Source organism: Embiotoca jacksoni, unplaced genomic scaffold (genome assembly GCF_022577435.1).
Source record: "Embiotoca jacksoni isolate LCO1_2020_lvr unplaced genomic scaffold, fEmbJac1.0.p SCAF_18, whole genome shotgun sequence".
NCBI lineage: Eukaryota > Metazoa > Chordata > Actinopteri > Embiotocidae > Embiotoca > Embiotoca jacksoni.
In genome coordinates, this window is record NW_027185318.1 from 4,579,049 (window position 1) to 4,813,758 (window position 234,710).

General features: G+C 41.7%; 11 protein-coding genes across 19 annotated transcripts; 4 read left to right on the forward strand and 7 right to left on the reverse strand.

Moving 5' to 3' along the window:
- Positions 1–15,649: 15,649 nt before the first annotated feature.
- On the reverse strand, positions 15,650–53,387 carry eml1 (EMAP like 1). 5 transcript variants are annotated; one of them, XM_069152268.1, is made up of 25 exons: positions 52,712–53,387; positions 36,338–36,520; positions 36,014–36,067; positions 33,655–33,793; positions 32,154–32,174; positions 30,553–30,681; positions 30,302–30,330; positions 28,316–28,342; positions 25,314–25,443; positions 24,407–24,556; positions 23,653–23,722; positions 23,299–23,409; positions 23,078–23,173; positions 22,833–22,967; positions 22,530–22,629; positions 21,477–21,628; positions 20,889–21,014; positions 20,134–20,265; positions 19,554–19,621; positions 19,372–19,460; positions 19,043–19,140; positions 18,693–18,780; positions 17,947–18,042; positions 17,719–17,849; positions 15,650–17,592 (listed from the first exon to the last, which is right to left on the reverse strand). In XM_069152268.1, exons 1-25 carry the CDS (start codon positions 52,776–52,778, stop codon positions 17,467–17,469), a joined length of 2,547 nt encoding a protein of 848 aa, XP_069008369.1. In that variant the 5' UTR covers positions 52,779–53,387; the 3' UTR covers positions 15,650–17,466. The 5 variants fall into 5 exon arrangements, with proteins under 5 accessions (XP_069008369.1, XP_069008370.1, XP_069008371.1 ...); XM_069152269.1 differs by lacking the exons at positions 28,316–28,342; positions 52,712–53,387 and adding an exon at positions 38,695–38,778; XM_069152270.1 differs by lacking the exons at positions 36,014–36,067; positions 52,712–53,387 and adding an exon at positions 38,695–38,777.
- Positions 53,388–71,162: 17,775 nt separating this feature from the next.
- On the reverse strand, positions 71,163–80,652 carry pkdccb (protein kinase domain containing, cytoplasmic b). Its single transcript, XM_069152276.1, has 7 exons — positions 79,987–80,652; positions 79,095–79,208; positions 77,398–77,669; positions 76,989–77,068; positions 76,575–76,682; positions 72,528–72,704; positions 71,163–72,131 (listed from the first exon to the last, which is right to left on the reverse strand). Exons 1-7 carry the CDS (start codon positions 80,596–80,598, stop codon positions 72,025–72,027), a joined length of 1,470 nt encoding a protein of 489 aa, XP_069008377.1. The 5' UTR covers positions 80,599–80,652; the 3' UTR covers positions 71,163–72,024.
- A 2,938-nt stretch (positions 80,653–83,590) lies between these two features.
- On the forward strand, positions 83,591–96,795 carry disp2 (dispatched RND transporter family member 2). The gene is made up of 10 exons (XM_069152277.1): positions 83,591–83,864; positions 87,435–87,573; positions 87,789–88,063; positions 88,227–88,256; positions 88,363–88,486; positions 89,357–89,472; positions 90,233–90,348; positions 90,627–90,724; positions 90,945–91,103; positions 91,741–96,795. The coding sequence occupies exons 1-10, from the start codon at positions 83,770–83,772 to the stop codon at positions 95,071–95,073; spliced, it is 4,485 nt and encodes a 1,494-aa protein (XP_069008378.1). The 5' UTR covers positions 83,591–83,769; the 3' UTR covers positions 95,074–96,795.
- Positions 96,770–99,908, reverse strand: rpusd2 (RNA pseudouridine synthase domain containing 2). Of its 2 annotated transcripts, none has more exons than XM_069152279.1 (3): positions 99,000–99,908; positions 98,501–98,782; positions 96,770–97,891 (listed from the first exon to the last, which is right to left on the reverse strand). In XM_069152279.1, exons 1-3 carry the CDS (start codon positions 99,600–99,602, stop codon positions 97,088–97,090), a joined length of 1,689 nt encoding a protein of 562 aa, XP_069008380.1. In that variant the 5' UTR covers positions 99,603–99,908; the 3' UTR covers positions 96,770–97,087. The 2 variants fall into 2 exon arrangements, with proteins under 2 accessions (XP_069008380.1, XP_069008379.1); XM_069152278.1 differs by having other exon boundaries at positions 98,486–98,782.
- Positions 99,909–99,970: 62 nt separating this feature from the next.
- Positions 99,971–102,969, reverse strand: pcmtl (l-isoaspartyl protein carboxyl methyltransferase, like). 3 transcript variants are annotated; one of them, XM_069152280.1, is made up of 9 exons: positions 102,905–102,969; positions 102,460–102,636; positions 102,143–102,247; positions 101,842–101,873; positions 101,617–101,721; positions 101,377–101,497; positions 101,190–101,275; positions 100,761–100,930; positions 99,971–100,642 (listed from the first exon to the last, which is right to left on the reverse strand). In XM_069152280.1, exons 2-9 carry the CDS (start codon positions 102,575–102,577, stop codon positions 100,606–100,608), a joined length of 774 nt encoding a protein of 257 aa, XP_069008381.1. In that variant the 5' UTR covers positions 102,578–102,636; positions 102,905–102,969; the 3' UTR covers positions 99,971–100,605. The 3 variants fall into 3 exon arrangements, with proteins under 3 accessions (XP_069008381.1, XP_069008383.1, XP_069008382.1); XM_069152282.1 differs by having other exon boundaries at positions 99,971–100,678; positions 102,905–102,968; XM_069152281.1 differs by lacking the exon at positions 102,905–102,969 and having other exon boundaries at positions 102,460–102,881.
- Positions 102,970–103,130: 161 nt separating this feature from the next.
- Positions 103,131–105,817, forward strand: ccdc32 (coiled-coil domain containing 32). The gene is made up of 4 exons (XM_069152283.1): positions 103,131–103,257; positions 103,511–103,770; positions 104,650–104,803; positions 105,035–105,817. Exons 2-4 carry the CDS (start codon positions 103,524–103,526, stop codon positions 105,222–105,224), a joined length of 591 nt encoding a protein of 196 aa, XP_069008384.1. The 5' UTR covers positions 103,131–103,257; positions 103,511–103,523; the 3' UTR covers positions 105,225–105,817.
- Positions 105,818–110,333: 4,516 nt separating this feature from the next.
- prlh2r (prolactin releasing hormone 2 receptor) lies at positions 110,334–113,967 on the forward strand. Its single transcript, XM_069151804.1, has 3 exons — positions 110,334–110,425; positions 111,688–112,604; positions 113,107–113,967. Exons 1-3 carry the CDS (start codon positions 110,350–110,352, stop codon positions 113,431–113,433), a joined length of 1,320 nt encoding a protein of 439 aa, XP_069007905.1. The 5' UTR covers positions 110,334–110,349; the 3' UTR covers positions 113,434–113,967.
- A 5,337-nt stretch (positions 113,968–119,304) lies between these two features.
- bahd1 (bromo adjacent homology domain containing 1) lies at positions 119,305–146,449 on the reverse strand. 2 transcript variants are annotated; one of them, XM_069152284.1, is made up of 7 exons: positions 146,128–146,449; positions 129,930–131,702; positions 125,475–125,884; positions 125,033–125,192; positions 124,847–124,926; positions 123,632–123,723; positions 119,305–123,341 (listed from the first exon to the last, which is right to left on the reverse strand). In XM_069152284.1, the coding sequence occupies exons 2-7, from the start codon at positions 131,572–131,574 to the stop codon at positions 123,149–123,151; spliced, it is 2,580 nt and encodes an 859-aa protein (XP_069008385.1). In that variant the 5' UTR covers positions 131,575–131,702; positions 146,128–146,449; the 3' UTR covers positions 119,305–123,148. The 2 variants fall into 2 exon arrangements, with proteins under 2 accessions (XP_069008385.1, XP_069008386.1); XM_069152285.1 differs by lacking the exon at positions 146,128–146,449 and adding an exon at positions 136,332–136,542.
- A 3,957-nt stretch (positions 146,450–150,406) lies between these two features.
- ivd (isovaleryl-CoA dehydrogenase) lies at positions 150,407–158,774 on the reverse strand. The gene is made up of 12 exons (XM_069152286.1): positions 158,513–158,774; positions 157,699–157,788; positions 157,487–157,538; positions 157,155–157,324; positions 156,954–157,047; positions 153,794–153,924; positions 153,507–153,603; positions 153,325–153,418; positions 153,142–153,223; positions 152,942–153,046; positions 151,784–151,856; positions 150,407–151,590 (listed from the first exon to the last, which is right to left on the reverse strand). The coding sequence occupies exons 1-12, from the start codon at positions 158,642–158,644 to the stop codon at positions 151,457–151,459; spliced, it is 1,254 nt and encodes a 417-aa protein (XP_069008387.1). The 5' UTR covers positions 158,645–158,774; the 3' UTR covers positions 150,407–151,456.
- A 1,535-nt stretch (positions 158,775–160,309) lies between these two features.
- On the forward strand, positions 160,310–171,026 carry itpka (inositol-trisphosphate 3-kinase A). Its single transcript, XM_069152288.1, has 7 exons — positions 160,310–161,037; positions 165,401–165,497; positions 165,791–166,004; positions 167,184–167,388; positions 167,975–168,076; positions 168,405–168,476; positions 169,523–171,026. The coding sequence occupies exons 1-7, from the start codon at positions 160,627–160,629 to the stop codon at positions 169,793–169,795; spliced, it is 1,374 nt and encodes a 457-aa protein (XP_069008389.1). The 5' UTR covers positions 160,310–160,626; the 3' UTR covers positions 169,796–171,026.
- A 1,945-nt stretch (positions 171,027–172,971) lies between these two features.
- On the reverse strand, positions 172,972–223,483 carry ltk (leukocyte receptor tyrosine kinase). Its single transcript, XM_069152289.1, has 29 exons — positions 223,300–223,483; positions 205,112–205,204; positions 203,375–203,524; positions 202,865–203,093; positions 201,434–201,573; positions 199,880–200,005; positions 198,224–198,373; positions 197,642–197,742; positions 197,350–197,510; positions 196,596–196,690; positions 194,427–194,498; positions 193,809–193,983; positions 192,464–192,614; positions 192,116–192,244; positions 191,381–191,537; positions 188,680–188,865; positions 188,070–188,168; positions 185,236–185,397; positions 184,951–185,064; positions 180,881–181,067; positions 180,664–180,754; positions 179,612–179,676; positions 177,943–178,072; positions 177,703–177,800; positions 176,882–176,974; positions 176,557–176,658; positions 175,088–175,222; positions 174,161–174,251; positions 172,972–173,985 (listed from the first exon to the last, which is right to left on the reverse strand). The coding sequence occupies exons 1-29, from the start codon at positions 223,349–223,351 to the stop codon at positions 172,972–172,974; spliced, it is 4,548 nt and encodes a 1,515-aa protein (XP_069008390.1). The 5' UTR covers positions 223,352–223,483.
- Positions 223,484–234,710: the final 11,227 nt, after the last annotated feature.

The window sequence follows — 234,710 nt, forward strand, 5'->3', positions numbered from 1 at the left end:
GATGTGCAGAGCTGGAAAGAGCCGGATAAAGAATATTAAAAGGTCAAATTAAAGTTGAAATTATTTTAGAGTATATGTGAGGTTTAGGACGAGGAGATGTTGTGTTGCTTTTCACTGTCCATTGATATCCACCAAATCCAGATGTAAATAGTTGGCTCCCTTTTCACTAGCTAGCAATGACTAACAAAGTTGTGAGTTGAAAAACAAAAACAAAAATGTGGTGAAAGAATAATTTAATGTTACTAATAAAGTCTGAGGAGCAGAGTGAGGTCTGTCTTTGGGATAAAGAGGGGAGAGGATGAAGAAAACACACTGCTTAATTTCTCTTTACATTTTGAATCAGTGTTTTAGAAGTTTATCGATTACAAAGATTTATCTGTTTAAAATACAGAAAAGGACCTTCATTGCCATCTTAGCGTAGTTACTGTGCATGGATACGTTTCTGTACAGTGATGCATGATGATGCACCCAAGACATGATATGTTGGAAATGTAACACAAAAGTAGGAATATTTTTTACATGTTTTACAGGATTTTCCTTTAGTTTTGCTTTACTGGAAAAAGGTAAGAAAAAAAACTGAAGATAAATATTTATTTCTCTCAATCCGCCAGGGATTATTAAAGCAGAGTTTTGGCTGTCTTACTTTACATATCAAGTCCGTACAGAGTGCGTTGCTTTGTTTTGAAATATCGAGTGCCAGTAATAATGTCCAAAGTAAACCTGGTCAAATATGGCCTGATCTTCTGACAAGCATTGAGGGTGCAGTGGAAAGAAACAGTGCTACATGTACAAAATCAATCATATAAGAATAGTTGTGTCTTTTGTGTTTACATAGCTGTATTTTTTTCCAGTTATTTTACAATATCACATTTGCATTGTATTTCTGTAGATGATAAAAAAAAAAAAAAAAAAACGTGTTTGGGCTGAAGACTGCGGAGTCAGGAAATATTCCTCTGTTGGGTCATCATGTTAATACAGAAATATTGATTATATCTGTTCTAAGCAGTTTCACCAAAGGTGCAGAAAGCTTGCATGAACCACAGCTGATTGATCATCAGCTGATCCTCTGAATGTTTAAACCCGCTGATAATTTCCCTCTTGTGTATTCTTTAGACTACCTTTTGAAAAATGCATAAGCACTCTCCCACTGACAGCTCATGAATACAAATAAATAAAAAATACATGCTACATGTGTCCCACACCACACCGACAGGCTAATGAGACAAGCACAATTTTTTAAATGAATGCTGTTGTGAAGGTATCTGGCTCCTATCTTTTCGTGAACTGTCGACATATTTGACATATTTAAAGTACTCGTCCGGGATCAACTTGACTTGATTTGCCCGATACTGAAGATCCTGTCTGAGCATTTCTCCTTGTTTTTGCTGGAATAAGCAGATTTCTTAGAATAATATTCATCTGAAAAGGCAGCCTGAGAAGAGTGAGAAGAAGAAAAAAAAGAAAAAAAAGAAGACGAGGAGTACGGAGCAGGAGCGATGAAAAGGCGGTAGACAGAAAAACAAGAGCAGAGAGGATATGAAGCCACACTGAGCGCTTCCTCATGTCAAATAAGCCTCATAGACGAGTGGTGAAAAGGAGGCCACATTCCCAGGCTTTTGAATTAAGCAAAGCACTTCCCTGCACACACGGTTAGACATATGTGCAACCCCCCCCTCCCCCACCGCCCCCTTTCCTCCACACAAATCCTCCACATACATAAATTGAGTGTCGTGTATTCTCCCTCCCAGATCTGTCCATTAGCAGAAATGTCAGTGCTGGAAGAAATGATGCCTGAACCTGATCCAGCCCGGAAAATGCATGACGGGTTGAGGATGCATGTCAGGAACAGTAGCTGTGTGTTTCTGCGAGGTTCGGCAGCTCTGTGATTAGATCACTGGGAATGAGTTTTTGCCCTGCAAGGAAGGGATTGGGATGGAGTGGCGGGGATGCACGAGGCGTCCTCTCTGGGTAGCACCCGAGGGCAGGGCTTCTGCTATCGTGGCAACTAGCTTTTGTTGCTGGGGCAATTGTTTCATCCTGCTGGTTCACAGTGGAAGGCACCCGAACACACCCGAACAAATGATGAGTCATTGAGAGCAGCCCCCGCGCGGCCGGCTCACGACAGCGGTTCAGATTTGTTTGTCCTTTGTGACCGTGATGAAAACTAAATGTCAAAAACGCCACCAAAGGATACCAAAGCGCCACAGAAAAAACGGTCGTCAGCAAAGATCTATTCATGAGGAACCATGAATACAAAAACAGTGCAGTATTGGATTTCATGCATGACAAAGCTATGACAGGTCTGCGAGAGCTTGTTAGAAGTTCAGTTTTTGGGAAAACTTTGCACTTTTTCTTGAAATTTTCCTGCAATTGTGCAGCAAGCCTGTCAACCATAGGATATTTATGATGTCATAGAAACTCCACCTAAACATAATTAAATGCTTTTCTGGAGATTGATCAAATAAACTACATACGGCTGGTATGTTATGGCTTTATTTAAAGTAGAAACATGATGGTATGACGTGGGAGACAACAACAAACGTCTCAAACTGGGTTCATTCATGGTCTGCAACTTTAAACTAAAGAATGTTGTGCCTTTTTTGTATTTCCAATAAATAATTTTCTCAATTCTCTGAAGATATAAATAATCAAACATCCTAAGACTCAGCTAATCCATCAGTTTAATGTACAAAATGAATGGAAAAACAGTAAAAAAAAAAAGACACATTAGATTTAGCTCTGGTTTGGTTGAGCAAAAAATTCTCCCCAAAACAAAAGAGCCAAACCTTTTCATTTTAAAGAATAGGCGTTTAAAGGTAGCATCTGTATATAAACGTAGTTAAACATGAGGAGAATCAGGGAGGCCAGGTAGGTCACTGATCTGATGTCACATTAAATTATATCAGTGATCATTTGCTGCAACTTGGAGATGCAGCAGTTGCTCTGCACATTGACAACTATTTAAATTTAATTAATCAGTTTCAAGTCACGCTAATTAAGTAGCTTAAAAAAAACACGTAAACTCCTGCACAGCAAACTCCGGCTAAGAGAGACAGAAGCATCCAGAGAGGCTTCCTGTGCAGCAGGAGTGATAATTACACAGTTTTATGCATCCCTGGTTGGTGCTGGAGCTAATAGAGACATCAGTCAGTGTCAGGGAGGATTTAGACTTAAATACTGGAGACCTTTGGCAAATAAACAGCTGCATCCTCAGGTAGACAGCGGACTGCACCATATCTGAAATCTGCCTGCCTAGGTTGGTCAGAGACTCCAAACACAGACAGTAAAATAAATAAGCATGTTCTAATGTTTCCATCCAATCGGGGAGCCAGGCATTCAGACTACTGTGAGACAAAAATCACAAACAGATACTCAAAGTGCTGTTTCAGCTCTTAGTTTCTTTTTGTTGAGACTGAGGCCGCCCGCCCGCCCCATGTTGTGATGTGCTGCCACTCTTTTTCCCAAACAGGAACAGAAATCCATAATTATGCACCCACACACAGTATATCATGGTACCCGTACTGTACATCTGCCCAGAATAACACTCAGGGATATTTTTAGTGAAGGGCCAGAATAAGGCAACACAAACGGGCACACACATTCTCTCTCTCTCTCACACACACACACACACACACACACACACACACACACACACACACACACACACACACACACACACACACACACACACAGATCGACTGTAGCGTATGGATCCAGTTAGTTGTCTGTCATTATTATTTTCACCAAAAAGATTAAAGCCTCCAGGGTTCATTGGGCAAGCCACCGCCTTTGTATAGTATGGGTGGTGGTGTATACATTTACAGCGTGGGTGCCTGGGTGCCTGGGTGTATGTGTGTGTGTGTGTGTGTGTGTGTGTGTGTGTGTGTGTGTGTGTGTGTGTTTGGGTGGGTGCGGAGATCCAGCTGACAGAAGGAAGAGGTCTGTCTGACTGGCTGGATTAGAGACAGAGCCTAGCAGGCAGATCATTACCTCACTGCAGTCTTAAATCTAAATTAACCAGGACTTAACTCTCGTACAAGACCTCTAATCTGCTTCACGGGGGAAAGTACTGTTCACAGGCAGGGAAGGAGGCCCAGGGAACTAAAAACAGCACAGACCATCTCTATGGCTGAGAAACAGTGTGAAGCCTGGCCAGTTGTAAGTGAGCAAATGAAGCACAGTTGGATGGTTTAAAAGAAACAAGTGAGACAGGCGATAGATCCCAGAACAAAGGGGATGAAGTAGGATGCGTGAAATGTAACACTGCTACTAAACTACATGGAACACAGCCAGGAAAAATAAAGAAGAGTCATACAACCATAGAGTTATTATTACAGTCCATTTGCTATCTTTTACAATGCATGCCAGATCAACTCCTTAAAATGAACTCAGTCCTGTTGGACTTTTGCCCAAAACCGCACAGGTGGTGTCTGAGCAGGTAGGCAGCTATACTGTGGTTTCAACCTCGCATCCCAAAGGATGAGGCGCTGCCTTAAAGACTGAATTCAGAGAACAAAAGTCTCTGCGTGCAGTAAACGCCACAGATTACATGAATGACTGCAACTTTCCACCGAAAGAGGTGCACCGATACACATCTGTGGCTGTTTCCAGGCAAGTTTACAGTAAATAGACCCGTCCAGGGGTGAACATATGTCCTGCACACCTGCATATACGCACCGTTACACCTCTTATGCAGAGTCAAAAAGTGTGTGTATTTATACACACATGTATGCAACTTTCTATGAATGATATTATTACTAGTGACGGCAGAGTATGCCTTCATAATCACGATTACGACCAGAATAATGAGGATTTGAAGACTTTTTGAACTCTCTTCCACTAATGCATCACAACTAAGACAAGACTATCATAAATCACAGCAGTTCAGATTCACATAATCTATAAACTACAGTGTCACCAAAGCCTCAACATCTCTTGTCCACATGGTGCTATGGTGGCCACAGTGTGTATCTAACCATTGCCCCGCTGACATACGAGTAAAGTGCGATACTGCCGAATGGACCACAATTAAGCCCAGAATGAGAGAAAGAGCAGAGCAGAGCAGAGTACCGCGGTCTTAATGGCATTAATGCAAAACCGCATTAATGTGCTTATGTTCTTAGCTAAATGTCCCAGTTGTTGTTTCAAAAAGCTCTTCTCCTACCATGATGCAGCAGCTCGCAGTGCTGCGTTTAATTCACACTGTCCACTTTTTGTACATTTTCTGAAAAATCCACTGGGAGAAAAAACAAAACAAAAAGCATGTTTAAAATAACAGGACACTTGAGACTGAAATGTCTGAATTTGTGTAATCCAGCAGATTAAATACCGGACAAATGAAAAAAAACCCGTGATCACACGGATGCAAAAGTTACACGCAAATCCAAAATTTCTCAGTATAATATGTGTGTATGTTAAAAGGACAAGGGCAAAATAGACATGTCTAACATGATTCACTGTGCAAACGTCTAGTAAAGAAGACTAAAGTCATGATGCCGCTGTCGGTTTATATGGCCGGCAGATCCTTATATCCCGTATTATGTGTGGTCCAGGTCAGTTTTAAGCAGCAGCTGCACATATTGTCCACATAAAATCTCCTCGTCCTTTATTCCTAAATCAACCCCCCTCCCGTCACTTCTTCCTGTCCCTCATGAGTATGAGACGGCCAGCAAAGCTGTTTGATCCTACAGTTCTCATTTGGGACAGCAGCAGCGACCAAATGTGTCTCTCTCTTCCCTCTTCCCTCTATCTTCAATCCTCCCAGCAGAAAACAGAGGGAGAAAACGAGAAGGTCACTGGCCCGAAAGGCTGCCGGTATAGCCAGGAGCCATGCTGTCTTTAATGCATAGTGTGCATTAAACATGTATGGAGACCTTACAGAGCCCTGCTATTCAGAGATGTTCTATGTGAAGCCGCACAGTGTTTAGAATAAAGAAGATGCTCGGCACAGCGTCACACAGCGGGCTGCTTCTCTCTGGCAGCATCTCTGGCTCTGACTGAAAAGATGCATCCAGGCAAGAGGAAATTAAAAAAAAAATGAAGCATCGTTAAAAAAGATCAAAGTCAAAACCTCTGACTCTTCAGCTTTAGGTTACAAGAAAAATAACGAAGTGCTATTTCATTTGCAGTTTTGAGCCAAAAATCGAATTATCCACGCACACAATAACTAATCCCAAATAACCTCAATTCTTTTTCTAAATGACAGTTTGCTGAGGCCAGATTAACATTACAGCTTAGTATGTTAGCTCTGATTAAAATACAGCAGGGAAAGATGTGTCCGTCTGTGCTACACGAATATCACGACACTTTTTTTTTTGAATCACACAATAATTAAATAATGATTAGACAATAAAACGTCAAGTGTGCATACTTTAAATTCCCTTTTTCAAACATACAAGCGTGTTTTCTTTTTTAAATGTCTATTTTCTTTCAGTTTACTCGCTGCCTTTGAGATTTGACTTCACTCGGACACACAACACCCTGGAAGAAGACAGAATTAAACACACTGTCAAACAAAGTGTTAGCACAAACCTGGCAGCGATGTGGCTGTAAAACAACCCTGAGTCGCTGACACTCTGAGGGAGGCAGTAACGCAGCACTTGGAGCCGATGTATGTCCATTTTGGTCCACAGGAAAACAGCAACAACAACAACAGGGACAGCAGCAGTCTAGGACACAAATTCCCTCTTGTGCTCTTCCATTACCTTAAAACTAAAAGTCATTGAAAGCAGTTTAATCCTGCTGAAAGCCCGGCACATAAATTACAAAGACGAGCGACTTAAAACATCTGCTTAAAAACACGAAATGAGATTTTAAAAAAATAAAACGTCCCACAGTTATGCATTCTCGTACTGCTGCATCCACGATGAGAGCAATGATCTATCCATCCAGCAACAAAGAGATGACTGACAGAGATGAAGTCATTGACCAGCCAGTTGTCGGACCGTATAATAGATGAGCGTGCGTGTGTGTGTGTGTGTGTGTGTGTGTGTGTGTGCGTGTGTGTGTGTGTGTGTGTCACTGAACCTCCGCGCTATTGTCATACTGTTAACCCGAGGGAGATTACCTCATATCCGTCTCAGCCAGCCCCCCCTCCCCAATCTACACACACTACAGTTTAGTGAGTGTGTGCATGTTTGTGTCCCGGGGGGGAGAGGGAGGGGGAGGGGGGTTGTTGGGGTCCCTGCTGTTATCTCCCCCACCCCTCCTGTTGAGTCCCGGCTGCTGTTGCCATAGCCACCCAGCCTTAAGCAGACCCTGATTTAACAGCCAGCGGTCCATACTGTGGTCAACTACTATTGATTGGGATGCCCTCTACCTCAGAGGACACATGCAGCTGGTGAACGCACACCGACATGTACAACGCACGTTAGCTGGATGTCTATTAACATCCTCAGTGGATGTCAAATGTTTTTAGAATTCGTCAGCCACAATGAGTGGCTGACGAATTCTAAAAACATTTGACGCACTGGTAAGAGAGGAAGGGGATGTGCGGGCTTTTTGGAAGTCATCAGCTTCATCATTGACTGGAGGCACTTAGAGAGTGATCCCGATGTGATGAAACAACAGCTATATCAATAAAGCATTATGAATACATTGACAAACATTCATGTAGCCCTCTGGAACAATTGTAAGAAATGTGGTAAACCCCTGATGTTAATCCAGCACAAAATCTCAAAATGGACATAATCTCAGGGTCTGAGAAGTGCAATACCTCTGAGGGCCACTAGGGGCGGCCTCCAAAAACCTCTGGTTGCAATACACTCCCATTCAAACAGCATTTACTTCTCTCATGAAATACAAAGTGTTACAAGTTTTTTCACGAGACATTATGGCGTCATTCGCAAAATCCGCTCCTATTGATCAGTGTTCTGGTGGTCCTTCTAAAAAAAAATTCCAGAACTGTTTATATATCAGGCATCAAAGAGAAGTACGTGTGGGGTCCTGCCTGGTTTATTGACATGTCTGGGTTGCAGTAAGGTTGCCCTTAGAGGTGGATGTGCATTGGATCTTCAGGTATTCGGATTGACCCCTCGCTCCCCCTCAGCTCTTCCTAATATAGTCACTCCCGGCTCTAAAAAAAAAACCTAGAAGGTCAATGGTCAAAATGCCAGACTGAAGGCTTCAAACCTGCCATTCACAAACCAATGGCTGGGTTTGACATTATAACCTCGTGCTATAACGAATGGAAAAGTAAACACAACGGTGTCTGAGACTCCTGGAAAAATTGGAGCAAAATAAGGGTTAACATTGGCATTTTGTTCCACGGTCGGTGTGAAGATTAGTATTTGTATTACAGTACTGACCATCGGTCATATTGCGACAAATTCCAGTGGGCAAGCTGCATTGGACTTTAAAAAAAAAAAAAAAAGAAGTTTTTACCAACCTTCTTTTCACTGGTCCTCTCTGTGTGCCCGTCATTCAGGGTGCACATGAGAGCGTGGAGAGCTGCGCTGCGTGTCATGCCTGTCTGTCTGGACCTCCCCTACCAGCTGTCCCATAAAGGTGAAAATGTCAAGGAAAAAAAAAGTCAACCGCCAATTTAGAATCGTCAATCAGTGGTGTCCTGCAGGTTAAAATTAAACCACCTTTCCCATAGAGCACACGCACACAAACAACCACAGACTGACAGTAATCCAGTAGTTGGATGATAGTATATTAACCCTTTGAACTTTGAACTCTCTGGTTCACCGGCTTCCTCCCTGACGTCTGATCTCATGTGCCGCGCAGGCAGCAAACGACAGATTCACAGCGCCAAAGGGTGTGAGAGGACACTTTGGATCAGAAAATGCCACTCGTGATTGGTTAAATGAGGGTCACAGTCGACAGGGATTGGTCGAACAGGGACGCCAGTCAACAGAGATTTGTTTTTCGGGGCTCACAGTAACGCCCATGCCAAGCGGAATTACGGCTGGGTCGTCTGCGGCTCAGAGGGCCCAGCTGTACTGCGGGACATTTCTGTGACAGGCCGGGTAAATGTAAACAGGCTCGATCTGTGACAGACGAGGCTCTGTTGTGACCCGAGGAGGAGACCCCGCCTGCTCACTAACATTTATAAAATTATAACGGCTAAACTGCTCCAGGGCGAGTGACCCCATCGAGAATCAAACAGGATGGTAATATATGCGTGACCTCGTCGCTTTCTCCGTGTCACAATTGTTGCTTCGAGATAGGGTTAAGAGATTTATGAGCTTTACTGTTAGAAGTCATAAATAAAAATTCAAAAGATCTCAACTTTGTCCTGACAAGTCTGTAAAACATAACAGACTTTTAGATTTTCTCAGACAGTTCAAGAGAAATACACCCAAATCCTAACAAAAGAGGATCAAATGTTCTTTTTTCTTTTTTTTGCTGGTTCTGGTAGATTTTTTTGGTCAATACCCGTAACTTCCAAAGTCTTCAAGTCTTTCACACAGCCCAGATTTCCAAGAATGAGTGAGTCAGATCATAAACTGACTGGGAAAGAATAATAATAAAAAAAACAAAAAACGATGTGTGGGTTATGTTTTTTTTTCCACCATTACGGTCTGTCAGTATTTAATCTAAAAATAGATGGGTTGAAAAAAAAAATCATCATCTGTAATGTGAATATGATGGCTCAGCAAGTAGCTGCAGTGCAATATTACAAAACGGATAATATATTGACACAGAATCAATATGTCGAATGAGACTTAGATGAGATGTTGATCAGGAATCATTGTCTTAATATGAGGGGTAATTTGGTGCGTGTATCTATAACAAGCGACAGTAAACAGCACACTGAGCCCCATGATGACATCACTTATTCATCACAAAGCGCCTTGGATGCCAGTTTGGCTTCAGGCTGACTGTCATGGACACATACAGTACAATATGGATAGCAACCCCCCACTTCTCTGTCACCCTTCCCCCAGCCCTCCACTACCTCCTCTTTCCTCCTCTTCCTCCTCCTCCCCCTCCTCACTCCACCTTCTTCAGCACTACCCGGTCGTGTCACTAATCCTGATCCTTAAAGGGAAACGCCGCTTCCGTTTGGAGGAACATAATTCATACTGAACGCACAGACGAACACACAGCGGGTGCAGGACGAACATTATTCTGTCTACATTTGATGCACTTCTAAGATTTCCCAGTCAGAGATTAATATATAACCCCGCAGAGCTTCTTTTCTATCCTGTTATTAATGGGAACATGTATGGGTCTGTCAGCTGAAGTGTCGAGACAATGACAAGGTTGAGGCAGGAAAAGGAATAACTGGGTTCGATTTAATAAAACTGCTGTTGGTGGTTATGTTTTCTAAAAATGTTCAAATAAAAACAACACTATTATTGAGTGTTTCCTCTGTATTTATGTGGCAGTGGTGCACCACATGACCATAATCAAAATAAAGAAATATCAATTAATTTATAGGATCCACAACTAAAGTGCAGTTCAGATGCTTTTGAAGTAATTATGTAGTGATTAAAAACATTTTTAACACCCCACTGCCAACTTTCTAACATCACTGAGACCCAAACAACAACACATATGGGACAATTATTTGTCAAAGCACCACAGCTGTATTAAAAATTAAGGAGGGAACACTTTTTCTATTTATAATATTACAGTGTGAATGATTAAGCTAAATAATCCTGAACATGCTGTGAGAGATGCAGAGATGTTTTCCCTTCACTCTACTGTACTTTGTAGTAGATTACTAGATTGCATGTGGTCAAGTGTAAACCGCTGCGGTTATCTCTGCTGCACATCTGTATTTGAGCTTCAACAAATCACCATGACCCGCTGTAATCTGCCAGGGCCATGTTATTACAGAGACCCTTTCCATCGTCGTATCATCTGGTCTTTGATAGTCCCACTCATTCAGTCATTCAGAGATTAGCGCTCTGCAGCCCTGTCTTCCCGTCTTTTCTTCTCACACACACACACACACACACACACACACACACACACACACACACACACACACACACACACACACACACACACACGCAACGAGTCAGATGGGATCAGTCCTGTGAACGAGCTATGGCAGCTGAGAGGACGCACTGACAGGCGGCAAGAAACTCACTTCTTCTTTCTTCCCAGGAAAAGATTGAACCAATGAAATGATTGCTGAAGGGTAACCAATCAGACTTCTCTGCTAACAGCTGCCGTCTAAGAAAACACGGGCAGAGGGGTGGAAAGAAGGAAACAGACCAGAGAAAGTCAGCAACTCTTGGAGATTTTCCTCTCCCATTTTTCCACGCTTTCTCTCAAACTCAAGCTTGAGAAGCAGCGACATCGACACACAGAGAGGGAGGAAGACACGTTTTCTTGCAGACAAACAATCCTACAAATGTTATTCCAAGAACCAAACAGATCCTGCGGTCTGAAAGCCGAGCCAGGTTTTAAACAGAACCACGAGAGAGTGAAGAAGCAACGTTGTCACCACACACTCCAAGAGAAAGGAAAAGAGACCCAGACAGAGGTGATGATGAAGGAGTCATTGCGCCTTACCCAAAATCATCCAGGGAATACATGTCGCAGAAGGAGGCAGCTCAGTCCTCGAGCAATGGGATGAAAGGAGGTATAAAAGAGGGAGATTATGAAGGAGAGGGGGAAGTGTCATCAGCCTGAGAAGAGAGAGGAGTGTACATGCTGTCCAACGCTGCAGCAGTAAACTCAATCTTTCCCCTCTTCACATCCTCTACAAGTAAAAAATAAAAAAAAATCCACTACGCCAGCGAAGCAGACACACGCCTGAGAGAGTAGGCGGGTAGGAGTGAGCGAGGGAGATGAGGAGTGTTGCAACAGAGTAAGGGAATGCAAGCGAGAGAGATAGGGAGAGAGACGTAGAGAGAACATGTGACCAGTGCAGACCAGTCACCTCTCTCTGCTTCAACGATTGGACTGCCGTCTTTCAACCACCAAGGAATCATTTCCACTGGATGGAAATTACATGTTAGCCTACATACCATACAGGAGTGCTTTCACACTCTCCTTTCTATACCATGAGAACCTCTGAAAAAAAAAAAAAAAAAAAAAAAAAACTAGGGTGATGCTTTAAATAGTTAAAGAAAAATCAATAAAAAAAAAAAAATGCATGTCAGCCGTAACCCTTAATCACCAATTAGTTTTAGAGGAGGAAAAAACAGCAACACACCAGTTCATTCATTCAGCTGTGCTTTCATAGAGGACACAACATTCCAGTTCTCTGCAGGAACAGATGTAATGATTAGTTTTACATGTTCGCAACAAAGGTTTCATTGATCGAAAGCAATATTTGTGGTTTCCTTGTGGCTTTGTCAGAATTATGTCCTCAACCGGTGGTCCATCTGGCTGAAGCAAATTTAGACTATTAAGCTTCTTTGCGACGGTGAGCCGAGGTGTGGGAAACAAAGAGCCATGTAGTCCACTAAAAGATTAGAAAGCTGGGGTGGGGGGGTTAGAAAAAAGGAAGGGAACATGCATCGGATCTTGGATCTAAAAGAGTCAGAAAGGTCAGAGAAATGCAAGGTAATATTCTTTTCCAGAAACAGGGCTTGTATAAAATAACTGTTAGAGCTGCAGAAGCTAACGTGTGCGAGGGAAGTAAAGCTATTGAGCTGGCTGAGAACTACACAACATATGAAACAGGGTTAAACAGGGTTAAACTCTCGGAAGCTGCGTTCACAAAGCTGGGGCGTGAAAACTGAGAGAGAATATGGCTCGCTGAGCTGTAAATGCTGTTCACCGTATGTGTTGGGGTCATCTGAGACGGCCTGTTTGACCTTTGTTATAACGGACAAATGATGCAGATTCATCATGAAGCCTCGGGTATAATGTATGGGATCTGAGAGAGAATGACCAGATTAGAGTGCACATAAGAGGGTCTGTAGCTAAACCTGCTTATATATGTCATGTTGAAGTATTATCTTGGTACCAAAACTCAATATATTGTATTGTTAGTAGTTATATTTAAAAGTCTTTTTCCTCTCTCCTAACTTTAACTGTTCTCAGAGAAATGTTTTTTTTTTCTATATTTATAATATGATTCTTAGTTATTATATTATCTTGTCAAAGAAAAGCTGGAGGATTGAAGTGTTGAGGCTGCTGTTGTGCTGCCTCACGTGGAGCAGCTCTCTGATCAGCTCGGAGGGCGGCGGCAGCAGCAGCAGCAGCAGCCTGCAGTAAGAGGCATAACTCAGCATTTTACCTTCCAGTGGGTGCACTCGCTCATTCTACCTTTTCTACAATGAGTCACCACAACAGGCGCTTCTGCAATCATCCTGCATTATTAGTGCAGGACAGATGCCTCGCTTTGTGCCCTCTGACACTGTTGTCCTCCCGTGTACTCACGCATCCAAAAGCAACCAGGATAAAGCAACTCAGACAGCAGACTAGCCTGACAACAGAAGTGAAGCATCGCATAATGAAGCCCCTAACGCTACCAGACTAAAAATAACTCCACTCACTTGTGTGCATATGCATGGATATGGTCATGCACATACATAAATGCATGTGCACCCTTACATAAATGCTGCAATGGAGGCAGCGAGGCTGAACAAATGATCTCATTGAATTAAATTCTTCCTTCTTGACTCTGCAGAAGAGAAGCCAGGTCACCTTGTTGTTGCTTTGTGGAGATTTAAGACTTCCCTTTTGGGGTTGAGTCAAAGCTCAGATCTGCCTCTGGCGAAAAATAAACACACAGGATGGGATACAAGACGCACGGCTTTACAGAAGAAGAGGAAACGGCGCGTTCATCCAACTGGACTGGAAGATAGGAATCTTACATGTTTACTGTCTGAGAGCAAAACAATTTGACTCCTGGCTTTGAGTAAAGGGAGGTTACTGGAGAAGGGTGAAGTATTTGGATCAGGATATGTAAAGAAAATACAGTAGCAGAACCAATTCTGACTCATTGCCTCACTGTTTCTTTTTCCTTTAAAAAAAAGAAGAAAGAAATACCACAGCTACACACCCAGACAGTCTCACACACACACACACACACACACACACACACACACACACACACACACACACACATTTAGACAAACACCGGTAGCTACAGTGAAAGCAGAGTGAGAGAGTGCACTTTATCTCTGGGGAGCTGTCAGAGTAAATCTGAAGCCATAAAACAGAATGGTGCAGGCTGCAGCTACGGAGACATGGAGGAGTCAAACTACTGGCAGCAGGGAGAAATATAAAAGGACTGTTTCATAAATAGATCAGAATACAGAGGCTGCTGCTGGAGAATATTTGGGCCTCCTGCATGCAGCAGAAAAGAGCCTAAAATAGCCTCTATAAGCTCAGATACAGAGTGAGGATTTAAACATGAGACACATTTTCTGTGTGTGGATGTATGGATCCATCATGGAGTATGTAGGTGTGAGTGAGGAAGAGGGGGTGGGGGTCTCTTAACCTGCCTGGCAACCACCAGAATAAACACCCAGCTCCTCCTCCTGCGATGGTTACAAGCGCCCTCACTTCTCTTGTCCCCCCCTCCCCCCCATGCAGCCACTCACTTGTGCATCAATTTAGTGAATCCAGCATTTTTTTATTATTATTATTATTCCACCTGGCGCGCCATATTGCAAATGTGGAGAAATACATGATGCTGTCGTTACCATGGCAACATTAACCTGGCCTGAATCGTGCATTGAATACACTGGGCGGGTCCGGCGGTGACAATAGAGGAGAAAGGAGCAGAACTCATTGAAATGATTCGCCCTGGATGTAAGGATTAAGAAGAGAACAGTAAAGAACGCGTCTATGGAGCTGAGGCCGGGTGGGCCTCTGCCTGCACACAATGCTCATCCGACAAGGTGAAAATGAGCCACAGGATGTCAAAGATGTTGCACTCGGGCACTACACGAGCATGTTTATTCGTGTGAGGTAAATGCACACATGCAGATGGAGCCCGGAGGGCTGAGTGTCGGTGCGCATCTGTCATGACGCGTCAAACAGAGCGCATGGTGCTGGCCGCCGCTTACCTCATTTTCCTCCTTCTTTTATTCAACCGGAGACGATGGCACCGATGAGGCCGGTCAACGTGTCCCGCTCTTACTTCGGCTTATACCGTCTGTCTGGGAGGCTCGGATCAGCCCGCCAGCCTCCACCTTGTGTCCCCCCCTTGTGCGCGTCTGTGGCGATATTACGAGCTGATGAGTCGTGAGACGCTAAGCGACAACACGAGCGTTTTCCTCCATCCGCTTTGTGCTCCGTTGTCTCTGCTTTCCGCACGCGCTTCTGCTGCTGCTTAAATCCATGATCAGCCGGGGTTCGTGCTCGGTGCAAGACGGTGAACGGTGGTCGTCAGCGGCCGCCTCCTTCATGCCATATTCTCTTCCCATTCGGAGTGTTTTGGTGAGGTGGAGAGATTTGGGGGAAATGCTAATGCGGCGTGCGAAGGAAGAGGAGGAGGGGGAGCTGCTGACCGGCTCAATGCTGCCCACCTGCGGCCAAGACGCACCCATGCAGGCCACTGACGCCCCCAACCCCACCCGTCACATCACCATCACACTATATGGTGGTCTATAAACGCCGGAAGTGGAGAATTAAATGGTTTTTTTTTAACTACTAAATGCATTCTCTTTCCACACAACCTTCCCCATGGATTTGCATTATACTTTCCCGTAAAATACAGAGTTAAATAATAAAAAAAAATAACAAGGTGATAAAGTGAAAAATACAAGACACAGAATCGGAGCAATTTCATGTTTCTTTTACTTTCAGACAGATGTCAAATGTTCAGTGGTATTCTGTAGCCCCGAGTGTTAAGTGGTAAGACAGGTCATGTTACATTCACTCTGTAGAGTGGTGACTTCAAATCACTGCTGTTAGAAGATTTCTGGGGTTTTCCTGATACAACACCTCCAACAATCCTTAAAACAGCGGCAATGATGTCAAAACTGCACAACCCATCCCAATCAAATATCAATTGAAAGAAATCATAGTTATTCATGCATGTGTGTGTAAGCTCGGTTTTCGGTTCACCATAAGACGAGGAGTGAGACATGCTACGTACCATAGATCTGCACAGATGGTAAACAGCTCGAATTGTTGAGAGCAGACGGTTAATGAGAAGCTCAATTATACCTGATGTATGTTTATCAGGCAGAAGCAGTGCATTAAAGAGAAAGAAAACCACCTCAAGTTGGTCCAGGTCGGTTAAATATCTTCCTAGTGACTGATGGTGCTCAGCCGAGGGGCAACATCAGACAGTTACAGTGTAATGGTCTCATCCGTCCCGTTCATAAACTGAACTTGGTTCAGTAAAATGTAGAAAGAGATTTGAAAGGGCTTCACGTCATTGACCAACTGCTTGATTTTTTTGATTCTTCTTGCACTCAAGGCAAAAGCAAGAGAAATACGAGCACATGACATTGCATCTTAAAATCTGAAAGAGTTTCAAATGATGTATATTCACCCAAATTTTCCTCAGATCAGTTTCACGTCTGTCAGTACATTTACCAATCTAGGACTAAACGGGGATTTAATGCAAGAAAAAAAACTCAGGATATGCAAACTGGCAGTGAAGGATTTGACTTAGGATCAATAAATAATAGGAAAGGTGTCTTTTTTTAAGACCTGGAAGCACAAACACTTGGAATATGTTCTGATCATTTTGCTAGAAATCATGAATCCAGATAATGTATTCAAATAGTGGCTAGCACCCTGGAGGTGGACAGAATTCTTCTTGCTGTGTATTTCTTATGTCCACCACATTCAGCCTCTTCCTAGTCTGAATAGATAGATCCACACACAATAGCTAATGCTAACAGATCAATAATGGTTGAACAACAGTTGAATCTATTATTAACGGTGATTGATCCCTCTGAATATTTGAGTAAGATGTTTTCTGGGCTGCTCTCTGATATGTCAGCGTTAAGAACAGGGAAGAGTCTTGCTTCACTAGTGCTTTCCTGAGTTATTAAATACAAAATAAAAGAAAGTTTAACGATTAGAAAATCACCACGTACTCTCTTTCCGTACACAGTTTTTGTTGCAAAGCTCTTGGATCTCCAGCTCGATGATAATTCAGTCGGGAACGGCTCTGACAGGCGGCAAAGCAAACCTCTTCAGTCCATTATCTGTGGCAGGAGAGTGCACACTATACAAGAACGGTGAAAGCCAAACTGTACAAGTGCAGTCTTAAAGTCAGAGCCTTTGGTTCTGTTTTGTTTGATTAGTTTTGTCTTGTGTCATTGGTGACGAAGCTACAGTACGTGAGAGGGAGATTTGATTTTTTTTTTTTTTTTTTTTTTTTTTTTTTTTTACATGTGGTGTGGAGAATGAAAAAAGAAGAAGGGGGAGGATTTTTGTTTCAAGCAGCAGCATGTTACACCTCCAACAGTTCATCTCATTTGGGATCTGTGAGCAGATCAGGAAGGAAACCTCTCAGTTTCTCTTCTATCAAATCATTTCAGTTCATTCAGATCCACTTCTGTTTCAGAGTTCATTTAAGTTTGGTTCAGGCCCTCAGCACAGCTAAGAAGCTAACAGTGTCCGTTTCTGTCTGCTTGCTCAGACTATCCTCCACTGCATCACACTCATGTCCTTCCCACCAGTGGACACCAAGTAGTTGTCGTCGTGCAGGAAGGTTACATTGGTTACGTGACTGCTGTGGCCGCCGTAAACATGGCTGGGAGCCTGGACAGAAAAAACAAAACAAATCAGTAACTTTGCCATCATTTTGTCTATCAACAAACTGTGAATCCAAGTTTTGACAAAAGCTTTATCTTCTTAGCTTTATTGAGATCTATGCTTGCATCGTACCCTGAACTGTGAACAGGGGTATGCGAAGAGGTGGACCTTCCCGAAGTCGTCCCCGGTAACCAGGAGGCTCTTATCACAGGACCTGCACACGGCGTTGATGTCGGTGCCATCTGAGCCGTCGGGCCACAGGCCTGATCAGCAGAGGAAAAAAACTGTTGAATGGACATTAAGACGCCAACACACACACACACACACATAAGGAGGAAGAGTGAAGGAGCCATCACTTACCAAAGACCTGGAAGCCCAGAGGGCAGGTGCAGGTGGCCCACTCTATGTCTCTGGTGGTCTCCACGCTGACCACCTGTTTACACACTGATGGGATCCCTGAGAAAACAAAGCACAAACCAAATACATAAGAGCTTTTAGCAGAACTTAGTGTCACAAGTGTTGTAGCCTAGAGCCCCTGAAAACCTGTCTGCTGTGCACCAATCAGGATTTAGCAAATTCAAACATTGTTACATGAAGAGCACAGAAAGAAACAGCTCAAATACAGAAGTCTCTCATGTGACAACTGTCTCAAGTTTGAGCGAAAATGGTGTTTTATTGTTCATTAATCATTGTTAAAAACTGGCTGTCAACACCTGCTTCCAAGCCAATATCAGCTCCAGTCAACACATGTCCAAAATCTTCAAAGGAGATTTTTTTTTTTGCAGGGCAGAAAATTGAGTTCTTAAAAAAAAACCGTTCATTTACACGTGAAATATTTTACTGTACTACTACTTAGTTCTGATTTTGAACTCAAAAAGACAATCATACAGAGAGCACAGTATAGTGATCAAACAGTCGATGTCAAAGGAGGAGGAAAATAAAGGAATAAACCGATGCTATGCATAGTTCTTTTTCCATTTCTGTCCATCACTCTTGTACATGTTGCAGCATTGTCAGGCACTATGTCATCTTGTCATGTTCCACAGATTTAACCAATCAGCATAGCAAAGCAGTGAAAGGACAACGAGGACAGCGATTTTACTTACAGTAAAGGATCTCATAGTCGCCTGAATTTGATACCAGGTACTGGGAGTCCACTGACCAGTCCAGATGGGTAATGAAACTGGAGTGACCCTGAGGTAAGAAAAAAAGGAACAAAAGTATTTCCAGAGTGGTAGTGGTATGGTTGCTTAAGAAGCAGAAATAATCCGAGAAATGTTGAAGCAGACTCAGCTAGTTGTCATGTATCATTTTGCAGCTTCTCTATAAACACATAGTGAGACAGGAGAGACTGAAATATAAAGCTGCGGAGGGAACTAAATATCCAGTTGAAGCGGGTAGGAACTTAAAATAAAGAAGCCACGGATGAGGGGGGGTTCTAAATGCAGGTGCTCACCGAACACTTCCCCACTCGACTGTATTTCCTCCCATTTTCTGCCACAGCGTAAATATAGATGTAGTTGTCATGGGAACCGATGGCCAGGAAGTTACCGTCTTCATAGGAAAAAGGAAAACGGAGATTATTGGTGATAAAATAAAATGGCAATATTTGCAGCTGTTGAGATATTAAGTAGACGAAGTATGGTACGGCATGAAACCACAAAAATTACAAGTCCTTCTTTGTATAATTTCTTATTTTCCCCTAAACATCCAGACAGAGAAAGGAAAAACAGACTTTGAGACCAGCACTTAGGGGAAACACACTGTCAGCAGTTACCAACATACCTGGGCCATAGCGCATAACAGACAGCTGTTCATTCCCATCTGTGTGCACTGTGACTAAATCCTTAGAGTCCGTGTCCAGAACCAGCCACCTGCAGGATCGATGACAGACTGATCAACAATCTGCTATCGACATTTAACAAACTGAACAGCCACTAAATACATTTTGGTGATGGGATTTGTACCTGCCAGTCTGGGTTCCTATGGCAACCACAGCTCCAGAGGGGTGGAAACCTGCTGACTGGGCAGCATCCTGCAAGAACAAGAAAGAGGAGGAAATTGAACATCCCCCACCACTCGAACATGTTAAAAAGAGCAATGCAAAAACTTTTAGTCGACAGTGCATGTGTCAAGCACTTTAACATGCTGGAAAAATTATCATGGATTTTTCGGTGAGGGGGAAGAAATGGATGGAATTTTTTTTAAAGAATGTTTGACAATGAATTTGAATTGTCTTTGACAAAAACAAACATTTCCACAAATTACTATTCAAAGTGGAGTATATGTCAAAAAGCATGTCTTGGGGGATCCTTAATGTCAACAATGAAAAGAAAAAGTCTGACATTCACCAGATTCATGTCAATTTGAAATTTAGAATGAGGACGTGGTGATTGTTTACATTTACATATGAAAAATCGAAGTTATTAAAAGATGCTGTTGTTTCTCAAGGACATCAAAACTGATAATATAGTGGCCATCAATCATCTGTTGAGTGCTTTGTAACGTCCAGGACAGACCCCAGGGGGCAGTGTTGACTAAACTTACTTCCATGTTCTTGCTCCAGATGAGCTGATGGCAGCTGGAGTCCCACAGGCAGACCTGCCTGTCGTATCCGCAGGTCAGGAACTGAGGCTTCCAGGGATGAACAGCCAGACCCCACAACTCATCAATGTGACCCTGGAGAGGAAAGTTTGTCTTTCACCTTATTTTTACTGATTCTTCAGGCTATAATAACCACAGACTGTGTCCAATTCCATGAAAAGCTGTTACAATGAGTGGATTAATTGATGAATTAGCAAATGTTTCATGCAAAAATTTAAAATATTCTGTGGTTCCTCTGACAGATGATCTATTCAGACGATCTCTGGAGAAGCTTTTCTGTGTTATGTCTTTCTGAATGTGTTTGGATTGTGAACTATTGATCAGACAAAACATTTGAGGTTATCTCGTTTGACATTTTTTTACATAGATCAAATGAATTAAATGATTAATCATAAAACAATAAGTGGCAGATTAGTCAATAACAAAAACAGACATTACCTGCAGAAATTAGGATTTATTAAAACAAATTATTTTGGGCTTTAATTAGTATGTTAAAAGGTGACAATTTCTGTGTCTTTGTATGAACTTGATGGTTAATAATCCTGTGATGAGAGAGATTGTTGTTTCTGCTTACGTAGGTTATAGTGAGTCTCAAAGAAACAAAGGATGGAAGAAAGAAAGAAAGAAAGAAAGAAAGAAAGAAAGAAAGAAAGAAAGAAAGAAAGAAAGAAAGAAAGAAAGAAAGAACGTTATGCTACCTGTGTAATGGACATGAATTCTCCGTCCAGGCTTCCTTGTAGAACAAAGTTCTTGGTGGTCCCGATGAGCACAGTCTCCCCTCTGCCCTCTGCGATGGTCCTGATTGGACCAAACATCTCAGGCACCTGCAGAGAAAATGCAGTATTCATGTAAACAAGCTGTTCACCTGGAATCCAACATTCGCCACGATAAACATAAACTAATCTTTTACTGCATAATTTGGTCTCCAAAGAGCAAATAATTTTCATCGCTATAAATACCCATGAAACGCATTGAGAGCAGAAATCTATCTCATCCTCTGTAATATTTATGAAATGATGCAGTATTCAGAATGCAGTCGACCGCCTCGGGCAGCAGTGAAATTTTTGCCTAATGTAACAGACCTACTTTAAAAAGAAGGAGCTAGATATGCATCTTAAAATTCTATCACAACATATGAACAAGTTGTGATTCTAGCAGATCATTATGACACTTTAGAGTCAAAATATTTTAATCAGCATGACAAATGAATCTCAAATTATGTGTAAATCACACACTTCATTTGTGTTTTTCAGGGAAGTGTCCCTGGAGGGTTTTGGGTTTTTCACCTCCACTGTTTGTATCTGCTGGTAGCTGCCGTCCCAGGAAATGAGCCTGCGGTCCTTCCCTCCAGACACCAGCGTGCCGTTCCTCAGCATGCAAAGAGCGAAGATGCTGCCCTCGTGAGCTCCTTGGATGACGTGGCTGATGCGATTAGTACCTGCACGACATGGATGGGACGAGATGGACGAGAAGGTTCAGTCGCAGATAGGCGGACGTAAAGGTCGACTGCTTGAGGAGGGCGGATTAACTGACAGACAGGATGATCGATGGATAAAACGGACACAGACAGTGATGGTGATTCTGAAGATAGAAGACGAGCGGTGCACTTTTTCCATTTAACATGTGCTCACATGGTCTATCCTCAGTGTGACCCTGCTGAGACCCCTGATCTCCTGACTAGTCTGACACAATGAGACGTCTTTGAGCTTATGACCACAAAAGCATGAACACACAGAGAGTCACACTCCTGTTTCTCTGGTTTTTATTTGTGTTTTTTGTATCTCTGACTAACCCTTGTTCAATGAGTCAGGTGAAAACACACGGCTTTTTCTATTTTGGACCATACCATATTTTTGGCAACTGCATACTCTCTTTTTTTCCCCCTCTGCACTGCCAAAAAGCTTGGCTAAACTACAAGACAAAACAGATTTTTGAGGAGACAATAAGCTTATACCAGTGAAATTAGGTGTCCATGCAGCTAGATAATTTTACTTGACAAGAAAGCTTGAAATAAGATTGGAAGTGTTTATTTTTTTTAGTAGTTCTAGTGTCAAGAAGTGCAGCTTAAAATAAGACTTCCTTGAAGTGGATGTTTTGCAGACATGTCCCTTGTATCTAGTTAAAAGCAACTCAATTAAAGACAAAGATGCTAAGCAGGAAAAGGTAAGTGATATTTCCAAAGGATATGCCTGAGTTAGTACTAGATAATTAGATTGTAAATGTAAATAGAAGATTATTTTACTTGGTTAGAGCCACAGTTTTTGCAGTGTAAAACGTTCTACTTCCACCTTGCACAAAAAGTGTTCACATATGGCCAAAAACTGAGGAACAGTGTGCACCTTTTCCCCACACCAGGATGTTCCCACTCGAGTCTCCAGTGATAGTATTTCCATTTTCTGCAAAGGTCACGCACAACACAAACTTGGGTTTCTCTTGTTTCTGCAAAACAAACAAAAACAAGAACACACGTGTTGTTTAAATTTGTTTGACTGCCACAATTTCTTTTTTTTTTTTTTAAATATATACTCTACACAATAACTCAAATCACCTCAAAGTTGTCACGATCGAATTTCTGCCCCTATGTCAAACTGTACTGTTTCGTCGCGTGAATATAACGTGTGGGAAACAGTCTGGCGTCCTACCTCGAACAGTCCTTGCTTCTTGATCAGCATGCCTTTCTCCAGGTTCCAGAAATAGAGATGGGACTTGCCACAAGTCACGACGATGTGGCTGTCGGTCGGGTGGAAGTCTGCGGCAAACACCGACTCGTTGGAGCACTGAACCGAAACACATGAAACAAGTTCAGGTGATCGAGGGAAAGAAGTTGAAAAGACTCTGAGACACTAGAGCACACACAACACATTGAGTACGACCCATGTTAATATACCTTAACCTCAGCCAGCCTGTCCTCTCTCTGCCAGTCCCAGACAGAGAGGACGTGGTCGTTGGAGTCGTCTACGACACAAAGAGTGTTTCCTCCATTCTAACACACAAAAACAGACACAGAACTGCCATTGTTTTTCTGACATAAAGGTTAACATGACGTAAAGACCGACATTAGGTAGGAGCATATCAGAAATGTGAAGTGTGTCTGTGGTGTTTCCTCACCGACTTGGAGAAGGCCAGACAGACCAGCGCTCGGTCGAAGAAACCCGTGCCCAGAACATGGAGGGTGTTGAGGCTGACAGAGTCCCACACGCGAACGTGAGGAGCCAGCTGCTGCCACAAAACAATTACACACAAACATGGGCACAACACCAGGAGAAGCATATCATCAGTGTGATGCAACATAGGCCCACTGAAGTGGCTCAGGGAGCTCAGTGAACGATTCTGCTGATTAGGCAAAACTGTCTGGAGCAGATCAGTAAACATCATTTCTTAAAGGAAACAGCAACACCAGGACTCCTCGCTGCAATAATAAATCAGATGTTGAAAGGTAGTGCGATACAATATCTCACTTACTTTTCCATCTGAAGAAGTGCCCGCCACCTGCCCGGTTGCTATGGTGATTTTATCGGGGTGGACGGCCAGGCTGGTGAAGAGAAAGTCACGAGAAACAGACATGAAAACGGTTTAAAAAGCCTTTTTGACATCAAAAGGAACATTTGAATAAAGATGAGCAACACGCTCACAGAACATGAAAGGCTGCATTCGGTGAGTGAGCTTTTAAAAGCTGTGAATGCGATATCCACTGTAGCCACCACACGCTGTCTGGGCTAATGTGTGAGGGGGGAATGAAACATTAGGATAAATTCATCCCCTTTTTGCAGCTCGTTGTCTTCAAAGTAGCAAGAATCTGTCTGTGGTCCATCCTTTGATCTGTAATCCTAGCTGCTGATTAATAAATTTAACTTTTATTAACCTTGAGTGTAATACCATAATTATGGCAGTAACTACTCAAGGTTACTCTCACTGCACCAATGTCTGCATGTGCCAGTTTGGCAGTATGGTGCACCTGTTACTTCCTCTGGTATAATTATTCTACTGGAGTGACATGCTGTCCTGCTACCAGTGTGTGTGTGTGTGTGTGTGCGTGTGTGCGTGTGTGTGTGCGTGTGTGTGTGTGTGTGTGCGCGTGTGTGCGTGTGTGTGTGTGCGTGTGTGTGTGTGTTATTAGCAGTCAGGAATAGCAAACATGCTGTGACTAAAGGGGTGCTGAAAACCTGTAACTCCACCAGGGGAAAGAAATTAACTAGTAGCTACATGTGTCTCTCACCATTTGATGTCGTCTGTGTGTCCAGTGTAGTGTCTCTGCAGCTGCTCGTCCACATTGAACAGGACGACCACCGAGGCGATGAAATACACAGTTTCTCCGGTGGGGAGCAAGTAAAGGTTGGAGCGACAGTCTCGCCCGCGGTACCCGTAGCTGAAGGATAGAAGTCAAGGAATAAAACAACTGGATGTGTGAGAAGAAATCAAAGAATGACATTAAATACATGTTCAAACTATCACTAATTACATCTTCTGTACGCATGTGGATAGTTTATTCTAAAAATCCACCTTCAATATAGTTCGTAGTGGTTTGAGCATATACAGTGTAGGCTGCCCACAAATCTATTTCTGTAAGTGTGCTTGCTTTTGTGTGTGTGTGTGTGTGTGTGTGTGTGTGTGTGCGCTTTTCTCTGCAAATGAGATCTTTCCTTCTTTTCCCTACAGCCTTTTCCCCCTTTGGGATTCTGCTATACTGAACAACACTCTACATTCACTCCATCATCAACAAACAAACAAAATAAGAAACCCACTATGAAACAAAACAGAAATAAAAGAGCACACGAGGAGCTGCTGACTGGTCGCGCCTCAGCCTGCCAGCTGTGTGCAGGTTATTACTGACTCCGGGCTGCAGAGCGATGAGCCCGGCTCCGACAGCGGCGGCACAACACGGTGAAAATGAAAATCTGAGCAGATCTATTCTGACAAGCAGGGAGAGCAGAAGAAGACACATTTGTTGCTCCCTCTCTCGACTCTCACAGCCACATCACAATCTGGATTTATTTTCCTCGGACGATTACTTTTCAAGGCCTTTCAAAACGCAAGCAGGATTGTATCTGAAGTTTCTGCAGAAAAATTTAAGCTGCTACCAAATTCTGTCTCTCCTTTTTTAGCAAACTGCAGTAAAAGGATACACCCAGTCCAGTTTGAGTTTGTTGCAGGGCAGCTCAGCTCGAGCCTCCAGGCAGTAGCTGTCCACTTGGTCTTTGGGCATGTACATGGTGATGGGACGACCCTTCAAATACATTTTCACATAACCTTCCTCTAGAAAAGGCAACAGAAATAGTCCGTGAGATAATATACATACACACAAATACTGATATGAATTATGGTGTCACATCTTTTAATATATGACTCAATACAAGGAGCACACGCTAGAACACTAGACAATATGCAATTGTTATTATAATGTGAATGACAAGGGTGGTAATACTGAATGTATGACATGGTTAGAGTATAGATGAATGATGTGAGATGATATGATGAGTTGTCTTTTTAAACTGTGAAGAAAACTTTATTAAATACAAAAAAAACCAACACAGAACTTGCAAACACAAACACGGCTTTTTCACTGACTTTTATTAGTCATTTCAAACACATTTTTGTGACAACGAAGAGCGCAAAATATACTGCAAACACTCTGTTAAAAACTCCCACAACTCATAAATATTCAGCTCACAGCAGAGACTAACCAACATAAAATGCAGACACAAGCAGAGCAATGGAAATGTTATTGAAATAAAATAAAAAAAATCAGATTCAAGTTTAGAAAAGGGAATAATGAGAAATCCTCATGAATTTAAAACATGCTAATACTGAAAAAGGAATCATGCAGAAAACATTAAGGGAACCAAAAAAACAAAATGAAATATTAATGTCAACAAATGCTCATTAGAAGGGGAGACTATTACTTTGTATTAATGGATTTTTAGGTGAGGTTGGGAAATTATTTAGTTTTTACGTGATGCTGCTATTTCATCTTTGGTATAAGGGGATATTTGGAAAAAACAAAACAAAACCTTGTGCTGCTTTTAATGGTGAAAATCGGATATATGAAATAAAAATTTGGCTCAGTATTGACTGACTTGAGCATTATTACAGCATGATATCTGGAGAAAAGAATTATGTCCCGAGAAGTAAATGTGCTCTATGTGCTCTAATGCTTATTATTCATGAGCTAGTAACAAATCTGGAAGTACTGGCTGGGTGATTTGATGGGGCTGCGGTAGATGGGCGTATCAAGATGAGAGTACGAGGACCCTGACTTCCTCAACTGGAGGTTAAAAGTCGGGGTCTTTCTGACCGCTGACACCTTGGCAGCGCCGCCTTTTCTGGCCACGCTGGCCTTGCTGCTTTTTGAGGTTTGTTGGGGGTTGGTGGCTGAACGGGCCGTTACAGCTGTAGCTGCAGGGCTGCTGCTGCTGTTCCCCGTCCATTTGGGAGAGCGGCTGAGGTAAATCTGTACTGTGACTATAATGTAGATGGGAGGGGGGAGGAGGGGGGGAGGGGCAGAGCAGAGGAGCCGATGATGGAGCGGGGTAGTGGAGGGCCAGATGGATGCAGAGGGCGAAACGGGGACAAGCAGGATCAGGAAACGCAAAAAGGGTGGAGGAGGTTGGTAGAAGTTAGACACATTAAAAGCCTGCTTTTATGTCACATTTAGTAAAAGCAACATACATTCAATCAAAAGGAAATTCTGGAAGCTGATTCATAATATAAACCACCAGCTTTTCACTTCTTATCATTAAACACTGGCATAAATGTATCTGCTTATTATGATCATTATTAAAGTTTTTTTTTCCAAAATTATCCTCCTCTGTGGTTCCAAACCTGGGACTGGGACCCATATAATACACATAATACATAATATTGCAGGAGAAAATAATTATAATGTTCTGATGCTCAAACTTTTGTAGCTTCTTTGGTGGGAATGGTTTACTTTTTGGGTCCAATAATTTCATAAGGATATGGACATTTAGGGTGTTTTCTAGTGCTGGTTTCATGAATGAAATTGAAGCTAAGAGCAAGATTAACTTAATATTTTTTATAAGGCATATAGTAGTTATTCAGATGAAATAAAATGAAAGGTTTAGAGGAGAAAAGGTTTTTTTTTCTCGGTTCAACTGCTCACAACACACAAATGTATTCAGCCTATGACAAAGGCTACAGAAGCTGCTTCAAGTCACCAGTATAAATGTTGGGAACCACTAAAGGCTTTTCATGAGAAAACGCTCAGATTATCTTGGATGATTTTTTTGTTTACAAGATTAAACTCTCCTTTCACAATAATGAATAAACAGCAGTATATCTGTGAAGAAATGAGCCCGGCTTTGACCAGGCTTCTTTTTATTTACATTCTTGGCAGCTTGGTGAATACTTAGCTCAAGGGAACTACACACAAACCGGCGACACTTCAGGCCTTGAGAGAAAACTACATGCTGAAAAATCAAACAGGCTTCAATAGGAACTACCCAAAAAAGAAAAAAGAGACTGAATTTGTTTGTAATGCAAATATTCATTCTGAGGGCAGAGAGATAATAAGAGCAGAGGCACATCTACTTGCTCTGTACTGAAGCGAGGAATCTCAGAACAGAGGGTTTAAAGAGTTCGCACAAAAACTCAAAGCGACTGCGAGGCAGCAAGTGTCAGAAATCTTTGTGTCGTTACTATGGTGACAGAGACTAAATGCCTGTGAGCGATGGTGAGGCTGAGAGCAAACAGACACAAGTCTGGTGAAGCCAGTTCAGTGACTTGCCAACACTGCAAATCGCACTCTGGTGCAGCACTCAGTGGAGGTTAGGAAGGATGTATGCATGTCTGTGTTTAATTAAGTCTCAAAACAATTAAAAAGGAAGGCAACTTTCACACACACTTTGTCAACCCACTCCTGCCCCTGCCTGGACAGCTCTCTGCTCATTGCAAGGCAAAGTTTTAAAAGAATCACTAAAATCTTGATCTGGGATTGAAATTTCAAAAATAATGGTCCCACTTTTATCCTTTGTTTCTACACTACAGCCACAAGCAGAGGTGATCAGAGCATCTGCAGTGTCCAGAGAGCTGTGCAGGCCGGGGAGCATTAGGGAAAGACGGGACGGGAGAGGGCGGGGGGGGGGGGGGGGGGGGGGGGGTGGCCTACCTTTGCAGTGGGTCACACGTCGCATTCCTTGTAAAGGTCACAGAGAGACACACAGGTGAGGAGTGGAAGAGTTTCCTCACTTCCTGGTCTGCTCTAATATGAGCGCACTTCCTGTTTCCCGGTGTTAATGCGCAGCTTCTGTCCGTAATGCTCTCAATCAATCTGACTCCCTCCTTAACGGTTACGTCCTTTAATCGCCTCAAAGAATCAATGCTCATTTCCTGTGTGCCGGTATCCCGCCCTCGGCTCCTATGATGTGACCCTACTTCACTCTTTACCCCTTTGTTTACCCGAAAACAAAGAAAAATAATCTAATTTTAATTTGTAAATTAAATTAAACATAAAAGGTAAGTAGCATAAGATTTGTATTGGATAACTGTCTCCCAGTGGTAGTTTATGTCTGTGGCTCTGAGCTGATTCTGCTGCTGTGACAACATTATGGATTTGTAATTATCTCAGATCTCCAGTAATTGGTGTACAGTAGTAATAATAATCATCCCTGTGGCACACCTAATACAGGAACCTCAGAGGTATTTAAAGATCATTAACAGAAACAAGGTAATATGTGATTTACTGCCAGGAATTCTGTCTGTATTCACATTTGTACCATGTAAGTGGATGGTTACAGTAATTAAATACACAAACAGTGTATTAATCTTTATGTGGTTTATATTTGTAACCTCAAACTAAAAAAGAAATAATACTGAAGTTACTGTGTTTGCGGGAGTGGATCAGTTTAACTCTTTTCAAATGCAAAGAGAAGTCGAGTGTGTTTAAGCTTTGTCTCGTTCTGCAGTCTGAGTTGAAGAAATCTGGAGCCAGGTGTGTAAACCAAATGGAAAACAGCTTTTCAATTTACTCAAAAATCAATAGCATGCTGGAGATGGAAATTCTGATCAATACTCCTCTCATTTCATATTCAGTCTCATTGTTTTGTTACAATGCATTTCCTGCTTCTTCTTTGTTTTCAAAGAATGAATCATGGTTATAAACGATTCAATGGAAGACTTATCTGGTGGGTTTTTTTATTTTTATTTAGAGCTGACAAATACCACATAAAAAATGTAAACGATTTTTAGAATCTGCCTTTAACCCCGAAGAGTTCATGAGCTAATACTATCTGGACAAGGATGTTTGTTGATGTGTGCAGGTAATGACAGATACCTAAAGGGACATTTCAGTATTTTAACCTCTATTCTTGTTATTATAGTATAAAAGACAAATGTATGGCTCATGTTAACTTTGTACTTGCCAGATTTTCAAATGAATTTCCCTTTAATTTCATTACTTCATTTATTTTGGCCACTAATTTGGTTGGCTGGAAAATTGCCATAATAGATCCCTCTGCGATTAGCTAATATAAGAGTGGCCATCCTGTGTTTACTGACAGTAGGATTCAGAAACAAATGCTTGAAATAATTGATGTCAAAGTCTAATTTATTTTGGAAAGTCTTCAGCGGGTTTCTGCTGCTTCTCTTCAAATCTCTTCAACACAAGTGGTGTGGGCAATGTTTATCACCTCATCAAAAACGATTAGAATTGGCCTTTGACTGAATGTAAATTAAAAGAAAACCTTGAAATTGTGCAACAAAAAGTCAAATGTGAACCGTGAAGAAACAGCTGATTAAAAAGAAAACAGACAAATGGAATTTGAATGTGAGGATGTAGGAATGGATGAGGTGGACATGTGAGGGAATGGAGGATGGGAAGAATGAGTGTTTAACACTGATGTAGAGTAGCTCTCAGTGGTCCTCAGTGAGCAGGAAAACAGATCAAGGCACTGATTAAAATTATAGCTGACGTCTTCTTTTTGGAATAAATAGAAAACTAATAAATCATTTTTTACTTTGGCATGAATCCTAAAAATGCATTGACCTGAAAGTGACACAGAGGACCACGGAGCACCTGCTGTGTAATGGCTCTGGGTGGGTTGTGCCACAGCATGAGAACTCAAAGCCATCAGGCTGCAGAGCCATAAATTCTTACCTGCATTGAACACTGGATCCTTCTGTTTGCTGCAAAGTAAATGGGTAAACAGACAGCTGTCAATCAGCGTCCCAACTACAGATGAACCATCTCTACTGTAAGTCTTGAATCTGAAAGGGCCACATTTTGAAAGCCGTTTGTTTTCTGGTCTATCAGATGAGGAAAATCTAATTAAAATACAAACAGCCTCCTATCTTGTCTCAGTGTGGTGCTGAATGGGGAAAACTCATTCACCGTGAGGTCTGTGTTACCTGTCGCTTCTTTTGCCGCTGGAGTTGCTGCCGGTGGATCCAGCGCGAGTCCGGTTGCTCTTTGAGTCACCTGAATCTTTGCGAGTAAGAGTTCCCACATGTTCGTTTGAGTTGGCTCTCCTCACAGTGCTGTGATGAAAAGAAAAGTGGACAGAGGAGGAAAAAGAGAGAGAGAATCACAAGAAAGACGTCGTTAAATTACCCGACGCTGCTTTTCTGGAAAGATGTGTTTACTTCATGACTCAGCTCAGATGTGTCCCTACAGTATGCCTCTGGAGACAACGGGCCACTTGGCAGAAGAAAGTGTACATTTAGTTGTACTGAGTAACTTCAACAATAAAAAATCAGTTGCTGCTTTTGTTTGTTGTTATTCTACATCTGAAGTTGTCTAAAAATGTTAAAGAGAGGCTGCTATGTGAGGATAGCACCAAGCCTAGGTGCCCTGAGTCCAGAGTCTTCGGCAATGAAAGCAGATGGCACAAAGTTGTTGCCAGGTGGAGCTAATTTGGCTCTGAGCCTGCTGCAGTTTGATTGGCTACTTGCTAAGTACTGATTTGGTCATCTGCTGACAGAACAACAGTCTTCATTAACAAAGTGGATTATTGTCTACAGCACAAATCTTTTGAAGAAAAATATAGGAGGAAATGTCTTAAAGATTCCTTTAAAAGGGATATTGTTATAAACCAAACCCATAAAAAAAATATATTACAGATGAACTAATGTAGGATGGTACTCCAGGAAAGAGCAGATAGCTACTACCTTGTCAGAGAGAGCACTTTTTGCTTCCTGTGTTGGTTATTTAGAGGGGAAAGCACCTGGTCAAGTACTGCCTCTCAAGCATCAGTCTGAGAACTATTACACATGAAAACAGCGGCAGTCATCGAGACAGCACGATAAATTGTGCTGGCTCGGCAGAGCACACATACCCACACTGACAGAGCACAAAACAGCAAAGGAGAACAGGCATGTGCTTAATCACATTATAGCCTATATCACTAAACTGTGAGGAAAACGTAAAACAGCACAATGTGGCCAAAGCAGTAGCCAACCCATCATTTGTCCTCCTGAAACTACCTCTGTTTACCTCACATTTTGAAAATGTTTTTCTACAACCACAGCGTCAGTAAAGACCTGTGCAGATCTGCATATTGCTGGTGCAGACAGCCTGCCTATTCACAACAATGAAAGGGCTCCATCAGCAATCCAATGGCCAGTATGTCGAGTCACCTAATCCACCCTACGGGAGAAAAGTCTATTCAAATCCTAACACTGGCTGGTGGCTGTTATCCCTTCTGGAGAGCCTGCGTGTGTTTGTTCGGTGAAGAACAGAACAGTTTGCTGTGTTATCCCAGGAGGAATTATAGTAATTGGGCCACAGGGCTTTATAGGCTGTTGTGTGTGTGTGTGCCAGTACAAAGATTTAAACAGCATGTTACTTATGAAAGGTATGGTGAAAGAAAATAAAACAATATCCCAAGTCTCATATAATTTAGAAACTGATTTGATAACTGCGGATGAAGTTTAGCGTGTGTTAGATTAGTGATGCGGCGATGATGTAATTTTGTGACCAGTGACATCCTGTAACTCGGTGATAATCTCACCTGAAGGGCAGGTAGAGAATTCTGGTAGAACGAGACAGAGAGGACATCACATTGTGGGTGGACAAGACACAAACAGGATTCAACATCATCGTCGGAAAGGACACGTTATCAGAGAAGAGAGTGGACATGCAGGACAGGACGTGGTAAAAACACGGGACAACACATGAGGGTAAACAGAGGAGACAGCTGATGAGTAATGACTTGAAACTTTCAATGTCACTCATCTGACTTAAAACTTCCAAGGTTTAATCTAATTCTATTTTATTTGTATATACTGTGCATTTTTTTTTTTTAATTATATTTTATATTTTTACTATAATTAGGGCCCGAGCACCGATGGTGCGAAAGCCCTATTGTTATTCAAGGAGTTATTATTCCGCGTTATCATTATTCTCCGTAAACAACTGCGTTTTTGGAGGCTTTATCATATTCAAAAACTCATGAAAGTTGGTACACGCGTCCCTCCAAAAATGACTTTTGGGTCACTTTTTGCTATAGTATGACTGTTTTTTTTTTAAAAGTCATGAGAAAGGGGAGGCTCAAACCCAAACCATTATGACTGAAAGGCAACAGTGTTAAGCATTACACCACCAATCTTCCCAGGAGATGGTCTGCACTGTGACAAATCTTTGGCTCACTGCAACCTATAACTCCACTGTCCACAAATATTTATTCAAATGCGACCAAAATTGCCGCAGACATTCTTTGGATAGTAGATATATGTGTTTTCAAGGGGGTCTGCAGTGATATTAAATATTTTCCTGTAATGTGTAGTGGATGCAAAACTTTTTAAATTTTTCCAAACATTTCAACCACACGTGGAAAAATAAAGGAAAAAAACGCCACAGGGGAGTTAACATCTGTGCAGACTGGCGCAGGTTCCCGCTGTCTGCCGAGCTTCATCTGATTATGGTAATGTCATCCAGAGATCGGAAAAGGCAATTGTTCCTCTGGCAGGCAAGATTGATAACCTCTACATGCATGTATAAACGCACACACAGACCTATTCACACACACAACAGAGAATCCAAGACAGTGATGACGATGCTGCTTCTCTGCCACCCTGTTAAATGTCAACGGCTTCGGTTGATAAAATGCCAGAAATGTGACAATTTATGGCTGAATTGATCCGACGTGGCACAGACAGACAGGAGTAAAGAAAAGAAATGTCTAGACACAAATAAAATGTCTGGAGAGACAAAGATTAAATAAAAGGTTTCACAACCTGAATAAGTGGCCGACATGAAGCTATACCATTGGTATTAATAAGGCCTGATGGTGCAGTAAATCAACACCACAAAAATCTGCTGAATTTGGCAGTCCACCCCTTCAAGTCCATCTTCTCTGTAAAAAGTCAAATGTTCCCTGGACATATTAGAAACTTCCTTAAATTTAATATAATGCAGCACAAAAAAGACAATAGACAAGAAGACACCAGACCTGAGTAAACGCAGAATTTAACAGGAATTCAATTTGCAAAGGGTACGTTTAATTTCCTCACCTCTTGTTGGCTGGTGTGCTGGAGTCCTTCCTGGATCCAGATCCAGATGGGGAGGGCAGAGTGCCGCTGCCTTTCTTTGGTAGGATGGACCCGTTGTTTACTGTGGGCCGTAACGGCAGGGTGGCAATCATTGGCCTGGCTGGAAGAAAAAGGACAACAGCAAGACATGTTCAGAAAAAACTGCTTGATTCAGGACTTGTATCGTGGTCAACTGCTGTGGTGTCTTTGAAGTAATCAGACAGTGAGACAGACTGCATTACATATTGTAATCTTGATAATTGTGAAACGAGGACAGAGGGTATTGTGGACAGGAGTAGTGGAGAGGTTTATGGAAGGCAGTCCCTGTTTATGTCATTATTGTTATCCGTATTAGGAGCAAATATATTTCAACTGTCAGGTTTGTGATGTGCAGGTTTGGAAATGTTTACATTTTATTGATGTGAATTTGGACAAAGGCTGGACAGGTCGCCAGTCCATCACAGGGACAGTACAGAAACAGACATTCACATTCCTACGGGCAATTGTAAAATCACCAATTAACCGAACATGCATGACTTTGGACGGTGGGAAGAAGCTGGAGGACCCGGAGCAAACCCACGCAGGCACACGGAGAACATGCAAACACCACACAGGAGGCTCCGGCCGAGGATCCAACTTTTTTTTTTTTGCTGTGAGGCAACAGTGTGAACCACTGTGACACCATACTTTCATCTAATAACTGCAATTTATTTTAGACAAATGTCATCAAATCAAACAATCAACTTCAGTTATTCCTTCTAAAAAATTATTTTGTCTCCTTCCGCTGAGATAAATGTGCATTTCCGAACATATCGGTATGTTCAGTCCATGTTCAGATTATATTGATAAAAACAAATACAAAACTGAGCTATAAGTGTTCGTATTTCTGTGAGTTGCTGTACTTTGTACAGCTTCAAACGTTTCACCATGTTCACATGCTGTCATGCTCTTTTGTGAGGGTTTAAAGATGTGTAATAATTGCAGTTATATCATAAGGTATGATATCATATCATAAATCAGAGACAGCATATGACATCACAATAAACAAATTACAGTAACAATTCTTTTTTCTTACTTTGCCGATAGTTTTACGATTGTTCAGGGAGATGGACTGACGTCACAAAAAGTGCACACACACACACACACACACACACACACACACACACACACACACTCACACACACACACACACACACACACACACACACTGACTGGTATCTCACACACACACACACACACACACACATACCAGTCAGACAAGCACAGAATAACAAATCCAAGCTGCTGCTTTATCTGCAGTGATAAATATTTAATGGATGCTGTTTCATCCAGGAAAGACACACATTCACTCAGGCACACACACACAAACTCGCATGCATACTCAGGCCTATGCACACACGCCGTTATCTTTCATGTAGTAATTGAACAGCAGGGCCAAACAGAGGTTTGTAATTTTGTTAGCATGTTAAAGAAGATGAACGTGTGTTTCTGGGTGTGTGTCCATGACAGTTCATATGCATGTGTGTGTGGCTGTGTTGAGCTTTCTGAAGCAGATCATTGTGCTTCAGCAGAGGGACGCAAGCTGCCGTCTGCCTGCAGCTAAAAGTGGAAAACAATAAGACACAGCAGCTCTAGGCTTGAATCATCCTCCAGTTCCCAAATCAAACTGAAACTCCACCCGTCCATGGTCGCTCCTGAGACTCAAACCGGCTGCAGCTCAGAATCATAATCTCTTTCTACACTATCGCTCAAATGCACATCCAAGGACATAAAACATATGAAGTGCAGATGATTTCATTTGTTAACCTCTAGGGTGAATATACTATTTGAGAAACAGATTTGATCAAAACCATCTCAACATGCAGTACTGTAACAAAGTAAAAACTAAACAAAAATGGAAACCCCAATGATAATCCATCTCTAATCCTCTAATGCTTTCCTAGTGTGCTGTTTTGTTTTGTTTTTATTCAGGAGAAAATCCTGACAGTCTCACATTTGCTGGTTCAGAGTGAAGCTACCAGCTGCAGCTGGCTAGTTTAGCTTTGCACAAATACTGTAAACAGGCAGTAACAGGAAGCCAAGCACTAAACAAACACAACCCCCATAAAAACTGTGTTTGTGAAGACACAAATTCCCCCTGTTTAACATCAGATCTTTCTTTACACGTCTTCAAACTCAGATCACAGTGCGAGGTACAGTGTGCAGTACTAAAAGTAACTGTGCATTTCCTAGTGAAATACTATTCAGTACATGAAGATCGTAGCAGGGCAGGCAGTGACTGACATGTGCACATGTACACACCAGGCCTGGTTAGTGCAGACAGACTCCACAGTCAGCCTACCTGGCTTCCCAACATTGCTGTCTGCTGAGGGAGATTTTCTCATCAGAGCAGGTTCTGTGCACATTGAGGTACAAACACGTTTAACAGCACAACACAGTCCAAGAGAAGGGAGAACACGAGGGGGAAGAGGTCGACAAGCAGTCAGAGGAGGGAAACGAACGGGATTTGAAGAAGACATGACAAGCAAAGAGAAATCAGAAAGGACAAGGAGGGACAGGATTTCACCAAAAACGTGCGTAAGCCAGCGTGTGTTGCATTGTCGAAAGCAAAGAGCTGTTATACCAGAAGACCTTTTCACCCTGTTGCTTGATAACTGTGTGTTACCTTTGGTGGGTCCTCTGCGTGACCCCATGGCCTGCTGCTCCTCAGACAGGTTGAGTCGGCGCACCACGTCGGCTAAAGCGGACTTGAGCAGCTGAATCTCATCCTCCTGCATCTGGACCCTCTGCTCCAGGGAGGCGATGCGGTCGGTCACCTCCATACTGCTGGCGGCTGACGCGCTGTCATCTGAGGAAACAGGAGGGAGCTCAGGTCAGAAACATGGAAAATGTCAGCAAGCTAATGAGGTAGTTATAAAGTGGCTTTTCACATAACGTCAAATATGAGTCACTATGTGCTGCACACCACGGCACCATGGTAGATAATCATTTCCAAAAGAATGAGTCAACACTCAGTCACAGAGTGAGACGTTTTACGACATATAAAACCAGATGGTTAGATGATCAGATTGATACCAAGCTGCTCATTCAGGGTCCTAATATCATTGCCAAAAATTGGTACATGTGTAATATATAGCATTTCAAGTGTATTATTATTCCCCACAAAGACACGTGTCCAAGTTTGCAGTGTTCTGCTATCATCTGTATTTGTACCTTTACAATTTATGCAGTTGGAAACTAAATAATAAAAAAAAAATGGGATGGGATACAAGCAGTAAACTCCTTTCAGACTCCCTTTTCTCCTTTTCTACATTCAGACTCTTCGTCTGTGAAGCCTACGATTCAAAGAGCTGACTACTTTTCTGTAAAAAGCTTTATTCATGAGCCTGTTTTTAATGTCTGTCTGTTCTCTCATCTTAAACTAACTTAACACATTATTATCACCAATCCACCTGACACCCTTGCACCGGCCATCGGGGTCCACTTCATTAATGTTAACACACGTGTGCAGGGTCTCCTCCATTAAGACTTTGATGTCACAGCGGTTTGATGAAATATTAATGGGAATCACTGCTGTGTTTTCCCAGCAGACTTGTAATAACAGTCTGATGCATTATGCATTAGAGAGCAAGCGTCTGGTGATTAGGGAGACCGTGTTTCTGCTGAGAATCTGCGTTAGACCCCGACTGCATTGCAACGTTATGGAAATCTGAAAAAGCTCTTGACCTCTGTAAATAACGTTCTCAAACAATCAAGTACAACAATGTCTCAAACGTGCTGATGTGTGTTTGATTTCAGACACAAAGTGGTGTGAGGAGCCCCAGAGGATTCATGACCGGAGCCACTCCGAAAAAAATTGCTTGCAGATGAATAGATTCTGTCGGATTAAGAAAAAAATAAATCATTCAGTACGTTTAATAACTGCTGTCCTGACACACAGCAGGAGACCCGATGTTATTAATAAAATGCTATAGATGCAATTGCCTCGCAAATATGGTTATCAAAACAGACAGAAAATGCATTTTTCAATTGCTAGTCATGTATAATTAATAATCAACATACAGTAAAGGACTGAGTAAAACACACTTTTAACTGTTAAACAAACAATCAACTAATTGTTTCAACTACTTCTTGAGTCAAACTCATTTGCTGTAAAAATGTAACACTGGCATTTATCCCTTGACGTGTAATAAATTAGCTTATTGACATAATGCCATACTTCAGCATGTGTGATTGTAAGACTGCCACATGCGCTTTGTTATATTCTTTATACATCACAAGTATCCATAAGAACTATAATCTTATAAGGTCCAGTGAAGCCATTGTAATTTAATTGGCAAAACATGCCGGAAAAGCAATTTCACAGATTTGTTTTCGAGTGGGAAAATTACATTAGTGAGCAAAATCCACTGCCTGTTAGCTCCTTATGAATTGTTTCAGTCCCAGAGAGCCTGGATCAGACAGGATGGTAAACTGGTGCATTAATCAGACGGGACACATGACGCTTGTAGCAAAAAAAAAATTGAAATTTGAATACATACAGAGTGGCTGAATCAACCAATTACAGTTCACTCACACACACACACACACACACACACACACACACACACACACACACACACACACACACACACACTTCAAGGTTCAGCATGTGTGACAGACTTTTTATAATACCAAACCTCTAACACACTCTGTAATATTTGTATGCGCTGTCTAATATTCTCACCTCCTCACCAAGTGAGAATCCCATCATGAGACCCCTAATCTAGAGTAATGGTGTCAGATGAAAACTGCAGACGCACATTATTACATTGCACCTACAGTTGCAACTTTACAAACACAATCAGAAATACGTCTGCCTCACTTTATACACTCATACGTTCACTTACTGAAAGATTTCAGTTCAAAGGAAATGCTTTCTTGTTTCATTGAACACAAAGTCAATCTCACTTCGCCATCTCAAAACACACTGACGAAGTCGTTTGCACTGATAAAATTGGATCTCAATAACTTTCTGCTCACCTGAGATGCCTTTCAAGCAGTCTTTGTACATATTCACATGCGACTGTGTGACACAGAGTGAATATCCAGACATAAAGCTTCTATTATCTGTTGAGCGTCTGTTGTGGGTCTGCTCCTAACACTGACACAATGACAGGGTGATACCATCAGTCGTCGGAGTACAATGACTGGCTGTCGCGGCCGTGATTCCCCGGCTGTGCGCTAACAACCTCCATCTGTCACCCGGGTCCCTGCTCAAAACATCTCAGGCCAGTTAACGCCCGATAATTTCTTTGCAGCCATATTCAGAATCGGAAAAGGTCAGTGAAGTTTTGTGTTTTCGCACGAGCGAACGTGTGCGTTGATAGCGTGACACTGATGAGACCACAGCACGGCTACATCTGCTCTTGATGTGGCAGCCCTCTCTGGGGTGCAGGTCTCATGCTTCCTTGCCCAGAGAGTCAGTGTCAGTAAGATGTCAGTCTTCATTTGACAACAAATCCATCACCACATGGAGCCGTGGACACCAGTGTCCCTCCTTCATCCCCACAAATCTGATCATTGCACCCCACCGATCTCCTGTGTGGTATTCACAACTGTCAGCCGACAGCTTAAATTACTTCATTTGTGTCAGTCTTCCTCAGCTTCTCTCTTGTCTTTTTTCTTCTGCCCCTGTTTCATTATGTGGTCAATATGTAGCCGGGTCACAAATCTGAGACGGATCTCTGAGGCTCTCTACCTGCTCAGCCTAATGCGTCTGGACATGCTGCTCCCTATTTCGTTACTCTGCAAGGCGATGTCATTCTGGCCGGACCACCTGCCTGCCTAAGTGCTTGTCTATCACTTCAGCCACAGAGACACAATGAAGGGCAAATAGAAAACAGACACTCCCTTCAGTTCATTTTTCCTGCTCTGAAATAACCAAACCTGCCTCTGCTTACATCTCCACCTCATTTCTGAGTCATTTACTGACCTCACCGCCAGCAGTAATGAACACCGGAGCGTGCACTCTCATCAGCTACAAGGATCAATATGCCAAAGGAGCACAAAGGCTAAAATAGTCCTGGGAAAATACATCTGATCAACATGGAGGGAGCAGTCTCACACTCTGAGCAATGCACAGGGACTTCATGTATAAAATATATTCTGCGGCATCTCCCTGTGCAGATCTGAGCTGTCTGTCCTTTTCAGCTGACTCACTCCTCAAAGTGTAAAATATGAGAATATGAATATACACACATGTAGACACACACTAAAAAAAAACCAATGGCTTTTAAGGTTATTCTCTTTGCGGAAATGTCATGATATCAGCTGTCTCACCATGTGCTGCAGTGCACACTTCAGCAATAACCCACAGACAAAAAGGGTGATTGATGTCTGTTTTATTTTCACTCAGCGGTGCAGAGAATCCAAACAACACACTTACACTGACTTGATGGAAAGTTCAGCTGCCAGGTTAAGCGGCGCCACAATGGGAGGTTTTGAAAAGCCACAACGAGTGTTTGCAGAAATATAGCAGACCAAAGAACCAAAAGGCTGCAGGAAACTGGCTGTCACAACATTTTGACAACTTTTCCTGTTTTTTAGACAGAAAGGCAGCGCTGGTATCCACCCAGTCGGCTACACCTACTGTATATACTTGCCGCAGCAACTTGCCATTTAGTTTTAATTTCCTAACCTGAATGCACACAGCCAGGTGGTGCGCTGCCATAGTGCCGGTTCAGCCGCTGAAGATTGCGGCTTCAGAAAAGCCATTTTCTCTAAAGACCGAGTCACACTTATTAAATAACCCGACTTCAGTCTGCAGCTGGCCTCACTAATGGAAGTCTGAACCTAATCATAATCAAGTGGAGGAATTATGGGAGGCCGTGATTTAACAGAGACAATACAGAGGGAAAAGATGCAGACTGAGTTGAATTAGAGTAAATGAAGGTCTCTAGCCGTGCTAGCAGCTCTGTGAGGTTACACTTAATCACAGTGATCTAAATTCCAATGTCAGCATGTTAATATTCTGGTGTTAAGCAGGTGCAATCTTAGCATGACTTCCATATTATTGCAGCAAATTAACTTGCTAGCATTTGCGTAATTTTCTAAATAGGCAGTACAGCTGAAGATAATGGGAATGTTTTCGGTTTTGGGGTATTCGGCCAAATTAGAATACTGGGCAAATTCAATTTTGACCTCATGATGACACAAGAGGAAAATTGAAAGGGCTACCGAATGTCTGCAGAACATTTTCTGGCAATCTGTCCAATAGTTGTAAACATAGTTCAGTTTGGTCCCAAGAGGAAAAGACTGGAACCGAGTGGCTGAGTGACAGACTAACAATACCATCCATAAAGCAATGTTTTTTAGCAAGGCTAAAAATGGAAAAAAAAAATAGCAATATGAATGTGTTTTTGGTTTGTGTGTTATGAAGACATGACAAGAAAAATGTGAAGCTTGAAATTGCAGCATTAAAAAATGTGTCTGCTTGGGTATGACTGAAATCATCCACCAGGTGCATGTCAGCAAATTGTAAAATCAATTGAATTACAGATTGGAGAGGAAAAAAAGACAAAAGAGACAATTGGAGTAGGAAAAAAAAAGAGTTACTTAAAGTGTCATCATCCCTGACAGGGGTGGTTTAGTTAATCAACTGGTCAGATTAGGGAGACACACGTTTGGGTTTACAAGCTGCCTGTGGTTGTTCCTGCTTGACTGAGGCTTAGGAGATATAAATAGCTAGAGGTGGATCAGAGAAAGGGAAGCCCTCAAACACCACCTGAGGGGGAATTAAAGAGGAGAAAACAGAGAAAGTAAGAGGAAGAGAAACAAGGCATCTTTTCAAGTCATAAGAGCAGGACTGAAAAAAAACACAAAAAGCCTGACAGAGCCTGAAAAGAGAGAAAGGTGGAGCTGTGTGAGTGTGGAGGTGTCACAAAGAGTGTATCTGGGTCAAAGAGTCAGATAAAGAGAGGCCAAACGACCCCCAAGAGAGATCCTACTCTCCTTGTATGGACATGTTAAACCTTTCCGTCCTCCCATCAGCTAAATCCTTCCTGGGGTCAAAAACTCAGGTCAAATGGGATAAATTTGAAAGCGAAAACGGAGAAAAAAATTATGACGTTGACTTCCTGATTGGGTTTTACGGTATCAGTCACTCCCTTATCTTGTGACCTTATCGCGTCAACAAACAACATCAGCCTTTACTACCAGTGGTTAATTTAACATGGACTACAGACCCTGTTGTCAATGCTAGCAGCTGTAATGCAGTTAAATGTCATTATTTGAGTGATTTACAGCAATTCCTGTATCCAGCAGCATCATCAGCCCTGTATGCAGCGCTGATGCTATTAGTTGAGATTAATTCTGAAATAGTGGTCAAATGCTCGCCTGGATAAAGATTGTTTTTGTTTAGAACGCTGTTTTAATATTAAAACTTTCAGCCTGAAATTTAAGATTGCCCGCTAGTATGGTCCCAAAGGCCTTTCGGACACAAATAGAAATGAAGAGCGAAGTAAAAACACGGGATAGGAAAATCAAAAAGACAAAAGATAATGGTTAAAAAAAAAAAGAAAAAAAGAAAGTACATAGACACGGCTCATTGAGTCAGAATAATTCCTTCTTAACTGTAACACATACTGTGTATCCACCAACACCATGCTTTACAAAACACACACACACACACACACACACACACACACACACACACACACACACACACACACACACACACTCCTCTGTCAGAGAGGAAGTGTTTATGGTGTGGCAGAGGGATTATGGTGGATATGTGGAGCAGATCTTGCTCAATAGTGATCCTTAAACTCAGGGGGGTTGAGCTTAGCAGCAGGCTGGATTTGTATTCTCTCTTTTTTTCTGTCTCTAACCTCTTTCACTTCCCTCTCCCCATTTGTCTGCCCTCCTCTCTCGTAAAACTGTTGTAGGATGGATTCTTAAAACAAGACTGGAAATAAATAGACGTAGGAAGGAAAAAGTGAGACTGAAGGATTATACTTAAAGAGGGGATGGCAGTTAAATGTTTTTATTATCTTTCTACGATGTTTTTTCCCTGTTTCTCTTGCTCTCGTCTATGTTGTTCACCCATTTAGAGATTAACTCTTCGTGGTGGGCTGTTTGGAAGGATATGGAGCTTGCAGAGTGTGGGATATTTGGGGCATCAATATGCAAAGACGCAGCGGCAGCCTGAACGCCTCATTGTAGTGATCTGCATCGTGCAGACGTTACATTTATATGGACTTTTTACACAACTGCAAGAGCAAGATAATTACAGCACATGTTAGGCGGTCTTTGAAGCTCTATGAGGAAAACGCTAAAACCAGCTTACTGTTGCATGTTGGCCTGCTAACATTTGCTGCACGCTGAAAATGGCTCGTTTTGACGAAGATTTGTAACATGGAGTGAGGCAGGTCTACTGGATTCTTTTCAGTCTTTTGCAGGGATTTAGACATTTCGATGCCAGGGCTCGGCCCCCTCGTGTACATGTGCTGTGTCCCCCCCCCTATTTTGCAAGAATATCATCGCTGCACCCTGAGCTTAGCGCCCTCTAAGATGATTGCGATTGGTTTAAAGAAATACAAACAAGCCAGACAGTTTTTACCAAATAACAAAATGGTATATGTATGCAGCCAGACCACCTCCAGAGATGGTACAGCATGGTGCTGATAGGTCTGACTATGCGAGACTATCTTATGAACAATATGAACAGCTGGATATTACGGCAAAGCACAATTTAAGGACAACGACATACTAAACTTTATATAACACCGCTGCCTCAATTTGAATCAGCAGAAAAGTGATAAACAGCTAAAGAAAGATCCTTTTATTGCTGTGACTTTAGGGGACGAAACAGGCCACAGAAGCACTAAGTCATGCTTGGCTGCAGCTCCAGGCTCAGACACACAAGCCTCTTTCTCAGTCTCAACCTTTCCCCACATAAAACAGGGCTTTGTCCCCCAGCAACAAACAACCAGGAAGGAACAGGAGGCGGGATACTTGTTCCATCCAGTGTGTGTGTGTGTGTGTGTGTGTGTGTGTGTGTGTGTGTGTGTGTGTGTGTGTTTATGTGTGCACTGGTTTTGCTCCCTCCAGTAACAGTGTTGTTATGGGAAACCAGATTTCCATGGTGTGAAAACGATCTCAACCACATACAGAGACACTGCGACAATGTGTGTGTGTGTGTGTGTGTGTGTGTGTGTGTGTGTGTGTGTGTGTGTGTGTGTGTGTGTGTGTGTGTGTGTGTGTGTGTGTGTGTCAGAGACTATCACCAAACTGAACATCAGCCAATCATATATCTGCCATCTGGAGCGGACAGAACATACAGCGGCACTGTTGGCAGCACAAGTAGATGATTACACAACAAAATGGAAGAGAAATATTACAAATGGATATTAGTATGTGATGAGACTTTCTATAATTGATTACCCTCCAACACACACTGCTGTATGTCTGCATGTGCAATTCATTCAACTTTATAATGACTCACTATTCTGAGTTCTCTCTTTCTGGCTGCTGCTTCATGTGTCCTTTTTCATAAACACATTTTTGACATCAACCTGAGCCTGTCACATCAAGCTATGTTTAGCTTGAGTGAGCAATGAGCCTGACAAAGCCACATTATTACATTTTCTTTTCTTGCTGGGGTCATTGAGGACAATTGCTTTGGACAGGTGTCAATTCAAGCCAACATGAGCACGATGTATTCTTGTATAATATTCTGCTGTAATCTGTTAGCAAATTAAATGCTTCCCACATCTGATAAGACAAATGTGCAATTCAGTGGCTGTTAAAGGTTTTTGTAGAGGTTTGAGTAAAGTTTCTGAATAGATTAGAGAACAGGATAAGAAGTAGTCCTTGCAGCTTCTCTACTTTAACTGTGATAAGTTGAAATAGTTCTGGAAAGTTTGAGAGGTCCACAGTCCCAGCATCATTTAAATTCTTCTCATAGCTTACAGTTTGTCAATCTGTCAGTGGCGGATGTCCAGACTAAAATCAAAACATGTACTGAAGATGCCAGATTTAAGATTTATTCAATAGATATATTCTAACTATGTTCTCCTAACTTATAACGTAGCAGGTCTTACGTTGTGGTCTGCTGATGATCTTTACATCCAGTGCAGAGATGGGAAGCTTTGTTCTCTTCTGTCATGGATTTCTGCCTTTATCACTGATGAATTTTGTGTACAGTCGCTAACGTGAGTCTAAAAAAAAGTTTTATTAACTTCTTAGAGCAAAATGAGACATTCATCGTTGATGTTTATGATGAAACATCTCTGAAATCTAGCTGAATTGTAGCTGCAATAGAATTAAAACAAATTGCCATTTATCAGCAAAACTGGTTCGTCAATAGAAAGAAAAGCAAACAGAGTGACACTGTCCATCGTCTTTCCTCTCATCTCCGCACCTGTCTTCTTGAAGAATCTATTTTTAATGGAATTTCTAATGGGATTCTCTCTCTTCTCTTTTCCCGGCCCATCTGTTACAGACAGGCTGAATGCATGCAAAGGGGGGGAAACACACTCACAGGCAGAGCTGGGGCTTTCCCCTCGGTTCTCCCATTAACAGCAGATGCAAGAGACCAATTAGGGTGCTGCGAGGCCTCTGGGAGCTGCATCACGGGCACTGAGAGGTTAATTATATCTGTTCACATCACAACTGGCCAGGGTTTGCAAATGAAGAGCGGCCAAATCGATGGGCCGTGACTTCAGCCTCACTGGAAACAATATGCTGATAAAAGATAATTACCATAAATACAATCAAGCTACCGCTTATCTTGTCAGAGTTATTGAATGTATCTTTAATTCATCTTAAAAGGTTTGGTGGCGTGCTGCGGGGTTAATAGTGAGATTTATGCACAGACGTGCATGCATGTATGTAGATACACATACCAGTGCACACATCATCTGATCTGTGCCGGAAATCATTTGCATACAAATTCATATTTAAATACTTGTATGTCTCTGCTTCATATTCAAATTTAAGAATTCATAACTGAGTCCTACATTTCTCTCTGTTTGTTTCCGTCTCTCGGTTTTTGATTGGACGGAATAGCTTTGCAGACATTTTGAGCATCAAGCAGGAACTAAAAATAATGGCATCTCTTTGAGATTCTGCTGACCAGTGTGATTTATTACTGGTCGCCCTCCCCCGCAGGTAGAATTCAACTCTCGGATGAGCACATTTAGTTTTACAGTGCAGAGCGGAAGCATCCTACTTTCCGTCAGAGCACACCAGTCTGTTTCTGGCTCTTTTAGGGTATTTTTATGCATCCATGACATACTGTTCAAGGACTCATGCTGCCTCCTCTCCTGACCTTGTGATGGTACTGCGCACACACACGGTGAATATGAAGATGGACACAGTCATACGAATCCGAATGCACATACATGACCGGAGAGAGATACTCTCTTCCATGTTCGACCGCCAGGAGCATTAGTTACACACGCAGAGTCAGTGTGTATATTTAGCACAGGAAACCACACACTCCTGCTTTACATGCCTGATTGTTTTAGTAGGTCATGAGATGAGGCTGCCTGAATGTGTGTCAGTGGAGGAAAAGACAAGAGAGGAAGAGAGAGGAAGAAAGGAAATAGTTCAGTTCAACAAAAATGGCACAGCACACTGCCTGGTGGCTCAGCGAGAGGCTGTTTCCATTGTCTCCCCCATCTACCTCAAGATAACCATACAAAATGAGAGTTATAGAAGTGGGACAATACGGCTGAAAAAAAAGAAGCTGTTTTACAGGAAGAAAGGAAGGACTTCTGCCCAAATAAAGCAACAAAAAGTAGTGATACTGATAAAATAAAAAAAGACTGCTGATGTATCATGATTCAAATTTTTGCTCTACAAACATTTAACAATGGCTGAAGATAATTTCTTCTCTGTTAAGAGTAAATAGCAAAAGCAGTTTTGTCAGTTTTTGAACTCTAAATATCAGGACTCAAGCAAAAATGTCCCCAATAACTGCTAATAAACACTATAGATCATCTGAGACATTTTAAAGCCCAACTAGCAGATTATGAAGATGCACAGTACTAAAAGTCACTCATTTTCCTTCAGTCTTGGTTCTAATTCATTGCTGCCCTTTTGGTTTGTAAGGCAGAATTGGCCTGAGCGATGTCTGTTCACTGATCTCTGTATAACAGATGTCGGTAATACACTTTATCACTGGGGGTGGACACATTTCTGACAGAATAACTCAGTATAATTCCTGGCTTGTGTCCTAATCTTCCTCTTCTATGCAGATTTTAGATAACATGCTGTACAATGCAGATAAATTCTCCTCCATATACGCATTACATAGCTGCCGTACGGTACGGCCTACTTACAAGTATCGTGCCAAGGCTGCCATTACATAGACACTTGACCATTTTTATTACATAAGTGGGATCATTTCTCACAAGGAAACAAGGTCAGCCACAGACCTTAAAGGCAGCTCCTACAGACTGAATATAACTGTGACATGTACACGTTTAACGCGCACACATCGCCACCCTGTATCAGTTAGCGGTTAACGGCTCACTGTTCTGCAGCGTGAAAGCAAAAGTGGAGGGCGAACCTTATCAGGAGAAAAGTGAGAAAAAAGAGGGAGATAAGGAGTTGGTGGGGGGAGGGGGTGCAGCATGACTCGTGACTACAGAAACCCAAGTCGCTCGGCTTCGCATCTGTTAGGAGATAAAAAAAAAAAATTAAAAAAAATTCAAAAGAAAGAAAAGCACTCTGAGCTCCACTCGGGGCACTCGCACAAGATCAAACGAGGAGCATGAGGAAGTCTGACGCAGGGATGAGGGTGAGGGCGAAAGGGCTTGAGAAAGAGGGAAAGCAAAGCAAAGTGAAGGACAAAAGAGTCAAGAGTGTTAAAAAATAGAAAATATCCAGCTGCAACCAGTCAGAGACTGGGAGGGAGATCAAAAAGAAATGGAGAGTGCTGTGTGCTTTCACTGACACAGCTATAGGAAATCAATGTCAACCTTTAAATGAATCAGCAGTAGTGGATGAGTTATCCCATTCAGATCGATATTTATTAGACTGCTGGTCTGACACATGTACAGCTGTTAGAGATGACTGATGGCACAGACACTACCATCTCTCATTGTTTCTCCGTTGACATTTTTATGCAATTCTATCTGAGTGGAGGAACTTTCAGAGTGCAGGTCAGCTTGCTGGTGATTTTATAGGCTTTGATTGATAATGTGAAATAATCAGGAGGAAGAGAGGAATAAATAAAGTCAAAGAGAGGGGAATGGAGGAGAAATTGAAGCAGAAACAGCTATTTCTTCAAGTGACAGGTGCATAATTCATATTTCAGAGAGAAAATTTAAAAAAATCTATATAAGCTAGGGCTTTCAGAGAAGCTTCTGAATTGAGGAAAACACCAGTAAAAAGACTTACGATTCCAGCATAGCGCTATTCACCTCTGATTCATTGGACGTATCATGGTTAGGGTCAGTCGATATCGTCCGTTCTTCAGCTAGATGAGTGTTACCGTTTTCAAAATCCCAGTTGCAACAGGAAACAACAACCTCAAAAGGTGGCAACCTACATACTGAAGTTTGGATCATGCAATACAGCTTTACACATTTTAATGTCAGGGCTCAACTCCCCAAAGCAAGTTGCCCCCCCCCCCCCCCCGGCACATTGCTTCATCGAGAGCTTAGCACCGCCCAAGATGATTGTGATTGGTTTAAATTGGTATAAACAAGCCAGAGCCAGACGAAAATCACACCAACATAAACACATCCACCGCCTCCTCCTCCTCCTCTGTGAACCCTCCTTGGCTACTGTGGTTGGTAACGTGAGCGGGGCTTAAATCCTAATCCCTCTCCACGTGCCGCCAACGATCAGGGTTTGGATGGAGTTACCTATAGATGCAGAGCCAAGAAGAGGAGGAGACTGGATGAGGTCCTGTCACCTCTACTGTTTATCAAAACACTTCCAAGAAACATCAAAGCAGCTTGCGTCCTTATTAATTTCCCTCCTCACCCTCCTCGTCTGTTCCATCCATCTGCACTCTGACTAATTCAAACTTCCTTACTTTTTATCCGATGATCTCACTTTGCTGTTTTTCTTCCTCCTATATCTGCTTTACCCTCCGTCGCCCTTCCCCCCCGTCCTGCTGTCATGCTGGTATGCTGAGGTGCCATCTTGCTGTACTCTGCTGGTAAAGTGACGGCTGTGCCGGTGCGCCCTGCGGCCGTACGGCAGCGAGTGTGGAGCAAAGAGATGCAAAGATGTTGGATCTAAATGTGGGCAGACATCATTAGCTCAAAAGATAAATGAACATGCAGATCGATTTGTTAGGATGGAGCGCTGCGAGATGAACCTGAGCGCGAGATCATCTGTGTTATACTGTGGTAAGTGAGCCGGATTTACTTATCAACAGATTTACTTATTAACATACCGGCAGCTTTTGGTGCATCAGAAGCTAATGAACAAGGAATCAATCGGAAGGAATGAACTGATTATTTTTGCTCTGGTGGCTTTACATGTTTTAGCCCCTCAGCTACACAATGCACTTATCACCGTGGCAAAATATTGTCCAAAGCTTGGCCTTTCAAAAGTCGTGAGACTGGTGTGCAGCCACAGGTTTCTATTCTTTTCTGTCTGCTGTGAAAATCAACCTCAGATATTGTAGGAATTAGTAAATATTCCAAAATAGTGACGATCCACTCGTTCCACATGAAATTAAGGTCAAAGGTTGTGGATGACGGTTGATGGTACTTTCTAGGACGCCTAAACAGAAAACCAGTGGGATGGTACTTGAAACCGACAATAACACCAAACATTCGCTTTCTTTCCATGAAAACGGACAAGAATCCTGCCAAAGTGACATCAGGGCGTTTGGAAATGTAATAAAGACAACAGCAATCTCATTACCAGTTGCACAACATGGACTAATTCAATCCAAACTCTCCTCTCCTCCAGTACCATCATGTTCCAAATGTGATTTAAGGCAGAAAAAAGCCTCTCCAAAGGATTCACTTCCTTCATCAGCTGCAATCAGTGTGTGTGTGTGTGTGTGTGTGTGTGTGTGTGTGTGTGTGTGTGTGTGTGTGTGTGTGTGTGTGTGTGTGTGTGTGTGTGAGGGTGCAATCGGGCTAATTTTCATTTAGCCTCCACTGAGCTAGCCCTGACCTCCTGAGGACAAAGCATGCAGCCTGCACCCATTTCTGCAGTTTAGCTGACCTAGTCTCCAAACATTAGTCTGGTTGGATGCTCCACAACACATGGGCTAAGAGAGACAGAGAGAGAGAGAGAGAGAGAGAGAGAGAGAGAAAGAGGGGAATGAATGACATCATTGAGTTTTGAGTGGATGTCGGTTCACTTGGACGGTAGCAGCGCAGCAGTATGATGTCACTTTGGCCTGCAGGCCCGACACGCATACACTGGATGTGTGACTACACACACACACACACACACACACACACACACACACCGGCTCCAACTTGGCCACAAACACACACTTGTTTTAACTAAGGCTCACCCAATTAAGCAGTCTCTTGGAACAACGTGGAAGACGCTGCTGCCTCAGTGTGTGTGTGTGTGTGTGTGTGTGTGTGTGTGTGTGTGTGTGTGTGTGTGTGTGTGTGTGTGTGTGTGTGTGTGTGTGTAAAAGAAAGAGAGAGAGAGATAGAGCGAGAGAGAGAGAAAGCAGGAGAGTGGATGTTAGAAAATCCCTGGCAACAACCCCTGAGCAACATGTCTTCTTTCATCGACGTTCTCTCAGAGGGGAAACATGACATTGTGAGTGATTACAAACAAGCTTACAGTGTCAGACAACTCACAGTATCTCCCTCTCGACTATCACTCGTGACATGGTAAGAAGTACAAAGAGGAAATCTTTAAAAAAAAAAAAAAAAAAAAGAAAGAAAAAAAAAGAAGAGATTTAGCAACGTGTAAATATGATTTAAAAAAATAAAAAAAACACTTTTCAGACCTTAAAGTTTGACACCATGTTTCATCACCTGCCATCGAAGCCCTGAGCCTCAATGGCGACACTTACAGCAATACCTGTCCCTGCCCTCACACTGTAATTTTAGAGACTTAAAGGTCAGCCATCTCCTCGGAGGAAGTCGTAGAGATTCTGTTACTGTACACTCATTGCTACACCCGCTTTTCAAGTCCAACCGACCCGCCTCTCCATTGTTATTGTCAGCTCTATCAGCACTTTGCTCATCACACAGGAACACGTGACAACGAAGGTGCATCCACACTACTTTTCTTCCTCTGACACTTTGGTTTATCAGACGTCAGTGCTTCATTTTCTAGGACGGAAAATGGATTCAATCTGATGCCTTGAATTGACTACTCGTGACTTTATACGGCATGAAAAATGAAGATGATTTTCAAGGTCCTTTATGCTCCAAAGAAACCTGTTCAGGTGCAGGAAAATATTATGTCTCTCAGTTCCACTCTATATGAAGCACATATCATAGACAATCTTTCAATGGTGCATCATCTATACTCAAAGATAAGCTTCACTAACTCATCTGTTTCTCTTTGTCTGCCTCTCCATCACTGTGACTGCTATAAATCTAATGAAGGAACTCCATTGGGGCCAAACGTTTTTAACTAGTTTCACCTCATCACTTATGCATGAAAAGCCTAAAGTATGCGGCATGTCTGGGTGGCAGGAGACACCTTTCTGTAATTTCCCGTCTATGATTTGCTCTGTTCGGCAGTAGTCTTCCCCTCACTCCATCAACTGCCAGTGCTTACACAGCGCAGTAAAGATTATAGATTTTTTCATTATCCACGAACAGCAATTACGTTACTCTATGCCTCAACAATGATAGCTTACGCTGACTAACCACGACGGCTCAGTCACCGCGACTACACACTGAAACATGTTTGGTGTGCAGTGAAAACAAAGAGGAGGCCACTCTGAGGGATGAAAGGTGCATTTTTGGGGGCGAGTTCCACCATCCACATGATAAACATTTAATTGTATATTGAATTAACTGGTTAGGTGAAGCAGAAGTTGTCGTAGCAGCCTGGTTTTAAAGCGCCTCTGTTACATGAGTAGCTTCTCTCAGAGAAACAGGTTATTGTGTCGGGGATGATCCCCTTTGTGAGTGCCTGTTGTCGTTTGTAGGTATGCCAGCGGCGATAGCATCAAACTGTGCAATGCTGTAGAGCTTCATTCCAAAACAATACACCATTTGCAAGGACATGCTTTCAGTCAGGTTGCACTGGGATAAAAATCCCTTTGGAAAACATTGCCATTCTACTACGGGACTTTTTGAGCATAGTTTAGTAGTGTGTTTAAATATAGAGATAAATCTCACAAGTGGTCTTACTTTTTAAGAAGAACGAGAGCTTCGTGGAAATGAATCCTAAACTGATGTCATACTGATGTGTCATGGTGCCTTCCCTCTTCCCTGAGTCATCCTCTCCCACCCATAACATTAGCAGCCTGAAGTACGGTTTCTAGATCTGCCAGCCGATAAATCACATTCAGGCCAGCGTACAAAACATGAGCAATACTGTCCTGTTCTGTCACTCCTGTTTGGACTCATCCAGCAAACTGATTGCAATCAGCCAACAGGGGCGATGTATACAGCGTACCCTTCATCACATCAAACAGAACCAGGACAGCGCTGCGAGCACAGGACTGTTTCTCATCCTCCCTCTGTCTTTGTTTATTAGCTCTCCTGATGGCTCACACAGACTGTTGACATTATTCTGGCCTTGATTCCACAGACTTCCTGTCAAATCTGTGTTGGTTTTTTCTGTAAATGTCCAAATTGTAATTCAAATGCATTCCAGTTTTACTCTCTTCTCTAGCACATCCATTAATCTGCACTTCCAGAGCAACCGGGTTCAAGTCAGTGAGGGAAAATGTCACAAAGAGCAGCACAACGAACTGAACTCCTTTTTCACCAAAGCAGTGGGAGATGGAGCTAAAATAGCTCAGGTCTGCAACACAAACACCTCCGCTTGGTGTCAAGTTTTAGCCAGTCAGCTGGTGACATGCAAAGTCCACAGAAACAACATGCAGCAGAGGAAGAAGAGGGGAGAGGGGATTAGTTAGTTTTACCGTTGCAGAACTGCAGCAGGGATGATGTGTCATACAAGCTGCTGTAGCTGGAAAAGCCGTCCTCCATTCTCAACCTGTGCTGCGCTCCTGTGTGCTCCCTCTGTTATCCACCACTCCTTCTCTCTCCTCGGCTTCTCTCTCTCTCTCTCTGTGTGGTGACTCCCCTCCCGTTAGTTTATCGTTCACTTGGCGTCCAAGGCGCTCCCTCCATTCACTGTGCACGGGTCAGGCTCCCTGGGTGAGTTACCATGGCAACCCATTCATTCCGATTATGTCATGTGAACTCTAGCCCCTTCTTCTTTTTCTGCCCCCTCTCCCCAAAAAATAAATAAAATAAATAAAAAAAATTTAAAAAAAAAAAACGAAAAAAAAGTCTGAAATCTGAAGTACAGCAGAAAACACTCCCTGCTGAAGAATGACTGCACCGGACCGACAGAGACACACAGAAGTTGAGAGGCTGCCGGTGGTGGTGGTGGTGGTGTTGTTCTCCTCCCTGCTCCTCCTCTCCTCCTCCTCTTGTCCTTTTTCTGCGCTCAGCAGAGACAGCTGTGTGTCGTTAGCTCGCACTGATCTCCAGCCGAATAACAGCTTTAGGAGGGCTTGAGCTGACAGCGCAGGCGAGCTCTGGCACAGGCGGTCACCGTGTGCGCGCGTATGTGCGCATGTTTGTGTGTCAGAAGCTGTGCGAGTGTTTAGATAATGCTTGGGACAGCCCAGCCTTCCCCTGTCACACAGTGTGGACGAGTCAGAGCGCAGGGGGCTGGGCCTGTCAGATAGAGCCTCCTCCTCTGGCTTAGTGGAGGAGATGAGAGGAGAGGAGAGGAGAGGAGAGGAGAGGCGAGGAGAGGAGACAGGAAGTGAGTAGAGGACAAGGTAAGGCAGGAAAGGACAGGAAAGGAGTTGGGAGAGGAAAAGAGAGGAGAAAGAAGGAGAGGTCTAAGGAGGTGAGAGGACACAAAAAGAGGACAAGGTCAGGAAAGGAGATGAGGAGAGGATTCACCAAAATGTTATGACTAAAGGAAACCAATAATGACTTCGAAAGAGGACTAAGGCACCTTAGTCAATACAGAGCGATTGCTACAGTTCCTATGTTATTGTATATTATGAGTCACACATATGTCACAGTATGGAGTCATCTGGGGACACACCATAACAAACCAACGTCACATCTTTCCTGGAACCGCCGCCAAACATTTGAGCCGAACATTGCCAGGGGAACTCTGCCGCGGCTAAACATGATTATCATTCTGCCCTCCGTCGGTCTTATCTGCCCCGCTGCAGACTGCACAAGAGACCAAGGGATCCTTAAAACAAGGACAAGAGGGGGAGAGAATGAAAGGGAGACCAGGGGATTGAGGAAAGAGAGGAATAAATGGGATAGAAGAGGAGGGGGGGGCAGAGTAAAAAAAGAAAACGAGAGTGCTTGAGGAGGGTGCGGGGTAGAGAGGGAAGGAGCAAATTCAAAAGTGAGCAGGGTGGGAGTTTAATCAGGAAAAAAAGAGGGGGATACCCGCTAGAAAAAAAAAAGGGGGGAATGGAGTGCTTTTTAAATCTGAAGGGGGGTTTTGTATGTGCATGAGGGGGTGGGGAGGGTCGTTGCATTATTTATAATTCAAGCTTGCAGGGGAAAATAATAAGCCAAAAGAAGACAGAGTCGGTGGCCTATATTCATGTCGGAAACACTTCCCCCCTTTATCCCAAGATCACAAGACGGAGCCGACAAAGTCGTACAAAGGCAGGGGTGCTCTGAAGACAGCGGAGGGAGACCGTGGAAGAACACATTTGTTTCCCTCTGTGTTTTTATGGTAGCCCAGCAGATGTGATGTTATCTTTCAGCACTGGAGCGTCCCCTGCGCAGGTATCTGTTATAATATCTTGAGTCCTGTGTGGCTGAAAGGCGATCGGGCTGGATTTGACCTTTAATAAAAGGAGGAAAAGCGATGCAGTGCAGCACCTTTTAACGGTTGATTAGTTTCTGGTTCAAGGCCCTCCATATTGTTGACCTCAGCTCCCTCCTGTCCTTCAGGGACATACTACACTCTGCTTCACTTATTACACAACAACATCAATCTACCAACACAACAACTGAACTCATAGCGGCCAGGATTATGCAAGAAAACAAGGTGATCTTTGTAGACCTATGCTGCATTTGTACACTGCAATACTTGTTAAGTGTAATCGCTGGAAAATTTCAATTTCAAAACACTCGCAAAAGGAGGCTTGGGTGTTGACCATTACATGATTTTTACAATTAATGTTCTTATCCACAATTTAAAACATAGCAAGGTATTATTTATTTGTATTCAATCAGTGTTCAGATGTTTTTAACTGCCAAAAGGCCACAAGATTCAGTGTTTTGATTCAGATACAAAAAAGGAATTTCATACAGCGCTTTTCCCACACAATAAACATCCTTTGTGTTTTGTTCCTAAGATTGTGAGTCACGGTGGTGTTTTGTCAGACGGGGCTCAGATTATTGCAAATCTCATTGTGGGCCTGATTTGGGATCGAGATTAGGGACAGGTCTGGTGTTTGTGTGCGTCTGTCTCTCTGTGCATATGTTGACGTGAGAGCAGGCAGCCAAAACTAGGGTACATTCCCTCCAAAACAACAACTCCCCCACGGGGTGCTAAAACCCCACCTGCAGCCCAGCGGGTTGCTCCGTCCTGCCAAAGTCCACACCGTCCCATTGTTTCCATCTTCACCGCACATCAGTGAATCACTTATAAAATAAACATAATAGCGCTGCACAGGAGATCCCACTTCTTCTAAATAATGCTTCCAACACACAATCTGTGAGCCCAGTCAAAAGTGCGAACCAGGACATCCATGATAGGATGAGTGATTATTTGTTTTGTATTGCACATGAACATAAGCGGAGAGACTTTCACGTAATTGCTTGAAAGTGGCTATAAAAAAAAAATATATATATATTTTTTAAGTATGATAAAGTGTATTGTCAAAGGCTTTTATAGGTCGTTTTAGCAAATTGTTCTCATGGCATCAGTGAAAACAGCAGATAGCTCCATTTGGCTGCTCGCAGATGAAGCGCCAAACATTTATCTCACGAGTTGATCAAAAATCAGACCCAAAACAGCAAATATTAGACTTGCATTCATCACGTGGCCAGAAACACAACTCCAAAGGAAGGTCAGAAAGGTTGCTGCGTATCTGATGGATGTGAAAATAAGCAACTCTTCGATAAAATCTTCTGTCTAACGGCCAACAAGTCCGCCACAGCGTCTTACTAGGCAACGCTACGTCAATGCTGTCGCATGTTTCTGCTGCCCCCAAGTGGCCAGAAAATAAAAGCACTCATCACAGGTTTCACGTTCTTTAAAAACGGGCCGCACACACTTGGTCAGCCGAATACCACAACTTATCGCATCCAATTCCAAATAAAAGCCATCAATTCAAACAAAACGTCCTCGAGCGTTTCATTCAGAGTCCAACAAAGAAACTTTTGACGTAGTCTTCTTTAAGCAAATTTTTACAGTAAACCGTGATTCTTAACAATATCTCCTTTTGATGTCATGAGCCAGCCTTATCTGGGGTTTCACTATTTTACTCATGAAGCCTATAACTGTGAAAGAAGCTCTAGCACTATCACGCTGTTTTTAGATTCTAAGCAACCTAATAAGACGTTTAGGGGGATATCCAGAATCTATAGAGGTTGAGTGGAAATCTAAATAATGTTGAAGCAAAAATAGCCCTATAGTCACATGGTTTTGTACATGCTGCAAAAATGCATCTATCAGGGGTTGAGGGTCTTGCTGCTCAAAAGCACTTAAACATGGCTTGGCATCAGACCCTTAGCTCTGCACTGTTTTCTCACCTGCCCCGCTGACTCCGTTTTTACAGCTTTTTATTCTCAGGAGGCCCTTCAAGGTCATGTTCAACATAAGCGCGCTGTTTCTTTCTTTCTTTCTTTCTTTCTTTCTTTCTTTCTTTCTTTCTTTCTTTCTTTCTTTCTTTCTTTCTTTCTTTCTTTCTTTCTTTCTTTCTTTCTTTCTTTCTTTCTTTCTTTCTTTCTTTCTTTCTTTCTTTCTTTCTTTCTTTCCAGTCGGAGAAAAGAAACTGCTGACATTGGTTTCATCAGCAGATGATCAGTCAGTCTGTCAGTGGACCAGGATTATACACAATCAAATCCAGAGCTGAAGAGGAAACAAGGTCAATCCTCTGTATGATCTAGCCACCATCTGTGTGCCTGTCCTGGTTATTGGGCTGCTTTGTGCTTTACACCATGAATTAATCCAACCTGGTGCCTTAATGGTTCAAATAAACATCGGATTTAGACTAAGCCCGAGGACACATGTAGGTTTCCTAGATTTTTTTTTTTTTTTACAGGCAGTCAAGCTGGAGTGCTAAATACAGTGCACACACCTTAATGACTGCGGTTTTGAGCAGCAGCTTTGAAGTTTGTTTCATCTAGTTAAACATTACAGTGTGCTAATAACACCAGGCCAGTTGCCAGCTTTATCAAATAAGATTTACGAGGATTTGTAACTTGTATATATAAGGAAGAAGGATCACACAAAGAAGAAAAGATAAGACAGGTATTTTTTTTTACAACTTTGGGCACTATTAAGTTAAACATTAGATTAATATTATTTACTTTTTCACTGAAGTGACACAAAAAAAGCAGAGGTGAATGTGTTAAATCTAAAATGTCACTGTAGCAGCAGGTAGCAAAGGTCACCCAATATGAGCTCGTGCCAAAAGCCAAGATGAGTTGAGAGAGCATAAGAGCCTCACCATGAAACAGGGTGATTACATTTGCATGAGTTCAGCTGTCTGGTCATTGTGCCAACTCGTCGTCTTGCAGTGCCAGAGTAAAATACTCATATGCTGCAGTGCAGCTCTGAGATGACACACAGGGATTTTTTGTTTTTGTTCAGATTCATGGTCCCCCGGAGGGGGAGGCTTTTGTGATCTCTTCACTTTTCCTTTCTTGTGCATCCAGCAGGTTCACTTTGTGGCTTTGAGTCAAACAACTATTGAATGGATTGCCATCAAATCAGGACAGTAAATTGAATTTTTAAACACTTTCCAAACAAACAACTTTCACCGGTGTTGTGCTTTGTCTTCAGTGATAATTAGCACATTTCAGCATTGCAAACATTATACCTGCATGTTAGCATTGTAGTCCTAAGCTTATAGTATGCCGGTGTTAGCATTGAGCTCTGGCATGGTCTCACAGAGCCGCTCGCCTTTTGAAGACACAGAAACTGGACAAACATACTACATTTAAATGTGATGTCATCTGAAAACCTGCGCTGCCTCCTCTAGTTTTTCTTCTTTTAATCTATCTTCTAATATCTCAGATCCTCAAGGTGTGGTATCTCATAAAAAGTAGCTGTGTTATTGATGCACCTGGATGGTGAGCGACGGGCAGGTTCCCTCTTTTTAATAACTGTCTGGACAGGAGAGCAGAGGCAGAGGCAGTGAGAGAGAGATCGAACGTGAGAGTCGGCCGAGTGACTGATGGAAGCACATCTTTCCCACCTGCTGGGGAAAACAACCTGTCATTTCTAATACGTGTTTATCAGAACAGGCGTCGAGCCCAGATTAAAACACATGACACTAAATCATGAGCTCTGGTACACTTGTGTCCGATATTATTAGCTTCAGGAATTGACAACTTAGTACTACATACTGTATTTCCAATTCATCCATTATCTATACCTGCAGTCATGAAGGGGGGCCGGGAGTACATCCGCCTCTGCAACATTGCTGGTGCAGCTAAAAATGCAACTTCTTACAGCACGCAAACAGACATCCTACTTCTAAAATTGAGTGCCAAATGGAAAACATTCAAATAAAACATATTGCATGGCATATTTTTTGTGATATCAGTGGAGAGACACAAGGCTACAGGATAAAAGCAAATGGCAGCGCCGCACTCACTGCTGTGAGCCACACGAGCAGCAGCAATGCCAAATAATGATGTTACAATACAGGGAAACTGGGTCACCACTTGTGTTTTAATGCAGTCTTATGGTCATGGAATCTAACAGCATTACGACCGTTATATTTACAGAGACCCACATTTATTCATGCTGAAGAATTTAAGATAAAGAGGGAGTCGGTAATGTATTTTGCAAGTGTCACTGTGGTGCTTAGTCATGGATAATGCATTATAAAGATTAACTCAAATACTGATTCAAAGCCTGTGATTTCATTAATAATTTGTTTTGCACTTAGGCCCGGATGTGCTGCAACCACAGTCATTGCAAGATACACAATCGACTCAGGGTAAGTGAGAGAAGTGCAACTAATGGCACTCCCTGTTAACTCACTATGGCGTGCAAAAGACAGACTTGGAGGAAAGACAGAGAAGGCACGTGAGGGAAGAAGAGGAGAATCTGCGTTTGACCTGTTAATGGCTCCTAATCCTCAGGCTGCAGAGCAGTGTTACATGTCCTACTCCAGCTTCTCTTCCTCCTGTGGTGGTATATAAAACACGCTCAACTACAGCACTAATGAATTACAGCGAACTATGTGTATTATGTGTATTATGTGTATCGTATCTACAACTTGTATTCTGTCTTGTCTCTCCTGATGTCAATGTCGACCACGTTGAGCATTTTAGTTTCACATTCACGTCCTAGTGCTCAGTGTTTTCCAATATAACTGCTCAGAGTAGTATCATCTCACTTTCGGCTGAGTTTTACAACAATATTCATAGCTTGCAGCTGTAAAACCAGGAAGCGAGTCAGCGTTTTTCAAAGCCAAAGCTTAACCCACTAGATTTGCAGGGCTTTATTTTCCAGGGTTTTTCACCAAAAAATAATCTCAGTGGGAAACCGAACAGAGTTTCATATTTTGTTGTACAACATAAATAATTCCACCAAATATATTTACTGTGATTTTTAAGACTGGACTTTACAAACTGTCTGATGTTGATGGCCAAAATGAACTAACTGCCACTTGCCCTAATGGGCAGGTATGTTATAGCTACCGAGCAACAAGAGTATTTCTGTGCCCTTCATAGTGTCGTAAAGTGTACATTTAATTTGGGATTATCAGTACAGTAGTGGAAGATGTATTCAGATCCAGATTACTTAAGTAACTTTAGAAAGGGGTACATCTATTTCTGAGGGGTTCAGATTTGCAGTGTTACCCAAGCCTGCAGACCCCGACTGCAGAGTAAACTTACTTCGAGGGCTTTTAACACAGGCTTACATACAGCGTATGTGTAGTAAAAGATAGTCCAAAAAACTTGAGACAGGTTGGCAGTCAAAAGAGTAAATAATCATTTTGATATGTGTTTATCTTCCAAATGTAGATTTCCTCAATGGATGAATGAAAAACGTCCAAAAAAAACCCGTCCTCCTTCACGAGAAGGAAAAGGGATACACTCTGAGAAAGCCAAAGGAGGAGGGTTTCTTTGAAAAGAGAGTGGGCAGACATGCAATCACTACTTTAAATGTGCAGAGAACAGGATTGAATTTTCTGTGTGCACATAAGCAACCACTCTGAGGCGACTGATATAAACAGATAGGAAGGCAAGAGGGAAAAAAAATAAGTAGTGTTAGATAGAAAAATAGTGTGAGAAGTGGAGAATGTGACCATATAGGGGACCTGCTGCATTATTCGGCACCAAAGTATGACATTCATAACATTATGACACCATATCAAATCATATTGTGGGTATTACCTGAGCCTTCATTGCTTCTGTCAACCTTTGAAACCTCTTCCCGCCTCCTTCCTCCCTGCCTGACCCATCCGCCTTCACTCTAATGATGCCATAGAAGTGAGGAAGAAGGGTTTTAAACCACAGCGACTTCTCTAATCTATATGTTAATGAGGCATAATGTGGACACAGAAGTAGAACACGATTTAGTGTAACTCAGTGGACTGCAATCCACAGACATGTACACGAGCACTGCTGTGCAAGGCCATTAAAAATCAGAAATCAGCACGGTGCAGGTCAGGAGGAGGGATTGAAATTCATCTGCGTTCTACTACTGTGAAAATGATTCATTTATCTAGAGGACAGCAATCTGAATTCACCTCATCACCGGTACAAAAATCCAGCAGCGCTATGCTGTGTAATATGGACACACACCGTGTATCCCACAATGTGCGGGGCTGTGTTCTCTCAAGCAACGACAACATTAATCACATCTGACTTGGCCACTGAAACATCCATGTACACCCTTCCCCCATTTCCTGAACGACCAAGAACTCTGCTCTACTCTCTCCTCCGTACAAGCCTGCACACACATGTAGATAAATGTATATCAGTGTTATCTTCAATTCACCCTTCACATCATCTCCACAGCTTCATACTATAAAGTATTGCCTATTTTCGTATCTTCCGTGTTCATTTTTCGTGAGTTACATTATTTGTTTTCCTGCACTTGCCGGTTTCTCCTCTGCTGTTCCTTTTCAAAGTCAGGGCGTCTCAGTCCTTCAATCGATGCAGCCTTAAATAAACTCTGCTGGATAAAGCGCCTGCTGCTTCACACTTTAATGCAGGGACACTCTTGCATATACCATTACAGACACACACACTCACACAAAAAAACTGCAGGTGATCGCTCTCAAACCTGCATGACAAATGAACCATTTCCAGCTGGTTGACTGATATGGAGAATAGGTTTTACATCAGCGGAGCTACTTGTCCTCATATTCAGGACACAGATGGAGGGCTGACGTCAGCAGGCCATGACGCCATCATCATCTGTCATCTGCATTTCTGAACCCCTGGAGTCTAGCATGCCCCCCCCCCCCCCCCACACACACACACAGAGGTTTCCAGCATCTCTATTGCAGGCACCAACAGGATGGTGATCATTTTCTATCATATAAAGACTTGTCAGTTTTCACTGAATCCCACCATAAATCCGAGTTACATGACACACTACAACCAGAGATTCTTTTCATTTCTCACAAACTGATCTCCGGAGCTTACTTTCTTGCCTCCCTTTCATTCCCCCTCACTTCCCCTCTTTTGTCATGTCTCATTTTCTTCCACTTTTGTACTACATCTCCTTTTGTGTCCTAAACCATGGTTTCATCCTTTTTCCCCCACTGAACTTCCCATTATTTATGACCCTGTGCGTTTCTTTCACTCCATGAGCCAATACCGCCATCTGCAGGACAGCCACTGAACTACAGCGACTTTTTATCTTCCCGTGAAAGTTAACTTAATTAAAACCCATCCCGAGTTTTTCTTGCAATTTGAGTACAATTATTTTACTCCTTAGAAATGCATAACTCACGCACTTAGTGCCCATTTAAAGGGTATGTTGGTTAATTTACTGAAATATTAGATTTTTTTTTTTTTTACTTAATAGTGATTGAGAAAAACATATATAGCCTTCCATTGTATAATCCTTCAAATATATCAGCAGATCCTTTCTACTATTTTTAAAGGAAATATTTACAAAATGTGACACTTCTATCTGTTGATTAAGGTGTTTTACTTACTTCCTTTTGTGGAGGTCTGAGGAAAACATCCCTCCAGAGATGCAACTAGGAAGTAAAGGGATGTGGGAGTCTGACCAAAAAAAAAAATCTAAAAATAAAAATATCATTGTCGTGTGAAAACACTAGTCACATGACAATGATATTTTTATTCAAAACAAACTATTTTTGGACAGTAACAAAAGTTTATCGTGTATGCGAGCTCTTTGTTATCGTTCTAGTTGTTTTGGTCACAAGTCTGCTTTCACTGCAATGACACCAACAATAATAATAATAATAAAAAAAAGAAGATATTTCAGGGATCAATGCAGCCCATAGTTTAATTGCATGCACAGCTGGCAAAAGTTAGTTTTACTTCTGACAGAACTGGGGCATAAGTGCAGAGCCCCTGTTTACTGAAACTGAGACCTTCCACATATTTGACCCAGCCTAGCTACTCGTGGTGTAAACAGTTTATTTCTACAAGTGGTGTTTCCTTTAAACACTGTTTCCTACAGATAACAACTTCTTTCCCACATATCCCTGGTAGACGTTTCATCTTTGCACAAAAACATATTCAGCTGTACCTGCACAGCACTGTAAAAGTTGCAGTCATGTTGGATTTGTTATAAAGATTTGTTTGGTACAAAAAGCGTTAATAAAAATACACATATGCAAAAACATAAACATTTAAGTGTAAAACTGGAAACGTCAGGCTTAAGTCTTTAAAATGATGGTTACTATTATTTTATTTCATTAACTTGTGAGTTCAACAGGACAAGAGGACCCAAAAAAAAGGGAAGCGGCACTGAGTTTAAGAAGCTCCAGTGACAGAATTAAAAATGATTTCGCTTATCAGGTCTGATGTCATTTCCTAGAAACTGCATCAGGGAGAGATGTGATATGATAATGGAGGTGTGGTCAGAGGATAGTCAGTCGAGAATTACAAACAATCTTGGCTGTTCACATCAAAGATGCAGTTTATATAACCGACTCTCATACTGCTGAGTCATGTTTAATTATACCGAAGCAGGAATCCCAGCAGAGAGGGAAGGCAATGGGAAGATTAAAGGAAAAGGAGGGGGGGGGGGGATAGAGGTGAGATAAGGGGTGAGTGAGTGAGTGAGTGAGTGAGTGAGTGAGTGAGAGAGAGAGTGAGTGAATGAATGAGCCAGACAAAAGGACGGTTTCTATTTATAGCTGATTATTTCTGTTGGTCTGTTTGTAAGGCTTCATCACTTCTCTCAGCTTGGCTGCACTTACTAAAAATGACCCACACACACACTTATTAAGGCCCTCACATCTACACCAGCAGATACAGTACCTGCACATACACACAGCACATCTTTATGTAATTTGTCCCCACAAGCCCCAAAAACAGCCAGTTCACATGCAGCGCTGTCGTATCCAAACATCCGTTGCACCAGACCACTGTGAGAAACTGACAATGATGCACAACTTGCTACGATTGTTCAACCTTCTTCCTCTGCTCTTTCTTTCTCTCCCCTCCATTTTCTCCTCTACATACGTCGGGTTAAAAACGTTTGCAGTCATTATTTTGATGAAACCGGAGGGAATTCACTCCCAAGTTTTCCATATAAGGGCTCAAACTGAACCAACTCCTCACTGGAGCTGAATACTTGCTGGGTGAGCTGTCCTACTGGAGGGCTTAAGACTAAAACAGGATGGGCCAAGAAAGACCCCCACCCCACCCCCACCCGGCCTTCCCCTCCCACCCTCAAACATACACACACACACACACACACACACACACACACACACACACACACACAATCATAAGCACACAATGCAGATGCACAAATCCAAACCATTTACAGACACACACGCACCTCATATATCTCTCTTGAACTCAAACACAAACGTGGGTCATGCAGACTCTGTTTCCTCTTACCCACAGGTAGTTCCTCACGGTCAGACATGGCCAAGGACAGAGGAGAGGATCAGGACAGTGTCTTCTCCTGCCAGTGTCTGCAGCGGGCTGCTTCCTCTGAATCTGTGCCTCAGACTCAGTTTACACTTTGTCTAATCAAACTCTTTGGTTTTTACTCTCAGCTGTCACACTCTCTCTCTCTCTCTCTCTCTCTCTCTCTCTCTCTCTTGCTTACTTTATTTTCTATCTCTGTGTCCTCCTCCACTCTCTCCCTCTCCTAACAGTCTGACTAGTGGCCAGTAGATATGCCAGTCAAACATCACACACTGTGCTATTGGACACTAAATTTGTAACTAACAGCCCTCCCTTGGGATCCTGTTTCTCTTAGATATGGCAGGCCTGTTTGGAAATGATTTCATGGTCATATAGACACAGGTCTCACCATTCAAGTAAAAGAAAGACAACAGCTTTTTTTTTTTTCCAGCCTGCAACAAAACAAGAAGGCCAAGCTTTCTGCTTAACATTATCAGAACCACTGTTTTTCTAGTATACATTTTGAACCTTTTGCATTCAGTCTGTAACAGAAAACACACAAAATTCCTGTAAACTTTTCATCCCTTGAGAGGCAGGTTGGCCCCAACCTGGCATTGTTCTGGAGGGCTTCAGTATTTCTGGTAGTAGTAGCTTTTGTTTCCTGTGGGAGGCGGTAAAGTCTCATTGAGTAGCAGCTCCTTCAGATTAGCAGAAATCCTTTGTTGTTCCTAGTTCCTCAAGTGGCCTGGATATCCAGCAAATTCCAGGGTCAAGTAACTCTGTGCACAAGACACCAATTTCGACAGATAAACACAATCTTCATTGTATTTCCTACAAATAGCTCAGAGGCGATGCTTATGAGGAGTTGCATTTACTGCCATTTTTTTTTACTATACGCAGTCAAACAGACAGAAAGTAGAAAAAAAACATAAAGTTCTCTTTTTAGTGGAGAGACAAGAAGTTGGGAGACAACGACAAAGAATCCATCGAGGGTAAAAGCCGGGGAATCGAACATGACGGCCAGCTTCGCCTCTTGTTTTAAATTCTTTCCTAAAGGAGGAGACAAAGAAAAGGGCTTGCTAGGTCCTTCGTAATGCTGAACAGATTAGTGATCTACTTGAGTGCACAAAAGTTCCCCGGAACGTACTTAACGCCGCACAGCTCCACACACTCATTCCTGAATTACTTCTCGGCTTACTCAGCTGACCCTTTGTCAGTTGACTGGGAGGATTATCACGAGGGAAAAGGTTCGGCATGTGACTAAGTGGGGTCAGATGGTAGACGTGTCCAGCAATACCCGTGTCAGAGAGGTTAGGATTTAGTGTTCAGGGACCAGGTTAATACCGAGATCTTGATTTGAGAGAACACAAGAGATGAGATGTTTGCTGCTCTGTTATCGGTCCTGCAGACCTGTCAGTAACCCCTCCACCCGCCCAACCCCGCAGCCCCCCAGGCCCACAGCCCTCACACCAGGACCAGCTTTGATGTTTGATCTCCGACTCTTGTTTGCAGGAAAGCTTGAAGGCCCTTTTGCAAACACAACCGAAACCTTCACCCCATAAAGACCTCTTGACCCTGTGAGCTCTGGCAAACAGAAAGTGGACCAGTCACCACTGTGACTGTTTTTACACGCTATGCAATTACTCTGGATGAGGTAATGTCCTCCACATTGTTCAGAATGGTGCTTAGATTACGTTTAATTAGATTGTAAAGTGTTTATTTCAGGCTGTATTGTTTGGCTGTGTTCATGTAATTTGATGTTCCCATAAATGATTAAACATTTAATGCTATACATAATGGAAATGTTATTTATCCACTCTGTATGGTTTTGCTTGTCTTTTATCTGTTGATTATTTTTTGTGTTTCACACACACTGACACACAGCAGATGCTTTCATATTTATTGTGGATGCTGTCTTAAGTCTAATTTCCTTGTGCCTTCACATTTTGGACACAAATTGAGACCTGAGGGTAGCCTGTTGTTATTTGTGGGTTATACGTGTTAAAGTTGTAATATAAATGCATTTAAAACTTACTAATCAATAAATGATTGAAATACTAAATAACATGACTTTCCATTTCATTATTTTTTTTCTCTCTGGTGTGAATTTAAATCTAATAATCTCTTTTTGAAAATTGCCAATTTCTTTTACTTTTTAATTCATGATATTTAACCATTTTAAAAGGGGCGAACATTTTTTATCTTGATGCTTATTTCAAAATGTTAACAGCTGAGCTGTAGCTTAAAGTTTAACACCTGTAGTGAAAATCGTTTGAACAACCTCACTTCAAACAACAGTTATGTTGAGTTTACACCATACACAAGAGTATAAATATAAGAGAGTATAAAAATCTAAATAAAGCATATTTCGCAGTTTTTGGACTATTGCAAGTGACGGCCAAAAGGGTTTGATGAAAATGGGCAAAAAAAGAGCTCGAGCCTGCTTTAATGACTCTATCTTAATGATCCTCCAATTGCAAGAGCAGTTGTGTATGCAGGTACTAATGAACTCTTAATAGTGTTAAATCTAACAGCCTCCGAATGATTCCGCTAACTGTTTTATGGCTGTGTGGGCAGAACCCTAATTGGGGACTTGTGGCAAAGAGCTGCAGTTCACAGCTTTCCACAGGTTTAACAACCTGTACACGGAAACTAAAGCTGCACTTCACTGTGCCAGAGGGAGAGAACCCAGACATCTATTGTATTTACAGTCGGTTACTCTTACGTCCAACAATAACATACAAGTTCTTTAAATCACAACTGATGTATTTACACACATTTAAAGGATACATCTTTGTTTCCCTGTTATGTCAAACGTGCAACAATGGATTGCAAGACACTGCTGTACACTGTACCAAACACATAAAGATACAACAATGACAAACTAAAAGAAAGAGAAGATGGAAGGAAAGATATCAATAATATATTTCTTCGTCATTTTTGGGTAATTTATGTAATAAATACATAAATAAAGAACCGATTAGCAGATTAAAAGACACATGTTTATGAAAAGCCTTTTTCCTCACCACTCAATACTAAACATTTGTATTGCTGTCAGAAGGGCAAAAATATCAATAGTAAAGTTTATTGCCAGAATAAATGTAATTAATAGGTCAAATTGAAATAATTAATTTTAAAAAATCCTGAATGCAGCAATTTGAGTATAATTCTGTGACTCAGAGGGGGTCTATAGTGTATTTGTGGTAGAAGATTAACTGTAGAGAAGGAAATCATCCTCTGGCTGGGGGCAGTAGTCCCCCCCTGCTGAGAAACAGCCGAGGTGTGACGGAGGGGATTCCAGAGCACGCAACAAAAGGCAAACACTTTGATTTGAAGAGCAGTGGTAGTCAGAAAGAGGAAAAAAAAACACACACACACACACACACACACACACACACACACACACACACACACACACACACACACACACACACACACCACTACTACTCAGTTAACCACAGTTCCTGATCCTCAGCAGCCCTGCCCTGAGGTCTCAGCCAGTTGAAAGATGGGGGGAAACTCCAGATGCTTCGCAGCCGTCGTGGGCTTAGAAAAAAAAAAAAAAAAAGGGTGCCAAGGAAGACTGGCAGGAGGAGGACACTGATGGAGGGTTGGAGTCACGTATGAAGTGGAACAATGTACAAGCAGCAGCAGAGACCTAAATTAATAGTAAAGCTATGGAGGTTTTTGGCCTGAAGGAGCGTTTCAAACAGAGAGGGAGGGCAGCGGCAGCAAACGCAGGAGGACGGGCGGGGGGAAAGGAGGTTCCACAGACTCTGTATGATGGATGGACTGGTGAGGAAGAGAGAGGCGGGGGGAGGGGGGGGGGGGGCTTCAAAAGAAAAATGACCCAGACTGCTGCTGTGGTTGTAGAGGGAGAGAATGCAGGGCAGAGGAACATGTGGGGATCTCATAACTAAAAAGGGTTTTGCAATACCTCCACAGTTGTATATCAAACACATTCAGGAGAGACATTCATTCAATTATTTTCCGAGTTTTGTTTAAGAGCTGGCCCTGACTCTGCTTCTTTTTCTTTCTTTTTTTTCATTTCAATTTCCCCACAACTACTGTACAACTGAAACAACTGTACAGCACTGTAGTAATCCGTTTTGCTATTCACCTGAAAAGACTGTGCAGTGGGTCCATGGAGACGTCACTGGATACAACACTGAGCTATTACACCTTTCAAGATGCCTCTGTGGCTTTAGTGGTAGGCATAAACCTTTTGACTGGGGTTAACTTCAGGGCTTTTAAAACATGATCCAGCCACCCACCCCACCCCCAACCCACCCCAATGCAGACAGGCAGAAATGAAAACCTCTCCTCACACACCTACTTGCTCTCTCCTTCAGGGTCTGCTAAAGCCATTATGGCTCGAAAAGAGATTGTATCGGCTCCAGGCAGACAGGCAGACAGACAAATACTTAGTTGGACAGTTAGATATGCCTGCAAACTAAGACGCCTCTGTGCTCGGGACAGGCCGACTAAATGTCTGGCTACTCTTCAGAGGCTCTCAGGTGTGACCAGCCAGTCTCCTGTGTACCGCAGCCAAGACGGCAGACAGACACAGAGGTGTTTCTGTGAGCCTGGACCTGAGTGAATATCTGCTCTATCTCCCCCGTCACAGGCTGCATACGCTCCTGCGAGCAACTCAAACACAAGCCAGATCTTCTTTCCTGCAGAACTATGCAGGCTTTCACTGAGTTAATGCATATTTTTAGCCTGAGCCAAGGTCAAACATTTTGCCAAAGACCTGCCTGACACATAATTTCTCCCAGCAGCTGCGGTTTCTAACATCTGATGAGTAACTTTGCATTCGAATCAAAGACTTTATCCAGACCACAAATGCATTGCACCAGGATTTTAAGAGAGGATGATGGAGGCTTTTGGTTCTTAGCTTAGTCATACACGTCTTTCTCGCTGCACTAACACTCGTTACATCGGTGGAGCCTGAACCCCACAGAAGAAGCCTTCATGTTTCCCTCATATATACACACACACACACACACACACACAACTCTTCCTTAAAATTGCTGATGGCTTGTTTTCATGAACTTATATTATTTCCAGATGGAGGTCATGAATAAAACCTGACGGAAACAAGTCGGGTGAAACTGGAAACTTAAAAAAACAGAAACGCAGGGGCATGGAGCCGAGTAAAAAAAACAAAAAAAACAATCATTCTCCTCCCCCCGCTCATTCCCCGAGTCCTTCAAAAAGACCAACTTGTCAATTACACGGTCAAAAACCTGAGGAACAGTGCGCCACACATAAGGACGGCAATTCCATGTTTTAAATGTTTCACCACGGCGCAAATATGAAAACTTCCCTAAACAAGAAATGACTTTCATTAAAAAAAAAAAAAAAAAAGGAGCTTAGAGCAGCTTAACCTTTAAACCTCCACACATAGTTTCAGCTAAAAAAACAAAGTCAGGGGAAGAGAGAGAATACTTTCAGACTCAACTACACAAACCGAGCTGTCAGGAACTCCTCTGGAACAACCGCAGACGAACATGGTGGGATTCACCAACCCAAAGAGCACAACACATTGTCCTGCTGTGAATGAACACTGCCGCCACATGAATGGATCTATCAACTTTAGGCATTTTCGATGCATTTTAAAAAAACACTTTAGCAGAAGACAACATGTGCAGACTGCATACGATGCCAAAACATCCATTAGCTCTGTCAAAACTCTGTCAAGACAGATCAGTCAGACGCCACACATTTCCTTCTCCAAGCTGATGAGGAGGAGGAACTGCAGTTGTATGTGGCAATAAATTACAGCTCATCCCTTGAAGAAACTGAGTCAGCCATACGCTGTGTTGCATCTCCAAAGGCCTGAGATATGAATTGTGACAGCTTCCTCTTTACTGTACAGATGTGAATGTGGGATTTTTGTTCAGGCTTTTGTGGCCATTGCCAGTTTTTAGTCCAATTTTCAGTCTATTTAGCGAACGTAAAACACACTCTTGTGGGGGATGGTTTTTTTTTCTCTGCCATGCAAACAGTCATTCTCGTCAGTCCAGCTGTGTTGGTTCAGTGAGTTGGTCTGGTCTTATCCAAACTAAACTCAGACATCTTATCTGGATGATCAAGACTCTAATCATCCAACTTTGTCCAGACAACAAGGGGCCAACATAAGGCGACCCTGCAGGCCTCCCTGCTGTCTCTGCCATAAAAATGTAATTTGTAGACAGGGACGTGCCTTTTCAAGTCAGTGGTCATGCTATGGCTGAATAGTGAAGGCTCGGCACAAACATATCTGGAATTTGCCGTATTTTTGTTTTTTCTTTCTGCAGTAAAAATGAAAGCTGTGTGTAAAACTTCACCGATGAGATGCAGGATTGGATACTTGAGAATTTAAACAGATTTAAAAAAAAAAAAAAATTTAACCATGAGTTACAGTTTCCTCTCCAACGGCAACAGGAAATACACAAGAAGCTGTGGATGATATGTAGCAGAGATCTCTGGCTTGTATCACTGCATCACAGGTATTTGGCCTGCTTTTTGTTCCCCACCTCCCACCATGAACTCTGTGGCTGCTGAATCTGAATACTACAAGTCCTGACTTTCCAAATCCCTGCGCCTGCCATCCTGCAGACCTGCCCTTATCTCAACCTCACCAGGTTCCTCTTGGCAGGCACAGATGGAAGCCCATTCGTGTGTAAACCGCAGATTGCGCCGATTGTCCCGATGTCTGCCTTTGTCTTACTGTAATGCCCCCTCTCTCACCATGAGAAAAGGTTGGTGAGTAAGCTCATTTACATGTATTAATTAAGCCTCATAATGAGCTCAGCATGACAGGGCATTTGAATGCATTCCTCTGGTATTGTGCAAACTCTGCAGAGCTCCGTAGGTTTCCCAGCCATTCAGAAGGGCTGCAGATTGTAGATGTGGGGGCATGCGAGCAGATAAAGGACTTAAACACACACTGAAAACCAGGTCAGTGTACACATGCGGGTTTACCCTCCCCCACTGGAACCCACACAAAGGTGCTAATGAGAAATAAACAGGCTGTTAGTTGTAGTTACACTTAATACAATAAAAAATGCAAATGACCACAACTGCAAAAAGTAGAAAGAATACATTTATAGAAGTACAAATAGTCAAACTGTACAGTTACAATAAGTGAAGTATAAAAAAACACTGAAGTGAATAATTTTTCATTGAAAATAAAAGTTTCACCCACAAGGTGCACATAAGCCGTAATGCACAAACATGTAAGAGCAATTACATTTCATTTGATCATATAAATATTTATGGCCTAAACACTATAACTAAGTTTACAAAAGTATGTAAAAACAGGCTGCTCTGGAATGGTTTTCATCATCTTTGCTCATTGTTGATGTGTAAATGCTTACATGGTTGTTGCCATCTCATACCGCAGCGCAGCTAAGCCAAGGAACCATGAAAAAACAGCCGCAACCTCAGCGCATTAACATCAAAGTGTATTTGTATAAGAGCTTGTTTTCTTTTCTCGTCCTCAGGCTTCAAACGTTGAGCTGCGGCGGCTGTTCTTATTACCTCTTTGGTTTAAAAATCTGACTACGGGGACCCGGCCTCCCAACGAAAGCCAGCACACATGGCAAATAAAGGAAAGGTAGAAAAAAAAACAAAAAAAACCAACAAAAAACATGTTGAGGGCGCAAGGCTCTCCTTCCTTAATTGTACCTGAAGGGAAATCCCTTTAAATAGTAGCTGGCAGAGGCAGTGGGCTGGCAGGCAGATCAGTCACTGAGCAGAAGCCCTATAAATACATCACATTCACTTGCTCACTTCAAATGCCTTTCTCCTCCTCCTCGGCCCAGCCTCTCCGCTGCTCCTGGAAGTCCAGAGCCGAGCTGCGGTCCCGAGGAGGACGCCGTTCTCAAGCGCAACATTTTGCCGTACTTCCCACAGCCCGGGTGCGTGTTGCCTCTCACCTCACTCCTCAGCTTGACCGAAACGTCAATTGTTCTTTCCACTGTGTGCGTCATACTGCGGAAGTTTCAGGGACTTTGGTTTTCTTCACGTACACCTCTGACGTCCAGTCGGGCACCAGGTGACAGAAGCTGCTCCTGAAAGAGGCGAGGAGGCGGCCTGCGGGGCACAAAGAGAGAGGAGAAGGGAGCCATGTTAAACACGTCGGCAGCATCAATACATCAATACAGTAACATGTCCTGACTTGATATCCTTAACAATCGTGTATATTTCAAGCTTAAAAAGCATCATCAAAAGATGAAAGAGGATGTTTACTGAGCACGCATGTGGCAGGTGTGATTTTGTGAGGAATTGTGCGTGTTATTGTGCAGCACTCGTGCTTTTATAGTTCTTCTATAAAACCTTTCAAGGCTTCATGCACAAATACCTATAACGACTTTTGGCAACTCTATATACACACACACACACACACACACACACACAAGACTCGGCATCATGACAACAATAACACTTCAGATCAGACACCAGAAAAGAAAGGAGTGTTACTTTACTGACCCGTCCACGTCTTCTGCCCCGTTAGAGTGAAGCTGTTGCACTGAGAATGGGAGTTGCAGATGTACGCTGCCTCCCTGGCGCTGTGGACCGACAGCACGCAGCCCTGCTGGCTGTAGGACGGCCAGCAGCGGTACTCGGCGTTCCCAGAGGTCCCCATACCTCGCATCACAGTGTAATCTAACCACAGAAGAGGAGAAGCCACTTCAATACACGAGGCTACTGAAAGATTCTGAAGCGCTCTCAGAGGATAAGATGAAAGTTTAATGCTCCCTGCGGGGAAAACGAATACAGCGCAGCGCTGAAAGAAGAGAATACAGATAAGGACATGAAGACGAACTACAAAGAAAACAGGTTGAAGGTGGAGATACTGTATGCAGCTATAGAACTCCAACTGAATCAAAGGGATTCCTAATATGGCTATGATTGACAGATTTCAAGTTAAGAGATAAGAAAAAAAAAAGATTATATTCAGACATGTCACATTGATTAAAATGTGTGGTGGAAGCAGAAGGATCCAGTCTTGGTGTGAACATATTCAACAAAAACCTGCAGTTCTTGATTATGATTAAAAAAAAAAAAAAAAATAAAAAAAAAAATAAGAATATACGGACTAGTGACAACATGCTTCTATGCATGTATTTCATATTTAGTTTTAGCCCACTTTACAGGTCTGAAACTTCCCTAAACTATCTTAAAATATTTTCTGTATTTTTCGTCTGATGCATGAGCATATTCAGAACACATGTCGGATTAACATTTAAATCTTTCTCTCTTTGCTACGTTTTTTTTTTGGGAGGGGGGGGACAAATAAACAGGCAATTTATACTTGTTTCTGTTTATCAATTAATCGGTTATGGATTTTCTAAACTAATAGATTATTTGGTTACATTTTTTTTTTTTTACCAGATAATAGTTTAAAAATCCCAATTTTACAAAGGAATTTCTTGAAATAGCTTTTTAACGATCGGATCAATGGTGAAAAAAATCCCCAAAATACTAAACAGACTTTTACATGGGAAAAAGAACAAAAAGCAGCAATTGAAAATCTGGGATCATAAAACTTTTTTTTTTTCCCGTTTGAAAATGACCGCTGTTGTTCAACTAACTGATTCAGCAATGTTTCCATTTAAAATGTTGATGCCAAACCAGAACCTTCTGCATCTATTATAGTCTCTAATTGTGTCAAAAAATGCCATTTGACACCAGTTTTTCTCTGAGAAACTGTTGCTCCACACTAAATTTATATCTATATTAAAAAAAAAATAATAATAAAAAAAAAATCACTTCACCTTCCTCCTTCCAAACATTTGCATTACATTCATCATCATAATTCTTTCAGTCAGACGTCCTGAGGATCTGCACTTAAATCATCTGCTACACATTAGCAGCAGCCATGAGAGAAAAGCATGCGCACGTATGCCTGGACGAGCACTCACTCCAGAAACGGACAAAAGCCTCGTCTGTGAGCCCGTACGGAGGAGGCACACTGTTACAAACTGTTAACCTTCCTAAATGGCAGGAGGTGGTGTGTGTGTGTGTGGGGGAGTATTGTTAAGAGGAAAAAGACACGAGGATCTGCCTTTTGGGTCTGAGAAAAGGGAACAAGGAAAAGGAGTGTTTAGAGGATCCTTCTCGGGGGAGAAAAAAAAAAAAAAAAAAAGAGGCCTGCTGGGGAGTTAAAGGGTGGCAGACCTCAGCTGTAAGGAAGACAAAGACGTGAACATAACGTCTCTGTCTTCAAGATGAAGAACAGGCTTCCTTTTCATATTAACATACAGAATATCAAGTAGATTTTCATTCATGACAGTGGTCCTAAAGAAAGACTTTTCCTTTCTGTTCACAGCTAAATTTAAACTTGCAGTAGTTTTAAGAGACTACATCTTCACCACATTGTGGCCTCCTCCATCACAGCGACATCTCATCACATCAGCAGTGGAAAAGTTACATCCACATTACTGATGAATCTCCATCTGTCAGCAATTTCAAATTAAGGCTACACACACAAACACACACACACACACACACACACACACACACACACACACACACACACACACACACACACACACACACACACACACACACACACACACACACACACAGACTTTGAGCTGCTTTGCCGTTCGGCTTCTTTTCTTACGCTTTGTTGGGTGTTTGGCTGCAAATCCCTTTTTCTCTTTAGAGGGTTACAGATGTTAATGAGTCCATTCGGTTTTTAAAACTCAATCACACAATGATGAATTTTATGTTCTACATTCTATGTTTTGGAGAAGTACACTTATTTGGTAATTTGGTGAAAGTTAAATGTTAACATTTTTAAACATGAAGCAGCTGTTTAGTTTAGCTTGGTGACTAGAAACGGGGAAAAAAGCCTGACTATGTCTAACAGTGAACAATCTGCCTCCCAAAAAGGGATGTCAGAAAGTACCCATACACTTGAGTATCGCGATAATTTACTTTACAGTATCGATTCTCAAAAACAATGTATTGATTTTTAATGAATAGTTTACATGCAAAGATTTGCTGCCAAAGCTGATTAAATTTGTGTTTAAACTCCTGACTGCTATCCTGGTGTTGTAATCCATCTTCAGCCATTTGATTCTTCCACTCTAATGTAACAATGTAAACTGAGACAGGAAGTAGTGTAAGGGTGCACCGCTAACGTTTGTTAGTTTTCCTGAAATTCAATTAAAAAAATTTTTTTTTTTAAATTGCAATATATTGCCTTCCTTACAGTATCGCAAAACATCACAATACATTGAATCGTAACTCCTGCATCATGATACGTATTGTATTGCCACATTCTGGCCAAGACAAAGCCCTGCTACCAACACGGCTGAAGATCACTAGTTATCTCTCCTTTACTTAATCTGTATAAAAAAAAACAAAAGGCTAAACACAACCAGAAGAGACTTGAAACAAAATCTCTTCAACTAAAAAGAAAGTCTTTTAACCTTTGGACAGAGTCAGGCTGACTGTGTCCCCATTTATGTGATACATTACGCTAAGCAGCTGTTAGGTGTGTATTCACTGGACAGATACTTACTGTATAAGGTTGTTAATCTTCTCAACTCAGTGAGTGCATTATTAGTTTTATTATATGTGCAACTAGAAACTCAGCTAAACTGGACTTTACTAAACTAAAAACAAAAGCAGGCTTGTCCTCCCTCTAAAAAAACACCTCTGTTTCAGCTAAACCCACGACAGGGTAAAATAATATACACACACACTTTTTTTTTTAAAGTCTTATCACACACACTCAGCAGCAGCATTTGAGTCCTGGCACCTCCTTGTTAAGCTGAAACGTTCCCTCCCGGTGGCTGCCTCAGCACCCCGGCCTCTTTACCCTGAATCTGTGATTAAATTCACAAAGCACTGCTATATAAACAGTCCAGCATCTGGGGGGATGGAAAATCTCACCACAGGAACGCAGCCAGTCATTCTGTTATTAATATTTCATACGGCTGAGAGGAGCGGCGGGGGACGGGGGGAGGACGGGGGGCTGCAGTAGAGGCGAGTTGGGGAGAAGAAATGTGGAGGACTTTCAGCGCTTATACCCAGAAAACACAAGAGAGGGACAAATACGTTTGTAAAAGGTTTGTTAATACAACTGCTCTGAAATATGTAACTTTCTGAATATATAATCATTATTAAAATCTAGAAAATCCAAAAAGCTGAAGAATAACTTAACGTGTTCCAATCCTTGTGTGTTTTTTTTTTTTTTTTAAATGAACGCCGACTGCACTTCCTGAGCCAGAGACATGCAGATTTAATCCCACTTTGTCGGTCTTGTCCTCTCATTCCAGCTGCCTAATAAACCTGTCAAAACAGCCTGAGTGGGAGATACAACCCCCCTCCATTTTTTTTGCCAAGATAGAAAAATGAAAACAGAGGTATAGATTGTCTGCCTTTCTCAAAAATTGCATAAAAAAAAAAAAAAGCCAAGCATTCTCTCCATGGAAGAAGAAGAAGGAAAAAAAAAAGAGAGGTCGACAAGAGAGCTCACTGTGCTTTATAAAAAGCAGCTTTCATTCCAGCAGCTCTTACCTCTGATTATTGATGGAGGCAGGTTGTCCAGGTGTAGGCCAGACTTGTAGAGGAGGAGGATGTGTTCAAAGGCCTCCAGCGTCTGATTGATGTCAGCTTTCAGCTCTCCTGGACACACACACAAATCCGTCACCAGACCGAATGCATTAAGTAGTTACAGGCAGAAAGTCAATTTATACGTTTTATTTTTTAAATTTTGTTATTTCTTCCTGAACTACGATGTCTAATCCCAGTCGTGTGATCTCAACAGATAACAACTTGTATTCATTACATGTCATGAAGCATCTTGTCGAACTCATTAAATGAAGCACTTAGACGGAGGCATGTCATTACACGACCGTTGTAATGGAATGATTTGCTTTCTGATCTTCGATAGTTAACGTTCCGTCATGTCAAGACGACTCTCGTCCTCACCTGTGGCGTTCATGATGTGGTCTACCAGGTGTGTGAGGCCGGGCGGGGCCTGGTGAGGCAGCAGGTAGGTGAAAAAATACCTGGGGCAACCAGAGACAACTCATTCAGAGACAGAAAGACAGACAAGCCCCATCACATAGTTCCCACAGAACATGACTCGTCTCACGGTAGTGTTAAAACAAACACCGTCCATAAAGCTGTCAAAAATCTGGATCCTTTTTAAAAAGGGAAAATCCTCTGAAACTAACAATGCATTTCCCCATCCAACCGCTCATTTCCAGCTGTATGTCTCAACTATCAACATTTTAGGTGTCAGCTCGGCCTGTAGTTAAGCTCCCATCCGTGTAGCTGCTACTCCATCCATCCATCACACGTCTACCATGCAGTAAAACTGTCACTTTTTTTTCACCTGTAGGCGTTGTAAATGTTCCTCTTCTCGTTCAAACCCTCGCACACAGCCTGCGCCGAGCAGGGCAGAGTGAAGTTTCTGTGTGGAAACTGCAAAGTGCAGTCTGCAGCTGTCTGACAGGCGGTCTCGTCCGCGCTGGCATCATCCAGGTCTGTGAGCTTCAGCTCGCCGGACACGGTGACGAACTGGCGGGGTTGAAAGTCCAGCAGGGCCACGGAGCCCAGAGGAGACTGGGACAGGAAGTGGAGGAGCCTGACCAGGTCCAGACACACCTGGAGATCAGACATGGTTTGGTTTTTTTGGGTGTACATTACATTTCAAATTTATGTTCATCAAACAGCAATCAATGAATCATTTTAGGCCTAGAGGCTACTTTTTTTTTTTCCTCCATTTCCAGAAATTTTAGATTAAATTGGGCTGCAATGAACAAAAATAAATAATAATAAAAGATTAAATTTACTATCACAGAAGACAAAAACAAAACAGCAAAAATTCTGCTTTTTAATTAATAAAAACTTGTTTTTGTTTTTTTAGATTAATCAATAGTGGAAAAAAAGGATAAATAATTGCCCTGTTTGTAGCTGAAAAGTCGGGTTCTACTATTTACAGAAATAAGGCTAAGATACAGTTCTTTCAATTTCTTTTCCAATGAAAATCTTTAAAAAAAAAAGTTGTTCCACCCCAAGAAAAATAGTGTTAAAAACCGACTTGTCTTGACGACACATTGGATCAATGCAATTAAGTTTCATTGGCTAAAAACGGTTCAAAATAAAAACCCTCAGCCTTGCTAAAGCAAGGCGTTTCACCAACCACATTTGCAAGCCATTTCCTGAGAGCATTTTTATGGTGCTCTTTAAATCCTATAATAAAAACAGAAAGAGAAAATAAGTAGGCTACCAAAGGCAAAATAAAGGCATTAGCCACGCGCTGACAGAGCATGAAATGCTTCTGTCACACTACAAACATAGCTGCAGTGTTAGGTAATGCCCCGAGTCTCCTGGACGTCACTTGGTGGGATCGGAGCACAGTAAAAACAGGGCTGGGTGAAACCAAACACCCCCGGATTACTGTAGGCTGCGCAGATGCAACGTAGCTGAAAGGGGCCGAGCAGCACCGGGGGGGTATTATGAACGGCTATTTGGGTGATGCAGCAGAATGAGGCCCACAGTGGAGATGATACTTGCAGAATGTCAGGTTCCTTTTGTCAATCCAAAACAAAACATGCATGCTCAGACATTTTTCTTCCAACCCACCCATTCTCTCGGTCTCTTTCAAACACGTCCGTGCGCAGAGACGCACACAGATTTGGATCCCCGGAGTGTAGATTCACTGTGTTGACTCCCGTGAGCATACCTGTGATGGGGGTTGAGCGGAGTATGTGTGTGTTTGTGTGTGTATTAGGGATGAGATGACATCCCCAGCCAGCAGTGGATTAACTACAGGACCCATCTCCATTCCAACCACGGCGTGATCAAATACACTGAGGGACAGATGTCAGGCCTCCGGGAGTTTCAAATGTCCGCTTCCCTCATCTTTCAACCTTCATCTCTTCTGCCAACAAGAGCGATGACCTGCACATGCTTTTACGTACAATACGCGTGTGTGAGACGTCCAGCCTCTCTGTGTGGAGCAGTGTAGGAGCTAAATGACCGAGCATGCGTATCGACAGCTGAAGAGCAGGAGTTAATGTGCCTTACCCTGAATCTGTCCTCCCACGGGCTCTGGAGCAGCTGGATCATCTGGAGAGGATTCCCCTGCTCCAGAATGACTGTGACTCTTCCTCCCTGGCCTCCTGCACAGTGGCCCTTAAGCTGTAGTGTGGGAAAAAAAAAACTATGGTCAGTCACAGTAAAGTAGTCTTGGTTGTAAAAAAAAAAAATTTAAATAAAAAAAAAAAATCCCTTGCTACCGTTTAAAAACCAGAGAAAGGTGCAGCTTTAAGTGTCTCACAGCTCCGAGCTGAGGCACATTGAGAGGACACCATGTTCTGCCAACCTCGCTCTGTTGGGACTTGTGACAGTAAAATCAAATTATAGCCTACGGGAGAATTGTTCTTGGGGAAATGAATCGATTGAACTGTCCCACCACTACTGGATTTAAGCGCCGAACCAAACTGTTTAACTCAAATTAGTTCGAAAATGAGCTGTAATGGTTTGAGTGAATAAGCGCAGGGAGTTTCAGATGCAACCAGGGATAGTAGAGAGGACAGAGGCACATTGTCTGCTCTTGCCAAACTGGACCCAAAGGTCACAGGAGGGTGAGGGAATTTAATTTAATTACATGGGAAGGCCCTGCAGAGCAAATGAAACCTGTCATCCAGTCCACTGTGTGTGAGACAAAGGAACATGTGAGCAGGCGTACATGGATTATGGAAAATCTTAACAAAATCCAGGAGTTGTTTCAGAGCTGAGAAGTCAACAGTAGCTTCTAACGACCCATATATTCCTTAACTTAATTAGATGTACATTATTATATGATGCTTTACCTTTTGGGGTCTTACTTTAATTATTTACATTTAATTTCAATGGAAAACTTGTTTTCTTAAAAGGGCTTTAAATGTAGATACCCGAGAAAGAGAAGACACTTCACCTTTATGACGTTTGGATGCTGCAGCCTTTGCAACAGCACTATTTCTTTCTTTAACTTGTAAGAAACGAGCTCACGGCAGCCTTGAGGATCCTTAAAATCCTCCACACACTTGCCCATGTCTATGCCCAGCTCGTTGACGAGTTTTAAGGCCACCGGCTGACCTCCGGCTAGGTTCACTTTGACAACAAGTTTGGTGTATCCAGACCCGAGGATCTCCACAGCCTGCATGTCCACCAGAGAATCACAACCCATTTCATCCAGATGCGCTTTCCTGGAACCAAGTGTGATCTCATTCCACAGACTGTAATCCAAAATTGAGTCTAGTTCTTCATCTCGTTGGGGAGAAAGTCGACTTTCTTCTGGTAGTCCGTTTTCATCATCACCAGGTAAAAGCAGCGGAATTATTTCTCTTCGCCTCTCGCCGAGCTGGTAACTCAACGCCCCACGGAGCGACGCCAGCTCCTCTTCATCACCAAGAATAGTTACATTGGAAAAGTGCGATATTCTTGCTCCAAACTGTTGCACGCTGCTAACCAAAAGTGACACCAGGATAGAGAGAACCACGACAGCCAGAAGGGCAGCCGCTCGTAACGAGTTGCCCATTCCGGGCATTTTCCTCCCGTGGCGCGGCTACTGCTGCTGGAAACACGCACAGCCGCAGGCCGAGATGACCGCTCGCTCCAAGTGAAAGGGCTTCTGACTTTTCTGCAGGAGAAATGATCAGCTCCTTGTTTCCACCTCCCCGGGAACTCCCTCTAGAGGTGTGTCCTGTGCGCTCGTAACTTTACACCCACGCTGGACAACTTAGCAGGAGAGCCCGACCTCATGTTGCCACTCAGTGCTGCTTTCTGCAGCTGAATTTACAACAGCAGTCATGTATTCTATTTGAAGAAATACTTTGACCTGACGAAAGTATTTCTCACTCAAAACAGACACACAAAAGGGGGGAAAAAAAAAAATATCAAAATGCACTTAAATTAAGGCTGATATTTTCCGAAAGTGCTCTTGTTTTGCTGATTATGCAAAAGGTATTTAAAATATAACTTGTGATATTGCTATTACGTTCTTCATAACCTTCTTTTTGTGTTGTACTGTATAAGTTTTACTGTCTGGAGTTAGAGACGGGAGGCAAAGCACTGCTGTCACCTCCATAATCTGTCCAACAGGTGGCACCAAACCCTCTTTTTGTTTCTACTAACAAAACACAAAAAGGTGTTTCTAATCAACTCAATTAAATGACATATCGGATCAATTATAGTTCACAGAAACACATTCTCCCCTCTCTTTGTTTCCACACCGTATTATACTTCTTTTTGTTTCTCTGTTTATCCATCTGTGTTTGTTTCACAGAGCTTGAAGCTGCTCTGAAGCTTTAATGAAGCGTGTTCCTTCGCATCACCATTCATGGGCAGAAATCTGCCACAGGAAATTACCATGGCTGTCACCTCAGCACCAGCCACAAGCCAACCCCCTCTCCTCAGTTTCTCATTATATGTGTGTGTGTGTGTGTGTGTGTGTGTGTGTGTGTGTGTGTGTGTGTGTGCGGGCTGAGCAGCTAAACAGTGCAAGTTAATCAGTGTCTGAAGTCAACAAGGCTTTAGCTGTGTCAGCTGCCACACAGGCTGTTCAGAAAACTCCATGCCAACCACCAACACATCAGGCTTTTGTTCAATATCAAAGACAGTATTTCACAAAAAATACTCCAAACCTGAACATGGATTTTGTAAAGAAAGTTCTCTATAAATCCGAGCAGACTTAATCAGCTGAGTGATTCACTGTCTCATCTATTGTTTTGAATCAGTCGGCTCAGATGTTCACTCAGACTATTTTACTATGTATGAATCAGAGCTGAACATCATGAATCACTGATGCACTAACAGATAAAAAAAAATTGCCTACGGCATTGAGATAGAAATAAAGACACCATCTCCACCGTCTCTGCTTCTGTTTTAATGAAACCGAACTATGATATCTCCTTCAAAACTTTCTCACACTTCTTTTTTCCCAATCTTTGCCTTTCTTCCAATAAATCATTTGCTTTCTTCCCCCCCGATGGCCCCTCAGACACAGAGGCCCAGTGCCATGATTCATATTTATAACCAGAGCCAGGCCAGCGGCCGCCTCATTAGCAGAGAGTCACACAGGTCTGCTGTGTCACAGGTTTTTTTTTGGCTGGTTCTCACATCTTAATAAGTATCTCAAAATCTCCCCTCCCCTGTCTCCTCTCCACTCCTCTCCTCTCCTCTCCTCTCTTCTCCTCTCCTCTCCTCTCCTCTCCTCTCCTCTCCTCTCCTCTCTAGCCTCTTTACATTTGTTGTTACATTGCATTATGAGAAAGAAATATTTGAATGTTGTTGTTCAAGTGATCCTAATTCTGGATGTTAAGTTCCTAAAAGAAAACGTAACCCAGGTATAAATGATGCAATGTTTTCTGGGAAGGTTCTAAGCGGGAAGGTTTTGTTGTTCCCACAATGTTCTTCTCGTTATCCTCTAAAATAATAACATTCTGGGAGCATTAAAAGGATTTGCAACTGAAAACATGTCAGGAGTTAGGACATGATGTTCTGACACTGTTTTAAAAATATTTTAAGAATGTTTTCACAAATTTCTGTTTTAAAATGTTTTTATAGAACGATCTAGAGCGTTTTTAGGAAAACTAATTGTAGCTGAGAATACATTTTGAATGCCTTGAGGGAATTTCTTTAAACTTTAACACAAACGTCCCTCTCGTCCATCTGTTCCGTTCTCGTGAACGTGTTATCTCAGAGAACTTCTTCAAATTTGGCACAAACTTTCAATTGGACCAAGGATGTCGATTTTGGTGGTCAAAGGTGAGAGGTCAAAGGTCACTAACACCTTACATCCAAACCGTTTTGTGAATGCAATATCTGAGTAAACCTTGAAAGAACACATTTTGGGTTGCCAGTTTGTGAAAAATCCCTGAAAAGTTGATAGATGAAAGGTTAATTTCTGACTCAGCCTTAGTATTGATTTATTAAAAAAAACAAAAACAACAACACTAGTTACAACTTGTAAACTTTTTTTTAAATTTCATTATCTTAGCATAGCTTGGGTATAACGAAATTGTTTGTTATTTCACTATAATGAAACAAAAACATAAAGGAAGCAGGCCCGACTTTTTTTTTAAATTTTTTTTTTACACTAACTTTGATACTTGGATGCATTTGCCACGTATACTGACAATAAATATAAAGACATGTTTTTTTCATCGGAAGTGGAAGATTTGTCTGTCTTTTTTGTGCAATTAAATGTGGATTATTATAGGCTACTGACGTGGGACTACTTACATTCAGAGGGAATCGATTAGGAGCAGTGCATTTCACCAAATCAGTCTTGACGTGATCAATATGTAAAATTCAAGTCCCTGTGAAATGATTGTTTTAATTGAGCGCAGCATCGCTGTCCGTGCGCATTCGTAATACGTTAAACAGCAGCTGGAGCTCGTGTCCAAGCCAGTTAAGCAGATACCGATGCATTTCATCCGTCACTTGGGTTTCCAGCACCGTGGTCGGTTGGACAGCGACCGTGTAGCGTCCTCACCATCACCGCGGCTGCGCCAATCAGAGCGCTGCTCGGGGCAGATTAACCCACAGAGCCCCGGTGCTGCTCCGTAGTAGCAGCCCCAGAAACAAGCCCGTACATCCGATCCTCGTGGACTCAGTCCAGGCTGATGGTTCGATCAACGGTTTAGTTAACCCAATTCAAAATGACAGGAAATGATTGCCTTTGAGAATATTTAGATGTCAAAGGCGCACCAGGAGGATGGAGGCTTGTTCGACAATAGGAGAAAGCACCGATGCGATAGTGATGGATGATTCTCCAATAGATGAGAAGGACATTCAAGAGGCTTGCCGAAGGTGGGTTGTTTTCTCTTTGCTGTGGATTTCTTCTGAGGCTTACTGTGTAATTAGTGGAGAAAAATAAATGATATTCACAGTAGTAGACGTGAATGCGTTTTTTCCCCTCTTGGTCGCTCAGAGTATCGCTCAGCGCTACTCAATCCAGATGTTTATGCTGTGAACAATTGGATTACGTGCAGGATATGATTTCTCCTCATGTTATTTTTCCATTACACTATCATCATTGTTATTTCAACGTAATTGCAGCATTATTTCCTGATTATGTTGCACTGTTTGTTCTGCTGGTAAAAAAACACAAGATGCCCAGGTACCACTGTCAGTTTACTTTTGATCATTTCTGTTTAGTAATCACTATATTTTCACGTCAAATATACTTAGCTTACTTTATATCACACGATGATTCCATCATTTTGGAAGAAAATAGCTAGTGTTTTCAGTGTTTTCTAATTTACCATCAGAAACACTTTGTGCGGTTGTCCTTTCTGCGTTTGACAGATATACTGTATGGGCAGAAATCAGCACAGATCAGGGAATCACACACAAACTGCTGACTTGAGATCTGTTCAGTGTCATCGTCCTGCTTTGGAAAAGCCAGCTCTCTGGGTCACTGATGTCACCCGGTCACTCACTTTGTTCTCCAGACCAGCATATGAAAAAATAATAATAAAAATGGCAGGGAGGGTTCAAACATGAAAGCAGGGCTGCGTACAGCTGAGACCTGTCACCCTTTAGCTCGGCAGCAGGCCGCATTTTTGTCTCCAAGAAGAATCCTCGGTTGTTGTTTTTTTCTCATACCCTGAAGGCTCTTGTCTTTTCCTCCACACTCCCACAGCTCAGGCTTTTCAACAAGGTTAGTTGGCCTTCTGCATATAGAGTAAGTTTTGGCGCTGTTCTTCAGCGTGTATGCATATGATTGTCAGTCTGGGAAATATTTAAAGACATGACATTGACTGGCATCCGGAGAGAGCTGATGCAAGAGACGTGCTATCAAAAGGGAGCGAGACAGAGACCTGAAGGCAGAGAGAAGAAAGACTGCAGCTGATAGAGATGTTCTCCTCGCTGAGTCTTTTCAACCCTAAAGGTGACTTTACTCACTCAGTTTTGACTGCAGAAACATAGTCAGCAGTTTTAGGAAGTCCTGCGCTCAAGCACACATTCAAAATGACTTCAACAGTAATTGACTACAATTCAGAGAAAAGTATTTCTTACTGAACATCTTATTTCACAGCTCCTGTTATTTTACAAATTCAGCTTTTCATTCTAAATTAGAAACTTCTAAAACATGTTACACTTGTAATTTAGCATACCACTTGACAGTATGCAAATGTCAGTATAATACATTAAACGCCACCTTCAGAAAGGTCATAATCTTCAGTTTCTGCCGAGACTGTTGGCGCTGGCTGTAGTTTGTGGGGGACGTTGAATTGTAATAACGAGAAGTGTTTCTAATATTCTGTCTCCCCTCAGACATTTTCATGACTGTGTTCATTTAGAAAGTTTACCTACCTTTAGTGACACTGTTTTGATGTGAACTCAGATTTATGAGGTAATTCTGACATGTCCTTAATTCTATCCTGGGTGTCAAGGACCAGCTTGGTGACACCTTCCTGGATGTATTTTTTTTAATTTTTTTATTCATCCCCTGAAATATTGATGACTTTTACAAATTGCTCCCCGCCTGTGTTCACCGCTGTCAGACATCTCTGTGGAAACCAGCTGAAGAATTGTGCTGAAACATTAATATCCCGAGCCCTGTGCTGAGGAGGCTCCCGGGCCGAGAGGATCGGCACATATATAATTTGATTAATTTCACGCTGCTTGGAACACTGAATGATCGGAGTTTATTATGTTACAGCAATAGAGATGGTCTTAAATCAGATGGCAGTGTTTTGTGTGTTTCCTCACTCAGCTCAGCATCTAAATATGCTGAACCATCAAAGATATGCTTTGTGACTCAAAGCTGCTGAGCACATCTTGAGCTATTTATTATTTAGCTCATATTAGTTTTATTGTAACATGAAGACTAAACTCGGAGCTCAGTTCTTCACTGAGCTCCACAGTTCCTCAGCTAATATACACCACCAATTCAACAGACCAGTCATCATCTGTGCGCCTTATTATGGGATGCAAATAAAACTGTGTGAGGTCAGTTAGGCTGTGTTGACTTACTCCGTTGCCATGGTGACAAGACAGGAAGTGCGGTAGCATCCAGTCTACTGTGGAAAAACAAGCATGCGGTTGACTGCACAGACCTCATGGCCCCTTTACTGAGATACAAGCTGAACATTACACAGTTGTGCAGTTCGGTCTGTTTATTTGCCCTACTTTACACGGTGAGACAGGCAAAATAAAACTGCAATAAATTATTCCTTAGCTTATGTAGTGTTAGATAATTAAATACACAGTGACAGTGTCATTCGTTTATTAAGTCATAAACTGAAAGTATTAAAGTAAGTATTAAAATTCTAACCTGCTGATGTGGCTTTAAAAAAATTATAGCATTGCCAGTCATTACAGTTTATTCAGAGACAAGTGTCTTAACAATTTAAAAAAATATACCATGTCAGTGTAACGTTTATCGAAGCCGAGGCGTGAAAAGTAAGGTGCCTTAAGTTTACGCACCAAAAATCTCATTTTTAGGTGTTTAGGTTTAGGAAAAGATTAGAGTGTGGGTTAAATGTGACATGGTTGTAATTTGGTTAGAGATTGGCACCAGAGGAGGAATTTTACGTAAGTAACGTTTGTCACATAATGTACATCACGGAGGTTAAATCAATTATGCACTTAACTTATGCTACTCAAAAGAAATCCATGTTGACTTTAACTTTCCACGGACCTCCTCCCTTCTCGAACTTCAACATGTTTGGACTTTGTCACATGACCTCCGTCACATGATTTCCTTCTTCACAATGCTGTTATTACTCGCATTTACTTTTCAGGCCTATGTGAGGCAAACCACGACACCGGCACTCTACCCTCTAGTGGACGGTACCGTGTATTACAGGTGATGCCAGCCTAGATATCTATACTACAGTTCAGGTCAGTCTATACCGTTGTTGTTCAGGTATTTAAAATCTGGACAAGAGTGTTGGGCCAACACACTACACAACAAACACTGCTATCCACGGAGCCATACTGTTAACATGGCTAAAAATAGACATTTTTCTTTACCAAGTTTTCAAGGGAGCTTGAAACATCTGTTGTGAGGAAGAGGAGGGAATACATTACAAACTCAGAGGGGAGAGACGTATCATTACACCCCCCCCTCCCCGTTTTAATTGGCCTGCCTTACTTCCAGTAGCCACAGTGTGTTATCCAGAAAACCATTCCTTACCTCATTAGTTCTGCTGGACCGCTCAAGTCTCTACTGAACGTGAGATGAAGCCGAGCCAAGAAGCACAGCAGAGAAACCGAGATGTCAGTCACTGTTTACAGACTGAACTTTTGCACCTTCGTTCCAAAAGAACATTGTCGTTACTTTCACTGCTGCCTCTCTGTCAATCATTTCCTCTCTCCTGTAATTCATATTTTTACATTGGTCTCCTGTCCTCTCTCTCCTGTCCTCAGTGACATCCCAGCGGTTTCTCTGTGCCCTCCTGAAAGCTCTGCTGAGGACCAGTTGACAGTCATCCAGTCTGAAGGGGAGCTGTGTGACAGCTGCAGCAGCCTTGGCAGACCCTCTTCCTCCTTCCAGCTTTATCACCAAGTAAGCCTGAGGACTGACTCTGCTGTTTGGGATAGATATAACGGGATTCATTAAAATAGGTGCTGGATTTAGGAGGCAGTGGCAAGTATAGTCACCATGTCACTCAAAGAACTTGAATGAAACTAGAATCCTCTCTGAATAGAGGATAATAAACCCACGTTTGGTTTTGTATAATGTGTGTTATATAATAATTCCTATATTCCCTTTTCCTTAAGGTTCCCCAGAGTCCTCAAACTGCTTACGGTTCACCGCAGCCCCGAAAATGTCCCCACTGCAACCATCACGGGCCGGTCAAAACAAACGCCTGCCACAACTGCCATTCAAACACAGCTGGTCCTCATCCTGAAGGAGGTGTAGTTGTGAAAGTGGGAAACAGCTGTAGTTCTGCCCATCAGGCATCGCGTCACAGAGCGGTGAGATGTCACTGGCTACACGGGTCAAACGAGAGCGGGACACAGAAACCGATGCAGCGACATGTGGTGACAGTAAGGTGGGTTTCGCTTCCTTACTGGGAGTTAGATCAGATGAATACCACCATGTCGGTATGGTAAATATGGAGCCAGCTATGGAGCTACGAAGGGCAGAAAGATCAAAACTGAAATTTGTTTTGTCATTATATTGTGTAATAAATAATATCTTTCAACCATTAACAGGGATGGAGGGCTCTACTGCATCCTTAAAAAGTAAGTAGTAAAACCCATGTTCACTTTCGAAGCCTAAGCCTCTGCATGTCTTTTATTTTGATAATAACTTTCGATAATTAACTTTGAATAACTTTCTGTTTGGCAGTTATACGCATGTGATAGTGGACTATCCGTTGGCAGTGCTGCTGGGTTGTGCGCTGCTGCTGCTCGGATGCTCGCTGGCCGGATTGCTCATCGGTCCGCTGCCAGACTTCTCTGATCCGCTGCAAGTGAGTCTCAATCTCACACACACACACACACACACACACACACACACACACACACACACACACACACACACACACACACACGGTTGTGGTTCCAACTTCTATCACGTCACAGGAGTAACTTTGAGCCAAACCTGACCCCAGCTTAAACCTTTAACTAAGTCTGTCTGCCAAAATGTAATGATAAACACTGTTGGGAGTTGTTTTTTGTTCCTAAAATCGAGGCAGGTTCTAACAATGTGGCTGTTAAACAGGTTTCTATTTGCACATCATATAGTTTGGCTTTCTTTAGTACAGTATTGCTTCCGTCAACTTCCGTCGAACCCACAATACAGCCTTAGGATGAGTGATAATTATTGTTTCCCTAATGACTCATGATTTCAGCCATATCTATTTACTTCAGTCTCATCTCAGATTCAATGAGCCAGGCTGCATCAGACCTCTCTCTGTCATCTTAATTAAAAACACCTCCTTACCTTTCACATGCATGCTTCCAGGATAAACACTGATTAAGAAATGATTCACATGACCCGAACATGTGAACCACAACAATGCATCAATAATGACTAATCTAAAACGATTTACATAAGAATAGGGTATGATTATGCCAACACTTTGAGTTCTGCTTTTCCACAGCAGCTTAACATAAACACACAAACACTAATTAGCCAAACAAGCAAATCCAGGGTGTTTTTTGAAATGGTACCTCAGACAACATATGTTGCTTGTGATGCTGATTAATTCAGCAAACTGCTGCAGCGTGTTGATCGGTATCAGCGTCCCCACAGTGTCTTCAGCTTTGATATCTGTTTGTGTGTGACTGTGTGTGTGTGTGTGTGTGTGTGTGTGTGTGTGTGTGCTCTTGTTCTTCAGGGCTTTGAGCCGCGGGGAACATACATTGGAGTTCGCCAGTCCAGCTTGTCAAAGCTGCAGGAGAACACCGGTCCGGGGAAAACTCTGTCTCCTTTACCACAGCAGCTCAGTAGAAGGTCAGCAGAGTGTTTTGGTGGAATGTAGTGTTTCTAACACAGGGATGCTGCACCTTTGATCAATGCACACAAACGCTGTACAAATGGATATGAACTGGTGGTCATGTTCGCTGAGCGTGCTGCATCATGTTGTGTGTTTGAAAACTGATAAAACGGCGTTGCCAGCGCTAATACCTATGACTCCAATTATATAAGCAGTAGATACAAAATAAAAGTTGATTCAGTATAAGTTCACTGAAATAAGAGCATAGTGCTGTAAGAAGATAAGAGTCAATAAAGTTTTAATAAAAGAAGTTATAAATGATTAAAGTCATAATGACGAATCCGCTGACAAATATCTGCTCTGTTGAGTATTTTAGCATCATTCAGCTTATTGTTTTGGTTTGTGGTGCGAGGTTCACGCTCATCATTCCCATTGACCATTTTAAGTCTAAGCAGACATGTTTTTCAGAAGTGGATGAAAACGAATCTGAGACAGAAGGAGATCGAATCCAACTAAATGCTAATGTTGTGGTGTGTCTGCCAGATGTGTAAATGAGCAACCGTTTGCTAACACGTTTGCAATGTCAACTAAAAAAAAAGCTGTCTGTTTTTGTATTTACAATTTATTGTGCTGCCCGCAAGTGGCCAAATAACAATACATTTAAGTTGAAAAATGACTAAATAGTGGGACTTCTGCTCATTTGGACCAAAATGTATGTATTTAAAAAAGCTTTAACATTTGCATCTGTTTGTGTATGTGTGGTTCTTTCTGTGCCAGATACGGAGGTGTGGTGAACAGAGACCGTAGTGGCGACCAGGACGCCTCCAGAGTTCGCGTTAAGAGGATGCTGGCTAGAGACTCCTCTCCAGACACCTTCCTCTGTGACGCTCCAGGTGTGTCATTCATTTCAGTTTGAATCCTTCAAACTGAAATTTAAATTTAAACAAAAGATTGTGCCCATTTAGCAGTTGAGCAACTTTTATGACTATAAGCTATATGTTGAGACTGTAACATAATGGAAGGCAAACCCCTGCAGCCTGCTGAGGAGTAATCGGTGCTCCCTGCAAAACGTACGACAAGAGTACCGCTGAATAGTGGCAACTTATTCGTCAAATGATTGATTCACTGCTGCTTATCTTGTGTCTGAACGTTGAATCCATCTGTTTCACAGGCGAGCGTTTGGCCCAGCTGGTGTTTCGATCAGAAAACTCGGCCAGTCTCTGGAGCCTGAAGGCGATCCATGCCATGTGTGAGATGGAGCAGTCCAGGGTTCGCTCCGATCTTTTCAATCCCGCGTCTTGCCTTTTCTTTCCGCATTTAGCTCCTTTCCCTCGAGTCGATCTCACCCTCAGATTTCTGTTTAATAGTGATTATATTCAAAATTTTAACTATAAATTGTATCGAATGGAGAATGAAGGATTTTATTGTCAATTGCTTCATTTGCAATTGGGCATGCATTCAAAAAAACCCTTTCTCTTGTCTGACTCAGATTCGCTCCCAGCCCCAGTTCCAGGATCTGTGCCAGCAGAACGTGAGGGCTGAAGCCGAGGGGATGTCCAGAAGCGGCTGTTGTCCGAGCTGGTCTCTGGGGAATTACTTGGCGGTCCTCACTAATGCCTCCTGCTGCCTCAGCCTCACCTCACAACAAGTACTTTGGTTTCCTTCTCATTCTCAAAATTAACCCGAAAAACAAATGACTATATCAGTTGTAATAAAATGTTTATATTGATAGGTACATTTTGAGAAGCAAAATTCATTCTTTAACCTTGGAAATACAAATATATATATATTTTTTTTCACTATTTAAAGGAAAAGTACAGTGATTTGGGAAATAGTCTTCATCGCTCTGATTAGATGAGAAGACTGAAACTAGTGTCATGTGTGCCTGCTGAACATGAAGCTAACAGAAGACACATAGGCTTAATTTGGCATAAAGACTGAAAATTCAAAGTAATATCTCTGGTGACCCCGTCTAAAGGTAAAACAAAAAGAAAAAGAACTACCGACATCGACCTGTACAGCTCAATTATTGACACCTTATAAGCTGTACAAATATCAAAATATCAAAACAACAGGGTTTTATACGCCGGACTCGTTCGCTCTCGTAAAGTGACAAATGGTCTTGCAGATGTGAAAGTGCTACTAGCTCGTTTAACTTTTACAACATATTAAGAAGAAGCGAATACGAAAGAGCGTGAAGTAAAAATGAGTCAGCGTTTCACTGTAACTCAACTCTGTTGTAGCATCTGGAGGTTTATTTTCCAATTTTCCCTTCTTCTCGTCAGATTTCCGAGTCTCTGAATCTCCTCCGGAAATGTGCTCAGTACTATCATGAAGGACATCTAGTGGAAGCCTGTGTCGAGAGACCCAAACATGGCGGCTGTTCCTCTGTTCCCTCCCGCTGCAAACAATCCCATCTGGTGTTCCAAATCCTGCACTTCCTTGTTGACAAAGACTTCCTTGGCCCGCAGACTGTTGAATACCAAATCCCAACGCTGAAGTACAGCCTTCTTTTCCTACCCGTCGACAAAGGCCAGCACATGATGGAGATATACATGAACAGTCTGGAAGGCAGGGATCTGACCTACAGTAATACCACCATCACTGGCATCGACTTTGGCATCAAGCAGACTCTGTTCAAGTATTACCTGGCGAGAGATTCAGTGTATCCTGTCCTCGCTGTCGTATCTCTTCTTTTCACTATGGCTCTATATCTCCACTCTTTCTTTATAGTAGCATTATCTGTGGTAGCAATCACGGGCTCCCTCCTCACCTCCTATTTCTTCTACAAAGTAGCATTTCGTCTGACTTTCTTTCCCATGGTGAACCTTTCGGCAGCTCTTATTCTCTTGGGAAGTTGCGCCAATCACGTTTTCATCTTTGCCGACTTCTGGAATCAGCAGATATCCCAAAACCCCTCCGCCTCCCTGAAGAAGAGAGTAAACAGAGCTTTGCAGGAAGTTGGCTATTTGATTTTAGCGTCTGGGTTGACCTCCAGCGTGTCCTTTTTCTGCGGTTATCTCAGCAGCATCACAGCAATCAGATGTTTCTCTGTTTATCTCGGCACCGCCTCTTTCATCAGCTCCCTCTGTGCGTTGGTGTGGCTTCCGTGCTCCTTCATTCTGCGCGAGCGATACACAAAAACGTCCTCCGCGTCCGTTGCAGCGCAGGGATGGAAACCCTGCTGTTCCAAAAACCCCGGGGGCTTCTGGGACACCAGCTCACGCAAGAGGTGCCTCTTCAGCCTCGGGCAGAAGCTGAGGGAATTAAAACGGGGTCTCACCGACACGTCCAACTTATTATTTCTGAAAATCCTGCCTTGTGCTGTGGTAAAGTTTCGGTACATCTGGGTGTGCTTGTTTGTGGTGCTCGCTGCGGGGGGCATGTACATGTCGTGCATCGACCCGGGCATGAAGCTGCCCTCTCTTGATAGCAAGGTCGCCAAGCTTTTCCGCTCCAGTCACCCATTTGAGAGATATGACGCGGAGTACCGTCAAATGTTTATGTTTGAGAGACAGCGAAACGGAGAAGATAAATCTGTTACGCTGGTGCTTGTTTGGGGCGTCAAACCCACTGATAATGGGGATCACTCCGACCCAAGAAGCAATGGCTCTTTAGTTCTTGACCCGGACTTTAACATGAGCCGGCCTGATGCTCAGGTTTGGTTGAGGGATCTGTGTGGACGTGTGCAGAACCAGAGCTTTTATTCCCCTCCATCACCTGAGGATAAAGATGTGATGACAGACAACATCTGTCTTGTGGAGCAGCTAATACACTGGGTGTCTGTCAGAAGGTGCTCAGAGAGCGATGACGCCCTTCATTTCTGCTGTAACAACATCCCTTTCCCTTACCCTCCTAGTGTTTTTGAGAACTGCCTTAGCATGATGCTGGCGGAGAGGTATGCCGAGGGCCATCTGGCACACAGCGGAGGCCTGTACTTCCAGCCAGATGGCAGGGTCGCTGCCCTCGTGTTGGCGTTCAAAACCACATACCTCTACAGCTTCAACCACAGCAGAACTAGTGTTTTTTACAGTGAAATCCTGACATGGTTTAACAGAGAAATATCAGGGGCACCGCAAGGGCTGGAGAATGGCTGGTTCATCAGTCAGCTGTCTCTGTTTGATCTCCAACAGTCTTTAAGCTCTGAAACTCTGGTAGTAGCCGGTTTTTCAGTAGCTCTCACGTTTGTTTTGCTTCTTTTCACCACCTGGAATATTCCACTGAGCATATACGGGACTGTAGCTGTGGGAGGCAGCGTGTTCGTCACCATTGGCCTTCTTGTTCTTCTTGAATGGCAGCTGAGTGGCATCGAGGCTCTGTTCATATCATCGGCCGCAGGGTTGTCTGTTGACTTCATTGCTAACTACTGCATATCCTACAGCTTGGCGCCTCATTCGGACAAAATCGGCAAAGTAGCACACGCCACTAAAAGGATGGGATGCCCTGTAGCAATAGTCTCTGGTGCATTTTTTTCCATGGGAATCATCATGTTACCTGCTACGGCCTTGCTGTTCAGAAAGCTTGGGATTTTCCTCTTTCTGGTGAAATGTGTCGCGTGTGGATTTGCAACTTTCTTTTTCCAGTCCCTGTGCTGTTTTTTTGGACCCCAGAAGAACTGTGGGATGATCACGCTGCCGTGTTTCTCAGACCAGACAGACCTCGTGCTCTCCTCTTGTTCCGAGCCCGGCTCCTCGTCAGCCTCGGCTGCTAACGGGGCCTTTGGCAGATCGAGAGAGAGGAGGAGTTATGACAAAGAAGCAGGTGGCTATCTCTACCCCAACCACCAACGCCAGCACAGACAGAAACAGACAGGAGAGGGAGGCGGTGGCAAGCGAGGGCCTGAGCAGTACGAGCTGCAGCCATTGGCTTATCGCCTGAGTGACAGCTTTGACAACAGCACCTGCACCAGCAAACTGTCCAACCGGCCCTCTGTGCTCTCTGATGAGATCGAGTACTGTGGGAGAGATGTGGGCACGAACAGCATGGAGAGGGAGTCTGAGGAGATGTGCAGTCATCAACATAAGATCTGCCAGCCGCCTCCAGCCCTGCAGACCTCTTCTCCTTACAAAGAAAACACCTTACATCCAACAGCCCGAGCACAAGAGGATGTTGCCAAGGACAAGCTGCTGTGTCTAACTTGCAGGGGTCAGTCTGCGGGTGTCAAGCACTGGAGCAATACATCCTTCTCTTCAACTTCAAGCATAGAGGACACCATCATCAGTCACACACTGGAGACTATTGACCAGCCGTCTCTCTGCAAAGATGAAAATAGCGCAGAGGAAAGTCACCGTCACCGGTCCCGTAAAGGACACCTTTCCTCCCAGTCTCAAAGCTCCTGCGAAGGTCTGGAGCACTCCCGTGAAACATGCCTCAGTGACATCGAACCGGGACCGTCAAGCTCGCGGCAACACGACGGAGAGGCAGAGGTGCAGTTACAACCGGGACACCTCAACGGGAAGCGAGACACGCTCCGTCTCTCACTGAAAGAAACAGTTTATGAGACTTGCGGGAAGGGCCGCACCAACCAGAGTGAAGACGTGGTCATTTTACCCAACAGTAAGCCCGACTTACCAGACGTTTGGATAAAGAGAGATGGACAACGAGAGGATATGTGCTGAGCAAAGTAGGAGGATTGTTTTTTTTTTTTTTGCAAACACTGTGCATTCATTGCTCTTAATCTTTAAAAAAAAAAAAAAAAGAAAAGAAAAAAGGAATCACTATTGACAGAAGCATATTAAAGTTACAAAAGGAGAAAACACGGTTGCATTTGTATACTATGCTAAGGAAGTATAAGCCAACTGCAAATGTAACAGCATGTTTGTCTGATGTTGCTGTTGGGATTTTTTTCAGCGTCTGTAACAAATGAGGTCAGAGCATGAGTGTCTTCATCTAAAGGTCCAATCAAAGCATGACTAGGTCAGCCAAGCATTTTCAGACGGGGGGACATTGAAAGATGAAGCTTTCTGTATCACACTTGAAATCAAGGCTGCAGTATGTCATCGACACAAAGCCAAACAAGTACCGCGCCTGCTTGCCTGCAGAATTTACATGGTGCCTGGAACTTTTACACTTCTGAAACTGAACTCTGCACAGACTGGGTTTTAACAAGTACAATGTCAATTGTGTGCACCCGCTGGCCTTTCTCCATGCTGGAATTGACCCTAATGAGCCATATACATTCATGGACTTACTATCCGTATATAAAAACAGGAGATATACAAAGAAAGAGCTCCATTGCGTGTGCAGAGCCACGCCACATTGTTTTTCTTTTTTTCGCATGACTCAATCATTTTCGCTTCCGAGGAGCAAACAGCTGTCCCTGAGCAAGTCAGTTGACTTTTGCACTCTGCAGTGATAATATGTACAGTGTGTCCTTGACGTAGAAAATCAGAAAACCTAGCAGTGTGTCATTTGTGTTGTCCTGGCTTGCTTTGAGTGTTTCACGGTCAGAATTAAAGTCATGGCGTTTATTCTAGTGTCAGTGCCAAAAAAAAAAAAAAAAAAAAAAAAAGTTTACTTCTGTGCTGATTTTAAAAGGGCAAAAAAAGGGGTTTCTAATCATAATAATAATAATAATAATAATAATAATAGAACACTGTATGTGAGTTTGTACAGTTGGCAAACTAATGTGCATACTATTCCCGGATCCATGGATGTCAGCGTATGCCTTAGCATTTGTAAAGAAGCAGCTCTAATTTCCAAAAGCAGTAATTGTACCATCACACAAGCCACTCCATCAACAGACAATAATTTGCATACAGACATTGCTGCATTATTAAGAGAAACTCCAATGAAAAAGTAGCCTTTATTTACACCCCATCCAACAGCTGATCAGTCACGTCAGCTGCTTCTGTGTATCTCAATATCATTCCAGTTTTTACATGAACAGCATGTGACCAAATGTCTTCGGTTTGTTTCATAGGTTGAAACAGCTGAAGTTGTGTTTTGTGCAAAGGATGTGTTCTCCGAAAAAGTCCAATAAGATGTGTTTATGGTCCTTTATATGGTGTAACGTATAAAACAAAGAGGTATCAGAGGTGGTTCAGCACTACGACCTGCACAAGAAGAGATCTATATGAAATGTGCCTATGAGCAGGTTGGTTTTTTTTCCCAAGCTTTCTCTCTGTAAGAAGTGTTGGCTTTTGACATCATGACTGTATGATCACAACTCTTCAACGAGCCTTCACTTCAAATCACTCAGCAGAATAACCTGCCTTATAAACAACACAGGCTTTCTATGAACAAGAAAAACTAAAGGTCACCACCACTATTATTTACAGCTGTCAATGTTGTTCATTTTTCACAAAACTGAAATAAAAGAAAATATTTATTTTCCTGCAGACTGGCTTTTTGTTTATTTCAAATCTCAGTTGTTGTACCGGACAGATAACAGGTTTCAAGGATCACATTACAGTCAAAGAATATTGTTGACAGTAAAACAAGTCTTCAACATAAAATGATCTTCGATTGTTTAAAACCTGCAAAACAAATTTGTCGGCATTTTATACCACATTCCAAAAATCGTGACGGATATAAATCACAATGAAACCTTAAAACAAAATCTCTCAAAAGGATTTCTGGTCATACGCACATCAAAATCCAAATCCATCATCAGCGTTCACGGAGGCCGCTCTAGTCGACTGCGACCCAGTCCTCTTTGGCCCAGTCAGGTAAACATGTGGAATATTCAAAGTCAGGTCCTTTGTAGCGTAAAGCATGGAGGTACATGATGAGATCTTTGTCTGTGGGGTCCGGTCGCACCAGTTTACATTCACTACACAGGTGGTCTCGAGTCCCCGCAGGAGTTTGAGTGGCTTCAGCTGCTTCAGCCTGATTTCCATTTGACTTGGTTGGTGGAGGGTTCTGAGGTTGGTCGAGTGAGCTGTTGTTTGGTGTCTCTGCGCTTTCTAACTTGTTGTCTCTTGCATCTACTCGTGTCTGACAACTTCCTCCGTCTTTGTCAGATTCAGAGGTATCCTCTGACTTGTCCATTTTCTCAGATGTCTCCTTTTTCTCCGCCTCTTGTGTGACCCCAACGCAGTCGTCTGTCATATCCAGCAGGTGTAAATTTTCCTGTGAGCGATGATCCTCAACCAGACTCTGCAGCAGCTCCTCGTCCGTCTTCCCCACGAGCCCCCCTTTCCCCCTGTGAGGCCCCCAGGCTGAGGACCCGTAGATGGGATCGTTGAGGATGGGAAAGCCTAGGTACTGAAGGTGCACCCTGATCTGATGTGTGCGGCCAGTGAGGGGCAAACAGCGGACCACAGTAGTTTTCCCGTTAAAGCTGAGCCTCTGGAACACGGTTCGGCACTCTTTTCCCTTCGGGTCAACTCGGCAGAGGCCGATTTTAAAGGAAACTACGAGGATGGGCTCCTCGCATATCAGCTCACCCTCTGGAAACTCCCCCTCCACCCGACACACGTACTCCTTTTCTAGCTGGTAAAGAAAGCAAACGTGAAGAACTTTTTGAAAACCCACTGATTTCATTTTTAGCAGTTTTTTTTTCCCCACACCGGCTCACTATGCAGGAGTTTAATTGCCGTCCTGTATATTTTTACTGGCCGAAATGAGAATAACACTTATTTGGTCATTTGGGCAATTTATCATACACAACATGCACAACAGTGAAGTTCCCTTCGGATTTAGTTGTTTACGATATACCAACGAGTTGTGTCTCAGACAATGCTGAGAAAGAAGTGTTTAAACAGGTTGGGCGAGTTTACTTATGATGGTGGGTGGGGCGGCGTGTTATTGATGTTCTTGCAGAGACTCACGCAGTTAGTATAAGTAATATATTTATGCAGCTGTGTGTGTGTGTGTGTTCCTTTAGGGGACATTTTTAAGAGGCCACGGTGCATTTCGTTGATCACAAATCTTGAAGGCGATGACATTATATAAAATGCGTTTGTATCTGATTGGCCTTTACTGGCCCAAATGAGCCAGTCAATGCATAAACGTTTCCTGCCCCGGGCCACTAGACCAGCAGGTAGGTCAGACCCCGGAGTAAAGTACAAACCATCGTGAACATACCTGTCTGTCTCTCACCATCTGGTCCAGTTTCTTGGACGTCTCCAGCGTCCTGGCAAACAGCAGGACTCCCGAGGTGAGCCTGTCCAGCCGGTGGACCGTATGAAGCTCGGAGATGCCCCGCTCTTTTCCCAGGATGAAAATCACCGTGTTGTGGCGGAACCGGCCGCAGGGGTGGACCGGGATGGAGGCGGGCTTGTCGACCACGAGCACCTCGCCGTCGTCCACCAGAACCTCCAGGGGCCTGCCGACCACGGGCGGCTCGTGGCGGTGCATGGTGTTCCTCATGTGGTCGTTGTTCTGTGGATAGTGACGTAGAGATTAAAACTTTTTTTTTTTTTTGCCACAACCGGCACCACATAGAAGAACAGCCAGCCATCAGCTGATTAAAAAAAATAAAAAGTTTTTACTCTTCCAGATTACAGTAGTGGGATTTCGTTTGGTTGTCTGGCTCTACATCCACCACATGTTTTTTTTTATTTTGTTTTTTATTATAACATGAAGTGTGGAAACTGACCCTGAGCACCACGGATAGGTCCTCCACGGGGGTCTCGTTGAGCCGGATGCGACCCTCATTGGCCGCCCGCTGATAATACTCAATGGACTCGGCTCTGAACTCGCTCTTGAACACGTCCAGGAGGCTCTTCCCGATCCACCGACCTTTGCAGTACGTTTTGAAGTCAAAGTAATACGGGCACACTTTACGAAGCCCGCCCTCGAAGTAGTACGACGTCTCGTCAAAGTGCTCCCGGTTGAAGCTGACGCCGGGGTTGCGTTTCTGCGGCGGGGGGATGTATCTTTCGCCCGGACGGAGCTTCTTCCCTCCGGCGCCTCTTTTCCTCTTCCCGCGGCCTCCCGTCGCGGCTCCGTCCGGCTCGTCGTGTTTGCGTTTGCCGGTTTCCTTCGCGTCCGTCGCCGCGGTTTCCCCCGCCGACACCGGGGTGCTCGCGGCCGCCCGCTCCATCGTCGAGCCGCTCCGTCGGCGCAGCAGGGGGTCAAAAGGACGACCCAGAAACCGGTTAATGTGACAGGACGGAGACAGCCGAGCTACGCGTCTGTTCACTTCGGTTTGACCCGAGAGGAAAGACGCTAAACACCTGGCCGACACGCTCACGTGCATCGCTTTCCAAGTAGAGGTCCTTTTTCATCGTGGGCGCGTGGTGATGACGTAAAAATGTAGTCCGGTCAGTTTCTCATGTAGTTCAAACCCTACTTTTATTTTTATTTTTTATTTTAAACGGAAATCTACATCGGACATCGGTTGTTAAAAGTATCAGCACACCATTTATGTTATGCATTTATTCATTGAAAAATATTTTTTTTTTAAAAATGCCTTTTCTTCTAAATTTAGGGTAAATTATTATTTTTTTTTTAATGTGTTTGTCTTTGATTATTTCTAGTAATTTTCTCAATGTTTATCCCTGTCCATAGGCCTACTGTAGCTTCTCGTGACCCTAGTTCCCTTCATAATAAAAACAAAAAATTAGATAATGAAAGATCGGTATTTATTAATAAATCTGGTGGATACATATAATTACAATATTTGTACATACAATATTTTTTAAATGCCTCAATTTATCAGTTTTTGCCACAACTTCCCTTCCTGCTTTGTGGCGACAAAGTCAAACAACACATATTCTACAGGTACAGTATATGAAGCGAGTAAGAAGAAATCTTACCACAAAATATACAATACTTTGTTAATTAACATTTTGGGTTTGTCTTTATGTGTTACTGCATTCATAACCAAGGTATTCCCACACACACACATTTACCATTCACCTGTATCACCTTCCAGCATCCACAACAACACATACATGCTTTTCAAGATGTAATGGAAAATATTTCACTGCTAAATGTCACAAGCTTCCCCACAAATAATACAACTGGTTGTTTTTTTTGTCATCCACCATATTCACATCACTCTAACGGACTCCAAGGATTCTGGGAAGAGGGTAATCAGGAGACCGGTGGTCACTTGTTCAGTCACTCATTGTTTTAGCTCCCGAAGGAAGACAATCTGCCAGGCAAACGGAGCGAGATCCTCCTCGTACGTTGCTAGGTGACGACCCAGCGGAGCAGGAGGCCATTAAGACCTGAGCTCGGTGAAACCATCAGGAGTGCTACGGGGCCCCGGAGACGCAGCACCAACGCCACCTCCTGCAGGGGCAACCACACTGCAGTCAGAGCTCACCTCTGGGGAGAGAAGGAAGTACAGCAGGTGGAGGTGACTCACTAATTTTCGTGGAGAAACAAAAAGTTAAAAGTGCTTTCTTACTCGCGCCACTGGTGCCTTTTGTCAGTCAGGGGGACGTAAATCACTCCCATCAAAGTTTTCTTGAGGAAGATCCCGTCACTCTGCCGATCGTACTGTTCAAGCACCTGATTGCCACCGTCGGGGCCCACTGGGAGAACCAAGCGCCCGCCTGGCTTCAGCTGCTCCAAGAGCTTTTAATAAGAAGAGCAACGGGAAAAAAAACAGAGGTTCCACATATGGTTATTATCTCGTTCATGACACAAAGTCAACGCAGTCTGTATTCAGTCAGTATGTCTAAAGTTACTTTAAAACAAAGTATTTTAGAGACCTCTGATTGTATAAAATTCACTTTACAACTGTGCAAACTGCAGATATACTGCAGCTTGTTTTAACCATAACTTTCTGTGCTTTGCATGAAGCTGAATGAAGAAAAGCCAAACGTATCCTTACAGCCCTGGGAACAGTAGCTGCAGCTGCACCAACATGAATGGCATCGTACGGCGCTCCATCTGGATAACCAAGTCTTCCATCTCCCACTGTGGACAGATGCAGGTATGACCTTTATAGTCCTTTGTGGCCGAGCAGTTTAAACATCAATATTTTAATAGAAGCATGACTTTGACGTCTCTCGACTCACCAACAAGTCTGATGCGTCCGGAGGACAGCAGTTCCGGGTCGTCAGCTTGCACGTTTCTTTTCGACATCTGGACCAACTCGTCAATGTGTTCAATGCCAACCACTCTGCCATTCGGTCCCGTCTGCACGCAACAGCAAAATGCAGATGTCGTCACTTTAATGCGAACTTAAGGGGGAAAAAAAAATATCAAGGCGGCGTTAGGATTTTAAAAGCAAATTGCCGGGTTTATATAGAACTCACCATTCTTGCAAAGCAAGCGGTGAGATATGCACTTCCAGAACCTACATCCAGCACCGATGCCCCTTCAGCTAGTTTGTCACTTAACAGCTCCAGAGCGTGAGCGTGCTGTTAAGTGAGGCCGACAAGAAAACTCGAAGTTGAATTGTGTGCATGAATATATCGGAATCATTAGTCCTACCAACCGTATAACGCAGCTCATCATCAGCTCAGCGTTTTATCACTCACCATGTGTGGTGCACTGATGGTCGCCCTGTAGCCTGTGAAAAGAAATCATCACACGTCAGCGCTCATTAAACCGCGATTATTCTGTCAACAAATTGACCCGGACACCTGCTACCACATTGACACACGAATAGCTGGGTCTCCACCCGGACTACTTTTCCCCTCAGCCTATCGTTGTCCAAGTACCTTAGTACCAGCGGTGGAAATTCAGTTAGAGGAATGTAGATCCTCAAAATGTTCCCGAGTCCCTACGGGGAGTGGAAACACAGCCTGTGTGTTTATAAAGTGTGACTGGGCAGAGTACCTATGGACTGAGGAGAGTCTACATAAGGATAGACTGTAGAGTAAAGCCTTCTGTCGGTAGCCAGCATGGCATCAAACACTCTGTCGCTGCGGATTACTCCACGATCTGAAAGAGAAAAACAAACAACAAAAACAGGTAACGCAGCTGAACTGAATCAAATAGAAAAAAAAAAAAAGTGTGCAGGATGAACTCTGGTTTCAAAGTCTGTTTTTTTTTTTTGTTTTTTTTACACGTGCGTTTCTTTTATCCGACTTTAACCTCAACTCTAATCCAACTGGTCACGTCTACAATATTTAACCATAACCCGAGTCCATTACCCCGCAGCCTGCTGATGAGCTCTGGATGGGTTTTGTCACTGGACATCCACGCCATGGTCCGGGACAGCAGCACACCTATGGGGACTGCCACTACTACCAGGCGCAAGGCCGCTTGCATCTCCCCTGCAGAGACACGGTGATCAGGCTTGCATCCCTGAATACATGGCACAGAGACGCCTTCAAAAAAAACAAAACAACAAGTTGTCTGTATACTTCGTTGGGTGATGAGAAATGTCCCTTTCTTTTTTTTTTTTGGCACCTCTAGGTTATTCACCTTGAGACTGCCAACGGCTTTAAAACAAACTGCAGCTCGAAAAGCCAGCAAACGTTACATTTAACACGGTTACCATCATTAGACGGCAGCTAATGATGATTTCAGTTCTTAAAAAAAAACAGTCAATACACACAAATATAATAATTTAACAGGTGAGCGGTGCTTGTTTACCTCCGTCACTTCAAGCCGAGACTCACTTCCTGACAACCCCTCCCCCCTGCGACTCCGCAGCCATACAGACACCGAGGCACTGAGCGAGTCACACCGCCTGGCCAATCAGATGCCGACTTCCCCCTCCCCCTCCCCCCTCCTACGTAAGGCCGAAGATAACCAATCCCAGCTCAATTCGGTTTGAAGGGCGGGCGCGATGTCCAATCACGTGTGCCTCCCAGAAGGAAGTGTTGTAAAAAAAAAAAAATTGTGGATTATGGATACAGTTAGCTAGTAAGGTTGAAAACTTCAATCTTTAAACTTCGTATAAATCATCCGAAATAATAGTTAACCTGTCGAGATTTCCACAGGAGGTAAGACATCGTTTTGTAATTCATTTACGGTGACAGGAGGACATTTGAAACCCATAGCAGTCATCTATAAAAACAAAAACAAAAAAGTAGGTTAGACATCAGTTTAGCTGTTTAAGCCCAAACCGAGCTCACATAGATTTGTTTTGTTTACAAAAACAAAAACACAAATAAAAATAAAAGCCTGGTGTACAACGTAGCTGAGAGAGCAGGACCGCAGTCAGAAACCCTGATGTTGACATCTGTTTTAAACCAGTGGCTGCACCACAATGATCGACGACTTCGAGAGCCCGGAGGTCCGGTCCAGTGGGGAGCTGTGGTCGGCCATCTGCTCCGACCTGCCGGACGTGCACACGGAGACAACTCCCGAGGACAACACGGAGTTCACAGACTCGTTCCGTCCGTCGGCACCAGTCGCAGCGCAGGTCAACGGACAAGCCAACGGGACAGACGACGGCTCCTCCGGTGCCACATGGGAACCCATGGAGGACTCCGAGACTTACATAGCTAGTTTAGGTATTTCCCCGCTTTCATTTTTCTCCTCTTCAGGCCTTCATGTTCAATGTTTCTTCCAATAAACTGAATGGGAGATTATACAGCTGGTCAGTACTGGGCATATTTTAAACTATTGCACCTTCATCAGGGTTGTATGTTTGGGTTTCCCCTCAAACCTCTTCAATTCGGTGTCTATTACAAGTCCCCCTAAACACTTGCAAAATTACAATCATATTGCAGATATAGGGTTTTTGTGAGTTTGTTTTCTCCCTCTAAGTGTTTTTGTGCACACGTTTGTGGGGAATTTCACAGCCGAACACGACACTACACGGGGGTCAACACATTCTCCGGAGAAGCTAAACAAGTGGTCAGAAACAAAACATATTTTAGCCACAGAAAAAAATAAATCAATCTTTGGGTGTAAACTATATTTGGAATATTACAACACGTTATAATTGGGCGCTGAAGCTGCCATGTCCATCAACGCTCTCCTCAAAGCCACCAGACTCCATTGACATAAACAGTAATTTTACAGTGCAGAACACAAGAGTTGCTTTGAATCCCTCGTTACCTTATTTGTGGGACTTTGATGGTCTTTTTAATACGCGAGTTCAGACCCAATAATGCCAAAGTCTCACAATGACACAAACAAACTGATTGAGGGAGACAACATTTAAAAAAAATAAAAATAAAAAGATCCCAATAACCAATCCTTTTTTCTACACACCTAAAATCTCTGCTTACTTTAAAATTCACGTAACCCGATCCATATGCAGTTAATAGGAATCGGTTCAAATGCTTGAAGAATAAAAGGCACATTGAGAATCAATTTTGATGCACTTCAATCAAAACTTTGGTGCAAGTTGTGAGACACGAGTTTTTGTTTCCATTTTGCTGCAGAGAACCGCCTGAAGAAGCTAAAGGGTCAGTCGAGTGACGTGACGTCCAGGGACATGCTGCGCTCCTTGTCTCAAGCAAAGAAAGAATGCTGGGATAGGTTCCTGCATGACGCGCAGACCTCAGAGCTCTTCCAAGGCGGTGACATGGACGAGAGGTAGGACACGGACCTTATGTGAGCACATAAAGCACTGTTTGCACATATTATCGCTATTTTGATTAGATTTAGTCATTTGAGTTATTTCTAAAATAATTAACTAGTTTAGACAACAGAATTACTTTAAATGTTTTGGTGCAAGGACATTGCCAGCCAGCAGTTGGCTTCAGATAGACCTTTTTTTTTTTTTCCTCATTTTGACACTAACTGTTTGGGTACCTCCCTTCCCAGCGCACTCGAACACTTCAAGAGGTGGTTGATCCCTGAGAAGGTGGCTATCAGTGCAGAGGAGCTGGAATATCTCCTCAGGCCGTCTCTGAGTAAGGAACCTGCGGAACCAAACCAAACACAAAATGGAGAGGACACGGAGGGAGAGACTAACGACACAGAGGAAGATGCCAGTCATAACCCAGAAAAATGAGTGTGAAAATAGCAACGCCGAGGGAGGAACTAATTTGCTGTGTATTCAGTAAGGGTGAGTTATTACCTCCACGCTCATTTGGAAATGTGTTATGTCATAGCAGTGGTTTGGCCAAAGCTTTTGTGAGCATCGGTCAAAGAGAAGCAACTACCGTCTGTCATTATCCTCTGTATCCCCAGCAACTGAGTGTTGTGAAGTACTCATTTAGCCCCTTATGTTTTTTCTTTGCTATTCATCCCTTCGTCCACATCACACCTTGAAAATGTGTAATAAAGTGTTGAAAATGACTTGTTTGTTCTTTAGCAGCCGAATTGGCAGAGTGTCTGTGTCTCCTATCTACAACAATGGCCCTCTACTTTACATATGCAGATGTAAATGAAGGACCACATGCAGTGTCTTGTTGCAAATGAGACTGACAAAGACGTAAGCAATGCACTATATTTTCTGGTTTTTAACTGTGACGTCTAGTATTTGGAATGAATGAGGAAAATTCCAGAGACTATTTTAACATATTGTGTAACATTTTTATTTTTGCCATGTTAATTTTACATTTAAAGGTTTACCCATGTTTCAATAAAAACAAGTAGATTTGATCATGTTGCTTCTTCACTGGAACAAAGACACTCAAAGGGCTGTTTTAGAGTTAAGACCGTTGGGTTAGGGAGTTTTGCTTTAGGACAAGAGCAGCGCTGTGGTCTGTTGAATACATGAACGAAGATCTTTTACGAGTATAGAAGTACAAATGTGTGTGTGACGGCGAGGAAGAGGGAGCGAGGGTCAGTGTAGCGGTTTACTCCATTGTGCGCTGCCTTTTTCACTGCAGTCTCTTTAGATGGCAGCAAAGAACTAAATTTCCTCCACTGTTTTACAAGTTTAAAGTCTTTCGCAGCCACATTAAGTTCAACACAGACTGTCAAACAGTTTTATAACATCTCTTGTGGTTGTGAAGGACCTGTGTTGAAGAGCTCCAGACTCCAAATTCTGCTTGGATTAGAATGATAATTTGTGTGCGATATGGTTCATCCATGGTGAACATTTTCTTAAAACTACGTCTACTCATTCCACTCATTGAAAAAGAGTTGCCTTACGTCATTGAGAAGTCAAATCTGTGGTGTATGTATACCTCAGTGTCAAATATAAGGAGGTTTGAGCCCTTCAGCAAAATTAATGTGGAAACAGTCTTTAAAGAGTTCAATTCTGCACAAACATTATTTTGCACCTTGAAGGTCAAACATCAAGGTAAAGTAACATTGAGCAAAGTTGTAAACGGGGAGTGTGAAGTTTAAAAGATGTGGGTTTTTAATCAGGCAGGGATGATACTGATTATATGCACCTTTGACCATCCTCTGTCTTGAATGTGTCTCTTCCATGTGCCCAGTGATGGCTGCAGTAGCAGTTTCCAAATTGAAGCCTGGGAATCTTATAAGGGTTCTTAGTATCAATTCAGAAATTCGTAATTAATTTGATTCAGCTGGGAAAATCCTCTCAAACTGTTCATTTGAATAAACACCAGCCATGGCTTCATTCTCCAATGTTACCGAATTCAATTGAGGTCTCTGACAGGAAAAACCTTTGGGAACCACTTGATTGGCCGACTGTCTACCTTCGAAGACTCTGAGGACTCAAAGTGTGAAATGACCTGATTGCAGCACAACAAAACAATCTTTATCCTCATTTCTCTTTCAAGTGAATAGCACACTCTGCCACTTATCTTGATATAATAAAGTGGACTTAATCTGATTTATTCTGGAAAGTCTTTATTACAGCTATTTCAATAAGTGTAGTTAGTGACCAACGCTTCTCTTGCCTTGTGGTAATAGGTTGGATCAGGATTATAGTGTCACGCTCCAATAGACAGGAAATTAAAAGTTGACCAGCACCCATCCTTGATTAAAATGTCATTTTCATATCTGCAAAATGTTAAAGAAGTCTTCCTGTGATATCCCATGAGAAAAAAAAGCTTCTTCAGTCATTTAACCCTTGAATATCATTCCTTGAAAAAAACAGGAAACAATTTGAATCTAAATTATAAAAGAATATTGAAGCATACATTTATCAGAACTTTAAAAAAAAAAAAAAACCACTGCAAATGAGTGCAGGGACTGATTCCTTAGGCAGGAACTTACAATAATGTATGCTGGACAGATGCTGGATCTTTGAATGAGAGCAAAACCACTTCACCATCGAATATTGATGGTGTGAGATGCTGATAAATGTTGATATATTGCCATAATCCTTTCTTCTGCAGCTTCAAAAGAGGGCTGCGTCGCCCTCTACCCCTGCACAGCAGAAACCCTGGTGACTATAAACCTCTTCCAAGACAACAAAGGAAGTCACTAGACCTCCAACACAGTCTGTTTTACAGTTACAGTCAGCATTGAGAAAGCTCAAAGAAATCCCTCTCAGCGAGGTCCCGTTATTAATCTAAATCCCAGCGGCAGCTACAGCTCACTTGACCCGTTTCTGCCAAATGAAGGCATGGTAAACAGGAAATGGTGGAGGAAAAAACATCTCCAAAGGAACAGAAATATCTCAAAGCTGATCGCTCCGCCAGCGAGTTCTTCTCATCTTTGGCATTCATGAGCTTTGCAGATTATCGTGATGGAAGGCAGCAGCAGTGGTCACACAGTCGACTTCAGCGTACATGGGAAAGATGGCTTTTCCTTCAGGAGCTGGACTGACTTATGATCATTAATGTCTCTTGAAGCCTAAATATCTGGGGACTGGATGTCATAGATTTGTTGGCAACAGCTCAACATGTTTTTGAACTTGACTACTTGAAGAAAAATAAACAATGAGAACAGAAGAAAAAAACCAAAAAAAACCCTGAGGCTCCATCAGGGAGACATGCAATTTGCCACTTGTGTGTTTGTGGCGTGAATAGACACCCGGTAGGTTGCCGTCTGCTCTGCATGCATCACACTCTGGTGGCACAGAGAAAATGAAGGAACGCCCGCTGCAGCTGCCTCACGCACCACATTCATATCAAATACGTTGCGGGTATTGCAACAACAAATGGTTGCGTTCTCCACAAGGAACTCAGATAGACGGAGAAGCCCACGTGGCCTTCACGAGGTCAGCGGTCTGTCAGCGCCATCAACATGAGCTCCAAACGACCACAGTCCTGTCCCCATCAGTGGAAAAAGTAGCGCATGCATGATAAAAAAATGAGAAATAGTTTGTTTTTTCTGTGTCACAGACACTTTTAATTGTTTTGCCGTTTTCCTTGAGACCACGAGAGACAAAAAGTGAAGCTGGTGAACATTTGCGACACGATTCAAACCGTCATACGACATCACTTAAACATAAATTGTTTTGTGCTACACAACAACAAAAAGATATCCGTTATCCGCATAGCTCTAAATTTATTCAAATGGAAACGTAGCCAAGACCCCATGCGTTTAGCTGATGTAACGAAAAATGGGATTGCCATGTAAATAACATTAGTGATAAATAATATCCTTGTTTTAACAGGCAATACATTCATACCTTCAAGAACAATTCAACTTGATTAAAATTCAATTCAAATACTTATAATTATTACAGCTGTAAACCGTAAGCATTTTAAGCATCCTTCAAAATAGTGCTACAATTCATTGCTTTCACCTGAATTGAAATACTTGATATCCCAAATGTGTACAAAATCATGGAAAAAAAGTTACAACTAAATCTTTATGGACACCTTCATTATCTTCACAGTCAGCCCTCTGTTCCCTTCAAGTGGTCCTGCACTAATGAATTTCTGTCCTGGATTACCCTCTGCTGACACTCACTTGATGCATCATACAGTCACGCTGGCATTGTTTGGCACTAGCACAAAGACTCACAATTTGTAAATTAGTTTTAGTATTATGAATATTTAATACACATCATGCTGGAGGAAGATCATGATTTGTCTCTTAATGGCTCAATTTGTTTCCCTAATGATGGTTTCTGGGTATGTTTGTCCATCACGGTACAACAAGTGAAAGGAGGACTCAAATACACAGTACTGAGGTGCGGGGAACGAAAGAGAAATTTACTTACAAGGATATGAAAAAGGCCTGGCAGGTGAACACAGGGGAAAGAAGAGTCCCAAGTCCAGGGAGGGGACCAAATCCAAAAAGCTTGACCAAGGAAAAAAATAGCAGGAACATGAAGGTAGTAGATATACTGAGAGGGTTGATGGCAGAGTGGTTGCAGGTGGGGGAGATAGGAGACTGGAGAGAGAGACTGGGGCCCTCTGATAGGTGGAGGCAGTGATTCAGGGAAAAAGGTGACAGCAGCTGTGCCTTCAATGGCACTCGCATAGAGTACGCTTAAAGGTTAGTACAGTTTCTTGAATAGTACTTGGTGGCATTTGCATTGCATCAGAGGCTGTGGCTCAGATGGTAGAGTGTGTTGTGCACTAAACAGAAGGTTGGTGGTTCAATCCCCAGCTCCTCCCATCCACACGCCTAAGAGTCCTTGAGCAAGACACTGAACCCGAAGTTGCTCCTGATGGTGTACCATATGTGTGAATGTACTCCTGATGGCAGCACAAAAAAAACCACATTTAGCCATTTGGAACAAAGCAGATCTCTACAGAAAGTGATCACATTGAGAAGAACCTCACAGCTGTGAGGTTCTGATACCCTTCATTCAGAAGGACTCAAGGCAGTTGGGAGCACAGACTGTTCAAGATAATATATGTCTGTTTTCCCTTTCTCATACATTTTCATTGTCAAAGTCACCTTCTCTACTCAGTTATGTTGTCTTTTTCAGGATAAATCTGGGATAACATGACATATATCTGAGGAATAATATCATAAAATGTGTCAGGGACACTATAAATTGACCGTATAAATTCCCAGACATATTAAAAGTCCCAGTAGAAAAATTATGGCATTACCACGGGACATAATATACCATAAAAGACGTCTTTATAAATGTGTTATTGACAGTATCTGCAGAGATGCATACAGTTCCCAAGAGGAATATGATAGGAGATTATAATGACTTTAAGGGGCATCTTCTTTTTTTTTCTACCCTGCTACCGGTGGCTCATTCACAGTAAAATGTATTATCTGCTGTGTGTGAGAGAGACAGAAAGAGCACGCCTCGGTACTCTGTAGCAGAGACGGCTGCAGTGAAGAAGTAAGGCTGCATGACAGTTGGACTCCCTGCAGAAGGAGGACGCAAACAGGTGCTGGACTGTCTGTCTCATCATCTGTCTCTAAAAGGTATTTCTTCCTTTAATATTTACTTGTTCAAAATTCATACACCGACAATTGTAAATTTTGTATTCTATATTTTTTTTCCCTGTATAACACATTTTAAATCAGGTGATATATTGATATCATATCTCTATGTCTTATGGAGTAAAGTATAGTCGTGTGAATCATTTTATCAGGTCAGAGAAGAGTCCTTTTTTATTGATCATCTGTGTTGGACATAATTTAATCAGTCTACCTGGAGAAATTCAGATAGTTTAGTAGGAGAAATAGCATTGTGACAAATGCTGTGGTCAGAAGGTCTTGCTCAGCCTAAGAAAGTCATTATTAGCTCTTATTTATGCTCTACAATAAGATGAATGTGCAACGAGGCAGCTGCCCCATTTATTTGGGTGTACTTTATGGAATAAAACTAATCGGACAGGATTTGTCTGTTTGTTCTGTGTTTGATAGTTTTGTGGCAAAAGTGAGATCTGTTGCTATTTTGTGGAGGATTTTTTTTATTTTTTATTATTTATTTATTTTTTTAATGAAAGAAAGAGATTGCCAGTACTGATGCCAAAATGACACAATTCAGGCTAAACGTGAATATTATTATTGAAATGATTGATATGATTCTCTTCTAGTCTTGCTAACTTAAATATGAAAGTCATTAAAGTACTTCCTTTTTTTTAATGTGTTTGTTTTTTGTGGAAACCAAATCTCGTGTCATTGAGCAGTCACAGATGTGATTAATTTGACTGTTACTCATTTCTCAGCAATAACTGGATTATTGATGTCAGTGTGAGTTACATGTGCAGATGCTTTAGCAGATGTTCAGGATGACAAGCTTTGAGAGTCAGTTTGAGTTTAAGGATGATCAGCTATGATACAGAGAGAAGCCAGAAAGAAGCTTTTCGGGATTGGATGGATAATTTCTGGCTGGTTATGAAAATCAATGTAGGGGAGATAGAAAAGATTTGAAGTGACTGACTGAAATAAAAGAGAAGACGTAAGCAGATGTATTAGTGTTGCTGAGGGACACAAAGAAGCTGCTTCAGCTTTTAAATGAGACTGATTGACTGATAGTTTTGAAGATGGTCACTAATTAGTCTGTTTGAATGTGATTCATCTAGTCAGTCTTTGTATCGTAAAATGTCACTGGGTTAAATCATAATGTGTTTTAATAAATTATGCACATGTGTTAAATGAAGTGAATATCGTCCAAAATATGCCTGTTTGTTTCAATGACATCATAGTAAATAGCTTGTTATTCATTCTGGCTTTTGCAGCTATGGACTGGGAGAAATCTCTGAACCGATCGAGGGTGGACTCTTCTCCTCCTTCCTCTTCTTCATCTCTGTCCTTGTTGGACTCTCCGGCCTCCTTCTCCTCTCCCCGCCGCAACTCCTCTCAGCCCATCCTCTCCGCCTCCCCGTTCTCGGTCCCTTCCTTCTCCGGGCTCGACCTCCTGTTCAATCTGAAGCTCCTCTTCCTCCCTCTCTACTTCGCGGTGGTCCTGATCGCGTGCTCCGGCAACCTCCTTCTGCTCTTTCTCATATGGCACAACAAGAAAAGACACAACACTACAAATTTCCTCATCAGCAACCTGGCACTCGTCGACCTGGTAATGTGCATCTTCTGCGTCCCTCTGACAGCATCCTATGCTTTTGACAAGCGTGGATGGGTGTTCGGACACCACATGTGTCATTTTGTCACTGTCATGCAGTCTGCAGCCGTCTTCGCAGCCGTCTTATCTCTCATGGCCATTGCAGTGGATCGTTACGTAGTTGTGGCTTATCCCATTCGCAGAAGAGCAGGTTGCCAGTTCTGCGTGGGTCTGGTGGTCCTGATCTGGCTGTCGGCTCTGGCTTTATCCACGCCGACAGCACTGCACACCGTCTACCTGGACCTGCGGGCTACAGGTCTGCAGATGGCCGTGTGCGAGGAGTTCTGGGACGGCGAGGAGCGAGGACGCTTCATTTACTCCTGCTTCATCCTCTTCTTCTCCTACTTCGTCCCCCTGGCTGCTGTCTCCATCTCCTACTGTGCTATATCGTATAAACTGAAGCAGAGGACCATGTCAAGTTTGACAGCATGTCCGGAGCTGAGATCTGCACGGGCCACCTGGAGCAGACGGAGGAAGAAGACCTTCTGCCTTCTGCTGGTGTCTGTTCTCTGCTTTGCTTTCTCCTGGCTCCCTTTACAGGTGCATATAAATGACACAAGAGAGGTTTGATGAGGACACGAAGAAATCAATTCTTAACAGAGCAGCCGCATCACAGGAAAGGCCCCGTCTTTAATTAAACTAGAAGATTAAAGTCACTTTCATGAATGTGGGCAAATATGGAGCATTACTGACCCCTTAGCGTGTTAGCTTAGTTTAAAATAAGACCGGGAACAGGGGGAAACAGCAAGATAGGTCTTCACAAAGATACCCAAATCCACCGAGCAGTACTCGAAGCTGACAAATAACATTTCAAATCTCCTTTATTTTATATATATAAAAAAAGAGAAACTAGTTAGTCGTAAATCAACGTCACACAAACCCCTTGCAGACCCTCGACACGTTAAGAATAATACAGACTTAACTCACGGCAAGGAAACAAATAAGCATATTTTGAGTGTCAAAATTTTCCTTTACATGAACAAATTCCCAAAGGTAATAGTTGATGCCTGAATTAATGCTTTTAATAACATTTACTTTACAGGTGGTGAACCTGATTCATGACCTGGATACAGACTTCTCCATCTTGGGGAAGAATTACATAAACGTCATCCAGGTAACCAGTCACCTGTTCGCCATGAGCTCGGCCTGCTACAACCCCTTCATTTACGCCTCATTACACCACAAGTTCCTGTCCTGTTTGTGTGACCACTTCCTGTCCCGGAGGAGAGGAAAAGGAAAGGGCAGGGGTCAAGGGTCAAGCATCCTGACAATGTCTCACAGAATGCCACGGCTTGACACCTCCACCATGGGGGCAGATTTACCAGGTGCTGCTATTAGTAACATCGCTCCTCAGACTAACTATGCTTAAGGTTTTATCTCTGATGAATACGCACAAGAATTTTACCCTCCTGTGTTTTCTTTGGCTCAGTCGGATGAAAAAAAAAAATCACTCAATGAAATCTGATATGATTGACAATCTCATCTGGCTTCATCCTGAACAGAGATTTCACTTAAAGCACAGCACATTTACTCACACAAAGTGTCTGCAAAGCTCTCATACGACAGCCACACGGTGTACAGCTGGTCACAAGCAATCATCAGTCTGCTATTAAGAACAGAATTTATGTGAGTAACAATTTATATTTTTAACAAACGTGGATGTTTATTTACTGAAAGTCTATTTGGCACTGAAAAGGTAGAAATAGATTGTGACTTTTCACTTGTCTTTGCAAGTTTTTCGATCTAATTATTGTATATAATCATATTCTTGTGCATCAACATAAAGTTGATGTGCAAATTTATGCATGTTTGTGTAATGTAATTAATAATGTGTTGTCCTAAGTGTTTATTTGCCACATTTGTACACCTTAACAGTACGTTAGGTTCATTGTATGCATTTTACACGTGTAATACTGGCTCTGTTTTGTTGAATTTGACTCAATAAACAAGTTTATTTGAATCCTCGTTCCCTTTCCATTCATTTCATGTTCGTAAAGGGATAGGACAGGAACATGAGAAGCTTCTTTAATAATGAATGAATAATGTATTTTGGACATTCAATTTGGACTTGAATCACTTTTCACACTCTCAGCTGAAGCTGTGATATATGACGAACACTTGTGTACAAAATCTGAATCATGTTTAAATGTCAACTTTGAGATGGTAAGAGCAGATAGAAAAGTAAAGTCTGAGCGTTTACAAGCTGGACCTGTGCAAAGTAAATACAAATGACGACAGATAAGTTGGCTAAGTTTACCAGCTATATGCATATATTTTACAAATAGGAGGACACTTCTGTCTGTTTTTTCTGAAGCATTCACACTGTCATATCCATTCTGTATGCAGTATAATCTGGTTTAAATATCAACCAAACTGCACCACTGTGTCACAACTACCAACAACTCAGAGCAGTTTCTTCTAAAAGACAAGTTTCTTACACCTAAAAACAAGCAGCAAGACGAGCGGTCTGGTGAGTAAACACTACATTTCAGACTTTCTCAGCATTTTCTGACCTCATTTGTGAGTTGCGACCCCAACCAGAGCTGCCATGTGGTAACAAGCTGCAGTGTGAATGTTGGTATGATATTATTCTGCACATTACTCCTTCAAAAGTAAGTTTGACAAAACAGCCGTGCTACTTCTCACCAAAGTCAAGGTTATGAAGCAATTATCTCTAATACAAGATTACAGCCATGACAAATAAATCGTATTTTGAAAGGTGTATTGAGAATTTATTTAAACTCGGAGAGGAGATACTGGAACCCAGAAAAAACTAGAATTACCACCCTGTGGTTGTACGCCACACTCACGTGTCAGACAGCATGGTGGCATAGAGGGCACTCACGACAGTCACAAGAACTTTTTAAGATAAATTTCTAGAACATAAAGTACAATAGGAACTGATGAATGGGCATTAAGGACAGATTACAATCTGAATATATGTATATATGTGTATGAGTCTACAACAGAAGATTAAGGGAAAACTGCTTGCTGAATGTCATTTTATAGAAGTACAACTGTTGTCAATCTGCTAAGGGGAGCGTGAAATTAAAATTGTTCACATGCAATATGATGTGCACAAATCACACTCTTACTTAAGCATCCTTTTAGCCTTACATATGATTGCATCGTGAACATCCTTCATGAAAATACAAATTTGAGCAGGCTTGACAGAATCTTTTCACGCAAATGTCAGTGATCTTAATAGACTAAGTGCTGCTGTGCTTTGTGAATACATTCAGGCATAATGATGGTCCTCTTTACTGGATTTTACTTCATTCTGTATACAACTTTTATCTTCACAAGAACTACAAAGCTCTGAGAAAAAAAAAGACAAAACCAGCTTCTCCCATTGAGTCGCATCCTTGCATGGAAGGTGCAATGTCGGGAGAGGTTTATAAAAACAATTCAGAATAGTTACTGAGCATTTTGACAGAACGATGTACCCTGAAATCCAGACAAGTCACGGCTCGTTTGCTCTGCTTCAATGAGAAGAGGATTATGCACAAATTGTAAGTAAAATAATAAAAACATTATCACATTTATATTTCTAACGACATAACAAGCATAACGAGGAGAAACATTTTAGATTTTTCTTGACATTTTGCAGATCAAAAACTAGACCAATTGGTTACAATAACCTGAAACCTTTGAGAAGATAGCACCTCTAAATTTGTGATTCAGTACATCACTACAGTGTACAGCGAGAGACGGCAAGAAAGGTTCAGCGGACAGGAGAGCATTGCGAAATAGGAATGAGTCAGCCAGTGTAAGTTGTGTAATTTGAACACCGCAAGACCTCTACTGAAATACACTTGCTCTCACCACCATTTAAAACTGACATATAGTATAAAAATCCCACCTGAAGCTGTTTCTGCACCTCTCAGTTCTGACAAATGGAAGAATCTTCTGTTGGAAAGGCTTTGGGAAGAGAGGCAGTTTTGTAATTTGTAGTCTCTCTGTAATTTACTTTTGACTTAACTGACCACAGCTTTACCTGCCAGTTATCAGATATTATATAATTTAAATCTGTGGCTCCCACAGTTTTTAGCTTGACTTGACCCCATTAACTTAAGTATCCCTCTCCATCTACATATGTTCAGTTTATTTAGTTATTATTAGTTTGCATAATTAGTTAGGCTGTCAAGTTTGCATCGGAACTTCCACAGCTTTCAGTGGTAAAAGATGGACATTAAACCATTTGTCCATTATTGTGAGCTCAACTGTTAATCCATTTAGGAAACCTTGATGTTGAAGGTAACTGTAAGTAAAGCATTGCTATATGTTTACATTATACTTTAGCAAACAGCTCTTCACTTACTTACTTACAAATTACTTTTAGCAATATATATATCAGCCAAAAGACAAAATATATTTTGTTAAATAGATGTGGTGTGTAAAGATCTTTAATATGTTTATAGCAGGGGTCTCCAACACGTAGCTACTGGTTGAGTAGGTATGTGTTGAGTATCAATTTATCATTGTTTACTTTAATCAGCTGGTTTGGTTGAGATCAGCTATGTGAATAAATGTTAGTATCTGAGAGCTACATGAGTAGCACTTTCATTTTGTTAAAGTAACACTCAGAGGAAAAAAAGGTTGGAGACCCCTGGTTCACAGCCCCTAACTTGATCCTAGAACCCTGGGAATACAAGAATGACTCCCTGTAGGAGAACCATAGATCCTGGATTGGATGAAAGAAAACAGGACCAAGATATTAAGAAGAGTCAGTCGCAAAGTCATAAACCCACATTCACCGCACAATCATTGGGAATGCACACCACCGACTGTTAGACTGAAGCCTACTCGAAGGTGATGCACACAAACGCCATAAAGACATGAAATCATCCGTGAATAGAAGCAGCTGAACCCCCTGACTCTGATCCCACGCATACTTGCTGCAACAGATGCAAATGATTTGTGCGCCCGTGCAGTTTAAATTCTCAGAAGTTGATTGAGTAGTGGCAATGACCTCATAAATATTCATCAGAAGCCTGATTATTGAAGTTAGATGATTTCTATGTCCCAGTGTCGGCTTTCAAGATGCTCCCTCTTGTCTGTCCTATGATGATCTACGCCGTGCAGCAGATAAATGGGCTCATACCCATTTCAGCTGGAAAAGCATGAATGAATAAGTAGAAAAAAAATAGAAAAAAGGTTGAGGCAATGAAAGTAAAGCAGTGATTTTGATATATAAAAATATTCACTTACCAGGATATTTACTTTAAATGGAAAATTTGAAACTTTTTATGTGATGTCCAGTCAGTGATAATAATAAATGTAGTCAATTGAAGCAATAAATCCCTCAGTAAATTCTGGAAAGCAGCTGTCAAACTTGTTCCCACTGGCAGCAGCTCCTTCATATAGTATGTGTGAAGGAGTTGGTAGCCAGGAAGAACTTCAGACTGATGCTGGCCGCACACTGTCGAGGATAATTGGGAAGACAAACAAAACTTGTAACAGCTTGCATGTGTCCGTTTGAGACTAGCAAGAAAAGTTGATTTCCAACTCACCTCCAAAATGTACGAGCCAGGCTCTTTCCATCCTCTCAGTCATCCATAGTTTTCTTCTCAGTTTATTTTTATGTTCAAAATGTAGCACCAACACAAACATGAGACCAACCGCCTGATGACGACAGTTGGCCTCCGTGTTTGTTTCGCTCTGAAATCACGTTTGCTCACGCGAGTTCCCGTGAGACTTCAATTCCTTAAATTACCACCAACACATTTTTAGTGTAAATGTCAAGTGTGTGGTCCTGTCTCTGTAGGCTGAATCGTCTGGTGTTTGGGTTCTTGTGATTGAAATATTAAAATCTGGTTAAGTGTGTCGTTATGCCTGTGATCTTCAATGTCTTTAAAATAGATAAGGTTTGAAAATCTTGACATGTAACATGCCCCCAAATATACCACTTTTAGACACCAAAATAGACTTAATTATTGGGTTATTTTCAGAAGCAGTGCCAGAACAATTTTCAGAAGGAGTGAATTCAGCTAATTATACCATAATTACTTGTGGAAAAAATTGATTGACTTCGTATTTTGGGAGTGAGTTGTATGGGGGGTCTGCACAGCCAGATATATATATATAAAGTCACCTCCAAGCTGGTTTATTTTTTGGACATAGAAGCTATGCCCATTTTTATATACAAGTAAAGTCTATGTGTGTGCCAAAATTCAGCTGTCCAGGCAGCCGGGGACATGCTAGATGCCTCTACTGGTTGACTCAGAAATCTGTATTTATTTGAACCAGAGTATATGGTAAATAAATGCAGCAGAGAGAGGTGATGCTACGGCTAAATTCGTTGTGCAAAAGGATATGATTGGCGAGGACCAACAGAGCTGCCAAGAGCAAACAGTGACTGTGATGCATTTACTCCTTTTGCCCTTTGATGCCAACAGATTGAATATTGAATGTAAATGTTCCATTTGTCTTTTCAAAATTTAATAAAGAAATGCATTATTGAGGTTGGTTCAATATTATTAAGGCTTTAAGTATTCAACCTCACGAAAATATTGATTCTGATGGAATTTCACTTTGCTCTCTGGGTAAACTATATTTTCTGGCTTATCTTTCTTTGAACACGGAGAGAGACTTGGTAAAGGGAACTGCAGGATTTGAGCGGTTAGGCATCAGGCAATGCTTCCTGGTATGCAGGCACTGCTGGCATGAAAAAAACCCGCAGATTTCTTGGTCAATGTAGCATGCACTGAGAAATGTATCGCTTCAACTGACTACATTATCAACGCTGAATGGACATACACATAAAAAGTGGCACATTATCCCTTTAATATTCTGATTGTTTTCATGCAGCAGTTTCCTTTCACTGCTGATGGACAGGGAGAAACAGACAATAAATAATAATTATAAATTAAATAATGTCATCAACTGATCAGATAAGAGCTACATGTTAGAATAGATCAACTGAACTGATTCAATCCTGAATCCAGGAGTGTCTTCTCACGTCAACTGATCCCAAAAGTCTTTTTCCAGTTCTGCAAACTTTCTCCATATATCATTCTTGTTTTTTGACATTAATATTGAGATTAATCTTTGAAACCCTTTAAAAGCTCAGTGCTCTGATGATTGTGATGACTGTATTTGATAAAACCAGACATATAAATATTGGCTGAGTGAGCCACCATGTGGGCAACACCTATTACTGCAGCTATCAACATGTTAAGAGTTTTTAAAGAGTCAACTAGATGTAAGCTGTAAGAAAAAAAAATCTCCCAGAATCATGTTCAAACTCATATATTATTTATTACAATTAAATATTTTTCTTATATTACAGAGGTCCATTTGAAACCATACAAATAATCTGTGCTGTGATTAATATTTCCAAGATATTTCCAAAAAGCCATGCAAAGAATATAAACATAAATTCACATAAGAAGAACCAAAATTCAGGTTTTTGTACACCTGGGAATGAAATTAATGTTTTGATACCTCCCCTCTGTCTCACTTTTTGGTGCAAACTTTTCTTTGTGGTGATTCAAGATCAGTGTCATCTGACAAAAATGAAAGGCATTTGGAAGGTATGCAAAAACTACAGTAACTACTCATCCTACTCTTCAAGGAAAACTCTTGGAATATATATATATATGGGTTAATGGGAACAGGCACAGAGGACCAATTAAGACATAAGTATCACACATCTTGATTAAACATAATTAGATTGCTGAGTGATTCCTAAGGCCATAATATGTATGGTGTGTAGTTTTCTAACTCTGATCCAAGGTGAGGGTGTGGGAGTGTGTGTGTGTGTGTGTGGGGGGGGGGGGGGGGGGGGTAAATTGTAGAAGCAAATCTAACCAAATGTTATTCACCCAATTCTGCGTTGTATTGTGTTGCTGGGTTAGTGTGACATACATCAGAAAATACTTCAGTCAGCAGGGACATTTTGCTACCTCTGATATAGAGTGATAACCTTTGGTTTACAGAGGAAGGCAGATTGAAATGTCAGGGTTTACTCTTTCCATTTTAGTCTGATGAAGTGAATTAACCAACGTGAACATATATCTGAGGAGCCTTGTTTGAAAGTCCAATATGACACCATTATTCTCGTGAAACTATTTCCTGAAATAACATAAAAAAGTGAATCACCAGCCCGGGAGTGCAAGAAGTAAAGCAGAAGTAAGCTGGATGGGCATTTTAAAGAGATACCTCAAACAAAATCCATGTTTTGACTATCAAATACTCCCCTGTGCTTGTAGGGTGTGTGTAAATAGTTTCCTCCTTCATGTAGAACAGTGGTTGTGGTCAGCTCTTTATTTAAACGCCTACTTTGTATGTCCTTTAAGCATGCTCAATATACGTCATTATTTCTCCCCAAAATACCTGATTATATCCCATCATATTGTGCTATCAACCCCTTTGGAACATAATTATAAGCACAGTTGAGAGGTGGATGAGAAAGTGGTACAAAAGTTTCTGTGGACATTTTGTGGAATTTTTGTTGTTGCAAGTAGAATTCATAGCAACTGCTCAAGCTAACCACAACTTCTGTTATTCAAGAACTACAAACTTACAGGAAAAGACATTATGGCAATAAAGGTTTCTTGTGGAGAATTAGATGAGAGGTGACCTCTCTCACGCCTGTAATTTGAAGCTACAACCACCAGGTGGTTGGCTTAGCTTTGCATAAAGACTGGAATCAACCAGTTTATAGTTTTTACACCTTGATTTTTTTACAGATTAAACAAAGTATAATATGTGAATGTGAAAGATGCTTGTAGGTGGATCGTGTCCCCATTTCTTCCTGTTTCCAATCTTTATGCGAAGCTAGGTTAACTAGCTGCTGCCCACTGCTTTATATTTCGCATACTAATATAGGAGTGGTATCATTTCTCTCATATAATGCCCTGCAAAAATGAAATTTAAAAAAATGCATTTCTCAAAATGTTTAACTGCTTTATTAACAGTCATTTAGTCTTCACTTGTTGCGTGTTTTGATACTAAAAATTACTTTAAATTGAACTCAAACTTGTCAAAATAAAAGTGTTGATCAAGATTGAGTTTTGCCTAGAGGATCACACGAAACACCTAAATGCATCTCAAGCATCAAGGAATCAAGATCAGCACACTAACAAGCTTTATAAAACCCAGGCTGAGATCAGTACACATTTCTAAACAAAAGGCTGGGAATGTTCTACGAGGCAGCAAGATCAAGGGCACAGGCTAATGGTAAGGTAAGTTTAAATCATCGTAGCATTCGGCATTTAAAGGTGAAGAGGCAAAGTTTCATCATCTGAGGAGAAGTGAAAGGAGAATGACAGGAAGCGGGGAGAGGCCAAGGTACATTTTGGTCCTGCAGGTTAAGCATCTCTGATCACATCTTAACACGTCCTTCAAATTGTAACCGAGATCCTTCCAAATACTCCATATGTGTCCTCAAATCTGCTTACTTCAACATCTCAACACGACATTTAATAGGCTTGCATTGGGTAAGCAAACTCAAACACAGATATACTATTGCAAGTGACTCGCACACTTTTCATTGTAGACAGTGCAGCTAAGGAGAGACAAATTCAAGCTCCTTTTCTAATCAGGAATGAAAGCCACTAATCTAAAACTAGTCTTTAAAATTATCTTTTGAAAATAAATTATATTTTCTCAGTACAGAAATAAATACATATCTTTGCTCAGACATAGGAACGAAGCATCATCACAGATTTAAATGCTACACTGAATACATTACTCACCATCTCATCGGTGAAGAAACAAGAATATAGGTGACTAACTGACGCCATCTGCCATGAACAGACACTCATCCAGATATTTTTCTAAATGCAAGTATACAGTTAGCTGACCAGAGTCAAGACACAACTCTGGCAAACAGCTTTGAGTAAAGGAAAATATTCCTCAGCATTGGCAAAACAAAAATCCCCTCAATGCTTGGCTCATTGGACATCTTCACATCGCGAAACCTAAATGAACTAAACTGTGCTTTCTTTGTTGAGTGCAGGTCGGTCCTACAGTGTAGAAAACCACCACTCTGGTGAATTTCAGAGTTATAGATATGACATAAAACCTACATTTCTCTCAAACTCATTAGACACGCAGCCGAAAAACGTCCACATTTCATTGTAGGCTGTGATCAGTGGTAATAAAGTTGCAGTGGATTTAATCAAACCTTCTGATCAATACTTTTCCTCACGGCTGTGTTTAGGGTGAGACCTCCGGATCAATCACAATTACATGGAACTGTTAAATATTTGGGAGACATGCTAACCTGCTGGGATTTAGATGAGAACAGTGATACCACTCTCGTGTCTGTATACGGTAAGTATATAGCTGGAGCCTGCAGCCACTTAGCTTAGCATAGCACAAAGCCTGGAAATGGGCAGTTTTTGAGTCTTTATGCTAAGCTAAGCTAAGCAGCTGCTAGTGGTAGCCTGACATTAACCTTACAGACATGAGGATGGTTTCTATCTTATCATTCAGTTCTCTGGAAAAAAGCCCATTTCCCAAAATGTCTAACTATTCCTTCAGAATATTTTTGAATAGCCTACAGCTTTTCCTAAAACTTCTGTTTACAGTATCCTGTAAAGAACCCTATGTTTTTACTTTAAGATGGACACCAAGCAACTGCAAATTAAAGAGCAATCTATTGACAGAAAAAAAACCATCTATTGACATGATATACCTCAAAATTTCATGATCTATGGGAGTATCATAGATCCTTTGTGTATCTGATATCTGTCAGACAGATAGTGGCATTATTCACATGTAGCATCAACTTCTCTGCATATCTATCAAATGTCACATTTCTAAGAGCTACAGTAGCGTTTTCTACAGCAGGGTACGTTCCAGGTTCTTCACATAGCTGCTAACACCAGAGAGAGCCATGTATGATAAAGACACTACCATGTTAACTCTTATACAATAAGTCAGACCTTTAATTTTACTGAATAAATGTGTGGCATGTAAAATTATGAACAAGAGATTTCAAATTAAAATAAACTCCCCATCCTTCATCCTAAACTCCAGGTCCTCTCTCACAGAGGCAGCAGGTAGCTAATTAAAATATGTGGAGGAAACCAGGGTAACGTTATGTCACGTCCCGCAGCATAATGTCTCAGATGCTACTGCACGTTCTTGAGGAGGCGTCCGTAGCGGAAGTCGTAGACGTGTCGACAGAAAAACACCAGCTCCGGGTCAGCGTCATCGGGCACACAGTGGTGGGTGGGCATAGAGTTGCCAACAACGGGTGGCACCACGAGGGAGGCGGCACTGTCGTATATGCCCTCCCTACGGCGCTTTACCAAGGCACAAAATCTGGACACAGCACAAGAAACTCAATTAAAAAAACATTCAAAAAGAAGAAACTGCACACACGTTTCTTCGTGGCTTAAAACTGAGAACTGAGCAAACCTGCCTGCTGTTTATGTTAAACATGCATTATTCTTCTCAGTTAAACCAGTGGGGATTTGAAAGTTTAAAAAAAAACCATCAAAAACCTGCAATGTAGAATTTGCTCACTAGTAATCTTTCAAAAGCAGCAGGTTTAATACAAAAGAAATATACTTCAAAGAGAAATGCTGAAGCCAAAAGACTTTCTTTCTTACCGACAATACTGTGCCAATGTTAGGACATAGCATTTGTCTTCAATACAGGCCACACTGTTCACATCCTGGTGACGAGATGCAAAGATCTCATTCTGGGGAAAGACACTTGCGTTAAGTCAAATTAAAAATACGAAAACAAAATATTCCAATATCCCAGTGAAAACCTTCACATTATTCACATGTTGGAGGAGTAGTGGGTCCTCAAAACGTCTCTCTACCACATTGTAGAAAAACACTTCTGCCTTATCCTGAGTTCTACATATAAAAGACGTATTTGAAAGAAGAAGGTTTCCCCTCTTCATCCGAGCCAAAGCCCTGTTCCTGTTCTCACACTGCGACACTGATGTGTTTGTTAGTTCAGCCGTGAAATGACAGACTTTATGTGGTTTATTGTTTTTAGACATTGGATTGAAGTTGTTCCTCTGGGAGATAACTGACAACAGGAAGGAAGCACAACGGAAGCTGTTCCTCAACACGTGTATGCACTCTATATGTAAACCTACACGATCATCTGTGGGTATAAGTTCCTTAATACACTCCAAGTATAGGGTAAGGAAATAAGGCAAACTATGAGTGGTGCAAGAGTATGTCTTATCAAAAAGGTTTTGGACAGCAATGGAGCTCTGTGGCAGAGAGGAATAAAATCGATGAGGTTTTGGACGGATAGAGACCTTCTTGTTAGGATCACTTTATTGTTGTGGTCTTTATAGGTTCCCAACGTTTTGTGCATTTTCTGCAGGTATTTCTGGCTCTGAAGCTGTATCTTTCTCATCTGCAGTCACTCATGCTCATGTGGGAATCTGTATTTTGTTGAGTTTCTCTCTCTAAAGTTGTAAGAACTTCACTGTGTGAAGGGACCCGAGACGACTCGTTGTGAATTGCCGCTATATGATTAAAACTGAATTGAATTGAAAATGAGTTGACAATACAAAAATCTTCAATAATAAATCATTAAATGATACTGGTCTGATTTAAAACATCTGTCGTTAACAAGTTACAGTCAGTTTATGATTGTTTACAGATACATTAGTTAATGGCACAAAGCCTATATTAAAGCCCTAGTTACATGGAGTTGAATATACCTTGCAGAGTTGACCTGACTCCTGCTCTACAATTACACCTGACACTTATTAGAAAGTGGTACTGTGTCTGTGGCCGTGGTAAAAAAAAAGGATGGTTGAGATGATAAGATAAGTACACATGCCAGCTTCTTACCTCACAATGCATGCTGGGGTTGCGTCCCCCCTGTGTGTGTTCTGGACGGTAGTACCAAAACAAACTCATCATCAGCTCTCCTGAAGAAAAAAACCCCACCCCAGACAGTTCCCAAGTCAGTTATTACCACATCAATTCAGCTGCTCTTGTGATGCAAGTAAACATTGCGTACAACAAATGTCCTACCTGTCTCTGGCTCCTCCCACAATGCTGACACCTTGGCCACGTAAGGCAGAGACTTTTTTCTAGGTCCAGACTTCAGCAGAACAGTGTCTCTGACCCGAATCAGATCCCCGTCCCTGTGGACCCCCTCAAAACACTTCCTCAGCACCAGAGCTTCTTCTCCCTGGGAACACAAGCAGCAGGAAATAGTGACTCCTCTAGCAGTCCCAAACTGATAAGCTGTGAGAGGCTGTGGAGTAAAAAGCTGCAGCATGCAATTTCAATTGAATGACTTCTCCGCTTCAACAGTCAGGTGTCTGGATAACATTAATAAAACTGTGAATAAAGGTGTGATAAAGCATCCCAAACTCTCTCGGGACAGTCCCGTTAAATTACATCAGATTTAATTACAAGTGGCACCATCAAGGCTCTGTCAAAAAGAACCAGCGTGACTTTCCCTACGTACCACAGAGAAAACCTCCTTTTGAAAGGGCAGGCCAACTGGCCTCCAGCCATTGGTGGATTTTTGTCGGCCGTTCTTCGGCTGCTTGGCAACAGTTTGCCCTCCGACGCTGGCAGAGCTGAGCTTCTGTTTCTTGTCCCTGTTGAGAGGGCAGACAGCCGAGCTGATGCTGCCGGTGCCGCGTGCGCCAGACCTCGACCCGCTGGGCGGCTTGGCACTCTGTGGACACTCCCTCGCCACCTGCAGGGGAGGCTGGGGTTGGCTGGGGTCGGACAGCGGAGTCTGAACGTGGGGCACCGATTGGCCGGCCGGAGGCACGGTGGGAACGGGGCAGCCAGTGATGACTCTCGGGCTGGGGCAGACGGGGATAGAGGAGGGGCCGTGGTGGTCATTGAGGGTTGATGGGTAGTCATCTGAGGAGGGAACAGAAAAATGTAACATAATGAAGCAAAGTGACAAGAGTGAACTGCGCACACAGTCCTTTAAGGAGCAGCCACAGTGATCAACAACCTTTAACAAGGTTACATAATAGAGACATGACAACACACTCAGCTGTTATTAGTTCTGCTGATGCAGCAGAAAAAAAACAAACAGAGCCTCAATTAAGCTCAATTATAGCCTTTAACCGAGCGGCCACACACACGCGCACATCCCGCTGAAACTGACACTGAAAAGCACAGACACAAGCATTCTCTTGTGAGTCACATAACATGAACGGTTGTTCCCCTGACGCAGCTGCAGGTACGACATTACGGTATTGATCAATTTATTTCTCAGCTCTCTGGATCCAAACCTCATCAGCATTTGTATTTACTCCAAGGAGAATACATAAACATGAGGCTTTTTCAGTTATATTTATACTGCCATATTATGCTTCTCAAAACTTGCAAAAGAAATTGTACTTTTTTTTCCCACCGCAATTATTTGCCATCTTTGGAGAGTTCGATTTTAATTACAGAATATTCAATGAACTTTTAAAATCTCATATTCAACCAAACCGACAGTGTAAAGTGCCCCAAAAGAGCTACAGCATTTAAAAGCTTTAATAAAAAGTGAGCACTTTATTCTCAAGTATGTTTTGCTGCTAACGCCAGTTGTCGAATTTCCAATGCAGGACTTTTGCTTTGTGTTCAACTAGAAATACTACAGTTTGAAAACGCTCCATTACAAGTAGGACTTCAACAGACAGCTGCCACTGTGGCCACAAACTGCAAGTCATAAATGCCGAAATGTTGCACAACATTAGTGAAAGGGAAGGAGAACTGACTCAGTAATGTTACACAGCAATATTAACAGAGGGTTCACAAATATTAGCCACCATGGGCTGCTTGTTCATACCAGACCAGGTAAGAGACTGCCACACACCCTTCAGTGTATTGAGCACACAGTGTAGCTTCAAATAAAATATTTGAGTGCATAGAAGCTTAGAAGCTCTCCCCTTATTTAATTCATCTTAGCTCAAATTTAAAAGCTGCACATTCACAAAGGTGTTTTCACTTCTGCTGGCTTATCAGACCTCGGCACAGCTGGATGTTGGGTAGAACCTCGCTACGAATTACAGCAGCCTACCACAGTTCATTCACAGAGATGCGCGTGCTTTCCTCACAGCTAATTTATAGTTCATCCAGTCCTTGCTGCAAGATGTTTGTTTTTTTCCCAAGGATGACAAATGGGTATTTTGCCTTGACCATGCCTCAAACTAAATTAATTGTTGCCTAATCCTAATCCCTACCCTCCCACAAAGTAGCAACCAATCAGGGACGCAGCAAAGGCATTTGGTCGCCATGCCAGGACAAACATATCTACCATCCTCCCTCCTGCGTCCTCCATCCGTGACCTGAAATTGTCCTCCCTGTACCATCATCGAGGATGATCCAATCCCTCAAATGTGTTGCAGAGGAGACAAGGAGTGAGGAGTTAGGAGGCTCCAGATAGGAGTTTATAGTGAGGAGACACAGGTGCATCCTATGTGCATTAGTGATAAACAACATCCCTTTAATTGTAATGCCGTTATCGATCTAATGGAACAGGAAAAGGAGTGTTGGGCTTCTATATTGACTGCAATACCACTGCATGATTTGTAATATTGGAGGCAAACAGCAGCAGAAACAGGACTGGATGTACCACCAGACGCTTTCAACGTTACTCAGTTTTATTCATGAGATACAAAATATTACACGTGCAGAATCCAAATTTTGAAGCAGCTTTGTTTATTCTTATTTCCTTCATAAGTTTTTTCTTGTCATCATTTTCCTTTCCAATTGTATTTTTCAGAAAACGGTATATAGAGCTGTGGCCCAGTATAGCAACACAGTAATGGCTACCAATGTTGTTCAGTCTCAGGCTGAAAAGGACAGCAGACTGACTCTACCTGTGGTCTTTAGCAGAAAAATATTCAGGTTAGAAAAATTCAGAGTATTTATAGCACCCTCATGTCTATTATGTTCTTTAACCAAGAAATAAAATTGCTAATCTGTGTTATTTGTTATCACCACATCCTTGATTTTGCATATATCCATGTGCTGGAGCAGCAGGCGACAGGCGCAAGGTGTTTTCTGGAGGAACAAATGAGCTCTGAGAGCTGTGTGTCATGAGGGGTTGCCATATCTTCAACATGATGCTGTGGGGCAGCGAGCAGTTTGGTAAATACAATTCCTCCATCCTTGCGCTTTTTCCTTGATTCTCCCTCGCATCCCGCTGGGAGGAGCGAACATGCAAGCAAGGGACGCTCACCCGCGATCAAATGGGATTTTTTTTTGTTGCTTTCCTCACCCGGAAAGCAAAAAACCCCAAATTTATCCAAATGCAATGCATCCAAAGTTAGACACGCATACAGGGATGCCACAAATGAGCAGAAGAGCGAGGCGGATGTCAGTTTAACTGGATTGTGCGTTCCCGGGCAGTAATGAGACGAGGTCTATTCAGCCAGGAGAGCGGCAACACCTGTGTGGGTGGACCATGGGCCTTTTTCACAGCACACATGTCATAATAGGAGAAGCGCAGGTGCTACTAATAACATTAACAATGGCTCCGTTCTATTTAAGAGTCCTAGTAATCCATGACAGCGTGACAATAAGGCAACACACACAATACTAGGGCGAGCAGCAAATTAAATTCATCACAGACTTCATAAAGAGTTTTCCTGTTCTGGCTCACGTCTCCGACTTGAACACAGAAACTAACTGGTGACACTCGAGCTCACACAATCAGCTCATTAGGTTTCAGCTGCACAGGCCTCGTATTCACTGTCCAGCAGCTTGTATTCAAACTGAGACAAAAGAGGTCTTGCCCTTTATCTGACTTTTTTTTTTGTAACTTCCCACTCAAGTGACATTCCAAAATGGGACAATAAAAATGCCTGATATAAGAGCCTTTCTCAGCACATTGTAGTGCTTTGGCAGCTGGATTAGTGGTGGACTGCATACAAAATCATATCATAACTACACTGAGCTCACGAACATTTAACACTTACTAGAAAAGATTCACTTAAAGTGGCCACTGATTGTATACTGGAGGTTGCATTTACTGCTGCATTTGTGGAAATAGTTCTTTTAATGCCTTCTACGGGTCTTAAGGGAGCTTTCTGAAGTGGAAGAAATCAACCCAAACAATGTCAGTATTGTTATCTTAGCTTGGGTTTGGAAACTTAACATTTAAAATGGAAAGATGATGGAGAGTTTGATAGAAGTGGGCATTTGATTATAGGAAATTTTGGATCCTGTGGTTTTTTTATTTTTTTATTAACTTGACGTACACAAGAGACTTAAAGTAAGGATATCTTGGCCTCCACTTCATTGACCATTATTTTGTTCTCATCTGTTTGCAATAACAAAATTATTTCAAGAACTTTATGATTTACTGGAAGAATTTCTCTCTTTTTTTGAAGGATCATTTTGTCTTTGTGACAACTGGCAGAAATGGTACAGGCAACAAAAGTTAAACCACAGTCCGGAAGAAGCAAAACACAAATGTTCTGAATCTTGTAGTTGTTTTCCAGCACCCCAACTTACACTGACTTTGCATCATGACATTTTAAGTGTTTAGAAAGGGTTAGAGTTACCCTAAACATAAGTAATAAAGGTAATAAAGAAAGTCACTTGATTTAAGGATATTTAAAAAAACAAAAAAAACTCAAGTGCTCTAAGTGGAACATGAGGTAAGAATTTTTTTTTTGTCAAACTTATTCAAGTTTTTAAAAGATCCGAAATAAACCTTTGATAAAATTTGAGGTAAGTTTTTGCTACATCAGTGCTACACCTTATTCTTCGGAAGCGATAAATGTGAACAGCTTTCAACAATCATAGACGCAATAGACACTTTAACGAACTGTCCTTTTGCACTATGGAGTGTTTGAGGAAGTTCAAGACATCGAGACATCAAGACATACCTGTGCTTTAACTCAGGTTAATATGTTCTGCTGAAACAGAACAGATGAAGTAAACACTGACGTCAGCTTACCTCTTTTGACGCCGTGGTTACATTTGGTGCAGTCTGCAGGGCTGAAGGAACACCCTCCTCTGGCGACGGCTGGAATCACACTGGTATAAGCAGGGTAGCCGTTGGTCCTGCAGGGATCGCCGTAGCACGCCTCCACTGAGGTGCAGCAGTACACTGGATGGCTAATCCCTGAGGGTTGCGGACTTGCGCTGGGGAGCAGCTTCGGCCTCTTGCCGCTCCTTGGGCATAAAGCGAGGGGTGACATGGGAGAGGGGGAGTTGTCTGGGTGGCTGAAGTGGACGTAGTAGCCTGGGAAACAGGTGTACGTGTGCGGGCTGATGGTCATGGCTGCCGGGTGGCCTACAGAATGGGATGACTGCAGATGGTGGTGGTGATGGTGGTGATGGTGGTGGTGGTGGTGGTGGTGGAACACTTCGGACAGCGAGCCCTCCTCTGGTTCCTTGAAGGTCTTGTCCTTCAGGAAAAGGTTCAGTCTGTGGCAGTACTCGACGCATCTCTCCTGGGAGCAGCAGTAGCAGGAAGACACCTCCGTCTCCACCTGCTCCTCTTTGATTGTTTTTAAAGAGAATCCCAGAGAAGAGCCACAATGGAGGGCATGTTTGAGACACTCCTGCCCCCCCGCGGCACCCTTCCACCCCGGATCCAAGGCCTCCGTCTTACTCAAACTACAGCAGCCCTGAATGGTAGAGCTCAGCTGGGAACGAACCGGATCTTCTGTGCCCGGTTTTCTGTGCTTAAGTTGCTCCTCATGCTTTGGATGCGTTTTTCTTTTGGTCTGAGTTGATCCTCCACACACAGGCTTACCACTGTCACCATCCTGAGTCGTAGCTGCTGCTTCACTTCCACCCGCCGGCTTGGAGTCGGTCTTTTTTTGCCGTTTGGTTCCATATTGGGAACTGGTGAGTTTGAGCAGTGTTGCAGCGGTGAGGCCTGCCTGGCGCCGAGGTGTTGGTGCAAACAAACTCAACCAGTCGATGTTCTGAGTCGAAGCTTCCGACCGCTTTTGTTTTTTCGGCCCGTCTTTGAGGGCTGCTTTTCCTTCTGAGGAAACCGTTTTGGTTTTACGACCTCTGTGTTCAGGTTTAGCGAGATCTTTAGCTGGAGCCTCACTGGAAGGCTGCCATTTCTTGATGAGATTTGTCACGAGGGAATTGTCTCTGTAGAGCAGCAAGCTGTTGACGGCCTCAGCGTTAAGAGACGCCATCCTCCTCCTGCGGGGCTCGAGGACAGATGGGGACAACATGAGTAAGGCGTCAGATTGGTTGTTTTTTGGTTCCAGTGTTTGCAGATTTGCTGTGGATGTTTTCTTGAGTCCAGATTTGGTCCTTCTTTGAATGGCGCGCAGCTTCCTTTTGACTTTAACACTCTTTTGCTTCACAGCTTTGGACGCATCCTTTTCTTTACCCTCAACTCCTTTCTCCTCCAAACGGGTGAGCAGGACGCAGCAGTCCAGTGCATCTCCATCGCCCATCACCAGTGCCTTCTTTCGATGTCGATGGGGGACTTTCTTGTCCCTGTTCTTCTTTCCTCTCAGCTCATTCTTTCCTGCGTTCCCTTTTTTTGTGCCATCTCCCCTTTCCTCGCTTTTCTTCTCCTTTCGGGGCTTCCCACATTTCACTGTCTGGCTCCGCTGAGCTTTCACCATGGTCTCAGCGTCTGGGAGCAGATCCTCCAAAACCTCGTCATCCACAGGGTCGTATGCCGGTGGGTGTCTGCTCAGACAGGGCTTTTAGTCAGCGTCATCACGGAGCATCCCCTGGGTCCCAATACTCTCTGAGGAGACACAGATCAGACAAATGTAAGCCCCACAAAGACGTCACTCTTGTAGAATCTGAAAATGACTTCATGCAACAGACATGATCTTCTGATGCATAATTTAACAACCGGTTTTACTTAGTTTGCCGTCAATTTCCGGGTCCCCAATGAACACAATCACTTAAGACAACCCTTCTCCTTAACATGCAAATACACTTTGAGGAGACTAGGAGCATGTTAGGGTTGGGTATAGATTTACCCTTTCTCTTTTAGTTTACATTTTTTATAATTGTGCTGTAACTACTTTTTTTGTTTTGAATTCTGATCATTAAAAATTTAACTATTGCATGTTCATCCCTTGTGCCATTTTTCAGCTCCTTAAAGTCATGTTGAAGTAGATTAATGACTCAAACAATCCGCCAAGAGATCATCATTACAAGAATTCACCCACCGACTGCCACAACACGGGAGCAAGGAGCCGAAACAAGTGAGGCCTTTAACATTTGATTTGATGGATACTGTAGAAGTGATTTAGATCTTTAATTCGCAATGCCACAAATTAAGGCACAATTCTTCAATGTTTGGAGAACAATCAAATGACTCATGAATTGATCCTCATTTCACCAAAAGTGGTGGCAGAAACACTCGTCACACAGCAGCCGCTTCAGTTTCCATGTCAACAGGCTGGCACATCAAAGCATCTCCAGGAACTTTAGGGAGGAAGACGCAAAAGAAGCTTTACAATGCTCTGTAATTCACTTGTCTTCCTGCTCTCTCACCACACACACAAACACACACACACCACTTAGGGAAAGCCTTTAGAGTCCTGATGATTCAACTGCCAGTGACCTTTATGCAATGACACTCGTGTGTGCAGCAGAGAGAGATGGATCATCCTTCTTCCAGCAGCCCTGGAACACAATTATGCTGCTTGACCTCCAAGAACTAAGTCAACATGTGTCTTTTTTTTATATTAAGGGACTCTTCAGTCTGAAAACCACTGAGCTTTAACAATCGCACACTCTCTTCAGAAAAGATTAGGTCCTCGATTACATTAACACCAGACACATATAGTATACGATCAATTAGGAGACTCATCTTTTAACAAGTCACTCATTTGATGGTACATTTCTAGTTACTACTGACAGTAAAATTACATTTTGGGGAAGAAAAAAAAAAAAGCGTGTAATATGATTGCCATACAGTTAATATGCCATGTTTTTTGTCAAATCTTTCTACACCTGCAAAATTTGTTCTGTAAAGTCTATACAAAATAATCCATTTCATTTCATTGTATGACATCATGTGTACAGTGTACACACAAGTGTATTAGACAGAAGTAGGTGGTATTTGCTCTGGTCTTGTGCACAGATATATAACTTGTGCAGGCAGATAGCACACAAACCTCAGCAGCAGGTAACACAACAGTTATACCTTTTTTTTTATTTTATTTTGAAAGAAAATACATGCATACATACAATAAAACAGGCTCCACCTGCAATAATACATATACTGCCCAAAAGAATTCCCAATCAGGGCCAAAATGCAACATCTCTGTCGGCTGGTATTGACATTAATGGACTGAGAGCTGACGGTATTGTGAGAAGCCCACAGTAAACAATGTTTATTTCCATACTGATGTTTGTTTTCTACAAATCAAAGTGCATCGCATCATGCTCTATTTTTCTGTCCTGTTTTCAAATTCAGCCACATATAGTTGCAACCAGGCTTTAATGACTGTGGAGGGGCAGTCAAGGAGAGAATGCGTGTCTGTAACACAACAAGGATCTCATGTCCTGAATGCTATTAGTTTTCTTTTTTTAAGCTGGATGTAAACTGAATTTCTCCTCTTTAAAAAAACAAAACAAATTTTAAATCTTTTTGTCGGTATGATTTTTTTCCTGTGATACTCGAGTCTTTCACCATTTACAGCCAGGCACCATGTATCAAAAACAAACCGATGTTGGCTTGTGACTTAAAGGCTGTTTTTGCGCTGAATAATAAGAACTGGTTCAATTAACAGCTTACTTACCCACTCGATATTTACAAAACTTCATCTTCTCACCGAGTGTGCAACAAATTACATTTTTCTACTTGCTCTCATGTAACACCTAATGGCGGGTTAGACAACTAAAAGCGTACATGATCCTTAAATTAGTTCAAGTTAAAGTGCTTAAATCAAGGGGCATGCAGTGAGAGGAGTTTTTAATTTGCAAAATGTGTAAGAATTTCTGCACAAAAACCTGAACACACTTTGTGACTCCTGTAAGCTGCATATTTGTTAAAATAAATACAAATTCAGGACATACCCTGGGTTAAATTGCCAAACAATGCAAACCCACTTAGACTGAAGTGCACAAAAGTCTAGCTGGGCATTTTCAAAAAACATCTCATTGCTCGGTCTTATAGCCCTTGTTGCCGAATGAATCGGTGAACCGTGAAATGCAATCCATGAGGGAGAAATTTAATTTCCAGATAACAAGCGGACAGAAGGAGCCTCACATTGAGTTTCTGTCTGTGGATATCAAATCAACTTGCTCCATTTGAATAAGACAAGCGTGCACAGTGGAAAGGACAGGAGCTCATTGAGGAGCATTATCATTTCCTCTGGCTAGAGACCGTCACCACACTGACCGCAACAAATGACACGATAACTTTCAGGTAGGCGAGACTAAAACCAAGGTGGTCGTCTTTTTTCACGCAGTTATGAAAAGCAACTTAAAACAAGCCGCTTGTTTAAAAGTGCTTCTCACACTCTGCCTTATGCACAGCAATAAAACCAATAGCCCCACGCGCACACACAGTTTACTGAAAATATGAACAATTGTATTGGGACACTTTGAGGGAACATGAAACAAAAGATTTAAAATCCCAGTTGGCAACAGTCACTCCATTTTTACAACCATTTCTGGCATACCCAGGATCTATTCAACACATGTTGTTCTCCTCAGGAAGAACCTTGTGAATGTTTTTGTTCTATAAAGTTTAAAATGTAGATTTTGGTGAAATACATATTTCTTATTACTGGTTAACTCTCTTTCTTAACTAATCTTTAGTTTTTGTATTAATGTTTCCTACCAAAGCTCCCTTTTTTTCCCCCTGTGCAACACTACATTCACAAAACAAAAACTGCATCCTTAGACCTCTTAAAAGCATTCAAATAAAATCACTTTCCTTTTGCCGAGTTACCACCCACAGTCATATCAAACTTGTGATGAGGGGCCGCAAGCAGACTGCCCTTTGTTTTAAGGAGTCACAAGACAAAAACCTTGAAGACCAGTGATTTAAAATATTGGTTCCTGACCTTGTTTGGACACTGATCAGAGGTTACAGCCTCAGGGTGGACATGAAGACTGGGTCTACTGAGGGATTTTTAGGAGGACTGAGAAGCTGAACTTTGGTGATGGAAAACATCTTGGATACACTACAATCAAGCATCAGAAGTACACAGAACTGTCTCTACTGTTATAGCCTACTGATCCCAACGCATAAGCAGCATTTAATATGTTGCAATTTTAACAACATTATTTATTTTTGTGCAGTTTAATCAAGAACAACACATCGTATTTTAGAAGCTTAATTTGCACCGAGCAAAAGTACTTATTTCGATAAAGGAAGGGAACGGGAATAAGCCGTTTAACAGTATTTCAAGAAAAAGACAGCAGAACAGCAATGAGAAAATATATTTTCTGTTTCTTCTGCCTCTCTTAAATTATCCTGAGATTAATATCTTTTTTTTTTTTTTTTTGGAGATGATGGCCCTCCAACCAAAGCAGAAGATCAAATGGAAAAATATTTGTATACGTTACACATTTGAAAGTAAATGGAGCACAATTGGCACCTGAAACCTACTTGCTGGTAATTTTGTGCCAAAGATTTCACTCTCTCACTCCCGCTGATGGCGTATTGACTGACTGTATCTGTATCAGAAGTCAGATAGAAGAGGAGGAGGAGGAGGAGGAGGCGGCTGCGCTGCCTGGCTGTCACACAGACTCATTCAGAAGAAGGACACGGTGTAGAGCTGTCATCATGAGAGGAAAAACCCCGAGGCAGGAGCTCTCGGGAATCCAAGCTGGTGTGCTGCGTGTGCAGCTTCGCATTCAGCGCAGATCACCACTTTCCCGGAGCAAATCAGCAGTTCAACAGTCCGACACCACCAACACTAACCATCCTCCACCAACACCACCTCGCTTCTCCTACATGCAGGTTCAGGCACCAGCAGTTGCAAACACACCCACGGCCACTCATGGATCGGGATCACGTAAAGCAGAAAATGCAATTAAGGGCAGCAGCGTTAAGCCTGTATTGTAATCAGGCTGTGTAAAGAACAGACTCGCCTACTGGAGCTTGTAGTTGGCCGTGGTGGTGGTGGTGGTGGTGGTCAGTGGTAATCTGACAGCATGCCGAAGCAGGAGTGCGAGGATCAGAAGTAAAAAAAATATAAATAACAAAAAAAGGAAAAAGCTCCTCAGCGGGGAAACGAGTGGAAAAACATCCGAACATCCGCGATCAATCGGGCTTTTGGAGCTGCTAGTTAATATTAATATCATGAGGAGCTCGTATTACAGCCGAGTTGTTAGAAGCAGGCTACCCACCGACCCTTTCATCTCCAACTGTGACTGGATTACATCCGCGATTCAACATTACCTTGTGGGTCCCGTTGGAAATAAAAGATCACTCCCCCCACCACCAAAGGGGAAAAAAAAAAAAAAAAAAAAAAAATATCCCCGTCCGTCCTGTTTCTGCTGATCAGTTTCTACTCGGTGGGGCTGTGGACCTGGGGAGCGATCCGCGGACCAAAGAGCCCACAGTAGCTGGAGACATGGTGAACAAATCGGTGAGCGGTGACCTACTTCCGAAGTGGCATGCTGGAGATAATATTCATGCGCTGCCTGCATTCACATTCGCCGTTGCACCGGGACATCCCTGTGTAACGCGAAATCACGGTCATGTAACTGTAATATTCCTGCAGGGGCTGAACTGTCCTCACTACAGATCGTTTCACATGTCGCTGTATTGTTTGCTATTAATTCAGGCACTTATTATATTTTCTGCAATCCGTTTTATAACATAATGTTTATTGTGGCAAACTAGCTCAGTTTTAAATCCAGTGCTTTCCACAGCAAAAAAAACAACTGGAAATGGCCAAAACTTCACCCAGCCACTGATCATCTGAAAGATGTGAAGGAAGTTTATTTTATTGCTGATTGGCCCCCGTGTAAGAGTAAAACATGAGGAAATGAATGAAAAATAATCTGTAAACTTCAGAAAAAATAGGTCCTACAGAACTACCATCGTCTGTATAATGCCACGATCCACTGTGAACATACAACCGCAGGTTTAAAAGGTCAATATTGAAATATTATGGAAATAAAGACTATAAAACACAGGTATATGATCACAAAACATCACTATGAACTCACAATAAGTGCTAGTGTACGTAAAGATAAAGAGGTGACATAAAGATCAGGAGGTACAAGATCGATTCAGTTCATGGTTGTTTAAAAAAATAAATAAATAATAATGACAACAAACAATAGATGCATAAACTGAGATCAGATACCTCAATAACCAGTCAACCATGAACAATGCACAGATTGTTCACTATTATCATAAGTGTGAAAAATATAGGTCCTGCAGGAAATAAAAGTACAAGGCTGTTTTTAAAGCATATTGAATTTTTAATAAACCCATGACGCAATGTTAAAACACAAAAAGATTATTATAAACTCACCTTGTATAAAACCTGTAGCCTGTAGTAACAAAAACTCTCTAATGGGTGCGCCCATTAAATAAATCCCAAAATATGTAGTATTTTTGTTCAAATCAATGACAGCGGAAAAGAGAAGCATGCAGCCCTCTTAACAAAACTTGATGCATCTCTCCTCGAGTAAAATAAGGATATTTTAGGGAAAATAATAATTACATTCTGATTAACAATACACACAGCTGACTAAAAATGTCCCATGCAATAAAAACTATTAGTTTTCTACAGGACAGCTACAACAGGTTAAAACTATAAGATCACTATATCTAACTTTTTTAGATTAAAGGTTTAACATGTTAATGTTATTGACATTATAACATTAAAAAAAACTACAAGATCATAATAAGGTCCCACTAATGTATGTATGAAGTGTGCTTTGTGTTCCCCATATGTATACAGAATCATAAACATCAGTGAGTACAAAACTCAATTGATTCATGATTTAATCTATAAATCCACAGGAATTCAGAATCAGATCCCATCACAGATTGAAGCAATCATGGCTTCTCAAATATGCGTTTTCTGTTTTATAAGGTCACGTAAGGTCTTCCCTTAAAAACAAATCTGCAGTGAGTTTTGGTCGTTAATTTGACAGAACAGGACATTTGAAAACATCTCATCGTGTTCCTGTTTTACTACTTGACTACATTTTATAGATTAAACGCTTAAAAAAAAAAAAAAAAAAAAGATTTTAACCAATAATGAAAATACCCATGAGTTAAAGCGCCACACTAAAACAACACAAAATATGATGCAAACATTATTAACTGACAATAGCAAACCACAGTAAGTCTTTACAAACGCAACACAAATATTAAAGTACAGGGTCACAGTCAGCTCATTAAGGAATATTACATCCATATCATTAATCCCTAAAGGAGCATTCCAGTGATTATTTTCTCATATTAAATGACAGCCGAAAATAGAAACATGCATCCCTCTTAATTAGGCTCATCTACTGTATCCTCTGCTCTTAATGACACATTTGATCTAATTATGAGTGATCAGTCGCTGCCCGTCATTTATCACCTCTATTACTCCTCATGTGAAATACACTTCTCTGATGTTACACATAAAATCCACCCTGTCGATTATCAGCCGCTGGACTCATTCAATGGCGCGTTCACGTTACAGGAAACCTTCGATATCTGCATCGAACAGCAGGTTACATTTATTAATTTTTTTTTGGAAATAAACTGATGGGAAAGCCGCTATGTTATCAAGTAAGTGCGTCGTCAGAATCAAGCTTAATTGAGATAAATGCTGATTGTCCTCATCAATATCTGCTTTACAGTGTGTAATTAACAGCCATAAAGAGGCTGAGTGTGTTGAGTTAATGAGGCGTGAGCTCCGGTGGAAGCTGTGGGAGTATATACTGCTGAGGCCTGACCCGCACTGCAAAAACACACTGCGGAGAGGCGCACAACGCCAACCTGGAGGAATAAACGCTGCCTCCAAGCAGGATACACTCACTCAGTGCTGGTATTAATGCAGACATCCAAATCATTTCTTGAAAGCAAAGTTTACAAAAAGAGACCTGAATGAGATTCAATGCTTCTTTCCCCCGGTATCAAAACAGAATTTGTTTGGGACAGGAAACAGTTATTGAAGACCGTGAACACGGCACCAACATCCCCCTTTACAGTTGTCATAGCTAATTTGATAGCAAACTGCTTATTTACGCACACAGCAGGCACGAAGCAACCTCGTCATTTAGTTGGAGTTTAGTTCCAATTTATTAGATTATTGAAGATTGTCATCACAAATCTGACCAAAATATATTGGATTAGCCTCAAGGAGCAACCAAACATGACGTCACTCGCTGGTCGACGAACTGCTGTTGAAAAGCGGCAAGTTTCGCCGTCGCCATCTTGTTTTTTTTAGAGCCAGAAGTGACCATATAGAGCTGGAGAGGAGCGAGCGGTGGATCGAATTCGATCTGACTGGGAACCTGAGGACACCGACTGCACCTTAGACTTATTAATCAAACCAGACAAGCCCTACCTAAATATTTCGCTCTTTCTAATTACAGGATTATTTTGAGTCAGGAGTACATTTTATGAATGACACCATTATGACTTATCGGAGCCGGCTCGCAGCGGCCCTCGATGGTTTTGTAGTTTAAGCCACTTCTGCATTGACTTAACTTTTCAGACCCAAATAGTATGCACACTTTGATATACGGTCTATGGTTAGGCACCATTAATTTGAGCCTAAACATACATTTTGATGTCGTGTCTTTTGTCCACAATGAGGTCAAGTGACCCACAGAGGTAAGGAGTAATGACACGCACCAAACAAACATTATTTTAAACACAACAGAGTTCTTAAGAGTTGTTAATTAATTTCATGTTCCACACTGTTTTAATATTGGAAAACTCCCAACTCATCCACATCAGGTCTTGTACCCCTATTCGACAAGCTCTTACCCCACAAACTCTCATCTCGGGAGATATTCTCTGATGGTGAAGTTGTAACTCTGAGGGTAGAGCGATAGCGTCGAGGAGAGTGAAATAACACACCGATACTTTATTGATCTTTTTCTCCGCTTGCCCCTGCCTGAAAAGAAAGAGCTCAGATTCTGCTACAGAACAGCCGCCCTCGAACATTGGAAACAAAAACTTTACAAAAATATCTACAGTATGTTTGACATTTAATATATATATAAAAAAAGAAAAGAAAGAAAAACAGTTACCAGACTCTTCCTTTCACATCACTCGTGTGCTCTGTAATTTCAAAAGCTGAAGCATAAAATCTGTTCAGATTCGTTTTAGACTCCTCCAAAGCAACACTACAATATTTTAATTAAATTCTTCCTCTTTCCTACAATAAAAGTCCATTTAAGAGTGACTAGTGTGAGCTATCATTACCAAACCTAGGCTGGATGTAACTGACATTAATGAGTCTTTTATGTTTGTGCTACTGTTACTGTGTACAATACATTTTTGCATTTAGCTACCGAATACATAGTTTATTAAATTCAGTAAAAATTAACCATCTTTAACATACAGCTGCCTCCTTTTATTTACCCTTAAACTGGACATGTGACCTCAAAGACTCTCAAGCTGTCACCAACCCGACGAGGAGTTAAACTGAAGAATCCTTGCAGATGAAAAGTGAAATCTCTTAAAGAACCTCAATCAACTTCAGGTGCATTCAAATAACTCTCTGATCGAGTACACAATGACCTGGTGGCTGAGAATCTTTACAGACCCTTTAAACCAAAATGTAATCTTGTTGCCCACATTTTAAATGAAGCAATATTTTCACACTGACAATGTACCAAATGACAACGCGAAACGGATCTCTCCGAAAAATCACCTGAAATCTGAAGCTTCCTTTGACTTTATGAAACCTTACAGACGCTTTACAGCAGACAGACTCAATTTCAACTTAAAAAGGGATGCTACAAAACAAAACAAAAATCTGTAATCGCAAGTGGCGAAACAGCCGTTTTTGCTCACAATTAGGGTGCGATCTACTCAGGAGTTTATTCCCTCCACCTCATACACCCACTGGCCAGGGTGCCGTCGCTATCATGGGAGTTAAAAGCGGCTGATGCGAGAGTGATGGTCAATTTGGCAATCTGCCGACAATTTATGGCTGCACGGCAGCACCGAGCGGGTCAGCGGAGTTCAGGAGATGACACCCTACCAAGGTGATTGTGACCGTCATGGCAACAATGCGTTAATGCGACAAAAATGGAATTAAAATCCTGCAAGCCCTGCCGAATGTGGACAATTTAACCACACACAGAGAAGCAGAAAGTAGCTGGCTGGCATCACACCTGTTGAAACCAAGTCCATTTCATACTACAGCGGAAGAAGAAGGAGGGACGTGTTCAGAAATGTTCTGTCATGAAATTAAAATGTGTTTTCAGTGTGATGAATCACACAGTGGACCTGTAATCCAATGAAGTCATTCAGGAGGCCTTAATCCTGCTTCAGCAACCTGTCATTGTTTGGCTGAACAGTGTAGGGTTTTCTGAAGCACGTGTGTGTGTGCGTGTGTATGAGTGTGTGTATGAGTGTGTGTGTGTAACAGACAGAAGTATTTGTGTCATGCACGGCTGGTAGCAACAATGTGAAACATGGCTGGTATGTTTGTGTGATAACAACATCTTCATACAAGAAGCTGCTCGTGTGGGTTAACGACCGTCTGAAGGGGCGAACACTGAGAATTTAAGATGAAATCTGACCATTGCTGTTAGAAATGAGAAAATACAGGGAGGACTAAAACCGAGAATAAAAATGATTTTGAGATACAAAAAAAAAATTACATAAACTCATAAATCATAAACTACATGTGAAAAATTAATGAAGCCTTGAACCAGCTGAGACTGGGGTCAAAGTGGATATTCGAAACATGATCGGAGCTTTTTGTAGAATATGATGGCAGGAATACAACCTCAAAAGAGAATTTGTCACGAACACAAAAGCACAACACGCTTCAACTATATATTTTCTACACACCAGAACAGGTAGTGAGCTGTTTCTGAGTTTGGGCTGAGTGTAGCCTACACATGTAAAGATGACAGTTCAGCACTCCAGAGCAGATACAGGACAGGAAGTGTAATTATCTGCTTCTACTGTTCCTCTTCAAAGAGACGGGGCAAGATGCCAGACAGCCTGACTAGCAAAGAAGGAGAGGAGAGAGAAAAAAAAAAAGAAAAAAGGAGTAGAGAAGCAGATAGAGAGATAGTGATGAAGACTGAATTTAAACAGATCGAAGCGAAGCACCCAAGAGGAGTGTGGGGAAGTGGAGAGGGAGTCTCACACCTCACATCTCATTGAGCAGCAAAGTCAAACTCAGTAGAAATCAGAGGGGCAATTTTGTCACATTATGCCTCCTGCTTTTCTTTGCATGACAGCTTTTTGGAGATACAGACGTTCGACACAAGACTTTCTGAGGGAGCAGGCGAATACAAGGGTGGAGAAAAATTAAGGGAATATGTGAGAGACGGCGACGAAGGTGGGGGACGGGGGGACGGAGGGAAGGGACAAGAGAGTGATGGACTGATAGAGCATGGTGAATGGAGACAGGGAGAGATTGTCATCATCATCATCATCATCATCATGAACAATGACTCTCTGATAGAGGAGGCCTGCTGCTAGATTTCTAGCCCAGCTGAGGAAGGAGTGAGGAGGGGATGGGTGGGGTGGGGAGGACAGAGGGTGGGGTGGGGGGGGGGGTGCCCGCCCGCCTACCCACCTGCCGGGGCCTCGGTCATGCTTTTAGCATCTGCCAAAATGAAGGACGCTTGGTGCCATGTGCTTTTCACTGAACGAGCCTGACGTTTGTCAGTCACAGTGAGGGCTTCTGTTCTGTTTGGCCGGAGCCAAACAGGGTTTAACGTTCCCCCCCCCTCAAACACACACACACACACGCACGCACACACACACACACACACACGCACACACACCACCCCCCGCCATGTAAACAGTCCCAGTGTGTGTGAGAAGTGAGCGACACCCCGGCTCTAACGGCTCCACATCCACTGCAGCTGTGGACTGGTGGACAGCTGACGCCGCTGTGGGTCTCTGCTCTCCTGCTCCCTCCTTCCACACCAGCCCTGCCTCCTCTTCTTCTATGTTTCCATGAAACAGACCTGTAATTTTCACAGCTGTGTCTCGGCATTGTGCCAGGGTGAGTCAGGGAAAGAGGGAGAGAGGGAGAGGAAGAGAGGGAGCGAGAGGGGCTGGCTAATGGCTTTTAGAGGACTACAGACTGCAGCTCAGCTTTTCTAATCCTGGGACATAAGATTCACTGCTCATTCAGTCCAGATATATAATCACACAACTGAACAGGATTAGGGACGAGCAGAAACTCTTCAGCATTATAAAAACACAAAAGTGTAAAGTTCTATAAATTGCATGGCAGCCATTTAGGATAATTCTGGTTTTCATACAACCCGGGCCTTACCGTTATGATGAAACTGTACATAGCAAAGTAACGGCTAACATCTGGGAACACAGCAACAGTGTGACAACAGATAAAAAAATATAAATTAATCAATCATCAACCTGGCTAACGAACCACTTTACTTGGAGGTAAAACTGAAAATGAGCACACCTGAAATTAGAGTAAGAATTCACAACGTGACTTAACTGGTTTTCTCCTCCAGATAAAACGGACTTACTTGGGTGTTTGGATCATCTCTCTTTCCCTGTTGGACTTCTTTTTTTTTTTTGTGGTAATTTCAACATATTCCCAGAACTCATCTAAAGTTGGATTAACCTGAAAGGGCATCTTGGACATCTGTGCCCCCCCCCAGGCTCCACAACTCTTCCAGGTCACAGCTCGGGTTTTAAAGCTCTCTGGTGCCTGTGCGTCAACTGCTTGTGTTACTAAAGTACACATCTGATCTTGAAAGGCCCTCATTTGTGTCCATGTCTAGTTTTAATATCTGGATTTAAGAGAAGGGGTTTTGGTTTCCGAAGTGAGAGGAGCACAAGGAAGTCAAATAAAAAGCATACTGTCACGATAACTAAAAGGCAAGCAGGTGAATGATTTTTTTTTTTTAATTATTTTTATAAAGTCCTTTCTTCTCTCATTTGGATTGTGCAGCACTTTACTCACCAGCAAAGACCTTCAGGTGTCGGCTTTTATTCATGATAGAAAAGTCCCAGGTTGTGCTAACCCTGGATTCTTTCTTAAAAAATGTATTAGCAGGTGCAATTTTACATCACACTATTCTAGGAATGTGATAAAGTCAGCTTGCACTTCTGAGTCAAGAAGAACTCTCCACGTCTCCAAGAGGTTTAGCAGCCACACCGGCATACAAATCCAGGCCAAAGGAAGTGATTATTATTTCCTGACTTGCAACTGAAGCTACTGAAAAAGGAGGAAATAGTGTCTCAACAAATGATGATGGGTTCAAATGCTATTTGGATTAAAAGAAAATTAAAAAAATATCACATAAAAAATAAAAAATAAAATCAACCCAATGAGCTATGGGTTTCTGTTAGATGATATCTAACATCACTCTGTGGGAAACTACAGCGTGATGATGACTGTGTGATGTTTTGTGAAAAATGGGACGTATCTCAGCAGCTCAGTGTGACACGTTGTTTGACTTTTGGAAAATCTTTTCCCCCACTAATTTGATTGATTTAATAAGCAACATGTTAACAATACTAATCGGCCACTATGCTCTCTTTTGACACCTCTTCTTTAAATGTCATCCTGTTTCTGTGACCACATGTGCCAGCATCTGAGCTGGAAGTATTTGTCTGCTTTGGGACGGCCGGGAGGTCAGCGTGTTTGCCCTCCTCTCTGTATGGCCACAACAGGACAGTTCTTCAGAAATAATGGGATTATGTCCAGGATTGATATCCAGCTTTATAGCTCACGTGTGGCCAACGCACCACTATTCAGCATGCTGCTGTAACTGGCCCATCAAGGTACGCTGTGGAGAACTGACTGGACACAAATCTACCACAACCTACAAAAGTGGAGCCCTATTGTCAGGCTCGTCTGTTCACAAGAGGCTTTAGAAACACCATTATACCGAGGAACTCACCAGGCAACTTGTGTGTCATGCATTATAACCATGATGTCAAACCCTGCGCTGTCCAGTGGCCTTTTACACCAGGAGATGACCACTTTCCACAGATTATAGTCTTTAATTTCCTTCATTTATTGATTGTTTAGTGTGTGAAATGTCAGAAAAATTAAAAAAAAAAAAAAAAAAAAAGTTTAAGCATTCAATGCTTATTTTGTTCAACCAACGGGTCGAAAAGGTGTTCAGATCTGCAAGGAAAAGCAGAAATGCCACAATGTGGAAATACTCGATTCCAAGTTAAGGTACTACCTGCAAAAGGCATTGTAGGTATCAAGAGCACAGGCTGTGCATGCAGCACGGCCGATGCCTGTAAAATATCAACTGGAGCATTGGTAAGAAGCTTTTTAATAGAGTCCGTTTAAACTATTATATATGGCACCTGTCTAGGACATTAATAGCAAAGCAACCAGAGTTTTTTTTCTTCCAAAATATTGTTAAATTGTTAAAGGATTAAGTGACAAAAAAACAAAAATGGAAAAAGTACCTCATAACTTGACTTAATCGACTATCAAACTGTCCAAATCTGACAAAAACGATGTTTTCTGGCACCAAAAACCAGCAAACATCCAGTTTACGGAAGACATGTTCATAAAAAAAACCCAACAAATACATAAAGAATCAAAAGATTATCAGATTTGGTGAGCAACTAACTAATCAATTAAAATGACGAATTGCTTCAGCAACGCATCCACACAAAACCAACTAATCACTCTCCATTAAGGACCTCAATGCGCCTCAGAATTTGTTAACTTTTATTTGAACCTATATCGAGCATTAACGTAAAGAGTAACCATCCAAACACAAACTCCACGGCAGAGTCGAGCCTCAAACTCTAACAGAGGCTGCTTGTGTGACATTTCCTCCGATCACGAGCTGGCGTCTCGGCCGAGGCTCACCGTTTCGCCGACAAAAGACGACTTTGCCATCTGCACAAGTGAGAGCAGAGGCCTCCAAAAGTTGCCTTTGAGGTTTCTAGTTCACCAGCAAAAGGAAAATTCTGTTAATCTGTCTGTGGTTGACATTATTCCAACCCGCGCTGCCTCATCGCTCGATCCCGTCCTGCCTGACACTTTCAGTTTTGCCGAAGAAGCGATACGAGTTTTCAGTCTTACCGTTTTCTTGTAGACTGGAGAATAACCCAGCAGAGATGATATTTTAAAAAATGAAGATCAGTTCCACGGTGCGAGAGAGAGATGCGTCAGGTGTACGCTTCCCGCAAGTGAAGGAGGAAAACAGTGTGGAGGGCGACTCATGTTGAGTTGATCGGCTGAAGCCTTTTTTTTTTTTTTCTACTCCAAACTGCGCTGCTCCATGCGCTCCGCGTAAAAACCACCACGTTGTACACTTCAAACTACGGCAATGGTTTGTAGGATGAAGAGAGGCGCACTAAGCACTCCGCACAGCTCCTGCAAACTACGGCTCACTTCGGCATGTTTTTACATAACAGCATCATCCGCTTTTTATGTTGACGCATCATGTAGCGAAAACATGGAGTTCTTAAAGGGCCACGGACGCGCCGTCCACATGTCACCGTCCCCAGCAGCCCCGCTGTGGCTGACAGATGGCTTTCACCTCGTTAATGTCCTTAAGCCCTGTTCTTTTGACACTCGTATTAACCCTGGCAGCAGTGGCTTCCACTGCTGAGGGCTGAGGGAAGAAACTGGGGTTTGTCACCTCCGGCTCATGACAGGAACAGCTCCGACTACATAGTGCCTCCCAGAGTTCTCATGAAGAAGACTTTGGTGCCTCTTTCATGTGGCTTTGCGTTTTAATTTTCACTTGACGTAATGGAACCTGATTTTCCCAATTTTCCTGAAATGTAGTTCCATAAAAACTAAAACTGAATAAAACAAAATAAAAAAAAATACAAGCAAATAATTCATTACAAGCTTTTGTGTACCATGAAGGAAACAAACTCAAGAAAACATTCCAGGACACCGCTTGATTTATTTAACTATACCACTGCATTATAAATAGTCACCTGAGAGAGATTTTACATGACTGAAACCTACGCTTATCTCGAACAAGTGCTGGTGTAAAACACACATTAACATTGAACATGAGCACCCTTCTTCTGGTAACCTACAAAAGGATAATCACAATATCACATTCTGATAAGGCAGTCTTTCAAAAGAGCTTAAAGTGGAAAATAAATGTTTTATCAAAATAACTTTCTACAGCACTATGGATTAGTTTAGAAAAATGTCCAGTGATTATCTGTTTTTAATTGGCAATAATGCCGTGATAAACTAATAAATGCATGTGGGACTCTCACGGTGTCTGTATTTAGAAATGCTAATATGTCAATAATAAAAAAGTTGAATGCTTTGTTAAATGTCAGAGTGGTAAATGGTGTGGTAAATACAGCACTTTATCACCTTGGCAGCCTCGAAGCACTGTTTCCCATTCACACAAACCGTCATGCAAGATGCTCGCATGCCATCAGGAGCAACTCAGAGTTCAGTATCTTGCCTGAACAGGACAGGGCAGGAGGAACCTGGGATCGCACCACCACCCTTATAATTAATGGGCAACCCACTGTCTGAACCACTGCCGCCCAAAAAAGCCATTCAACCATGAAGCCATCAAGGCATTAGCTAACTTAAAAACCCATTACAGAAGATGACATATCAATGATGATATTTCCAACAATTCATACAATGCAGGAAAAAGAACCTCCGAGTTGTCCTACCTGCATCACAGGTATGCCTCTGTCAGAGTAGCCTGATTCAAATTGATTAATTTGCTATCGACCTACATTAACTTCAGACTTTTCTATTTCCAAATTGGAAAACCTTCACTTGACAATAAAGCATTCATTTTGCACTTTTCTGTTGAAGGGAGGAGTCCTTCCTGCTTTATAAAGAGCTCCGCAGCTGAGAAGACAAAGCCTGCAGTGCAGACAGAGGTTACGCAGCAGCTTCCTTTAGAAACATGTCGGCCCGCAACAGAAGCTGTATCAAGTTTACCGTTATCACTTATATACAAGGAATTAACTGATTGATTAACTATTTATAGAAATTAGTTGGTGACAACTTTAAAATTCTTTCTTCATCTGCTTTACTGTGTGTAATTTGATCACTTTTACAATTAACTGAAACATTTGACAAAGGTCCATAACTGTTCTGGAGATTTTGATCATATCATTTGATCTTCCTCACAACATAGACTTTTGCTCAAGCCTAATTATAGAAAATAAATGAGGACTTCAGTCTAAAAAAATAGATTAAGTGTTTGACTTGGGTTCAGTCTCCAATAAGAGACGATATTAATATTTAATCTGCTTAAAAGTGATGATCTTGTCCAGGTAACATTAAATGATCAGTTTCTAGCTTTATTTTTATTTTTTTTAGATCTTTGATCTTGTAGTCTCTAACATTAACTTCACACTTCCTGGTTCCTCACCTGCAAAACTATTAAACTAAATTTACAGGATTAAAACATTTTCTGATCTAAAACAAACAAATAAACAAACAAACCATACTTTAACATGCATTATATTTAAGATTAACGACACTTGCTTGCGTACCGGTCCAGCTGGAGGTTTCAACCACATGCCATGGTCTTCATCAGCAGAAGGAGTTTGCACACAGTTGGAGGTTAAAACCGGAGCGGTGTATGACTGGAATGGAGCCGCCTTCCTGACAGCTCAGCAAAACCTGTTGGCCGAAGAAGACCACGAGATGAAGTTGAAAGGCCCAGGAGAAAAAGACAGAAGCACGACAGTGTCACAAAGTGTGGCGTCGGAGGTCAGAGGTGATTAAATGATTGCTTGTTTCTTTCAGTGCTCATTTTTTGTTACCGTTTATAGTCAAGGATATTTAGTCTGACTTTGAACATCTACTCATTCAAGGATTTATCTGATATTGTCAACAGTATGTGAAACTGATTTCAAGGCAAACAGTGGTCACAAAACCCATTTCAGTTTGAGTAGCACTTTTTTTGTTTACTGCATAATTCCATGTTATTTCGTCGTTTTGTTGTCAGTATTGTTCTACAGCTGAAAAAATAAGAACGTTACAATGTGTTCAAACTGTACTGTAGGTGTATTTTATTATAAAAAAAAATAATGTGAAGCTTTTAGGTTGAATTTTTAAGGGGATGCACTCTCGTGGGATTTCTTGCTCATATGATCTCAGTCCAGTCCGGTAAGTGTCGGCAATAATGATGTTTGAACTCACTTATTTCCTGTACGGAGAAAATCCAACCGTGAAACACAACTCCCATCTATTATTCAAATGCACTGGGATCGTTTGAGCATCGTCTCCCCTCTGGCTTCACTGGAAACAAGGAGCTCGATGTTCACTGGAAACAGAGCGACTACAGAAACATGTATCTTTTGTTGACAAGCCTTTGCTGGCCGACAATCACAGGATATATCTGAAGCACAAAGGCTCCTGTATTTCAAGACAAACACAGACTCAGTCTTGCACATCGTCAGCTCTTTCATCGTCACTGGAGGGTTAAGAAACATATCAACAAATTGTGAACACGGTTAATCGATCAGCAGTGTTTTCATCACGGAGACGAGTGTGACACAGCGGAGCCACGCCGAGCTCTATCAAACAATCTGCTGCGCATCGATCAGCCGGCTGACGGAGATGAAACGACAGTAGATGGATCGGAGGCCGTAATGTGATGATGCATCATCATAACAGGTGACGGACAGAGAAGTTCCAGCAGCAGGTCACTCAGAGGGAGATGAAGAGTAAATAAATAAATCATTTGGAGGTGTTTACTTGATTACTGTATGCAACTTTACAGTCCACTAAATTTCAGAAGCAAACATTACTCATCTTACTCAACTACATTTATTTAACAGCAATAGTTAATCAGAAAACTATACTAATCCCTGGAATGAACTTTTTTTAAATTTATTTTTTTACAGTTGCTCAACACACAACAGGGTCAAAAATGACAACTACTACTAATGCTAATAAGGGTAAAATCATAAAGAGATTAGAAATTGTACAAAGTGCAACTTTCCAAAGTAATGTACAAAGTAGAATCACAGCACAAAGTGCAAAAATGGAAATTATTTTTTGTCTACTGCTGCACATGAAAACTTAACATACAAACTTGAGATCTGTTGATAAAATCTGACCATAAATATATTTGACACAAAGCTCGTCTTCTGGCGGAGCTCCGCCCATTAAAATACCGTTTAGGTAGCAAAAATAAAAATAACATACTGTTTGTATAATCTTAAATTGAACCATCGTCTTTGAGTTTTTCGTACAGTTCTTTCTTAACTAGAGAAAATAATCTGAACATTTCTTTAAGAACTTATTGTAAAGAAAAACCTCTTGAACTTGAAGTATTTATTATTTATATAAAACTCACAGAACCACTAAGAAGCATTACACACACAAAAAAGGACAGAAATAAAAATAATTATTTTGATTTTGATTTATTGCAAACAAAACTAACATATTTAATACATTTTCATACATACTGATGGTAAAGTCAAAGTCCTGTGCAGAGAAGACAAACAAATCTCAAAGGATTTCTCCGCTCAGATGGATCCTTACGGTTTAAAACGACGACTTTTGTTCCCAAAAAATAAACTAACACGGTATTTGTTGTAATTCTACCAACAGAAGACTCGCAGACGTCTGCTGTTTCTGCTTATGGATCATTTCAGTTTGCATTGTAATCATGAGAGGAGGTTCATGAAGATTTTAACTGCAGTTTCATGATATGTAAAAAGTCACACTTGGAGATGGTGATGAGAGTATCATGACTTTTCCCCATTAACTGTAGTGATAACGGCGGGAACAGCACTGATTAAGCTCAATCATCGACCTTAAACCCATTTATTTGCAGAAGAACTGGTTCTCAGCAGCAGCAGCTGTATAGGAGCTCTGGTAGGAGTGTTTAACACCCAACACGCTGCCCATTTAGAAGGTTATAATAAGAATTTATTGCATTGCAGCGGTTATGAAGTAACTGCGAGACTACAGCTAGCCTAATAAATTACATCAAGGTCACTTAACACAGGGTGTTTCTCAAATTCAAGGAAAGATCCTTGACGGCTACATTTCTAGGATGCTGCGTCATCAAAGCCCGCTGAAGGGCGATTCAGATGTCTGAGATCCTTCAAATTCTACCAACAACTGAGTTCTTTGTTCGGAGAATTTTCAAAAGATGCCAAAGTGTAACATCTGCGTTTCTTAAAGAAAAGTACCGAAAGTTTTTCTAACAGAAAAAGGAGTCCCTAACACAGCAGGAGAAGGAGGTACACGAGAACAGTTCTCAGAGGCTCTGAAGGACCCGTCGCGCCGAGGAAGGGAGCATCCTCCAACAGTCGATCAACGTTTCATTTGTTTTGCCTGTCGTCAGTCAGGTTGTCACGTCACTGATTTCATGTGTATAATACATGAATTAAAACACAGTAAGGCCTGGGGTGTGAGAAACCGGAACCACTTTCCTCAGCTCTCTCTATTTGAACATGGAGTTGAAGGCTCGGCCGATGATGAGGCGGCGAACTTCACTCGTTCCGGCGCCGATTTCGTACAGCTTCGAATCTCGCAGATATCGACCCATGGGGTAGTCGTTGATGTAGCCATTCCCACCTGTTGCCAAGCGACACAAACTTTATGAATGAACCCAATTTGTGACTCGATGTTTTGTTCCATTAACTAAACCTTTCTCACAGTCGTGAGTTCGTTAACACCCGGGGTACTACAAGCTTCCTTTACCGATTGAACCAGTTAAGTCCCTTCAGATTTAAGTCACATTTCAAACACTGAGATTCTTGGAACTTACCCAAACACTGAATGCCATCCAAAGCAACCTGAGTGGCATTCTCAGCACAGTACAGGATCACTCCGGCACAATCCTGCAACAGCAACACAAACCATCAGTCAACTGTTTGCAGGAGGTGGAAAAAAACATAACAAGCAAAAGAGAAACAGGATACTGACTTTGGGAGTTGTCTGTCTACAGGGCGCTACAATAAAAATAAATTAAAACATGGATACTAGTTTCATGAAGTAAAAATTGAAGGTACTTTCTATGCCTGATGGACTAAATTTAAAGAATGTTTTTGACAGAGTATGAAAAGTAAAACACATCAAACCAGAGTCACAGCTTTACAAAATCAAACATCCATCCGTTCTCTTCCGTTTATCCGGGATCGGGTCGCGGTGGCAGCAGGCCAAGCGAGTTGGCTCTGCAACATTTTCCAGCTCATCCTGGGGGATCCCGAGGCGCTCCACGGCCAGATGGGAGACATAATCCCTCCAGCGTGTTCTGGGTCTTCCCCGGGGTCTCCTGCCAGTTGGGCGTGCCCGGAAAACCTCCAGCGGGAGGCGCCCAGGAGGCATCCTGATCACATGCCCGAACCACCTCAGCTGATTTCTTTAGACGCGAAGGAACCATAACTGATTTAAAAATGAGCCATTCGCAGGTTCCCTGTACCGGCCGCGTGTACTCATGACTTGCATGGGCTTAATCTTTGAGACAAGCATGTGCTACTGGCAGGCTCAACCAGGTAGCTCCCTCCTGATGTCCGAGCTCCTTACCCGATCTCTCGGGCTGAGCCCGGCCGCCCTGCCGAGGAAACTACTTTCAGCGATCCGCAGCCGCGAGCTCGTTCTTTCGTTCTCGGCCGAGAGCTCGTGACGGTCGGGACGTAGATCGACCGGTAAACGGAGAGCTTCGTCTTCCGGCACAACTCCCCTTTTCACCAACACGGTCCGATGCGGCGCCTGTTTTACTGCTGCAGACCCCGAGATACTTAAACTCCTTCGCTGGTTGCAGGCGCTCCGTCCCCACCCGAGGGGAGCAATCCGCCGGCCTCAGATTTGGCGGCGCCAACTCTCATCCCCGATATACTGCTATATCAACTTCTAGCAATATGTAATTAATGTTTCAGAGCTACGCGCTGCTGCGGTAATGATGAAGAACTAGAAATCTTCTCACCATTGCACTGAAGTGTCCTCTGTCACACGCCCGGGCAACGTTGTACAAATACTGCCGACAGGCGCTCAGCCTGGTGTACATGTCGGCCATCTTGCCTTGCATCAGCTGCCAAGAAGATGAACACGAGATCAGTTTGAATTAAAGTAAGTTAAACTTTTACATTTTGAAACTGTAAGTAAAGAGATCACTGCAGGACAAACCTGAAAGTGTCCAATCTTCTCTCCGAAGGCTTCTCTGACGTGGAGGTAGGGAACAGCAGAGTCCAAAACTGCCTGCATAATGCTGAAAAGTAATATTTACAAACACGTACGCGAATGAAGAATATTTGGATTCTTTTTTTTTTTTTAATTGAACATCTCGTATTTCATTCTGGCGAAGCTTACCCAATGGGTCCGGATGCAAGCACCAGCCTCTCCAGATCCAAGCCGCTCATCATCACATACACGCCTTTGTTCAGCGGACCCAGAATGTTCTCATCTACGACAAACAGGACAGAATCAGGTTGCACAAAGATCAAATGACACGCGTGCAAGAAATGAGCCGAAGGTTGAACTTCAACACAAACCCGGGATTTTGCAGTCTTCAAAGACCAGCTCGCAGGTGTTGGAGCCTCTCATGCCCAGTTTGTCGAGCTTCTGCGCTGTCGAGAATCCCGGCATTCCCTGCAGGAAGCACAAGCAGCCACGGATTTGAACTGCTGTAAACCCTTTTTGCCTTTCTCGTAATGTTGTTCCAACTAAATGCAAGACTGATCCCCAGAACAGAGCTGAACATGAAGACCCATCGCATCCCGTGAGCCACAAGTGAGTCACGAGGTAGAGAAAGAGGACGCCTTCGCTTGACTGGATTTACCTTTTCAACAATGAAAGCCGTGATGCCCCTTTGATTTGCCTCAGGATCCGTCTTGGCATAGACAATAAGGACATCAGCATCTGGCCCATTGGTGATCCAGAACTTGTTGCCATTCAGAACATAGTAGTCGCCTGTAAAAAAAAAAAAAAAAAAAAAAAAAAAGGACATAAAGAGCAGAATTAACATTTTAAAAGTACGTGTCTGGATCCAGAGTAAGATCTCATTCACCATAATCTTGCATGAAAACATACTTTAAAATCTGACTCATAAATTGCGCGAGAGAGAGAGAGAGAGAGAGAGAGAGAGAGGCTATTTCAGTGGTTACAATAAAGTTTCTCATCCTGGAAACCCGTCAGTCTCTGGTTGAAGCAGCACAGATCAAAACAAACAGCACCGCTCCATGTTCCCCCTTACAATCAACAACAGCTTCAACATCAGTATTTACACAGCGTGAAATAAGAGGCAGGCGGGAAGCTGAAGGCAGCGAGATGTTTCACTCCCTCACCGAGTCGTCTGTCTGTGGCAGCAGCGTTTCTGTGAACACGTGACTTTAAAATGTTCAGCTTTGATACTGTCACTTATTTCAGAAGCATAAAAGGGCACTGACAAGAGCTTTGTGGCCTATTGTTAGATTTTGTGTGCCTTTTCGTCTTTAGGGGGTTCACCTTTTCCTCTCCGACATTCATGTTTGTATATATATGCATTCATTGGGTTGTCATTGTTATAACCGGCTGCGGTGAACCTGACAGGCAGGCCAGATTATTCTTTTTACACGAAACCATCTGACAAGTCGTACCTGGAATCTGTTTGGAAAAGGGCCAGCACTTAAAAAATTAAAAAAAAAAAAGACACCTGGCAGGTGATTGGATGAGCAATCTGTCTGTCACGGGCTAAATTCAATCAATCATATCATTGCTGTTAACAAACGTATCAGTCGCTTCTCGCTATCATCACAGCTAAACAAAGTCTACTACTCCCAGTAGATTCTGACCAGATGCTGACTGGTCCAAACACCGCTGGTTCTGCTCATAATTTGAAGCGGAAAACAAGATGGGATGTCGAGCCAGCTGCCTCGCAAGGTGATGGCTACAGGCCTCATGCCATTTTTTGGTACTTCGCCGTCTCTCTTGACTTCACACAGCAGTACGAGGGAATCGCACAACTGATGGACTCATCCGATTCAAATCAGCCACCTCGGGATGGCAAAGTTATCAAGATGTGAGACCTTAAGTGTCGTTGGAGAACCTCCCCTGGTGAGGCTCCAAACATAAAACCACATAAACCACCCCCTTTGTGAAAAAGTGTTACAGTACATGAGACGAGTATGTTCTCTGTTTCTGAAGCCTGCACCAGGCTGCTAAATGCCCGGCTTGCATACTTCCCTCATCAGGCCACATGGCTCCTCAGTGACATTACGCGACACAAGATGGTGATAACTCAGTACACTTAATATGCTCACAATACAATCTGTGGCCTCATATTAAACTCTAACTTTTGTCTTTGCTACAATGCATTATTTGAACTTTAGGCTTCACTACAGTGCTCATGCCACTTTGCTCAATCAGCTTCATCTGTATTCAGTGTGATAAATGCTGATAGTTAAACACTGAGTCAGTGCAGCCTGAAAGGATTGAAACATTTATTATTATTATTATTTAACAGCAACAGAGATTATCTATCAATATTTATTGGTGAGCTAATAGGTTTCAGATGTCATTCTCATGCAGCAAATGTTTGGTCACCTGTGAGTAATTTACACATTTTGTTGATTTCTGAAGTGACAGGAAGTAAAAACAACCCTTGTAGCAAAAAAGACAATAAAGTGCGACTGGATTCAAATGTTGTCTTTTATGCAAAGAACCTAAAAAAAAAAAACTCCTTTGGCCTTCCTCGACTTGCAAGGACTTAAAGTCGGTTTCACTCGTCAGCTGAAGATGATTTCACGGCCTGATCAACTTTCTGACTCTTTGTCGAAGCACTCAACGCCCATGGACCGAGGATGTGAAAATGAAGCCAAGTGTCACCTATAAACCAGGGGAAGGCTATAAAAAGATATCAAAGCTTGCAATTTCCTTTGTCTGGAATGTCGTGAAAAGATGGCAGTAAAGGGGAACTGTGGAAGAGATCTGGAAGACCAAAAAAAAACAAAAAAAAAACTTTGCTGCAGCGTCTGTCCTCGTCTGACCGCAGACAACAGAGAAGCCACAGTGGAGACAGAGAACCACTGGAGTCAAAAGTTCATGTTTTAATAGTCACTTGTGTATAAAATGTTGTATATTTCTAACCTCGTCCTGAATTAGGATTACTTCAGGGCACAGCGCACACTTCATCAGTGAGTGTAGTCGTTTCACTTTTCTGCTTGTCTGAGTGTGCTGCGAAAAACTACAATCCATGTTGTCTTTCACAATAATGGAACAATATTAGTCCAAAATTATGTAAAAATGCACAATTCTTGACAAATATCATTAAACAGGAAGAACCACATAACTCCCCCGACTGTGTTGAGGCCTTTGGGGTGTATGCAAAGTAGCTGTCAAGCACTTTTAAACAAGTCCACTGTCGGTGTGTGCAAATAAGAGATCCAGGCATCGTGTACTCTTCAGGCGCACAACAGCCCTGCTGCTGAAAGATTAAAAAAAAAAAAAATCATCTGAAAACACTCCACCGATCCAAAGCAAACCTCAAAATCCACCATGGACTACTTCAAAAAGCGCAGGCTGTTGAAGTGGACCTCACAGATTCCCCCCCCCCCCCCCCCCCCCCCCCGAATCACTGAAAAGCTGTGGGTACATCTAAAACATGCTGTGTGTGCAAGACGGCCTCAAAATATCTCCGAACTTGAATTGATCTCCAAGCACGGCTGAAAACTCCTAAATCTGAATCAGAAAGTCTGTAAAAAGTGTTTACAAGCTGTGATATCTGCCGAAGACTCGGTAGGGTGCTCAAACTTTTACATCTGCCACAATTACGGTTCATTTCTGTCATCAATTAAAAAGTTACGGCGCCTAATTTACTTTTTTTTCAATTCCCAAACAAATATACGTCACTTGCTGCCATACCTTTAGAAATATAGATGTGATCGTGAGCAGCACACGTGCTTCAAATCCAAAGCATGTGTCCCCGACGCAGAGGAGCGATTTAACCGTGTTGGTGTCCTTACCTTCCTTCTTGGCTTTGAGTTTCATGGACACGACATCAGAGCCGGCGTTGGCCTCGCTCATGGCCAGGGCTCCGACGTGCTCTCCAGTCATTAACTGGCGAGACGAGAGACCGATCAAACCGTCAAACAATCAAACCCGCGTTCCGTTTTGATTCAAGCATTTTCAAAAGGGGCGCGACAGAAGAAGAGTTCGGTCCTGACCTTCGGCATGTACTTCTCCTTCTGTTTCTCGTTGGCGTGGCGGACCATCTGGTTGACACAAAGGTTGGAGTGGGCGCCGTAACTGAGAGCGACGGCTGCCGACACTCGTGACATCTCCTCCATCACGATGACGTGATCGAGGTAGCCCAGTCCTGTGCCCCCCCATTCCACTGAAAGGAATAGACAGCGCCAGTTCAGTCTATATTCACTTTATAAAAAAACAAAAAAAACAAAAAAGAGAACAGGGCTCAGTTCCTGCCTCGGCACAAAGTTTTCGTTTGGCAAAGTGATCCGTTTCCAACACGAAACAACATTGATGTTTTTATTCCTACCTGGAGCGGTGATGCCAAGGAGTCCCATCTCCCCCATGTCGGTCCAAAAATTCTGTTTGAAGAGACAACGCATCAAAGACAGAAATCCCGATCCAACGTACTCGCATTAATAACAGATACAGCTTGGTCGGGGCGAGGAACGGGCGACGCTCGTCGCGTTGCTGAACCTTTCTGGTGTATCGTCACTCAAAATCAGCGTGCCTTCAACTCACCCGCATTCCTGGAAACTCATTGCTCTTGTCGATCTCGTCGGCGTGAGGCGCGAGCTTTTCTGACAGGAATTTACGAACGGTCTGTCTCAGCTGTGGAAAGGACAGAAAACAAGTCAGTGAGAGGCTGAAAAAAAAAAAATTAAAAAGCAACCGATTAGGATGCGTTCAAGTGTCTCCTTGACTTCGAGGTGCACCGATATCCTCAGCAGCTTTTTATTGTTTTTTTTAAACCAAAGTGCAAAGGAAGTGTTGTTTACATGATACAAATGGATGTGCTGATGTGTTGGTCATCCAGCACCTGTAGATGGAGCTTTTTTTTTTTTTTTTTTTTTTTTTTACACACAACCGCTTTCCAGCCAATCAAATCCTTCATATGCAGCCCACCCACTGCTCTCCGCTCAGCCCCGGGCCTCCTTCAACACTATCGACCCGCTGTCACCTTCAACTTCACCGATCTTGAATAGAAAACGTGAGTTTACGTCACGTTTCCATGACGATAAACTACCCAACGTCACACGCGTCAAGGGTGAATAAATAACGCTGGTTAACTCTGGTCGGGAGGGAATTGTTAGTCCCGTGGGATTTCGTAATTAGATACGTTTTTATTATTTTTTTTTTTATTGGGAATAACGTTATTTAAAAGCTCTTTATTGCGAATAAACTGCAAGCCAAGTGGCTGGATAGCTACATGTGCTAACATCAAGGTCTTCCTGTGTTGTTAGTTAATGTTACGTCATCGCAGATATGTTTCGACGTTACACTCGGGACTGTTTTCAGCTGCTTTTTATTTTATTTATATATATTTTTTTTTAACCTGTATCTGGTCGTCGGTGAGTCCGTTCACCGCGTCGTCCACCGGGATGGAGGCTCCGGCGCATCCTCTCTGCGCCACCGCGGGTTTGGACAACCTGAAGCCGAGGCGGAGAGCATTTCTGACGGCAAACATGGTGCTTGCTGGCGGGTACAAACCAGGAGCTGAGACGGCGTGTGACTGTCCGACTCCGGGCTGGTTGGTTGGCACAGAAAAAACAAGAGGTGTCACTCTAACACTATTCCCCAGTACTGTAAACCACTCGGCTGTACTTCGTTTGTTTTACTGGTGGGCTATAAATCAACGTATAAAGTGCATGGGCGCCACCTACTGTACCGGAGTGGTGTTTACAAGTTATATTCTTGCTGTTAAACTGGTTTAAATTATATATCTGAATGAAGCTCTTTCGATCTGTGGTTGTTTCTCGGGAACAATGCTGTCCTGTTTTGTCGAAAGCAGTGCAGTTACGCTGCAGATAAGTCAAAACCCTGGTTGCAAGCTGCCACGGCCGACACTTCGTCCTCTCTTTCCTTTTCAGTCATCATCGCTGTGTCCTGTAGCTCAGTTCAACTTCAGTATTCACACTTTATAAATCCTATAAACAATGAAATCTCACAGACTTTAAATGACACCACCTTCAGTCACACTGAATGATTGGCAGAAGGATTGCATACAGGATGCTGCGGTGAGTAAAACAACAAAATTGCCTTTTGTACTCGGGCGTATTCGTGAATTTAACTATGAGTGTAGTTTGGTCAAAAAGATAGAAATACATCCGCTTAGCCATTCCTCTGCAGAGAAACTACATACCTGTAAGCATAATGCTGATACTGCATTTAATTTGGCTGCTGGGTCATGAAAAGAACTTGAAAAGAAACATATTCCATTTTATTTGTAGTCATTCAAAATGTCTCTGTCCCCGTACAATAACTTTAACTGAGTATAACGGGTGATTTATAATGCTGCTCTTGGTGCTGTTTTATTGTCATAAAATCAAGCAGACAGAACTGCGTCTCAGTCAACCTCTCAGTCAGCAAAGCTCCTGACCTCCTGATGGTGGGGTCACTTTTGCTCTGCCTGATCCTACTTCGGATACAACTCATGCAGTTTCCACGAATCGTTTTAGATCCACTGCCCCCCCATTAGAAGCCTTCAGTCTGGTCATGATCAGATGCATCAGAAAAGCCCCGCTTTGTAAAATAACAATCTAACCTCAGACACTTCTTTCACTTATAGTTCTGCCATGTTTCCCTTCATCACGATGCCACTTGTTAAGCAATCCTGCTGGAAACTTGGGGGCACAGTTATGTTTATAACAGGCCAACAATGGCTGCCAGTAGATTTACTTAAACAAGCCACTGGGAAGTAAATTTCATCTGAACACAATAAAAGGATACAACTCAAAGAAACAAACGGACGTTTTGCACAATGGATTTAACATTAATGCTTGATTGATGACATGCAGGCTAAATAGAGCAGAGTCAAAAATCATGTTTTCATTTACGTTATGAGCGCTTATGTACTTAAATGTTTAAAATTCTCAAACTTTCTGAAAATGTTCAGGTTTATGTGAAAATATGATTCAACTGTGTGTGTGCTCGTGCATGTGTGTGTGTGTGTGTGCAGAAATATAGGACATTAACTCTTTCGGCATGTGTATGAAAGATTATCTTGAAGGTGCTCGCGTAGTTTAAGTTTGTGTGGAGAAATGATACAGAAGAAAGTCTGCAGCATTAAGAAACTTAACGCGTCAGCTCGTTTATCTTGTCAGTCAGGAAGCGAGAAAGACAATGCGGAAGATAATAGACCCAGTTGTTAGAGTGAGTGCGCCGGCGCGCGTGTAAACCGCGTATAGAGGCGCGAGCCACGCCACGACCAGAGAGGGGTTCCCCTTACCGACAGCACGCAAAGAGCACACAGACCAACGCAGGCTTTTTACGCGTTCAAAAGCACGGACAACAAACGACAAGGAGGAGCCGCACAGGATCGGCCGGATCCTTAAAGTCAAACCGGGCTGCGTTTGAACTCTCGGAAAGTGAAATGATCGGATTTGGAGGTTAAAGCGAAGCGGCTGCGCCTCTCGTCGTGCGCTCTCACGGCGGTGAAGCACATCCCCGATGCCCAAAGAGTGCAGGAGAAAGACCTCCAAGGACTGCGGTCTCCCTGGGACTGGACGTAACGAGGGATCTCGTTTAGAGCAAAGAGCAGGCGAGAAGTCATCCCAGATTTGCGATGAGCTCATTCAGAAAGCCTCTCAAATCGCCCCGTCGTCTGGTGCGCCAGCTGTGATGGATGCGCCCCGGGTACCACAGGTCACCATCACCCCGGAGGGCGGCGGCACCTCGCGGGAGATGCAGCAGGACGATTGGGATGATGTGGTGGACGGCACCCTGCGCAGGAAGCTGTCCAACTCCTCCATCTCCTCTACAGGGTCCTCTGCTGTGGATTCCGAGGATGACATACTCAGTGACAACGAGAGCAAAAGCAAAGGCATCATAACATTAGAGCATCTGGTGGACACTGGAGAAGTGAGTAAACTACAAAGAGACAATGACGTTTTAATGTTTAGTGGCAGGTTCTCTCTAGTTTAGTATTTTCCATTTACAGAATGTGAAAAAAAAAATATTCAAGAACACTCTCACACTTCCCTCACTGCATAAATGATCTATTATATCATGCACAACTAAATCAACAACACTGCAAACATGGGGTTTCAAATTCCAATCCTTGACCTCTGTCCTTGTAAACCTGCTGTACAGCTGCAGCGAAGAGCTGATATGTAGAAAAGAAGAAACAGTGAAGCACAGCAGCACATAAACAGTTGTTAGCAAACTACTTCTAATCAGAAGACAGTCTGTTCAATTTCAGAAATGATCATTGTATCTTTTCTGGAATTCCAGATGTGAGCTCTGGGAAATTTCAATTACGACATTTACCGATCAGTCAACTCTTTTTGTTAAAGGTAATAATGTAAAAAAAAAAAAAAGGAAAAAAAATGCTTTGACAACTTTGGAGAACCTTTCCAGAGTGTAGGGTAATCTTCAGGAAATCTGATTGTCGTCATTGAAATGATGTTCCTTATGTTTCATGGGTTATTGAAGCGTTTCACGTCAACTTAATGATCACAAGCGCTGCATGAAGCCAACATGAAGAAGCTGCTGAAAACGACATAAACGTTTTTGTGTGGTAAGTTTTGGACCATGTTGTCTGAGTTTTTTTTTTTGTTTATTGCTCTTGATCTTCAAGGCCACATCTTGACCAGAAAGTAAAGCCCTTTTCTGAGTGGCATCTTTTATACCAACAGTCATTTTCTGTCCATATTTTTTTGCAAATTCATGAACAATTTATATTAATAACGGAACCCCCTCCCCACCCACCCCCATCCCCCTCCCCCCAAAAAACCAACAACAACGAATCTCTTGCATGTCAAACGTGAGCAAGTCATTGCATTTGTTATTTTGGAACTGACCTTTAACTCGGCGTGTTCCTCCTTCAGCACACAGACTGTTGAAGGGCCTTTACCTCAATGCTGTGGGTGGAAATTTATTGGCCTTTGACATACTTGGCTGATGAAGCTTTACTTATGGCTGTAGAGTCTCAGTCCTACCCAGCATGAGCATTAAAGCAATGCTGTCAATCAATCACTATATTCTGACACTGTGCGTTTAGATTTGAACAGCAGCTGTGGAGCTCAATTGTTGTTCTGCTCATGTGAGTTGTAGGGAAGTTGAGTGTGATCACAGTGAGTCACCTCCGTGTTTCTGCACTCGAGTTAACATCAGAATCTGCTTTTTGTCCTCACTGTCACCACGTCAGACTTTCATTGGGCTTGCATGTGGATGTTTTTTGGTCCGAACATTTTCTGTTTGCCGTCTCCGTACAAGGCCTGGAGCTGCCACTTTCATTAAGCCTGTGTGTTCAAGTGCGTGTGTGTCAAAGAGAGTTTTGCTGAATATCACACTGTCCAATCCACTGACGCTCAGCATGAAAGCTTTCCCCCGTGAAAAAAAAAAAAGCCAATTCTATCTTTTTATTGACTGATTAAGGCCTTCTAAGTTAAAATAGATACGTTGGAAATGTTCCCTCTGAAAACAGCCACTGTTATGCTTTCTGCCCCTTCAGACCACACAAAGACACCCACACATGCTGTTTTTTTTATTTATATCAGTATGCAGTTTTAATCTTGGCCTTTGACATTTAACAGAAAACCACTTCAGGAAATCAAAAACACTTTAAAGTTCACACTTTAATGCTGGTGCTGTATAAAACAGATGACGGAGGATCGTAAGGATGTTCTGAATGGACCAAACAGATGAAGATACAGAGCCCATACAGGCTCTTCATTGCTAATGTTGCAGTGGTTCACATTCAGTTACCACTTCAAGATGGCAGCGCGACCTTCCTTCATGTGGAAAGGTTTGCCAGTAAAACCTGGCTCAGTTTCACATGAAGCTTAGTTTCAGCTGTGTTGTCTCTTTGCAGTGTTGCTATTGACTACTGTGTTCAGATCAGTATGGTGTTGAATCAGTGTCTCACACATGCATGCATGCACACACACACACACACACACACACACACACACACACACACACACACACACACACACACACACACACACACACACACACACACACACACACACACACACACACACACACAACTGGTCTAGTGTTACAAAGTAAAGCTGCGCCTGACCGAGCAGAACATGTAATGTGGAAGAAACCGACCAGAAAACAAACATTAAGCTAGTCCTACAATTAGGTTCCTTTGAATTTGAAAGAGTAAACAAACTTGATCATGTAGTTTTGTCAACAATAATGTACTTGTACACTCAAGTAAGTATATTTTCTTTTACTTTTGACTTCTTCACCACATTTCCAAGAGAAATGTTGTACTTCTTAGTCCCCTACATCTATTTGACAACTAAAGTTTAAAATTCTTTGAGATTTCACTTGTAAAAAACGAAATAAAACAAACAAAAAAACAACCTAAAAACAAGTACAACACATTGTTAAGAGTTCCCCAAACTTTTTGTCCTCTTTGTCATGTCAATTACCTGTTAGTGGTTCAAGGCCCAAAGAGGAGAAAGTATTCAATATTTTACAAAAAGGAAATATAATCACAGAAAATCCCAACAACTAAATCCAAGTTAGTTTAGTAGAAGCTGTGTTTTTGTCCTTCTTCCACTGTCGGTATTAGGGCAGCTTAATGCGCTATGCTTTTTTGAACACAAGCCTGTAAGCAGACAAGCCATTTCAAGTTCCAACACGTGAGTGAAACCAGTATTATTCCAAGTGTTATCAGTACAAACGTTTGTGGTTTCTGTTATCAAGGCCAGCACAGCGAGGGGTGAATAGCGTGAAGTTTCACAGTCAGACTATGTGTAGAATATAAATATTGGTCAGAGAGCTACACGGTTATTATGTTTATAGCAAAACTCAGAGTTCAGAACCAAGTTTCCCACCAAATCCGCTGTATTTCAATCCAAAGTCACCATCAAGCCGCCAGAATCTCGTCTGCCTTCGTTAACTCATAAACCCCAAAAAAGGGTAAAACTTGCTTTTTGTGGAAGATCGCTGACTTCACACTGCGATAGAACACAAGTAGCACTCAGTGAAGCAAATCACCCGACATTTAAGAGAGCCCTGAAAAGTTCTGCTGTTAGTTAGGACAGTGAACTGAGACACTTGAGCAGGAGCCGGGTGTTAACACAAGAGTCCCTGTTTCATTTCCTGTTTACTTCAGAACACACACACCAAAATGACCTGACCGACATGTAATGGTACAATCTCAGAACAAATACTAGTTTTCCTTCTGAACACTAGGAAATTAGTTTGTGTGGTTTGATATTACATATATGTGATATGATCGTATAGAAATATAATAATATATGTGTGGTATGTGAAATTTGATTCATTTTCTGCATGGACTAAAACAGACAGTTCCCCATAGGTGTGAAGCACTGTGAAAATATGCAAGCTGTTGCTGTAATTTTTTCTCTGTCTGTCTGTGTGTGTGTGTGTGTGTGTGTGTGTGTGTGTGTGTGTGTGTGTGTGTGTGTGTGTGTGTGTGTGTGTGTGTGTGTGTGTGGTGAAGAAGGAGAGAAAGTCAGAGCGATGGAACAACACAAACAACCATGAAAACCAAACATATCTGCCAAGAAAAGAGAATTCATCCCCGTCACATCTTTTTATTTGTTCATGATTTTGTGCAGACTTTGATTCGTTGCAAAGAGTCACGGGACATCAAAAACATCAGACATTGCAAACAAGCGAGTGGGAGCCTTTAGATACCCACTCACAAAACAAGAGCGGTGTCAGCCTGGATTTGTTGGTGTTAAACCTTCTTATTTTTGCTTAAGTTACGCTGATTTGACCAAAGATGACAAACCATGCATGGATCATACATCTTATATGTAAGATGTAAAATCCAGATTTTCCTGTATAATCCTAAAATGTATTTCGCTGTAAATTCATGCTCCTGGTGTAAACTAGGAGGTTTTGGAGAACTTTCTTTCTTGGTGTGAATCAACGTTTCAAACCCCCCTTCACACCAAGCTGGAGATGCTGAATAGAGATGTTGAAGTCAGATAGGAGTTTCCACAGAAATGGCATTTAATTGACCTACATTGAAAGTTTCAAGCAGTAGAAAACCAAAAGCCCGGCATCAGATTTAGTGGGCAGAATTGCTGATGTGATCAGATTTCTCCTCAGATATTACAGAGTGGACCCAGGGCCTGTTTACAGTCCTTCATCCTGTTTTCAGATCATTCATGTGATCAAAAACACACAGATAGACTTGAATCAATGCTGGACTGTAGCCTTTTTCCATGATTCTGATGATGAATGTATTTTTTTCATTTCTGTTTGTTTCCTTGCATGTCTTCCTCAGAGCAAATCGTGGTGGAAGCTAAAGACGATCGTCCACTGGCCCTTCAGTGCCACCCAGAGAAGAAGATTAAACTGGGTTCAGCTGGCCGGGCATAAAGGTGTGACCTGTTCAGACAGTATCACTGACAGTTTGGACAATTCACATACTGCTTGTTTGGCAGCTTCATGGAATACGAAACAGAGTTGTCAGATGTCAGGCACAATCAAAGCACTGACAGGGATTAAAACACTTAGCCAAGCAAGATACTCTCTAATGGAGGACTGACATTGTTTTCCTTTAACAGCTATGCACTGCAACAGACACAAACGAACCAGTCAAAAGATTTGTCTTGACCAAGCTCCAAAATTCCCACATTGTGCATGTCTGAACTCCATCTCTATCTCATCTCAGGCAACTTCAAAGCAGCCGACGAGGGCACCATCCTGAAAAAGTTCTCAGAGAACGAGATGCAGTGTTTCGAAAAGCTGAGCAATGACACACTGCTCACATTTGTTCCTGGTTACCATGGCGTTGTGGAAAAAGATGGAGAGTCTTTCCTCCATATGACTGACCTGCTGGTAAACTTTGACCTTCCTAATGTTATGGACTGCAAGATGGGTGTGAGGTAAGGAAGTAAGATCTATTCATGTATTTTGTAACACGTTTTTTAGCACATGTATTTTTGTGAAATTCTGCTACACTAAGTTGCCATTTTAAAATGAAAGTGTCAAATATTTTTTTTGTTTATTTATTTGATGTCTATGTGAGCGTTTCTGAAATGGATTAATGAGAAAGTGACAATACGTGCTGCCTAAAGCAGTTTTGCTCTACAAGGGAACACCTGTTGTAACTGCAGGCTGTATGCTTGGCTTCCTGCCACAGCGGGAGGGGTTTTTCACAGCATCATGTGCACAAGTACACACACACACACGTTCACGAACCTCGGCACACACATGCAAACACGCATCAATGCACACATGAATGTATACATGCATATGTTTGTGCAAGCACAGGCCTGCAGCTACGGATCTTCACCCCTCCGAGAGCTTCATTTTAGGTTGAACAAGAAAATGTACAAGCACATACACACACTTTCAGACACAGATGCATGCGTGCAGGCAGGCACAGACATACGCACATACACACACGCATGCACGCACGCATGCACGCACGCACGCACGCACATAACTTACAGACATAAATGAACAAATTGTTTTGTCGTCTACTCTGTTTGTGTGTGCCTGTATTTCTGAGGCTACTCAAACACACACAGACATATTGACACACTCAGGGTGTCCCTGGAGACTCCCCTTAGTCAAAAACCACAAAACTGCAAAACCGCTAACTTGCACAAACACTTCATACAGTTAAACACTTCACACTGGAGTCTCCTCTCAGCTTCCCTCTTCTGCACAGAGGAAGTGTGGCTCATAAACTGAAACTGAAATTCACATCTGTTTGCACATTAACTGTCTGGTATGAATATGTGAAGTGTGAGTGTGCTGCTGTACTGTTCACCAACAGAAATTTGCTCTCAGCTGTGCAGGTCAGTACTGACACTAAAACCATTAGAGAGGAGCATATCTCTCTGGCTTTTAGAGCAGCAAAAGAAAGATTCTGTGTAAAGTTGAATATCATAACAATATCATTGGGAGTATGTTAACTATGTATATCTTACATCTTAATACCTTAGGTTGCTACAACAAGATAAACCCTGAAAAGTCACAACCACCACTGTATATTTATATTCAGAGGATAATATATTCCTGCACCTGATTCTCAATTTTCCCTCCTGCTCTCAAAGGACGTACTTGGAGGAGGAGCTTGTGCGAGCGAGGGAACGACCCAAGCCCAGAGAGGATCTGTACAAGAAAATGGTGGAGGTGGACAGTGAAGGGCCGACAGCCCAGGAGCATTCCCAACAGGCCGTCACCAAGCCTCGATACATGCAGTGGAGGGAGACCATGAGCTCCACCAACACCCTGGGCTTCAGGATAGAGGGGATCAAGGTAGTAATGTGCTGCATGCACTCCACGAACAGGTGCTTGGAGTGTGAAACTAAGGAACGTCTGCTTATGTCTCGATTGTTTCTTGGATGAAATCATAAAGTTGAACAAGGTCCTCACTGTCTTTCTTTGGTTGCAGCGAGTATCTTTTTTTTGTGAGAAAGCTCACTGCAACCATCGAGCAACAACAGAGAAACAAAGCTTGTGACAAGTCTGTGAATGTTAGTGAGACAGTCAGCGGAAAAAGAGCCAAATTTTTCCTTAAGGAATCGTTGGAGATTAAAACAGAGCAGAAGAGAGCGAATATTGAACTGAAATTTTGTCAGGTGGCTAAAAGCAGGACTTCCAATTAATCATAATATCACTCCATCTTTCCTGTATGTTTAAATCGCCAACTGTGTGCTAACACAGACCCCATATCATTTTCATAAGGTGACAATCTAATAATTTATTGCAGGTTTAAAGAATACATCACCTGCTTATGTTTGGACCTTTGCTTTAGAATTTCAAAATCCATGTAAAGACTTGTATTGAAGTCATTTCATTGTGTTAAATTCTCATTCACCTCCATTCTTCTCTCCTCTCTCAGAAATATGACGGTACATGTCGAACTGACTTCAAGAAAACCAGATCGAAGCAGGATGTCATCCAGGTGTTCAAGGACTTTGTCGGAGGGAGCGTCAACATCATAGTAGGTGGCCGTCGGCCAGCTTCTGCACACATACAGAACATTCAGATACATAAAACACACGTGAAGTGCATACACACAAAGCAATGGTGCAGGCGTTACCTGAAAGACTTCGTCGACTACAAACACGGCAGCCGAGTCAGCGTTCACATCCGTCTTCAGTGTTTGAAGAAACTGTTTTGTAGACTCATATTTAAAAAAAGGTTTGTTGATCCTAACTGTAAGGAACAAAGCAAATATGCACACTGTAATACTGTTTGACTTTGCTATTATGGATCGGATGTAGATTGAATTTGTGTTACGCCCTTCACTGTTTTTTCTTCAAACACAGAAGTCTTACTTGAGCAGACTGACAGAGATCCAGCATGCCCTGAAGACATCAGAGTTCTTCAAGCGACACGAGGTGAGGACTGGTCTACAGTAAAGAGAATTGAAAGTTGAAAGGAAAACAAAGCGCCTGAGTAAAGTTTTGCACCTGAAACCTCCACACTTTGAACACTATTTCTCCAAAAGAAATTGTTTTACTTTCATGTTTTGATGATGTGGTTGAGAGCGCTGTCTACACTGTTGTCCGTCATCGACATCTATGTCGCTCATATGAGTTTTAACTGAATGTTTTTTCAAACTATTAATTATATTAGAAGTTTATTGTTAATGTTTTCATACAACCGAACTGTTAAAGTTTAAGCGAATTGTCGAGCGTGTGTTTGTGCTACTATAAGCTGAACATCACAATACTTTAACCACATATCCGTTATTTTTAGAAGTTACTGGGATGCAGGCATAGACTGCCTATAAAAATGGACGTTTACTGTAGGCCTGAATAGTTAAGTCAATGCTCAAGTGCCTTGAAGTGCAAATCAACTAAGGGCCACTATGGGCTGGCTCCAATAGACTCCCATTCAAAAAGCATCAACTTCTTTCATAAAATACAAAGTCAAAAAATGTTTTCCACAAGTCATCATGGTGTCATTAGTTAAATTACCTCCTTATGATCAGTGTTGTGGTGGTCCTTCTGAAAATAATTCCATAATTAATGAGATACTGAAAGAGAGGTATGTTTGGGGGCGTGCATGATTTGATTGACAGGCCTGGGGTGCAGTCAGGTTGCCGGTATAGGTGAGTAGGCGCAGTGTCCTCGGGTTCCCAGTCAGATCCACCACTCGCTCTTCCCCAGCTTGTCCAAATATAATCACTTCTAGTTCCAAAAAACAAGAAGGCGACAGCCAAAATACTGAAATCGAGGCTTGAAAACAGACATTTACAAACCAAAGGGTGATGTCACGGTGGTGCCATTTGTGTGCAAGTGCCTGGTTGTGAATCACTGCTGTAGCATCTTGCTCATTATTCAGGTCTTCTTCTTCCATCTGGACATATATATGGATTTATGGATTAATAACAACAGAAGAAATCAAAAGCAAACATTTAACCTTTCTTGTTTTTTTTCAGGTGATTGGCAGCTCGCTCCTCTTTATCCATGACCACACGGGCAATGCACAAGTCTGGATTATTGACTTTGGCAAGACCACCAGGTTACCCGAGGGCCAGACGTTACAACATGACATTCCCTGGCAGGAGGGCAACCGGGAGGATGGTTACCTGTGGGGGCTGGAAAACCTCATCCACACACTGGAGTCTGTAAGCAATGAAGGGACCAGCGAAGAAACTTGTTTCTCAGTTACCAAAGAAAATAATCAAACTACAAAAACATATAACCAGTGATTTTTTGACTTAGAAGGGTGTAAAGAAATCCAACTATTTCAATGGATGCCACAGAGAGCTTTCGTGGGTTTGATACATGTTGACTTGCTTTGGGTGATCTACATGTCAAGAACCCTCAGTACTCCCTGGCTGTGCTATTCACCACAAAAATGATCATATTTAGTAATGACACTGACAGAAAAGACATCATGGACACTGAAGAGAGAAGCTGAGAATTTGCCACTAGGGACTGAATGATTGAGCAAATGCACTGACACTAATTCAACTTCCTATAAAATGAACAGAAGTGAAAGTGTAGGGATTCTGCATTTCAGTTTCGGGGAAAGTATGTTGTTACATCTGATGGAAATGCTCGTAAAATCCTAATTAAATCAAGGAGAGAATGAGCAGGCACAGGTTACAAACTCAGGTCTCACTTCACACCGTCTACTGTAACCATCAGCCCTGAATCTAATATTAAGAAGGAAATTTAGTTCAGTCTGAATCTCTGACTTGGTCACAGACCTCAATCACATAACTACAATATTAAACACATCCTCAGTATAGCACCGCACACTGCCTGGAGATTAGACTGTATTATGTGTGTCACTATTCTGGCAAACTGTCTTCTTGGAAAGCTTATCCGTCTTTCAATGATTTTATTCCTGTAATCAAACTTATAAATAACAGAATTTCTTATGATGTTGCAAGACTTGTTTGTTACAGTACATGTTTTGTAGTGGGTCATTAGAAAAGATCTGAAAAAAAGCGTGCAAATGAAATGAATGAACATGTATATGAAATTAAAATGGGGGAAATACTGTCTTTTATTTTCAACAGTAAAACATGTATGTTATATGTTTGGAATGTTATAGTCAGGGTGGCCATAATAATATGATAGCATGTCTGGTTGTTTCTGCAAAAACAATATTCTTGATGATAAAAATATCATCAACTACATGTTTAGGTTATTGTGACCCGACGTGATCAACCAGCTCGACGTAGAATGTGAAAGTATGAAAAGTGTCGCCGGGGCATCTCTTTAGGGGGCGCTCTCGAGCCGTTTGGCTGCGCCCACTCACGACTCCACTAGAATACGACATTTTTTGCCAGGAGACATATGTGTATCCACTTTCATGAGTTTTTGAATATGATAAAGCCTCCAAAAAGGCAAATCACTTCACGTAAGGAGAATTAATTACACCAATATTATCGAGAACAATAAAATGCGCCACACCTCGATTAGTCAGGACTGAGTTCACGCCTTCACATTTCCGGTCGGTGGGACAAAACTGTGTAACTGATCAAACACACACAAATTAGCTGAATATATGCTGATTTATTTGGGGCACAATTAACTTAGATGAAAGTGTGTATAAACAGTGTATTGCATAGAATATCTTTTGTTTGAGGCACCCTCAGCTACATGAAAAACACAGAAAAATATTTGAGTGTGAAATTAAATGAATCAGAATGGGAAAAATATACAGTGACAAGGGTCATTTATTTTTCCTCTGTAAAAATATTCCACAATATTCTGTATTTCTAAATGTCACAAATCTTTAGAAAACTCTTTAAGATGTTTGTTTCAAGGGCTGTTGAGCAACTAAGATAAAGAGACTAATATCTGGAGGCCTGAGCATAAAACATAAAGTAAGCCTTGAAAACTTTTAGATAAATGTAACTTCATTCAACATATTAAAAAATATACTATTGACATGTTTAGGTTCAAAATAAAGTCACACCAGCTACAACTACTAAACTGATTAAATACGAATAATCTGAAAACATAAATACAGAATAAAGATTTCCACATTTTAAATCTTTAACTAAAACTATTGAATATATCAGACTGAGATACCTGCAGCAGCTTGTTTGGTATTTCAAAGCTGAATACTTCTCCCTGCTGAGTAAACATAGGTACAACCAGCACTACTTCCATAGATGCAGTGAAGCAGTATCTAAATTTGGCAGTGATCAACTACAAATACAGATTCATCATCATCATCACAAATTAATACAAATAATAATGTTTAAACAAAACCCAACGACAACAAAACAGCTACAAATGCAACGGGTTAGTCCAGTGTAAGGAAGTTAGTACAAAAATAGCAAATATTTTCCCAGCTGCAAGGTCATCATCAAATTCTATACGTTTAAACATGTATAAGACTGCTGGCAGGCCAAGTAAATACTAAGACAAGGGGGAAGAGACAATCCAAAATACGTAAAGCCAAATCAAGCTCGATAAATTATTCTCATCGCTATATCTTCATGCCGACGTCCAAAAAATATTCAGCCCGAGATTTTTAAGACAAGAAGAGGCGACGACTTAGTGTAACGGTTCAAACATTTGTGCCGTATGTGTATTTGCTTTCTTGCTGAGAGTTAGATGAGATGATCGATACCACTCTCATGTCCATACAGAGGCATCGGGACCTTTACAGCTGCAGAACAACAGACGTTCAGAAAAATCACGTTAGTGCAGTAATTGTGGGGATGTGTTTTCACTTTATGAGGTGAAAGCAAATCAAAATCAAACAAGAGAACCAACCAGTACTACAAGGTCTGAGAGTATGTAAATGAAACACACTCCTGCCTATCAAAAGAAGGTGTAATTACTTATTTTTAAAGCTTATAGTGATTGTAAACTACTGAAATTAAAGCTTCTTGGAGATTCTCTTCTGAATGACTCAATATTTCTGGCCTGTTATGGTCATGCTCTACAATGAATACTACAAAATAAACGACTGCCAAATCCTTCATAAAACAAATACAGCAAAAAAAACAAACCCAAAAAAGTGGGAAAAAAAAAAAAAAAAGGAGTCCATCTACAGCAGTTATTATTGGCAGCCATCACCAACAGTGTGGACATTGAGAACGTGCAGGGCTACTTAATGCCCAGTGTTTCAGCATCAGTGTTCAGCTACCAGTGTACCAGAGGCCCAGGACAGAGCTCTGAGTCCAGTGTTGGCCCTCTGTATCAGTGCAGAGGAGTGTTCGTGTGAATGCGAGTGTTCGAGGGTGTTTTCCAGCATACCAGGAGCTGTAATAATTTGATTTTGTGGCTCTTAGACCGCGGCGGAGGCCTCACAGTCATGCTTTCTGTTCCAGATATCTCAGTTTGTGAAAGGAAGGGACTCGGGTGACATTTTAATGATTGATGATTCATAACCTCTGTTATAACGAGCTGTTTCTTAGATGGGGGTAACGCTGAGGTCTTCAGACAGTGAGAAGCCAGAGTCTCGGTCGCGTGTGGGTTTCTCGGCTTTGGTGTGTCTCCTCACGTCCTCGTGTCCGTAGCTGGCGTGACGCTTCAGCAGCAGCTTGGGCATACAGGATGAGGAGGTGTGGAGGCCGAACGCCAGGCTAGTTCCTGAGGAGACGCTCAGGATGGCTTCTCGGGCTTTGGGCATAACCAAAGGGAGGCTCTCCGCCTCGTAGCTTTGCTCATCGTAGGCGTAGTTGACGTTGCCACAGGGGAAACTCTGGAGCTTTGCCAGGTCCATACCAGCTTTTGTACCGCCACCTGCTGGTGCCTTCTGGGAGGACATGCTTGGGGCAGCTTGAGCTTGGCAGGAAGGAGATGGAGTTGAGGAAATGCAGAGGCTGGGAGGGCTGAGGTAGGTGCTGCTGGTGCTGTCACACCCAGCCTCGTTGCTCTCTGAAGTTGGGCTGCAAGTTTGTGTGTTGGAGGTGGAGCTCGAAAGCGGCATGGACTGTGTGTGAGCCAGTGTTTTCTTCCCCCGGAAGTTCTCCAAGACCCAGGAGCCGTACGTGGGGTTCCACAGGTTCTTCGTTTTGTTCTTCAGCCTCTGACTCCCTGAGGAGGAGCTGTTTCTGGAGCATGGTCGATGATGAGGAGGCTCAGGGTGGAGCCAGTTGCTTCCAGCTGACACAACAGGGGCGGGAACGGGCTCTGCCCAGGACGGCTCCAGCATCTCGCGGCATGATGTGACTTCGTGGTGGACAGGTTGGGTTCTCTGCAGGAGCAGACGGGGTTTGGTGGGCTGTGGGGGAAGTGGAGCGGTGCCCAGGCCCATGGAGCCGAGACCCAGCTGGGAGGGCGAATCCTGGGGAACAGGGTGTGACACCAGGAGTGGAGTGAGGCTGGAGGAGGTGGGGTCAGTGGGACGGATTACTATGCTTCCATCATCCTCTGTGTTGGGGCCATATTCTACCGGTAGAGGTGTGTTGATCACATCTGGGTCCTGAAAAAGAGAAATGAGGCTGATAATTAACCAAACAATAATTGCAGCTTTACCAGACCGGAAAACGTGAAGGAAAATATACGATTGGGAAAGAATAGTAAAAAAAAATATTTGAATTTGATTGAATCTGTGCAAAAATAAAAAATAAATTCATACATAACTAGATGAAGTATACCTGAGTACAGTAGTTGATTCTCTCCAAGATAGTTGAGAAGTTGGGCCGGTGCTCGGGACAGTGCTGCCAACACTGGGTCATGATCCGATAGCTAAAAATAGTTACAGACACAAACTTATAAACTAGACTGTGAACATAACTGTATTGGAAAATCTGAATTTATCCTCACAGGTTCAAGTCTTTGCTTGTAATTATAGTCCGGAAACTCTGTTTAAACGAAGGTTGTCTCAGCCAAGCGTGGACCATTAAGCAGACCAGGTGGCTGAGTACGATGACGCTGAAGTCAAGTGTTTATTTCCAAATGGATCGGCGGCGTTGGAGGAGCTTTAGCCTACAACATGTGTCATATGTTGGCCGATGCTGATTGGTTACAGTCTGCTTCACTGGGTTTAAAATCAACCCGAGGTCTATGCCCATTAGGGTGCAACGACTGGAAACATTCTGCAGTGGAGCGTGGTCAGACCCATACATTCATGCTGGGAAGCTGGGTCTGGCTCTTTTGATCACTTTTAGGAAGGGAAAGAAGCAAACATAACTTATAGCAAATAAAAGCAATACCAAAATAAAAGCAGAAGACAAAGCTGATCGTGTGGCATCAGGGGCATCATCTATGCACATTTTGGTTTTTAAAAGTCTTATGTGTAAAGTTGTTTTTGTAAAAGGTACGATCCAAAGTGGAGGTACCATCCCTTCTTAAGAATAGCGCCACACAAAGAAAAACAACCTTTTATAAACTTAGCTATAATGTCAGCAAATTTTCTAAGTGTACTCTACAAGCTCAAGGTTCATTTTACATTATTGCTGTCTTGGTCGGGAATAATTTAAAACAAACACCCTGAAAACCTGCCCGACACTGAGAGGAAATATCAAAGAAGGCAACTAAAGTCGAGCTAAGACCAGGACTAGGCTCATTTTCTTTGTACTCACACAGGCCCTGGGCAGGCCTTGGGAGGATCCATCCTGCCTCCGCTGGTGACAAACTCCAAGACCTCCTGGTTAGTTTTACAAGGGTACGGCATGTAACCCAGAGAGAGGATCTCCCAGAGCAGCACTCCAAATGACCTGCAGGGGGAAGCACAGATCAACAACTGAGTGGATTGTGTCACTTTGCATACCAAACTTTTCCTGCTCTAATGTTCTTCAGAGTGCAACACAACACAAGCATTGCTGGGGGATAGATTGAGGTCGTTTTAGCCCGCACGAACTGTAAGCTTTATGAAAAAGGTATTATTTAAGGTTAGTCTTGATAGTAGAGAACGTGCCAGCCTCCTGAACCCAGACTGTGAGCTCCACAGTCGAGGAGCCTGATAACTAAACGCCCCGGCTCCCATTGTACTCCTGGAAACTCTGTAAGCAAGCCTGAACTGTGAGAGCGCCGTGTTCTGTTGGGATGATGATTCAGATAGTTCCAGCTCTCTGCTCCTTGACTGTGTGCTGATGCATTTGCTCTTTACACATTTTCCCATAGTTGTTTACTGCTGCTGAGTTCTGCTAACTGAATTGAAAGCCACACAAGGCAGCGCTCTTGTTTTTGTTTTGTTCAGGGTGACATCCTGCTGAAAAAAGATTCCTCTTTTAAACAACTTTAAGCATGACGGAAAACCGCAGCTCTTCGGACTTTAGTTTCCGTGTGTGCGTCTGGGGTCAAACTGTACCTGATTTCCACCAACATGTTTGACTATGAGTTGTTAATGGACTACTGTTTAAATCTATTATGTTGTGGTTTCCCCATTTGACTTCAAACTGCAACTAAACAGTATAGTTCAGACTTTTTGTTCCGTAAACAAACCCTTCTTTCTGTCTATAAAAGTGACATTTTGAAACAGTTTGCTCCGTGCTAAATATTTGACTTGTTTTGTCACCGGTTAAGCGGTTTGGACTCTCTGCCATTACAGCCACTGTGCGTTGCCAACGGGAATAGGGCGGTTTTTGCTCCATTGGATCAGTGTCGTGAATACAGACGCCGTTCCGTCTTTGCAAAGATGTTCTCTTGATGAACAGCTCTTCATATGTTGAGTTCTCTGTCTGGTTCTGTTTGGCTTTTAAATTAGGTGCAATTTTGTGTTGAGATACTGTGCACCACTCAAGAGAATTATTTGGCTTTTAAACATGGCTGCAAACAGAAACAAGTTTTCAAAGCAAGTCTGTTTTTATAAATTTTCAAGAACAACATCTGCTATTAGTTGTTTACTGTCCAAAAGAACATCATGAGGTTTGAAAAATATATGTGGTGTGGCAACAATTAGCAGAAACACATGATAATCAGCAGAATGACAATAAGATGTCTGAAACGGACACAAAATGAAATTGTACCCAGTTTAAAATTGAAAACAGTTCTTTTGTGGATATTTGTAGAGCCATGGTGTGTTTATTAAGTATTTATCTGATATTTATACCAAGTATCAGTCTTGCAGGTGAAGATTCCCTCCATGAAGGCCTCCGGTGGCATCCATTTGACAGGCAGCATGGCACGACCACCTTTCCTGTAATAGCTGGCCCTGTGAAAGAAAGGCAGCACTCTGAGATTTACAAATTTCAATTTTGTTCTGTTAAGATCAGAGCAAATATCTATGGATATAATAATATGGAGGAAAATTAGGTAGGGAATCAACTGTTCCTCAAATTACCACATCAGCCCAGTGTTCCTCCCATTAGACGCATCATTATGAATTATCATGTGTGCTCTGCTATGTGTGATAGTGCTCCATTCACCATACAAACCTGTAAATATCTCGCGCCATGCCAAAGTCTCCAATCTTAGCAACTCTGTCCGGTCCGGGGCAGGTGAGCAGGCAATTTCTGGCAGCAATGTCTCTGAAAAACATTACATCTTTTACAAAATGTAGCTTTATAATGACACTGAACTCCAAAGCTCTCCAAATTCCTATGATAAGTTAACATCATTGTGTTTGTGAAAGTCCTAATAATCTAATACCAGTTTATGTGCTTTCATTGCAGCCAGTGTTGGAAAGTAACTACGTGTAACCAAATTAAAAAAGAGATGTAATTCTGATTAGTTGCAGTTATGTAATTAGAAAGAAAGAAATATTTATGGGAACTTTTTTCCTTCACTGCAGTCAGTTGTGATCTGTACTGATGAACATTCCAAATGAATTCATTTTATATTGAAGAACATCTAATTAAAGTTTGACAGTAATTAGTGTTGAGTTATGTTGTGACCACCTACTTTCAATTTTAGGACTTTTCAGCTTTGTTTAAAACTTAAGTAATCAAATATAATATAACATTATATTACTGTTCATAATACCTATATATTACAATAATGAATTGAAATAATTACTCATTACAGGGAAACTAGGGATCTACATTACAAAAGTAACCTTCCCAAAACTGGTTGCAGTAGAAGGGACCTTCATTCAAAGCAAAATATCTTCTCAGCCAGTGCTGATGAACCATTTTTACATGCAGCTCTCACAGACCACAGCAACAGCTCTGATATCACATTTTCTTTTTATGCTTCCCGTGTTCAGCTTGTATTTTAATTGAGGTTTTCGCTGTAAGAACTGTATGTGGATCAGAACCTGTGTATGAAGTGGTTCTCCTCCAGGTAGCGACAGCCACAGGCGATGTCTCTGGCCATTCGCAGCAGCTCCCGCATGGTGAGTGAAGAGGTCTGGCCCTGGATACAACACAGCTCAATTTAGTGTGAGACACACACACACACACACACACACACACACACACACACACACACACACACACACACACACACACACACACACACACACACACACACACACACAAAGTTGTATTAGACTTACAGCTCGTGGCCTGTTCTGTCTCAGAAAGCTCTTCATGTCTGCTCCTGTCATCAGCTCCAGCAGGATGAAGCGTGGCAGGATGTTCAGACTGACGCCGATGCAGCGCACAATGTTCTCATGGCTGAACTTGCTGCGTGGACAAACAGTACATGACATGGATTTTGGTTTAGTGAGTCTGCACTTGGCTGTGCTTCTCATATATAATGTATGTAAAACTGGGAAGGAGAGAGAAAAAAAACATGTGTTTGACAGTTTTATTATGCAGCAAAGTTGACTTTACAGCCCCTAAATGCAACACATGTATAAACTAGGTGTAGGTGAACCCTCCGCTGTCATCCCATTGGATGGGGAATGAATGAATATTTCACAGGGTTTTTAATGCTTTTTATTTTATATGTAATGCATATGTTTTCAGTTTTGATATTTGAAAACAGTGAAATGTAGTTAATTTAGGTTTTATATTGTCTATTGCTAAATGGAGCTGAAATTAGTAAAAATTCACATTAAATAAACAAAAAATGAACACATCTTGCACCTTTTGTCAGTAGTCTCCTCAACACAAGTCTATTCTAGATAAATTTGTAATACCACCATAAAACCATTTCAATCTTTAACCAGTCTGCAAGTGATGATTAGAAAGTGAACAGGACTGTATGAGTAAAAAAAAAAAAAAAAAAAAAATCCTGATTTGGTGCCTGCTCTGTTAAAAGTATTCTCCCCACATGTGTTAATAGCTTCTGAGCACTGCAAATGTCACAGTGCTTCTGAGCACTGTGACATTTGCTGGCAGTCTTCATCTGTATCTTAGCTGCCGTGGTCATATCTTTGAAGCTTTTGGACACATGAAAAAGCGGACATACTCAACAGGATGATGTTTCATTTGTCACTCTGTGTGTCTACGTGATGAAGCTCCGGCACACTGTTAAAACAGGTCGTTCTTCTGTGACTGCTCTCAAAACTTGCTCTGCTTGTGCACAAAAAATGTATTGCTGGTCAAGTTTTTGTGCTTAATCTGTATTTTTTTTGTCATAGACTAACTTCCATACTGTACCTGAGCAACTCTGTCTGTGTGTGATCTCAGCTTTGTTATTTAAACCTATTTTTTTCTAACTGGATTATACCAAGTATGGACATGGGGGTGAAACGGTGCCCTTATCTAAATTTAGAAAGCTTCTTTTATTTGGATTTACTCTGGTCGTTCTCAAACCATATCTCTAATCAGACAAAAATCCCCAACATATGTTTGGGATGACTTATGCCTACCAATTCAAAACCCGCAGGTCATAAACTTTAATTAACTTAATTGAATAATAGTGTATTTTCCTGATATCAAAACATACCCCTGGAAACATGATTGTTCTTTGTTTTTTGTTTTTCACTAATTGGACTTTTATATAATAAGATGATAGATTTGGATAATTATATTAGAGAACAACATGTGCACTACATTGCAGTTGTGGTTTGATTGCCAATAAGTAAAGTTGCATAACTTGCTTCCAGCTGTTATCCTCTCTAAGTCAGATGTCTTATTTCGTGTGGCTGCTGTTCCACATATCAGGTGGTCTGTAAGAAAGATGCACTGGGCGGCTCAGTGCGTGCACAAAAGAACAAGGCGGCCAGCACGATGTTGTGTAATGTCCACGAAGGGTAGGGTTGCAGTCTGGTGCACCTCATAATCAGCGCCTCCATCAGGAAATCCATTTCATCTTGTTCGGAGCAGATTTCTGGAAGAGTCTGTAGAGCAGAGAGAATCAGAGTAGCAGTTTGAGACGTGTGTGCCGTCGACATTTTCATTATACCTAATCAGTAGAGCACTGAGAAGCAGGCAACACCAAGTGGAGCTCACTCAGCTTTTCCTCTTTTGTGTAGCTTGAAGCCAAGTCATCTGACAGAACAAATGTGCATTCTCATTTTTCTCAGTCATTAGACATTTTCTGCACTCAGTGATTTCAGTTTTGCATGAGACAACTTATTACATTTTCATATTACGTAGTTAACTAGAATTACCACCTTAAGGTTGTCTGTTCCCACCAACCAGTTCACATCCTTGTCTGTCCAGACTCAAATATGTCGTGAAATCTTTGAAAGAATTTGTCCACTAAAGCTGATTGTGACAGAACAAAAAGTTGGAGCCAAGACAGCAGATAATACTTCAAATATAGATGTTGCTATGAAGCAGCTACCAATCTTAAAACCTGGATGCTTCACACACATCCTCAACCTGTCAACACAGAATATCCATACAGTCACCACAGTTTTAAGTTGGGCACCCATGATGTCACCGCATTCACAAAAATGGGAATAACATGAAGTCACATTGACTTCTGACGACCAGAAACTTATCAATGCATTCTTGAGTCCAAGTAAACATTCTTGCTACATTTGAAGAAATTTCCTCAAGGTATTCCTGAGATATTGCATTCACAAGAAGGGGACAAATGGATGTACAGACAGCAGGACTTTATGTCATTGTAAAATAGCATGAAGGCCTCCAGCCACGGCATGAAAAAAAAAGCAAATAACTGTTCTTTAAATAAATGCGTCACGAAAACCCGTCTTCACTTCTGTTACTAGTGTGTGACCTTTAGATGTGACAGGCAGTAGCACCACAGTGGGATGTTGTTGAGTGGATTATATGCAATGAAGACTCCTGGTGAAGGAGCCATCACCCAACATTTAAGTGTAACTTGTCCTCGTGTGCTTCACAGAGGGTGTACTGACCTTTATGGCCACCTGCATAGGACTGCCATCTCCACTCATCCCCAGAACCTGTCCTTCATAGACTTCCCCAAATGCACCGTGGCCGAGAGCCCTGAAGAAATGAAGTGGAAAATACAACAGATGAAATGAAAGCAGTAGCACACGGTCACACGAAGAACGGACATCAGCACAGACAGCCAGCACAAACTCAAACTGGCATTTTGATCTTGTGTCACACCTGAGAAGCGTGATGTTCTTTCGCGGCACTTCCTTCAGTTCACTGAGTGCGGCAGCCTTGCCGGCAAAGCAGTAGTTGGGGTTGTAGTCCGTCATGATGGTGGAGGAGCGGATCTTGCTCAGCTTGTACTCTGGACTCTGCAGACGCCCCCTGACTGCGTGCAGCTCGTTCTTCCTGCGGTACCACACTACAGACAAACACAAGACAGAAGAACAAATAAAGATAGTTTTATTTCAGGCTCTGTGAATCATAACCCTAACTGTAACCAGGATCCCTCACTTGCATGTATGTAGGAAAAACAGCTTCCCAACTATCTGCTAAGTGGAGGAGCAGTAACACAAGGAGGGACCAAGCCACATTTCAGTAGCTTTTCAATGTCCAAACAAACTTCTTACAGCTAGTGGGAACATGAAGCAAATAAACTGGTTCATTATATTCTTAAAAGAATATCCCACTGATTTAACATTGCACTGCTGCAACACTGGTGGACCCACAATGAATGTAAAAAAAAAAAAAGGAATTAAAATTGAAGCAGCAGAAGAACATTTATCCTTTTTATTGTCCCCAATCAAAACCCTGAACGCCATCAGTTTGGTCCAGAGATACAGATGAGCTTTGTTAGTAGCAACCAATGTAGACTTGAGCTGCCTTCTTAGCTTGTCGTCTTGAGCCCCGACTTACGCAAGTGTCATCACTTTGCACAGCTCCAACTGGAGCCACAAATGAGGTGGCATCCCCCAAGACCGACCAGTAAACAGACCTCCTTGTGTGTAAATCGGTGGAGCTTCCCTTTAAGTGCCGACGCACACAAACACAGTGTTTTGCGGGATGCGTGTGGGATGGGCTCTCCTTGGGTTACTGCTCCTTGTCTGTCTTGATGCCAGTGAGTTTTGGACTCACCCGCCATGGAGGCAGCCCACGTCCCCGATGCAGGTTGGTAGTCTGCCAGGGAGGGAGGGGGGGCGTTGCGTGCAGGTAAGAGGTGCCGTCGAGCCATCGCCCAGTGCAGATGCTAGGGCCTCAGGGGGGTGGGATGAGGGGAGCGTTGAGGAGGAGAAGGAGGATGAGGAGGGCGGAGGAGGTAGGGAGGGGGTGGGAGGTAGGGAGGCAGGGAAGGGTGGAGGAGATGGGGCACCCAGGGAACAGACTACCTTCCTGCATGGGGGAGAGCTCAGGTGAAGAGACACCATTAAACCTGAAGAGTGTGTGTGTGTGTGTGTGTGTGTGTGTGTGTGTGTGTGTGTGTGTGTGTGTGTGCGTGTGTGTGTGTGTGTGTGTGTGTGTGTGTGTGTGTGTGTGTGTGTGTGTTTTTTGCAACCTTTTTAACAGCCATTGATATATCAGCTCTTCATCAATACATCCTCCTTCATGTTTTTTAAAAAGGAATGTAAATGTTATTACACAGATGTGATCAGCCTTTGTTAAGCAATTGATTTATTTACTTGCAAGTGCACACATTTACACACAAGGAAGTTAGTGAAGAAGTCACACTAAATAGCTTTTCCATTTTCCATTAAAAAAAAGAGGCTTTGCCCAGTAATTATAAAAGTACCATCTCATCTGGATAAATGTCTGATTACTCTGATTCCAAAGAGTCCATTTATGTTTGATTACACAAAACCTCAAACATTTTTTTAAATATCTTTTTATATTTCCATTTGTTGTCCTTTTTTTTTTTTTTTTTTTCTGTTCCAAACGTCAGAGCAGAAACACAGAATGGTGTCTTTCATCTAAAAAGGACATTCATGTGATGCCTATTATCTGCCAGCCTGGCTGACCCGAACGCCTTATCCTTTTTTTCTAAGTCATTTCCCAGTTTTAAAAAAAAAAATATATATGATTGTCATATCAGCACTGAAATCTCTCATCTCCTGAAAGCACATTGCTCTCCTGTTGCTTGCTTTTGCATTTGAAGGAACAACCCATTTATTTAAAAAAATTCTCTTATTTCAACTGATGAAAATACACCAGCAATTTCCCGGTTTGGAGCTCATACATGCATTAGCAAACACAACCAATATCAAGATCCCGTCATATAATGGTCAACTGCCAATTTTAATATAGTTTAATTTGTCAGAGCAAACAACATACTGGTGATTTAACAGTTCTTTGTGTGTCCTGTTTGTGTACAGTTTGTCCTGAGCTCTCATTTTAATATGCTCAGCTAATCTATTAAATTAGATATCAGGAGATGAGGCTGCAAAATTTCTGTCTAATTTGCTGATAAATGTAATCCAACAGCTACACTGAAAATCCCAAAACTGAATGACCAGATAATCTGAAATCTTCTTCTAAGGTTCACAAATAGCAGAGCAATAAATGTGTTTCTTACTGACCCTGAAGTTTCTCAAATATTTTGCTTTAGTCTTGGCTGAAAAATAGAAATGACCTTGCTGAGGCCTTGAAACTGTCATATTGGTTTATTGTATGAATTATTTCAGTCAAAAACCCAAACAGCTTTTGTTCTGCTTGGTTTCATTGTCAGACGGCATTCGAGTCCAGAGAGCAGAGAGTGGAACTGATATTTCACAGGAAGTCAGTGCAGTGCAGATTTCTCCAGAGGCCCAGACACAAAGTTTAGATTCACCAAAACTTCACTGTGGGAAAGAAAGTCTTCCACAGCTAAGCTACACTTAATACTCAGCACTCTCAGTGAGGTTATGGAAAGGACAGCAGTGAGAGAGAAGCTGCTGAGTCTGAACACCTTCAAAAGCACTTGTTGGAAGATTAGTGGGTTGACCGCTAGATTCAGGATTCCCTTCTCAATTATCTGCAGCATGTGCTTGTCAGAACGGCGACAAAGGTGCAAAAAAACTGTTATTAGCTGTTAAATCCCTCACTGTCCTATATTATTGCAAAATCACGGCACATGTTGCTGTTAATACTGCACACCAACTGTATTCATACAAAGTGTCTGCAGTTCATAAACCAAGAGTTAGTATACAAGTCGATATTTGCTTAGCAGCTTTTGACATAAATACTAATGTAACATTAGTGTCATTAGGTAATGTTATAATCATCATTCTTTTTTTGTCTTTCCTGTTGTTGCCACAGAGTAGGAAAATCAAAGCGATACAAAATGGTTAATTGTTAATTCCCTAATTATTCCTATTTTAAGGCACAGATTTACACAAGAATCATCAGTAAAGTATTTTACAGCATACCTGGCTGTCCAGTCTGCTCAGATTGACTAAAACCTTACAACCAACAGAGGGAAGTTTTTATTCCTTCATTCAGAAACATACTCCACCTTCTAAAATACTGCAAATCACAGTGTTTTGTATGAAGAGCATTCTGCTGTATCATAGCTGAATTCTTCCTGTTATATCCTAATACTCATATCATAAAGAGTCAATGCCCGTGGGTTCAGCTTAACTTGTGATTGTCTCTGTGCACATTTCAAAATGACTGAAATCTATTATCACAGTCCTTCATTTTCTCAAATGGTAGCAATCTTCATGTCTGTAGAATCATCATATAATCCGATTTTTCTTTCAGCCACTGAATCATAACAGCTGACAATTACTGCCTCAGTTACATGTGCACATCCGTACACATGAGAAACTTTGTAATTAAAGCAGTTCTCTGCTTGTGCTTTTTTTGGTCAGCGATGTGTTTTCAGGTTAAAATCATAGAGTGAGATGCTTACAGCACATCTCGACCGATTCATGCTTCTGTGAGCGCAATCGTTCCCCTGCAGGCACTAAATACAGCATATAAACAAAATTATATCTAAAAATGACCTTCATTATATGACCTCTTATCTGCAATCTTGTTTCACACTCTTTAGACTTATCTGTACTGTATTTACAAACAACCAGAGATAAGAGAGCATCGCCTGAAACAAGGTTGAAACAAAAGTGTTCCTGTTGCGCTCGCTGTTCGCTTCCAATAAATCGCAACCACCATTCGGTGCACAGCCGGCAAAGGGCACTTAGACCGACACTTAACAAAGCTGTTCACGTTTCTGTTGTTGGTAACATCTGGAAGCCTGCGTATGCGCAGCTGTGCTCACAGCCGGTGGAAGGTCGAGGGCACAGGCTGCGCACAGAACTGGAGGAGTCTCTTACTGAGGATGACGCCGGTGCAGACCAGCGCGATGCCGCTCGCGATGGTGGAGACCACGACAGCCAGGATCAGTGACGTCGACATCTGGCCCTGCGGATCGAAGCCTCGAGGGACGGCTGGGAGAGACGAGAGAGGAGAGAGGAGAGAAGGTCAGGCTACAACAAAACCTTTGACCCGTTTAGGTTGAAAAAAGAATTTTGTAGGATTGATCATTAAAATGAACTTCTAACACCTCATGGATGTTGTCAAAAAGAAAAGGTAGTGTTTTCTGGAGGGTAAGAACGCACCTACGGCACCGATACATGTAACGTTATCACTGGCCAGGACTTCATCGTCGTCACAGAGGCAGAGGACGAGGTGAGTATCTTCCTCTCGCTTGCAGCTCTGTGTCTGACAGTGGCTGCAGTTCAGCTGCACTTTGATCTCACACTCGCCGTGACTCTCCATGGCTACAAGGAACAATGCACACACACACACACACAAATAAAGAAACACAAACACCAGAAGGAAAAGTGTTTGTTAGATCATCAGGCAGAATACTCTACGGTCGGGTGATATTCTGTTTGTTTTTATTTATTTTTGTATTTGTTTTATATTCCTATTACACTTCATGATGTTTTCCTTAAAATACCGTGGATTGCTGTTTGAATTATTTACCTTTAAAAAAAAAAGAAAAAAGAAGAAGAAAAGGGAAAATACTTTCTTTAAAAAAAGAAAAAGAAAGAACGTCTATTCATTACCTTTCATTTAAGTTTCAAGTCTTCAGAAGAACTCTAAACTCTAAATTCTGACCCAAACAGAGCTCAATTGTTTCTTGACACAGATTGACAGGCAATGCAGGCTTTAGGCAAAGACGAGAATATAATTTAATTACAGATAACATATTTGCCTTGAAACCTTATTATTTTGTTAATATCTCTATTTTTCACGTCCTGCATCATGCCTCTATTTTCACGTATGTGTTTTATGTTGCAGATTCAGTCATTGTGTTTGAAAGTGACGACGAAGCAGCACGCACGGCAACAACAGCAGCGTCTTTCACATGAGCATGGAGGTCTGTTTGTTGGTGCCAAAGGCAACATGCTGCATGAGGCAGCGAATTAGCTGACCGCCTTCCTCTTCCTCCCGATGAATAATGAGAATCAGATGGCCGTTAGTGTCATCACAAATGACAAAAACAAAAACAGTCCATATATTCGTGCATCACAGGTAGGCCTAAATGTTCAGCTAGATAGTTCGGGTCTCAGTTTGGGTTGAGCCTGCAGTTTTCATTGATTGATCATGTAAATATTACACACCGATCACACCAATTTCCCACTTAATTTCTTTGTATGACATTTTTTGTTGTAACTTCTTTAATACAATTCGTCATTTTTGTCATCATTGTTTGAACCTTCATTTTCTAAGTGACGTCTGTTTATCATTTAACATCTGTGTTTTTTCAAGAAAACTTGAACCAGTACTACTTGTCGCCAGTTAGCTGCTTTATTCATCCGGTATGTTTTTGCAGTCCATTCCATTCAGCTGTATTCTTTTCTAGTTTGCCAAAAAAAACAACTAAACTAAGTTTGCTTGTTTTTTCTGGACATTTCAACTGCATCCAACGGCAGATCGAGTTTGCTCTCTGCTCTAGTCTACTCTCTTCTAGTTTGATCAAATAATCTTCACCCAGTTTCCATTTACAAGCCTTCTCTGGGACTTTCTTCTGCATCTCACGTCCATCACCATCAACCTTTTTCAACCGGATTCTATTTCAATCTGGTTTGGACAAAACTGATCGTAACTTTACTTGCTTCTTTGGTTTGGTCTGAGTTTGGTCTTCATTGTTTTGTATTCTTCTTCACTTGAATCTACTCGAATTGAACTTTTTTGGTCAAAATGATTTGGTAGCAAGACATCCTCTTCAGCACATAGAGCATCAGGTCATCCTGAAGTCACAATAACTTATGACACAGGACACCACTGATCTACAGATAAACTCCCAAAAGCTTTCACGCCATAAAACTCACCAGGTCAAATAAACATTTTATCCCGTTTCGGCTCGGGTTTGACTCCCTCTCATGGTTTGAACCAGCTGACCTCTGACCCTTCTGTCAGCCTCACAAGGTGAAACTATCCAGACAACTAATATCTGCTGCTCTACGGTTGAACATTGTTACAACTCCACAATGATAAACTCAGTATTTCAGCTGAAACTATAACGCACATTTAAGGTTTTATTCTCTGTTTGTTTCTCATGCAAATTAATAACACTTGCAAATATTATTGATGTTTAGAAGTAATGCTTATATAGTTCATCTGCAGACTCTCTGCCTGTCTTTTGTTACTCATATTGGCTGACAATATGAACTTGTATTAAGTGTTTGTGTAACTGATATCAACAAGTGTTTACCTTTAGTCATGGTGGATGAATAATGAACTTTATTCTTAGCCATACCAAAATTAATAATTAGCCCTTTTCATAATGGAAGCGCTCTCCTTCTTTTCAGAGCAGGCTCAGTGATTGGTCATCGGACACTTGACCCCGCCTCCAACCTGGCCAGTCATAAAAACTGTAAACCTCAGACTGAAGCGGGCTTTTTCTCTTCTGATTAACCTTAATATTTACCATTAGTCGCTCTCTGTTTAAGTTAATCTCACCCTTTCCGATCGTTTCACAGTTACCACGCTTTATATTTCTCATTAACCCCAAATAAACTTCAAGCCAAGTCAAGAAGGCGATTAATTGAGTTTAATTATCGCATGCAACCGACAATGCCGTTGTTTTATTCTTTCTCTCAGCTTCGCTTATAAAAAGTGTTTTTAGTAATCTGGTAAATTTAAATCCAGTTATCTCTGAACCCGGACAAAGCTCAGAAGATCCGTTTTGCCAAAGCTGACAGTCTACTCTGGTCTGCTGTACTTTATTGTATTCCAATCTAATTTTACAAAACAAAAACAAAAACATCAGCTAAAGGTCTATTTACAAGCTTTTAAAAAAGGCTCAACAGCCTTTCATGGTCTTCAACAAAAGGTGCTATGTGCTTCCTGCTCTTTCGTATCCTCTGCTCTTCTCTACTCTCCTTTGATTTAGTGATTATCTTTCAAACATATAAACATGTCATTATAATGTGAGTCTGACCTGCCAGAGGCTGCAAGAATATCTCTCCCATTGGATGGATGAATGAAACTCCGTTCTGACCGTCGGCTGTGATCTCATCCGTCAGCGCAGCGTCGCCTCCTGTCAAAAAAAATAAAAATAATAATGTTGTAAATTCTACCATTACTCAGTTTTACAAATAATATCAATACTTTTCTGATCCCATTATGATAATTAATGATTATCAGAATGTTTATAAGTGAGTTTATCAGTTGTCACCACAGCTTCTTTTCTAATAAACAACCCAGATTTTTAGCATGGAGATAAACGGTGACAAAATGTACAATTACTGTGTATGATTACCATGGCAACAAACTGACAAACTATCCATTTGCACTGGATAGTAGTTCTTGATATCACTTGCAAAACTTCTGACAGCTGACTCTACACACAGCTAAATATTTAAAGAAATACAGAGATGGCACTAAAATAATTAGTTTTTTAAGAAGTTTAGACGTGGTTGAAATGAAACGAGGCCGCGAGAGAGAAGAAGTAAAATCCACAGATCAAAGAAAAGACTGGACTTTTCATAGCAGGTGATATATAAACAGCTCGAAAAAAAAAAAGAAAAAAAAAGAAACAGCATTGTTACCTCTGTATCCTCCTCCACCACCTCCGGCCGTGCAGGCTCCACCTCCACCTCCAAAACCCCCAAAAGTTGACCAGCTGAGCTTGGACAGTGCCAGGGGACACGAGGACCCCCCCTCTGCACCTTCCACCAGAGACTTGCCAGCCCTCAGGTGAGGACTGGGGGTGTCATTCCAGCCGCCACCTCCACCTTTAGTTAAACAAACATGATTTCAGAGGTATTACCTTGGATGTACAGGGAAATCAGAGACATGACTGGCTCCTTTGTTTGATAGATGCAGCAAGGGGATTGTTGTTCACAAAACTAGCCTGCAGGTAATGGTGGAAAGTTAATACGTACGTTTACTCAAGTACTGTACTTAAACACAATTTAGACTTACTTTCCATTTCAGTTAACTTTTACATTTCAGAGTGAAACATAGTACATTTTGCTCCCTAACATTTATCTGGTAGCTTTAGTCACTTGTTGCTTTTCAGATCTATAGTTTATACCTAAAATATATCCGTTGCTATATATTCATTAATATACATAGATTAGATGCTTCAACAGTATCATGGGTTAAAATTAGCTTTATCAACTAATTCATATTTAAATAAATAAATAAGAAATTTTCTCAGCTCAGATAAAGATCCCTCAAGAACTATTTTCACAGGCATATAACACTCGTGACTCGTAAACTAATCTTGATGTGGAAAGTTTTCCTGTCAAGTTACGTTAAGTTTCTTTGCAGTCAGGGATAAAGTGATAAAAGTGATGTCATCCCCAAACTAAGCCAACAGCCAGATGTTGAGCTTCCATTGAGTATCGGTGCTTGTAGTGTTGGCTGTGTGTCTGGCTCCACTGGCACTGGTCAGTCACTACTGGTAACTGCACATTTCTGAGTCAGATGCAATCAGTGAGCGAGAGCTGGAAATCAGACTCTGCTCACTGTGCTGGAACCTAATGATACGTCTCGTAAAAGGCAAGATTTTCAAAAGAAGCTCAGTCATGTTGAGACTATGATTGACAAGATGTCAGCACATCTAGCTGGAGATTTGAGTGTAAAAAGCACAGATAGACAGCACTGAAGTGAGTGGGGAATGTCAACGCAGAGCTTTTGATTTGTTCAACAGCTTTTGTTTTGTTGAGCTGCTTCTTTGTTTCTGTTTGTAGGCAGCTGGTGGGCAGACATGAGAGGGTCAACAGTGAAGCTTCAGCCATTCAGTCTGCCAAAAAGCGCGAAACAAAAGGCAGAAAAAAAAGGCTTTTTTTTTTTTTTTTTTTTTTTTTTTTTGGTTTAACATCCACTTAAGACACTGATGTCAAGGACAGCTTCAATGTAGTTTCTCTGTGGCTTTGTCGATATATAAAGCTTGAATTTAATTTCTGAATTCATCAAGTGCGGCATAAAGACAGACCCCTTGCAATGAAAAATATACATTTTCAATCACCAAATGATCAAAGCCTCTAATCCACACTGAAGGGCAGACAAAAGCATTAAATGAATAACTCATGTCTAGCAGGAGTTCCTAAGCCTTAGCAAATTTATAAAATTCTTTAAATTTCACACTGCGATCCAAGATCAAATATCTGTCCTCCAGCTCGAGTCTCGTGACGGAAGGATGACCACTTTCAACATCGGCAGTCACATTTCACAAACACTCAGTTTGCACAGTTCAGATCTCCTCTGCTCCGCACTCAGAGCTACATACCTCCCCTGACACTCAGATCTTTATCCAGACAGTCGCGCTGAAGTTTCAATAAGATGAGCTGCTAGATGTTGTTGAGACTCTGTTGGACAGAGGAGATTTACTAAGAATGTTCCGGCAGGCGATTCCAGGAGCAAAAAGAGAGACCTCTCAGCCATATATGTCCTGCTTCAAAGGGCAAGACCGGTCAGGAAACTAAAAAATAACATCCAGATACATCCCATTATCCACAGGCCAAACACAGGCTGCTGTGTGAGAGAGAGCCCACATGTGCATGCCAACCTGCGCTGCTCTGAGCGTATGAAAACAGAACAATCAAATCCTCTCATGTCCTTCAACCAACACGTCTCTATGCCCAGGTTTTAATGTCATATCACGATATCACACAACGTTGCGAGTTCACTCATTTTCAATGAGCAAATCCTGTTGTCATCCGAGGCTCAAAGCCCATTGCATACTTCTCTCTGATCATAAAGTGGGAGTCTGGAGCCAGCCATCAGTGCCCAAGAACAACAACTATGATTGCTACTTTTCTATATAAATTAGTTTGCACATACTGTGTTGCATCAAATTCTATTACAAAGCCTGAATGTCCTAAATGTTCTGAAAAGACAGACGTTTTTTCTTGTGCGCCCATGAAGATGTGAACTGAAATTTATGAATTGCCTTTACACATTTTGAAGAACATAAAAATCTAAAAGCAAGATGTTTCAGGTGCCAACCAACCCAACTTCCCAGGTTTGAGTCAGGCCTGTTGGATTGCATGTTACCAGTCGTCCAATAAAATAATTGGAAAAAAATCCACCAAAACTCTGCCCCTGTTTCTTTTAGATCTCTCTGTCAAAGAGTTGAAACTACTTTCTGCTTTAAAAAAAAAAAAAAAAAGTCCCCATGGAAAATGTCAGGAATACTTTAATCTTTTTAATGACAAAAAACATAAAATACATAAAAATATAAATGAGATCATTTGCGTTTTATGATTTGTGGGAACATAGCATTTAAAGTGTTGGTGGTACCTGCTGCGGCAGTTTGACCGTTGGTGCTGGGAACTAGAGTGCTGTTTTCGTACTGCTCCAGTGGTATCTGGTCCAGACTGGACTCGGGATCCTCCAGGTAGGCATTTCCTCCTCCACCCGCTGCAATCAGCAAAGGAACCAGCTCGCCACCCTCCATCTGACAAGGCCACATCAGAGTAACTCACTCGTTTCCGACGGTGTATGTTGAGTGCACTCAACGTTTTACTGAAAATGTAAGGGGGGTTAGAGCCTTGACAAATCATCAGTCTAAACACTAAAGCAAAATGAAAAATCCCAATGTTACTACAGATGAGAGATGATCATAATGAAAGTGAGAAAAGCTTTTTTGGAAGGCCTCCAGGTTGCCACTGGTACTCTAGGCAGACACCCAGGAGAGTTGAAAAACACATCCTGTGGGATTCAGCTACTCGAAAATCCTGTTCCCAATATTGGGTGGAGAGTAGCTACATGAAAGAGCAGAAAAGAAGAGAGCTGAATTTGGGCCGTTGATACTCCGGAGGTTAGCTGATGGAGATTATATTAAAAGTAAGAAAATGTGCAGAGTACCTCGCATACTTTATTTCCAATCTATACTTAAGCCCACGGATTAGAGTGCAAGACAGAACTGAATCATTTCAATATGCCTGCAGAAATATTTGATGTTTATCCACACATACACACAAACCCGCAGAAGGGACACACACATTTGGGACAACACAAACTATGTTGTGTCACCTTAAAGATGTAAGTGGCACCTCCTCCTCCGCCTCCTCCCCCAGCCCACTCTGCACCAGCCTCCACCCTCAGGTTGTCTTCAATCACAGACGACTCTCCCAGGCAGATCTTCCGGGTGTGCGGATTTCTCTACACCATGTGGGGAAAAGGAGACGTTCCGGAGGGAAATAAAAAAAAAAAAAAAGCATGACTTCACAAAAACATGAATCCAGCAGGCAAGAAAATTGTATCTAGGTCACTCACATCTCTCCTTTTTATGGCAAAAAAAAAAGAAAAAGAGATCCCACTGGGACATCGCACACATGTCAATGAATCCTTCCAGCCTGTCCTCACGCTCACCCTACTCACCCCGGGGCACGCGTCCTCTCCCTGGTGGCCCACCAAGATGTAAAGTACATCTCCTTTCTCAAGAGGAAATATGGCAGATATAAAGACACCGTGGTTGCGTTTGTTATGGTTTTTGGCTCCTTTTCCTCCCGCAGCCCCATAAGCAGAGATCCTGAGGGAGATCATTACAAAAAAAATTCAATTGAATTCTGTGACTGAAAGAAATTGCTCCTGGCTCAGCCTCCACAGTATATACAGGGGGAAGTCAATACTTTAAAGCAAACATCTCCTTTGCTTATGGATATCTGTCACAAGACACGGATCAAAAGAGTTACTTTCACAAACACACATGAAGTTGATCTTCACAGGGAAGTACAGATGAGTGTGATTTAGCCGAGTAATTCAGCACTTTTGTGTTGCCTCATCTTATGTCGTAAGTCGATAATGAGGTCCCTTGACTGGCTGTGCAAAGACAATGAAATACCTGAAGTCTCGATCTGACATCATAAGTACATCATTTAAAAATGTATTTATTAATTCACAAACAAATAAAGGAAATAAAAAATATTTTTGAAAATGCAGTTTAAAAAGAGGAATAAATAACTGGATTCATATAAGTTATTAAGAAAACAGATTTCAATCAGGCATTTAAAAGAGAAATTTCCGTTCTCATTTTGCATTTCCATTTCCAATAAACTATAGTGCAGTCAAATTCATAACCAAGAAAAAAAAAAACGTCTCGATACAATACCGCAGCTCAGTTATGTGCTTTTAATCATTTCTGGACTACAATCAAGATAGCACAGAGGAATATGTGGCACTTATAGAGCAGCTCTTTAGCTTAGAGGTTCACACAGCATGTTTGCCTTTCATTCCCACACACACTCACACAATGACCATTTGATCCGTTAGAAGGATTAAATTCAGTAATTGCTGATAGGATAGTTCATACGACTTTCTGACAGTAAAATGAATTTTCATTCATCATTGGGTCTTCCTGTGTCAACAATCAGGTCTCTCTATCTAATCCAGTTTCCCAGTTCATGAGGTGGCTATGTCCTCCTGGACTGTGTGTTGCCATAAGCCAAGGTTACGGCTTCAGACTGAGATAGTGAAGTGTTTTCCAAGGTTAACCAGATTCAAATCTAGAAGATTGTGGGGGACAATATTACCTGGACCTGGGAGGCTAGGAACTTAAAGATAGATTGACAAGACACCTTTACACTCGTCACTCTGTCTCTCCTCGATCAAGTTCTGTCAATAAACATAGCTGTTTTACAGCCGAGGTGATATGGTTTTCTTCACATTGACAAAAAAAAAAAAATATCACTAAACTTGTAATTTGAGCATAACCACTGTCACTTACAGGTATCTGTTAGTAGCTGGAACCCTCCACATTTGGACTCCTTTCAAGGCTCCTTCTTTCCTCACGGTCACACTGACATTCTTGTTCCTGTAGGTGCTGTCACACTGGGCTTGGGTCGGGCCGTAGGGTCCACTGGCACCGCATGAATTAAACCACCATGCCATGAGCGAAACCTCTACAAAAAGCCCGACGAAGAGGAAGAACAAGAGCAGTGAGAACACGTTACAATAATTGAGCGAGTCGGTAAACTTATGCACTGTATATTTATGTCGGAAAAAAAGGGACAAAAACACAAGAAAGGATTTACATGAGACTGAGATAAGCTGTTTAACATTGGAGGACAGAAACAAGTGCATGGCTCTGCATCTACGAGAGTCACTGGAAATTCCATTGACCACCTGCTAGCCAATGTGAGTGAACGGAAAATGGATTAAAAGCTTCTGGTCATCGGACACGGCAGATAAACCTTCGAGCATCAGAGAAATTGTGAGTGTACAAGCCAGCACCTGCTATGCAAATTCTGCACGACAAATGGATTAAAGAGTGTGACACAGTAAACATAAGGATGGTGCAGGAATTCACAAGGTATCCAAGGTGACTGCTGGAGCTATGTGGTACCTGAAGCCGACGGCTCCGGAAGGGGGCTTAAGAAATCCTCCAGGTCTGCCATGGGAATCAGAGAGTTGAGATCTGAGCAGAGAGAAAAGGAGTTATAGTCACTCCACTGGATCATAAATTATATCCAGACTGAAAGCAAGAAGAAAGAGTCTTATAGATGAACAAGAGAGGTTTTCTGAGATGAATTCCTGAGCGGGAAAAAAAATCATGAATATGTTTCCCTCTTGGTCCTCGTCCACAATGCGGACACACAGGCATCTTTGTCCATTTATTGGTGGTAAAGTTGGTGCATTGTCCTGTGCCAAGCCCTCAAACAAATCTGGTGTCTTTAAATTTGATTAAGCAACAATGGTCTTCACGGTCTCAACATTACAAGCCTCTACACTGAACAGTGAAACAAGATCCCATCAGGGAGAGAGGTCATAAATAAGGAGAGAGATCGTTCTAAGTTAGGGATTTTTAAATTGCTTTGACATCCTGAAATTATGCCTGATAGCAGTCAGAAAATGTTCCAGTCTTTCCCAACTGGAGCTGTGCAACAGCCATATATACCGCTGTGCATCCCTCGTTTGAGAGCATCTTTCTCTTAAATCATGGACAAGCAAAAACAGACCTTTCACATCTGTTTATCACTTAGTACCAAAAATATTTGTAAAAAAAACCAAACAAAAAACCTCCATCATGACTGTGAGAATTAAAATTCAAAGTGCAACGACACGGACACAGGAATGTTGGCACACACGATTGTCATATTGCGGTACTGCATTGGCTGCAAATCATGAAACTTTGGTTCGCACCCAATTTTTGAGACGGGTCATCAAACGAATGACTAACTACCACTGCAGCCCTGAGCAAAAGACAGCAATCAGCTGTCTGGAGGACTCCATGTACTCCTCCTGCTCTCCATCTCATTTAACAGCAGATTGATTTCATTAGGTGCACAGACACAGTTGAAGTTTTGAAAGTAATGATATGTGATAATATGAGAGAGATGGTTAGCCTTCAAGAACATTTTGTTTGCTATTGGCTTTACGTCATGCCTAGTGCCTAAAATTCATGGTAAACCATTAACATTACATTTCATTTAGCTGATGCTTTTATCCAAAGTGACTTACAATAAGTGCATTACAACCATGAGGGTACAAAACCCAGAACAACAAGAATCAAGAAAATACAATTTCTTCAAGAAAGCCAAACTACAAAGTTCTATCAGTAAGTTCCATTTTAAGCTACTAAAGTTCTACTATTCAAGGTAAAGTCGGAAGAGGTGTGTTTTTAGTTGGCGGCGGAAGATGTACAGAGTTTCTGCTGTCCTGATGTCGGTGGGGAGCTCATTCCACCATTTAGGAGCCGGGACAGCAAACAGTCGTGATTTTGTAGAGTGTTTAGCTCGCAGCGAGGGAGCGACAAGCCGATTGGTAGAAGCAGAGCGGAGGAGTGGGCTGGGGTGTAAGGTTGGACCATGTCCTGGATGTAGACTGGACCCGATCTGTTCGCAGCACGGTACGCAAGTACCAATGTTTTGAAACGGATGCGGGCGGCTACTGGTAACCAGTGAAGGGAGCGGAGGAGGAGTAGGAGGAGGAGGAGGAGGAGTGTGAGTGAATTTAGGAGGTTGAAGACAAGCTGAGCTGCTGCATTCTGGATGAGCTGCAGAGGTCGGATGGCACTAACAGGTAGACCTGCCACGAGGGAGTTACAACAGTCGAGGCGTGAGATGACCAGAGCCTGGACCAGAGCCTGGACCAGAACCTGGACCAGAACCTGGACCAGAACCTGGACCAGAGCCTGGACCAGAACCTGGACCAGAACCTGCGCCGCCTTCTGAGTGAGAAGGGGACGTATTCCCCTGATGTTGTGCAGCATGTATCTACAGGAACGTGTTGTTGCAGTAATGTTGGCAGTAAGGGAGAGTTGACTGTCGAGTGTCACACCGAGGTTCCTAGCAGTCAGGGTCGGGGCTAGCACGGAGGTGTCAAAGGCAATAGTCAGGTCGAGGGTGGGAGAGTCTTTCCCTGGAAGGAAAAGCAGTTCAGTCTTGTCGAGGTTGATCTTCAGGTGGTGTTTGGACATCCACTGAGAGATGTCAGTCAGGCAGGCGGAGATTCGTGCGGCTACCTGTGTTTCAGATTAACAGCCTCAAGCATAGTGTGATGCAAGTTGGATTACCTGTGCTGAAGCAGGCTGCTCCAATTGCAATATCATCGAGTGCGATATCAGCAGTGGAGCCGTGTTCCCACACAGCTGTCACCTTCACGTGGAACCTGAAGCAAAGCAAATACCGTATCTATCAGAGAATTACAGGACTTCAGGTTGGATATGTTCACTGAACTGCTCAGAGTAAAGAATCAAAGTCAAAATAGTCTTCAGAGCAGCAATTTTTCTCTTCTCATCACCAATCTAGAGTATGCACACATCCTCAACCTTCAGCATCACAGACACGGAAAACCAAACAAATGCAAAAACATTACAGCGCTTTGTAATAGCGCAATTCAAGTTAAATTACAAGTGGTCTTTTAAACACAGGAGATCATGTCTGATTCTTTTGTTGCAGCTCCTTGACCCTTTCATTTTCCTCTTTCAATGGTCTCATGCATGCTGAATCCAAATATGTTTTCAGAATTTCTTACCTGTGGTATTTTTGTTTTAGTAAACTCAAATAACCATGAAAAGGCAGTAACACTAAAGACGGTTGTTCCTGAGGCCAGATATAGGTGAAAATCAAACACTTGTATGTTTTAGAGGTACATTTGTACCTATTGTAATCTTATTAATGAATAAGTATTCTACCTTCTGACACTTAAAGACCATCCCTGATAGCAAAATTCAACACAATAAAATTCTGCAGAAGAAACCCTCTAAGGTCCAGCTATTTCAGTTTGTGGGGGAGGGAAAAAAAAAAAAGTTGCCTAGTGTTGCGTACTCATGATCAAGGCCAGTCAGCTGCAGGGCAACAGCTTCCCAGTCATCCATCCAGTGACCATTTCTCTCCCAGACCAGTGGCGTGCTGCTGGTCCCATTCTCCTCTATCGCCACCAGCAACGAACCGTTAAAGTTTCCAAACAGGTACAGGGAGAAACGCATCTACACAAACAGACAATATCAAGCGTTTGAGACACATTTGATATGATTTAAACAAAAGAACTGAGGAGAAACAAAGATACTTCAATTATATAATAATAAGAACTGAACCATTATGATTAATACGAACTGACCTGACAAGCAGCAGTGGAGATCGGACGGGGGAAAGAAGAGCTCTGAATGGACGCGTCATGAGGGGAATTACTCTTTCTTACCTGCAGAAACAAGAAGTGCCCTGGGTGTGCACAATAAATGTGACACAGCAGAAGATTTACCAGTGAGTCATAGTTTGTTTTTAGTATTCTTAACCCGTAAATTATAACTTTTTTTTTTTTTTTTTTTTTTTTTTTTAAATCTGTAGGTGTGGACAGCAGAATATAAAATAACAACAATTCAGACCAATTCAATTTCATGCTCCGTTAGCTTAAATGTGTATAGTGGCTGGCTTTAAAGTATCCACATGAACTCGTAATACTCATGCAGTGCGAATTCATATGGTAGTAATCTCACGAGGCACTCCTACTATTGGCTACAGATAGAAAGTCAATAAATAAAAAAATGTTGACACTTAGAAATGTGAACATGTGAAATTTGGGTAGTTTCCATGTCACCACACCACAATAACTTATCATACTGGCAAGATATTCACCAGAGGAATAGTAATAAAATTAGGATATAATTCACAAACACTGCACAGACACACAAACACTGCCAACCTGGGGTACGCTGCAGAGTGTCACCCTGCATGTCTTCTTTCTCCAGAAGCTCATCTCCAGCGACCATCCTCCAGCCCGAGTGTGGGCTGGACACCGACCAACCACATGAATCCCCTTCAAACGAACAGTAGGAGCCAAATGGAAGAGAATCTGCGAGGAAGCACATTGTTTTCATATTTTGCTGCAACGGAGACTGAATCCGCTAAAATGTCCATCGTGTACCCCCGATCCCTCCTCTTCCAAGGCAAGAATTGTATTTTAGAGAAATCAGCTGAATCCAAGTGTTTGTTTGTCTGTGTGCACCTTTACTCTCCACACTTCACTGTACTCTTGATATAATTGCTATACAGAACACCTACAGGTCCTGACCACTCCAAGCCTTTAATGGAAATGTGCTTGTTTTGCGACCCACAGTCGCACGAGCCAATTTTTGCATCCTGCTCAGAGAGCTTGTAGTTTTAGGCCAGAAGCAAGAGACAAAGTTAGCCAACTTCTAAATTTAAATCCTTTTAACAACTCCACTTCACTTTTAGTTAAAGTAAAACCACATTTCTGTTGTATCTTCATTTCTGACTGTGTATGGATTAAACAACCAGAAAATATAACATTAAAGAGGGAATTTTAGAGAAGTTTATTGGCATATTTTTGAACTTTATTTCGGGAATTGTTGTTTTCTCGAAAAGAAAAAAGCAAATTAGCACATTTCCCAAAATTAACTATTCATTTAAGCGCTAAACTTGCATGTAAATAAGAAAGATGTTAAAAGGCTCTATTTCCTGCTGTTTCCAGTCTTTGTGCTAAACGTGTCAGCCATCTCTCCACTGGGCTCACAGAGATTTACATCAATTTATACTTGGTAAAATGACAAACAGTGATTTATAAAATGTCTGAGTGCGTTCAACTTCACAAATAGAGCATAATATATATTTAGCGGGAAGAGAGCATTCACATGAGATGGATTTTATTTGTGGGCCCATTGAAAAAATTACACTGCCTCTAGCTGCTTTCCCCAGGGATCCACAAATCAAGAACTCTAAATAGCCATGACTCCACTGATTTTATTACTGCGTGAGGTAAGGCCTCTGGACTTTCAGTGTGGGGAAGTGTTTTTCTTTATGCAGAATGATTGATGTTTTTAAAGTGTAATATTTCAGATTGTGCAGTGGGGAGAAAATATGAGGTCCTGTTGACCATCTGAAAACGCTTGTTTTCCTGCAGCATACTTTTTAAAACATTTAACAATCCACAAGGGGAGTATCATATAATAAACTCTCGAATATCCTGCGTTTGGGCATTTCAAAATTGTAAAATGAGTTTAGCATATCAAATTACAACAAATACCATGACACAATTTCCAGCTAATGGGAAAAAAAAACAAAAAAACATACTGGTGTTTAAATGGAAATTATTCAAGGACACAGAGTGCACTCAGGCTTCCCACTTTAAATGTCCATATAATAGTAACAGTCTGCACTTCAAATAAATTATGTAAAGGCCCTTGGCATGAAATAATCTGGTGCCTCTGGTCAGAGATTAACAATTTATCCTGGATTTAAATTTTATACAGCAAATGAGATTGCAGATCAAACCACGTTAAAAATCATTCATCATCGTTCTGCATTCTGTGATTTTATTAAGAAAAAAACAAAAACTCACCACAGATGAAGCCCTCGTCCTCTCCTAAAGGACAGTCCGTGTGGAAGTTACACACTTGGCTCTGGTCGATGCAGGCATTTGAGCTTTCACAGTGGAAAGATTCCTCACAGGCTGCGATCTGGTGTTCTGCATCCCAGCAACCACAAAACAATTATATGATTATACAATACTAGAATTGCATATTGTCGACATCAGTGGATCCCAAATGTTATTCTTTGCAATCTCTTGATACAGAGCAGATATTTCTGATCGTAAATTGCACATCGGAGAGTTCTCTGAGTATGTCATTTAACTCATTTTCAGAGGCCTGGTGAGGTACAACTTTTAGAGAAAAGTCTGGAAAATGAAACCTTTTGTCCTGGAAAGTGTCCTCGATAAATATAAATCTGAGAGGCACTTGGGGGTCCAAACCACCGGGTTGGAATCCTGGTCGATTCCACCGACCTTTTTCACAGCAGACATTTTGACTTGACCTTATAGGGAAAACATAGGTGTATTATTGATGGCTCGGCTCTATAAAGTGTCCCAGTAAATCAAGACAGTGAAGCAACATGCCCAAAAGCAGGACCTCACCTATGTGGAACGCAGCCATCAATAACACATCTGTGCTTTCCCTATGATGCCAAATCAAAGGGTGCATTCAACTTCATGCGGCGCTGCGCAGCGCTGACTTCACGTGATGCACAATAGATTTACAACAATGCATGACGGCTCGAAATATTGTCTGATTTTAGTCGGTCCTGCAAAATGTCACAACATCACATGACGTTCAAACCTAACAGCAGCACAATGGCTGCAGTTTTCTGAGTCAGGCGCTGCAGTTGCTCTCTGGCTCTGGTTGCTCTCCAACTTTGCCTGATTGGTTTCAAGTTTCACTGACACGCATTTTGTGAAGTTTGTTTTTATTCTAAGAACTTCAGATCCGGTTTCTTCTGTGTTGTGTGTCCCGAAAGGGACACAGTTTATCTGATCTTCTCCTGACAGCTCATTTATAATATATGCCAGACACACTACAGTTTTAATTGTGAACTAGAAAGCTGTAAAAACAGTTCATTTTAGGAGTTTGTGGTTGTTTGCCTTTAGATTTCTTTTCACCACCCTGGTGGCATGTAGGCCGTTGGTGTGAGCTAACGTGTGTCAAGGGAAGTTTAGGGCGTGTCCGACTTGACAACAGACTTTTTCTATTCCCTATAGTCACCGGTGGGTCTCGCTGCCCATCAAGTCAAACAAATCAAGTCTCCATAACCTAGTGGACAGCATGCAGTGAAAACCTTAGTAGTTAACTAATCTTCACAGAGAAACCTACTCAGTGGTCTTTTACTGCTGTGGAAACTTAATTAACAATAATAATAATAATAATAATAATAATAATAATAAAAAAATAATAAAGTTTTTAAATGTGCCACTGTGGATAGTGAACAATAAGTTTCCAGTTTAAATAATATGCACAGCAGGTTCCCTCCATCTGGTCTGAGATGCTTATCAGCAGAAACAACCAATCACAGGATCTGATTTGAATGGAAGTCACAGCTCCGCAGGACACGAAGGACTCACCTGATTCACAGTCTATGAACTCCAGAGAGTCGACAGCCACAGTAGCTCCATCCTCTGCCACAAAGGAAGTGTAGAGCAAGGTCACCTGAAAGGGCTCGTCAACCTGGCCAATCGCAGCCTCAAAAACCTCCCACTCAGCCCTGCAATAGCCAATCACAGAGAAATGTCTTTTAAGGCCATCTGGAGGAATTTACACTTCCTTTACAGATCAATCAGGTTGATTTTGGCTAGTATACATAAACTTCATAAAAAATTTAAAAAAATGTTAAAGTGTGAAAAGTTTTTGGTTATTTATGCTTTCACACAACAGTTAACATCCTTGAATCTGCAGTTAATAAGTCCTGAAATATAATGCATCATTGCCACTATCGTGGTTCATTTTGTTATAGAAGCCTGCACTTTAAAAACTACACCCTGGTGCCATACCTTCAAACATACTGAACAAACACGCATTAAAATTAAGATACTACATGGTCATTAAGCTGTGATGGACTAGCGACCTGTCCTGGGTGTACCCTGCCTTCGCCCCAAAGTGTGCTGGGATAGGCTCCCCCCCGTGACCCTGTTCAGGATAAAGCGTGTATAGATAATGGATAGATGGTCAGTAAGTCTCTGTTTTGCAGAAAAAAAGGTTTGATGATTCGAACATTTTCTGACAAGACACACAGCACTAAACTTAAAGTTTTGTCCTGCTGAAGGGTAACTGCTTTAAATGAAGAGTGCATCTGGAAGTTACATTTACTGGTTTGTATGGGATGAATAGTGAGCTTAATAAAAATGAAACCACAATTTGTGTATGTGTGTGTGTGTGTGTGTGTGTGTGTGTGTGTGTGTGTGTGTGTGTGTGTGTGTGTGTGTGTGTGTGTGTGTGTGTGTGTGTGTGTTTGTGTTTGTGTGTTTGTGTGTGGGCCTCATAATGGGATTGCACAGTCCATTACTGCTCAGACACTAACAAAGCCAATGCACAAAGTTATTGCACATGCCCATCCATCCTTCTTCTGTCCTGACCAATTACATATAAATACATTTCCACTCTGCATCGAGACACAAGAATGCTTTTAGCTGTTTTGAGGATGGCGGTACTGCAGCATGAGATCAATAGGAAATACCTGCCCACATTTTCTGAACAATACTCAGGGGACTGCTGTCCCCACACGGTTCTACCGATTGTCCTATGTGGCAGGTAAGAAACATTTTTCTTATTTAACTTTAGTACCACAGGAGTAAAATGTATTAGTTTCTGTGCCCTTGCTCTGTCTGAAGGCCTGTGTCACCTTTCATTGTATCTATTCTACAAGTCCTCAACTTGACAAGCTCTTCCGTCAGTAGAGATGCAGGGTTTTGATTTTTGAATGTATATGCCGCATAAATAATTCTTCACAAACAGCACTGCAGAAGCGCGGGGAGGCTGTGGCGAGCGTGTTTGCTGACCTGCGGTCGTCTTGTCTGCTGTGGTGGAGAACTTCAGAGTGAACAGCTAAACTTGATATAACTGGCTTGATCAGGAGCGTGAAGTTCCCCGCGGCTGGACCGGCCTCATATAGCGCCACCTGCAGGATGCAGTGCCTGTTGCTTCCTGGCAAGACCGGACTGGTTAAGTGGTATTCACATCTCCCAGAGGCCTCAGCAGCCGGTGAAGAGTTGAGGAGGAGGAAGTGCCCTGAGGTAATAAAACAAAGTAGAAATTTGATGCTGGACAGTTTTACAGCAGCCTCATAATGCTGTCTCATAAATCATTCCACAAATGCTTTAACATTATGATGAATCTCAGACTTTGCATTAGGATATATAAAACACAAATCTAAAGTAAATGTCAAGTGAGAGGCAACTCTGTCAAACAGTTCAAAGACGCTTCCTTTAGAGATGCTGCATAGAAAAAGAAAAGGATGAGCAGTATCCCGACTCATTGAGCGTCTCCTTAGTGAGTCTCTGTATTCTTACCATCAGAGCTTCCCACTGAGTGGTCAGTTGCAGGCATCATCCCAACCTTTGTGCTCCGTGGTTGCTGTGGTGACACCACTGACCAATCACTTTGGGCGCTGTTGTTTGATAACGTCCAGAGGCAGAGCGACTCAAAATCACAGGAGGTAACTGCAACATAAAATAACAAAGATGTGGACATTTTCATTAAAAGACTTGAGTCAACCACAAAAAAGGACAGTGGTGGATGTTGTTACAAAGTGGTGTTGTTAATTCCTCCATCCACATGTTTATATACTTAACTTTAACATACAGTATATTGACTAAGTCCACATACTATTTTCACCAAACATGCCAGATGTAAGATGTCTTCATTATCAAGCAAATTGCAGATAGATTTTTCCAAAGCAACATCGCAACAAAACTTTGAAGAGAATGAATAGCATAGCCACACATGTTGTGCAGAAATACTGGCGTGGGGATGATTAAAGAGGATGTTTGGTTTGTTTGTATTTCGGAGGGCTAGGACGCTGATGGTGGTGGCTGAATTATGAGAAATGTCTGTCACAATTTTGTTGAGAACACAAAATCCTGGAAAAAAATAAACACAAGAGGATGAAACTGCAAGGCCGCATAAAACTCTGGATGTCTTACATTAATATAAAAAACTATTTAAAATCTAAATGTTGATCATAAAAAGTTAGACGTAGGACGCATGTAAATAATTTTCCTTCAATTAAGTGCCAAAGTTGATGAAAATTTCAATATATTTCAAAAACCTCATAATCTCATGTTAAATGGTGGTTATTGTTATTATTATTATTACATTTCATTTAGGTGACGCTTTTATCCAAAGCGACTTACAATAAGTGCATTTTAACCACGAGGGTACAAAATCCTGGTCCAAGATGTATGGACCTAAACCTGGATCTTGATCAACTCCACAGACTCATGATTTCTGTGGCTTAAGGCTTACATTTCCAATCAATTAAATTTAAATTCAAAATGTGTTTAAAAGCCAAACAGACAGACCCTTTGTAAATATGAAGTCTGTCTGTCTGTCTGTCTGTCTGTCTGTCTGTGTGTGTGTGTGTGTGTGTGTGTGTGTGTGTGTGTGTGTGTGTGTGTGTGTGTGTGTGTGTGTGTGTGTGTGTGTGTGTGTGCGTGTGTGCGTGTGTGCATGTGTGCGTGTGTGTAGGAGGGGGGTTGATGAACAGGATGTTAATGGGGGAGGCGTTCAAGACCTCGTGATGACTGCAGAGGAAATTGCCACTACAGCTAATATGGCAAAGAGCCATAGGAATCTCTCTTTCGCATTATTGAACCTTTTTTTAAAAAAAATTTAAGAAAACTTAAAATAATCTTCCTTTGATCACAAATGATGTGAAAATGTTGTTTTTTTCACTGTCAAACTTGTTTTTTCTGGTGTCAGCATGCTGCTGTCTGCTTCCCTGGACTTTTAATTTCCCAATCTAACAGAGTAGTGCTGTACACCTCATGTAAAACTCACTTGAAAGGCATCATGGGTCTTTTTCTGTTCATCAAAGGTCAAGTTTCTCACTGTGTATAATCGGCAATATAGTCATTTTTGACCTTTAAACAGGTTTCAGTCTTTCAGGTGCTACATGTGCACTACAGACTATTAACAGTTCCTCTTTTTATTGGGCCTTCCAGTCAGATGCATGCAATTTTAATAATAACTCAGGTGATCATGGGAATACTGATCATCTGTCAAGGCATCGGTAAGAAAACTCTTACTTTGGCTGTCATCTTCCAGCTGATGGGGAAACAACTGGTCTGAGAAGTTTTCCTCCAGAAATCTGTCAAAAAGTGCATGGCAGGTACCGCTCACTGAGGAGAGAGACAAACAGAGACAGAGTCTTATCATTATTATTGTTACTATTATTATTATTATTATTATAATTTGCACAAAGGTCATGCGTACGGTATTTCAAGCATTTTACTGTCTACAATCATTCTGTCAAACCGTGCAGTTCCATCCTCGAGCTGACCATTTATTTTGAAAAATGAAACATTGTGGTGAGATTTATCTTTCTCCTTTTGTTTTGATTAAAAGAAAAAAAACCTGCCTGGAGAAGAAATATAAACAGATTCATTTGTATATATTCGAGGAGAGACAAGACAGGACGTGGTTACTTTGATAATCAAAATTGGGATGAAAAGAATAGAAATATACACAAACATAGCATATTAATGTATTCAATGGTTTACCACTGAACAATAATACATATGTGAATGAAAACGGGCAGATGGAAAGAAGAAAACATTGTAGAAGTCCTCTAAATTGAATGTGTGAAAATTCAAAAACTGAAGGAGTACGATGGATAGTTACACCGAGTTTCACAACTGTCTGACTAGTTTTGTAAAACTGTATTGAACTGCCACATTCACAGTGAAATCATAATTCTAATGTATGAAATATTACAGAAAAAAATATATAGTTGCCCACCCTCCACCTCCCTCATTTTTGTTCTGGCCACTGATGTCTGAGACCTTTAATTGAACACAGTAGGATTCTGGCAGCACTACGAGTGATGTGCATGGAAGGGGGACAAAACTGCAACGAGAGCAACTTCAAATATAAGCCGACACTTTTATTTACAGCATGCTTCGAATACATAGATCTTGATTCATTTGGCTTAATTGTAAACAATTAGAATCCTTTGAAAACCACCAATTATTTCTGTTGTGCAAGAGACTCGACACGATTGAAATTCTTTCAGTGTGTGGCACTTAGGCAGCACATTTGTGTGATCAGCCTCTCAGTGGAGTAGCTGTACTTGAGGCAATATGAAGGTAATTTGCCATGCCTGCATTGTGAACCATGTGATGTCATTCCTTATAAAAGCTTCTATCTCATGTTAGGGCTAATTTATATTAATTTATGATAATTTTAACCCTTTACAAATCAAGGGCCGCTTCAGCATTCACCAGTTTCACCCCCCCCCCCTTTTTTTTTTTTTTAGATAAACAGACCAATAAAGAGAGATATATGTAGAGATATAGTCCATTAATTCAGCACAAACAACTGACAGACACGGTCTTATTTTGGAGAAAGTCTCTGGACATGGCTGCCCACTAACATGCTAGAGGAGTGTGTGTGTGTGTGTGTGTGTGTGTGTGTGTGTGTGTGTGTGTGTGTGTGTGTGTGTGTGTGTGTGTGTGTGTGTGTGTGTGTGTGTGTGTGTGTGTGTGTGCGCGTGCGTGCGTGTGCGTGCGTGCGTGTGTGTGAGTGTACATGTGGGTTAGGTGGGAGGGAGGGGGGACACTTAACACGTGGCATGACATTCAACATACTAACTGGCATGACCGGTAGACAATGAGCGACATGCTCATTTCTCATTGGGTCATTGTCACTTAAAGCCAGTAAAAGGCTGTGAACAGCGACTTTACTGTGCTCTGATGCCTGTAAGGCAAGGTCAAACTAGTCGAGCGGGACAAATTGAATCATTTAAAAAAGGCTGTTTATTAAAAGCAGTTAGTGATACCAATAATAAGGAGGTGAAGGGTCATCTAGTGGAATAACAGCCCTGCTATTCATTATGTAATAAAAGTTGCTGTGGTTAGACTCCTCAAAGCAGAAACTGGAAAAATGTGATTGTCCAAAAGAGAGGGTGATTTGGCCAAAAGAAAAAAAAAACATTAAGAGGCAATAATTAATATAAAAGACGAGTTTTTTGGGGAATCCCCATGTAATTCACACTTCCTTTCATTGCCCTCATTTTTGACGCATCCAGTTTGGTTCATAAAAATGATTAAACAGAACAAACCGATAAAAACAAAAACCTGTTCTTTTGCGAAAAAGAGCAAATGAAAAAAAAAAAAAAGGCGAAAATGATTTGCTTCATCATCAGCCAGCAGAGCAGCAAGTTTCTTTGATGACAATCCAGGATGCCCGCTGCACTGTTTCTGCACCTCAGGCTTTTTGAACAAAGTGTCACTTTTGAATGCTGTCAGTTGTGTTGAAAGCAAAAGGCTGACTTTGGTTGCTTTGTAAGAACAAAGACTCGACGGAGGTAAGCAGCGCTGCGGAAGCTGAAAGCAGCTGCTTGTCGTAGTTTAAATAAATTCAGGGCTCGGGGTTGTAGTGGAAGTTGCAGCTCAGGAAAGTCATCTCATCTGACGTTGTTCTCAAACAGAAAAGGCAGCAAACCAGCTGAGGCCACTTCCCGGCACTGACAGATGTGCCCACCACTAATCTCCTCTCCATCTCCTAACTACATTCTACTGTCTCTTCTCTCACTACTGCCTCAGAGGATTTAGTTTGCACCAACAGGAAATGTGTTCAGACATCTGGGCTTGTTTATAAAGCCTTTTGGAAAATCATTGTGTGAATACTGGCGGCTTGTCGGGTCAACCCTACAAATTGCCATTTCAGGGTTATTTCAGGTCTCTGATACTCTGATGATACGGTCATGCATTTTACACTCTAATCTGATGGACCGTGTGTACTGAACGCATGCTATGTTTCATCACATATCTACTCCTCACGGGCTCATGAAAGTGGCTCTATGTACATAGTTAAGCTAAATGAAGCTTCGCGAAAGTTCAATCAGAAGACTAACTCACGCTTACACTTTATATTTTCACACTCTCTACCGCCGTCTTTCATCACATCAGCTTATTAAGAACGCCTCTGTTAAACCAACTGGATTTTTAAAACCTGTTCATTTCTCTGCTCCTGTCAGCCGTCGTTTCAGTGTCAGATTGATCCACCACCTAATTCACCTTCACTTTTCAAAACGAAAAAAAACAAAATTGACATCACGAGGGAGTATACCAGTCAAACACCCTTCAGATTTTGATTCATGCTTCTTTAAAAACAGCGCTGAAGCTCATCAGTGGCAACAAGATATTGAGCACTGCATGGCTTTGGCACCTGGTGAGACTTTAGCCGTGTAACCGGTTGCAAAAAAGTGTCAACCCACCCGTTGGTTTGTGAACTGCTATTATGATACCTCCAGTCTGGGATTTCGGCTGACGCCATCTTGCTGTTTTGGAGCCAGAGGCGACCATATTTGGACGAGGTGGGGAGGAGCATTGGGTGGGTCTGACTGAGAAATACAGCGCCTGCCCACCGATCCCAGAAACCTGACACTGACCCAAACATACCGCTATTAAAGGTCTCATATTCAGTCAATAATGAAATCATTTTCAGAAGGACCACCAGAACAATAATCAGGAGTGAATTCAGCTAATGGCCCCATAAGGACTTTTGAAAACTTGACTTGATATTTCACGAAAGAAGTTAACTTTTTAACACACATTGGAGCCTGAGGTTTTCTGGACTCAGCCCCGAGTGGCCCTCATTGGTATTGCGCATTCAGGCCCTTCTGTATTGGCTTCACTTTTCAGATCTGGAGTCTTCGATCGTTTTAATACAGTTGCAAAAGAAACATTTCTAAAGAATATAAAACAATGGTGTGTCAAACCCTAAAAGGCCCACAGTTTATTTCTGTGCTCTTTAAGTTGACTTATCATCTGCAGACAGTGAAGCTCCATCTCTCCCCACCTTCTTAATAAAGTCCTGATCCCCTGAAACTCTCCTTCCCTTCCCTTCCATGCCTCATCCCTTATTCCCACAGTGAATACACATGACAGCTGAACTGATTACGGAGAGCTGTGATCTAAAACATCCAAGTACAACTTTGGTACATCAAGGGTGAAGACAGATGGCGGCTTAGAGGAGGATTCATGGACAAGGAGTGAAAAGAAAAGACAGTGCTGAAGCACGTATAGGACACGCAATGAAGACAATATTTACTTAAATGACAATGTAAACAAACAGAGAAGCACGCCTGAGACTTCAAAAAGCAATATGTTGCTTATTCACATAGAAAGGTATGAACTGGCTTGTATATTGCAAAGTGTAGACCTTATCGATGTTAATATAGCTATTAAACATGTTGGAGCCTTTGTAATTGCCTACAACTGTGACTTTATAAATACATTCAAATGTGTCTCATCTCTCCACGTCATTCATGAGAGTGTTTAAGGAAGGAAAAAAACAAGCAAAACCAACAAATTGCTCACTATAAAACATTAAGGTGTGATCAAAGCCCGGCCTTAAAAATAAAAGGCAGCTCTTAGTGTTATCACTGTCCCGCCACCAAATCCTCAGCAGAAGTGTGCAAAGGCTTTCAGAGACATAAAGTCAACGAGGGGTCTGAAAATTGGTGGGGGAAACATCTTCTTCAACCAGTTACAAAGGGCGAGGGCAGTGTTGTCTTGGGAGACAGATGGTGCAACACAGTGACACTAAAGTGATGCAAAACTGACTGTAAAATTACAGCATCAGCTCCAATTTATTGTTGCCATTTACAGAAGCTACTGAGGTAAAAGGAGGACGTACACAGGTGGATATCATCCTTTTATGTGCAGGTAATCATTTCCAAATTGTTTTCACTGGAACACGATCTAAAGACAGACTCAGACAAAGAAAGCACCGAGCTGCTGGAGACATAAACAGCACCTCTGGGGTTCACTGACGCTGCTATGTTTGCCCAAAGCCATAAAACATTAATGTAGTCAAACGAGCCATGTAGTGTGATTGTTAACCCAGCAGATTCCTTGCGTTTTCTCCTCCAATGAACATTTTCTTGTGCCGACACAATGCTGTCCATGTCTTGTGTCTGGGCCTCTTGTGTTCTCAAGAAACATAAGCTAAATGCATAGCACATGACCAACTACACAGTTATGTGTTATTGTAGACTTGTTCCTCCAGGGGTGGAATACTTACAGTAGCTTTAACAATACGCTCGTGCAGTGCATTACTTCCAATTAATTACGACTCACGCTGTAGTTGAAATTGTGTCAGTAAGTTATTTGTCTGCTGCTCTGTTGTAAATGATCAGAAAGGAGTCCAAAATAAAATATCATAAATGAGTCTAGACTAGATGAAGAGGCCTGATATAAAGTTATAAATAAAAAAATAAGGTAAAAAGGAATCCATCAGTGACTCTAAATCTATATTCAGTTTATATTATGGTCATTTATAATTCTGGATGATGCTTGGTTGGAAGATGTGTAATCCCTGTGACAGGTATTTGTTAAAGTCAACAGCAAGTAAAGACAGCTACAGTGAGTTTTAGCTGAGATTGCAACAAAAAGTGAAAGACAGCTGCAGGGAAAAGGAAAAAGGAAGTGTGACTAAACCGCAGAGACAATAAAGAGATAAGAAGAAGGCTGTGCTGTGATAGAGAGAGGCAGTGCTGCATTATCTCAGCTTTTTAAATGCCAACACAATTTTTAGGATTATGTTTTTGGCATTTTGCCCTTCATTGCAGTAGAGATGACCATCAAATTTAGGAAAGAAAGCAGGGCAATGACATACAGCAAAGCTCATTCAAACTCTTTCCTTCAGTGATCTATCGAGTGTGGCATGTTTTACAGGGTAATAAAGCAATGCACTTGGATTTTGTTTAATATTAAAGAATGATTTCTAAAATGTGGTTTGGCAAGCAGAAGAAATAAAAAATGGAAAGCCCATTACTCACCTCTCTTCAAAGAATACTCTCAAAGTGACAGTCTGGTTAACTAGACTTGAGAAATGATACTGCTAGACACAAAATGAAGACGCTCACTTCATCTTCCACATGAAAAACTATTTAAAATTCATGTCTCAGATAGATCATAATAAATACTGATAGTGGAAAAAAAAAAAAGGTAAAAGATATTCGCTCTTTTTTTCCCCACCTTTAAATCAGTGCAGCCATTACATTTTTCTCTGACCCACCATTAAAGGCTGAGATACAGGTCATAGACAAAGGCTCTTATTTAAAAAAAAAAACTATTATTTGAGGCTCCTGAAAGTACGCACGAAATCCCCACAGCTGGTTGGGCCCAAACACATTAAACATCAGGAACTTCGTAAAGTAAAAAGGTTTTATTTATAACAAAAACTGTGAGCTGCGTCAGGAAAACAACAAAAAGCGTGCAAAGCTGTCTGAACGCACACAAAAAAAACACCAGAACTTACGAGAAAGCTGAGCGGATCATGAGGAAAAACCACAGAAACGGGCTGGACACGACAGACCGACAGAGTTGGAGGAGAGGCAGAGCTCAATACAAATTCAACAAAACATACACAACAGGAACGTAATTTCAAAATAAAACAGGAAACACAAAACCTAGACGACACTCAAGACGACAAAGGAAACCAGAGTCCAAACCATCAAAATAAGCTCTTTAATTTCTCTGCAATTTGTCACTTGTCTGTGTTTCAATTTAGAGCTAAAACTAATGCTTATTTTCATTATTTATTCATCTTCAGATAATTTTCTGAAATTATATTGTGAATCAAATGTTGAAAAACAGTGAGAAATGCTCAAAGAGCCCAAGGTGACATCTTTATCTTATTATCAGTCTATAACCCAAAGATATGCAGTTTACTTTCATACAACGAGATTAAAAGCTGCAGTCGGAGAAATGCAGGATATTTGCTTGGAAAATAACGACAATGACAAATCCATCATCAAATTATCTAGTAAAATTTCTGTCACTTGACTTATTAGTTTATTGACTAATCGTTTTAGTTCTATTGTGAGGTCAGAACTCAAAATCTAGCTGACTCAAACATTGTAATTTCCCAAGTTTTTAATAGCGAAGCTAGTTGTTACTAAATTATTTTACAGATCACATCTTTAAATACATCAAACAAAAATGTCCATGTCATTACTTAACCTTTTGAAATTCATCAGTAGTTAATGTTGCCATCTCCATCCATGTCCTGAGTCACTACCTCTTCTTCTCCTTCCTCCACTTTCCTCCCAGAAACAAGCAGCTCAACTGAATGAAATTACCAGAGCACGTGTTCGTCCTGTCATATCTGGGTTATGTTGGAGCATTCATGTGATCCTAATTAGCAGATACAGAAGGAGAACATTATTTATGTTTTTTTGGTTTTTTTTAAACGTGAGCTGTTATAGTGGCTAATATATCATGTTTTATATGAGAATTTATGGTAGAAATGTAAAACATCCTTGTTTTTGCATTAAAAACTCTCCAATTGCTTTGGGGATGTAAAAATAAGGTTACAAACAAAAAAAAAAAAGTTTGAAAAACTGTGCCTTCAGACTTTTTCACGACGCTTACCAGGAAACTGACTTTGTCCAGTTTTGCTGGGATTTTTAAACTCTGGTTAAAGCAAACGAAAAACTAGCAGCTCAAGGCAGAACAAGAAGGCAACAGTTTGTGCCGTTTGACGGATTATTAGTAGGAAAATATTCATAATATTACTGTAAAAACATTAGTCACTGTCTCACACCCCAACACACATTTGTGGTCTCGTCACTGCTTTAAGGCCGATCCAAAAAAAGCAAACACTGCTATCGCCTTCCAAAAGCACATTTAATAACCTCCAAACATGCACATATTTGGAAACCATTTGTACATACCAGCACGATCCTGAACCCTAATTCTTCTCTCTACTCTAATTTAATGTCAGTCACCTTGAAGTTTATTAGAAAACAGAGGTATTAGACATGCAGAGGCAAACCCAGAAGGCCCTAAAGTGGTTCTTAATGTTTTCAGAGGTACAATGTGGGAAAAGAAAAACAACAAACAGACAACTTGGAAATATTTGCGGACAGCCTTCATTACTACTGGAATTTGGAACAAAATACTTTGCTCGGGATGACGTTCACATCTATTTCGTCATCGAGCAATTTCCTAAACTTCAGACCACCTACGGTGCTGTCTGTTTCTAAGCCATAAATAAAGTACAAGGTTACATGTCGCAACTACAGCTGATGATTTTCAAAAAATCCCACTTGTAAAGCCTTTTATAGTCAGTTTCAGCTCATTTAATCCATCCAGCCTGTCATTGTACTGCTTTGGCTCACTGCGCTCATGCTGGACTCTTTTAGCATCTATTCCTCCCTCAACTATTGGTAGAGACCAAAAACACAGCTAAAAGGAAAGATGTTCCTTAACAGCTGGATTTATACATAAGCAATTGTTTGCTGATAAATTCGCCATATAAATGTAAACAAGTGATGATATGTCAACTTTGTGTCCATCGTCTGAACTCCTCCCCCAAACAGTGACTGTCCAATCACAGCTTAGCAACCATAACAAGGCACAGCAGGCCTTTAAAGCTTTGGTTGTCTGCGTTTCATAGTAGTGTACACAGGCAAAACTTATACTCATTTCAGCATTTTAGCGGTATTATCTCTCCAAAATACTGAATATTAAAATGTCCCATCTGAATGCTCATTTAATGTGGGCAAAATCCACCTTCCTAATTTGCTCCAAAAGTTAAGTTTACATGCTATGATCAGAGGCTTAGAGATAATCTAACTTCTTTTACTTTATACTGAATATTAATTTTAAAACAGAATGTAACTTTGGAAAATATCCACTTGACCTGATTAAAGCAAATTTCTGAAACATCACGTTAGTTACAGATGAATTTAGGAATCCGGATTTACCCATGACAAGGACTTTGGATTCTGTCTCACACTATCACTTACACTGAACGCTTATTAGGAAATCATCTTTTTATGTTTGAACAGGTGGCAGAATGAAAGGCTGTTCAAGGTTCATGCGGTCACCTAGTTTAAAGAAAAAAAAAAAGAATCTGTGAATCCTTTGATTTGCATTTTCTTTTGCAGATTTCCTGAAAATGTGGTTTTCATTTGCATTACGTCAAAACTGGTTGGTGTCAGCCCAACATCAGAACCCTGAAAACATAGCAGCTTATCAATAATTTTATTATTCAAACCTGTGATTTTATTCCTGTGACATGTGTTCTTTGAGAAAAAGCTCACAGACCTGGATTTACATCCCATTAGGCTTAACCCTTTAAGCCGTGGGGTATTTCCTTTTTCTTTTTTTTAATTCCACCTGAAACCGTCACTAAATCAAATCAGTAACAGCTGCAAAACCGTGAGGTTAAAATGAACATCCTTGGTCTCTATGGATACATCTCATCCCCCAGCCAGTGATATTTGTAAAACGTCAGCAACATTTTTTTTTTACTTCCGCCTTAAAATTCTCAACTGCAACTGTACCAAATATGATGCTGTCTTATATACTACAATTCTACAATACTACAACCATTTAGTCATTGTAGAACGGGGAGGCCTCTTCACTGAATGTGGCACACTTAGCAACCTTTGAAAAAGGGTACTGGTTGCATTTTGATAACAGATAAGGCCTGCTCCTGGTACAGACACCTCCAGGGTGAAAGGAATTAACAAAGGCTGCATGTTCTAAGGTTAAAAAAAAGAAGACGTGTAGTGTTATGTTCTGTTAAAAGTGGAAAAGATATCAAACTGTCAGAGAAAGTGTAAAGGCACAAGTATCATCCACCCTGTAGAGAAAATGAAGACATTATGAAAGTGATGTCAGTTCACGTGCACTAAGAAAGGGTACAAAATGAAAGCGTCACATGACTAAACTCATGACAACAACTTTACATCTGGAACCATCAGAGATTTGTTTTATTTTCCCTCTTACACAACTCCTACATTTACATCCCACACACTCTGACACACTTGTCAAGCAACGTGCACAACTTTACTTGAAACGTAAAGTCTGTCTGTGACAAGTCCTTTAAGTAAAGACTTGCAAACATTTTTAAACTTTAAACACTTCAAAGCTAGTTTTGAGCGGGAAAAAAATCATATGGAAAAAAAAAAAAATCACAGCGTTCACTGGAACTAATTTAATAATTAAATACAAAAAGAGGTTATGAAAGTCAACTGGTAATAAATGGAGCAGCTCCCTGAAGGAACATGGTAGAAAATGAAGTCACACTTTTCCCTGCTTGAAAATAAAATATGTTTTCATTCTGGACATTTCATTCAAAACGCTGCTCTCAAAATACTCCGTTGGTCTTCGACAGTGAAGAGTTCAAATACATTTCAGAGAAAAGGGGCATATAGAATGAAAAACAGCCCCCGAAAAATTACTTCCATTAGAGTTTTCTCAAAAATGTCACATGAATGCAACTATACAATAATAGCCTCATGGATATCGAGCACACCATTACCACCATTATCAACCTAAAGTAAGGAAGCAGCATGTACATATCCTCCTTCTGTGATTCATAAATGTTTATAACACCAGTCAATGAATTCACACTCCACTGATATCCATTAAGTGATCTGAAGTTGAGCTAATAAGTAGACTAGGAATCATTCCTCTCTAAAGAAAAAGCTCCATTATATCCTACTTTTCCTGAGAACTGCATACGCTCACCTATTCTGAGACACTTGAACGTCTGCCTGAATCCAGATACACATCTGAGGACCCATTCATGTGCACAGAATCAGGCTTTTGGTATTTAACAAATTAAGTCCCATAACTTAATTTATGATGTAATTGGCTGCAGCTTGGCTTCATTTAGCTGGTATACCATATGATATTTTCTTGTCAGACAGTCCTTTTTCAACAAAAACAAGAGCTCTTCATGCAACATACATCATTTTTGTTTTCCCCTGTTCTCGGAAAACCACAGATGAATATGAAGCATAAAGGCATAAACAGATGCACAGTTTAATAAGCATTTAACGATAGCGTTTAGTGCTATTTTATTGCTTTTCTATTATTCTATTACTATCTTATTGCTTCTGTATGCTGCTGTAGCGAAAAAATTTCCCCTCTGGGGTTAATAAAGTAAATACCTAACCTAACCTTAAATTTAAAGGAGAATTGGGACAACTTAACTGACAAGGATGCAAAACATGTGATTTTTATGAGCTAAAAGCTGGGAGTGATGGAAGCTTTCTCTCCGTTAATGTGATGTGTTTTTGCAACACTTTTTTTCATATGTATGTGCTACAGGAAAGCATTGTTTGTGGATGTCAGGCTTTGGTGAATCAAAAAAAAAAAAAGTTCCCCACAATTTAGATTTTGAAGAGTACTGTATATCTACATGTGGAAATTTGGCTTTCGTTTAGGTTAAATGCACAGTGCAACAAGTTAACCCTTTACATCCATCAGTCCAGATTCATGTAATATGTAGTGATGGCTTTGAAGAAATGTTATATAAATTCTAATCAGTTCCTCCATCGGGACTAAGGAAGTGTTTATTCCCCCAAGGCGTCCTTGAGATATCGTGTTCATGAACGGTACAGTCGGACAAACCGAAAACATAACGCCTCCAACGAGGGAGGCATAAAATTCCAATCAAAATCGAAAATCAAAACGCTGTTTGTGGTAACATCAGTCTAACATCAACTGAAAGGTTATTTAATACAAGGACGAGGTCTGGACAGCATAAAGTTTCCTAGATGTTAGTATAGGTTGTTAATATCTTTATGTGATATATTACAGTTGGTGGTTTTTTTATTTGGATACTACCAATGCAGCAGCCCGCTGGGATTCGTCCCTGCATTCCTGATGGCCAGTACATCAATGTGGAGCACTTGGGGACAGTAGTAAAACCAGAGCAGTAATGTAATGGTTGCAGTTATAGATTTCCATGCCGTCGACGAATAGAGTATAGGCCTTGGCAGAAGTCTACGCTTTCTGGAGTGTAATGGCTTTGGAAGGCATTGGCAAATTATACCTTCCTGCCGACAGAGACAACAGTTTTTCTGTTTGTCATTTTTGGGCAAAGAGGAACAAAATATTTTGTTGCTTAGGTAGAAAAACTTGTTCCTCAGGGCTTTGAATTATTTAAATATTGTGAATGTTTACAATTTATATAGTCCAAAAAATATTGATTAGGGCTTTGATGAAAACAAATTTGCTAACCTAGAATGTACGTGTCCCAGCAAGTAAATGCATTAATTAAATGACATATCGATACAGTATATTTATTCAAAGCATTTTCTAATGTACAAATTAGCATAACGCTCGAGAGCACTCCATCATAATTTCCGGCATTAACTCCATCAGCTGACACTACAGTACTATTCGCCCTGACCTCTGTCTTTATGACATCCTGAGGAGGTCAAACAACCCTTCTCATCTCAAACCACAAAGTCAAACTCCCACTCAGTCTGAACGGACTGGTGAGAGCTGACCTTCCTTCACTGACATCAAACAGCTATCTCAAAGAACCGTGCACCACTTTCAGTTCAGCATGATTTAGGCCAAACCAGAGCCAGCACCGTCTCCTGTATGACTCACCACTCTGCCTTTGTGAATGTGAGTATGAATATCTGCTGCCCAGTGATCTCAAACTGATTTTTTTTTTTTTTTTTTTTTTGACAGTGTCTACAAAGTTTCCTTCAATGTGGAAGACATTTTAAACACAAGGCCAAATGTGTTAATATGTTTCTTGGTAACAAAATGCTGTTTGTCTATTGTTTGCTCCAACATGAGCAACAGAATATCCAAGAAGTCTCTCTGTTTATGATTTCCTGAGAAGGGAAAAAAAGAAAAAGATTAAAAACTGTCTGGGATCTTGACTGGTGCCTCTTCATTCTCACCACAGCATTCAAAAACCCTTCTGACGTGTTGTTAGTCTGGATAAATATCCACATTCTTTACATTAGCTGTGTGATAGTGTTTTTAACCAAGGCACTCCCAAACTATCCCTGTGCAACTTCGACACCCATAAAATGTGAAATATTCCATGTCTACAAGCAAATGTCATAAAGCTTATTAATGTAAGTGACGAAAGACAAAACTGTGACAACAGTTGCCCAGATGTTGGAAAATTAACTCAACAAAAATAAATCAGGACACTCATTTATATACATAATATAAATGTATTTCCCTGTGTTTATTTAAAAATGAGATGGTTTTATGATATGAAAAAGTGTCTAATAATAATGACCAATAGGACTGTCATGACCATAACGGGTTTTTTTTGTATGGTTAATTGTCATACAAATAATTGCAATTAACGATTAATGTGTCTTTTTCTGTTCATTTTATACCAGTATTATAGTTTTAGCCTAATCAAAGCGGTCGGTCAAATATGAGAAGTTAAGCAACTCGACAACTCTTCACCTACGGGGCATTATAGCATAGCGGGAGAAGCCATGAGATGACGACATCGGAAAGAGCGCCAGATAAACCTCATATGGTGCAAAGCAACAAGGAAATAGAAATGGAAATATGGCATTTATGTTCATTTCATCCAGCTGTTTTCATACAGATGAATGGAAATGATTATAATGACAAAATGATTGTGGTCAGCTCAATAATTGTGATCAAGCGTAACGACCACCTCTCATTTTTATTTAATAAGCACACAATTCAGCAGGATTATCTCACAAACTTCATCCTCAGGAACACTTGGCTTTCGGCACTTAATAAATCCCAGAAAAAAATGACATGCCATCGGCTCTTTTCTTAAGACACGCGGTTAACGATAGTTTCATTTCACCAGATGAAACCCAGCTTCGATAAACTGACAGACGCAAAATGGTCTTGCAATGCACTCCAGTTTTATCAATAGTGTTCCACTGGCAGTCGGTCTGCTACAGATCCATCATTCACTGTCACATTTTTGAGTTCTTTGTATTCATCCAGATAATTGTGATCCACCAGACTTTGGAGTGTTTAGCCGTTACGGTATTGTTCGGGGCTTTAGGTGATGAAGATTATATTTTAAAAAAGCAGCCATGTCTCCTTCCAAAGTAAACACCCACAGGATCTTTGTCTGTTATGAGCTCTGGTGCTTTATGAGCCCGAAGCAAATGTTGACAGAAATCCACAAATTTATGCCTGTTCATTGATCATCCGTGTATTCACTTTTAATAGTGTCATGACCATAAAACACTAGAGACCGGGAAGAACACATAATTGTCAAGTATGTGAAGTATGAAGTGTGATATTCTTAAAACTTTACAAACAGTTAACACATGTTAAGTCAACATATTAAGTAATGGATCCATGGAAGAGTAAGTAATTTAGAAAGAGAAATAGCCCAAAAATTTATTGTTTAAGTTTTTCAAATGTGAATGTGTTGGCCTATATTATGTGACGTGAAATTGAAATCGCTTTGAATTTTGGACTTTCAGTCAAAAAAAAAGGCTTTTAGGAAAGTGTTAGGCACTTTCTACTTTTTTCTGAAGTTTCTGAAGCAATTATGAGATAAATAAAAAAAAAAAAATCACAAGAACAGTTAGTTGCAGCCCTGAATGAAACAATTATTCTTTTTTTAAGGCCTTAAATTTCCATATCACTGCTGTGGAAAAAAGCAACAAAGTGCACCTTCATTATTTGCCAAATGTAACAGCTCACCCGTTTTGAATTTCTTGCCAAAGGCCAAATATTTAACTGTGTCTTGTGCCTATTTTTATTTTTTTTTATTTTTTTATCCTTCCCTCTTTTTTTCGTGATTGTTTGTCATGACAAAAAGAAGAAGAAAACCTTCAAACGACACCGGACTTGCTCTGCCTCGACCCACAGTCGCCCTTGAATGTAAGAGATGCAGAGTGGAGAGCAGAGAGGGCCAAACAGAGCGATCGTGCAACAAACCAGCGGGACATCTGACTCCTGAGATACTTCAGTGAACGAGCATATACTGTACTTCCTATTTTAGACTAGGACTAATCAATTTACGCCTCAGCCGAGCTCCTCTCAGGTCAAGGTAGGGTCAACTTTTAACGTTTTGTTTGATCTCCAAAAAAAAGCTTAGTGCACTCCCATTCACGCCACTCGGGTGGGTAAATTTTATACCTAAAAATCAACCAACAGGATTTAATCTGACTGGAATTACATTAAACAATGCAAGAACTCAAAAAGATTCAAAGCGGGTTCAATTGAAACGCACCAGTGATGAACTGAACTTACGATGTGATCTATACTGCATGCATTAATTACATTCAAACTCTGCTGATTAAGTGTAGATCAGACACATCCTGCTTTAACATTCACAGAAACCCACGGGGTCTGAGAGGCGCAAAATAAATCCAGATGATGAGTTTGTGAGGGCTCATTAAAGCTACGAGCGCACACAGAACATCAATGCTGTTTGTGAGTCAACTGCTGTTCAGTCAACAATCAAAATAAAATCAGACCCAATAGTTATTATCCGTGTGATAGCTCCCACTTTCATTACAGTCATACCTCTGATGTCATTATCTCAGAGCCCTCCTGGTGTCAGTATGAATATTCATTGAAGGAACCCCAAATTAGTCTGTCTCTGTTTGATTCCGCCAGTGTCAATAACTATAAATGTCTGATCCAGATGGAAACATAAAGTGAGACGTGAGGAAGTAAATAATCTGTTTTCTGTTGTTAAAAGCAGAAACAAAGTAAGTGAAAAGGTACGGCGGTAAAACACATAATCACTGGGTGTTTTTGGACTCTTTCATGGATTCTTTCATGATAAGAAACATGTTCTTTCCAATACTAATGTTCATGAAATGTCTGGTAACTAGTAGAAACGATGGCGTGAGTCGATGTGGAAGGAAACAGTTTCTCTTCCAGACGAATGAGATGGTTGTATTTTGGCTGTGCTCCCCTCTGGGCCACTTTAAAAGATGCCACTTGGCGTTTGGCACAGATTTTAGAGGAAGACAGGAAGTTAATGTAAGCGTCTGAAACACAGACATTAATACCTCTAGTGTTTCCACTGTAACTAAGGTAAATGGGCTGCATTCATGTTTTCTTCTGACAAAGGGCAACCACTGGCCGCTAGAAAGAGTGTGTCAGAACTTCTGCCACTTTTGTTTTTATTAACATTTTGAGAGTCTGAGATAAAACACAGAAGGAGAAACATGTTATGTATTTTTACAAAAGGCTGTTAAGAGTGACAATTTTTTTGTATTTGCACATGCAGGCACTTTCACACATACCAATATTCCCTGCAGCGGAGATTAAAAATTTTTTTAAAAAAAGGTTACTGACTTTGAGTGAGGAAACAATTTACAAGATAGGCTGCACTTCCTCTGACAGCGTTACTGATGTCAGGCATTCAAACACATTATTCAAAACATGTTTCTTCAGGAATGTGGCTGTTTCAGATACTCCAACCTTCTCCATCCACCTCTCAAGTCTTATGTAATTCCGCGATATATGAAAGTTGTAATAAATAAATAATTACAGTTTTGACCTGGTCTCGCTTGTAAAAGATAAACGCAACACTTATACAACTGCAATTTACAGCATGCTAAATGTTTAAGGGAACTCCTCCTCCCTTTACTTAAGATCCATTTGTTTGGAGTGGGGTATACACCTTTTACAGTGTAATTTCACTGTATTAATCAGATGCCGTGCAAATAAAATTCAGCTCATATAGAGTAAAAGATATAATAAATAAATAATATTTTTACAGTTAGAGGAAGGAGTTTGTATTGTATTGTTTTCCCAAACTTTACCAAATAAAACAATGTAAGTTTGTTTGAGTTGCTTGCAGCAAGTAAGAAACAGCTAGCGTGGATTTTGAGAGGATATTAAGAACATACATCATCAGTAAGTACTTTAATATGTTCAGTGCGCACATTGTACTGATTGTACTGATGCACCCAGATGCATTTTTTTTCATCAAACTGCGGCTAAAAACAGAATTCAGGCATTTCTTTTACGCTAAAATGTTATTTCATATTGCAATTTAGGAGATTATAAACATAATTTCTGGGAACTGTGGGTTCATTATCAGGTCTTATATGTGGAAAACCTGTCCCTCGGTCCAAGGCTGCATGCTGCATGCAGTATGCCTCAGGGTTGGAGTAGGAGGGGGATCTGACATAATACTTAAGAGTTTTGGCAAAGCTCACCCTGGGCACTCTGCTGCCAGTGAGACTGACTGCAGTAAGAGCCACTTACACTGATCCAGCCAGCGCTGAGGGGAGGGGCTGCTGCATGTGTCCCCTCCTTGTAAAAAACAAAACCAAAAAAAAAACATGAAAAATGAAAAATGAAAGGTGGTGTTGCTGAAGAAAAGGAACAAGCTTTCTCCTGCCCTCTTTAGGCTCACCCTGATTGGCTAAACACATACATACAAATATTCAGCAGATACAAGAAAAGCATGTGGTGCCACATTAGAGGGGAAAAAGCCTGTGTGAAACAGGACAACGTGAGAATCTAGCGGTGCACTTCCCAAAAGCAAATCAAAACTCGGTTGCCAATCAACACAAGCATGTGATCCAAATGTGGCCTCAACATGTAAAATGTGAACTAATGTGCCACATGAGAAGATTCAAAGCCAAATTAAGTCACAGTGCTGCTAATAAACCAGCTCCAGTGGACGCAAGTGAGCGCATCATAATTTCTATGCCCACATGACATCCCTCTGCAAACACTCACTCCATTCATATGGCATTAAGCCCCATCAGCTCCGGTCAGCAAGACGCACAATTAAACATGATTTTCTCCCCAAGTTATTACAGGAAAAAAAATACACCTTTTAAATATGACAATTGTCTCTACTTGTATTTTTACCATTTGAAGTTAATCTCAACAACAAATGATTTGGATAAACCTTCTTCACCTGAAGAGAAATGTCATCATCCTCCGTTTTGTATAAACAAACACAACAAACTGTACAAACACTGCTGCCATGTCATCTCACTGACTGTAACGAGATCTCACTTCTTGCCAAGTCTTGTCCTCCTTCTGCAGTGCAAATTAAAAGTAAAATTCCCTCAAGTGTGCTTCAAGAGAATATGACACCTCGCCTGATGTCGTTTTCTAGAGTGGACGTGAAAGCACCTTTAGATTTGTGCGTGGCTATATATGTGTGTGTGTGTGTGTGTGTGTGTGTGTGTGTGTGTGTGTGTGTGTGTGTGTGTGTGTGTGAGAGAGAGAGAGAGAGAGAGAGAGAGATGCATGTTCAAAGGGTGCAACAGGCTCTGTCTAAACACTGGACCAAATACTCAACCTGTGATAACGGAGAGCGGCACAGCACTGAAGAACAGAAACACTTCATGTGGCACAATGCTGGCAAATTCGTTCATTCAACCATTTTAAGACCATAACAATTAGTAAAGAAAAAAAAAAAAAAAAGGAAGAGGAAAAAGTTCTGCGGGTTTAGAAAAACACTAATTGAAGTCAAAGTGAATTACTCTACTTACTTATGAGAATGACGATGGAAAGGTGCGAGTTGTGGGTTTTTATATAATCCATGGTTGCCCCTTTCCTTATGCGGCGGCTCCACAGAGAGTCCCTGTCGTTTTTGGCACCTTTACGCCGTCATGAATGCGCCGAAGAGACCGTAACAAACCGGCTCGTGAAGCGCACAGTTAATGGACACACATACAGGCGCGCTCCGTCGCTCGCTCCTCCGGACAGACTAGTGTTTGGCTTTTTTTTTGTCTCCAAGTTGCGCACTGTTACTCATTCCGGTGATGCTGATGCTGCTGCGGCTCCCAGTGACGACACCCCCCCCCCCCACCCCCTACACCTACTCCCCCTTCTCCTCTCTATCTCGCTGTTTAGTAGCCACCAGTAATAAAAAAAAAAAAAGGCTCTTGAGTCCTTCAGAGGTTCGTTTTTGTCAGGTTTCCCTGTAAAAACAAGATGAGCTTTTATCGAAAGTTTTTGGCTGTAACAAAACAAAAAAAAAGTTTTATCTCTGCGCCTCAGCTGCTGGACACAGAGAATTATTAGTGTGTTTCACGTATTTTATTACTATTATTATTATTATTTTGTGTTTTCCAATATTGTGGAAAGAGTACAAGTAAAATTGCACATACGTATCAAATTGAAAACAATATCTAATTTACAAGGCTCCTTTTAGATTAATGGATTATCTTACCACTATAATTGGAGAGCAGTTTGTGTGTCATAGCCATAGACTATATAAAAGTGGACGTAGCTTCTGAAAAGTGAAGCCGATGTGGAAGTGCTAGGAATTGCAATTATCTGTGTTTAACGTTGGTATGTTTCACTTAATGCAAAGACAGTTAAATCTGGTGGTTCTTCAAACAGACTGCGGTGCCTCAGTCATGCGAGGCTCACTCCGTCTACCCTTTGAAGAGTACCTGTATGTGCATCAATAAAGCTGTGAATCAGCGGGAATCTGAGGAAAATGTTTGTCACTTTTCAGAGTACTTGGCATTTGCTATAAAAGCAAAAGTGAATGGTGTTCTGGAGAGATAGGAAAAATAGCTCGAGGATAGCGAAACGCAGGAGAATAATAACAAAACTAATAATAACTGGTGACGTACTGCAGAAATGTATTGTTGAACTACAGATAGGAAGAAACATAGGAAATGCAGAGAGTGCCCACAATAATGCTAGGCGTTATGCGAATGAAAAGGCTTCAGAGGGCACTTTTGTAAAGATTGACTCACTCCAGTCCAAGCTGAACTCTGATTGCTTCCTTTCAGTGACTGCAGTCAACCCGAGTTTCAAACTGACAGACCTTTGTTCTATGATTTTCTCTCTCCCACCTCGCCTTTGTTTCTTCTTCATAAGCTGCCCCATGCATGCAGCGAAACATGATTAAAAGATTGCTTAAAAATGCAGTATTTTTCGCAGAATTAGAGGTAGCAAACAAGTTGAGGAGATCAACAGCATCCTTTCAACAACAACAACAACAACAACAGTTATCTCGGGAGCTCTTAAAGTATCTGAGATGCAGCGAGGATTCTACTAAAGAATCTACAGTAAGCCTTACAGTAAGCCTCACCTATTAACCATACATAACATTAAATCTTAGTGAAACCAACAACACCAAAAGCAGAGCCAGAACGAGCAGGTTAGAGTGACTGAGTGAACTGCAGCAGCTATCAGCGTTGGCACAAGCATTTCACCAGCATACTACTGAGAAGCGGAGTTCCTCCCGAACTCATCATAGTATGGTCATTTATGATTCCAAAAAAACACAATAGTGACAAACCAGTGGGTGACGTCACTGGTAGTTGCCAGTTGAGCGTAACTTACATACTCCATTGTAAACCATGATCTTTCACATCTTCAACCACGTGTTTATTGTAACCAATGGCCTGTCACTTGTACTTAGTTATATATTTATGTTATTTGTTTTGTCAAATGATGTGTTCATCCTTTCAGGCAGTTCTATAATGTTGTTTTGGGAGTCCCTGGAAATAGATGTATTGTGTGTTGCGCAAACCAACTGACATACTGCCAAGGCGTTCCTCTTTGCTCTACATCCCCTTCATACTCGGCTGACAAACATAAGGAGCTGATAAATTACCAGCATCTTTCCTCTCTCTTGTCGCATTGTGATATACGACTACGAATAAAGCTCATAGTCAATTTCAAGGCTTATGTGTCAGAAGAAATTCCATAAGGACAATGTAGGAAGCGTCTCGTTTCCACCATAAGTCTGCATAAAACGGTATTATACATATTGTAAACAAGTCCCTCATACGCTCTGTGGGATCCTTCTGTAATCTTTACTTCGCTGGGAAGAAAAAGGCTCTTTGGAAACCACTATGGCTAAGTCACCCAGTGGTTTCCAAAGAGCTCATTGAGTGCAAACCACTGATTGCAAACGTCCATTTCATCTTCACCAGAGGGGTTTCTATTGAACCAGATGTCAAAGCCTCAGCCAAAACCTGACCAATGAATCATCTCAAATCACCCCTCTGCAACAGCATGTATATTAAATAAATATTAGACAAGCCATGGCTGCCTTTCAGCATTCAGTGTCAAGACATCTTTTTATCTTAAAGGCTTCTTTCATTGTAAACACCACTGGACATGTTGTCTTGCCATGGCTGCACAGTGTTTATTTATTTTTATTTTTTTATAGAACTGTATTTGATGAGGGAAAAAAAAGATTTGTCTCTTCCTCTTGTTTGCATTGTGGCTCCGGAAAGTCTCTTGTCAAGCAGGCTCCGAAAAGTCTCTTTGTTGTCTGTCTTATTTGCAAGTGATTCCTTTTGTTTTACTTTCCGCATCTAATTGACGACTCCCCTGTGTCCTTATCTTGTGACCAACAACCAACTCAGTATTACCATACGAAAGCAGATACAAAGGAATTGGGGGTGACTGTCAATTGTTTGTCACACTGTATAAAAGCTGCCCTACGGAGGAGATCTGGGAGCACTGCTGCACACCTCTCTTTGAGGGTGCATGTATTTGCTCCTTCTTGCAAGAATAAATGTCCGATATGTTTGATTTTGAACCAAGCCCCTGAGTAATTTTTCCAACAGTATTTCAACAAGTAAAAACAGTCTAAAGACACAAAAGATGCCACCCTGAGCTTGTCAGTATGGTATAATCATGGAAAATCACATACTGTATAGGTTGTGCACGCCTGTCTTGGCCAGTACGTGGTTTCTGCAGCTGTTAAAATGCCATTTCACAGCTGTTTTTCGGTGGGGAGAAAGACTCGCCATTACTGGCACTGCAATCCTGCTTTGTAAACAAGTTATAATTACACAGGATGCTGAGATTTTCAGGTACAAAAAAAAAAAAAAAAAAAAAAAGACGGGAAAAGATTTAGGCTGTTAATTAGGCAGCAATGACAGCTATACATGCAACACAAAAGCTCCCTGTTTTAAAAGACACAACAGAGGAAAAATACACTTGATGTACAATACTTTCAGCCAAATGCTGAAGCAGTTACGGCTCCAGTTAAAAACAAAGTGCCTGGTCGTAATCCCTTCATTTAGCTCTCTCACTTCGACAGGCTATTTGCCAAGTTGTTGACATTTGCTCATAGTTTGCAGACATCTGTTTTTGTTAAAGGGATGGATCTAACGGATGGTCACCATAAACAGAGGAATTTCATCTGCAGCATTAATCTGAAAGTCCACCTTTCAGAGATTATTCAGCTTGGTCATTCTGATGTGAAGTGAAGTCATATCATAATCATACTGCACATACAATGCAACAGCAACCTCTAGATGATACTGTGAGCCCAGGGCTCTTTACGTCAATAAATTACCAATACACAAGTATTTTTATCCTCAACATTCATCCTGTTTTGGACCATTCTTTAAAATATATATAGATTTGTTCTAAAGGGATACACAGATGATGGCACACAGAAATATGAGTACAAGCTCAGAATTTAGGCTTGACCTCCGTTGTTGACAGCTAATAAGAATTATAATAATAAAAATATGAATGTCAAACTACATTCCATAAAAGTGAATTCATTGCTGTAGCCAGCTCTGTTCCCTGGCCACCATCCTTAAAACCTCTGAGATTTACAGATTACACTTTCATGTGTTTTGTAATTGAAAACACACTGACTTGTTATAATGGTTCATATGTCCCATATTTCCATTGTAACCTGGAATAGAGAGAGAAGAGCTCACCATATGTCCAGGAGAGCCTCTTTGGCAGCCTAAATGATGACAGAATTTGTCCACTAAAACTGCATCCTAAATCTGACTGCAGCATGACACAACCAAAGAGCAGAAGCTTCTTCCCTGATTTACTTGTTTTTTTTCCCCAACCATATATTATCAATAAACTAGAATATGTGAGTGTGTGTGTGTGTGTGTGTGTGTGTGTGTGTGTGTGTGTGTGTGTGTGTGTGTGTGTGTGCGCGCGCGTGCACAGCAGATTTAAAAACTCTGTATACTGCGAAATAAAGACAAATTTATCTGGTGGTGATAAACATAATCAACATTTTTTTGAACTCATTTGCAAACAGGATGAACGTAATGGACATTCATTTATATGTCAAGTAGTGTCTATATAGTCTAACATTATAGCTTGAAGTAATGCTGATAGTCAAGAAAACAAAACAACCCGAGCTCTAAAGCAACAAACCTTCTACAGTGACTCATCTCAGTCTCTCTGCCTGAATCAGTTATTGTAGGTTTAAGATGTTTCCAGAGCTTGCCTTCAACATCCTGGAGTGTTTCTTTGGGATCTCCTATCACCTTTTTGGCATATTGCATGATTGTCTTGAACTTTTTATGTACGTCAGAGTGCTTAAGATCTTTTTCCAGAATTCATTACAAGTCTGAGGCTCTTCTGGGGTTTTGGCTCTCAGACGACTAGTATTAGTTCTTTTATGACTGCGCTGTTCGAATTTCACAGTATATTTTTCCAACATTACACAGCCAGTCCTGCACCGAGCTAAAGTCGTCCTCCATTAAGGCACCTAGCTGTCGTCTCTGTCTCACCACATTCCCCTGACCTTTGTTTGACTATGGATACTAACTCTCAGTATGATCTCAAATCTAATCAAGTAATTGAATTAAAAGAACCTCATTACTTTGAATCGGCTGCAGAAGTAAGGCTTTGTGTCTGAGCTCGATATTTATTTTTCCATGAACTTTTTGTCCGAGTCTTTTCTGCTGGCAGCCGGATGGGTGATGGAGGACAAAATGCAGAGACAAGTAAAAAGGCGTGGGTTTTCATTTTGAGAAATCAAGCCCTCAAATATTTCCTTTTATTAGAGCAGTATGATTCATCTGGCCGTCACCAAGTGTTCCATTAGTTATTCAAAAACTGAAATTTTAAAAGGTTTTTGTCTTTAAATCATGTTGTTGAAGCTTCTTATACTCAACTTTGATGAGACCAAAAGATGCGTGGATTAAACTTTTTTTGACAGGTATAGCTTGCTGAATTAGACTGCAGTATAAACAGTGCCAGTTATTTTGTGTCTGGGTCTGTTTGAGACAAAAGTAGCATCACTTCCGTGCATGTGGTTTCCAACATTCGTGTGAGTGAGAGGGGATTGGCCCCGAAGACCAGTGATTTGTGCTTTTATTTCCATTAAACACTGTCTGGGCAAAATTTTTTGAATCCTCGTGATCATTTGAAGGATGCCGTCACTTGCCAAGAAAGAAACATACTTCCAGAAACAGGACTTTACATTCTGATGTTGATTGTTTTGGAATTGTTACAGGTATAATAATCCACATGCGAATAACTTGTTCGAGATGTGTGACCTCATTTTAATTTCCATCCACTGCAGGGAGGTCAGAGCTGGGGGTCAATTGCACCTTTGGTGGAGCTGATGGGGGGGGGGGGGGGGGTCTGGTTCCAGGATATTTAAGACACAGTGGATGCTGGCATGTGTAATAATTTCAACCTCTCAATCCTCTGCTGAAAGCAGACCAAATAAATTTTTGCTCCATCTGGTCAATCTTATGAGGCTGGGATTGGAATTTCCTTTGAACTATATTTATATATAAATATAAAACAATTTGGGACAAAATCTGGAGGGTGAAACTAAATAGAATGACTTTTAATACTGCAGTAAATTGCAGTTTATTGATGCATGTGTTTGCCACGCAATCCTATTAAAAGTTTACCGTATGTTAAGCTTCCCTGCATCCATCACGCCGTAACTTGATTTAGCCAAGAGACAGATGTATTGACAGATGTTGTCATGCAGTGGTGAACTCGTTGTTTACCCGTACAGTTGGCAGGAAACGACTTGCTCTTGATGTCTAATCTAATATAAGTGAAATACGAAGCTGTCTGGGTCTGTCAGGATGCCTTTCCCCCATCTTTAGTCGGTTGGTGTATATAAGACAGTCTTATTAGAGCCAATCAGGAAGCGTCTCCCCATTTTATGTGTCCTTTTCACTGTAAACAAACAACATAGCCATTTGCAGAAATTTCACACAACGGTTTATAAAACAAAAATTCACCTTATATATGATCATCCAGTAACCACACAAGAAGTAAAAAAAAAAACTGATTTGAATTCTCTCTCTGTCCCTCTCTGTCCCTCTGTTGCTCTGTCTCTCTCTGTGTGTGTGTGTGTGTGTGTGTGTGTGTGTGTGTGTGTGTGTGTGTGTGTGTGTGTGTGTGTGTGTGTGTGTGAGAGAGTAAGAAAGAGACAGAGGATGAGAGGAAGTTTTTGAGGAAGTTTTTTTTATTTTTATTTTTAAGTAAAAATCAGACATGAAACTGTGCAGGATGTCTTAGCATGAGGTAAAATCTCTGATTGGATTTTAAATCTTTGCTTCTGGCAACAACAACAACAAAAAAAATCAACTCTTGAGGAAAAAACTTTAGATTGTTGGAGGCAATGTCAAATGCTTTAGTGTAGAACAAAGTGAGGTGATGCTCTCACAAATGGAAAATTCCTGAGCAGGTAGGAGGAAAGATAATACAGGAGGAATAACCGTTGAAGAGAAGTGATGAGGAAAAGGGTTTTAAAAGAATAATAGTACTGTCCTCAACTTGACTCTAAAATACAGAAAGCGCATACTATACTGAAACATACATAAGGGCTGTACTGTGATAATATTAGCGGAACAAAGAAGGGGAAACCCAAATACCATCGAAAAAGAGGTGACATCTGGAAGGAAATCTAGAGATGATAAGAGACCGCAGAGAAACAAAGAGATTTTGTGTGGAGACATTTTCAGAGAGAGCCGAGAGTTCAGTCTGAGCAGAGAAATGATGGGAAGGCATCAAAGTGACAGAAAGCCCACTGGCCCTTTTAAGTTTCTGTGAAGTTTGCCCTGAAGGAGAATAGACATTTTGGGAAATATGCTTATTCCCTTTTTTTTTTTCCTGGGAGTTAGATACAGTATGACTTTGATATGGTGTTAATATCTGTGTTAAATATGAAGCCAGAGGCAGCACTTAGTTAGCTTAGCTTCAGACTTTCACACATCATATGGGAGTAGTGGAGTTAATAGCAATTGTGCTACATCCAACTTTGAAGTAAAACAACCACATTATAATGCATTTGTTCAAATGACTCTCCTTTGGAGTAGCTGTTATTAGTGTCATTTGAGGTTTTCATGTTGGGTTTCAAATCAGATCACGCCACTTTAACCAGCAGGCAGTGGGTGAATGTTTTTAAACTTTTGGAGGGAGCCATGCTTACCCTTTCCCCACAGTCTTCAGCTTCGCTAACCAACTTTTGTAATTGATCTTTTCATCTTATTCCCAGCAGGAAAGCAGACTCCGCGTTAAGTTAAAGTATTCCTTTAAATGAGCTTCTCTTTGAGGAGAGCTGGGATGAACCAGACGGACAGAAAATGGTTTGAGGGCGTGTTGTAAGTGTTTATTCACGGTCAAGTCCGAGACAGCGATCAGATCTCTGTTAATGTTACTTCTGGCTGCTTGCTCGCCGCGCTGCTAATCGCACTAACCACAGCCTCTTGAGGAATGAGATTGAGATATTCGACCTTAGCGAGGAATATTTTCTCAAGTTTTTCCACAAGACTGATTGGTAAAAAAAATAAATAATGTGAGAAATGTAGTTTCCGTAGAAGGAAAACATCATGATACACCTGTCAGAGCGAAACTAATGGTCTTCTTTTGTGGATCGGATAAAAGACATATCCACTGTTTGTTTATTGGCAAAGACAGATGCAGCACCTGATTTTGAGGACGTTCCCATCTGCTGTCCTGCCAAACGTTAATATCAGCTCATATCTCCACTGTTATTAGATATTACCTGAGGAGGTCTTGGCACAGATGAGAGCTGTGTAAAGTAATCTATCACTAAGCATGAGGGAGTGCATATAAAGCATACGAGTGGTTTTGTTATGACCTGTACTGTGACCTCCTCTGTAGAAATCCACATAATAACACACAATATACCCACATGTGCTTTGTGTGTTATTATGTGCTTATCTTTCCATCAGATACTCTCCATCCACAACATATTAAACACACTGGTGTGGTTACTGCGTCTGTTTACTTGAGTGGTTTTACAGGTCTGTTGAGATAATGGTTTTGAAAAAAAAAAAAAAAAAAAAAAAAGTCAATTTCATTTTAATTTTCATTGTCAGCAGGGCACTCTGCTTCACAGTCAGCTGTAGAACAGTAAACAAAAATAGGCAAATGCAATTCATTTAAAGTCTATAGAAAGAGTGTCAAAAAAAACTTAACAGATAATTGATTAAAAATGTGACATTAATGTGGAAGTTAGTCTAAAAATTCATAATAAAATGTACTTCCTTAATCTCCAAATATAATCACAAGTAAATAAATGCTAAAACAGTAAAATTTACAAGGTTGTGTGTCACTGATACTTAGACTTTTGCATTTATTATTATAATAATCACATTCTCCACCACCTTTCTACCTCTCAGATTGTAAAATATCTAATAGGTACTTATACAAGTGTATCTATGAACAGTGAAATACAGTCTTTTAGTAAGTAAAATCCACATGTTTATGCTTCTTCTCCTCAATGGGAGCCAAGAGCACTGAAGCATTGAACAGTCAAAGTAACACCTAACAAAGGAATCAGGGCTAAAAAGGCACTGATGCAATTCAATTTCTGTTTTTAGGTTAAAGCTGAAAAGAAATGTTAATTAATTGGCTGTTGTTTGTCAAACACTACCAGGTTCTAGCCTGTTCCAGGTGTGATGGGTGTTTATAATAACATTATGAATGCAAGAGTCCCAGAGGTCCATCCAAAAATCAAAATGTTCTTATATTTGAGCAGAAGGATTTAATCAAGTATAACAAACACTGTTTTGGCACTTGCATGTTGGAAAAAAAAAAAATCCTGGCTCCATTTTTGACAACAAGGCTTCCTTTCACCATTTTATTTTTTTTACTTTATGAACATTCCTCTTGTTATGAATGATATGTCAACACCGTGCCAAAATCTGAGTCACACAAATATTCGATTGTAGATGCTAAATAGTAACATTTTCTGTTTCTGCGTGATCGTGTCAGACCGACTGTATAAGATCATTGTTCCATGTTCGTTGCCGACGCTCACCAGCAGCAGGAGATACGCGAGATCCAATTGCTCAGACAGAGTTTCCGCGTCTTACGCGTCTAAGAGGCCCTGACAGCGACACACGCACTTTGGCAACGGCGAAAACCAGCAGCTTCACTGATCCCGGGCCCAGCTTCACCTCAAACTCCAGCCCCAATTGAAGACAGCGTGCCTCACATAAAGCAAACTGCAGGCTGGCAGACGACAGAGAGATAACGAAGGAGCTGAGAAATAATGAGACCGAGTGACGCAGACACACTGCTGACGGCTGCGTAACTTCAGTGTTTTGTTACTCCCTGAAGGACTCATCTGTGAGTCTCCTGTGTAATGGAAGAGTAGTTTCCATCATCTGTGACAGAGAACTTACCAAAATGTACCACGAGATGTTGATTCCATTTGAGCTGTGCCGATTTCAAAAGTTGTAACTCATCGCTATCACGTAGCAACAAGCAATGAAAAAGATTATATTTAAAGCTTTCAACTTATAGAGTTTTGTTTTGGTATGATCTGCTAAAGGTGCCGTTATGGGGCGTAAGGAATGCGTTTACGTTTTTCACTCTGCTGTGAAAAATGTTTGTTTTTCATAATTCATAGATCTTTCCCACCATCACCACCAGATAATTAAGCTGTTGTGCCCATTAAAATAAGTCAAAAGAGGACAAAACAGGAGTTTGAGAAGCAGTGAGTTACTGCTTTGTAAAACTGCTGTTTACGGCCTAACAAAGTCACCTCTCTGTCAATAAAAAAAAAACAAAAAAAAAAACACCCGGGCGAGATTGAGTTGGCTTTTGCTCTCAGTTTGATGGCTATTTTTTTTTTTTACTTTATTTGAAATAATCATTTATAAATGCTGGGACAAATGAAACCCACAGACGATCTTCAGCCCAGAGGTATTCAGCTTCTGTAACATTATTTGAAAGCTGTTGAAGGCAGGTTTAATTCAACATAGAGTTTTCTCTGCTGTTCGAATTGAAGACAACAAGGCGGTGAAATGCTGTTGAAATGGCAGCTATTGTGCAGAAACTGGACGTCTCAACAAATGTTGACTATTTCGAACACTTTTGGCTTTGACAAAAAAATAAAATAAAATGCGTACAGATGTGTGTGTATAAGTAACTTAATAGGAAGGTTTATACGTCTGGACATGCTTTGTGCTCTGAAGATGCAGCAGCTGAATAAATCATGCCGGACAAGGTGCAGCAACAAAACCTCACCATGGGTCTTATCTTCGGTTCAATGGCAAGGGGCCGGGAAAATAAGTACTTATTGCTCTGCTTATATGGGAGGTTTTTTTCTCTTTTGTTTGGCTGATGACCTCCTCCTCACCAACTGTTAATGTACCCCATGATCAATAACACACTGCTGTTCAGGGTCAGTTTTCAACATAATTGACATAATTAAAGACAGGTCAAATAAGGTTGCTGACCTGTTAAGAGCCTCTGCCATTTGCAACAAACAACTCCATTAAAACATCAATAAAAAGCCATGCAGGCGCTTCATTGTGCTTCCTTTAACCACATCTGTGTGGCTCTGGCTGTACAATGCAAGGCAAAATACTTTCCTCCTGCAGAGGCAGGATCTATAATGTATTAAATAAGAAGCAGTGTTATAAAGACGGGTACTTATGGCAAATGAAAAATATGAATATATATAAATTTAATGCCATGTGAATAGCATCGGATGGTAATGATGGTCAGTCCATCAGTCCCGCACTGACATTTCTCAACAACTACTGTCATTATTTCCCACAGGTCGACCTTGCATATGGGCAGCTGTGTTTAACGCCGACGTCAGACACACACCAACTACAAACCAATCCGTGTTAATTATAGGGATGCAAGTATGTCATGAAAAGTTGAAATGTGAAACCAAACAGAACCTTGTTCAAACCTCGGTCCA

Coding starts and splice junctions, on each gene's coding strand:
- pkdccb (XM_069152276.1), bottom strand. CDS start 80,598: ATGCCCGGAATGGGCAACTCGTTACGAGCGGCTGCCCTTCTGGCTGTC. Junction 79,209..79,986: donor AGCATCCAAACGTCATAAAG/GTGAAGTGTCTT, acceptor CCCACACTACAG/CTTAAGGGCCACTGTGCAGG. Junction 76,683..76,988: donor CCACATCATGAACGCCACAG/GTGAGGACGAGA, acceptor GTGTGTGTCCAG/GAGAGCTGAAAGCTGACATC.
- disp2 (XM_069152277.1), top strand. CDS start 83,770: ATGGAGGCTTGTTCGACAATAGGAGAAAGCACCGATGCGATAGTGATG. Junction 88,257..88,362: donor CTCTACTGCATCCTTAAAAA/GTAAGTAGTAAA, acceptor TCTGTTTGGCAG/TTATACGCATGTGATAGTGG. Junction 89,473..90,232: donor CCACAGCAGCTCAGTAGAAG/GTCAGCAGAGTG, acceptor TTTCTGTGCCAG/ATACGGAGGTGTGGTGAACA.
- ivd (XM_069152286.1), bottom strand. CDS start 158,644: ATGTTTGCCGTCAGAAATGCTCTCCGCCTCGGCTTCAGGTTGTCCAAA. Junction 153,925..156,953: donor ACTCAAAGCCAAGAAGGAAG/GTAAGGACACCA, acceptor TTTTTTTTACAG/GCGACTACTATGTTCTGAAT. Junction 151,857..152,941: donor GAGGACACTTCAGTGCAATG/GTGAGAAGATTT, acceptor TTGCTGTTGCAG/GATTGTGCCGGAGTGATCCT.
- bahd1 (XM_069152284.1), bottom strand. CDS start 131,574: ATGGTGAAAGCTCAGCGGAGCCAGACAGTGAAATGTGGGAAGCCCCGA. Junction 125,885..129,929: donor TAACCACGGCGTCAAAAGAG/GTAAGCTGACGT, acceptor TTCCCTCCTCAG/ATGACTACCCATCAACCCTC. Junction 124,927..125,032: donor GTGGGAGGAGCCAGAGACAG/GTAGGACATTTG, acceptor TTTTTTCTTCAG/GAGAGCTGATGATGAGTTTG.
- rpusd2 (XM_069152278.1), bottom strand. CDS start 99,602: ATGCACGTGAGCGTGTCGGCCAGGTGTTTAGCGTCTTTCCTCTCGGGT. Junction 98,783..98,999: donor ACCTATCCGTGGTGCTCAGG/GTCAGTTTCCAC, acceptor CACTATCCACAG/AACAACGACCACATGAGGAA. Junction 97,892..98,485: donor AGATGGTGAGAGACAGACAG/GTATGTTCACGA, acceptor TTTCTTTACCAG/CTAGAAAAGGAGTACGTGTG.
- prlh2r (XM_069151804.1), top strand. CDS start 110,350: ATGACAGTTGGACTCCCTGCAGAAGGAGGACGCAAACAGGTGCTGGAC. Junction 110,426..111,687: donor TCATCATCTGTCTCTAAAAG/GTATTTCTTCCT, acceptor TGGCTTTTGCAG/CTATGGACTGGGAGAAATCT. Junction 112,605..113,106: donor TCTCCTGGCTCCCTTTACAG/GTGCATATAAAT, acceptor TTTACTTTACAG/GTGGTGAACCTGATTCATGA.
- pcmtl (XM_069152280.1), bottom strand. CDS start 102,577: ATGCAAGCGGCCTTGCGCCTGGTAGTAGTGGCAGTCCCCATAGGTGTG. Junction 102,248..102,459: donor GCTCATCAGCAGGCTGCGGG/GTAATGGACTCG, acceptor TTTCTCTTTCAG/ATCGTGGAGTAATCCGCAGC. Junction 101,874..102,142: donor AGACTCTCCTCAGTCCATAG/GTACTCTGCCCA, acceptor TTCTTTTCACAG/GCTACAGGGCGACCATCAGT.
- ltk (XM_069152289.1), bottom strand. CDS start 223,351: ATGGATTATATAAAAACCCACAACTCGCACCTTTCCATCGTCATTCTC. Junction 205,205..223,299: donor TTCCATCGTCATTCTCATAA/GTAAGTAGAGTA, acceptor CTCTCTCCTCAG/TGAGCGGTACCTGCCATGCA. Junction 188,169..188,679: donor TGGTGGAGGAGGATACAGAG/GTAACAATGCTG, acceptor TTTTTTTGACAG/GAGGCGACGCTGCGCTGACG.
- itpka (XM_069152288.1), top strand. CDS start 160,627: ATGCCCAAAGAGTGCAGGAGAAAGACCTCCAAGGACTGCGGTCTCCCT. Junction 168,077..168,404: donor GAGGGAGCGTCAACATCATA/GTAGGTGGCCGT, acceptor CTTCAAACACAG/AAGTCTTACTTGAGCAGACT. Junction 168,477..169,522: donor AGTTCTTCAAGCGACACGAG/GTGAGGACTGGT, acceptor GTTTTTTTTCAG/GTGATTGGCAGCTCGCTCCT.
- ccdc32 (XM_069152283.1), top strand. CDS start 103,524: ATGATCGACGACTTCGAGAGCCCGGAGGTCCGGTCCAGTGGGGAGCTG. Junction 103,771..104,649: donor GACTTACATAGCTAGTTTAG/GTATTTCCCCGC, acceptor ATTTTGCTGCAG/AGAACCGCCTGAAGAAGCTA. Junction 104,804..105,034: donor GGCGGTGACATGGACGAGAG/GTAGGACACGGA, acceptor CTCCCTTCCCAG/CGCACTCGAACACTTCAAGA.
- eml1 (XM_069152268.1), bottom strand. CDS start 52,778: ATGGAGGACGGCTTTTCCAGCTACAGCAGCTTGTATGACACATCATCC. Junction 30,331..30,552: donor AGCGGCAAAAGAAGCGACAG/GTAACACAGACC, acceptor TTTACTTTGCAG/CAAACAGAAGGATCCAGTGT. Junction 18,781..19,042: donor GTCGAGTGGGGAAGTGTTCG/GTGAGCACCTGC, acceptor TTCTTACCTCAG/GGTCACTCCAGTTTCATTAC.